Here is a 274372-nt window from a genome sequence, read left to right on the forward strand (position 1 = left end):
ACATTGATTGCCCGCGTAGTTTTATTTATGCTTTTTTCTGCTGCCTTTTTCTCTATGCTCGTGTATGGATATCCATGTATTTATATTTATTTGTAGACCACAAAGTGCATATTAAAACAGGCACAAAAACTGTAAAGGGTCAGCAATGGGTTAATCATTCGGGTGTGGGCTTGGGTTGGATGCGAGAATGTGAGTAAAACTCACTTAATATTACATTTTCATTGATTGGAAAATTGCGAAAAGTGGCGGATTACATAACCCACCGAAATATCCCAATGAAAGCTTGTATGGAAATTAATCCTTGCTTGAAGTTTGCAACTTCTCCCGGTTCTCGTCCCCTTCTAAGAAGCTCCAAGAAGATGTCCTGTGGCTGGGGATACTTCTTCAAACTACTCCTGTTGCTGCGCTTTACTGATAACCAGCACAAATTGTTAACAGCCCGAACCCGGACCAGCAGTACATGCCGCACTTATAAATAACAACTCGCTGAAGATAAGGGCCCGGAAAAAGAAAGTAAATGAATGAAGTCCAGCATCTTGGGTAGTACATAATTTATTTTGTTGTTGTCCACCCTCGCTGGCTGCGGTTACACTCAACTACATTCCGTTCCACTTGCCCTGCCACATCGTGGAAATGTAATTTTCCTTGACACTTTCCGGTTGGCAATCATATCGCGACAGTGCCAGAAAACTCAGCAGAACCAGCAGCAATCCCCACAGACTCTTGGGGACATTAAGATCGGTTCGGTTTGGTTCGGTTAAGTTCGGAGGAGGAATTGTTGTGGACCTCAGCCTCAGCCTCAAGTGTGAAATGTGAAGGCATGGTGTCGGCTCCGTTCGATTTAAAGCATTACGAAGACTATAACTTCGGACCTCCTCACTCTACTTGTCCAGGGTTGTGTACCCTGTCTGCCCTGTTATGAAATCAGCTTAACGAGATTGGAAATCAGAGCAGAAGCCACCACCAACCAGCCAGTGAAAGATTGAAGAAGGTGTACTCGAACTCGAACTCGTACTCGTACTCGTTGGGGTGAAATGGCTGCAGATGCCGGACAATGCTTATAAGATGGTCCAGTTCAGATAGCCAGTTCAGAGAGTACACTCCATTAGGGCTGTGCTGTTGCTGTTTTTGGGGGGCTCGGAGTTCGGGGGTTCGGGGGTTCGGTCGCCAAAGTTCAGAGTGTCCATCATCAAGCTAGTCAAACCAATTTGCGGGGATCAAATTAAAGCCACATCAAATGGGGCAGTCTAGATTACGGAAAGTGCAGAGGGTGCGGTGGGTAAGGGGGGGGTACGGAGGGTACGGAGGGTGGTTGCGGTGCTAGTATGAGGGGCGGCATGTGTTTAGGGAGGGTGTGTTCCGGCTTCCAAACTCCCAAACAAAACTTTATGCTATGTTGCATTTTTCAACATAAATCGAAAGCGTCAGCAGCAGAAGTAAAACTTTGCAATCAAAGTTCAGTTTTGAAAATATTATATGGGGAACACGAATCGTGTACACACGATGGAGAAGGGCAGAAGCCAAAGATTCCAAGTAATATATTAACCAATTGAGCGTAAAATTAAATCTGCTTAGCAATAAATACATAGGATCAATAAATCATTCATCATTCGGAATGCGGTAAGGCGAAAGTTGCCTTCTGATATTAAGATTGAAGCGCACTTACCAAACGAATACTGAATTCTGGTATACTTTTAATGAATACATACTTCTCTGCGTATACTTCCCAGATTTGTAAACACTTTTTCAATAACTTTCCAGAGATCAATCCGACATTTAAGCTGAGATATATGTAGGCGTGCAGAAAGAAGGGTACTAATTAGTTTTAAAACAGTTTTAAGAGCACTGGCTCTTAAGAAATTCTGAGAAATTATGTATAAGAGAATCTGATCTTTAACCATTTCTGAACTCCAAACAGGTGAGGCATTCAATCACTTTATTCGCTCATAGCCCCGTGGATCTGGGTATCTGTGAAGCTGTATATCGAAATATTTCGAATGCAATACATTATGTTTCCATTCCTTTCTTTCACTCAACGCTGCTGATGTGCTGCCGCTGCTTCCAGTTCTCCACCATGCCCATAATTGATGATGAACAAATAAGATGGCTTCTTTGGGTACGGAGTGCGGAAAATCATCTTTCCATGAAAATCACCTTTACACGGAGGAGACGGTGGAGCCAAACCCATGGGCTCGCCGTTCGATAATGCAATTTCATTCAGCCATGCGAGACAGCCAATCCTTCCAATTCAGAACACTCAGAACTCTCACATTCGCACGCACATTCATCAGTATGCAGGGGAGAAAGGCTTTCTCCAGCTATGTTCCTCCATCCCATCTCCTGGTCAAGCGATATCACACAAAAGTTATAACTTTTTGCCATTACGTTGCGCAGGCTTTGGATATTTTTGGCAGAAAATGCATTTTTGCTGGCTACTGGTTTTATGGCTTTTATTGGGCAGGGTTGCTCGATTTTCCGAACCAGCTCGGAACCAGCCTTTGCTTTAATTTGAGAGAAATTTAGTTACTCCTATCTGTGTACGATACAATTTTATATTTTTTTAGCATTGTAATATTTTGAGTAAAGCTATCGCTAAGTAGCCACCAGTCGAATTCTCAAAATGCCTACCTTTTCGACCAGTAATTGTTATTTATTACAAAGTGCAGGCCGTCGTTCCGTCTTTTTCGTTTATTGTCTGTCAGTTAACTGCCGTTTGCAGATTTTTTTGTAAAGTGCCAGGCCCCATCAGCATGTATGTCCATGTCCATCTCCATCGCCATCCTTTCTTCCCGTTCCGAACATCCTGCGGCATTCCTGCATCATCGCATCATTAGCGCCATCGTTTTAAAATATTATTAATACTTAATGGTCTGCCCATAAATGTGTGTGTGTGTGTGTGTGTGTGTGTGTGTGTGTGTGCATCATGCATTGAACAATTTATGGCGCGGGCCAAATGAATTTCCTGCTCAGACGCTTGCCCGGCAGGACGGGTTCCCCAAGAGCCCAACACGTAAAAGAAGAAAAGCAGCAGCGGAAAACGGAAAATTTGCCCCACACTGCAATGCACTGGGACGGGGACTGGGACGGGGAGTGGGGTGCAGCAACAGCAACTAACAATACAGAAAATAATGCAACAAAAAAGGGGAACTGGAAGTGGAAGTGGAAGTCGAGCCAAGAGCCATGAGCCAAGTGTAAAGAGTATTGCCAGACGACGTTCGTCAACGTCAAACGCCGATCGATAAAATATGCTTGCATGTGAATTATTTTAATGAGTTCCGTTTCGTTGGAAAAGAAAAATATGAACGATAAACTAAATACATCTGGATAGGGAAAACGAACGAAGGAAAACTCCGCTAACACAATGGCAAAATCCAGAAGAAAATAAAATAAAACAAAACAAAAGTCGGTGGAGCTTTCCAAGTCAGAGCAGACCAGACCAGACCGGACGCGGACGCGGACGCAGAGTCAGGACACTTAAACAGGAGTCGAAGTCGAAGTCGGAGGAGGTCTGGCAGCCAGTTGGCACATGAATTGGTAAAGTCAAGCAAAAATCGGAGGTGCTGGGGATATGAAGAGGACCTAGAATTCGTATTCCGAAATGAAATCAAATCAAAGGTTAAAACTTTCCTGTTCAGCGATTTCTTGGATAATTAAAGGACTTGCATGAATGCTGTTTGGGAAAATTAATCACTTACGGACGGATTACAATATAGAATGCCCATATCCCTGCTCGACAATCTCTCTCTTTGCCTTTCCTCCCAGTCCTTGGGCTACCCTCTAATAGATCGCCCAAGAGTACAACCCAAGTCGAGTGGACTTCCAGAGAGCAGTCTAACAGTTTAATCCGAGGGTATCGCTCAGCTCCACCTCAACTAATGTTATTCTTGCCACTCCCTCGAGTTCGGCTTGGGTTTTTTTTTCGATTTTTTCGACTTTTGTTGTCTCAATCAGATAGCAGAGGGATAGGTGGAGGGGAGGAGGGCTACGGAGGAGACGAGAAAAGTTGTCAATTGACGGAAAAAGTTGATGCCAAAAGAGTCGGCGACAAACTGTGTAATACCGAAACGGGAAGAGCAAAGGGGACAGGGGAGAATACCGGAAGCAAAGCATAGAAGGTGAAAAATGCAATAACTGTTAAGTCATTTCTCTGCCAGGACCAGCCAGCCACCCACAAAGGGAGACGGAGACGGAGAAGCAGCAGGAGCAGCAGGAGCAGAAGGAGCAGAGAAAAACACCAACAAAGAAGGGGCCAACTCCACTAGACCGTTATAAATAACGTTTAATTGCAGCAGAATGCCAATTTGGAAGCAGCTTTCAGTGGTGGCTCCTCCCGGCTCCTCCCAAGACAGCACCCTCCTTACAGCTCCTTACAGCTTCTTACAGCTCCTTTCTCCCTCCCTCCACCATTTTTCGGGCATTATGAGTAGTTAATTTACAACAAAGTTGTTAACTGCTACGACGGGATGTCGCTGGCCCCAGCTGGTGCTGCTCCTCATCCCTTCTGCTGCCACTTCACGATGCCTCTTGCCGCTCTCTAGTCATTTTCCATTTTCCAGTGCGCTTAGCCTGAATTGCCCAATTTTAAATTAACAAATTCCATTTCAACATTTTAATTAGGTTTAAAATTTTCATGTGCTGCCTTATTTTGGGCATTTGCGTTGCAGCAGCGGCCCCAGCAGCAGCAGCACCAGCAGCAGCGAAACGTAAGCGATTTCCTCTACCAGGCAGCTTGCGTATTAATATGCGCCATTTCCGTTTCCGATTAGCATAGCGCGGCGCAGCACCACTCCTAGCGGAAGAAGCAGCAACAGCAGCACCAGCAGCTGGTGTATTCTCCCCACAACAGCAGGAAATGGCGGAAAACTGTGTGCAAACTTGGGCTCCAACAACGGCAATGGCAACGGCAGCGGCAGCGGCAGTTCCCCTTGGCATGGCTTTTCTGTAGCAAAAGTGTATTTCATTTTATTTTAATTTTCATCATCATTGCCCCGAAACTAGCACAGAGGCTACAGCTACAGAAACAAGAAAAACGCCAATGACCAGCGAAAATGTCTCGCATTTAACATCTAAGACAATAAAAATAACAAGTAGAAAGTTTCGGATAAGCCCAACAAGCCGACTAGCCAATGCATTACCAGATATTCGATATTTGTTAAACAGATTGATCTGAACGCTAGGGAGAGGAGGCACGTCTATATGCCTTAGTGTTTGATTAAAAATTATTTAATTTATTTCAGTTTTAGACAAAAGGAATACGGATATTGGAATATGTTTCGTAGGAGAGTTGCATATTATATCCAAAATAAGGCAGAAGTATGTTACGTATTGACCTATAAAAATAAAAAAGAGGATTTTCAATACTAGTGTATTTAGACATTGCCTTTATTAAACAGATATCGTTCGCCACATAGCAGGGATACGCGAGGCACTTATGCCTCTGGCCTGTAGGGTATTTTAAGGTCTTCTCGCGCTTTCTGTTTGTTTCGAAAGCTACAGTTAATTTGGTGCTTCACATTTTAATGCCGGGCCGGGCTGGGGCTCGGGCTGGGGTTGGGGCTGGCCCAGTGCAAAGCAGGGCAATGGCAATGGGCAAACAACATTTACAAAAACAGTAGCGGCAGGCAGTACGAGAAGTACGAGAAGTAAGAGCAAAAACAAGGCAGTAACAGTTACAGTAACAGTAGCAGTAACAGTAAGAGGCAAACAAGGAGCATGTTTAAAAATGGTGGCCCCAGCAAGGACTTAGCGTGGGTCTGGGCGCCATTTTATAGTCGGAAAAAGGCACCCAGGCGTCGCCGTAGAGCTGCCCCTCAACTGTTCGCTAGCGTTCCTCCCTTCCTTCCCTTATTGGCCTTCCTCCGTTGCGCCTTAGCGTCTTAGCCCGAGCTCTTTTGCATAAAATTCTCAAAGTACGCATACGCAGCGTTGTATTTACAGTTATACTGAGCATTTTATTTCCGGCAGCGGGGCGGCCCATTTTTGCTTCGAATTTGCATTTGACGTGGCCGTTGCCGCTGCCGTTGCCTCTGGTGTGCTTGTTTTGCTTTTCGGTTTATGGTTATAGATTTTATGGCTCTTGAGCTGTTATTATTTAAGGCAACAAATATTTTCAGCTTAATTAAACTTAAGAATCGTCAAACACCCCGAGAGATTTTGAGGCCCACGCCATCCGGCATCACGAGGCATCTGCTTTGCGCCGCCTTAAACTGCATTCACATAAATTTGCCAGCATAAAATTCACGTTTAATGCCGCAAAGTATGTAACGCTTTTTGTGGGGTCGCATCTCCATCTCGTTCTCCCTCACTCTCTCTCTCTTTCTCTTTCTCTTCTGTGCCGCTGGCGTCTCTCACCATTTAATACGGGGAATACATCACACAAAAGGCCGTGGCCGTGGCCGTGCCTTCAATTTATGTGCCGTAGGCAACAAAAATTTATTGTCAACTGATAAGCAGGACGAAGCAAAGTTTTCCAAAGGCGAAAAACACTCGAAAAAAGTGGCCGGGTAAAAAGGTTCGGGACTCGATGGGGTCATGGCATGGAGGCCGCACACCCTTGGATAGATTATTGCCGCCAAATATACGCATATTGGTTACGGGGTAAGACCTTTGTGATCGGGAATTCTTTCATACAAAAGGTATCATATTACATATGTACATTGTAAATACCTGAAGGCACTGTGTCGAAATGAGTTTCCCTTCCATATTTCATTTCGATGAATAATTGTGTCTACAGATTCGAATTATATTTTTTATTTACCGGCATAGAGAGTGCAATTTAATGCGTTTTTCTACACCATTCCTGGTATACTACACCATAGTTCCCATTCTCTCCTCTACGTAACTCTGGTTCCCTCGCTCTAAAAACCGAAACCGGTTCATCAGTTTATTGATTTTGCGTTCGGCCCATAAACCCTATCGACGAGAAACGAGAAGTAAAAAAAACTTTCGGGACATGGGACATGGCTGCGGGGAGAAGGTTGGGGTTGGGGCCTGTGCGGGTTGCTTTTTTTAGTTGTGCACATTTTTGTATGCAAATACATAAAAAGTGTCATGATTGCGGTATTTGTTTGTCTGGGCCGGCCTCGGCCCTTAAGCAGACTCTCTCCAATGTGGCCCCAGGGGTCTGTGCGTTTCCCATTTCATTTATTTGGGTTCCGTCGAGAAAAGTACCCAGTGCTTTCCATATTTGAAGATATGGTCCGTATGTCTTTTGGACTGGTCCTTGTGGCCTGTGGAATGCAAATGGAACACAATATGAAAATGGAAAATTCACCTTTTATATGTATTTGCTAGAGGCCAAGCCGCCTGCTCGAGTTTTCTGTACAGATAGACGGCATGGCCGCCTTCCAGTACTATTCTCTCTATTCTTTTAAATTCTTGAAAGCTTTCAATATTTCCCGGGTATATTATTAATTTTGTCCCCGCATACGAGTACGTATCATTTTTCATCTTTTTCTTTTCATTTTCAATTTTGCCTGCCATAAAATATTCTCACACGCTTCCGAAACTACTCCCAAATGGGGAATGATGAGGGATCGCGAAGGGATGCCCGGCATGGGCATGGGCATGGGCATGGGCATGGGCATGGGCATGGGCATGGGCATGTGGTATGGGTATCTCCTTGCCTTGTCAACTGGCTTGAAAAATAGATTTTTACGGGCTTAGTTGCGCATCGTCAGCCACGTTGACTACAACGAGCCGAGCAGCATATTCTCCCTGGCATCGCATGGCATGGCCATGGGTATGGGTATGGATATGGGCATGGGCATGGGCATGGGTATGGGCATGGGCATGGGTATGGTATCCTCATCTCTCTCACGGCCTGGCAAATCCCGCGGGGCGTTCCCTTTGTGTCTCACTCGCGTCATTTAAAAGACATTTGCCTGTCATTTTATGCCGTGTTTGGCACAGTTTTCCCCCAGCCTCCACTCCTCGCTCCTCGCTCCTCTGGGCGCCTCATCTCGTCTCATCCATCGCAAAAGTTTTTCGCTTGCCAAACAGTTGGAAAAGCTGGCTGGTTCCCCCGTCGCCCCCTGGCTGTGGGGTAAACCATTAGTTTGACATTGGCAACACATTGCCAATACATTTGTAGCAGCTGCACCGGCAAGAACAGCAAAAACAGCACACAAAAAAACTATGCTAATGATCAATCTCTGCTGAAAGAACGAGGAGGACGAAACCCATCCCGCATGCATTTATGGCCTCGATGGGGTTTGGGTTTAATTGTAATTTCAATTGCAAAAATGGACAGGACAGAACAGGACAGGACAGCGAATATGTATGCATATTAGAAAAGCAGACCCTGATGCTGATGCCGATGCCCATTCTACGCTAATTTCCACAATCGAATTTCATAGAATTAAGGTTTAATTACACTCCAAACGGCCTCCCTGGAAAAATACAGAAGCCTCTTTGTTGTTATGCAAACGACAAGGCCGAAGAGAGTTAAATTTATTAAAACCCATCTGTGTAATGCCAGGCAAAACTTGGGCTTTGGGCCTGGCTGCCTCTAATAGAAGCGGATGCTGCGAGGAGGACGGGCTGGGGGTTGCGTTGCAGTTGCATGAGGCATGCATAAGAGGGAGCTGCATAAGCAGGGGGCTTTTTGAGCTTTGTTGGCTGCAATGAACGCGAAATGCACGCAGCTAAAACTTCAAAAAGCGCAGCTAGCTCCCTTGGGGGCTGTACAGGGAAGGGGGCTGTACCACGGGGCTTAAGGGATGTATGGGTTCTGTGGAATCCATAGCATAACAGTAAAACTTTCTGTGGAATTGGCATTAGCACGAGTGGCCGAGCATTCTGCTGCGTATACGCAATAATTTTTATTATAAAGCACTTATATATTCAAAAGAAAAACGTGGTAAGGTTGGATTTAAGCGTATATTCTCTGCCTTCAAGACTTCCTACTGGAATGCTTCCAGCCAGCTTAAAGCTAGCCATTTTAGAACCGACTCTGAAACTCGTTCGAAAGAGCTAATAGATATCTATCACTTTTCTCAAATTTAAGCCAGATTACACATTTTATCTGCTTTTTAATCACCTTTATCTTTAAAGGAAGGAAGCTCATCTTCTATTCTATTTCGTCAAGAAATTGTTATCATATAGGGACGACCGCAGCGAGGCGCGTGAGTCGGGGGTTGGCTCTATGGTACTGTATAATATTGCGTTTTGATTGGCATGCTTTCGCTGCTTACCCAGACAACTTTGACCATCTCTGAAGGGTTTTGGCGTACAACAGAACTTGTTTCAAGAAGCTCTGACAAGCGAAATCTAAGAAGGAATCTACTGGAGTATGTACACTGTGCATATATATATATATACTATGAATGTGTCCCGCTTTTCATGCGATCTGCGAATGTGTGGCAAGTTTTCACTTACGCAGCTCTGCTGCTGCTGCGTGCATTAAAATGCAGGGGGAGGGGGGAAGTACAATGCAGTTTTCATGCGGTGCTCCCTGGCCCTGGGGTGCTGCTGCTTATTTCTATTTTTTATGCATAAATATTTCTGAATTTTTCCCTTATTTTTTTAAGTGCATAATGGTTTTTTTTTACTGTTATGAGCGTTTAAGCAAAACGTCGCAGAAGCGCAAAAAAGTGCCGAACGAACGAAGGTTCCATGGGTAAGCACACAATTTTTATCAACCCGCGTCCGCGGGAGGGGAGCAAGGACCGTGAGTGTCCCAGGGACACAGAACTCGACCCTCGACAAACGCAAATTGGCACGAAAAAAAAAAAAAAAATCATAATTTATTTGGCCTTGTTGTTTTTGTGAGCTTGTTGTTGTAGCTGCTATTTGGCAGACATTTTTTATGAGGCACTGTTCGGACACAGTTTTGTCTGGCGACGGCGCTTGCTAAATGAATCGAAACGAGCAACAAAAAAGGAATGATCAAAAAACAAAGAAATAAAGCAAATTTGTAACAGAGAAAGCACAGGCCGATACGCCGACTCGGGGAATGCTTTTATGGATGTAATTCAATTATAAATAAATTTAAAAAAAAAACCGAAATATTCCCATTAAATGTAAAAGTGTACGGATAATATTAAATATATCAATCACGATTAAACAAATATTAAGTATTTAATATCAACGATTTAAATAATTGTGTGACTTGTGCCTTACATATAAATCTTAAAGCCCTAGGATAAAGACCAAATAAATAGCTAAACTTAGATTGTTCGTTATCTAAAACTAAAACTGAACTATAATCAAAAACGAACAAATAGACCGAATTTTAATAGCTAAAAACAACAAAAGTATGGATGGTATATACGCGATATCTTAATGCAGATGATTAATTCCGAAATGTTCCGAAATATTTCTTTCGTTCTGAGAAACGTCCAGCTGATTATCCAAGGAACGCCACTTCTTGATAGAGTATTTTTCATTTAAAAGCAAAGTTCTGCAAAAGTTTGTGCATTAAAAAATGTTTCAGCACTTGCCGCACATGGTGTCACAACATGAGGCAGCGGCAGCAGCAACTAGAAAAGCAGTGTCAACACATGACCAAACACTTCAGACCACGAAAATTACAGCCTTTTAGGCGCTTTCTTGTCACGAGTCGTGCCCGCGATTATCCATTCTTCTGGGGCACTACATTTCATACTTTGCTGCTATCTCGTGGCTGTCTTCCCGATACATTTCAATAATATGGTCGTAAAAATCATTAAACTCCAAATTGTGACCAACACCAAAGACCAGAGAACAGTGCGGCGACAGAGAGTGGTTTCAGCAGAATTATCTTATGGGGACACCGAAAAGTTATTCACCAGGAATTTATTTACCATGCAAAGCGGAGCGACGGGTGTCGGGTGACGGGTGTCGGGTGACGGTGACAGACCATCCGACAGTCAGTCTGTGATTGAAGTCGCGCGGTGATATCGTGGTATTGTCCTGGGTGGGATATGCGGAGACAATTTGGAAAAGGAGCAGTGGGAAGGGGGGCGGCGAGGGGAGCACTTTTCCCCAGGCCACCAAACCGACAATTGCTGAAATGTAGAGCATTTGGGCCCTCAAAACTCTACTCTCCCACCGAAAGTAAAAGCTGCATTGCATACATATTGCATTGCCCCCAACCAGAGGAGTGCTGGTGGTGGTGCTCTTCCTGTGGGGTTTGCTCTACGTACTCCCCGCCAGTAGAATTTTTACTACGAAATTGAAGTCGTTCCGGCAGATGCGGAGGCGGGGCTTGGCTGATGTTTAAATTGAAACCCAGAATGCTACACAGAGACAAAAACAACAAAAAGAGACAGAGAAAGAAAAAGAAAAAGAAAGAAAAAGAGAAGCAAAACAGGAATATTTAATGCGTTATGCAAAAACTGCGTTCCTTGTTTCGTTGCGGCAGGAAAGAGATGGCCAGCGAGGTTTAAGAGAAAGTGCGAAAGTGGGAAGAGAGAGGAAAATAGTAGATCCGCAACAGCGACAGCAATACATTTAAAATAACAGCAGTTCAGTGTAACATTGGAGAGCGGAAAAGAGCAGGCACTAACGTGCGAAGGGAACGAATGAAGCGAGTGACACGGAGATCGAGGGTGGTCGAAAGAGTGCCAGACACTAATGAACACGTATGTGGCCAGGACTTATGTCCAGCTGGCCAAGCTATGACCAAATTGGCCATTGGTCCGCATCTCCTCATTCCATTGGGGATAATCTCGGTATTGCGCGCTCAGGGCTATCGCCAGCCCCACAGGCTATGCTATGCTCTCGGTGGAAACGTTTTGAGCGGCCCTCGCATTTTTGTGGCATAAGCTGCCATGGTTTCAGCAGCGCTATCACTCACTCCCCGCCCCCCGGTGGCTTATCCTCCCCATCAGCGGCACTCTCTGAGGGGCTCTGCACCCACCCACCCATCCACCCATCACCTCTCGACCAGCACTCACCTTATCTCCGTCTCACTCTGTCTCTCTTCGCCGCGGCCCCTATGCCATTCAGCCATTCTGCTGCCAAAAGCTGCCTGGCTGGGGCGCAAAATGGGGGAAAACCAAAGATGTGCCGTTGGAGCTGAAGCTGAAGCTGGAGCTGGAGCTGGAGCTCCGTTGCATTTTTATCAGGAACTGCATTCAGCTCTCTTTGGCTGCTCTGGCTGCTGTCCCTTCCCTCTACACCGTCTCTCCTCTCTGAGGGATGCATAAATATTGCTCATGCAAAATTGGAAATAACTGATGGATGCCATCAAAAAATGGTGCTGCCATAGCGCTGACTTCCAACCACCACCCCCCCCCAACCATCTCTCAGCTGCGACATTTTCCGAAAAGGGACAGCAAACAAAAACAAAAACAGAAACAGCAGGCCGGGCAAGTGGCGTGTTTTTGCATTCCTAGGACATTTATAAACCGATCTATAAAACATACACCCCGCAATATCCCCAAAATACCGCCACTGCTGTCCCCAACACATGCACCCATGCTCAATCCAGAAGCTGCCATCCAGAAGCCATTTGCCTGTTGCAACAGCATGTGGGGCACTTTGACAAGACCAGGCCACACCGTACCTCCTACCCCCCACACACACACTCATACGCACGCGCATTTTTAATTAATTTCATGCAATTTGTAAAAGCAACAGCATGTGCAAGAGGAGGCGGCGGGGGGGGGGATCGCTTTTCCGCTGTGCAGTTGGCGAGGGTTAAGCCGATAAGTGCATTTTTCATACGAGCCGAATGAAATTCTATTACGTTTTAATTTTAAATAACAAAAGCAACACCCACCCACCCAGACAGCGGGAGCGGCAGCGGTATTGGGGTGGGGGTGGGGGTGGGGGTGCTATAGGGGTGGGTGTTGGCGTAGCTGGTGTCCATGTAATTCGATTAAACATTTAGATTAATTATATTTATCGATAGCCATTTTAATAGCAGGCTAAATCTCCGTCATTTGCGAATCAATCATGACTAGAAAATTATACTCGCTTTTTTGTCCTCTCTCTATCTCTCTCTCTCTCTCTCTCTCTCCGGCATCCACCAGAGAACTATCAATTAGGTTAATGGGGAGCTTATGTGGGGCAGAGGGACGCGACCGCTAATGAAAGGAGATTAAGGCAGGAATAAATTGCAATTTGATAATACATATGTACGATTATACATGTATGTACAAGGCAACGAAGGCTTATGGATTTATTCCGTGCTGGCGATAGAAAAGGAAAAGATTGGGAATAATAAAAGATTATTTTCCATTCAAATGTAATATTGATGGATTTTTGTTTACAGCTGAGACACGTAATTGGATATTAGAGCTAGACACGTTTTTCAATTTCCACAAAATCTATTGTAAAAAAATCAATAGTGGAAATCAGGGCAGAGGTGTTCTTTTCCGAGAACGAATTATTTATTTATAATTATCTCAAGAAGCAAGTTCGTTTCAGAACTTTGGTAAATAAATAAAGCAAGTTTCAATTGAATTATTTTGTTTCTTCTTGGGGGAAATATTTTCGTCACGAGTATATGTTAAAAATATTTCCATATTCCTGCAAAGCCCCAAACTTTTGATAAAGCATCACTGCCAGAAATGACATTGATGAATCTCCTTGTAAAAAAGGCTCTCAAAAACCCATAAATAACTTTTGGGCCGCTGCCGAGTTGAACTTTTCCCTTCGAGGCGACGCGTCGCTCAAAGATATAGCCGATCCATAAAAATCTCCCTCAGCTGCGAGACAAACAAATGCATCAAAATATATTCGAGACGTATACATTGGAATACTATGGATGCAAACTTCATTAACGGCTCGAAACCATTTTTACCAGTAATTTGTACGGGAGCGCAGGGCAAAGGAACCACAAATAAAAAAATGATGTACATTTTTGGAAGGCTCCAAACTTGTTTACGAGTAAATAGCGCCAATGCTGGCATTAGGGCCCGAAGGGGATGGCGGAGGGCGAGGGCGAGCGAAAACAAATTTTAATTCCAGCAAAACACTCGACTCTGCTATACACTCGCGCTTCCCTGCCCCTGCCCCTACCCCTGCCCCAACCCACTGCCTTACTCCACTCCACTCCATCCCACACAGATTTATCTCGCTTAATTTACCGTTATTTGGGCATCAGCTTTGCAACAATGCAAAAACGAGAGAGGTTCGAGAGAAGGGAAACACGAAAACGAAATAAAAATAAACCTTCGCATGGCCCATAAAATTTCATTAGCGTCATATTTTCAAATAATTTTCTTATTTTTTTTCCTTTTGCCTTATTTGTGGCCCCAACTAGAGGGGGAGAGACAGAGAGAGACACTAAGAAAGAAAACGACGGAGATAGGTATACGGATACGGTGTGTTCCTACAGGTCCGTGGTCCTCTCCCTATCCTGTCCTGCCGTTCGGCTGTTGCGGCTGACTGGTCTCTGGAGAAGTTTGCCACCTAACGAAGGTATAATCATAATTTGAAATTGCTCATTCGAATCTTAGATTGGATTAAGTGCGAATTAGGACATCAATAAGCAGTGTGGAAAGGAGGCGAGGGCGAGGCGAGGGCGTAAGATGTAACGCAACATTGACGACAACTCCACTTCCACTCCCACTCCCACTTCCAACCCTCTACTCTGAACAATAGGATCAAAGCGGGATTTTCTAGGATGGAGTCAGGGAAGAGCAGGGAAGAGCAGGGAAGAGCAGGGAAGAGCCTGGATAGGTAGGTGCAAATGTGCCAAAAGTGTTTGTCGGGGTGCTCAAGCAGACAACTTAATGTGCATTGACTGTCGCTGACAAAACTATGAAGGCATTAAATCGTTATGGACCCACAAAATCTTGGGGCCTAATGGGCTAATCTCGGTTCATGTAATACCGGCGAATACCACCAGAACATGTGTAAATTCCATTTTGATCTGGGTTTCCACGGTACGAGTATGGGAGATTATAGTAGTAAGTATGTATGTGTAGTACTTAATATATTATAGATCCTTATAGTGTGGGAAATTCTTCGATAACCCCTTCATATATTCGCAATGCAATAAAGAGCATTCGACCTTCGTTGATTCCCAAGATACCATATTCCAGATCCCATCTCATCCACTCATCTGAAAGCCCTTCCCAAGCACCAGAAACCGACAGCAGAAACAGCAACAACAGCGTTACCAGCTTAGTGACAACTCTCAGAGCTCGAGAGAAGAGCGAGTGTTGTGTAACTTTTTTAGCTCATCAAGCTGGAAACATTTGGACACAAGCCACTGGCTAGCTGACCATCCTGTTGCAGGAGGGAGCCTGCTCCAGCCATCAATGCAACGACAAAGGGAACCAACTGTGCGGCGGCAACACGCACTTCGGCAGGAGGCAAAGGACTGCACAGAAAGAAGCCTTTGGGGCAGACAATATGCACAGATGCTTTGCTGGAAACTAACAAATTATCCCCCAGCCGAGCAGGGCCGAGCCCAGCCGAGCCGAGTGTGAGAACTGTGCGTGTGCATCACTCAGAATATGTCGGAGCGGGCTGTCGAGGTACTGTGATGCCATCTCAAGCATGCGGTGAACACCAAACACACAGCCACAATAGGGACAGCCCTGCCTCTTGCTGTTCTTGTTGTTGGTGTTGCCGGGGAAATTAGGAACAATCCACAGCAATTTCCGGTACGAGAAACTCAAAATTATTAAAACTTTCAGCCCGTTTGGTTTCAATCTACCCCCACTCCTCCACTGCCCGTTCTATCGAATTGCTCGGGTGGACTGTTAAATAGAGGATAAAAGTGACTTATGTTCGAGTGTAGAATGGGGAGATAAAACTTTGGGCCCACTCCTTCGGGCCAATCCCCTGCAGGTATATGACATGAAACGGAAGTCGTGTCGTCTAAAAGAAAGTTGCAATATGTAAGAGGGCCAGAGATGAAGTGAGCGTTTGACAAGAGCTTTCCAAGTGCCGAGGCCGAGGTTAGAAGGAAGTCGAGCAGCCTTTGAGCCATTTCAGAATTGTTTGTTCCTGGCATACATAAAGTTCTTTAAGTTCCATATCTGGAGGATTGAGGCTCTTAAATGGAATAAATTTATCAAAAGTTTTGGTGTTTGAATACAAAGTATTTCTTCGTCATAAGCAGCTGGATTAAACATTTGTCCTAGCGATCTACCAATACGGTGTTTATTTGGATTAGGCTTGTTTATGAACTGTACTTTTCAAAGGTCTCAGGGTCTAAAATAAAAGATGCAGCACTTCCGATAGTAGTCCGTAACTATTCCCTACATCGCAATGTACCGATGCATCGGTATTATATCGCATCGATATATCGATAGATATAAATTTCGAAGCGTGATAAATGTCATGCGGCAGAACGTGCTCTTGCATTTCGTCAGCCATCTTGTTTTGCCGGTGCTGCACAGCAAAATCGACTGAAAGTCAGTCTCTGTTGCTTTCCGTTTAATTCATTTTCATTATCACAGAGGTCTTCGAATTCCCCATTATCCTCCGATCCACTCTCTTGATGTTACTTGTACGTACCCAAAGCTTAGTCCTGATTTATTCTTCATTCAAAAGTTAATTTAATAGAAAATGGCAGGACAACTTATTATCTAACCGAACTGAAGTACCGAAGTATGTGAAAAGCGGAGGCAGACGAGACCGTATCTGCATGCACATTTAAGGCTTTTATAAAGGACGAAAATCATTTTGTGTGTGTTTTCAACCTTAAATGAAGTAGAAATTTTCTCTATCCTTCCTGCCTCCTGCCTCCACCTCTGCCTCTGCCTCTGCTCTTCAACGACGTTCTGTATCTATGCCATAAAATTACGCGCATCGTTAGTTGACGATTTGCACCGGACAGCGGACAGCGGATAACGGACAGTGGACAAAGGACAAAGGAGACCTACGAGGCGTGAGGCCAATGCAAATGAATGGACTTTCCGAAAATGCTGATGGAAAATGGAAAATCCTCAAAATCCTGAGGAGCAAAATTACGTAAATTTCTCTTCTCTCAAGTCATTTAATTTATTAAGTTGAGAAGGCAATGCGGACAAACAATCTTGTCCTTCATGGGAACCGGTGTCAAGGGCGTGTCCACTCCCAGGGAAATAAAACTAGAGCACAGCCTTAAATTGGCAAACCGCACTCCCTTCCCAGCCCCGGCCGTGGCTCTTGTCTGGACGCTGTAATGAATTCAATGATTTTATTGACTTTTGTTTGTAATTTATTAGTGAGAAAGGCAGAAGGAAAAGAGCGAAAGACCGAAGGGAAGTGTGTGTGAGTATCCTCCTCTTCCTCTCGGAGGCGTTTCTTTCTTGTTGTTTGTTTTATTCCCCCATTTTTACCACATTATTTGAAGTCGTCGATTTTTCAAGCAAGGACCAAAACGAAATTAATTAACCCAAGAGACAGAGACATATCGAAAAGCAGATGGGCCACCCTAAATCTTCATTCGATGCCGCCGTTTGAATTTTCTCCCCGTGACCTTGATGCCCTTCCCACACCATGTTTTAATCAAAGGTTTCGCCAAGCCAATGATAACTTAATTAAAACAAATAATGCTGATAGAAGTACTGCGGTGCAAATGCACACATAGGCCCCCAAAAAAATACTTGACCACAGGGGCAAGGAATAATATTGTAAAGGGATCACCGTATTATTCAAGCACATAGATAGGGAGAAGGTGGAGGTGTTTCTTGTATTAATATCAAAAGGGTTCTGAGACTGTGAGACTGTAAGAATGGGAAAGGAGGCAAGGAGGCAAGGAGCTATTTCAATTAAAACAGTTCAAAGGAATCAGTTTTCTTTCGTTTTTAGTTAAGCTCAGCTGAAATGTATTTCGCTGCATCCTGTAAATGGATTTGAAGCCAAACAAATATTTGACTAAGAATGGTGTTCAGACAAGGTAGATCTCCCCGTTATCTCAGTCCCTTTCCAACTGTGTAATAATTTGAGAAATTCCACCCCCATAGAACCCCAATGAGGCTAAGCTTAACCAATTATTTCGCTCGCAGCCAGAACAGGAGAACCATCCATCACTCCTTCTTCGAGCTGTAAGTAAAGGGAACAGAGCACTGAGGGCTCTCCATCCCTGCGATTTATTGAGCTACTCGAAATGCACTCAGCTTAACCGCAAACCGCAAAAAGTCGTCTCGCGTTTATCCCAAACTGCATGCAAATGGATATTGATATGGGGCCGCGACTTGGCAAAAGAAATGGCTTTACCAACCGTACATTTGACGCTTTGGCACCTGGACAATTTGTACGGCAAGTCAGCAGCAACAGCATGAACAACCTAAGGTGCAAACAACGGGAAGGAACGGAAAGAAGAGCAGGGAGTCAGGGAATCAGGGAGTCAGGGAATGAGGGAGTCAGGGAATCAGGGAATCAGGGAGTCAGGGAGTGTTAAAGGTAAATCGGTGGCATTCATGCACATTTTTCAAACAGTCACAAGCTCCTGGCATCAATATTGGCGAATTGAGATACAGATACTCGCAATAAACTTGTAATTTGATAGAGACAGCAACTGCAGAGCAGACATCGAGCAGACGGAGACGGAGATGGAGATGGAGATGGAGACGGAGGACACAAATTGCCATTTGGCGTAAACTGAGAAATGCACTTTTAAGCCATCGTGCTGGTTGGTCTTGGTCCCTCTTCGTCTCTGGCTGGCAATCCCAGAATGGAATCTTTCTGGATATTTTTTGTGTGCTTGTAGCAGTTTGTCAAGTGCACGAGATTAAGTGTGAAGCTCCAAAAGAAATACACTTTGGAGGAAACAGAAGTCAACAAAATATGTAAAAATCAGGAAAACTACTTTTATACATACGTATAAATACCACATCATTGTTTATTTAACATTTAATTTCCCTTTTAAATGTAATAGTTATTTAAGAATAAACAAGAATATATTTATCTATGTATCTATGTTCTTAAACATTTTTTTCTGGTAGTATTTCGTTCATTCTTTCAAGCGCACAACATCTGAATCTTGGCCACTTTTGACTGAGCTGCACATAGAGGTGTACCTGTGCAAGAGCACGAGAAGGAGGAGTTCGTTACAAACCCTGTACTGGTTCTGTTGAAGGATATGTTGTATTCGTCCAGCTGTATGCAACAGAAAAGAGTGCTTAAGACTCTATACATCACATATGTTCGGAAATAATTTTCTTCTCGGAAACGCATATTGTTCTGTCCGTTTTTCAATGAAGGCCCGAGATCTCTGAGACTCCATGAGTCCAAATGGACACTTGAACTGTTTGAGAGCATTATTGGGTATCCGATTGTCGCCACAAAGACTAAGCGTACAGGGATTTTTTTGTTTTTGTCCGACAGTGTGCTTCTCTATAAACAACAGTTACTTAGCATTAGCTTGTAGCGCAACTAAAAGCAAACGCCAGGGCACGTAGTCAAGGTGGAAAATCCCAAAGCACCGGCAACAGAAAACCTAAAATGCCATGGCTCAGAGAGGTGGGGCGCAGTACTGGGAGATTCCAGCCTGAGCCTGTGATGTACGGTGTACGGTGTACGGGTATATGCGCCTTGCCTTGCCTCGTCGTCGTCGTCGCCGTCGTCGTCTCTGCATGTCTAAGTACTAAACCAATAGCAGGAGCAACAACTGGCTGGCACCGGCACCTCATAGCACCTCACCTCATCGCATCTCTCACCTGCTCACCTGCTCACCTCCATCGCCTGCAGGATTGAGTTGACCTCAGCATCGACAGCTGGAGCAACAAGCAGCACTTAACAAATGGTAAAAGCATCAACAAGCTTCCGCATCCGCAACGGAACGCGCCACGGCAAAGGCAGATAGAATGTCTTAGCTCTTGACGCTCTCGCTCGGTTCCTCGTCAAGCTCCTACATCTATCACACCCTCTCTTTCTCCCTCTCTCTCTCTCTCTCTCTCTCTCTCTCTCTCTCTCTCTCGCTCTCTCTCTCTCTCTCTCTCTCTCTCTCTCTCTCTCTACATATATATATATATATATATTTCTGTCTCTCTGTCTGTTGTTGTCGAGCGATTATGCCAAGGAGCCCGTTGTCGGTGGGTACAGTATGCGTACCCATACATACAGACATACACACACACACACATACATGCATACATACATACACATGTATGCCCGGTTACCTTTACCGGCACTTGAATCGCATGGAGCACGTGTAAAGGGTCGGAAGTGTGTCGGTATGGGATTGAATCAAGAAGAATGGGGATTATGGCCACTGATGTGTGTGCGGGAAGTACATAGTCAGGCGACACAGCTTCGTGAAAGGTGTAAAAAGTAAACATTTTTCAAAATTGCATAGAGCTAACAGCTGGAAAAAAAAAGAGAGAATATATGGAAGGTTTCTACAAAAAATTAGTGTTCCTGATATGCATATGTATACGATTCTCCAGCTAGTATGTTAATAAATTACAGAATGGAACTATTTACATATTCAAAGATACTCAGTTTCAGGTTATTCAAACCAATTTACTCCCAGGATTTTAATGTTCCCGAAAGTGATTTATACATACATATATATTTTTTAATTTAATGTTAATTACAAAACAACAATTTCCTCTGTTAATTGGGTATTTTTTAAGGAGATATTTTGTAAATGGATAATTGAATGTAAAAAAAGACTTTGTGGAAGATCCATTACCAAGAATCATCTTTCTTATAGGAAATACCTAGCTTATATGCCGTTGACGTCCAAATGTTGAGGAAATGCATTTTTGTGTCAGTACTAGTCGTAATTTAATGCCTCCATAATTAAGAAAGCTTTTCATCGATGATCTCCGTTTAGGGAACAATTTGAGCTGCGCTCAGCTTTATTTTATAATAAAATAAAAGATATTAATATTAATATTAATAAAAAAATATTAATGATTTTAATACAAATTCATATAGAAATAATAATATTATATAAATAGAAAAAAAAAATAAACAAATTAAAACAAAATATAGAAAATATGTATTTTTGTATGTATATATTTTTATATAACAATTATAATATCACTATAATGTGATATATAATTTTAATGTTTAGGTATGTGTTGCATTAAAGTAAATAAGATTCTAAACGAATTCTGAATTAAATGTGATTAGAGTAATAAAAATAGACTTAAACATGTAGCGCTAGGAAATAGTATAAAATAATTAAGATTAAAACAAAATAATATTAATAATAATAATTAATAGGTAATTAAATGAATTGTCTATTGGGTATATTATTACAATCGTTTATCATATTATAGTCGTCTGTCGATCATACACGGTCAAATTTCATAAAATTCCAAAAAAAAAAAACCTGCTACAAATTTTCTGCCCAAAATTCAAAACCTTTTCGAAACGTTTGTTGCCTGGATCAATTGTTCACTCTAGTAGTACAAATTTTACAAAATGCAGCTCTGCTCATTCTCCCTCTGCCGCGTCTCGCGGCTGCGACTCGCGACACTTGTTTCCCACTCAACCGCCACTGAACTTTTCATTTAGCATAACAAAAGGCGAAAGCTCCGCGGTTCCGCGACCACGCAACGGAACTCTTATCTAAGACTTGTGCCAATTCCGCCCTTTACGCCTTTGTTTTGATACGTAATGCATGTTATGGTTTTTCATCATTAATGCGTCGATGAAACTTATGGCAATATTCTCAGGCAATATTTGTACAGGCCTTACATTCAGAGAGGGTGGGCACTGGGTGGGCCTGTCGGGGCCTGGTGGGAGCTGTGTGAAAGTGCTGTGCTGTGTGGTGTTTGGTGGAATTTGATGATTTTCTAGGCTGCGTTTTGTGTTATTGTTTGCCAAGTTTTTGCATATTATCAACGGCAGCGACAGCCGAAATGCGTTCATAAAATAATGTAATCTGTTTAAAAACAAACATGTCTTGAGCAATTTCGCGCGACTAGGGACATATTAAAAACGGAAAGGAGGATAACACTGGGGGCCGACGCTTTTGATACCCTTTTAATACCATATGAGCATATATGTACATACAGATTCTGATCAGATTTCCTTGAGGTAAGCATGGATTCGATAGATTTAAAATAATATAAATATACTTGGGGGCAAGACGTTAAATATCGGGACGACCAAAAACTTTTCTATATAGTAGAGAGATATAATACATATGTATACATATATGTATGTATGTATATATTTATTTCGACAGATCGCGGCACAATTTGGGGTAGCGTGAAGCAAACAAATAAAATGTACATATATATGTATGGATGTATGTATGTATATGCCATGCTGTTTACGGTCAGCGATGGCTCCTTCAGTGAGTAGCAAACTTCTGGTCAAAATCAGTAAACCTTCTTCGAGGGTATGAGAAGAGTCCCGTCCCCACCGTGCCACCACATAAAACAACAAGACCAAAGCAGCAACGACAACAGGAGCAGCGGTAGCAACGAAAGTAGCGGTAGCATCAAAGAGCCGTTAACAAGAATAAGTGGGAAAGAAAACGGGGAATAGGAGCAGTGAAGGAAAAGAAACAGCAAACAAGGCACCGCACTACGCTCTCTCTCCTCCACTCCTTTGCGCCAGCATGCTTCTTCTTCCTCTTCTTTCCCCCTCTCCCACGCTGTGGAAACAAATTTTGTGCCAAGATAAGAAAGACGGCGACGGCGACGGCAACGGCAACGGAGACTGAACTGAGACTGCGACGGCGTCAGTCAGCGATAACAACTTCCACGTTGTCGTTGGCGTTGCCGTAGCTGCAATTTTAGCGAGTAAAGTTTTTTGGAATTCATGATGAAAACTAAAAGAAGACACGAGACGACGAACAGTGGTCATCTGCCCGAAAAAGTTGCAAGAAATAAAGGTAAGACTGTCCAAAGGGCCAATATCGAGTGTGCTTGATAGTTGCATTTTCACAGAAATACATACATACATATACTTAAAGCTTGTACAAATTATCCTTATAATTAATTAGGATACTTTCTTTCGGTGAGATAATCAATGTTGAGCAGGTACTGTAGCGGTCGTCTTTTTTAAATATTTTCAATTTTAGGAATAAGTATTGTAAATTTCATCATAAGTGTTTGCACACGAATAATTATAATGGATTATTATACATAGATCAAATAATATATTTAGATTAAACTAAAAATACTGATTGACACATAATGATAATACATATAATAAATAATAATAATGAAGAATATCCTTTAAACTGAAATTAAATTTGTATTGTGTGATTTTGCATATACAACTTTTAATATTTACGGTCTAACTTAGCTTAAAAGTTTACCAAAACACTATTTTAACTACTTTCTTTACCTTGAGCCTTAGGTCAATTCCAGCATGTTCCAGTTTTCCTGCAAAGCTACCATTGAGAATATTTATAATATGCAAACTTTTCCAAAATTAACCAATTCATTCTAAGAATCAATACATCTAGCAGCTTGAACAAAGGCTTTATCAATCTTTTGTCTATTACGATATCGGTAATATTATAAGTGGGGATTTTGAGCACAAAAAAGAGTTCAACGGCCCCCTGTGCGACGTTCAGACTTTGGTTTAAACAGATATGTACATCTTATGCTGCTCAAAGTTGTCAAAATTTCGAGAGCCCCAGCGACCAACATTTTATGTACATATGTATGTATTTACATTGCACACACACGTAGGTGTATTCAAAAATTATTAAAGAAATAAATGTGCTGCCTGTAGCGCCCAAGCCAGTAGAAAATATCAAAGAACACTCGACACAGTTATTGCAGCTGCGTAATTAGCACGGCATGCCAGAAACACCTGTCCACCTCCCACGATCTACATATTTCAGGCAGTGTTTCCAAGAAGTGGAGAGAACTACATATGTATGTACATAAGTATTGAACACGACGGACGCACACACGCAACAAAAATTTGTTTCAACATCGCTGGTAGCGTTCGCAGAATTTGTAGCTATCCAAAAAAGTGCGATACGCAGTCGAATAAAAGCTGTTAAAAAATAAATAAAATTGGTGTCATTTTGCCGGTACTTACATAACCGTATGGATGTTTCTGACGGTAACCTCACTTTTGAGGCAGTTTTATTGTCATCACCAATTGGGAAAAATTGTTCATTGCACGATCAGCTAAACAAACTCCGTTCGTCCGAATCAACTGAAAATCGATAATTACGCAGATCGATTACCTAAGAGAAAACAGGTTACAAAAGAATTGTATGGTCTGTATTGGCTTGATTGAATCAGCTGATTGAATGCAAATACAAGTTACCATACGAAACCGTGAATTCGAGTAAAACCAAATTGAAAATATGGAAAAATGCTCGCACCAGTATGCCAAATTAATGTACTGTGCTAGTATTTTCTGATTCAGTATGTTATTTTGTGTCTCTCCAATTATTTCAAGTGTGATTTCACATCTAAACTTAACATTTTGTGGATCCGCTTGGACTTCCAAATAAAACCGGTGTGTTATGGCTAAAAGTGTAAAGATTACCTTCACCTTAAACAAAAAACCCCATTATATTGACATGTAATCCTTAAATAAGCAGCTCGGATGCGACATCTATCCCATTACTCAGAAGTCACAGAATCATTGAAATGCACATCTAAAGAATCCTGCAAGATATCAAATTTAAATTAAAAATAACATTAAAAAAAAAACAGAAATATACTTGAATTTTAATAATATTCAATTTATTTAATAGTGCCTTGCCACAATTTCTCAAAATTAAATTAAATTTATGCTATTCTATAAAAAAAAATTTAATTGTTGGGTTAAATTGATATTCATATTGAACCAAGCCAAAAATTGTATATAATTTAAGTGTTGCAGCCTCTCTTCAAATGCAATTACACTTGAACTTTAGATTTGCAAGATTTGCTCGCTCTTACACACACACACACACACATGCACAGAAATCCCTTTGTTGAATTACATACACAAATGTGCATATTCGAGTGTCTGTGTCTGTCCCCTCCTAACGCTTTTAGCTCTTTTGCAAGAGCTGGATCTTTGTTGAAGCGTAAGAGTAAGCAAGTTTCTCCACTGCTGGTCACTACTTAAAATATGAGCACCCATTTCCCCTGGTCAAGCAATTGAGAATGATTTGAAACAGCAACAACAGCGACAGCGACAGCGACATCGGCAGAGTCAAAACAGACAAAATTTGTCGAAATCCTGTGAACAAGCAAAGGACAAAGTGCTAGGACATTGCCGGCCAGAAAGGATTACGTCAAGCATATGTATTCTATGGTTGGGTGAGCCCCCCTCCCACGCTATTTATCTCTGTTTTCCGGAAATCTTATACGTTTGACTCTTTTGCGCAGATTTCAATTTTCCGATACGATTCCGTCTCCTTTGGCAATTGTCCTTTGGTTAAAGGGATTGGCCCTAAAGCCTCAACTTAAGGCCCCTTCCTTCCACTCTCCGCCTTCCGCTTTCCGGTCTCCGCTCTTAATCCCATCTTCAGACTCTTCTAATATGACATTTGAAGTGATTTTTATATGAATTCCGGCATCGATATTTTTTACGACCAATGCCCGAATGTGCTGTGCCCGAATCCTGTTTGCAAAACTCATGCCATTTCATCCAGTGAGACAAAGGACACCCACACACGGACACACACACACACATACATACACCCACAGACAGACACATACACCAGAAAAACACCCTTGAAATTTCTAATCTCTTAATGGATGACAATCTGCGTTTTAAATGGTTTTGCACAAGCCCCTCCTGGCCCCCCACACTCTGGACACACACACACACACACAGACACACATACACGAAGTCCAATAAAAAAGGAAAATAAAACTAATTCCATCAAGCGTCGCGTCCTGCCATTGTTTGCCTAATGAAAGAACGCTGTTTGGGCAAGTTTTTAAAGGATTTTTTTTGCGAGCTTCCTTTTTGCTTTCCTCTCTGGCCGATTCTTTTGTTTGATTTCTGGCATTTCTGGGCTTGCGAGTGGGAGAAAATGATTTGGAAAATTGACATAACATGTCAGGGCTAATCACACGCCCGACTGATTGAATGGCTGGCTGGATGAGTTGGCTGCGCTGACTGAGCGACTGAGGCACTGAGGGACTGACTAACTGACAGACAAGTCGCTAACAAAGGCGGCAATCATAAATCATGTGTCTATAAACAGTTAATAAATCTTATTCGGCTGCCGCCTCAAATATTTATGATGATGCCTCAAAAATTTGGCTGCGACTAATCAAATTATATAACTAAAATCTTAGAAGCAGACACTAAATGTGGAGCAAGCCGAGGCAGGAAAGCTATTCGCGATTGGGAAACGGCCGGGGGCTGGCTGAAATGACTGGATTTGGGGATAAATATACTCGTAGAAGCATCGTGCCATTCATGTTACGTTTGATATTCGGTGTGGTAAGTGGTAAGCGCGGTGCGGGTAGTCTCAGACATGCTGGCGACGCAAACATGTCATCGATGTCGAGGATGGAGGATGACATGAGAGGGGGGATTCTTTGGCAGAGAGCAGGCTAGCAGGCGAGCAGCACAAAAAGCCCCCACGTAAGCACTCATCTCCACAGGCAAACGTGCAGTGGAGAGTCAGCCAGGCGGCAATCGAAAAGACGATAATTTTATCCTTTTATCCTGCAACGATATCCTCCATACTGAACTATTAAGCTGTAAACCATTCATATTAGTCGCTAGGCCCTGGTATCTATCGATATCAAGAGCAAATACGAGAATACCCGTATGAAGCAATGAGGATTTTTATTATTAACTTGGAATAGTGCAAGCTTCTCGATCTGTCCGTCTGCAGTCAGTTTTAATGTGGCTAATGTGACATCACATCACAAGAATTTGAGAGCTGCAAGCTCTAAAATGCACAGACACGGACAGAACAGACAGAAGAACAGATGCATGTGGCACATCCTCGCCCTCATACACCCAGAATCAATGAGCCGTGCCACTTTTACACGATTGTAATGCCATCCTGTGTGTTGAGCGATTGCGAGCGCCATTTGAATATTTTACAAAGCAAAGTCCCGGAACCTGAGACCGAGCACCGGCCCCCACCCGACCCACACCAGACCCACACCGGACCCACACCAGGCCAAAAGTAAATCAAATCTCCAGCTAGTCTGGCTTTATTTGCCATCGCTATCCGTCTCTGTTTTGGTCGCTTTTTAATTATAGCTTTTAAATACTGAATACCATCTAACGTGTATTTTATTTGTTTCACAGCTACGGGCTCTACCCTCATCAGACAATGTGCCGGATAAACGCGCCATGTTGTGGTGGAGGTTGAAGGTGCCGTCCCTCGCCCCAAACCCCTGCCAACTTCCGTTTCTTCCCTTTGTCTATCTTCCAGGCAGATCTCTCCCTCTTCCTTTTCCTCTTCCTCTGGTTATGTCTATGTGGAAAGCGATGAAATTACTCGGGCGCTTTTAATTTGATATGCAAATACAGCAAAAAACGAAAGCAAAGTCGGCGCAAAAGGTTCTGATGATGGAAATGTGAAAAGTGAAATGCAGATGCGACATCCCACAACCCACCATTACCCCCATAACCCCCATAACCCCCATAACCCCCATTACCCCATTTGGGGGGATATGCTGTGAAACACGTTTGTCTATTTGCAGTTCAAAGTCTCAAATGAAGTGCGGCGCGAGGATATCAAACGTGTACAGCGGCGGATGCGGAGTGAACAGGACTTACGGCTACCATCTATAGTTCCCCCCTGACGCTTTTGGGGGATTTGTGAAGGCAGCAGCAGCATAGTGGAACTGGCGACTACTGCGTCAAGGATTATGCAGTCGAGCACTTTGTTTTTATACCCGATACTCAAAATGAGTATAGGGGTATATTAGATTTGTGGTGAAAATAGATGTGTGTAACGTCCAGAGGGAAGCGTTTCCGACCCCATAAAGTATATATATTCTTGATCATCATTAGTAGCCGAGTCGATTGAGCCATGTCTGTCTGTCCGTCCCTATTAGCGCCTAGTGCTCAAAGACTATAACAGCTAGAGCAACGACATTTTATATCCGGACTTCTGTGATATGTCACTGTTAAAAGTAAATTTCATCCACAATCGTAATCTTCTAGAATCGTAAAAGATGACTTTGTCTTTTGGAGTTCAAAATCTGAATCAAGAAAACAATTTTATTCTCTCTCGCTCTGTCTCTCTCTAACACACAGGTTTCATGGTCAGCTTACCCTATTGAAAAATGTGAGTTCCTAGATCTCAGAGACTATAAAAGCTAGAGCAACCAAATTTGAATATTGAAGATACGAGAAAACTAATCATAGAGAATGACCATATCTATCCGGTTGCTGAATCTGGATCAGATCAGATCATTTTTATAGCCAAAAGAAATAAATCAATCTGCAGTGGCTACGCAGCACCCGAGGACACGCTGAGACTGATTTTCTGTCTCTCTCGCACGCACTCTTTGTCGTGTCGTGCAATGTTAGCGCCCTCTGGTGGAGGAGATCCATACTGACTAAGTATCGGGAATAAATGTAGAGTTGCGGTCGCTGCAGCAACTCACAACGTTCCCCCTCGTTTTTTTTAAGTTCGGCTAAGTTCTACGGATAGTTTCGGATAGAATGAATCAAAGGGTTGCCAAGGGGGAACAGAAGTGGGCAGACATGTGTTCAAGGGACAGGAGGATACCACTCTGTTGAGCGTCGTTTTCTTTCACTTATTTCCATTTACTGTAATCATTTGTCAGGTAAGAGCTTGTACATAAATATTTTATATTAAATATGCATTTTATTCCTCAAATCATCCCACGAATATATGAAATGAAAATCAACACATTTCTCCCCCAAGTGCATTCCATTCCAAACTGCGACTTTTTTTATGTGATTCCTTCGACCCATAGCAGCCAATCTATGGTGCCAAGTACCCCCCTAAAGTGACCATTCACCCCCAGAATCCACATAGAAAATCAAACAAGTATCAAATTTCCGTTTTTTTTGGGGTAATGTGGCAGTGAGTGCCTGGCACACAACTCGCTCATACATATCTGAAGCAGGCAGCCAATTAATCGGCACACGCTCTAGGACTAATCGCTTTATGAATAATGCTGCTCTTCCTCTAAACCTGTCACCATCCCCATACCCATCCCCCTCCCCCGCCGCGCCCCGCCCAATGCCTGCCCCAGCCAAGTGAACACGTTCCACGTCATTACTGCCCCGTCATTGCATCCATCGCTCTCCCTCAATCGCTGTGCACTCAATCACATGCCGGAAATCAAGCGAAGCGGATGTCCGCTGGTCTGCCGATTGCTACATGGACTTCAAAAGGCACTGATGGTGCGGTTGTGTTTCAGACTTGCTGCAGTTAGCCGCAATCTGAAATCGAAAGCCGGCTGCTAAAATTTCACTCCCAGAAATTGTTTAATGGCTGACAAGTATCAGGAAACTTATTCAAATCAATCAGTAAATTGAATCGCTAGCTTACATACCTACATAAAAATGTTACCTACATACTCGTATATGTATACAATGTGCCATTTTTGTGCGAGGATTTCCTGGCTTTGTCACAAATTCAGCCTAGCGTTGAGTTTTTGCTCTATCTTTTAATGACCCGACTTCCCAGACAGAACTGCTACTAAGCTCGGCGCCAGTCCCCTCATAAAACTCGAAGCCGTAACACAGAATGGAACTAAAAAAAAACAAAGTTCTTCTCATTATTTAACGATATATGTATATATATTTCCGTTTTTCCTGTAATCGATTTTTTCTTTCATTCTCTAACAGCCCTTGACAGATCCACATCACTATTACGACAACATCTATGTATCTATGAATATATGTATGAGAATTTTAGTTACCCTTGAACCTTGAAGAGGGTATTGGTCTTATAAACGTCAAATGTTGGTAGTGCACAGGAGCGGTGACAAGTACTTCTGATTACAGGCAAACTATCTCGCAATGGATCAGTATACCCGACACTCAAAGAGTATTGGTGTTTATTCGATTTGTAATGTAACAGCCAGCAGTTATATATATATATATATATATATATATATATATATTCTTCGTCAGCATCAATAGCCGGTTCGACAGACCTCAGTCTGCCCGTCTTTCAATCCGTCCGTCCCGTTTGACGCCTAGTTCACAGACACCTGTCATATCGCTATGAAACAACTGTATTTGAAATTTGACTGTGCGTCACTGTGTCATCCACAATTTTAATTATACAAAAAAAAAACAGAATCATAGAAAATCACCATATTTACCATATTACAGAATTTGGAATAGATCGGATCAGTATTATAGCCAGAATGAATAAGACCATTGAGGGCCAATGACTCCCTGCCACGTGCTCTCTCTTTCTCTCTCATTCTCACACTCTTCCTCGTGCAGTGTGCACTTTCAGAGGAGTGGGCGAGATATATCAACTAATGGCAGTTCGTTGGTGGAAAGAGAGAGAGAGAGGAAAGAGATAATCAACAGACAGTGCGGTATGGAAACTGCAAGAACAAGATATAACATTAAAACATATTTCCACTATTTCCGTTGTGTCTTATCTTTTGACAAGTGCAAGATAAATTGATAGAGATTCGCGGGCTACTTTACACATGTTCTACCCCTCTTCAGCCAATGTATCAGGGTCATAAATGTCTGGTATTCTTTGAAGATTTTATATGGACTGTCTAACATTGGTATTCAAAAGAAGTTGAACATAAACCATAAACAAAGTAAAAGCAAAAGCAAAAAGTTCATGAAACATTGAAAGCATGTTGTTTAGGATTTTTCAACGAAAATAAAAATAGTTACATTACATGTTTTTTTCTTTACTCTTTTTATACGATTATTACTTATTACTTGGTATTTCAGGATATTGAATATATTTACCTTTTCAATCATATAATAAAACTGTAATTGTTGACATATTTGAATGAAATATTTGATCTCCTAATTCCCGAGCATGAACTCGATATCTCATCTGCCCCGAATACAATTATACGATTTTTGGAACCACCTTAAGCTCTTCCCCGTCAGCACCCATAATTCTATCCAGTGCCCCTCCTCCAATCATCCGGCTCACAGCCATTTCTGACCCCTTTCTACAAGTTTGTACTTTAAGGCATTGGAAAAAACTAAAAGCAATAAAAAAGAATGGTCTTATGGGGTCTTACTTTGCGTGTGTGTGCGTGTGTGTGTCTTTTAGGACGGTACCTCTCGGTGGGCTAGGGTCATACTCGTATAAGGGTTGACACTTGGACGTGGTTGGAGTCTCTCTTCTTTCCTCCTTTTATTGTTTATACGTTTTCGATAGCCCAGACGGAAATTGCTAAGCCCCTCGATATCTCATCTGCCCCAATTGTATTCCTGTCCCTTCCGCTCCTGCTTACCACTGTCTGCTCATATTGTGTTTCCTGAAAAGACATACAGCAAAAAACGAATTAAACGAAGTAGAAGGTCTTGCTGCGGAGGGCAAGGAGCTTCTGGCATAAAACTATATCAGTATCAGTGAATATCGATCGTTTCATTGAAATATTTATCTCAAACTACATATTCTTGAGCATCATCAGCAGCCGAGGCAACTGTTCATCAAATATGTCGGACTTGTACGGACTTTGTCCGTTTTTGCAAGCTTTCGATTCTATTTGAAGTCCTTCCTCTTGCGATTATTCAACCGAATAACACCACAGTGCTCGCTCCTTTCCATTCCAACCCCAAACACGAAAATGTTTGCCATAACGCTAATTACGCATTTTTCAACCATTTCGAAACTCCACACACGGCCATAGAGGGAGAGTCCGGGGGACTGGTAGACACGGAGCGCAGACGTATGACTCACCGCAGTCGCCCGCCCCCACTCAGACCTCCACTAACTCGCATTTCGCTGCACCAAAATTTCCCAGTCTGAAAAAAAGCAGACCTAGAAGAGAAGTAGAAGCCAAACCGGAGGAAAACTCTTTACCGAAACCATGCGACACTCGACAGGGAACAGGGAACGATGATGACGACGACGACGACGACGACGATGGGGACGATGGGGACGAGGATGGAGATGGAGATAGCGATGGTGATGGCGACTTTGTAACATGAAAATCGCCACGGCAACGGCGACAAACGGCAACATCACGTGCCCTAGATGGGGCAGAGGGCCACCCAATACACCGTGCACCCGATTCACCCCTGCCCCTCGGCTTACCTGACTTTATAGCCTGCGCAACAAATTTCCAGGAAGCTGAGACGTTACAGCGCAGGGTTGGAGAAGCAGCAAAGGCCAAAAAGCAGCACAGAAGAACTAAAATTAATTAAAAAGTGTAACATTCCTTCTGGACGTGATTCACTTTTTTATATTTAATATAAATTAACCTTAGATTAAAATCTTTTAGGATTTGTATTCAAATATAAAAAAACGTAGAGACAGAATATATTTAATGGTACTAGTACTACCAAGTACTGCCCAACCATTAAATATTGTAACTACTTTATTTAATCTGTACGAGTACCAAAACGTATAAAAATCGAATTTAGTGGTAATAAATGTACATGCCCAAGGGAATTAAATTGAATATTGATGATCTTCCTTGGTCTCTGGGCAGAAAATTCAAATTCAAATAAGCCTTGTCATCCCTGGTTAGATGTTTTGTTGGATAGTGTGTCTAGCTCGTGGAGTTCAGGCTCCAGCTCCTGCTCCTCCTGCTCCTGCTCCAGCTGGAGCTGGAGCTCGAGCCATCGTTTGCCATTTCCAAACGAATGCGAAATCAAATTCCAGTCGAGGCGGCGTGGCACAAAAACACGCAACGCATCCCGACACGTTCCCCTGCCACTAGACTCATACAACCGCATTTTTCCTCCTCCTATCCGGTTTGAAGTATTTTAAAGATTTAAAAATGTCTTGCACACAGAAGCTGGGGCCAAAGATGGGTTGTGGAGACGGCAGGCCACTTTGTGGCACATTGGTGTTACTTTACCAGTTAGTTTTTTTGCTTAGACCCCTCCCCATTCCCCCCCAGACACGCTTCGTAGCGGCGTCTGCACAGCTGAATGTAGTGTAATTGAAAAATTCTACCAAAGTCAAGTCCAAAGTGAGAGTGACAGGCCGAACGAGAATCGAGAATCGGGAGGAGCAGCAGGAGCAGCAGCAGGAAGGGAAGTCGAAGTCTCCTCCAAAAGTTACGCTGCAGAAAATTCGCAAATAGGTACATATACTACACAAAAGAAAGTAAGGGGGCTACCAATGTAACCCGAGCTGCAGCGTTGGAAGCAAACAATTTCTATTTCATGGCACATTATTTTGTGGCTTTTGTTTCGACTTTGAGTTCGAGTGGAGGAAGTTGGCAAAAGCGGAAACGAATACGCATAAGAATGGGGCTCGCTCTAACTGACTGTCTGTCTGTGTGTGTGTGTGTGTCACTGTGTGTGTTTGTTAACTCAATACTTTATGAATATGTACCACCCATACCCATACCCATACCCATAGAATCGTACACATCCCACACAGAATCCTATGCAAGTCTCTTCACTGGAAAACCTTGAATGTCTTTGCTCAACTGTTTTATCATTGTCTCCATTGATTGATTGTAGGTCATGTGTACATTGTGTTGCAGGGTTCTATGAAACTTTCAGTAGCTTTAAATTTTCCAAAGCCCAATTCCCAACCAAAATCCAACTTGCCCCAGCCCCTTGAGCAATCATTTCATTAAAGCAACACAATGAACGCCTTTTGTAAAGCGTTGCCATTGCCGCAAACCAAAAACTGAAACTGCAAATGAAAGGGGGGTGCAAAGGAGCAAGTAGCAGAGCAGCAGAGCAGCAGAGTGGCAGAGGAGATACAGCAGAAGATAGAAGAGGCAACTCTCTCACCTGCCCAAAGGATCAGACCCCAGCTTGGCTGCTTTCAGCACACTGAAGCCTCAAGGCCTTGAAGTACGCCAATGCTGACGGCGTGATGTGCGTGCGCTTTCTTTATTATGTTTGAAGGGGCTTCGGCTTCGGCCTCAGCGTCGGCGTCGGCGTCGGCGTCGGCTTTCCCGTCAATGCACCCATCTCCGCCTCCGTCCAGCACCGCCTCCCCCTTTAACCACGCACCCATCATGTGCAGTTCTCCGTGTGGCACTCTTGCCAGGGCTAATATACCTAAGGACTGTGCGACAAGCCAGCGATGACTGCAATGCGGCCCAACTTTGTCTACGTAAATCCCTTTTGTCGCATTAACTGCTAACTTTTTCCTGCTTTTTTCTCCCAGTTCCCCAGCTCTGCCTCCCAGTTCGCGACCAACTTTGTTTGCAACTCAAAAAGGACAAGAGCTCTCAGGTAGGGTTTTCCAACTGTATTCCATCCATGAGAGATATCCCTAACACTCTGCTGCGATGAGATGAGTTAAGATTTCCGCGTGCTTTCAAACATGCATTTTGTCAAATCAAAAATTTTATGGTCTTATCACATTGTTGCCCAGACCCGGGACCCGGACCAAGCCGAACAGGAATATTACTGTCTCGAGTGAAGCTTTTATGCTATTAACGGGAGGAAGGACTGGAGGACAAGGGGGATGTACACGGCATGGAGTGGTTTTTGTTGGAGAACAAAGGAAAGCATGGAAGACCTTCTTAAGATATCACACAATTGGTGAGCCAATGAGGAACATGATAGAACGGATCTTTAAAGAGCCAAAAGTTCTATCCCATGGCTATGGTGTAGTCCATTGGATCTCAATCCGATCCTTTCTAGGTATAGTTCCACCATAAAAAAACAATCGATTATAGGGCCGTAGAACTCTTTGAAATTGAGGAATACCTTGTCCCTATAAGGAAACATAACGATTTCTTGGCGCTTTTGTCCTCCCCGAAGGAAACCAATTAGGAGAAAACTCCCTTCCCAGTTTATGGTCGCATCCATGACAACGTTGGCTCCCAAGACTCCCTTTCTCCCTTTAATGGCAACTAATTGCCAACGCAATTTGCTTTTTATAACTAAATTCGCAATTCGGCTTCATTTTCCTCTTAGCTCCCTTTTCCTCCTCTCCCCTCCATCTCCGACGGGTGGGTCGAAAATGGTAGAGCAATTGAGCGAGAAGCCGTAAAGCTACCAGAATCCTGCTACCAAAAGTTACGACAGAGCTCTGAAATGGCCTGGAGAACGCTCCTCTGTATTATTATCTGTGCTTATCTGTTAGCATTTATCAAAAATCGTCGCTGGCCGTTGTTGTTAATTGCATGCGACAATAGTGCGGAAAATGAATTTGTTTAAGAGATAATTGTGTTCTCGTAGTCGTAGTTGCTTGTTTTCAGTTTGAGAAGTGCTCGCCCTGCTCGCAAGGCGTTTAATTTTGTGCAAATAGACAGAAAAACATGCTTTCCCAGTCCCAGGCAGGATGGGGATGTATCCAGCTCCGGCCGTGCTCCGGCCCTGCTCTGGCCCTGCTCCGGCTCTGCTCCATGCTGTCTGTCTAAACAAATGTCGTGAACCCGTCGTGTAGCTCATATTGCAGAAAAAGGGGCGCATAAATTTGTGCGAAATCTATTAGCAAAGAGCAACCCTTCTCAGCGCTGTCCAGGACCCGGGCGGGTCTGGGATCTCAGACAGCGGATGATGTTTGTCGGCCTTTTTTGCAGTGAGGGGTAGATGGATTTCATTTCGTTTTGTTTCATTTCCATTTGTAAGTGAAACTTAAATTAACTTTTCATATTTGGCATTCTGTATGAATTTAAATGGGCTATAAGGAAACCCCGCCAAAGGAACTACAAGTATCCTCTGGAATCCATCTGGGGAGCATGGGGTGGGCGGATAGATGCAAGATTACGGAGCTCCTTCTTGTAAGCTTTTAAGTTGTTAATGAAGTTTGATAGAAGAGTGTTTGAAATTTTACGGACATTGCAGAGCAATTACTCTTGGCCAAAGGAAAAACAAAAGTAGACTTAAGCTCTAGAATATTCATACCAAGGAATTGGTAAATCCCTTTAAATGGATTACATTTTGCTGATTTCATAATAACTAATACAAATTTGTTAACGTTTTTATACGCAATGCATCTTCGTTTTGTAGTAATAAAAAAACAATAGGATTCTATATTCATCAATAATTTCAAATATGTTCATAACAAACCACAAACAAACCATGAAACTTCCTTAAATGCATTGTCCACATGTACATACATACATTTCTGATTATTAAGTACCAATTAAACAATAAATTTGAATTCCTCTTTATTTTACTTAATTTCATTCCCCTGAATAATTGGTTGTTTATGTCAGTCATGCCACATAAGCTGCCTAAATTCCTTCCAGTGTACACAAATAAAAACAAACTACAATTTCGTTGACCCCATTTGAGGGACTCTCAATTTATGATATGGCTTGGATAGCCACATAAATATCTGATATATATATGTATCACCTTTCGCTCGGTACTCCATCTTTCCCTAACCCAGTCGCCACACCCCCCGATCCACAGGCCATCTAGTTTCGTGCAAAAGGTCATGACAGCATATAGGAGCAATATATTTTGTCTGATAATTGAAAATAATCGGGCTGTGTATTTCATTTTGTTTTGGTGCCAAGGTTTGCCCCTTGAGTCTGTGAAATTGCGAAAAAGTTGGCAGTGATTTTCCAGCGCCTGATTGCCCCGGCCTATCTCGGAAGAGTCCAAGCCCGACTCCACCCCTCCCCTCCGACACACACAACACATCCAGAAAAAGTCTCCATCTCATTTCATCGTCACCGCCGACGCGACGCCAAACAACATTCCAATTGTTGGTATACACTCGTATCGTATAATGATGAACACAACACAGTGCCTCCCGCCAGCCAGTGTACGATAATAAAATTTTTTGTTGCTTTCAATGCTCCGGTCCTGGCCCCTGCTGTATATACCCGTGGAGGTGGAGGTGGAGGTGGAGGTGGAGGTGGAGGGGGATGTTGTGGTAGGTTGGGGGTCACACAATGGGACACTCGTAAATAAATCGTGTCAGTGGGCAACAAAAATTCATTCGTTTCATATTTGGCTTTATTTTACAAAGTACTAGAATTCCGGTCGAGTCCATTCTCTGGGCTGCCATAACACCTCCACCTCCCAGGGATCGTTTGCTTTTCCATTTCTTTCCAGCGAAAATGTTAGCAAACCACATTTGCTGTTAGGAGTTAGTGAACAATAGCGACAGGAAGAGAAACTAAGAAAGGACCTCACATCACACAAAAAAGAGTTCACTGGAAAGAAACAGCGATTGGGCAGTCGTTTGTATACCCTACGATTTGATTCTGCTCTACAATAACTCATTGTTCACAATATAACGGAGTACACAAATATGATAGATATTCACTTTAATGTTGATATATTATTTAATCGGATGTTTGGTACTTATTTCACAAGTATCAGCCGTCATCTATCATGTTTTAAACACCTATGATACATTCCTTACTATCGCGCCGTCTTAAACATAATCGGCGCTGAACCTATTGATAAAGGTTATCATAAACAGTTACGTCAAATTGGAATAATTCTTCGTAAAAATTCAAACAGTATTTTCATATATTTTTGGTTTTTTTTATTACTTTTTTCGCGATTAAGTGCGGGTACCAATCGATACTTCAGCTATCGATATAGATCAAGAGCAATGCATCATGCATAAAGAAAATCGATCGTACTATTTTTACGCAGAAAATCTGATGCTTCCGGCACTATGGTAAAAAAATCCATCACTGATCACCGATAAAATTCATGCGGGCTTAGCGCAGATGAAATGTTCGAGTATTTCAGTTTAGTACAATTATTTGGTTACATGATCCGAGTCTAGGCATCAGTACATTTCACACCATACAAACCAAATCAAGATACTGATATAAGCATCGCCTCAATCTACTCTTCCGATCATTTATTACCAAAATTCCGTGTTCCGAGAAAAAGAGTATTCCCAAAAGGGGGTTCCCCCATGTGTGTGCCTGAGTGGAAGTCCAAACAGAACGGCGGCGAGCGGCGAGCTCTTGTTCGGAGTTGCCACAGTGGTAGAGCAACAAAAAGTTGTCTAATTAGCGAGGCAGCTCTGGAAAAGGCCGAGCAGGCCCCAGCCCCAAGTAAACTGCAGATGAAGAAGGTACAGTCAACACTTGCTCAAATATGGTGGCAAAAGTCCTATTTGTTGTGATGCTTCTTTGATTCCCGGCTATGCCCACTGTGCGCCATATATTTCGGTTGTGTCGGACTCGGAACGGGCTTTAGCTATATGCACATACATATATATTTTTGTACTCACATACATACATACATACATATGTATATGTATGTGTCGGCTGGTGTGTGTTGCTTTTTTGATAAATGGTGTGCTCTTTTATCATGTTGCTCCTGAGCTTTGGTTCGCTTTTCGCGTTCGCCTCTTTTCATTGGAAAGATAAAATACGTTTTTCATTTCGCTACAGTTTCTCCACTCCACCCTGTTCTGTCTTGCCTGTTTTGTCCATTGCTAGCTGATTTTGGATTCCCTGGCCCAGGCAATGTTTCTCTGTCTCTCTCTCTCGATTTCCACTCATTTTCTGCAGCGAAGCGCAACTACTCGTAAAACAAAGAAGGAGAAAAAAGAAGAGAAAATACTATTTTCGGTATTTTGGTGTTCCTGTTGCTGCCGGTCCTGGTCCTGGTCCTGGTCCTGGTCCTGCACTTTCCCCATCCTAGCAGACAGACACAAATCCTACGTAGACATTGGACATGACAATCTTCTGCCTCAGTTCCGTCCGAGTCTGCTGCCTCTGCCTTTGCCTCCGCCTCTGCCTCCGCCTCTGCCTCTGCCTCTGGCTTATGGTTTTGTTTTACTACTTAGTTAATCAGCTAATTTAAAGTTGTACGAGTATCGTGTGCAAGAGCAACTGAACGCTTTGCCCATGTGTGTATGTTTTATTTGTTTCCTTGGCTTGTTACTTATTCCACCCCAAACCGCGACCGTCGAACTCCACCCACCACCCCCCACCGCCCACCGCCACTTCGTTTTGTGGCTTGTCAAGGCTCACGCGGAATAAAGTTACAAATTGAATAATTTTCTTTTCTTCTTTTTTTTGGTCTGTTGCATTTCCCGGAAAATGCTCTCCAAATGGAATAAACTTATTTTCCTTGTTTTTTCTTCATGTTAAATTTTGATTGGTATTTCATACGTGAGTTCATACACATGCTCATATGTATGTACATATATACTTATAATTATGTCTCCGATTTCTTAAGCAAATATTCTTTGAAGCCACTGGAAAATGGACAAAATGTTTATTGTTTTATGTACGTTGAGAGTTTCGTTTCGGAGAAATGTTTCCTTATTTTACGCTTTTCCTAACTTGAATTTTGAGAAGTTATAAATATTATATCTATCCATCAATACCTACATCTATAAAATTCAGTTCCAGGATGGGTCTAGGCTATACGGTGATGCGGTGAAACAGCCCAAGACCATGATCGAAGCGCCACAATGTTTAAGGGTCTTCTTTGTGTATTTTGGATTTAATTGTTTGTTGGGAGGACGTCGTGCATATAGCTTACCATCACTTCTAAAGACATTAAACTTGGATTTTTCCATCCAAAAAATCATTGTGAATATGCGCTGTGGCGAATTGAAGGCGCTTTTTAACATTCATGATGGACAGCAATGGGCTTAGGTCCCCTGGTGAAGAATCAAGGCACGCCGAAAACGCCGAAATGTAGAGAGACATTCTGTGTAACAATTTATCTGGAGAATATACCGATAATTTGACACTTGCCTGGATATTTCAACAGGACAACGAACCGATAACCAAGAGGGAATCAATGTTTTGCCATGGCCACCGCAGAGTCCCGACCTGAACCGTATAGAGAACTTGTTGAACTTGAATTCTAAACCAAGTCGTTGCCCAAAAAACAACAGAAATTAAAAGGATTTGTGCCGAATTTTACAGGAAGACTGGAAGAAAATAGCCCCTGAGCAGTCTTGTAGATTCAATACCAAAGCGTTGCTCCACTTTTCGTAAGCAGAAAAGTCATCCCACTCAATATTAAAGTAAATTTATTAAAAATAAAAACTTTAACTTTTTGAACCATTTTTTTCCAGGTGGCTTAAGTTTATGAGCACGACATTTTGGAGATGGTTATATTTCATATTGGTTATTGGTTATTTTTGTATTAGAACACTAATTTAGAACTAATTTGAGACCAAATATTGGAACTGTAAAATAAAAACTTTTCTTGGGAACGGGAACACATCGACCGCGGAGACTGCGCTCTTACCGAAAAGATCGAATCTTGCCCGACAAAGCCGTGATTCAGTTAGGCCTCGGAACATTGTAAATCAATCCACTGAAGAAGAACGACAAACCTAACGAGAATCCCGCCGCGTTCGTGTTTTTCGAACACAAGAGATCAAGAAATCTCCGGGCCCAAAGTACGTATAAAGTATTTGTTACGACTGATTTCTTTTGTAGTGTGAAAAGAAAAATCAGTGATGGATTATAGTCCTTGGACCTTATAATTAACTTACTCTCAAAGACATATTATTACCCCGTTCGTCCTATACAAGGACAGGTCTTGCTGTCAGACTTCCGGAAATCTCATCCATCTGAACATAATTATGAAAAATGTTTATTATTTTGTATTATTATTCACTGCCATTTGCCGTTTGAGGGAGGAAAGAAAGAAATAAAGGAAAAGGCCAAGAAAAAGAGGTGGCGAAAGAAAGAGCGAAAGAGCATTCCCACAGTCTAGAGTCTAGACAACTTGTTTATGGTTAAGTTGCGTGCAGATACCGGCTCAGAACGGCCCGGCCCCGTAGGACCAACTCTGCAGCTACCACGTCATTCAAGGACAATGCGCTTCGCCTGCCCTCCTGCACCCGTGCAACAAATTTATAACCACACCATTGGACTTTTTTGTATACACATTTTTATTAAAAACGGGAGAACTGCAGCGGGAGAACTATGTGGAAACAGTCAACCAAATGGCTAAAAGCTAAAAGGTAAAGTAAGCCACAAAGTAGAAAAGTAAAATTTCAACTTCTTCATCCCTTTCTAGGAAGTGGCACTGTGGAGTTAAGTGGCAAACTGAACCCGGCCAAGAGCGCGGAGAGCCAAGAACTTTTAGCTGGGCCGGGCCCGAAGACGCTATATTTTTTGCATACGTATTTGCGTTGCGAAATATTTTCATTTTATATCGCTGCTCCTCGACGGCTTGCCGGCTCGCCGGCTTTTGTTGTGCAATTTATTTAGCATGAATTGTTTTGTTTTCCCCACCACGCTCTGGCTTTGGCTTTGGCTTTGGCTCTGGCTCTGGCTCTCGCTCTGGCGTTGGCTTTGGCTTTGGCCAGAGGAGGGGCTTCTACGTTCTGTGACAAATTAAGTTGGCAGCAAATAAGATATTTTTATAGGTGCCCTGGGGATTTGTTTATGGCGAAGAGTTGGAAATGAGCTACGACAAAACTATTTCATTTGGAAGCTGGCGGACGTTGTTTTTGAAGCGGAATCTCCTGATGGCTGGCATCTTCACTTGATCACAATGTTTTCCAGTTATAATGGGATTATATTAACTTTACGGTTCTATACCTCTTCATTTTTTTCTAACCATGCAAGAAAAAAAAAATTCCCTAAATAGGAAGAAAAAACGCTGCAAACATTTTAATCAAATTTGGCAAAGTGTGTGTCTAAATTGGCAGACATACGAGTAGGTCTGCTCCCCCATGGAGCTACACCACCTCTGGGTCTCCACACATGTCGTAATTTGCACCAAGCCAATTTGCGTCTGCCTTTGAACTTGGCTCAACAAATTTTAACCCCTCGGTCGCAGAAGATTCTCCCTCCCTCGACGACAGGACTTCGCTCTGTGAGAAAAATGATAAGATGACAGCCCCATGAAAAAGGCAACTAAGTAACGGGCAAAAATATGGTAGCTCATTTTTTAATATTTTTTTTTTTCAGATTTTTGGTGGGGCAGACAGTTGGCAAACAGAAGCCAGCCAGGCAGCCAGCCAGCCAGCAGAGGAACGTATAGATAGAAATGGAGAGCAGCACCTGTAAAATTTTTGTTTGCTGCCCCAAAAAGACTCAATAAAAATGTAGACGTGGCAAGCAAAAGGTGCAGAAGGGAGGGGGACTGGTGGGCGCTCGTAGGAGCTTCTGGGAATGGGAATGCAGAGTAATGCCAGTGTGTCTGCCACACGTAGCCTTTGACATTGGCTTCGCTAATGAGCGAGCACTTTGACAAACTGCGACTCGGCACTCAACACTCGGCACTGAACTTGTGGCAATCTGGAGCGGAGCAGGGCTGAATGACTGTATAAGAATAATGCAATTACGAGAAGCATACCTACACACACTCATACTTGCTCGTTGCGTATAAAATAAAAAAATTAAAAAGTTTAAATTGAAACGGCCAAAGAAGTTATTAACAAAGGAGGAGTATCTTTTATGTGACTTCATAGCTAGGACTAGGCACAATCCAGGATTTGGATCAGGATCAGAATACATTGTACTCCTTTAACACATTTAACTTACATACTAATTTATCTAACTATAATATCTTTATTAGATTTTATCTACCGATCCCAGAAAAATAAACACTTTTTAAAGAAAAAGCTTATATTTTTTGATTATTTTCAAGTTGGAGTATCCGTAATTATGAACCAGAAAGAACCGTGCGCCGAAGCCCTCAATGCCTTTGAAGAACTGGTGTTCCTTTGTCAGCTATTTGATATAGTGGATCATTCTGATCAAGAAGGTGTGTTTGCAAGTATAAACATACGATTATGTAAATAAATAAACCCTTTTCATGGGTATAAAGACAATTACAGCTTATAGTAAGCCAGCTTACACTGCATAATTTATAAAAGACTAAATCAAAGGAAAGGTATGTATCATAGATCAAAAGTCAAACAAGGTATTTCAGAATGCTCATCCAATCCAAAATAATTGACCAAGTTTATTCGTTACACTATATGAGAGTGCGGCAAAAACTAGGCCTGGTTGAGTAGGCCCTATTTAGCAATGGTTTTTGGGGACTTTCGCTTTGGTAACTTTGCGGAGACATAATTAAAAAAAAAATTAAAAAAAGCAACCCAAGCTGTCACTGAAATGAAGGCGACCTCAATCCACTATCAATGGACAATCCATAAATAATTGGGAAATGAGACAGCTCGATCTGAAAAACAATTCAAAACCTCTTTGGGTTAGAGAAATGGAATGATTGAGGGTAGAGAAAACCAGGGTTAACCCATTAGTATGGTTTAGTGGGATTGGTTAACGGTTCTTGGAGTATTTCGAAGCATCAAAAATTAATGCAAAAATAAATATAAATAATAAAGTAATACACCGTTAAATAATCCGAAAACCAACACCATTAATAAACTGAATGAGCGAAGGACATCGAGGACAGCGGAGCACGAAGGACTCGCCAGCCAACACAAAATGAAATATTGGCAAATAAAAAGATTTTGACGCTGAATTTTAAAACAAGTGGCACGTACCATAGCGACAGAGAGAGAGAGAGAGAGAGAGAGGGGGAGTCCTGCTGCTGGTCGTGGTCCTCGTTCTCATCCAACCCCTGGACCAGGACCAGGACCAAGACCAGGACCAGGACTCAAATTCAAAATCGCATTTATTATACTTACATTCCAAGTTTTCCGCCCCGCACCGCCCCGCCCCGACTCAACCCAGCCCGCGTCGCCCCGCTCCGTACGTTTGTCAAATATTTATTCTTTGGATTGGATCGCAGGATTTACTTATTAGCATGCGCATGCCACAGCCCGAAAAAGGTCCTGGTCCCGTGTACCGGGTCCCGAGCTGCGAGTCCTTGGTTCTTGGACCGCCGCTAACGAATGACGACAACAACATGAACAGCGAAAAAGGGACTCGGGAAAGGAAAGGAAACGGAAATAGGCTAAAGAGCACGTGAAAAGTAGCTGGGCCATTGGATAGGGCATACCTGAAGTGTGAAGTGTCGGTATGGAGTGGTGCGGTGCGGTGCGGTGTGGCGTAGAGTGAAGTAGAGGTGGAGGTGGAGTGGAGATGGAGTGTCCTCTAGGCAACTTGTCAATCGTCCTGACGCACTAGCCAAAATCAATTGTGGACAGACTAGCAGACAGATTGAGAAGTGGAAGACATGAAACGGAGCTGGAGCTGGAGCAGGACTAGGAGCAGGAGCAGCTCCGGCAGAAGGAGGAGTACCAATTATCAATTAGCTAAAATGGCAAAATGAGTGAGTATCAGAGCGAAAGTTGAGAGGAGCAGAGGAGGAAATACCAGGGAGGGGAAGAAGCGAGACGAGGATAATATGCAAAAAGCAGAAGGGCCCCGAAGAAGAAGCAGCCCAGCACGAGACGGGCCCCAGCAAGCAGCAGCATCATCATCAACCAGCAGGACTAAGACCAGCACCAGGGCCAGAGCCCCAATCAGAATGACTTCCAAAATGGTGTCGCTATTGCTGCCATTTCCTCTATTCTTCTTGCTCTCGAGCTGCCATCTCCTTCAACAAATCTCGCAGCCGTGTCCTCGGCTCCTCAGTCGATGCTTATTTAATTATGGAACCATCTGTGCTCGCTTTGGATGGTGCTTTGATTTTACGCTTTTTGAACATTTTTCTCAGAGCTCCCCTCCCGTTTACCACAATGGCCTCCTTACCATCCTCAGACACACATCTCCTTGGTAGACATACATATATCTAAAAAGAGAGTTTTGCATCGCGACTTTCGTTTTAGTATTTGGTTCGTTAATTTCATTGTTTTTCGCATAATATTCGCTGGCGAATAAAACAAAATCCTCATCTGGGCAATAAAATCGGTATTTTGTGCATCAGAAACAAACCTTAATTTTGTTGATAGATCATACATAATGGATGGAATGGAAACTTATGACAAATACTTTTCCCTTTATTATATTTCCCAAAGCCTTTCTTTAGACTATTTTAAGCATTCAATCAGATGTCTTCCTTTTTTGCCCAGCCCACCAAACTGTGTCTCTTGAACCGACCTCAATTAAAGCCGTGAACCCGTGCTGGCCTCCCTTTCAGGGCTGTTAAATGTTTCTTTGGGAGCCCACGACAGACGCCATCTTCTCTTTTATTTATATGTTTTCGGGTGTACAAATAGAAAAAATGTTGACGCCAGTTTTCAATTTATTTTCCAATTTGACCCCGCTCCCCTTCCCACCTCTAACTGTTGCCCATGTCCCATTCATCAATGTCCTCTGAAGAAAAGGCAACAGCCAAAAAACTTCAACGATTAACGTGTTAAATTAAAAAAAAAAAAACCAAAATAAAAGTGAAAGACTGAAAGACTGAAATGAAAATTCACCAAACAAGGAGCGGCAGGCAAATTTAATTTAACAAGTGACACCTCAATTGATTTTGGGCTCGTTCTAGGCATATTTTGTGATATGTCCCAAGGCAAATTTGATTTTTTCTGCTTCCAAATACAGATACAGACGCACACACACCTTGATTGACACAATGGCTCAGGTAATTCTCAATCAAACGTCAATCAACGGCGGTTAAGTCGTTCGAGATTGTCAAAGAGAAAATTCTGACAGGGCTCTGGCTGTCTGTCTGTCTGTCTGCTGGTTCCCCACGAACAAAATTAAACTAACCAAATGCCTGCTGTGGCAATTTGTTAAAGCGGTTTTCCAGCGGATATCACGTGCGTTTTTTTTTTTTTTTGCCGGGTTTTCCCCACATCCAGCTAAGCGCATCCACATCGTTTCAAGACGATTTGACACGTTGATTGATCCGCTCATTGACTCAAAAAATGGAAAGCCATAGCAAAGTCCTTCCCATCTCCGCATCTCTCCATCTCCTGTCGTTTCCTCTTTGGTTTTTTGCATGTGAGCACCCAGTGCGAATACCCAGGAATTTCTTAGACATTAAACAAAGTAACAGCTTCATGGAGCGTCGCGACGCTGTCATTAGTGGCAAGGAAGCACCCCATCCCACCCCACCCCACGCCACTCCACTTCTTTCTGCTGTGCAACTTCGCGGCATTTGCAAAATTATGGGGCAATTAACGCGACATAGACGCCACACGAGATCCACATTATCTAGCTGCCATAGGAACAGTCGGTCGTATAATCCGCCGATATCCTGTAGACACGGTTTGATTACCGACTACAGAGGTCGACTGGTTTAAAAGCAACCGTATCAACCGATCCCGCTCAAAATAAAGCAATCTTTGATGGATTTGACTTTTTATTTTACCTCGCCTGATTGCCTGAGCAGTGTGCGGTTTTCAATTTACATACCAATTAAAGCTACAAAGGCCTAGGCTCGTGCTAAAGCAATCTCTATGACAGATTGAGGTACGCACTGGACTGCCGATGGAGCTGCGGATGGAGACTCGTTCTGCCGTTCGGCTCTGCCGTGATTTTGGCTTGGCGCAAAGTCAACCTCATGCATATTTCATCAATCGAATGTGTCGGGGCCTGGGTGAGAGGGTGTGTGTGTGTGTGTGTTATGCGTGACACGACGCACCTAGCATTCAGTGACACCCCTTGGTCCACCTCCAACCCCATTCCGACGCACTCTTTTCAATATTTCATGAGTATGGCGAGCGCCCAACATAATCAAGCACAACCAGCCTCATCTCACTCGCATTTAAGCTAAAAGAAAATTTAAATATATGTGAAAAGCAAGAAATTTATATTCCAACATTATTGTTATTTTTTCTACTTTATATTACTGTTTAGAATTATTTTTTATTGATGGAGAAACTTATTCTTCTCTAAAAAATCTTTGATAAATTTATGTGTGCCTCACTATTCATACACCTATCGTTTTAATCATAGTCGTTGCTCAGCCGAAATTTGTAGCTGAGTGTAAGTACGCCACGGACCCACACACATGCAAATACACAGCGACAGAGACGGCTGCTACATGCACACACATTGAGTTGGAGCTATTTTTGCATATATGCATACATACATACATATATGTACATGTATATGTATGCATGATTCGGTTTATTAGATTCGTACAAAGGCACACAATATGCCTGTCTGTCTGTCTGTGGGGTTGTGTCTGCGGGTGTGTGTGTGTGTGTGTGGGATACGGGTTGTGCCCTGCCCTTGGCCAACAGTCAGACAGAGTGCCCCATCCCTCTGTCTCTCTCTGTCTCACTCTGTCTACGGCTCTGTGTGTTTCTGTGGGTAAATTCAATTACAATATTTGCGCTGATATCGCCGTTTGTTTTTTTGCTCGCTGCTTTTGTTCGAGTATTCATATTTATTGTACAGAATTTTAAATTGCTATATTTACATTGCTAATTTCCACACACAGGCTCGTGAGCATGAGCAGACATTGCAATAGTATATGTGGGCCGCATTTGGTGGGGCAAAATTTTGCATTCGCCAGTCGAAAAATTGCAGACCAATTAATTGACAAAGTTCATTGTAGGCTCCCTTTTTTGTGGGTCACCTCGGTCCGCGAGAAGGCCGGAGAGGCAGAAGCCCGGAGAGGCAGAAGCCCGGAGAGGCAGAAGCCCGGAGAGGCAGAAGCCTGGAGAGGCAGAGAGGATAGATAAATCATTTCTGTCCGTTAAACGCGAACATTCAATATTTAAACATGGTTCCGTGGCTTTTCCGAGGGGGCTTTTGTTTGGGCTTTCCACTGTGGTCCGCTGGAGTTTGTCTCATTGAAATAGTTTGTCCAATGCATTAGTGTGTCTGCATGTGAGTGTATTGTTGACTGTGTGGGTGTGTTATGGCTTGTATGTGGCATGTGACTGTCAATTTTTATGGCTGCCTGCTGTGTTGCTGCTGCTGGACGCGCATTGTGGTGTGGCAAGGCCATCACAATTTAAATTATCCCTAAACCTTATTTGAAAACGTTTTGGAAATGGTTTTTGCTGCCCCGAAGTTTCGTTTTCTATGCCATTTTTCAATTTGTTGCGTTTTTCCCGCAGGCAGCAATTAAATTATTATCTAAAAATTAAAGAAAACATACGAAAATCGTAATGAATATGTTTCCCGAAAATTTCTTTATGGATTGTCAAAATAAAGGAAAAGATAATGTAATATTAATTACAGAAAAACCATAGACACGTAAATGGTTCAATCATTTCATCGATTACTGAAAATATAAAAATTAAAAAAATGGAAGAATGTATTTCTGGGAGAAAAATCTAGGGCTAGCCTATTGGGCTTGTATCTTTCCATATAAGATTACATTCCTTACTGCTTACTCGTTATTCGTTAATCGCTACTCGTTACTCGGTTGCTTATTATTATTAACGATTTAGAATCTAGGTACGAGTGTGTTTCAATTCGGTAAAATAAGCAAATATGTTGAAGAATCTATGTAAAAACGAATGTCAAGTAGGTATTCGGACTACAATTTACTATTCACTGAAGTCCACAGGCTCGTTACTTCCACTTAATGAAAAAGCTTGAGGTAATCGAGGATAATAAAGATTTTGGAGCTTTGGACTTTTGAATGCTTCGATGGTTTGAATGCTTGAGAACGTGTAGAATGTGGGATACTAGGAATTATTGGAAATAGACACGAGAATCCTAGGTTTGAGCTGACGACCAATAAATTACTATCCCAATAACCGGCGAATATATCGGTGCTCAGAGAGTATTGGGGTACCTCAGATACGTGTATATGTATGTAACAGCCAGAAGGAAGCGTTTCCTAGCCCAGTAGCATCTTGAAAATTACGCAAAAATGTTCGCCAAATGTTTGACTGCATTTGCTTGAATTTGTTCAACTTTATACAAATTTCCCATTGATATTTCATTAGCAAAAACCAACAGTTTGCGCCCAATTTTGCGCCCAAACATCTAGCAACAAAAAAGTTTAAACAAAAGCTCGTAAACATTGCATTTACTTTAACCCAAAAAAAAAAGAAACGAAACGGAACAGAACTTCCCGAAAAATAAATAAAAATGTGTTAAAAAAAAACGTTGCCTACATTTGAGGGCGGAAAACAAATTATATTTATTTAACAAAAAGCCATTCCGAAATTGGTGGAAAATAACAAACAATAACAATAACAAAACAAACCATTAGTAACTTTTCCAGTTAGGCAGATGGTAAGGAAACGCTCTCCACATAACGCATTCGCAACGTTGCCAGCCTGCGAATAGAACAATTTACATGAGGCCAAAGAGTGAAAAGTTTTCATGGACAATGAGATATTGGCCAGCGTTCATTGTTGGCTCTGTTGTTGCTCTTGTCGTCGCCGCTAGATAATAAATGACCGGCCATTAAATTGCAATTAAAAGCTCATATGTGCGCATAAACTTTACGTCAGCCAGCCAGCCAGCCAGTATGCTATCCGACCCCGACCCCGACCCCACCCCGGCACCGGCACCGCCTTCTCGATCTGCCAAAAAATTTGCCTATGGCCAAATGACCATTAATGGACCAGACCAGACCGGAGCAGAGGCCGAAGTGGTAGCAGCAGGAGTAAGTGCTGGGTCCATCCATGGCCAGGATAATAGCCCGTATAATAGTAAATTTAACAGTTGGTTGGACGTTTTGCGAAGCGTCGAGCTCGAATAGAGGTAGCCTGTTTCTGGTAAACAAATTACGCGACCCCACCGACTCTTCGCACAAAGAGAAACTCGACGAAAAATTGGCGCATGGTGCTGCTCAAAGCGATAACTTTTCTTACATAATTGACATAGTGTATACGCAACTGTGCATTATGCAACTGCCAAAGTAAGCAGCTTCCACAAGCACAAGCACACCCCCAACCCCACCGCCACCGCCACCCACTCAGTGTGCATCGCTAGCCGCCCCTCTGCTTCTACTCGTACGAGTATGTGTGGGGGGCAGTCAATTAGAAAATATGCATTGTACATAATTAAGATTTATATACACATACACACACACACACACAGACGGGCGCGCACACACACATAGAGAGAACAACAGTCAATACCGAATGGGTATGGCTTCCGCATAGAAGCTGCAATGTGAAGGACTCGAAGCGGGCACGGATCATCGCTTTAGGGCCGGCCCGTTTCATGAATACGCTACGGATACATTTCAATATAATATCCATGTTCATATATTGTACAATTATTTCAAATAATTAATCAATTAATTAATACTTTATTTTCGTCAGATATTTAAAACGCTACGATGTTGTGGTTTGCTCTACGGAAATAGGCTAAAGTATCAAGTATTTTATTGGGAAATAAAAAGAGCTGAAAGTGGCGCAATGTAAATATAATATCAGCTTTACAGCCTACATATTTCGGTGCGAATGCAACGTTCCACCAAGTTCGACGTAGGGTGGTGGGGAGAAGGGGGGTAGTTTGGGGAAAAAGGAACGCTTAGCCGCCAACTGTATGCAAATTTCCATTAGCCATGCAAACGCAAAACTAGCCGCCATTTATCTGTCTAACAGCGGGAACGGCCAAGAGAAGCGAGCAGGGGGGACTCAGTCGGCCTGGCAGTAGTTGAAATTTACTGCCCTGCCCCTTACCAAGCGCACCCGGAGTGGTGCAGTGGAAAGCCCAGCAACAAGAGGAGCGGCAGCAGAATGGAATGTTGCAAGTTGGCAATATGCATACGCATTTTATGCGATGCAGCAAATGATATAGATTGGGGCACAGGGGCCCAGCGACAGCGGGGGGAGCACGAGATACCGAGGCACAAGGAGATGTGGCAGATGTGGGGCTGCGGGTCATTTCAGTGGAAATTTTATTGAAAGCCAGCAAAGCGCTCAATGGACCAGCTAATGGCGTTAGTTGGCCCAAGTGGTCAAAAGGCAAGGGCAGACCGAGAGAACTCTGTGAAGTAGCTTAAAAAAGTTAAATGAAAAGCAGCTGCCATACAATCTATCTTGTTCTTCCTCCTTCTAATTCTATTTATAGTTCGGACTCTTCCAGCCTACCCAAAGTAAAGGACCAAAATGGTCTTGGTAAGTGCTTTAGTTTCCAACTTTCTTCTTCGTCTTTATGTATGTATGTACATATATCCGCTACCTAGTGAAACATTCGGTTAATGTAACAGTACCCTCTTCAAAGGTTCAAAAAAATTTACTAACGATTTCTTGCAATTATATAATTTCTTTAACTTTGATGTGAAAAACTATTACGATAAAGCAAAAATTCATTCAAAGAAATACATTCCTTTACTATTACCTCGTATAAGAAAACCTGATCTCGGCAAACGGTATAATTTATTACCCCTGAAATCGGGTGCGTACGTTAAGCACGTAAAATACCTCCGCGGATTTATAATAATGAAAAAAAATAAAATAAAAAACAGGACAGGCTTATATATATTTACAACAAATGCTTTACAGATAGACCTACCCAACTCCCACCTGAAAAACCACTGGTGATTTTGGTAACGTAACGTCAGGTCATAATCTGGCTTATATTTGTAAAACCGTACGCTCGATTGTTGTCATTTTTGTTTTGGTGAATATAGCGTTACGCAATTACCATTCAAACGTTATGATTTTTTTTCATTATGTTTTTTAACATTTTGTCTCACGAGCGAAGCGTAAGACCAGAATGGAAACGCCTCTAGGTCGTTGCAGTACTAGCTATGTATGTACTTCATATGTAACGTGGCGGTATTACCATTTTGGAACTAATAACGATGGCAAACAAGTAATTGGATTGAGAACGAAGAAAGCTCGTGAACATCCAACAACCTGCCAGCAGGCTCGTTACAAAGAGCATCAGAAGTCCTCTAAATATAGCACTAAAAACGATGCTGCGGCGATATAGACTTAGAGTATTACTGAGGAAAAGCAATAGGTTATATGAAATATCTTGAATACCTAGTGGAAGCTGCTGCGCCGAACAGTATGCTTTGTTTTCCTTCTTATATGTCAGCCATGGCCGGGTCAAATATGTCGCTTCCTAATATTGTTCTCAGTGTATTTTGATCTGTAAGCTGGCAAAGAATTCTCGACAAGATTTTTCTCAGTGCTTTTTTATGATTTACCGTTTGTTTTTGTCCACTACTCGTCTTTTTGCTGTGTAGGGGAGAGATGACTCGCTCAGAGGATCAACAGAGACAAGAAGAAGAGAGTGCGCGTTGAGCATGTTCCTCTGCGGCAATGTGTGTGGGTTAGAAAGAGAAAGATGATGGTAATTTCGTCGTAGACGTTGATTGTCTTTGAGGGATGGTTTGGCAATGCTCTGGGAGTCTGTCCAATGGACAATGGAAACAAACCGAATTCTAATTAGAACCCGACACACACATATGGATACTCGTAGTATGTATGCCCAGATCACCGAGATTGAATAACTACATATATTATCCGAGTGATGAGTAAGCTGTAAAAAATCCTTTATTGGCTGGGAAATAAAGATTTATTTTTCACAGATGTCTTAATCATATTGCTGGCTTAAGAACTATCCAGATGCCAGTTTTAATTTTATGTTTTCAGTAGAATTTTGTTTTGTTTTAAACTTCGTTTTAATTTCTCATTATTTTAATGCACATTCTTGGCGCTTTTGCTGCCATTATTTTGCCGGCACGGCGAATACTTAATCAGCTAGCCATCGCTTTCTGACCCTCTCCTCCTCCCACCCACTCCTCCCATCCTCCAGTCTCCATCCCGAATGCCGCTCATTGTTGCTGCCCCTGCCTCTGCCTCTGCCTCTGCCTCTACTGCTAGTGCAGTTTATTAAATATGCTTTTAGTTTTGCAACAGCTACGCCCACTTGGCCTGGATGCTGGGAGCCGACCAGGCGACCGTATGGCAATACATTCCGCCAAAGGCAGTTTAGTTATTAATATTTAATGCGTCTGCATTGCGCATAATTACGCTCCACAGAGGAAAGGAGAGCCAGAGAGCAGAATTATTTTTGGCAAGTTATTTATTTGGCCTTTGGCGGCAAAAATAGAGCTATTTCCTGCACTCCGCTGCCCCACAATCCGCCACATCATTTTTACATCGCCGGCGGCATGGCACGGATGGCTAAACGGGCAAAAATCATATTTCGTTGGTCCAAAGTCAAAGGTTTTTTATTAATAAAACCGGGGAAAATGAGCAGATAAAGGGAAGTGGGAGGGAGATCTTGGCTATACACAATTTGAAATATAAATATTTACAATATTGCCTTAAAGTTTGCGTTAAAGAAAAGAAAGTCCCATTAATATGATTTCTTTTAGTGGAAACTGACAACAGCTGGCTTTTAGTTGGATTCATTATATCATTAACGAATTATTCATTATGTTTTTACTTTTTTAGATCTAATTTTCCATAGGCTTCTCACAAAAATCCCAGGCGAGCGTAAGGCGATGGGTTTCTATATTTATCTTTAAATATTTATGTAGGCTTCCTTTTATACTCTTATGATATGATTAAAAATTATTTAATTGTATTTAAAAATATTATCCATGAACACAAACAACTTTCATCAGCCTTTTTCGCCTCCGAAATTCGATGACCACGCACCTTTTTTTATAGGTCGGAACAAAAGGAAGTCTTTAGGCCTAAGGTCAGGGCAGTCAGACGGATGACCCACTGATTCAGTGATTTGGATGCTGTACTGTCGAATGAGGCGATTTATGAGAGCTCGAATTATCGTTGTAAAGTGCAATCAGTATTTGGAACAAAAACTTGAGCCCCACAACATTTGTAAGTATGTGTGTGCCACTCAGACTGGGTCTACCCACTATTCTCAATCAAAAAAGATAAGATAAGGCAGTTATTGTTAGCCTGACTGGCTTTAAAACCCCCACACTATGAACCGTTGTTTTATTTGGGGTTCTTATGCATAGATCCATGATCCATAGCCGGCTTGAATAACCGCGACTGTATTCGACGAGATCCTGGCAACAGCCATTCACCGACAGAATCAACCTTCTTTGGCTGACTGTCAAAAGATCCGTCCTGACCCGGGTGCCACTATTGACCTCCTACACCCGTAAAAGAAATCGCTTTTAATTTGGATAATTTGGACATAATCATGCAAAAAATAGCCAAGAATAAGGACATAAACGGACAGCCCTTCTATAACTATCTACGCCTTATGTCTTGACACACAATCTTTTGAATACGTTTTGTTTTTGACTTTCCTAATAAATGAATATCCAAACATTCAATGCGTTCCGCACTTTAATGCTCAAAAATAAATTTAAAGCAAAAATATGTCTAAGCCTAAGACCTAAAATATCAACGACCCAAAAAATGGAAAGGCAAAACAAGAGCAAAATCCATTCAGCCAGGCTTTCTTTATTCCTTATAGGAAATGCAAAAAACAAAAAGTAAGAAAAAATCGTTGCCTCCCAACAAAATATTGCACAATTTCCATAAATCGAGCGGTCGTTTTTCCCCGCTCCCACACATGGCTGGGCAAAGGCGGAAAATGCAGCAACAGAAGTAGAAGAGCAGAAGAGCAGAAAAGCAGAGTGGCAGAGAGGCGGTGCGGCAGTGCGGCAAAGAGGCGAAAGCCTCACCAATAACAAAAGGCAGGCAAACTGTTGTTAAACTGTTGTTTAAACGCATTGGCAGTGGGGCAGGCCGAGTCGAGGGGTCGCGACGGGATGCGGGGGGTGCGGGGCAGCTCCATTCTCCATTGTGGCAGCCACAAGCTGAGCCACACACACGCAAGCGGGCAGGGCGGCGATCTACTGCCGCATGCATGTATTGGTATTGGCATTGGTGTTGGTATTGGCATTGGTATTGGTACTGGTATTGGAAAACCCTTTGATTTTTTGCCGCACCGCTGCAAACAGCAATTTGGCAAATCCTTTCACAATCAAAATCAACCGCAGATGAAATTTTGCCGAAAGTTCCACAGCAACGAGCTGCCGCCTGCCTGTACCAATGGTAAAAAAAAAACACACACACAAAAACGAAAAGTTTTTTAACTTTTACCAAAAATTTTGCCGAGTGTGCAAGTGTGTGCGTGGCTGTGTGTCTGTGTGTCTGTGTGTCTGTGTGTGTGTGAGTTGCGTGAGTTCAAAAATCATTCGACGGTAAAACGCCAAATTAGCGTTAAGTGTGGTCCTTGTAGATTTGCCTTCTGCTAAAGTCCTTGTGCTGTCCCCTTTCCGATGCCGTTGCTGTTGCCGTTGCTGCCGCTGTCGTTCTTGGTGTTGCTGTAATTGTTGAGGTGGCTGTTTCTGTGCGCAGGTGCTTAAGCATTTTACGAGCAACTGTATTCAATTTGGCTGTCAGCCTCTGCCTCTGCCTCTGCTTCTGCCTCTGCCTCCGCCTCTGCCTCTGCACATTACGTATACGCCGTGCCGTCTGTTAAATGCGCTTAAAAGTCAGGCCAATACTCGTAGGTTTTTGCTGTTGTTGCTGTCGTCTGCGTTGCCTGCCGGTAAATTGTAGTTGCTGCTGCTGCTGTTTGTGTAATGAAAACTTTTACAACGCCATATGCAGGCTATTAAAAAACAGCTCGCTCACACACACACACACACACACACATGCATACGAGCAGCAAACGAGCGAGCGCCTTGGAATATGCAATCAAGCTCATTTATCCTCATTAAGCGCTTATATGCAGTGACGAAGGGGGGGTACAGCGACTGACAGGGAGAGAGTGAGAGCTGCTGCGAGCTGACAAGGAGAGTTCAGGATTATAAGGGAGCCCGAGATGTGATGTTGGAGCTGTTTCAGTTGGGCCGCAGGTTTTGTGCCGATTCCAGTAAGATAGAAAAGACCTTCTTCAAAAGTAAGTAAAAACCAAGTAAATATTTCAAAAAATCAAAGATGTTTTAAAAAACAGGCTTTTATGACGAAACCGTTTCGCAGAGCTACGTCTCGTATCTACCACTAGAACCCCAAAACCGCTCCTGACTCTGAACAACTATGCGTGTGTTGTGTCTGCGCTTATTCCCGTTTTATCCCTGCCCTCGCTTGGCTCTTAACTTTAGTGCCTGCTAATATGTTTCTGATGTCTTCGCCCCGTCTCCGGCCACAGATCACCTACGGAATGGGATGGAGGTTGTGTCTGGATGGCAAGCCGCAAGCCAGTAGACAACGCTTCCCCTCTTTTTGCATAATGCATCCATATCGGAGTCGGAGTGAGGGTCAGAGGACACTAGACCTCCCCTCGCCATATGCTGATTACTTTGCCTTGGCTGCAGCCGTATTCCCTGTATGAATTGACTGCCTCGCCTCTCGCCCTCGCACCAGCAACCGACTTAAGTAATTAACAAATTAAAATATGTGTGTGGCAAAAAAACGAGTGCTGAAAAGTGCTGCAAGAGTTAAAGAACAAATTCTTTGATTGCTCAATGGAAAAGTTATACAGGTAAAAGAGTCACACAGGGCCAATCAATCAACGCGAAGATATCCTACTTATTTATTCAATGAAATGATTGCCGTTGTTAAATTGTAAAAGATTTGATGCCTGCACCCATATAATCGGCTGTATTAATTCTGCATTAAAGCCAAATATGAATTTCCACATCAATTTCTGACAAGTTTTAAGAGTCACTCAAACATTCCTTTCCTACTCCTACCGGCCCCCCGCCCCCTCCACACACCCACGCCAGAGTGTTGGCCAAAATCTGTCCCTTCAAATGAGCACCATAAATAATTTAATTTTCATGACGTTTCTAATCCAAGCGAAACCCCGTTCTACAAACAATTTTTGAACAGAAAACACACACGCCGCCAACCGACCACCGACCACCGCCCACCGCCAACCGCCCACTTCCTTTCCCAGTAATTTACGAGTAGCAACTGTTACATCCAATATACACCAACAAATACATACGTACTTGTAGGTATACAAAAGGAAATCGCACTGAGCAATAATCAAAATTGCTGCAAGGCCCGAGAGAATGCCATAAATCATACGCCCGTTGTACACGAAAGCATTTGATGGGGCGTTAATTGTATATAAATAACATATTAAAATTTCCAGTCAATAGGTTTAAGCTGTAATTAAAAGTAATAATCTGGAGGATGAGTGTCCTTTCCTTGCCTTTCCTTTCCTCACCATTCCTCTCCATTCACTACGCTACCAACTTCGCCTGCTGGCGAACGGCAGACGGTGAAAAACTTTTGGACGAAAAGGTCAATTAAACTGCATTAAGTTTAATAACTTTCTGTGCCCAAAACAGTTACGAAATGTCTGGCAGCAGCAGCAGCAGCCGGCCCCGCAAGGATGTTCGATTCGAGGGGTAGGGTTAGGTGGGTTCCAGGATCAGCCTTGGCGAGCGGATTTCCCACACACACACACACACACAAACACGAACACACAACATATTGTGCGGCAGACCACATGCAGCGTCAACAACAAACAACACCTGTTTATGGTTTTTCGTTAGCAAAAATTTTACAACTGCCAAGACGGGGCATGTGATAGAGCACACCCACACACCCTCACACCCTCACAATCACGTACGGGAACGTTCGTACATACAAGCCAGGCCAAAAGTTTTCGTTGCCAACTAATTTTTCCTGTCAAATGCACAGACGACAACAAGGAACCCCACGCCCAAAAAAAAACTCCAAGAAGGAGAGCTTTAGCAGATGGTCCGACTTTGGGACACCCTCTACTCACACTACGCTCTGTGCACTGCACTGAGGGAAAGTATTCCACAGGCCACGACGAATGACGATCGATTCTCCCAGATTTTGTCCAGTGCAGAGTCACATCTTTTCGAACACAATACACCCTTGAATTCCACTCTGCAGGGTATGGGGGAGAGGAACACCCAAAAGGAAGAGGACATTATGCTGCGGAAGAAGCAGAAAAATAAGCTGGCGGGAACTTCCTCGCGACTTGGCGTCTTGGGTGGCGGTGGCGGTGGCGGTGGCGTACATCTCTGGCTCTGGCTGAAGGTGAAATTAAATGTAAGCAGTAGAAAGGATACAGGTATACGTATGCGTATACGTATGCGTATGCGTATGCGCGCATGGACCGACATCTCCGGGCTGCCACTGTCTGTGTCTGCGCTTCGGCTTCACGCTTGATTATGCGTTTGCATGCACATAAAGGCAAAAGTCAAACACGGGACACACCTCGACCCTTCCTGCTGTAACACAACACGGAGACCCCTCTGATAACCTTTTTAGTATTACTTTTTATGCACGCATATTTACATGATTCCTTTCTGACAGCAGGTGTCGGCCTGGCAGTGGAAACATTTGATGGCATTTCCAGCTGCAGATCAGCGACGAGAAAGGACCACCTGCGCAGCGTGCGTGCCGTAAAGGCTGTGAGGGATGTGAGGGTGTGGTGGATGAGAGAGGGTGGCCCCCACTATAAACAATTCGATATGTGTGTCATTTTGCAGCATTTATGCGAAGCCCGTTTCCCTTTTCATTTTAATTGTTCAGTTGACCTAGTCTCTGCAGGGGGTTAATAAGTACGAAGTAAGAACTTTTAGGTATCGTGTATGCTATCGTTTTCAATTAATCGTGCTACTAACTGATGGACATAATGGCTAATTTCATTGAAACGGAAAGGTAACATATCAAGGAAAATATGTACATGCGAGTGATGGCTCTTGGTGATTGCAAAAACGCTCACACTTGAGCAGAATAAACTCACTTAGCATTGTTCGCTGTTGATTTTAAACCACTCAATCAGTGCCTTGCTGCTCGTTTTCGGATCGGAGGTTTCAGCTTACTTCGGCTTAACAATGATCGTATCGATTATGAGCCGAAGGCCACTCCGGCTCTGTTCGGGTCCAGTCAGCAGTCAGCAGCGCATTTAAGTGTGACCGTGGAAGCTTTTAGGGTGATTTGAGTAAGTGGTTGCATGGGAGTAAGTATTTTAGTGCATGAGTGAATTTTCCAGTTCTATGCATACCATGTAACATATGTATGAATAATCAAGTTTGTGGTTATTGATCATCTTTTGTTAAAGAGTTCCAATTGTAATAAGCAAGGACCATCTGGCAGAACCTGCATCTTGAGACTCCCTCTGAGATGTCCAAGCAGATAAATAAGGATCAAGTTTGACTCTATGTCGCTGACTGTACCAACAAAACACCTTTGGTATGTAAATAGTGCTTTTGTTTCACTATACAGCTCTTACCTGACTTTATCCTTGAAGAAGGTTCCTGATCAGAAATACGATCAAAGTCTGCTTATTTCCATAGCCCCTCCTATCTCGTTGAAACTTTGTACATCTCCCTTTTTTGCTGTACTCAGAACATAGGACTATAGGAAGAAAGTATAATAGTATTTCTGCGATAGGAACTGGAACGATCGATCAAATAAAATGTCACATAAGCTTGTCAAAAAAACTTGCTGTTGCTGTTTCTGATTTCACATTCTATATTTTAGAGGATTACCACAGTGAGTCTAACAACCAATTGACTGAAATTTCATTTTAGGTCTGAAATAACACACCCAATTCACACATTCCCAAGGTAGTTGAAGAGTCGATAAGAGCTACATATATGATTGTTCTTTAAATCTTTTATTTATTTACAGTCGATTAATCTAATGATTTCAAATGAACAAATCGGAATTTCAAAGTCCTCGATTCCAAGGAAAAATTGGCCCAACTATGAACTAGTCGATTGGCTATTTTACTTCCAGTTCATTCTCGGTTTGCGTTCGCGGAATTGACCCCCGAGGCACTTTAAGGAGAGCACGAGCACACCGACAAGTCCTCCTTGAGTGGACTCTCCTACCAACCGTTGTCAGGCTCTTATTTTGTTATTATTCCTTTGTTTTCGCCTCGTCTTTCTTTAATTATAAAGCTACACGAACCCAATTCAAACACACACATACATATCTATAGATATATGTATATATATATATACGAGAATACAGAGGTTTTTATAGCACCACAGCCAAAAAGAAAACCAAAACAGCAAAAAAAAAACTGGATAGCGTAGAGAAGGGAAGGTCAGAAAAAAACCCATATTCCCATTGGCATCAAATTGTCTGCACGACAAGGTAACAGAGTATTAAAAATTTCAGCACCAGCAGAAAAATGTTCTGACCAGAACTCGTCTGAGATCCTCCACAGTCCAGACCCTCTCTAGCCCTCAACGGCCATGGCAACCCAAGCCGCTTAACGCAGCCAACTGCCAAATGTAAATATACTCCAACCCCAGCTTGGCAGAAAACCGACAAAAAAAATATAAAACTTTCTTAATAATACAACGAGCACAAAAAAAGCCCCAGCTCGGTCCAAGGCGACGCAGACCCGCGAGGAAAATGCGCATTGTTTTCAGCTTTTCAGCGCCCAACCAACAACCGAAAGCGGAAAAGGACCCTGGCTGGGGGGCCCAACATTGGGAACTTCAAAACTTTGGCCATATCCCGCGGCTATGAACAACAGCAATCAATTTTCACATGCCGGCAAACAAATGTGCCGCACCAGGATGTCCCACAGCCCATCCTGAAGGCAGAGGGGGGATTTCTGGAGAGTGCCAGAGGTATCTGGGTAGCATGGCAACATCGCGCAGACCGCTACAGAGGGGTACAGATGGGGAAGTAGATGAAATTTATAATGCAGCATCGTGTGAAAGAGCCTAATGGAACTATCATCCAAAACATCGAATATCCCCAAAGCGGCGGCCAGAAAGGAAATCCCAACATAAGAATGGTAACAATGGAATCATAGAAAAGCGTTCAGCATCATACAATATTTAAACCAATTACAACTCTAAACCAATCAAATAAAACACTATTCATATCACATACTCGTCTAAATATAATTTGCAATTAATTCTAGACTTCCAATCGCCATCTATACGAATGACGATCCGTCTCCACTTCACAGAGCCAACGCTCAGCATTGTGTCAAATTTCCCTGTCCTATACTCCGACCATGTTCCATCATATTTGCCAAGCGCTTCACACCGAATCGAAAACAGGATTCTAGAGTGGACTGGGGGCCAAGGGAGATGGGGCGCGGGCGCGGGCGTCGGCGTGGCTCCTTACGTTGATTAATTTCTCGTTTTTACGCCATTTTCTATTTGTCTTGTGCGGTAATTACGACAAGTCCATGTCGAGGATGGATACCCAGGCAGTCGCCCGGAAGCCCCATGCCGCGTGTCCAAGATAAACACGAAAATTCCCGAAGAAAGAAGCGCGTCCGGATAGTCCGGTGTCCGGTCCGCTGCTCTACACTCTGCTGGACGGAATACATCCGGTAATTGAATCAAATGAAGCAGAATTAGTATTAGCTTCTTATGGTCGGTATCGCTCACGAGCTGCTTCCTCTGGCATAACTCTGTTTATTTTTGTAAATTAATTTTTAATTTAATGTACGTGTTGTGGGCGACGCGACGCGACGCGCTAGTTTCACGCCACGATGCCCAGAGCTGACGCTGGTGCTGGTGCTGGTGCTGGAGCTGGAGCTGCAGAGACCGGAAGTTGGCTGGAGTGGACGGCTTCCACTCCCACTCCCACCCGGCAAGCCAAACAGCGGCGAAGGACAAGCAAAATGGAACGAAACAAAACTGGAAAGCCAAACGGGGACCACGAAGTTGATGTTGAAGTTGGAATGCTCTACGAGGACATACAACTGATTCGGTGATTGCAAATTAAATATAAACAAAAAATAACGTAACATATACATGTGTACACATATGATAATGGAAGGGATTGCCAACTATTTATTTATTTATTGTATTTATTATGCAATATGAATGCGAGGACTGAACCGTTACGTGGCCCATGCAACACCAAGCCGAAGACTGTTGGGCGGGGGTCCCAGGCAGAAATGCAGCACCGTTTTATAATTCAGAATTAATATGAAATATTTAATGTGTGTGGAGATCCGATTCCCAGTAAGGTAATCTCCAATTCTATAAAATAATAATAAATAATTTAAAAGTCAGATCATTTAAAAACCTGCAATTTCATCAAATACTAAAAAAATATATTAAAAAAATTAAAAAAAAAAAAACAGAAGAGTACGAAAGCACCGAATTACATCGAGCCTGAACCAGAATACTTTTGAAGTAAATAGACTTCTTCCGCACCCTCTACCACCGGACTGTCTCTCCCCCGCCCTCACCAGAAAATATAAAGTAGGAAACGCAGTTTTCCGCTGGTCAGCAGGCTGTCGAAAAGTAAAGCCAAGTGGGACGGGAAGGTGGTCAACAGCATACTCGTAAAGCGAAAAGACGACGAAATACTTTTTCAAGATAAACGGAAACAAGCCAAGATGGAATTAATTTTCCGCTTTGAACAAACAAGCGGATGTAAATAAAAAAAAAAAACAACAGCAACAAAATATATACTCGTACCAGCAGGAGAGCAAAAAAAAAAAGAAAGGAAAAGCAGTGCCGGGAACCAGGAGCTAGAGACCAGCAGCAACCTAGAGAAACCAGCGAAGACATCGCCGCCAAAGTCAAAGTCAAGGGGAATGGTGCGGACAGGGGAGAAGTGTGGAAGTAGCTAAAGAGGAGGCGTCGCCACAGCTTAGACCGTGCTTCTTGTTGTTTTTTGTTTTTTTTGCTCTTCCAATGGACTGAAGGTGGTGCTGGAGACGAAGGTGGTGGAAGGTCGCCCAGAAGCTACGATGTCTGCCAAGTTTAGCAAGTTTCGTCTGGACAAGGGCTGGTCCTACGTTATGTGCTGTTAATGACTGTACAAGAAGTTTAATTGTGTGACTCTCTAGGCAGGGCCCGGAGTCTGTGCAGACGGAGGCAGTGGGAGGAGGAACACGCTGGGGATAGGGATGGGCGTGGGCATGTGGTAATGTGGTAATGCTACACACACGGATATTGACAAATTGCAATTTAAATAGACAGCAATAAGTTAAACACACACGCACACACACACACACACACACAGACACACGCGCATTAGGAAAGAGGGGTGATGGTAGGCTGGGGGCAGCCGAAAACACGCCATCTCTAATTAGTTTAGCACAGTGCGGAGAGACTAGAGATGAGCAATCATTAGGAAAAAGTTAATGTGTTAAGGGAGTAAACAAATACATACGCAGAAAGGGATGGCAATGACATGAAACATAATCAATGAGGGAATATGCGGATATAATGATGCATGGGGTAAATACATACACACACTCCCGGCTGCATAGAGAACTAATGGCGGAAGCACTCTGACGAATTCTTAGTTGCCATATATGCTATAGATCTAAATGTCTTAAATGTATCTTCGATGAGGTCTACAATTAAATGTATGCGACTATGATTGTATGACTACCTTCGCTCCTTTTTCTCAGCATTGAGGAACTAAAATATATTGTATTGTGGAGATCTCAGAAACCAGCTAGGAACACATTGTGTGTGTGTGTGTGTGAGACCTACCCATCATAATTTCAATATCGTACCATCTCCCATCTCTAGATTGAACTTATACTACTCCATGCCCATGCATTATAAGACACGCCTAAATACATTAAGGCATTTTACGGACAACTCGCCCCCAACGCCATTCCCATTTCCATTCATATAAAGCACAATAGTTGCTATCTACGCCACTAGTCTGAGGCGCTGGGTGTTTTTGTTTGTGTGCGGCAAATATTGATGGAAACATTTACGCACACACGCACACAATTAAACTCGGATGGGGCGAGGTAGATGTACAGATGTGTGGAGCATAAGTAGTAATTGATGGCTTTCCTTTATGGGAACATCAATCATACGCTCGATATGCCCAACAATTTGCAGTCAGGTAATACACATACATAGCTCTATATAACAACTACATATGTACTCTATGTAGAGCTGATGGCCGATTCCAATTCCAAGTACTTCCAGGTTTGTCTTTATTTGTCAATGCAGCTTCCAACTCTATCAAATAGTAGGACTACATACTACATCAGTATATCTTCTGTACAAATCTCACGTTTGGACCTTATTTGTGGTGTCTTCAGCTGGTGTTGCTTTTGTTGTGGTCGGCAAACTCTGTCGCTTGATCCAGCAGAGAATATTGACCCAAATCAAGCCACAAACGCCCATATAGATGACACGAAAGCGTGGCGCCACCAGGGAAAAATTCAGAACCTGAGCAGGCAGCCAGAAAATACAGGAACGTACAAAAGTTGGCAGAAACTTCTCCCGCAATTCCAGAAGGATATCGTCACAGCCCTCCATGATGGACATGCCTGAAAGAGCAAAGAGTTTTAGATTAATAACAGTAGTATCGAAAACTTGTATAATTGAAATGTGTTGGCTACCCTGGAAGTGAAGCTTACCCGCATAGAAAATTGTCAATAGATAAGGCGTTAGTATAAATTGATCCAGTACCAATTTCCTAACAATAATGGTCTTGGTAGTGCCAGGAAAAGTGCGATCTAACCATTTATACCTATAAAGGGGGTCACAATTAAAAATCAAATTACACTTAAAATTGTCGAGTGATTTGATATGTAATATTTGCATAAGAAGCATTGCCAAATGAGTTTTTGTGTGCGTGTGCGTGTGTGGGGTTTACAGAGTGTTAATAACCTTTTTATATGCATCTGTGTATGTTTATATAAATATATGTAGGTACCATACGCAATCTATTGTGTACTGTTTCAGTGTTCAGTGTTTGGTGTAGATTCACCTGAGTTTCCATCATTCTCCACTTACATTATATGCATGTTACAGGTCGTACTCATATGCCTCAATTTCTTAGTGCTTAGCGTGCTTTTGGTGGAAAGCTCTTTCGTCTCTTTTTATCATAGTCGAAGAAAAAGCTTTTGTGCTCTGGTGCTCTGATGGTGTGCTTCTAAAGAGAGACAGAGAGTACATATATGATGAAGAGACTGAAACACGTGCTGCAAAGCTTTCCAAAATAGTAAACAAATTGATAAAGTCCCGAACAACAGCAACAAATGGGGGAATATACATATAAAGAATGCACATGTAAATATGAGTCAATTAAATGATAATATGCGGTGGGGTAGTTATGTGACTATGTACACATATATTCAAGTTCAGATGCCGTTGGACACAAACCAAGCATATAACGTTGGGGCATAGACAGCGGTACCCATCACTGCGTATCTTCCTATCGTTGCATAATCGATGTCCTCACGCTCTGCCGCCGGCTACAAGACACATAAATCTCATTAGAAATCTCCAATACCGCCCCCCGCCCCCCACTCACTTACCGCCAGCCAACGCTTGGACAGCACCTGCTGCGAGTACTCGGCGCCCACATACAGGCTGCCGTAAATGGCACTGTTGGTCACAAATGGATAGCGACGGAAGATTCCACGAGCTCCAGCCACAAAACGAGCCATCTTACACGGGTCCCTGTTTTAATTTAAATCTCTTTTATTTGTAACAATTGAGCTGTGGCTGCAGAAATTTCCGCGACCAGCCGCGAGCGCAGTTGAAGCTTTAATGCGGAAAGTTCCCAAAACAACGGCTCAGCTGTCACAGAAGACAGTTGGCGTTGGCGTTGGCGTTGGCGAGCGGGAGAGCACAATAGCGTGCTGGAGAGCAAATAGTACATTTGAATGCAGGGAAATTAAATAAAAAAAGTTCTTTGAGGGTCAATATATATGGCGCTCGTTGCTTCGGAAAAGCTTGGCTATGCAGTTAATTATATTAGCTAACTGCGAGAGCGGTTTATCACCTAATATAGATAAGATTTGCTTTGATTGAATGGGGTGGACGGCGACGACTGTACATGGACTTTACAGTGCACCTTCGAGCGTGTGAACCTATGAGTAATAGGTTCCAAATCTAATATATTTATTTTCTATTGATAAAACATTGAGATCGTATTGTATGTCTTTAATGGATCGGTCTCGAGAGCTGGTTTTTCAATCTTGCTTACTTTGAAGCACTTTGGAATAATCAATCACTTCCAGTACGGGTCGTACATTCAATGCATCATCAGATGAGTTCTCAATGGCAGCGTCACTACCCCCGATGACCCACCATACGCTGAACTGATGACACTAACATGGAGAAGTCCTTGACATTTTCATCTGGCAGTAATAGATTTATAAGCGATTAATTTCACAAAAAAATCATTGATTTATAAGCAAAGTCATTAGCGAAAAAGTAATAGATTCATTTATTGTCTATTTATTTAGATTTACATTTAATTTTGTTCTGTGGTGTTCTGTATCAAAAAGTTATAAAGTTGTGTCACTGTAGATCAGCGGTGGGCTGTTCATTTGCTCCCAAAAAAAAAAACAAAATACGAGGCAAAATATGTTTTGGGGGTTTTTTTCTGTATTGGTTGTTGCCCACCGCAGATAAATACAATATAATTCGATTAGATGTATACTTCTATTTTACTTCTTTATTCTTTTCAAGTCCCTACTATGTTAGTCGGAGCATAAAGAAATATGAAAGCAAGCGCATAAAATAATGTATATGCAGTGAACTAGGTTATTCCTAACCACATTTATGTAACGATATTGAAAAAAAGGGCCCGTATGAGATCCACCTCTATCAAGGACATGCAACTTTAAGTCGCTCCCCTCCCTCTCTCGCTCGCTCAGTTGAACAGAGAACAGAGAAGAAAAAGTAAGAAACAACAAAACTTTTTCGCATAAAAATGCAGTAAGTATATCAAGTCTTGGAAAACCCTTTTTGCCTAATGGCAATTTACGCACGACTAACAAACGCACCGCACACTGGATATAGTGAAGAGAGGAGAGAGAGAAAGGGAGCAGGGGTAGGGGTAGGGGTAGGGTCAGGGGTGGGGGTTCCCAAACATACGTATGCGAGGCGTACAGGAAGGAGCCTTTCGAAACGACAACTTTGATTGAGTGTCCGGGAAACTGGAGGCAGAGGTGTTAAAACTGAAACCAATTTAAAAGTTGTGCCGAACCATATGGAAAGTGAGCTGAAGGGGAAACAACTTCACTGTGTGTGTTGCTGTGCTGGGCTGGGCTGGCACAAGTAGGCACTGGCACAATTCCTTGCTGACAAACCAGATACAGTCAACACACACGCACGGACATATACTAAAGTCACCCAAAGTCAGGTGACAAAACGAAGGACCCAGGATGAACCTGTCTGCCATAGTCAGGAGTCTGCGTAAAAGTTTAGGGCTGGAGGCGAGTGCCTCGAAGCAGTACCCAGGCAAGGATGAGCAGAGTTCGACCTATTCAAGTGGAACCTCTACTTCCACGCCCAGTTCCATTGCCAGCTCGCCATTCGCCAGCGACGACGAATACGAAAACACTTTGGAGGAGGATAGCGATCGTCTGCCCATTTCAGTGCCCCAGCTGAATCAGAGCCGTCATCCATACAAAGAGATGATCCAGCAGATCCTCTATCAGGTCAGTGAGCTGGAGCACACGTTCTACGAGGATCAGCAGCAGGAGTTTAAGCTGCGCATGGCCCTGGAACGACAATCGGATAGAATACAGGAGCTGCACTTCTCCCTGGACACGGAAAAGCAGCGCAATAGCCGATTGGTGCAGCTGCTCCGCGGCATAGACTCCTCGGGCGAGAGTGAGCCCGATGAGAGGATGCCAGGTGGATCCCATGTACAGTCCATTGGAGGAATTTTCGAGTCCATTAGTCCATTGCTCATGCAACAGCGGTACGTACGGCCTGAATGTATCCCAAATGCCAAGTGATCGTTGTCTCCCACAGCTACGATGAGCTTTCTGTCTCGCATCGTCAGAGTCGCCGGCAGCTGGCCAAAAAGGAAAAGGCCCATAGGCTCCTCAAGTGCGAGACGGAGGAACTCCAGGCCAAATACGACCATCTTTTCGATGAGTACCGCAACGAGCAGCGCCGCGTCGAGACGCTCTGTTCCCGGTTCCTGCAAATACACTCAATGAAAAAGAAGCAGATCGACAATCTGAAGCAATCTTTGGGCTATGCCAGTGACTGCATCTACCATGCCCAGGTGGTTATCGAGGCCTGCTCCCATCGGATATGTTCGGGTACCGCTAAAGAACCCCTTCATAACTTTGAAAGGACTCTGGGGATCTTTATGGATTCGTTGCCTAACTGTGACTTGCACAAACTTAACGAACTCCAAGAACAACAAAAAAAAAAAGAACAAGAGTTGACCTCTCGGACCTTAGCTCTGGCATTGGCCGGTAATACTCGTAAGAGTGAGGCACTATCATCCTCAAAACGACAATATCGCAGGTCTTACGAACATTGAACTTTTGTTAGGTTAATTGGTGTTAGGTTAATTTTGATCGTAAAAAAAAAAATTGTTTCATTATACTTACTAATGAAAAGTAAAAACCAAAAAAAAAATGTTTACGTAAAAATAAAAATCAATTGAATGTAAATTATTATTTTGATATTCATTTTGACATTATTTTATATTATTTTGTTTTCAATTCATAAATTTCAGTCACCTCAACGACGTTTTGGAGGTAGGACCGTATTCATTTACGGCCATCCGTATATTCCAGATTCTAAAGATGGTCATGAGATCTACTCAAGCAGTTCTCAAACCTAATTTTTGTCTCGAGTTATATATTTAGTACATATGTATGTATGTAAGGGAGTATTCAGAGAGAGAGACCGATGGCCAGCAGCAGCGACAGAGTGAGATCGCAGCCCCCTCCGCATATGAAAAAGAGCGAGAGGGCGAGATCGAGAATCGATCGCCCGTACATAAAACCCAAGACCCCTGGAAGAGGTACTTCGCGCTGACAATCGACTACTATCGTCGTACAGAAACTTTTTGTTTAAAAATTCTCAACACCGATGTTATTCGAAGCGAAAGCATCACAAAGGAAATTGTACAACAAAAAACAAAAATGTCACAGAGTAAGCACAAAAACGACAGTGCTCTGGAAAACTAGCGGCAGATACAGACACAGGAGACACACTGTGGCAAGTGAGCATATTTTGGAAGAGGCCAAATCCGATGCGACCCCAAAGGAGCTACCACACGATGAGACAATACCAGTCAACGGATGTTACTATTTACCATGCCTACAATATGGGAGCAGCTTTTGGCAACAAGTTCCCTTGTCCATACATTCGCTATATAATGCAACGTGTGCTCACGGAGAGACTGACTAGCGAGAGTTACGTTACGACGAAATCAATCTGGAGATGAAGGGACAGGGCTGTTTCTCTGGGGCTCGGGCTATATGGGATCAACTCTCAGATGATTATGTTTCCTATATCTTCGACGGTGATAGTTTTTTTTTTTTGTATTGCCAGTGTGTTTGGTTGTTATACGTATTAATTTAACAGACGATATAAACTTTCAACGTTATATTTATAACTTTAAAAATACAGTTTTATTCTTTCTAAACATATTCGTCTGGACGATGAATATCAATTTTTTTGAAGTTTTAACCTACTTTCGCACCCCTTCTGGCTCTCAAAATGTCAGAATGATCTCCCTACTTTTCTTTACCCAAAAAGTTGGGGCATGACCAGTTTTTAACATTTGGTTTAGAATTTGCACCGTTTTAAAACACCCATAGCATCAATTGTTGTGTGTTCGGGCTCATATTCTTTTATCCATGATTAGTGACCACGACTGCATTTGGATATCACATCTTAGCATCAATTGATGAGATTTTTTTTGGGGCATTTGTCAATTATGAAGTATCCTACAAGAACAATTATTTTTGATGGCCGAATGTTCATGCAGTATTGAATGTATCCTGGTTCCTTTATTGATTATGGTTCCTCCATTATTGAATTCGTTGTGCTAGTTTTTCGCAGGTGCTTTGTCACGAAAAGCTGAACTCAGAAAAGTAAATCTAAGCACAGACAGAACCGTAGAGAAATTGCTATAAGCAGTATTTGGCCACTAAGTCAGTACATACAATGGGAGAGCCTTATGATTTATACAACTTACAAAATATAAATATTTCATACCTAATTATACGTAAGCCACAGAGTTGGTATCGGAGCTGATGACTGCAGTATTCTCTATCTCTCTAGAGAGACAAATAGAGAGGAACCACGACCACTAGTTATGATTTCATGTTAATTGTTGCTCTCCGTTTATCCTCTATTCACCTATTAAGCATTTTATTAGTTTTAGAATATTTCATTTGCTTGTATTTTTCCTCAACAGTTTTTTATTCTCTCTCTCCCTCTTCTCATACCAACACCAGCAGTGTTTCTGTCTCGCTTCTTTCCGCCGGTAACGCGCACAGCACGAGGAAGAGTGTGTGTGTGAGAGAGAGAGAATGATTAGGCGCATGGAAAGGTTTGCGTAGCGTTGCTCTTGCTATTATAGTCTCCGAGATCTAAGCGCTCATCTGACGGACAGACAGACATGGCTATATCGGCTAGGTTATTGATGCTGATCCAGAATAAACATACTTTATGGGGTAAGAAGCCGCTTCCTTCTGGTGTTGCACACATCCACCACATAACACATCCTTAAATACGTGTTTCTTTTTTCATTTTATCCGGTCCCGCAAGATCTGGGCCACTCGCACCTCGTTCTTGCTGAAAGCGTTGGCCAGCTCAACCTTTAACTCAGCTCCTTAGTTTCCTCGCGGCTGGGTATGCAAGTAGGCGAGCTGGCTCTCGATGCCTCTCGAGCTCGTGGAATGTTGGACCGGACTATACTCCGCGAAAACTTGACTGCTGTTTATACCACCTTAAACTGGTATCGCCTTTGGACCTGGGGTCCTTGTAGAAGGCATTGTGGTAGTGGTAACCTGGCACACTCGTCCAGTCTTTTCGCTCCATCTTCATCCGCAGCTTGGTCGCGTTGCACCTCAAATGAAATATCCTGCAGATTCTCTATTGTGTTTTTAAAGTCTTTAAAAGGGAGTGCTTGACGGCGTGCTTCCCTGCGAGGAGAATACATTTCAGTATGCAGTGATTTCCAATTATTTTTGGCTATGCTTACTGCTTACTGTTTTATTTATTATCTTCGATGGAGCCATTAGAAGTCGATTCTTTAGCTCGGGCAGAGTTCCCAGCCATCGCAGAGCAGGGCGGCCGATATGCAAAGCTGTGGGAAGGTGGAATTAGGATATTGTTAGTGTAAGAATTGGGCAGATATCGTGTCTTTCCAATCACCTTGTTGAAAATCTCACTGAAAATCTCCTGGCCGCTTGCAGCAGTCGGCCTCGTCGTGGACATTTTCACAGTTGTCACAGGTGGTACGATTGCAGATCAGAGCCTTGTCGTTGCCCTCGGCTGACTATCAGCTGAATCTGCCGGGCAGTCTTTTCGTCTCAGCGCTAGAAGGCGGATATACAGTCGTTGTTCATGTCACTACTCCCCGCCACTTAAAATTATCTGTCCGGATGGCCTGATGACTGCCGACATCTGAGCAGAAGAGCAGCCGCCTCACCTTCATGGCATGCACGGCAATGTTGCGAGGCTTCTGCAAGTTCGCCCAAGAAGCTAAAAGAGGAAACGTTTTAGAACACAGCTCAATAGGGTGAGAGAGCTTCACCTGGGCACGGATATTCTTGCCGGACACCGACATTTGGGCAGTTTGGCGTAGCTGGCGGGGATGCAGGGCACGTCCTTGGCGAGGCTGTGGCTCTGGCCAGTCTTGATCAATGTCCCCGCTGCTCCAGTCGCTCCAGTACACGTAGTCCTAGCTGCCAACCAGTACCGACACTTGTTGCCATCCAGCGTCTCGTCTCCAATCAAATCTGATGGCCATGATTATAGCTCGAATCCGGCGTATGGTGTCCGTGGGGAGGGGGCGACCTCATACCGATATACCGTCGGTTCAATTTTTACCTCAAAAATACCGAAAAGTATTAAAAATAACGTAACCGGTCGCCCAGATTGCAGGTGAACCATTAAATTCATGGTATATTTTTTTTTAGGTATATTTCAACTCAAATCTTATCGATAGTTCCGCGGTCTGCGCGGTCACACTGTTCACTTGCGCACATGTTTGTTTTCCTTTGCATTATTTTTCTTTTACGCCGTAATTAACGTAAATAAATGCTATCATGAAGGTTAAAATGATAAGTCGCAACCCGGACAACTATGTCCGGGAAACCAAGCTGCAGCAACACAAAAGTGAGTCCACAGTAATGCCCTAGCCAGCATCATTTATATGTTGCTCTAAAAATTGTAGTGCCCCGCAACTATGATCCATCGCTGCATCCACTGGAGGGCCCCAGGGAATATGTGCGTGCGCTGAATGCCACCAAACTGGATCGCGTATTTGCCAAACCTTTTGTCTGCAATTTGAGTGGACATCGCGACGGCGTTTCCTGCTTTGGCAAGCATCCCAAGCTGCTCTCCACGCTAGCCACCGGAGCCTACGACGGCGAGGTGCGTATCTGGGACCTGGCGAATCGCGTGAGTGCCCGGAGCTTTGTGGCCCACAATGGATTTGTGCGGGGAATCGCGTATGCGAAGGATGGAGAACGTATCTTCACCGTCGGCGATGACAAAACCATTAAGGTTTGGAACTCACAGGCACCGGAGGTGGGCGAGGAGGAGGAGCCGGTCAACACAATACTGAGTCGATATGGCATGCATGGCATTTCGCACAACCGCAAAGACAACAGCTTTGCCACGTGTGGCGAGGTGTGCGCCATTTGGGATGAGCAGCACAATGATCCTCTGAAGACGCTTAAATGGGGAGTGGACACCCTGCACACGATTTCGTACAATCCGGTGGAGACCAATGTGCTGGCCTGCTGTGCCAGCGATCGTAGCATCATACTATACGATCAACGTGAGGCTCAACCGCTGCGCAAGGTGGTGTTAACCATGAAGAGCAACAAGCTGGCCTGGAATCCCATGGAGGCGTTCAACTTTACAGTGGCCAACGAAGACTGCAAGTAGGTGAAGGGAGGGACATTTGGGAGTCGTATAGGACGTTAATAACTATTTTCCTTTGCAGTCTCTATACCTTTGACACACGTAAACTTCAAACTCCTCTAAAGGTGCACTTCGATCACGTTTCCGCCGTAACCGATGTGGACTATGCACCCACAGGGAAGGAATTCGTCTCTGCTAGCTATGACAAGACTATACGCATCTATCATGCCCATCAGAGTCATTCCCGAGACATTTACCATACCAAGCGAATGCAACATGTGGTCTGTTGTGCCTGGTCTTTGGATAATCGATATATTTTCTCTGGCTCCGACGAAATGAACGTGCGCATGTGGAAATCGAACGCGTCGGAGAAGCTGGGAATCATTCGCCCAAGAGAACGTACTAATTTCAACTATCAGGAGGCCCTCAAGGAAAAGTACGCTGCACATCCGCAAATCAAACGCATCGCACGTCATCGTCAAGTGCCGCGCCATGTTCTCAATGCCCAGAGAAAGATGCGTGCGGGCAAAGAGAAGGACCAAGTAAAGGAGGCCAATGTGCGAAAGCACTCCAAGCCCGGCAAAGTACCCTACGTCAGCGAGAAGAAAAAGCATGTACTGAAGGAAGAAGTCTAAATACGTTTACAAACCAAGTAGTCGAATAAGTAAAACAGAAACACACGTAGGACCATACCATACCATACCATTGATAATGAAAAGAAAGTAACGAAGAACGAAATGTGTTTTGGAAACGATAAGCCCGAGCGGGCGATAACGATAACAGCTGGGGAAACGTGGCGAAATCTGGAACATTTTTGTTTATAAAAGGTGGACAGCCCCGCCAGTTGGAGCTCATTGTTACGGTGCCAGTCGGTCGTTAGGTTTTTGTTTTCGTTGTTGATTTGTTTATACTCGAAGAGAAGAGACTCTCCCCTTTCGGCTCGCACGCAAAACTCGTTTACGTTTGACACATAAAATCCAATTAAACATGGAGGCACTGGGCGATCTTTTGGCACCCCACAGCGAGCTCATTGCCAAGGTGGCCGGCACAATTACTACCCTGCAATTTCTGTCCGGTATAGCGCTGCTCAACGACATTCGTAAGAAGGGCAGCAGCGATGTTTATCCAGTCGGACCGTTTCTAGGCGGCGTGGTCCTGTAAGTACGTGCCCCTGCACTACACACACTGTCATCGAAGAGTGCATCTGTGTGGGCATTGATTAAATTTTTGAATTGTCGCCATGACACCGCAGAATCGGTTAGCTCAAGGACGCACCTAAAATCGTTTTACGTTCTATTCAATGATACAGAAATTGGCGATTACATCACGCCCAAATGAAAGCAGAAAGCTGCTCCGATCATCTCAGTCAGTCAACCATTACAATTTCAAATAATTTCTTTTGACCTTGTCATACAAGAATCTGTCGTTTCTTATCGATGGCAAGCCCCAGCCAACACGTAGCTCTTATCTAAATGTTTATTTGTAAAGTTCTAACTTAGTATTCCGATCTGCCAGTCTGCTCAATGAAGGATAGTCGGACGTCGCTAATCGCTCATAAGACAAGCCCCGATAAGCGGCTCGCCCACTCCACGTGCTCGGAATGAGAAATCAGAGTTGGTCTCTCTCTCTCTCTCTCTCTCTGTGCTCAGTGGGGGTGGCACCGTATACTGTGTCCAGTGTAAAGACGCCCGAACATGCAACAGTTGGGTGCCCTGCTGCAAGGTGTAGGTGTGTAGCAAGGTCAATGTTACCTTGTGGACCTGTGTCGTTATATATCACCATAATCGAAATTATTTCACCACCATGGAGGTTTTTACTGATAAAATGGTAGCTGACACATTTTTGTAGTCTACTTTTAATGTTATCAACAGAGCCCGATAAATTAGCATGATTTGTAATTAAACAAAATTCCACAGCTGGTCTACTGCAAAACCCGTTTGACCAGAATATTTACCACAGTAGAATCTCTTAGAATGCATAAGAGATGGAAATCTCCGGCTAGTTGTACGTATACATATACGGACCAAAATCGCATAATTTAGCAACACACAAAACAGGTTTTTTTTTGCACTATGAGCATAAATAGGAAAATCTTCAGCAGAGGACTGAAGCCAATTATATTTCTCAGAAGCTCGCATACTGCTATTCATTCATTAAACTTTCTGAAACAATCGACAGAAGATATGCCTGAATATAAACTAAACAACAATAAGGCGATCGTCTCTAAACCTTTTTGGGATCTGTTCCCCGTTCTGTCGAATGCAACTAACGTTAAATTTTATGATTCTGGATATGTGTACATATATGTATGTATGTATGTTTGTATGTACATATGTAGTAGGTGTACTCGAATTTTTGTTAATTAATTAATCGAGTATACAATTTAAATTGGCTTCAGGGGAAGATCGAAACTTGGCTACACTTCTATTCATAAAAACCATTTTTCCCATTCCAGAACGGTTCTCAGCTTGAAGCTGGCCAATATTATGAATGATGCTGCCATGATAAACACTAATTTAATTGGATTGGTGATAAACTTTGTGTTTCTTGGCGGCTTCTACTACTATGCCTCCAGTGGTAGCAGGGGAAACATCTGGAAGCAGATTGGTTACGCATCCATATTCCTGTTGGCGTGCACTGCATATGCAAACTTTGAGGATCCCAAGAAGATTGAGTTCCGTCTGGGAATGCTCATCACGGGAATCCTTGTGTGGCTGGTGGGCTCACCCCTCCTGCACCTTCCTAAAATCATTGCGAAGAAGAGCACCGAGGGCATGCCCTTTCCAATTATATTGTCTGGTAACCTGGTAGCCACTTCCTGGATGCTGTACGCCATCTCCATAAAGAATACTGTGATGGTGGTAAGTTGAGAGGGCAGCAGCTTTTATAAGAATCATCCACTTGATGTACGATTTTTACATTTAGCTCCAAAACTTGTTGCTTCTGATCTTGGGTGGAATTCAGCTGTCGATGTTTGCCATTTACCCGAATAAGCCAGCTGCCAAGAAGCCGGCGGCCAAGAAGGACAGCAAGAAGGAGAAATAATTTTGTGAGCGGACTATTAATGGATTAATTAACCAATTAATATGTAGCTAGAATTGCGAAGTAATCAAATTGCATATTGCTTGAATTTACACTAAATCGCCAAAACAAAATCAAAACCAATTGAAATTTGTCCTATACAAATTATTTTTCTACATACATACATATATGCGATATTTTCCTAAAATAAATCATTCTAAGAGCGAAAGTTGAGGGGAGACAAATAAAAATCCTCAGCTATCTAATGAACAATTGTTACTATTATTGTACATAGCTACTAAGTACTTGCAAATTTTTGACAATAATTCAAATCTTCCAATGCGTATTTATAAATAAAAATAGTTAAACTGTTACAAATTCAATAGATTTCTGACTCCTTTATGGCTCGGCTTCCACTGGCACTGTGGAGTTATAATGGGCACCCAACTGGTAGATATGACGATGGTAGCACAGTACCAGGGGAGCACCGCCAAATTCCTCCTGCCCTAGCAGTGTAGGAGCTCCCTCGGCTTGGATGACTTCAATGGGAACTTTCAGCAGCGAGGAGATTGCCTTCAGTTCGATGTGACCACCCCATGCGTGGTTGTCCTCTATGTCTTTGCAGTATTGCTCGAACTGCTCGTCATTTAACAGATCTCCAGTCTCCGGATGGGTCATATAGCATATGAAAGCGTCCTTTTGGGCACGCACATAATTGGCTGTCTCCTTGCGCAGCTCTTGCACGCTGTGGCCGGGCAGAGCATTGGCAATTAACTGATGGCGCACAGCATGGTACAAGCAGTCTCCATCGGAGGCTATGGAGTGCAGGGCCAGCTGCCGACTGGCCAACTTGTCTGTGATCTGCTGGAGTTCGATCCATTTGAGCGATGGGCCATCGTTGGCTGCATTCTGGAGTTCCTCGCGGATTTCCGCCTCGCGTTCGCGGGCCTCCCGTGACTTCTTGTCGCGCCGCTTTTGGGCTTTAGACACACGCTGCTGCGTTCCAGGTTCCTGCGACTGTTTCTTTCCGTCGTCCTCGCTTTTGGCTGGTTCGCTTCCAGCAGGCGGCGCCTCTGCAACGGGTTGATTCTTGGGCAGCTCAGACACATCTTTGCTTTCGTCTGCCTGAAGTTCGATCTTTTGACGCTGCTCCAGCTCACTCTCCAGGCGTGACATCTCCTCTAGGAACTCCTTGCGCTTGGATTTATTGTTCTTGGGCGCATTCTTCTTCATGGCCTGCAACTTGGCCTGAAGTTCTTTGCGCTCGCGGCGATGGCGAGAGGCAACATCCTCCAGATTGACCTCTTTCACCTTTGATTCCAGCTCAAATATAACCCCGCCATCACTTGCCATCTTCAATTTAATTTAATTTTAATAAAAATAACTATGCTGTCGGTATTAATGTGACCGCGGTATTATCGTTAAAATATACCGTCCGTCCCTCAGAAATATACCAAAATATACCGTCTCATTTTAAAAATATACCGTAAATATACTGACGAATTCAAGTTCTATATTCCTCGATTTTTATATTGCGTGGAATATTACAAGTACGATATCTTTTACCTGAACTGCTCTGACATTATTAAATTTTCATTATTTTCGGTGGAAAATTGAAATACCCCCTTGGTTTATAATAATCGTTCTCCGTCAAAGATTGGAAACCATATTGATCAATTTTGATGTCGAAAATTATTAGCTAGATATTACCTCGTTACCGATATCTAGCATTTTTCTAAAATATTGCCACAAATATCGGTAATTGAAATATAAACAATAAAACCGCAATAAATGTGGTTTTCACTGTTTTAAGAAGTGCCTAATTTGTATCTTATATGTTTTTGGTCATAGCTCTTTTCGGCATGGCATAGCTCTGGCAGCACTGGTAACAGTGCTCATCAAAGCTCGGGCTGGTGTAACTGTTTTGTAAGTGTGCCAAAATACTAGAACATTATTTTCAAATTTCAATATTATCTCTTATAATTCAAACTAGAACATTTTGGTCCAATATTACTACGCTATTCCATTTAAAACAAGTTATACATATGTAGTTTTTAGCATTCTTTTATTTTGTTTGTGCTAAAAAAATGTAGGGTAGGGGACTGTATGCTCTTGGTTAGTGTTTCTAGTGAACTGGAATTGGATCAACCAATTCTAGATCAACAAATGGCTTAATCTAAACTAGAGTCGAAAAAAAAATATCCAAATTCATTCATATATACAGACTAATCTATAGGGAGGAAGTGACATATGTGAAATAATTCGAAATAACTTTAAAAATTTGAAAACTTGTCTATCTGTCAGTTGTAATAATTTTCATAAATGATGCCTAAAACTGTAAAGCGTTAACTACACATCTTAAAAGTCTATTGCACAAAAAGATGTGCAAAATGTATATGTACATTGGCCAACAGCGACAACTAGTTATTTACTTAACATGCTAAGAAAGGAGAGCACTAAAACTTAGACGACATATTACCTAATAGTTATGAACCGAAACTATTTTACTTAAACACTAATCGCACAACTCGCTCGCTTATATCTAATGTGATTTTCCTAGTAGAAAGTATAAAAGGAAGCACTGGCGAACTATGAATTAGTATCTCAGCAAGCGCTACATAATCTGCTCGGCGCTGCTAATTAGAGGCTCTTGGTAATGTTTTGGAACAAGCGACGACCCCACCATGATTCCAGATCGAAGGGCTTGAAGTCTTGCAACGCTGGGCTAGGAGGCTCCACCCAAACAGCCGCCGATGCGGAGGTGGGAAATGGTTTATTGGCGATGATGCATTCCACAGGATTAGTGGCATTGTTATTGTTAGCATCTGCCACTGGTTTCTCGCAGGGCTTCGCCGATGTACTCGAATCATAGGGATTTGGTGCCACTAACATGTTCCATGCTATAACGAAAAAAATTGCATTAAAATATAGCTTAGTTTCGGGATGTGCTTATACATATATGTATAAATGTGTATTGTGTGTTCGACTTACAGTCATTTATATAGCGTATGATTTCCTCATGCTGCGGTGTTATCACCTCATCCTCGATCAGCTTGGTGGGTGTTATCCGTTTTGAGGCACTCTGTTGAAAAAATGGGCGCGGGATGCTGTTTTCCCAAAGTCATTACATTTCAATTACAATTTTACGAAATATTTAATATTAATGACGCCGCACTTATGCAAACCGTACTGCGCCCCGTGAACATGTGGACTACAAAAATAAATCACTCGAGGAAAGTGGGGGAAAACGACAGCGTGGTACTCTGCTCTAGGCACCTTGACGTACGAATATTTTTTTATACATTAAAGCAATAAATCAAATTGTACAAAATAAATTGGTACAAATTAAGATGCTAACATAGGCAGATGTGACTGGCATTTTATGCTGATAACGAATAGTGATATGAAGCGATATCTCAATCGATTTTCCTCTACTCAGCACATTCCATTCGATTGGCAAGGATGCGTATTGTACAATAAGAAATCATGATTTTCGCACAGCCGGCTTGCGCCCTACTAATGTCTGTTGCTGTGGCTCCCATTCATCTCGCTTAGAAACATGTGACGTAACGGGCGGAAAAGTCATTGCCTTTGGGGCCAGCCGATAACCGATGCTTGACCCACGTGTTGCCTCCTACTGTGAGCGCTCTGCTCCGTTTCTCAATTAGCATAGGAGTGCTAGCTAGGTCGCTCAGTCTCTTGTCTCTTGCGATAAAATGTCAAGATAAGACGAGGGTCCCTCGCTCCCTTTCCGACACATTTCCAACATGTGCAGGCACACGCATTGTTTGCATAAGCGTTTCGGCATTTCAGCTGTGTTCTGTTCTCTTACTTGTTGTGCTCCTCCGGGGGACTGTTCAGATCGAAGCTGCCGTTCTTCTTGCTGCTCTCCTTGATGCTCTCGAACTTTTCAAAGTTTTGGGCCAGACCTGACAAGTAACGGAGAGAATGATGCAAATGTCAGTTTGCAGTTGAAATGCCGGCAAAACAATTTTCAAAAAAGAGCGACAGAGAGAGAGAGATGAGTGCGAGTGTGCGCTGCCGCTCAACGCATTGTTGTGACATAACAGTTCGGCAACAATTCCATTCCGTGCCCGGTCTTTGGGTTTATTGTACTTTTTCACATTTATATACATTTAAATGCACTGTACTTACCACGTCGCGTTTTAGCAACAATTTTGCTGGGTCCCTTGTTGATTGTGTACATGGTTGTGTTTGGTATTTAAATGTTTAATTTAAACCTCGCTGATTTTGTTGTTGTCCGCCTGGTGACTGCCTGCCTGCTGCCTGAGAGGTGTTTTTCTGGCAACGAGTTCTCCTTTGCTATTTTCGTTACTGCGGTGTTTTCTCTGTTCCGTTTTGTGCCTTTCGACGTAGATTAGTATTTAAGAAATTATATGATCAGAATTTTCCCGCAGTCGCTTGGTTGCCTCATCTTTTAAGCAGTTACACAATACACATATGACTTTAGGGCACTTTATTAGGTTCTCGCGACGTTGGACCAAATCAATTGCTTTCATTTAATGGTTATTGACTATTATTGTTCTGGATTCGTCTGTGGAAGGTATTTAAAAGCACCATTGGCGATTAATTGAAACCAGAATTGGAAACGGCTAACATATGCCATAACAGTGTGAAACATATGTTTGTTTCCATCGACATGTTCTGTTGTTAGCATGTTAAATATGTATCGATATATATTTTTTGCTGATAATATATTTCAAGTTGAAAATAGTATGGATATTTTCACTTTGGCGCGCAGCTCTAGTTCTACATGCACATGCGCCATCTGTCGGTAGTTACACGAATGATTTATTTTTGGAAACATTTTTTTTTCGTTTCGAAAAAAGGCCGCTCAGTTTCAGCTTCGTTGCTTTGATTTTAATGAAAACGATATATAAATTGAGACCCATAATACATTTGTATGATAAAAGGATCGAACAACAAAATGAAATTTTATTTAAAAATACTTATTTAGAGTCCAAAGACATTTTGGACTTTTCCTGGGCTTTTATTGTCGAAATGGTCGAAAATTTAGCATTTTAAAGTTTAATATTTCCTAAGCATAAATCTTAAGAGCTGCAAAACTTTAAGAAACTTTACAGCTGCCTGTAATGTTCTTAAAAACAAGGTTCAAAATGTCAAATAAATTACCGACAAGTACCAAAAAAAAAGGGTACTCTTCGAGTAGAGGGTCTAAAAATACACAAAAAATATCATCCATTAGCCTTCAGAAATGTTAAGTTTACAAGATATTTGTTGCAATGCGAATGATTATTTTACCAATAAAAATATTTGGACCAAGTTCTACGATACAAATTATTTATATTTTTAATTTTGTAAAACAAATTTTTAGATGTTAAATGAAAAATTTTAATATTTTTGTGTAGCAAAATTGGCAATAAAACGTTCTTTAGCAGTACAAAAAAATTAAAATGTTTAATTTCAAAAATATGCACAGGAATCAAAGTTAAACTTTTAAATCATTGCATCAATATTGACCTAAGCAGACTACATTTTAAAAAGCATTTTAGTTCATGAAGACACATATGTACTTATATTTGTTTGTTCAGCAGTTTTCAATTTAGCAAGCTGAAATGGTCGATGTCCTACTGTGCGTTGACGCAAAAATATCATCGTTAAAATTATTCGAATTTTAACAGCCTGGCTTTTTCCCCTCGACGTAAAATGTTAAATAAAAACTAATTATTACAGGTTGCTTATTTGAGCGTTCTTAGAGATTTATTTTAATGTGACTTGGAAACACTATATATGTAAAACCAATCGACTAGCTTTTACACTGGAGCTGTGTCCATCCGTCTCTACGTCTTGCCGGAGACCCACAAAAAACAGCTCATCCAAATATACAAATTTGACGGGTAATATATGTCTGAGGAAGAAAAATCAATAGTATCATTAGATAAGAAGCTTTTGTGGACACCTCCGACTATACTGGAGAAGAGAGCGAACATTGACGGTTTTCGAGTTAGAAAAAAGTCGCGTATCCACAAGAATATTTCTGAAAGTGCTCTTGAAAACATATCGTTTGTAGATTACTAGACGGCTCATAAAGTGCTTAGCTGACTACCTGGGCGCACAATTTCGAAGGCATTAAAATGGGATTAGCGGCAATTTTCGGCGAAAATTGTACAATTGGGCAGGTAAGGTCATAAAACGACAGATGGAGGAATAAAGGAAGGTTTTACCGCATGGATATTTATGACTGTCTAGAAATTGCATACCAATCAATTGCATATAAACAGTGGCCGGAGGCTAATGGAAATCAGTAGCAAGCCGACAACTTCAAGCAACACAATATATCCACAATAATAAGCCTGAAATCATGTCGAGCTCCGAGACCGAAACCAGCCAAATTTTGCAGCGCCTGAACAGCCTAAGAATTGTAGAAGCTCCGAGAGACGACAGCAAAAGGGAATGCTTCTCATCATTGGTACCAGCTACCCCCAGCTGCGGGGGACAAGGAAAATTTCAAACGGAGCCCAAGAAACGACGCAAGATAAAACTCAATCGAGTCTACACCTATGAGGCGGATGCACACTTTATCAAGGCGCGCAAGTCTTTGAACTTTTAATCAACAAACAACAACACTACAACATAACACAACCTGATGTAATCATTATAATTATAAGCAGCACTGATTTCAAATCGGAAATACGTTCCCAGCACAAATACAATAAAGTATATTTTATTTCATCAATCTATTAAATTAGCATTCATATCCTTGTCCCTCATTCACTTTCAAACAATTACTCTTTGGCGCGCACCACTCGCATCCAGTCGATAGTATCGATTCGGCCATCGATGATGATGCTTTCTTCAAATCGGTTATGACTCTCTTTTTCGCTATCGTTCTTCGTTAAGGCTCTCTTTTATTTACTGGTAATAACCGGTTGACGATAATGGGCCACATTCCATGTTGCTAATGTTTCTGCAAAGCATTTATAGAATTATAGAATAGTTATAGAATTGAGAAAATGTTTTTCATCCCGAGTCTCCAAAGAAGGCAATAACAACTTAGTCTCTGTTTTAAATATCACAGCGATATTTTGCAGTTTATTGTATTCTTTCAGAGACCAAGAATAAGTATCAGGATAGAGATATATGTACATATATCTGAAAGACCAATCATATTCATGAATATGTCTAAGACATACCAATTTGAGAAAAGGTCTATAATAATTACGTTTTATCTTCTTACCTTAATACAATTGATTGTTGATACAATTTGATTTTGATTGAATAATGATTATTTCTGATTTTTATTGTATAATTATTATTATTGTTCTTGATTTTTATTGAATAATTTTTATTTTTTATTTTTATTGTATAATTCGTATAATAATTATTATTCTTGATTTTTATTGAATAGTTATTATTTTTGGATCACAACATTTATTATATAATTATTATTTTTGGCTTTTATTGTAGAATTCTTATTCTTGAATTTTATTGTACAAGATTAAAATCATATGCGTGAATATGTCTAAAACATATAAATTTAAGAAAATCTCTTTATTAATTACGGTTACGGTACAGTTCGGAAAACAGGATCTTCGTATTAAATATAAGTTAAGTAGAAAATTGATTCATTAATCGTATAAAATTATGTGAGCATGGCTAAATGTTCTATGTAGCTTATTATATTTGACGGAACATCAAAATTAAGCAATATGGTTTCAATGCTTGCCGGAGAACTATTAACCTATTATAAGCCAAGGGGGTAATCATTTTAGCGCAGTTCAGATGAAAGATTCGTGGGGTTTGGCAACTTAAAGGGAAGGATAGGATGGATCTATAAGAATTTACAATCGTTAATATATTCCGCCATTTACCTCGTGTAGTTGAACTATTTAAATATAGGGGGCTTAAGTGGGCTAAGCTCGGTTTTCCATCATACGAGTCGCTATATTGTTGTTGAGAAACCAAAATTGAGGCAAAAACAAGCAAAGCCAAGTATTTAATGTGCCGGTCAAGTAGAAAATTGATTAATTAATCGGATAAAATTATGTGGGCATGGCTAAATGTTCTATATAGCTGAGAATATTCCACGGAAGATCAAAAACGAGGAATATGTAAAAAAGAACTTGAATTCGTCAGTATATTTACGGTATATTTTTTAAATGAGATGGTATATTTCGGTATATTTCTGAGAGTGAGACGGTATAAATAAACAACAATAAACAAAGTTTCGATTTGGATATTCAAAGGGTCCACTAACCCATAAAACTATTAAAAACAAAACGAAAGCACAGAATGACTGACATTACAGTATCCAATGAGGGTCCTGCAAATGGAAGTGAGCCAGTGGCGGTCGCAGAAGACTCATATCAGCAACCATCTCCAGAGTTCCTGCAGCGCAAGATCTATTTTCTCGTGGATCAGCTTAGAACAATGCACGCCGAGCTGCCTGAGTGAGTTGAAGCAGCCTTAAATAAGGGCAAAAACACGTTAGTAATGGTTGCTTTTGTTTACAGAAACCTGCAAACCCGAATTTCCTACGATCTACTAACAGAACTGGCCAATTGTGTGCTCAATGATAGCATTTTCGTCATTGTCAAGGCTCTAATGGAGCTCCAGCATGAGACTGAGAGGCATTTGATCAAAATGCGTATGCAGGTGGAAAACGAATACGAAATTGAGGTGTCCGACTGGCGTGCCAAAATTAAGGATCCCGAGGAACTTCTGCACATTCTGGGCCTAATGAAACTCAAGCATTCCAAAAAGCTAGTGGAGTCCGACAAGAAGATTATTGAAATTCTAGATCAAAAGGCAGGTTTGCGCAATAAACCAGCCGAAATTCCCTATTTGTATTAACTATTTTGACTGCTTTGGCCAACAGGTTAATGACCAGCAATCCACTCTGCAGAAGGCTGGTGTGCCTGGCTTCTATGTCACCGAGAATCCCAAGGAGATCAAAATACAAATGTTCTTGCTCGATTTCATTTTGCGTCTGAGTCGGCTCAAGTACGAGCCCAACAAATAGCAGCTGGAGCAAAATCCGGAGCCCCCAAAAAACAGCGCTTGACTTTAAAATTCGTTCCATACGTTCCTGTCTTAATTAGAATATATAGACCCATTAAATTATTAACCGTGATCAAATGTCCAGCTCATCGTACTAAAAACCTGTCGTGCTGCGCAGTTAATCAGTAAGAAATGGAATTGTGAGAGTCCCAAACAAAGATAGAGAGAGAGAGAGTGGGAGAATTGACCAAAACAAAGATAGAGATAGCGCGCCTCTTTTACTCCCGCCGAGCGTAGTAAGCTGAGAGCCGGCGCTATAAATTGTGGCGACCAGTACACAGATGCATCAGTTCTGTTTGAAATTTCCAAAGAACACATTAAAAACTCTTGTGTGTAAAATGTCTCTGACTATCACGACAACTGTTTCACATCCTGAGCTTAAGGATCTGGTGAGTAAATGTGACACCCCATTTTCCTTAATTTAATTTAAGTTTCTCAGACCCTGGCAAGGTCAGCCGGCCGGTTAGGTCATAAATGGCAGTTGACAAAAGTTGAAAGCATTTACTCTTTGCTGCCAAGCAATTCGTTTTAATTGGTTTTGGCCAACCGAGCTTAGTTGCTTCCCAACAGCCAACCTGCTCGCCACGAAATGTTTGCGCGTTTGTTTCGTAATTTCAAGGCAAGAAAAGTCAAATATAAACCTATTTTATTATATCAGTGCACCATAATTTAGTAATATAATTATAATTTTATTTTGTTTAATCGAAACCGACTAACGTATGCGAATAATTGTGAAAAACTTGAATTTTCTAGAAAAGTAGTTTCAGCCAACGGCCTTGATTTTGATTTTGTAATGTCTGTGGGGCCAATCAGCTGTTTTGTCGAAAGCACATATGGATGCACACAAAGAAAAAGAAAACGAAATCGAAAAAGCGAAAGAGTGAATTGCTAATGAGAGAGACACACGAGATATTGTAAAAATTGCCAAGTGTGGATTTTTTATGTTTTTGTTGCAAAATGCGCTGCTTGCCGGGATTCGGTTACGGTCTCACATTTCTGTTCTTGGTGTGACCTACAAAGCAATGAAATTTAATTTGATTTAAATGATTACTCACTCTTCTCTTCTTTTTCATCGACAACCTGCAGAGCACTGTTCGCAATGAACAAAAGGAGCTGAGCATATCGCCCGTACATCATGTTAACATTCCCAAGGCAACAGCCACCTTCGGGATGGGCTGCTTCTGGGGGGCCGAATCCCTGTATGGAGCCACCCGGGGCGTGCTGAGGACCACTGTGGGCTATGCCGGCGGCAAATCCGAATTACCAACGTACCGTAAAATGTAAGCTTAGAGAAACTGAACATTAATCATTCTAACCCGAGCATTTCTTTTCTTCGCACACACCCATCCCGTCTTCTATATCTATCTACCACTTTCCGACGCCTTACTAACCCACGAATTTCAACAGGGGCGATCACACGGAGGTTCTGGAAATTGACTACGATCCCACAGTGATCAGCTTCAAGGAGCTGTTGGACTTGTTCTGGAACAACCATGAGTATGGCCTGACTACACCCATCAAGCGTCAGTACGCCTCCTTGATTCTCTACCACGATGATGAGCAGAAGCAAATCGCCGAGACCTCCAAGCTGGAGGAGCAGGAGCGTCGGGCTCCCGAGGTCATTACCACTGAGGTGGCACCCAAGGCGAACTTTTATGCGGCCGAAGCGTAAGTTTATTCAATCGGAAACCATCTCCGTCAATACTAATCCTCATTCTGATTTCCAATAGCTATCACCAAAAGTACAGATTGCAGGGCCACAAGGATCTGGCCACCTCTCTCAATCTCAGCCCCACGCTGTTGCAGAGCAGCTATGTGGCCACCAAACTGAATGGCTATCTGGCTGGTGTCGGGGGCATGGAGCAGTTCAAAACGGAGGTGGATACATTCGGACTTACGCCCACTCAGCGTCAATACTGCAACTATCACGTAGAGCAGAACGAGGGCCAGGGTCTCTACTGCTGACATGGACGTCTCTGCATAGATGTTAAGCTAAAATCGTACACATAAGGGGGGTATACTTTAAAATCAGCTTTTTTTCATTTTTTGCTCGTTCAAAACAAAATGCGTATTATGTAGATCTAGGAGTATTGAAACAAATATTAAATATACAAATATTTTATAATAAAAAAATTATCTCAAATGGAATTTATTTATTTTTGGCTCTTGCTTCTCATTTATTGCTTGCATTCGACCGATAAAGCAACCTTTTTTTGGCCTACGTGATAATATTATTCAGCTTGATCCTAGGTAAATTGAGAAAAACAACAGCTTACATATGTATGTAGCTTGCTGCCTAATCTGGGATGATAAACATTTGGTAGTCATATAATGATTTCGAAACAGGATGATAACGTTTTTGCTGGGTCATATGGCTAATGTTCCCTCATTGAGTCTATGATCCGATCGAGCAAGAAGTGAATTTCTTGTTAACTCAAGCTATAGAATCTGTAGATTTTAATCATGTAAGGATGCTTAATCATGTAAAAGATTGGCAGGGTATCACGTCCGTAAGTCCTGTCTTTAGGATTGACTTAACTTTTATAATCTACAAACAAAACCTTCAGCTTAGATTCAGAGTTTAACAGTCTTGAACATTTAGAGAAATCGTATGGGGAAAGTTGAAGGACCCTTAACTTTAGGCAGTAATGACTAGCAATATATGGCATTGAAAGTAGAACGAAATTCTCCTAGTCATAGTCTAACTATATCTGGGGTCTGATTAGAAAAATATAGTGCTTCAAGTTCTTCATAAAATATAATTAGACGGCTGATGGGAAGTGCAAACCAAACAGAATTTATTATATCCGGGGCCTTCAACCCAAACTCTATAGCTTTGACCGCTCTTTTATTAATTTCTATTACGCTCTGAGAGCAGAGCACATGTTGTCACTCCCAGCCAGTCATCCTCTCCCCACATTGAATGAATGGCAAACCAGAAAGCGCCGACAACTATCAGACAACGCTCTCTCCTTCTCCGTCTACGTATGCGTCTGCTCTCCTCTATCATTCGTTCCTAGCGGCAAGGCGGCAAAGCGCCCGCGTGCGATAAAGCCAAAGCGAAAAGAGCATAGTATTTTGTTTACAGCAAATGCAAGATTTAAATTGTATTTCGTTAAATGATTTCTATATAAAAGAATTTTCCGAATCGCATGAGATTCGGTCTAGCCATAGCCCATAAGCTAAAGTATCTGATTCTTCAAAAATCATTAAAATCGAAGCACCCAAGGGGTGCTGGCAAACTTTTGCGGTTTATGGGGTTCGCAATGAAGCAATCGGTACACTTTTCGGATATAACATAGCTGGGTCCAGGAGCCACCTACTGCCAAAATTTGGATCAAAAATCTATAACCGTTTATCCTCAGCGATTTTTACAAGATTTTCCGTTATACGTTTCAGCCTAGAAGAGGAAGAGCAGCATTCCCCGAAGCACACGAGATTGTCAGACGCGCGACGATAGACATAACAACAAAAGCTATTAATGACGGGGCGCTTTGTTTGTATTAGTCGCACGGGTTGAGTTGATAATAATTTCACTGGTTTCGCTTTACAGCCAAGAAGGGTCAATGAGTCTAGGGAAAATGGCACAAGTCAGTCCGTAAGGGGCTGTCACTGAAAGGTCGGCATTGAGCACTGAGGCTCTTTCTACATATACATATGTACATACATATGTACATACGTAATCAATATGATTTGCATTAAATAATTATACTCTGGCATGGGGCAGGGCATTATAGTATTGCCCAGATTTTTGTAATGCAGAGATTAATCTCTTAATGATTTCACTACGATTTATCATCAAATTAAATGTAAATTGTTAGTTTAAGGATCTTATCGAGACAAAATTTTATGGAGATGTATTTTTATTAACTTTTAGGTTGAAATTAATCATTATGGAATTATTATTCAGCAAGTTGATATACATACATTGTCATGGCATTTATATATCAACCAAATATAAATATCATATATTGTATTTAACAGATGCAGAGTATCAAAAGCTTCGACCACGAATACAACCGCCTGCCCTTCTTGTTTCAAATTTATATTGAGAAAGTCGATAGCGCACACAGAAGCTGAACATACACAGTTATTTGCAAATCATCCTATTTGCAATTTGATTTTGATTTTTTAAATCAACTAGATTTTGTACATGCACAAATCCAGCCAGTCATGCATGGGCTTTGATAAGGTTTATTGGTAATAAATATTGTTTTTAAGTACTTGATTCTGTTAGAGTTATTCGCAAATTCTTTGACTCAGTCTTCAGGTTTTAACCAAGTTTTTGGGCAACGGGAACCCCCTTTAAATTTACATTATCATTCGCAAACATAGAACATTTCAAATGTAGATCAGTAAGTTTGGGAGGGGAAGCATTGAAAGCCGATAAGTGTGGGACTACTGAAAGCCGTCATTGTCCCCTATCTAGGTTTTGAATTTCGATTGCGCTGTCTTTCAACGCGACGCAAGGATTGGATGTTTTACGAGCTTTTAGGAAATCCATTAAGTCATTTACTATAAACAGCCTACCAGTACCTAGTACCTAGCTTAGCTCTTCCCGATCCCGATTTGGGATAGCCAAAAAAGTACATGTCATGTGTACAAACACCCGTTTCCTGTCAAGAGTTGTGTGAGATACAACCCAGCTTCCAACCCGAAGGCAAAACTTGCCGAGCACGACTTGCAAGTCCGCTTCATAGCAGAGGTCCTTCCAGCAGCTCGACTGACGAATTCAAGTTCTATTATACATATTCCTCGTTTTTGATATTCCGTCGAATATAACTAGATAGACTTGACTGGTTTATTTTAAATACTTGCTTTTATCGTATTTTGCCTAAAAAAGGTTTTAGCGAAAGAGGTCAAACACATAAAACGTAAGAGATATTGCTCAATTTTGATATTCCGTTGAATTATGCTGACTAACTAAATCCCTTAGCTCTTCCCACATAATTTTAGGCCATTCATGAATAAATTTTCTACAATATTAACTACTTTTAAGAACTTCATATTTTGTATTTTATTGTGTCTAAAACAAGGTCTGAACAAAAAAGGTCAACAAAAAAGTGGCAGCGTAAGTGAGTATGGAATGTAATTTCTTGCTTGTAGCTTGTCAACCGGAGTAAGGGCATTTGTATACCCTATTTTGTTAGTTTAATATGTATGTAGATACTGTTTTCCAAGCTGCTTTTAAACGTAGTTAGTAAAGACCTTTTCGCATATTGATATGTTTTAGACGTATTCATGAATTTTATTAGTATCTTGTATATATGTATATCCTGATCCCGATACCTATTCTTGGTCTCTGTAAGAAGACAATAAGCTTGTAAATATCGTTGAACCAGCTTTAAAACAGAGGCTGACTAATTTCTGCATATGTATATTGGAGTCTGAAATGACAAACATTCTCTCAATTCCATTTATCTCCCAAGAGGCAATACAATTTTGCTACGAGCTAGTGTAGCAGCGCAGCGCAGAGTATCTACATGATTTCTACACTTTACATCTTCTTTACATCGACATGGCGCCACCTGTCGACGCAGATGTGAATGTGGTCAATTTCATAGATCGACAGTGGTATACTATACCCGTCTCTTTCTAGCGCACTGATGCCACAGCTGGTCCAAAAAATAAATTTCCATGCTTGCTGCATACGGAATATAATAAACAAACAAAAGATTATTAGAAACAAACAAATTTGTTTTGGACTTAAACTATTTTAGTGGCTCATTGTTCCCTAAATATTTACCTCTTTTAAATACATAGACTAAATCAATGCGAAACATTTTGTGTGTTCAAAACAGGCTCATACATACATATGTATCCACAGCCTGCAAGAATAGCTAGATGTGAGGCATTGGCATAACTATACTCGCAATTGCTCATCTAAATGTTATTTAATTTTAAAGAATCCTGTAACTGAAGCATATATTTATCTGCACGACCTCTTCAAACTCTACACAATTATGCAAATACAATAGTTGGAAAACCTTATGAGTAATATTTAAACTAACACGGAAGCACTGCGATCAGATGAGAAGATCGTTGGACGACACTTAAATCCGTATGGATAGCCGTCGCTGTGGTTTCAGCTCCTTTTCGGTTCTCTCAATGCGCAAACGAAGGACTTGGTTGGCTTGGAGTTCGCGACGTCTGCTAGACGACAGCTCCGACCCCGTCCCCAGCTCAAAGCATGATTCGATCTTTGGTGAGCGGCGACAAATCACAAAACTTGTCGAGTCCTTGGCAAACAGATTATGCTGACGTCTTGGAACACAACGCCTCGGTGTGTTGACCAACGGCTCATAGTCGGACTCTTCCACATTCTTGGTATCCAACTGTTCCACCTCTATTGTTAGCAGTTCCTTGAACATATCTTCCACGGCTGAGTAGTAAAGCGTAGTGTTTGAGGACATTGCAAACCTGATGTTGACGACCAACTGAAAAATGATTCAAGTCGAAGTGCATGCATCCCACATGCACAGGCCACTAGACTCATTTTTCAACCCTCGCCGAGGACCGACTACCTGACCAAACAAAGGGATCGACTATCGTAAGAGCAAATGGTACTAGCAAGCAATACAGTCTCCATATTGAATTTGTCACAGCGGAAAAATAAACCAAAAACCGAAAAACCCATCATTTCTATGAATCACATTTCCCCTCTTTCATTATCAACCAGGCCAATAGATAAAGAATCCGCTAAAAAAAATTACAACAAATTCTAAATTGCCATACCTACGGCCATAGAACTCAGTCAGAACAATCGTAGATAAGGAAAAATCCCACTATGAGCATTAGGTTCGATTAGATTAAGTAACACACTTCGCGGATTCTGTTAATTTCGTTCGTTTTCTGGGAATTATTATTAATTTTGTTATCCACGATCAAGCTTAGGAGTCACCCAAAGTCCTGGCAAGGAGACTGTCTAGGAACAGGATCCGGAGCAAACTAACCAGAATACACCTCTGACCTTGCCAACTTGAGATGCAGCTCTAGATGTCCTTCCAGAGCCGTGCCTGATGTAGTCCAGATTATGTCGAGTAATAACCGTAAATTGTACAAATCAATGTAACAGTGTACAATACTATAGTGTTTGTTATTTGTGATAATTGTTATTTAATAAAATGTGAAAAAAATGTTGTCTATGGTATAAATTCATCGCTCTAGATCAATATTCCTTATTAAAATAGTCGCGTATGCTGCGCTTTACAATGGGCGTCAGTTGGGAGACCTGCTTCTGAACGTCATCGGTGCCCTTATCCTTGTGATAGTAGACCGTGAAGTAAACAATTAATCCAACTACGACGACCAGGACAATGATTGAGCAGAGAATGCTCATCAGCAATTTGCAGGCACAGTTACAGCAGCTAAAATGGATAACACAGATGGATTAGAGAGAGTAAGATATATTTGAATATGAACTACGAGTACACAGGAAAATATCAGAGGTGACATGGAAATGCTGTTCCTGTTCGATCAAACCGCAACAAAAATTAACCACCATGAACTGTCCCGTACTATTCCTTGATATTTTTTAGGAAGTCAAGCAGTCGTGATGCAATGAATGAGTCAGAAATCAGTCACTGTCCGTACTTACCAGCAAACCACTTTGCCGGGGCATTTGAGACATTCGCAGAGAGCGTTGCACATGTTGAATGCAGTCGACGGGTACTATGTGTTAATTATAAGGAAGGTGTCGTAAATAAGGCGAATCTTAACCGCAGCTCTCCCGGTGTTCGATGTGTCGTTGGCCAAAACAAATTAACAACTGAAATGTTTGCTACTCGTATTGCCCACATATCAGGCCGACAGGTATTGGGAAACGCAGCGAAAGCTTTAATCATATCGGTTCAAAGAGGACGGAAAAAACAATATATTGTACTGATAACGAGTCGGTTATTATTAACTCCAACGCAGAGGTGCGAGGTAGATAGGGAAAAGAGCTTACGAACTTAAGCACAGAATATGCTTTCATTAGTTATTTTTGTGGTTGTGTGTTCCAATTGACTCCGACTGGCATCGAATAGCCTTCCATCTGAATGTGGGTACTGTCGTCCTGGTAGACAACATAATATACAATGCCACCAGTTAGAGAGAGAAAACCAAAGTAAAATTTTACTCCTTATCACCTCCACAGACTTCAATCATAAACTTAGGCGCAAACTGAAAAAAACCAAAATCATTACTTAAATCAAACCATAGGGCAGACATCTTGAGTATTTTAAGAAGCAAATACATCTATATTTATGATCTATAAAACTTTAGCGTATTTGATTGGGCTGGCACAGATATTTCCAGGTGATTCAGAAAACAGACAAGGGAACAGTCAAACCATGCAGTGGCAGTGACAAATCGGTCAGAGTCAGAGATAACAGTATACAGTTGAAGATTGATTATAGACAGGAAATAGACCACACTTTCGGCTAGAAGAGGTTGGGACGAGCAGTTTTCTATTCTTAAATTACTAATCAACAGGGAAAATTTCGTATCAAGTTCGTTAGGAGCCCTCTTGAAAGGATTATTATTCGTGATGAACATTTTTCGGGGATTTACCTTAGCCAAGTTAATTGTTTAATAGCACTGGAAATCTACAAGTAAATTATAACATAGATTGTAGCGCAATAATCAATAAACCTGCGAATCTCTGATAAGGTTTTGGTACGAATCTGAAAATCATATGTATCTACTAAATAATTTCTCTTCAACACACATAATGTTGACCAAACGTCGATAGCCAACATAAAAACCCATTTCAGTCTGTTAGTCCCCATTAATGCAGGTCGCTGAAATCAATTTTTTTATGGCGACACATGAAACCAATTGCTGATCTAAGCGATTTGAACGAGTTCTTTGAAAACCTATGTATATCAGCAAACCACACGCTCCAAGCTCAGTTTTATTCAGTTTGTATCCAAAGATGGTCACACAGAAGGTTCCCTTCGTTTTGCTGGTTCTTGCTCAGGCGACTGCGAATGCAGCGTGGCTGTTGCCCAAGGCTGGCGTCAACGAATCCAGCTACAGTGTCCGTCATTTGTCGATGCATTACTCGAGAGTATTTCTCAGTGTGACAGTAAAAGGGAACGATTCACCCACACTCATCGAGGCCCAGTGGCCGGTATCGCGCTTTCCAATGCCAACTCTGATATTTCCCCACCGCGACGTACACGCGAATGGGGCTCATTCCGATTGTACGCTGCTGCAGCAAGCGCATTGGTCGCAGGTGGACAGCCTCAGTCGCTTGTGGGTTATGGATATCGGCTGGCCGGGCAGCAGGTGTTCCCCCAGGCTGTTCGTCTTTGATTTGATACGCAACAATGCGGAGCTCCTAAGAATTGACTGCGGTCAGCACATTGACTCCAACAACACCCAAAGCTTGGTTGTAAAACTGGGACCCAGGATAGAGAGCTGCAAACTTGAACGACACATATATTTCATCCAGGGCCAAAGCCCGCATATTCTGGCCTACGATATACTGGAGCAGACCTGGCGAAGTCGTTCCCTGAAGAGCCACAAGTACGAGAGCATGCAGCAATCATTTCCCATCAAGCCAATCGACTTCACTTTTGGTCTTCAGGGCGAGTTAATTGTTGCCGATCAAGATGGCGGGCTCTATAGCTCCGTAGACGTTCTGCAATGGGAAGAGAATGCTGCATTTTCCTCCAATTCTCTAGCAAAAAAACACATACAACTCACCCGTCTGGGCACCCTTTTGGGCAAGGCTCGCAGCATGGTCATGGACAGCTTGGGAACCTTGTACTATGCCATATCCAAGTTTGGAGCGGTAGTGCGGTGTGTCCAGCTGGCTAACATCACGGCCGAGGGCAACGAAATCATCTATCTGACATCGAAAAACATACAACAAATCTTTTTTGGCACCAATGGCGCCGTGTGGGTACTAAGTGATCGTGTCTTGAAGACACAAGATATGTGTTTTCCTGGAATGTTGTAAAACGATATGCACATTTAAACTGTTACTTAAAATGACTAAATATATAAACCAAAAGCAAACAAATTGTAAGACCTTTCCGCCGCTTAATCAATACTATTTGGCCAAAACTGATTCGAACGTTCCCAAAAGACTCAGAATTGTTTATATTCCGTGCATTTCGTTTACTTGTTTTTATTTGGTGACGTGATTCGTTTTGGTTCGATAATAATGCTATGTACTTTAAATGGGTCAAAAACAATCAAATTAATGGCTAACAGTTTGCTTGTTTAAGTAACCCATTAGGGCCTGCAATCGCTTCTTGATGTTCTTCTGGTCGTCCAAAGTACAACCAAGTAGAGCGCTCTCAAATTTCTTGTCGATCGGTCCGACATCGGCCTCGGACAGAGTGTCCAGATGTCCAGACGGATCCATGGCACTACTGCAGCACGCGTTCAAGTACAGCTGGCAACGTTGGCGGCCGATCACTGGATCTCCCATTTTTATCATAGTGTCGATCAAAGAATTTATTTGACTAAGAGAATCCTCCTGAGAGTTGTCACGCACTGTGCGCACATTTAGCTCAACAGTTCCCAGGCGTGAGCTGACGCGCTGTATGTACAACATGATCTCCTCGCGCTCGGCTACAGGGGAAGAGAGGGATTACATTGTTATCCGTTTCCCCTTTCCGTGAGGTATTATGTGAACAATCTACTTACACTCTCTCATCTTCTGAAGCTTATCATTGCTCTTGATCAGATCCATAGACATTAAAAGGTAGTCTTTCATCTCTTGTAAATTGAGAGCATCCTTGCGAAGCTTCTCTACACGTGCATCAATCTGATCCAATATGTTAACAAATCTGTAAGTTGTTCAGAGTTTAGTAATAGTTTGCAAATATTTAATTCGTATTTACCTCTCGTTAGCATTTATTGATCTGTTGAATGTTTTCATCGGGTTCATTGGTTTTCATATGAAAAGAAACAAGCAAATTAAGACTGTTAGACCGCTCTGCTATGGCTCAGCTCTCCACTTATAGAAATACATAAGGTCTACAAATAATGACCTGAGAGCCGCTTACACACAGGTTTCGAAGCTGTGTGGGCGTCTTTCGGAGGTACTTTAGCTATCACCATTATGTTATACAAAAATAAACGAATGAAGCTGGTAGCAGTGTGAGGTGGGGAAATAACAAAAGAAATGAAACGTTTGTGCCTGTCGTTTTGTGTTGTGGTCTCTACAAGTTTTGATTGATTTTATGTAGGATGGAATAACAACCTGTCCAGTGCTCTACTGTCGTCGACTAGTCCATATGAGCTGTTGCTGCCATTGTCACTGGCGCTGGAGACTGCTGTGGATGTGGAAGGCACCGCGCCTGAACGAAGGCTGTGCAAATAGTCGAAATTCATTGGTGACTCCGAGTGGTGGACGCTGGATGAGTTTTGTTGTTGATGAAGATGATTCTCGCTGGGACGCTGCGCTGATTGCGCATCAATTTCCATCTCCTGCGGCTGATCCAGAGTGAAATCAAACTGCCTGCGTTTGCGTTTTCCAAACAAGTGTTAATCGCTGTGGGTCTCCGTGCTGCTTGCTGCCTACTGTGGCTTCGATTTTGGCCGTTTGGTGGCTACTTTTGGAATGTCTTAAGCTTTTTGAGTAGGTGTCGGAGAAGTGTTTGATGCTTTTGCTTATTTTTTATATTTTGTTTATACACACACACACACGCAAGCTGTAAGAAGAGAGAGAGAGACGGAGTGCTCATTTAGTATTTAATTACCTATCGGCTGGTGTGCTGTTAAAATATGCGTCCGGCCAGGCGACACTATAGTCATCATTGGACCCCGGCCCCGGCCCCGACCCCTCGTCATCACCGCAAGGAAATCGAGGATGGAGCTCAGGGCCCTCAGAAGGCGGCGGCGTTTCTTCACTGCAGTGACGTCGTTTGCGAAAAATACTTCGCAAATTTTGCAGCATATTTTCCATTAAGTTTTCGTATGTTTTCTTTTGTTTCTTACGTGTGCACAAATGAACGACAATTTTTGGGCAATAATCACCTAGTTGCCTTGTTCGCTCCAGGGACTCGATTTCGCTGTTCGTATATTTAAATAAATTGATTACCTGCGGCTTGGTAACAATTTGAAGCAAGCGGTGTTTTAATTTCACGTTTTACAAAAATTATTTTTTCGTTTTAACTCTGAAGTGATTTTCTTACATGTTTGAGCAGGTTTGTTTACTTGTTTTATTTTTTTATTTACCTTAAATTTATTTTCCTAGAGATGAAACATTTGTCTTTGTACAACACTAGAGATGGAGAAGCATTGATCATTAATTCTATCGATGTTTATAGACCACTATCGATAATCTGAATTACTTTTTAGAGCTTATGGTGCTATAACATTAGACTTTGCTAACTTTGCTGCGAAGACAGAGATATCGTGAGTGACAACACGCAAAATTGGTGTTCGTTGCCGTCTTTGGACACGTCTCCCGGCTATCAGTCGAAGAACTGCAACACATTTTGGGACAAAAAGATGTTTTCCATCACGCACACTCAGTCAGACAGAAAAATTGGATGTAAAACGTATAACAATCGATAATTGCTGCTCCCTGCTCAGCTGTAAAGCCAAACTGACGCATTCATATAAGCATATCTCTCGCTCTCACTGCTTGCTTTTCGCAATGGCCATCTCTGTTTTTGCATTTAGTCGGTTAGCAAAGTCTAGTGTCATATGGCCATTAGAATCCTCGTTAATTTTGTGTTTTAATAAAGCGTATATGACTTGAAATTACTCAGCTTGGCATGTTTCTTAGCTTTTATTTAGCCCTAAACTCTTTGGGACGGATTTCGTACGGCACTAGGCGAATATTAGTTATTTTTATGCATAAATTCACCCATCATATCGAAATAAGCCGAAACCAAATATCCGCCATGTTTTAAGACAATGGAGCGTACTATTTGCTACGCTACATCGTCTCCAACGATTTAAAGTTATGTTTTTTGCATATTAGTTGACGATAATAAATAGTCCCAGCTCCCATGGGCACAATCTTCCCCAAAATGAACCTCTGAATCGTGGATATCATAGCTGATCCGTCCTGTACGACGGATCGAAACAGTGGTCTATGTAGATCCCACGAGTAATAGGCATAATAGGTCCGCCAGGCTAGATGCCAGTACCTGGATTGCTTGACTCCAAAATTCATATTAAAGAATATACATATAAAATACTTATTTTATGGTGCTTGAATTCCACCAGACTTCAAATCCAATCTAGACTGCAAGACAGAAATAGCAATAGACAAAACGATACACTAGTGTTGGAACGTGGGGGAAATCGATAAGAAAATCAGTAAACACACAAGTGGTAGAGTCAGGTTTGTCGTTTTATTTGGGGCGGCAAATTTAAATCACGTACACACAAAGCCGTACGCGACCACTGACAACTTTTTGAGGCAATATCAAAGAAATAATAAAACGGACATTGCTGCAGAGTGGGATGTCCTTTCACACAGTAAATGAAAAACTCGCATCGCTGCATATGGGGATACAGATGTTGTCCGTAGGTGGGGCAGTGGATGAACTCATTCCACACAGCTACACCCGAGTTTATGTTCCCATTGGGAGCAGTTGGATTCGTAGAAGGATCCTCTTCAGGAGCACCCAACGTGCATTGGGCCCTCTCCGGTACATCGCACTTTCCAGTCATCGCATTCCAATGCAGTTCCGAGCTGCACTCCTGCAGTATAGCCTGTCCATAATAGCAGATGTAGTAATTGCTACAGCTGCTGGAGCTGCCTATATAAACGATCCGATCGTTGGACTGCTGTTGCGTTAACGTGGCACAGTAGGTAGCCGCATCCGTAATCATGTTGTTGAAATCGTTGTCACCGGCGTTCGGCGGAATTGCGTTTTCCATGCCGCTCTTTGTGTCGTTTCTGCATCTCACATTCCCCGCTGTATCGCAGAGCTTGGTATCAGAATTGAAGAGCATTGTGGGCGGACAGGAGGCCAAGACAGCATCACCGTTCTCCACGCAAAGATAAAACATTTGGCAGTCTTCAGCATGCGGCACAAATTCACCAACCAAATGATTGGCACACAGGCTTCCGCCATTCTGTCGTATGGTCACCGAATTAGTGGGCTTCCAGAGCTTCCAGTTTTTCTGGGCCGCGGCCATACAGCTTAGCACCAAAAAACCAATTACTGCTAGAAGTGGAGAGACAGTGGCTATTTTATTTAACTTTTAAATTACATGATTGTATCTACTTGTATTGAATTTCATCGTATTCATCCTGATTCGTGTGTCAAGCTCCAGTAAAGCGCAGTTTTATTCTAATAACGTATTACACGAAGAACTTGGCATATATGCCATACAGGCGACGTCTAGATACCTCGCCCTCAATATCAGAAAATTAACATTTTCAACTGCGTGTAGAAGAAGTCGATAACGGGGCCAAAACAACAAACTATTTCAGATACAATTTTTTTTTGCAAAAAACTTCCGTTTCTTTCCCCTTCAACCAATCGATTGATGGCATTGAGACACATCCCGCACTATTGATTTCAGAAACCTCAAAAAAAAAGGAATACCGAGATTACCTCGGAGAGATGAGTGGCGTAGCCACCTGCAATTATGTTCGATGACCTTGTCGAGTAAATGGTTGATATCGGTCAATGGTTCCTTTTCGCCTCCAGTTCGATTCGTCTGATTTTAGCACTTGTTTTGGTCCAGGGTTCATTCTTAGCAAAGATATGATATCAGATCAGATATGAGTTAGCATGATTCACAACGCAGCTCCAGCGAAAGTTATTTTCAAGGCTGAGCGCCCTTAGTGATGCTACGAAATGTGCTTCCCAGCTAAAAATTGACACATGTACTAGAGTCCTGCATGAACCGGCAACCGAATCGATTCGTTTGGATTCGGGACTCGAAGAAGGTCTTGTCATGTGTAGGTCATGGGTGCCGAGCAATTCTCTGAAAGTCAGAGGATATACGAACTAAACTTGCTGATGTAATCCACAGTGCTCGGATTCGGTTTTCAGTGAGGTGATTCGGGGTGATTCGAATCTGACTGAATGCAGGATTCGTAATGATCGAACGCATTAAAGGCTCATTAGTATAGCTGTGATTTAATGAATACTGAATATCATTAATATCTTCAAATAAGTTTACTATTATCTAAAACTAATTTGTTTAGAGTACACAAGAGTGACCTACAATCAAAGAATGTCCCCAAAGCTGAGAGTACATACTAAAGTTTTATTATCATTTCATTGAAATTTGCTTTGGTTATAGCACTTGGCCTGGCTGAGAACCACACAGGATCGTTTCTCGTGGTCCCAGCCATAAAAGAAAGGACACTGCTGTACAATTAAGTATCCCAGGCGACATTGGTAGAAATAATTGCAATTATCTGGGTGCGGGTAAATATCCATTGTATGTCGTTTGCACTGCTCCCGGGGATTGTTTGTGGTTGCCTAAAAGAATATAACAATTTTGAAGGTATTGCTTATAAGAATCTTCTATCTGTTAAACCCACCAGGCATCGCACATTCTCGGGATGATCGCATTTGCCAGTGCCGGGATTGAAGTGCAAGGTGGCCGCACAGTTCATGGGATACGGTTCACCCTGATAGCAAACATAGTAGTCCGTGCAGGAATTTTGATTTGCCATTAATATGATGCGGCTCTTGTTATCCTCTCGTGGGCAAATACTGGTCACAATTATCTCCACACTCGGGGCAAATACTGTCGTGTTGCTCCCTGGGCCATCGATGGACGTTGGAGTTGATGTGGCGTTCAGTGATTCGGCTGCTAGAGTACTATTAGGAGGCGATTCAGTATGGACAACTGTTGAGCTATCTGTACTAGAATCTAATTCTGGTGTATTATCCGTCTCCATAGCCTGTCCTGAGCGACAATCAATATCGCCCATTGGCTCGCACATTTCCGTATCGGAGCTGAAGTATTCGCCGTCAGGGCATTCACCGTCATATGAATCATTTCCGTTACAGAAAATGTAGTGTGCGCAGCTCTTTTGAGAGGAAACAAAGCCCCCATCATTGCCAATGCACTCGGCAAATTCGTCCGCCTGGCATCTGCCAAGAAGGAAGCCCATTAGAAACAAGAAAACACAAAGCTTCGACATCTTCTCTGTATCGTTCCAAAAAGTCAACTACTCATGTGACTGTGTAGTCAGCGGGGTTTTCTTGCCGTCATTTGGGAGTATACGAGTATAGGAATTTAATTTGCTTAGGAACACGGTTGGTATCTTCTTTATTAACGACTCTCTGGGGAATCTTACATGAATAGCCGTATCATGCGATAAGGTTTTGTCGCAATACATTGTTCTTGCGCGGCATCGAAATGAAAATTCTGCGGGCACTGCTGGATAAGGAGAAAATCTCCCATACATTGATAGTAGTAGTTAATATTGGCCGGGTAGGGATAGACCTTGTTTCGGCCGCTCGTCTTGCAGATTACATGGACATCGGTGCTCGAAATGGTTGTTGCTGCTACTGCTGGTGCGGCTGTTGAGGCTGCTGAGGCTGTTGAGGCTGCTGAAGTAGGGCTAATCGTATATGATGGGCGAGGACTCGATGTCGTTGGGGCAGATGTGCTATCTGGCTTGGGGTTTTCCGGTACGGCGGGTTCTGGTGCAGGGGAAACGATTTGTTCTTCATTTGCACCATAGCAATCAACAGGCTCCAGGCAATCCCCATTACAGTAGTAGGAATCGTCTCCGTTACAGTGAACGAACTCGCTGCACGACTGGTCGGGATTTGTCACCTTATTAATGATCACTCCCTGACATTCTTGTAGGAATGCCGCCCCCACCTGATGGCCAGGCAGCAGGCAGCCAAAGAGTAACAACAACTTCCACATATAGGCTTTCAACTGTTCCCATCTTCCAGGTCAGGGCCTCCTTTATAGGTGGGAGTTCGCTTCGGTTCGCTCGTCAATGAGATAAGGCTCTGGCTATAAGCTCAATTTATTTGCTAGCTAAATTGATTTTATTTGACAAGACACGGGGCTAATTAAAAATGTTTTCTCTACTTTAGCTCTCACTACTTCAGCGTACAGTACAGTCCATGGAGCTCCGTGTACGTCCGCCGCAAGCTCCAGTCGTAGCATTGAATGCATATCCAATGGGACACTGCTCCACCAGCAGAAAGCCGTCCACGCAGTAGTAAAAGTAGTTACAATTCTGGGGATAGCTGAACCTTTTGGTTACCCCCTGATGACACTGCTCTCGCACATCCAGCGGCGAGGCTGTGGAGAGGGTCGGCGATCGTGACGTTGAAGTTGACGTTGACGTCGACGTCGACGTTGAATTAAGCGGCGCAACAGTGGAATTGCCCGAAATGATTGGCTCGTTGCAATAGAAGGCGACATTGCAAGTGATGTTGTCCACACAGAACGTCGAGTCCTGGCCAGAGCAGTTGATGTAGGCATAGGTGCAGTTGGGCCGCGTGTTGTTTATGAATCCGAATTGATTATTGCATTCTGTAATGTTGAGGCCATGGATGCCACAGGCCACGATAATAGCGCCACAAACGATCAGGCCAAAGTCAAAGCGCAAGGAGGGCCCCATTGTCGATCAGTATGGATGTGGAGCTGTGTGCTAAGCTTTTTATAGTCGACACTGTTCAGCAGGTGGCAATCAAGATATTTGAAATAAGTTATATTTAATTAAACGCTGTAACTTATCAATAAATATCCCCTCTTATCTCCTACGTGTACACAACTCTATGGAACTGAAATTAGTTTTTCTGGCTGCTTTGGGCTTTCCGAGACCGGAAGCACAGACGTGCTTATGTTCGCCGGGAGTTTCCATAGCATTTCGCCACATTTATCTGCACACAACTCCTTCGCTCGATGTCCCAGCCATAGTAAAAGGGGCACTGCTGTATTGTCAGGAAGCCCTTGATGCAGTAATAGAAGTAATTGCATTTGTCCGGGTGCGGAAAGAACTCTGTCATATGGGGCAGGCATTTGTGGGCGCGCGGATCTTCCAGCTGGAAAAGTATTCAATGTAAATCGATCGATATCTTTCAATCTTCTCAGACCTACCGCACACTGAACGTTCTCCGCGTGGTCGCATTGCCCGGTGAGGGCATTGAAGTACAGCTGGTTGGTGCAGTGCATTTCCATGGCATGTCCGTGATAGCACAGATAATAATTTGTGCATGATTCGTTACTGGCCATGAGTATGACCTGGCTGGGGTCGTCGCTGATCGGACAATTGGGCTTCACCACCGGCGCAATGTTGAGGATATCCACTTCGGTGGACTGGTCCACCGGTGGTGCTGGATCCGTTGGAGGTGCCGTGGCTGGTGTGAGCTCCTCCTCTTCTGCCTCTTCCGGCTCCGGCTCCGGCTCCGGCTCCAGCTCCGGCTCGTCGACCTCGTCCAGAAAGCACTGCACATTGGCAGCATCATCACAGCCCCCCGACTCGGCATCGAAGTATTCACCATCATCGCAATCGCCCTTCAGCGAGTCCTCGCCCATGCAGTACACATAGGACTGACAGCTGTCTAAGCTTTGGACAAACGACTCGTCGGCCATTCCGTCACACTCATCAAAGTGATCTCCATGTGACATGCCGCTCCACAGCAGAACCAGCCAGAGGTACGATAGATATTTGGACATTTTTTGGTAAGTTCTTCGGGTAAGTTCTTCAGGTAACTGAGGGAACCCAGCAGCCTCTCCATTATATTTATGCGGATATTTTCGACACAGTTGCCGAAAATAGGAGTATCGCTGCAGACATGCATTTCATTTTAGTCTAATTGAATAGCGTTTATCAGAAGACCTTCAAGATGTGTATCTTTAGACGCCTGCCACTGAGGTTCATTGTATTACAAAATATTCTACGATGAATTCTCCATGAATCACCTTACAGCTTCTTCGTATTGATTCGCAACTGTTTTCCATTATGTCATCACTGGCGTGCAGACCAGACCAGGCCAGGCCACACTCTCTTGCCCATTACATATTTCGATGGTGGCACTTCCACTCATTTTGCTGAATGGTTTACATAAGCCGCAAAACTTATAAATTCATATTCACGCACACACTCTTAGACCAAGTCACAAAAAAAGCGTCAAAAGCGTGAAAGACAACGTAACAGAAATCGTTGACCTCAGCAAACGCCGCATTGTCCGTATTTTGCTTATGGATAGCCACAATCGAAGGCACCAAGCCCAAGCAGGCAGCCCATTCGAGTATTTAATGACGTGGCTCGACTGGGAGATACCCTGCTGTATGGACATAATTCATCTAGATTCTACACCCCAAAAAGGGGCGTCTCCATGGTGATCCCACTAGTTGATTCCTCAAAAAGGACATACGGGTAGAGTACCCAGAGTTCGACTCTGTGGTTATTGTTTGATTTTTTTTAGGTTTTATTTTGTTATGGTATAAATCACAGAGATCTGCGATTTGCCTGAGGGCTTTTGCTTCTTCAGTTTTGACTCTATTATTTGCACGATCATGGCGGGACCATCGAGTGGAGTGGAGTGGAGTGGAGTGGATCGGCTGGGCTGGGACAATTTGCACAAATTCTAATTTATTGTCAAGCATTTCCACCGACGATAAGACATAAATAGGTGCTGCTGGTCGCTGCTGGTCGCCGCTGGTCTATGATGGTCAGCTTTATCGTGCACCTGTAAGAGCAAGAAGGAAAGAAATTATAAAAAAAGTTTAAAGTAAAAATAAACAAAAACCAACACGAGCACAGGTACAGCAGCAGATACACAGACACAAACACAGATACAGATGCAGGTAAGAAGTGGAAGTTCTTTATCAAAGTATTTAAACAAGTGCGAACGTAACCAATCTTCTGTTGTTGTACTGTCTTTTGTGCTATAGACATTTCTTATAAGGGATATTTGCCTTAAATGCAATCGACAGATGAACGGAACGGAAAGATCGATCGAGCCAGAACAAAAGACAGCTCAATGCACATGACGGGACGAGACGGCATGGCATGGTATGGCATGGAACGGCACGGCACGGCACGGCACGCTACGATGTGTGGATTCAGTTGTAAAGACAAGACAACGGACGCGACGTCGAAATGTCTGCTACGATGCCTCATATTTGCCCCCACCCCACACACAGATACTCGTGTACAATGAATGTTTCGATCTACGAATTGTATACTTAATTTACAATCCACATGTGCATTTATTTACAGCCGTGTGTTAATATCATTGGCCACCGTGCCGTTTAAAGATATGTACGATACCTTTTCGTGGAGCCAAAACAAGTGGAATGAAATATAACGATGACACGATCGACTGAGGGAGAGGAGCAGCAGTGGGATGAGATCATTTTTCATCATTTTCGGGGAAAAGTAATTGCGTAGGGTGTCTGCAAACGGCAGGTACGGTACGAAGGGGGCCAGGTGGGGGGGTTGTCAAAGTGATAATGATAAACTGGGTCAGAATGAAGTATATCGCACCTTTTGTCTTGCCAGCAAATTCGGCGAGAGGAATTAACTGAATACTCGTAGATAGCCGTATATGGTAGATGGTAGATCGTAATATGGTTTGGGCTAATTGAACATACATATTCAGACACACACATGTATTTTGTACATATTTTTAGATGGCTTGGCATATGTTTTTTGCATATTACTGTTTTTTACCGAGCAAAAAGGCAAAGGCACAGCTGCGTTTTCCTATATGTACTATGTATTTAGCTAATTATAGTACATACAAATATCATTCAAGAAGAGAGTTCGAATGGTATTGGTACACAGTACCGAAATTTGGTCAAGATAAGGGAACTCTCCGGGGGCGCTGGGAAAGTGAACGTCAACACAACTGATCCCCAGGAATTGCTAGGGAGTGACTCATGCCAGCACCCTGATAAGCCGTCCCTTGTGTCCTGCCACTCGCATACTTATCGGGAAAGATTCCCCAGAAACATCATGAGTAGCACATGTACATATGTACATTAAATACAGTTCTAGCCTGGAAAAGCATTTGCGAGTAATGCTCTCGAAAGAGAGCGTTCAACTTTCTCGAGCAGCAATTGCTTTTTATACGGGGTTTACAATTCCATTCCATCCCATTCCATTCCGAAAGAACGGCAGCAAATATTTGCAGGGATTTTTGTACTTCTGATAAGAGGAATCACCCGCAATAACAAAAATTCATTCATAGGGGAAGTAAGTTGTTAAATTATCAAGCCAAAAGCCGTCACAGCACAGGAATCTAATCAAAAGTTGATGGCATAATGCTAAATTATATTTTAAAGAAAATCTCAAGTGCAGATTAAAATACTGCCACAGATAAACAAGAAACGAGCCACTAACGAGAGTGTCCCAACGAAGAGACACACCTTCGTCGCCGCATCCGCCGCCCCATCTTCTACTTTTCTCTCAACAGCAGCCCAACTGTTGTGTCTTTACATTTCCAGGGAACACTCTGCAGCACACACACACACCCCCATCCACGGACAGACACTATAACTTTTCGATGTGATTCACAAATCAAATAATAAATAAATACATACACCTAATATATTAAAAAAAAGAGAAGCAAAATGAAGAAAAGTATATGTACATACATACGAGTCAGTGGCGAAAAATGTTTGTACCAGAGCCATGCGATACAAATGTACATTTCTCTCTCTGTCTCTCTCTCCCTCTCTATAGATATGTGTATGTGTATAAGTATCTACATACATATACTCGCAGCTATATAACTGTAAAAGCCACTTGAAGCGAGAAGCTCACGATCGCCGCTGGCTGTCAAGAGAACAAAAGAGAAGCGTAGAACCGAGCTAAGAGAATCGCTATCGGTATTTCTGCCTTGCAAATTAGGGGCGGATGGGGTTTGGTTTGGTTTCGATTCCCCCCACTGCCAGCGTCTGCTTGCCTCTCCTAAACAGAAGTCCGGCTCGAGCCCGAGAGTCAAGCAACCCAACACAAAGTGTCCCTCCATTAAAGAGAAAAATGTGAGATACGAATACGAATACGAATATACGGGTTCAAATGCGGCCAGCATGACGAATTATTACATGCATTTAATGTACAATACAAGCGCTCACTCACACATCCATTGCCAGCGGTATACGCGCATACCCGCTCGCACACAATGCACATTAATGATGTTGATGGGATCGCGATTCAAATATGTATGTATGTACATATGACATACATAAGCAAACAAAATATAGGTGGTGCTCCTGCGAATGTTTTGGGTGGAGTAATTTGACGAATTATGGCTCGGTACGCGCGACAGCTAGGGTCAATCGCTTGCAATTAAAATCTGACTACATAAAATAGACATACATACATATATGTATGTATATTCATCTTCTAATTAATCTTTCCAAAATAAAATAAACGGTACCTCGCAAATTGATCAAGAGCTGGTATTGGCCCCACAGCAAAGTGAAGAAGAGTGTCCGAAAAGTGGCAAGATCATCTTCGGGGTTTCCCCACCTAGAAAGTGTGTCTGATTGATATAATAGATACGTTAAGTCTGGACAAAATAAATTTACTCTGCCTTCATGAGGGCGTTCATATGTATGTACATATGTATGTAAGTACATACTCTTAGGTATGTACATATGTATGTAGATATACTAATCTCTCTCACTGTGCCGTCTTGCTTGTCCGTTCAGCTATCAGAGCTCATTGATCTGAGCGTATGCTTTTGCGGAATTTCGATTCGATTTACTATTTAAGCCATTTACTATATTTGGAAATTATGGGTATTAAAATAAATAATAACTACATATTTGTGGATAGAGTTCTTCTCAACACAAATCATTGTCCATTTCCATGTTTAATGTTGGGTCATGTTGGGTGCACATGACATGCATGGGGCTATGGCTACTCCTATCCATATGTATTACACAAGCATTTTGTCGTCGCCGCTTTATTAGTGTAGTTGTCATCGTCTGACGATGTATCTCTTGCCCAGGCAAAGGCAAAGGCAGCTTTAAACCGGATCTTTGCTTCGAAAGTACATTCACTTTATGCCGTCTCTGACGTCGCTGCTGCAGTCCGGCCTGGTCGGTTCCGACCGAGCCCGGCCCCAAACCCGGCAACGGCAACGACAACGACAACGGCAACGACTCCGGCAACAGCCTGCCTGCCTTCAAATGACAAAGCAAAAGGCTTAGCTATAAGTATGGACTGCACATGTGCATAGTTCAAATAACTTGGTCAAGTTGACAAGATCAACCGATCGCAAGACTAGAGCCGGCCCTGGGGTTGCCAAGCGGCAACCAAAGTCAGGTCTGGTCTGGTCTGGCGGTAGAGGGGAACGGAACCCTCGCAGGCCAAATCAAATACCAACAAAAAATCTATAATAAAAAACAGGTTAACAAATGTTGCCGCAACGCAGCGCAGCGCGTCGGAAGAAACTTGTTTTCCTTTCCTATGCAGAGAGTCTCGGCTCTACGTCAAAGCCGGCTTACATTCACTTTAGACCAGCTCCAAAGAGCGTGAAAGTTATCCGAAGAGATCGTTTTCTCTTTGGCTCTGAATGAAATGTATGTACATAAAATCCACTTTGAAACATACTTGAATGTAAAAGTAAGCGTAAAACAATCTGTGTGAAGCAAAAGGGTAAAAAGTAAAAAAAGTGGGACTGCGGATTTCAAGAATTCTTTCATTCTTGTACCCATTTTGTAATGCTGCGAGAAAATTCGTACATATGATGCATTGGAATCTGCCACTTTCTTTAAGCTTTTTTTCACCTAATATACCGCAAAATGGATTTTATATATCGTTTATCATATACAGTAAGCCGGGTGGTAAACTACTTAGGCCATCGCAGGGGCCGTACCTACCGTGAGTTTTACCATGTCTCTCATATTTGAGACGCAAAATTGAGTAAAAACGCTCTCTTTGGTTTGTTCGAACCGGCTTTTTAGACTTGCGGCAACATGTTCTCTAGCAACATGAGCAGTAAAGATGTGCATATTGAAGCCAGAAAGTGGAAAATGGTCTCACAAAAATTTTAGCCGCGAACAATGAAACAACATAGTGTCGAATTTTGCTACGAAATCTAGTTCCGTTATATACCACAAGAATATCAATTTTTTTGACAAAAAACATCATCTAAAGTATAAAATTATCAAACAATCGTTTCGTTTTTGGCTGCGGTCGCACTACCGGTATTCATATTGTTAATAATATTAACCACACATATTAAATGCCATTATTATTCATGGGCCCGGCAAAGCCACTGTACCATAAACAGAGAGCAATCGAAAAAATTAAATTAAATCAATTTAAATCGCAATCCGACACAAAACACGGAAAATAAAAGAAATCAAATACATAAACTAAATTGCCAGGTACTCAAGCCGAAAGCAAAAAATATAAATACTTTTTTTTTATGAAAAACGAGTGTTTCCGAAACGGAAAAAAGTAAATAATTCAATTAATGTTTAAGAGAAATATACTAAGAGGAGAATAAAGCATGCAACAAGTTGAATCCGGCCGCAAGTTGTAAACCAAGTTAGATCCGCACACAGATACACACAAATACACACGCGAACGGCCCGGCCCGACAGAATCATACACACACAAACACAAACGAGCACACACACAAACACACAGACCATAACAATGTCAAGTGAAAACATTCTCTGGAAGCAACAGGTTTCCCCTTAATAAGTCATCGCCCAGAACTGTTCGCTCGAAAAGAGAAAAGGAGAAGAGAAAAGAAAATAAAAGAGAGCGCGAAGAGAAAATATAAGAAAAAAGAAATATAAAAGAATTCAGGCAGAGAAATTTATAAAATTCTATGAGAATAATATAATAATAAGCACTAAGCAGACAGTCCTAAGTGGGTTAACACAGAAACAACAGAAGTGGACCCAAATCATCCCGAAAACCCAACCGGCAGATCAACAGAGACAGACTTCTTAGATCGCATCGCATCCAAAAAGAATCAACCTTAAAGAACCATGGAATTCTACGATGGCGACCTCAAAGATATATGGGATTCCGATTTAGATCCGGTGAGTGTTTAATTTATTAGCAGGGCATGAGTCTCTGTCTCTTTATCGATTGATACTCCTACTTGAGAACTTTTGTTACAGAAAATAGTATGCTTGATATGAGCCAGGCCAAGTAGTATATGGTGTATAAGGTATATATGGTATATGGTATACGGGGAAAGCTAAAACCGAACACTTGAGCAAGCGAAACGATAAGGCAATGTTCGTCAACATTCTACGAGACACGAGACAGTATACTGGTATAATCGTAGACTCGTATTGGGCTTGCTCACACTCACCGCAACAGATGTGGAAATATTTCTCTTTTAGCATTTGACTATTGGCCCGAACTGGATGAACCGACCCTTTGAACTGTAATCCCTGACCGGAGACAAGTTTAGTACAAGATTATTAAGTCATTTCTGTTCACATTTTAAGGTTTCAGGTTTCGTGTCGTGTTTCTACGAAAACGAAATTGCATTTAAAAATCCAAAGAAAAACATTTTAATGACCCACATTAAGCTTATCAGTTAGGGGGGAAAACGTGAACTTATTCATGAGTTGAATGCTAAGTTGATGATCGATTTGAAAAGGCAGAAAGAAAAACCAAATTAAGTAAAGGCTCCCTCGTCCCTACTGATGGTTTTCCTTCTTTCTCTGCATATTAAATAGTTCGAATTTGTATTGGTATGAGTATGTGTATGTGCATGTGTTTGTATGCATGTGCTCGCTTACCTAAGAGCGCTCCAATCTCAAAGCTGTCCCACGAACAAACCTGTCTCTGTCCCAAAGTAGACCCATAAAAATGTCCACTCACCAACAGACCCCGAATTCAACAAATTGACTGTGAAAAGAGACCAAAATCTAATCGAATCTAGCCGGGCAGGCTACCAAACATCAGACACCAAAATATACAACACACCCTGAATCAGAATCTTAGTTGGGTTTTCTTGTTTAAGAATGGGTCGTTCCGGGAGGAGCACGCACATTGGCGTTACTCAAGAAAACTTTCGCAAAATAGCTAGATATGATAGAACAGAACAGAATAGAACAGAACAACAGAGAAGAAAAAAACTGATGGGTGGAACGGTGGAACGGAGGATCGGAGGGGAAAGGTAGCGACGCTCAAGGCCTTTATCTGAACAGCTACGTTCCCTCCATAGTTTTAGGAAGAAAAGGCAATTTTTAGTGACTTTCTGTGTTCAAATATATCAATTTACATGGTTTTGATAACAGTCGGGTCGAGCATACGAGCAGACGAGTATGCGAGTAGTGCTGTTCGTAACTTAGAAGTTTCGCTGTCCTACAAAGTTGTTTTGTGTTGAGCGATAATGATAATTGGAGTTTTCCAAGAAATTAAAAGAAATTTATCATTATCGAGCGATTCCACCCATTTCTGTTTTGTATTTCTCTATCGCCCCCACACAACAATCTAGCAGTACTCGCAGAAGTAGAAATGTTTCCATATAATGAAATGTACTCGTATGCGTGCTGGGGCTGGGTCTGCGGCTGCGTCTGCGTTGAGCTTCGTTTACGGAGTAGAATAGATGTCGACAGCGTCGTCGTCTATTGCTTATCGCTGCGGAAACAGTAATGAGTACATGTCGTCCGTCCGGCCATCCAGCCATCCAGCCAGCCAGCCAGCCAGCCTGCCAGCCTGCCAGTCATCGGCATCCAGCCCCTGCCTTTCACTGGTATTGCCTGTCCGTCTTGTGGAGGAAGCATGCCGAGGCACAAAAGAAGAATCTATTACGGCATGCGCGGAGGACACATGGAGCGGTGATAAGCGGTCGTGCTAGTCGTCGGCGGCGCCGCTATCAGCTGTTCTAAATGCAAAGTAATGACTTTTTTCGCCTGCTGCTGCTGCTGCTGCACTTTGCGGCGTGTCAACACGGTACACGACTCGGTACACGGTACGGTCCGTCAGTGTCATTACTATTCGGGAGATAATGTGCCCCGGCGACTACTCTACACGACAATGTAGACGGAACGACAGAAATAGGCCCGCTACCCGGGAAAATACGCGCGTAGTTTTTTTCTTTTTCTTTCTCTTTCTGTTTTTGTTTTTGTGTGTTTTCCGCAGTAAGCTCTACAATATACCAGTACAGTACCCGGGGCGTGCGCTCAATTACATCATAAGTATCTCGAATGCAATTTTCTCCGAGTATTTGTGAGCGCCTACCAGAATGGATTGATCCGTGTGGAAAGTCTGCGTTTAAATACTCTTTCTCGATGTGGTTCGGGGATCACTCCTCTGCAATCCAGTGCATGGCCATGGATCTATCACCATAAGGGTGCGAGTGCGAGTGCGACCCCGTCTCATTCCTATCGTTTTCTCATTTTAGCGTATTTTAATAATATATATTATCACTTGAAAGTCTCTTGAGGCATATCAAGAATCTTATCACAAAGTATTTTGTAACCAAAAAGCAAAAGCGAAAAAAACAGATAAGGCCTGAAATGCTTCGTCTTGATTAGGTTAGCGCACCACTTTCCACTTAAAGAAGGGGGGGGGGACATAAAAACAAAAAAACAAAAAAAAATATATAAATGAATAATAATAATAATTATGATTCCCTGAGGTTTTTCCCCCGATGAACCATAATAAACAAACTATAAATAATTCGACGTGCAGATAATCAGTTTTAATAAAAGGGAAGCCAAAAAAAAAATCTTTCAATAAGGGTTTCAAAACTGGCCACAACGGGACCTGGTCGCCCGCCCCTCCCCGATAATGTCACGTGTATTGTCCAGCCGAGATTCCGATCACTGTTATCACCCCCTTCCCTTTCATTAGGAGATCTTCGAGTGCTTCCCCTATCAGTTGAATGCCTGGAAGAGTTCCCAGAGCAAAATCATCATTAATGTGTCTCGCAATCGCAAAAAAAAAACCTATACACACAGACATACATATGCACATATGTATGAATTTATATATGTACATAAGATCAGGGGGAATTTCGTGGAAATCGATTCATAGGGGAAAATCCAGCAACTGCTTTGATCACTCGGTCATTCCAATCAAGCTGTGGGATTTTACATGGAAAGACGACGCGATTCTAACGAGTTCCCGAAACTAAAAGCCACCTCCAGTTCAAACAATGTACGTTTTCTATCGAAAGACTTGTGTGTATTTGTGGTCCATTTGGGTGATAAGAAATAGAAATTTTTGCTACCGAAAGCTAAAATTATTATTTAAACTTTACACATCCCGATGATAAGGGGCCTCCAGAGCACATGGAAACAGGAAAACAAAAATGATGGAGGCATCATTAGGCGGATTTAGAACCAAGCTAATCTTCTCTATGACTGCATGTACTTCTATTTGGAGAAGCGGAAAGAGAAAAGGGTTGCGCCTTGGGAAGAACTGAAATTTGAAATTTGAATTCTTAAATCTGATATCTGATATCTGAAATGAAGCCGAAAGAAGGTTAGCTTCAAAACGGAACTCCGAAGGCAATCGCCTCGAAAATAACAGTGTCCAGACAGACTGTTGGACGGTTAATGCTTAACCGTCGAAAATGATTACCTTGGGTCTGCGGCGAAGAAAACTGCAAAAAAGAAAAACTGCAGTCCCCTTCACAAAAGAATGCTGACCAACGTCAAAGCATTTCGACTTTCCTAAACGTTATTATGGCCCAAACGGAGAGGGATAGAGGGATAGGGGGGTACAGCGGTAGAGCGGTAGAGCTGGTTGGTGGGTCTGCATGCTAGTCAAAAGTCAGCAACTTTTTCGTCTTCCATTTAGATGGAGACAAAGCCGTAAAGAAAACGTATTCATAATGACAAAATTTAACATTTCTAGAGCTTTTGTTTTTGTGGGCTAACTTTCGCTTATATAAGCAGAAAATGGCAACAATGGTCGTCGCCGAGAAGAGAACGTGCATACATACACACGTACGTACATACGTACAGGTATAGTTGTCCGTCCGTGCATAATGTTATTAACAATTTCTTGGAGCCAATTTGACACCCTTTATGGTCGAGCGTGCACCACTGTGCATGCAAATGCATGCAACACGTTGAGGTTAGGTTTAAATTTCTAACGGCTTAATGCACAAGCCCCGCTATTTAAAATGCACACGAGAACAACAACCAATGGAAAACAAAAACAGCAACAAATTAGAAAGAAGAAAAAAAACGTGCTTGGCAACAGTCGACAGTCTTGAGAGTGCGACGACGGTGGGGCCCAGCCAGCATATTTGAATAACTAGTTCGGGCCATGCACGATACTTTCAATATGGTCTATAAGACGACGGCGATATTCATGGCTCTCTGTCTCTGTCCCACACTGTCTGTGTGTGTGTGTGTGTGTGTGTATTGCTTAACTTTGACATTTCCAATAAACCGATGCGAGCGTTGCAATCTGCAAAACAGGTTAACACACACCGATATCCGAGCGAATGCAGAGAAACAGGGAAGTGGGGGGGTAAGCGCGACGGAACGGGACGGGACTATTGCAAATTTAGCGCGCTCCAGCGTCACAATTTCTATGCCAAAAGTCGTAACATATGGCGGGCCCACAAAAAAGCGCGCATAATTAAATTTGTGCAAGCACGACACCCTCTCCCATCGCCCACATACACCAGTAGTGTCGGTTTACGTAGAGCGCTTCGCCCGTCGCTCTCCCGTCTCCGCTCTCCGCTCTCCTCTCTCCGTTGACGTCCACGGCCATTCAGCTCCGTTCGCGTCCATTCATGCGAATTTTGCCACGCGCTGCGTCAAACAGGATGCGCAGTGTCCACGCGAGTTCTCTTTGCAAGGCCCGGCTCTCTTGCAAGGTTCTCTTACCACTGGCCGAGAGTGGGCGGTGGGCGGTCGGCGGTCGGACAGCTGTTCGGGCTGTGCTTTTCTGACGTCAATGTCAGGATGGCGCGAAGTGGCTGTGGCAAGCCAATATGTGAATTATTCATAGACTTGCAACGAGAGTACAATATGTTCCAGCCCCAGGATGGAAGAGAGTTTTCTTCGGGGGCAGGCTGGGTGCTTGGCTCGGCTTGGGTTGGGTTGGGTTGATTGGATGCGTACTAGGCGTGGGCGTAGGAACATATTGCGAGTGTTAATGAAGTGTTATACGATAAGTGTAACAGCAGGCATCTGGTAGCAACAGTTGGAAGCCTGTTACAGGAAGGCAAACAAAGAGATTGAAGCTTTCCCAAGGAAAACTTAAAGCGAGAAAATTCGCAAGTGTCGTCGAAACTAATCTGCCTATCCTAATGCATAATACATACATACATATATCAAAGACCATTAGAGGGTCATGCTCGTGTTCGCGTTGAGGCCTAGAATATCGTAATTACCCAGTGACAGCACATTTGTCAGTTTTATCTTTCCAAGAAACCTTGGAAGAGAATTCATTCTGTTCTGTCGAATAAGGTCGCCCGGCTCTGACTCATATCCATGGGCATTGCTAAATTGGTTATGGCTGTTTTGCATACTCGTACAAATGCAGATTTGGCTTCAGCTGAAGATTCCGCACGTCAAAGATTTTGTGAAAGGCAGTGGCAACGGCAGCGGCAACGGCACCGTTTGCACCTTGGAACCGAAGACTATAATGATCTTTTCAAGCCCCCACAATCGGAGGGGTTTCACTCAACGCAACACCCAAGCTACGAAATGCGAATTGCTGGGGGACTAGAGGACACCGACGGAAGGCAGGAGTTGTGTGTATGTGTGTGTGTGTGTGTGTGGGTGCTCGAGCTCTTTGGAGGAGTCTTTGGCAGAATTTGATCTGTATTGGTCTCCCCCTTTTACAGTCTTTCATTTTTAATTTTTTTTGTTTTTTTTTTGTTACTTTCACATTGGTTTCCGTTTGGCGAATAGTTGCTGGGGCCGTCAGACGTGCCGCAACCATGCGACTGCTTACGTACTTTCTTCATTCCTCTCACACGGGCACAGACATATGTACATATGTACGTACGTACTACTCGTAGGTTTGTGATAAGCCAAGTCCGCATTGGACACACGCCCCCACCCTGTCTCTGCCCCTCATTTGTTTGGCTATTTTTAAACACATTATGGTGTATTTTTAACATGCGAAAATATACAGCTACGACATGGAAAAAACACTGTGATTGATGTGATTTTCCCGAAAACCTTCCTGCTAGCCCCGTAATAACAATCGATGCTGATTCGGATGCCTTTTAATTAATAGAATTTTGGTTTTTGGTTTGGTCTAATTAAACCTTTTGTGCTGGCCAATTCCCACTTTCTTTTCAAGGCAATCGAAATTGACATTTTACATTTACATTTACATTTACATTTACATTTATTCGTACACACACATACACATGTAAAAGCCTTAAAGCCGCCCCATTACCATTTAACACGCTCAAGAAAAACAAAACCAAAGCAAGCCAAATCATACAAAAAAAAACCAAAAACCAAAAACAAAAACCATAGCAATTTTTCAAGTTAAAGGCATTTTTTTCTCAGTTCAGTTCAGTTCAGTTCACTTCGGTTTGGTTTTTTCAGCTTTTTCGAATTGTGGGAGCGAGCACCTTTCACTTTACCAACGGCGAATGATGCAGCATGGGCATAAAAATTGAAAAGAAATAAAGACTCGAGACTAAAAATGCTGTGCACAACACAAGGAAAGCGATATACATACATATGTATGTACATACACACGAGTGGATTTCTGTGTGTGGTACCATACATAATGATCGTCTCACACTCCAGCAGTCCGCCACTCCGCCACTCTGCCACTCTGCCACTCCGCCACTCCAGTACTCCGACACACATACAGTTGCATTTTTGTAAATGTGAAAGGTTTTCGCTTGCTGCAACATTATTTAATCAATCCAATTTGTGGAGCAGGCAAAAAAAAAAAGAAGCAAAATCGAAAAAAGGTATGGGCAAAACCATCAAAGAAACGAAAGAAAAAATCAGAGCCAAAAGGAGATAGGGAGAGATATGCCAAGAGAAAGACTGGAGAAGAAACGAAAAGAGAAAAAACGAACAACAACAACAACAACAAAAAACTATAACCAGTTTAATTATTTTATGAAATTGTATGTTTGTTGTTGCTCTTTTTCACCCTTTTTCACCTGACGGAGAAAGAGAGAGAGAGAGACGAGCACGAGGATGGGGATGGGGGATAAGGATGATGGGAAGGGGGAGCGGGAGCTGAAGATTGTAAATTTAAATACCGGGAACCGGCAACACACACACACACACACACATACACACAAACATGTCTATGTTAATTTAATGCCGTAAGATAAAGAAAACCCCTCGGGCGGCTATTTTGATTTTGATTTTTGTTTTTGTTATTTTGATTGTTTTTGTTTTCAAAGTGGTTGGTTGGTTTGCTTGATTGGGTTACAAAATACATACGTAAATACGTAAATGAAAAGTTCTCAGAGAACCTTTTTGGTGGCTCGCACTCCCCAGGCCAAGTCAAGACAAGTCAAGGGAATGCAACAGGTTTGCTCTTCACGAGTATCGACTTTGAAATGGGGTCAATCGATTGCATTTCCAAGCCAGACTCCGACTCCGACTCGGACTCGGACACGGCTCCAACTCCAGCTCCGACAGCCTGGTTAAGCAATCGATTGCCCCCAAGTCAGGCTTAGGTGCTTAAGCGGTTTTTGTGGTTTAAGAGGCAGCACTTGAAGCATCAAGCACCAGGAACACACCAAGCGGCTTTCCACTTGAGAAGGCGCCCTTAGCCATTTCACCGTGCCACGGCGCTTTCGTTGCACAAAGCACAAATCAGAGAAGCAGAGAAGCAGAGAGGCAGAGAGGCAGAGAGGCAGAGGAGGCAGAGAGGCAGCGCGGCAGCGAGGGAGAGAATGAGAAACCCCACCTGAAACGTGCAACAAATGATGCTCTCTCTCCCCGCAGCTCGGATCCTACAGCAACACACAAAAGAAGTAGCAAATGCCTGCGAGCACTTTTGCCTTGGCGTCTTTTTCTCTTGGCTTTCTTTCTTTCATCATCATCATCATCACCATCATCGCCATCGCCATCATCTACAGCCACAACCAAAGCCAAGACAACAGCTACATGGTTCGGACACAAATACATGCTGATATGTTATACGCGCACACCTGTGGTGTGTGTGTGTGTGTGTGTTGCCCGTTTTGGTAGCATTTTTCAAGAATTGCTAATTCTCAACAATTCCCGAGGTTCGTTGAACTCATCATAAAGTCACACACACACACACAAGGCACAGCACAACACAACAGGCACGCACAGACACACACACACACACACACTCGCTTAGCTTACGCCGCCTATGTGTGTATGTATGTATGTATGCCAGTATGTATGTGCCGTGCCCGGTGCTGCTTGCTGATTCTTGGCCTGATGTGCGGAGACGGAGACGGCTAAAATGCGGTGAAAGCACTTGTGTATTTGTGTTTAAATGCACTGTCCAACGGAATTAGCCGAAAAATGCGAGGGCATTTTTTAAACTTTTCGCTTGATGAATCGCTAAATCGCATATGTATGTACATACATACATACATGTATACACAAGCTCGATCTATGGATCGCATCAATTTGGTGACCCAATGGGGCTATCAGCTAGAGAGTCTTCATACCACCCTCGCCCACACACACATACATATGTACATACGTACATAAATACATACAGAAGTGTGCATGTGCGGACATGCCAATGCTTGCTTAAAAATGCACGCGTGCAAGCGGTAATCAATGTTTTAGTACATACATACATATGTACATATGTACATACACTCATACATATGCACAGAGTAAGTGGTAAGGTAAGCCTGAAATGAAGACCCACAGGGGGAGAGAGACAGACCTGAGAAATGGTAAAGAATCTCATACCTTTTGACAGAAAGACAGACAGACACACACGCCGTAGCCGTAGCCGTAGCCGTAGCCGTAGACATTCCCTTTTTTATGGCCAAAACTGGATTCGATTCCATTTGAGCATGAGCTGGTGGCTTAGAACATGAGCGTGAACGAGGGGCAACGCAACGCAACGCAACGCAACGCAACGCAACGCTTGGTGGCACGCCAAGCGAGGCAGCCAATTTTTACATACAAATGTGCTTTTAAAGTGTAATTACATGCACTTCTTTATCACACACATAGGACACATACAGCATGTACATACATACATACATACATACATACACATGCCACAAAATGCCGATTTTAAATGGGTCAACAATTTATGGCATGGCCGTAGATTGGATTGGTTGGGTTGGCGACAATTAAGTAAATTCAGTCCAAAACAAAATCTGGCACATTGGGGAGGGATTACATCATCTGGCTTTAAATAAATTTAAGCCAAATTTATTCTGGATGTGTTTGTTTTTTTACTTTTTCGTTCCCCCCGTTTTTTCTTGCGGGCAAATAGAAAAAGGCCGAGCGGAGAACTCGTTCCCAACATCAACAGCAGAGTTATTTGTTGCACTTTGAGTGATTTTCAAGGTTGATTCTGTGCTCATCACGGCCGCAAACACTTAACTTTGAATCCGTTTGCTATAATTTACACACCTCTTACGATTCACACAATTTTTAATTGCAAAAAAGAGGAACAAGAGAATTGCAAGCTGCGCGAACTCCATTAAGGTTTTAAAAATGAAGCCAGCAACCAGCAACCAGCAGCCAGCAGCCAGCCTTGCCGTAGAACACTATTGGTATGGTAATGGGTCCGATTCCGATAGACACACCACTCACAGGGCTGTGTGCTATCGATATGTCTGTCCTTTGGGAAGGCGCTGCTTTTCAAAGGTGATGTGATTGAAATGGAAACCAATCCAAACCATTTGCAAGTCCCATAGAATATTGACCCAACACCATTGATAACTTGAATACCATTTTCTTTCTAAATTGATTACGGAGTACAGCAACAAGCATTTCAAGGGTACGCTGGAATCGCTGCGCGTTGTCGACGGTAAAATGTCTTCTGATAAGATTGACAACAAAAATATATACTGCATAGCCTCATGCCATAAAAAGGCCACATTCAAGTCAGATCTGCCGAGAATGTATTTTTCAAATAAATAGTAGATGTATGTATGTATATGTATTGGTATATGTATATTTTGTGAGCTATCTGCATCGCTCGTGTACTGTTGCGTTTTGGGGGGTTTCGTGTGATTTTGCTATAGGTCGTCTATATGTATGTATGCACTATGTATGAAGTTGAGTTGTACTTTTGCTTTTTTTTTTTTTTATTATTCGGAAATTATATAACCGTGCTATCGCCGTGCAACACGACTATGAATGACTTTTGCACATTTACTAATTGCCAACCACCCAACCATTTGTTTGCTTGTGCCTTTACAGGAATCCTTGAAAATTAGCAGCGATCACGATATGCACGACTGGCTGTTCGATCGCGATGTCAAAGATCCCACCGTTATACTCAATGACAAGCTCATCTCGGATGCGCTGCTCAATGGTACGCTGCCAATCAAAACCGAGCATTCCTATAGCCTTAGTAGCGATGTTGATTCCCTGCCAGACTCACCAAAGAGTCTGCACCCCAAAATCGAGGGTAAGTAATCGTGATCGTGATCGTAATCGTAATCGTAATCGTAATCGTAATCGTAATCGCCTGTAACTGAAATGCTATCGATCGCTAGTGACTCTTATGGTGAATTTGCATAGCATATTGCATAGAGAAGAGTGCGTTTTATTCTGCCAGAAAGGTCCAAAAACCAATCCAAACACAGCTTTCAGTTGGTCTATTTAGGCCATCTCCATTCATACATATGTACATACAAACATACGGACTATAATGAAAACAACAACCATTAGAACTGCGTTGACAAGAATAACAGTTGAAAAACAGTTTGTGTCTGTGTTCTGGTCGGTGTTGCTTTTTTTATTTAGTGTCGCGGTAGCATTTAGCAATTTAACGCAGTACTCGGGCATGAAGTTCTGTACTTTGACGCGATACGAATATCAGTGGTACGAAGAGCACAGCAAATGTTCGGTTCGGTTCCGTTCCGTTCCGTTCCTTTCCTGTGTGTGTGTTGCCGCCTCATACGAGCAACGTAACGAGTACGAGAGCAAACTGTGTATAATTGCTGTTGACTGGGGTCTGGTCTGGCCTGGCCCGGCCCGGCCCGGCACGGCCTGGTCTGGGCTTCTTTTTTCGTGCTATTATCTGTAATTTTATAGAAACTGAACTGTACAACAACTGTACAAATAAAATTAAAACGAACCAAATTCGTGTGTGGAGCTGGAAAGAAAGTTTTTGCCAGAAAACAGACAACAGAAAACAGAAAAAACTGAAACAAAACTGAAATAACAATATTTCAAATGCAAACACATGTGTGCATTGTGGGTCGTGGAACGAACCGACGCGTGCCCGGCCTGGCTTCTTTTACAGAATATTATTCAAATTGTTGCACAATATTTGTGAAATCGTAGAGTACAGAACAAACAGTGCTCTAGAGACGTACATACCTACCTACAATGTCTGTACAATATGTAGGTTAGACTAGACTCAACAATATTTACCCAACATATTTGCGCACATACTCGTACTCGTAGGTCTGTTTCAATTGAGCCAAATCAACCAAAAGCCAAAAGGAGCAAACAGCTATGCTATGGACCAACAACGACATACATACATATGTATGTAGTTAAGGCCTAAAGCTATTTTGGGAAAAGAACAGAAAAAATTAAGCCGATTAAAACCGATTGAAACCGGGATAGTCGATAAGCCCCGGCAGGAACTGGATTTAACTCGAACGTTTCTCTTTCCCTGCCCCACAGACATGGATGACGAATGCTTCCCCGCCATTTCACTGAAGTCGGCCACCAGTGTGCGGGCCACCATCGATCCCAAATGCCTGACCCTCCACCCGCAATCGCACACACCCGCCACACACAGCAGCCGCGTGAGCTGCAGTCCCGCCCTGAGCTCAGAGCTGACCACAGCCACAGCGACTTTGACACGGGCCGGGCTCCAGACGCACGCGCACCACCTGCAGAGCGGGAGCAACAGCAACAGCAACAGCAACAGCTCCAGCCACAGCCACAGCCACGTGATCGCCGCTATGGATCACTATCAACTACCTCACTTGTACGACAATGACTGCAGCTCGTCGTTGTCGTCGATTCGGGATGGCAGCATATCACCGGACATCTGCTCGGACATTGAGATCGACGAGTCGGCAATCAAGGATGAGCCCATGTCGCCCGACTCCAGCTGCCCCGCCAGTCCCAACTCACAGGCGAGCAGCTCCCAGCAGCACCAGCTGAGCCTTAATCTGGCCCATCTACAGACGGAAATGCTCTTTGAGCAGAAGGTGGGCTATTCCTATAAAAACGAGAATGCGGTTCGGCTGTACTCACTGTGTGTTTTTTACCCCTGATTAGCACGGCGGCCTCTTGCTGACCAGCAGCAGCAGCAGCAGCAGCAACAATCACCTCATTAAGTCCCAGCAGAGACAGCACCAGCACCCGCTCCTTGGACAGGGCGATCTTATAATGGCCAAAATGGAGATCAAGAGCGAGAAACAAAACACCAGCAACAGCAGCACCACGAGCAGCAGCAGCTCGGGCAAGTCACATGCCTACGGCATTCCCCTGACGCCGCCATCATCTCTGCCCAGCGACGATTCCGAAGGTAACTTGACACCGGAACATTTGTTTTCGCCACTGTCGCCCAACGCTTCCGTTTCTATATCCGTGGCCAATGCAGCCAATGGCGAGTCATCGACCATGGTGCGGCGAAACGTTACCGGCATCACGCGCTCTGCCAGCTGCGGCGGTTCCGGCACCGGCACCGGCACCGGCACCGGCTCCGGCTCCAACACCAGCACGACCACAACAAGGCAGCCCATACACACGCCGTTGATAAGCTCCCAGCCGGTACGTTCGCCAAGCTCCTGCTACCCAGTAGCATTACTAATCAAATTCTTTGACTTGCAGAAGGGCTCTACAGGCACACTGCTGCTGACAGAGGAGGAGAAACGCACATTGCTGGCCGAGGGTTATCCGATACCGCAGAAGCTCCCGTTAACAAAAGCCGAAGAGAAATCGCTCAAGAAGATCAGACGTAAAATTAAAAATAAAGTAAGTCGAGCTGGAAACAAGCTCCTGTGAGGCAGGACCAGAGCTCTAATGTTAATTCTGTTTTGTTTCCCTTTCATAGATCTCTGCTCAGGAAAGTCGTCGCAAGAAGAAGGAGTATATGGACCAGCTGGAGAGGCGCGTGGAAATTCTTGTCACTGAGAATCACGACTACAAGAAGCGCCTCGAGTCGCTGGAGGAGACCAATGCCAATCTACTTAGTCAGCTGCACAAATTGCAGGCCCTAGTTAGCAAGCACAATGTGAAAAAGTCCTAAGCCAGGGACCCAGGACGTGTGCCGGTTCCGTTTCTTGTTTGCCCGCCTTCCCGAAATACCTATATATCTATACCTATTTACCTATACCTATACCTATACCTACACCTACACCTATACCTATAACTCTATATATAAATGTATATGTATATAGATATCTATACATTTTTTTTTGTATTTTTTGTTCCGCCTATTACTTCTGAAGTTTTCTGTGAGAGTTTTGAAGAATTTATAAGACTTGCGCTGTTAGCAAGGAAATGTAAGAATTTTTGTCCGGCTTTTTGTTAGCACAAATCGGAAGAAATGTCCTCCCTCCCTCCTACTCCGCGACTGTTCATCCTGCTTTCCCACTCCCCTTCCCTCCACTCCATACATATTCAAAAAAGATTTAGCACCCAGATGCCTATAACTAATACCATATAATTTGTGTGTATGGATGTATGTCCTAGCTACTTGTAGAACGTTTCTTATATATAGATATGTATATTAGTCATGCATTCCTGTTATATAAACTTTACCTAGAGTAACTCCAACTCCAACTACAACCACAACAGAAACGATCGACGAGCTCAAACAGCAGAAGCCAATTCAGAAAAGCGTCATAAGAGAAGCTAACTAACAATATTGTACTCGTAATAGAACGAAATCAACAGACCAAAAAAACAAACAACAAAAAAGAAAAACAAAAAACAAAAACGAAAAAAAGAAAAATTCAAAGAAGAAAAGCTTAAAAAATGGGATATGGCATGCTTTGATGTGGGTTCTGTTCGATCTGATCTGATATAATTTAACTTTATCTACATAAGCGAGCAGCGATATACATGTGCATACATTATGTTTTAGTAATGATTGAATGAATGAACGAAAGACCTCGGAGCCGCATCTCTGCACTATCTTTGGCATGACTCTTGTTCCTTTAAACGTCATTTCTCAAGCAAACGAATGATACGAAAGTATATACCTAAACAATTCCATAATGGAGCTAGATAGAATGATTTCACAACGAACTACATATGTTTACATATATGCTGAATTTTAGTTTCTTTTCATAAGTTTACCACCAGCAACCGCAAAGAAACGCACCAATGTAGAATGTAGAAAGAATCTTGAATTGGTTCTCTGGTTCTCTGTCGCGTTGCCTGGCCAAGTTAAACAATTTCCGAGCCAATTATGAAAATGAATTATTGTTTGTTAAGTTTAATATTATAAGACGCCGCTGCACTGACCTCAAAGTCCGAGGGCAAACCCCAATTTAATCAAATTTTGCAGCAATTATTTTTTTTTTTTTTTACATCTTAGTGCAATTTTTTGGCATAACTAGAAATGCAGATGTTTCGCGCTTTTTCCGCGGCGTTAAAAAATGAGTCATTCTAGTTTAAATTAGTTGAATTTATCTAAAAAAAAGAAAAATACTTAAGCGAAGTTTTAAGCGTAAACCGATGATTTCTTATTAAATCGATAATACGAGTACTATCTATACAAAATATTTTAGGTATTTTAATGTATTTTTGTTTATGTGTGTGTAAACCAAGCGGAGTTGTGCAATTGTTAGTAAAATTAAACAACAAAGAAAAACCTTATAGAAAAATATGGAAACACACTGAAAGAAAAAGCTTGTGCAATGACAAAAACTTGACTATAAAATTCGTTAAAAAATAAACAAATAAGATACGATAATAGCAATCCATTTGGAAGAGTAAAAGCGTTTTGAGATGTTTATACACAAAAGTACAGCAGTTTTAATGCATATTGTAAACTAAAATTGAAAACGATTCGAACGAAAACCAGAAAATATACACAAAAAAATTGTAAAACTTTTATGAGTGGTTGCTGTAGTTTGGAATAAGCAAGTGCAATTCAAAATAAAACGCAAACAACCATTAGAACAGCACCGATATGCGATATTCATCTTGCCTATTGAAAATGTTACTTGCTTATCCCCTGGAACACCGGAAACGGGCTCTGCCATCGAAGTCTCCTACATAACTAAATGGCCGGACTAGGTGGTTGTATCCACCAGATATGTCTTGGCAAGCAGGGGGTACTACAGCTCTGTGGAGTTCCCAGCCATCGAGGGGTCGGGGGAAATGTGGGGGCGCAGGTCCATACAACTGTCGGTCACTCTCACTGTCGGACTGGGCATCACCAACAACACACATGTGCCGCAGAAAACCCTGCAGCATTTAATTTACAACAGTTTGGACCGCCTCTTTCACACTGTCATACGATAGTGTTGATTACACTATGCAACTTCAATTGGTTAATAATTAATTGTTAGCGTAAATCCGTAGCGTAGTATCCATTGCTTTTTGCTTATATCGATATGATGGATGAATTTATGTATGAAAATCATCTAATCATCAGCTTAGCAAGTTGTGCTGGTGAATGCGCCCTATATCTTCGACCAGACGCAAAGACGCATGACGCAGCCCTAGTGTAAACAGCCTATTAGTGTAGAATTTATTTTTATAACTGCTGCTTGTTTTAGAGTTCATGTAAATATACTACAGCCTTTTGTGATCTTATCGCTGCATAAAAACGTAATGTGTGCAAAAATAATATGATAAGTGTTAACAAGGGGTTCTCGAAATATATATTCCGAATGTATGTACATATGTGTGTAAGCCGATACTCCGTATGCATCCTAAAACTATTCGCTTATTGATCAGAATCAAGCTAATAATATACATATGCACATAACGATGTACTGCCTTCGAGCTTCGAGCCCCTGCACTTTTTGAGTACCTGGTATGAAAAGAGACTGCTAAATTTGTTCGCAATCCAATACCGTATATCTTAAATCTATAAACGAGTAATTACCCAAACATTTTTGGAGTTTCTTATCTTTGGAGATCCTTTATAGCCTTCTGAGTCTATACGCTACTCATTCCTGACCGTTCAATTTACTTTTTTCGTTGATCATTTGTGTATGCATCCAATATTAAACTTTTTATAACTTGTTTGAACAGTTGTTCCAGTGTCTCGTAGTTTACACGAAAAAGAGCAGTCTAGAATGATTTCATACAGTCACCACAAAATGATTACAATTAATACCTACACATACTTGTGCAATTCAAATTGATTGTAATCATATATTACACAACAATATATACATATGTATGTATGTACATTTATGTATATATGTTCAACCTTAACAGGCATGCAATTCATTCCTTCTTAGTCCAAAATGTGTATAAAACGCACATGGAGCTTGCCACCTACTATGGAATATAATTCCAACAATGTCTGAGAATAGGGTACGACAATCTGGATACAAATTTTTGTACATATTGAGTGCTAAATTTCTAAGCTAATGGTCCTGATATTTTAGCGTGTGCGCAGGGGGCTTGCTCCCTAGCATATTATAAAAATCTCGTGTCCCGATGTTTGTGGTTCTGTTCCTCAAATTCATGCTTCAAAATTATATATTATTACTCCCAGAAGAAAGCGTTTCCGACCCCATAAGATATACACATATGTATGTATATTCTTGATCAGCCAATAGACGAGTCGATTGAATCATATTTGTCTGTCCGTCCCGATGAGCGCCTAGATCTCAGAGACTACGAGAGAGGGGAACCACACTGACTAAGTGTCGGGTATATATGTAAAGCCCCGGCCCTAGCCACGGCTCACAACGTTTCCCCTCGTTTATTAATACAAAAATTGTATTATTGGTATATTTTTACGGTATATTTTAAATTTCGGTATATTTCTGAGGTCAGACGCTCATAATCGAACGAAAACATGAGTCGTAATGGGCTATAGAAAGAGGTATGGACAACAGGAAAATAAACTGCCAAGCAAATTGCAAGATTTGTATGAACTCACCTCGCGTGTGAGGACAACATACTATGAAGACAAAATCGGCAAGGTACATTGGGCAAATTGGGTGAAATTCACTTGCATGCGTTGCATTTTCTGGACCGTGTTGCCTGTTGTCCACTTCCTCTTTTTCCTTCCGTTATGTAGCAAATGTGTAGCCAATGTGTAGAATACAGGCAGCACAAATTTTTTATTTCATTATGAACATGGATATTACTATTTCAAATCTAAAAACAAACGAGGGGGAACGTTGTGAGTTGCTGCGGACACCGCAACTCTACGGTTATACCCGATACTAAGTCAGTATGGCTCTCCTCCGGCAGACGCCGCTAATATTAAACGACACGACAAAGAGTGCGTGCGAGAGAGACAGAAAATCAGTCTGAGCGTGACGTCGGGCGCTGCGTAGCCACTGCAAATTGATTTGTTCCTTTTGGCTATAAAAATGATCTGATCTGATCCAGATTCAGCAATCTAATAGATATGGTCATTATCTATGATTCTGCGTTTTTAGTTTTCTCAAATCTGCAATATTGTGGATGCAACAGATTTTCGGCCTTTGTGGGGGCGGATGGGGGTGGGGCGAAATTCTGAGATATACGTTTTATAGTGACATCTTAAAGGAGTGTGTGTACCAAATTTGGTTACTCTAGCCTTAATAGTCTCTGAGATTTGTGGTTGCCTCAGATTTTCGTCCTTTGCGGGGGCGGAAGGGGGTGTGGCGAAATTTGGACAGGAAACGGTCAAGGTCCGATATCACAGGAGTGTGGATACCAAATTTGGTTGCTCTGGCTTTTATAGGTTCTGAGATCCTTGAACTCATATTTTGCAATTGGCAAAACCGACCATGAAACCTGTGTGTTAGAGTGAGACAGAGCGAGAAAGAGTGAAATTGTTTTCGTGATTCTGGCTGTAATAATTATACGATCTGGTTCAAATTTTGCACTCTAGAAGATATAGTCATCTTCTACGATTCTGCGTTTTTAGTTTTCTCGTATCGTCGAAATTGTGGATGCCACAGATTTTCGCCCTTTGTGGGGGCGGAAGTGGGCGGGGCAAAGTTTTGAAATATTTTTGGAGCAGTGACATATTACAGAAGTCTGGATCCAAAACATCGTTGCTCTAGCTCTTATAGTCTTTAAGCATTAGGCGCTGAAGGGGACGGACAGACGGACAGACGGACAGACGGACAGACAGACAGGGCTCAATCGACTCGGCTATTGATGCTGATCAAGAATATATATACTTTATAGGGTCGGAAACGATTCCTTCTGGACGTTACACACATCCACTTTTACCAAAAATCTAATATACCCCAATACTCATTTTGAGTATCAGGTATAAAAAAACCTTCTTTGGCATATCAAAAAAAAATTAAAAGTATCAAAAAGGCCACTTTTTTACGCACAAAAATTATTCAGACACTTTTTATTTTGTACGAAAAAAACGTATTGTCCCAAATTTTTTCTGATTTCAATATTTGGTGGGGCCGCACTTAGCTTCAATAACAGCTTTTAGACGTCGGGGCATACTTTTTACCAAATGATTGGTTTCATTTGGATTAATTGTATATACATATGTATTAGAATGTAAAATCTGTTGTATCGATAAATCCATCACTGCGTACATTGTTTAATATTGTTTATAATTTATGATAAATTCGTTATAAAAATTTGTTTTTTGGTAGCACTGCACGAATAATTAATTGGGATTAATTTAATTGATTTTCGGTGTGACTTGAAACCGGAACGAACAGAACCTGTTTAACTGCATTATAGTGCAGCAATACGCAATCAGTTGCAATCAGTTAGTTGCTTTTTCACGCATCAGAAAGTCTCAGACATGGGAAAGAAAAATAGTAAGAATACTAAAAAATTGTATTATTTAGGTAATGTTACTTACTCCATCGTATTTCATTAAAATCTTAGAATATAAGGAGGCTGAGAAGCCTGTGCCCCCTGCAGCACAGCCACAACAACAACAAGGTAAGTGAAATGCACTACAAATGTACTACAAAAAATCTAGCATCTTCTATATGCATATGTTGTGTGTACATACATATGTATATATAATATGTAACTTCCATTCCTCCGATAAGCATTGTAAATACATATGTACATACATACGTATGTATGTATGTGTGTTTTCAATATCGGGGGAATCACGAAATTCGCCGAGCCTCTGATGAAATCAATTTGGTGTGGGCTGACATGTGCACGAAAGATTTCACTCCTTTGTTTAGTGGAAAACACTAGATTTTAATATTTTTCTTGTTTTCCACTAAAATTATGAGCAGCTGCTGGTGCACCGGGTGCTCAGAACAGACCCACTCAACCCGCTAGACCCCCAGCCACTCCCACTCCATCCACAAGCTCCGCCGCTTCTGGGTCCCAACTACAGCAGGGAGGATGGCGAACACAGGACAGTCACCAGCAGCGCTCTCAGGCCGGGCAAGGCTGGGACGGACAACTAAAAGGACCGCGGCAGCCAGGAGGCAGTCAACAGAGAGGACCGCAGAAGCAAGGAAGCGGACAAGAGAGAAGACCGCAGCAGCAAGGAGGCGGACAACAGAGAGGTCCGCAGCAGCAAGGAGGTGGACAACAAAGAGGACCACCCCAAAAGCAGGGTGGCGCGGCTCTGCCGCCTCTCCCAGCAGGCACCATGAAGCGTGGAACTTTGGGAAAACCAGGTCAAGTATCTGTCAATTACCTCGACGTTAACTTGGACAAAATGCCAGCTGTGGCCTACCACTACGATGTGAAGATCACGCCAGAGCGTCCTAAGAAGTTCTATCGTCAGGCATTTGATCAGTACAGAGTTGAACACTTGGGCGGTGCGATTGCCGCATTTGATGGACGTGCATCGGCCTACTCAGCTGTGAAGCTAAAATGCAGCTCCCAGGGCCAAGAAGTGAAAGTAAGTGCTGTTGTGTATTTCGCCGAGCTTGAGGAACCTTTGAAGTGAATATTGCTTTCTTGCCGTCCAGATATTAGATCGCCACGGCCGTACCCTGACTTACACTCTGGAAATCAAGGAGACAGAGGACTCGGAAGTCGATCTGAACTCGCTGAGAAAGTGAGTGAACCGTTATATTGAACCAAATGTGTCGGCAGAGAATCGGCATAATGCAATTTCCCATTTTTCCATTTTTTCAGCTATATGAAGGATAGGATATATGACAAGCCCATGAGAGTTTTACAGTGTCTGGAGGTTGTGTTGGCGGCCCCCTGTCATAACACCGCCATACGCGCCGGTCGCTCGTTCTTCAAAAGGTCAGAGCCCGGTAAAGCCTTTGATCTGAACGACGGCTACGAAGCTCTAGTTGGACTCTATCAAGCATTCGTGCTTGGCGATCGCCCGTTTGTTAATGTGGACATATCGCACAAGTCCTTTCCGAAGGCCATGACGATCATTGAATATTTAGAGCAGTATCAGCGCAAGAGAATTGACAAAAGCACAAATCTTGACGACAGGCGTTACAAAATCGAATCATTCCTAAAGGGCATGAATATAGTATACGATCCGCCTGCCTGTTTTGCCAGTGCCCCTCGCGTCTTCAGAGTCAACGGGCTTTCCAAGTTTCCCGCTAGCAGTCAGAAATTTGAGCTGGATGGGAAGCAAACGACGGTTGCAGAGTACTTCCGGTCTCGGAAATATAATTTAAAGTATCCGAACCTGCTTTGCTTGCATGTTGGGCCGCCGTTGAAAAACATTTATTTGCCTATCGAACTATGTCGCATTGAGGATGGGCAGGCCCTGAATGTGAGTTCAACAAGTTCCTTTCACTGAAAATAATTTCGTGATTTGATTTCTTTACATCGCATTGCAGCGCAAGGATGGAGCTAATCAGGTGGCGGCCATGATTAAGTATGCTGCCACTTCCACCAACGAGAGGAAGGCCAAGATCATCCGCTTGATGGAATATTTCAGGCACAATTTAGACCCGACCATCAGCCACTTTGGCATACGTCTGGGCAGTGACTTCATCGTCGTGAATACACGCACGCTCAATGCGCCTCAGATTGAGTACAAAAACAATTTGGCCTCGGTAAGGAACGGTTCGTGGCGCATGGATCGCATGCAATTCTATGACCCCAAGCCAAAGCCACATAAATGGGCTATACTCTACGGTAAGATTGACTACATGAGTGTGGTCGATTTTCAGGGCATGGTAAGTTGTGCACGGCTGGAAGCAGAATTTCACTCAGATCCTGACTAATTTTCTTTGCAGATAATTCAGCTGAGTCGCACCGTCAATATGTGCCTGAATGACAACGCCGAGATACGGAATTACAGTGATGAGTGTGAACTGGATTCTCATTTCCTTGATTTAAAAAACAATCAATTTGATTTGGTGTACGTTATTATACCAAATTCCGGGTCCGTTTATGATGTCGTGAAGCAAAAGGCTGAGCTGGAGCATGGAATTCTCACACAATGCATCAAGGAGAACACAGTCCTGCGTAAATGTAACCTGCAGTGTATTGGAAACGTTCTGCTTAAGGTCAATTCCAAGCTAAACGGCATCAATCATAAGCTAAAGGATGACCCCCTCTGTCTGCTAAAGAATGCGATGTTCTTGGGTGCTGATGTAACTCATCCATCGCCAGATCAGCGTGAGATCCCCAGTGTGGTGGGTGTTGCCGCCTCCCATGATCCATTCGGGGCTTCATATAACATGCAATATCGCTTGCAACGCTCTGACTTGGAGGAGATACAGGACATGGAGTCGATAACTCTTGAGCACTTGCGTGTCTATCATCAGTTCCGGAAATCCTATCCCGAGCACATTGTCTATTATCGTGATGGCGTGAGCGATGGTCAGTTTCCCAAGATCAAGAAGGAAGAGTTGAGTGGAATTTGTGCGGCCTGCACCAAGGTAAGTTGAAGTCTTGCCTCCCGAAGCCTCATCATTTTCGATCGCTAATCTCCCTTCGTCTCCTATCAGATGCTCATTAATCCCAAGATTTGCTGCGTCATCGTGGTTAAGCGGCATCATACACGCTTCTTTCCGAACGGAACTCCATCGCTATACAACAAGTTTAACAATGTTGATCCGGGAACGGTCGTCGATCGCACCATTGTCCATCCCAATGAGATGCAGTTCTTCATGGTCAGCCATCAGTCGATTCAGGGGACGGCCAAGCCGACGCGTTACAATGTGATTGAGAATACGGGCAACTTGGATATAGACTTACTGCAGCAATTAACATACAATCTTTGTCACATGTTTCCCCGTTGCAACCGCGCAGTGTCTTATCCGGCTCCGGCATATTTGGCACATTTGGCTGCGGCACGTGGACGTGTCTATCTCACTGGGTGCGATATTAATGTTATTATTGTTACGTATATTCGTTTTGACGGTACATATCTTGACTGCTTCTCTTACAGCTGCACCAAGTTCCTCACTCCAAAGGAGGAATACGAAAAGCGGTTGATTGTTCCACAGTTCCTGAAAACGAACCCCATGTATTTCGTGTAGGCAGAACAGTAAATACGGTTACATTTACCCTTTTGCCAATAAGAATTTAATTCAAACATCATTATTCTTTATTAATTTTTTATTTTATCACATTTCTTGAACCATAATCGTATATATCATATGTAAAGGGCACACTCTACTCCTTTCATTAGGAGCTTCGATGTGAATGACGTCTTTAGTGGCTCCAACAGAATATTGTTATTTTTTTTTCAACTACTAAAGACAATTAATGACTTATTTATGTAGCTTCCAATGCAAAAATGTATAGAAGTCCTTATATTGGGCATATTACACAATTTAAATAATAATAATAAAATTAATCAACTGTCTAGGCTGACACGTAAAGATTTCTTAGTTTAAAGTTATTTTATCGCGTTACATGGCGTCGAAATGGAATCTGTGGGACTCTTGCAAGCGCTCTTGTTTATCCTCTCGCTTCTCTTTGATGTACAGCACCAATATGATAAGTATAATGACCAGGCAAGTGCCCCCCAGGGCCACAACACTCATCAAGATCAATTTACTGGGGGTCACAAACAGCTGAGCCTTCCAGTGCGATGGCTCATCCAGCGGCTTGGGCACCACAATGATCTGCGAGTTCGGAATCAACTGTGTCCAATTGCGCCACTTGCTCCCCAGGCCTACGGCCAGCTGATCTACAAAGTTGGGTGTTCGTCCAAGGCCAAAGCAGGTGTAAGGTAGTTGGAGGGCAAAATAGGATGCCTGAGGCAATTGCACACTGCTACCACACTGCTGGTCGCCATCTTGAGTGGTTGTGCTGTAGGTGATGCGCGGTCCAGGGAGATTCGTTCCATATGTACGCTTCTTCCTGCCCAGAGGGGTGCGACGCTCTGAATTCTGTTTGTTATCCAGTCCCGTCAGAACAATAACCTTGACAAAGTTGGCATCGTAGTCAAGGGTATTGCGGAATGCAAGCGGACGGTAGCTGCCGTTCCGATTCTTCTGGATGAGAATCACATCGAGCACTCCGTCCTGATAGAAATCATAGAAGGCTCCAGCCACTGTGTTGTTTCCCATGGGTGACAGGGCGTTCCAGCGCACCTCAAATGTCCGCTTCGACGACTTCTCGCATGTGGTGCAGGGAACATTCTCCAGCAGGAACGTTTGCATCACCGGCTTAGCTACGTTTAACGGCTGCAAGGTGAGGAGGAGATCGGGATAGCCATCCAAATTAAAGTCCCCGCTTCTGGCCGTAATGGTCCTCAAGTAAACATCACCCGGAACGGGCGGCACCAACGCCCACGTGATGCCCTGGGGATCCCTAAAGTTTACATGGAGATTTCGAAAGTCATTGCCATCGTGGACCATAATTGAGGATTTGAGGCAGTTCGCAAGAATACAAAATGGAATCACAATATTTTGCACTCCTTTCAGCTCAAAGTCCATGAAGACGGCCTGGCCAATATGGTAGTCACTATCGCCAATAGGTTGGAACTTTATGGAGTATTGGTAGCTAAAGTTCTCCTTCATATCTCGTTCATTGATGCCGTACCAGATCTCATAGGAGTCCTGTGTCTGCAGAAATAGATCGGCCAGGAAGTCTTCATTCAAATCTAAATAGGCATTAGCATTTGGAATGGCCAGACTATTTCCGGCACTTCCAGTTGGCACGGCCTGATGGATCACCTCGGGATGCGTTCGGCTGCTGTTAAATATCCAGAATGTGCGCTCCCCAACACTATCGAGACCATATAAGTCGAGGATCATGTCCCGATTAAAGTCAAGAGCCATCACTTCGCCAATGCTTTTGAAGAGAGGCTGCTTGGAGCAGATTATCTCTGTCGTGTTGCCCCAATTGATGTACACGTCATAGCTTTCCTTCTCGTCGCTCTTGAGATTCACCAACACATCCATCAGAGCATCACCATCGAAGTCACCCGGAACAGCACTGACAATCGTCTTGCCAGGGTAGGTGCAATACGGTCCAGGGATGAGTAAGGGCTCCGTGTCGTGACCTACGCCAGGGGAGAGTTAAAAGAATATGGGAGGGCTTTTCCAAATGTATGTAAATACCATAGAGTATCTGCAGCGTTTTCATGTTATCACTAATGACAAATATGTCCGTCAGCTCGTCCGAGTTGAAGTCTCCAAAGGCTGCGACAATGCCCTCTTTGATATTCCCGAACACCTTGTCCGTGATATCGCTGCCATGAGCAATGCAGTCTAGGCTGAGCAGGAGCCCAAGCAGGAGCACTCCAAAATCGAACATTTTAAGGACCTTATATCTCTGTAGCATTCTTTTGTTATTGTAAAATCAATATTGAGTCAGATGTGTTAATCTACACAACACTATTTTCACTATCGATATACTATCGATGGTGTCTAATTTGCAGATAGCTATAACTGGAGTTCTGGCTATTTCAAATATATATATATTCAGCTAGGTTTTTCTATTTTTTCTTTGTAAAACTTATAACCAAAAAATTACCACTCTATGCTTTTGATGTATATCGATACGATACGAAGTTTTGGGCTGGAGGTCCGTCATTTAAGGACTCGGGTGGCAGGTAGAATTAGACAAAATAATGGAAAAGTGTATATATGTTGTGTTTTTAAAGCTGTTTTTTTCTTCTACAGAGTTGGCAGCACTGCTCATTTTCCAAACATCGATAAAACCGATAGCGCTATCGATTTTTCGACAACACTACTCTAGGCCACTAACAACGCAAACGCAGAAAAAACTTAGTTGAATAAACAGATAATAATTATTCAAACAGAAATGGTGAGTAGCAATGAATTTATTTTAAAAGTGCAATGAAATTGCCTTGGCGATGCATAGGCCCGTGTGGGAAATTGGTGGCCTTGTAAGTGCGACGCTGAAGCATCTTCTTACCATTAGTAAGCAGCGCCAGCTTACGCACTTTTGTTGTTGTATTTATGCAATTCGCCTGGGCATCATCATTGTCCGTCTATCTATTATAACAAATATTTATTTATAACTATTCGATTGATTCGTTTATCCGCAGAACAAACTGAAGTCGAGCCAGCATCGCGACAAGGTGAAGAAGTTTATTTCGCTGACACAGACGGGGGAACAGACTGCAATTTTTTGTCTGCAACAGAATGACTGGAAAATGGATCTGGCCAGTGACAACTACTTTCAGAATCCCGAGTATTATTACCGCGAGCTGGATCGGAAACGCATCGAGCAGTTATTTATGCGATACCGCGATCCGAGTGATCCGCTAAAGATTAGTTCTCAGGGCGTGATACGATTCCTAGAAGACCTAGACCTGAAACCCGACTCAAAGCTGGTCCTGATCATTGCGTGGAAATTTCACGCCGAGGTACAGTGCGAATTCTCACGGGATGAATTTACAAATGGCATGTGCGACCTGGGCATCGATAGCATTGAGAAACTCAAGTCAAAGTTGCCATTGCTGGAGCTGGAACTGAATGATGCTGGCAAATTCAAGGATTTTTATCACTTCACCTTTAACTATGCCAAGGATCCGGGACAGAAGAGCATCGATCTGGATATGGCAATTGCATACTGGTGCATAGTTCTGAGCGGACGCTTCAAGTTCTTGGACATTTGGTGCAAGTTCCTCGAGGAGAAACACAAGCGAGCCATATCGCGAGACACCTGGAATTTGCTCCTCGATTTTGCCACCAACATCGATGATCGGATGAGTAATTACGACTCGGAAGGTGCCTGGCCTGTACTTATCGACGACTTCGTTGAATGGTGCCAGGAAAACAATCATCTGAAGGAAGAGCCATCGTCAGGGTGCCAGCAGCAGTCAACGTCCCAAAGGAACATATCTAGCGCTTACCCGACCTCGCATAGTACAAACATGAATTATGGCTAACGAATTGTTAGAGCTGCTATATTCTCATTAATAATAGATTTGCTTTTCCTCTGATTATTCTAAATAATGAAGATATGAAGCAAGGCGGGTACATTTACATTTTCTCTAAAAAAACGTAAAAATAAACAAAACTTAGCAAATGCATTCGATTAGTTTCATTTCTCACGGTTCAAATGATACATCATTCAATGTATCGATTACAGCCCTATCGATGGCGCTGCTGCCTTGTCCGACTCTGCTATCATCACCATGAGTGTGACCGTTTTGCTGATTATTGTTACAACGATTTTTCGCTGTTAAAATTATTAATATTCATTGTAGGGCCTGCTTGGCCCACGAAAGTGGTTTGTTCAACAGCAACAATAGTGTGTACAACATGTAAGGTCATAAGCTAAGTCTCCCAAATGTTCAAGTGTTCGAATGCCGAAGAGACATTGATTTGATTCTCGGCCTCCCCTGCCCTGCTCCTAACCACCGTAATCGCTGTGACTGTGTGTGGGCGGCCATAAAGGGAAGGAGTGGTTTTTGCCTTCAAAAACTTTTGATCTAGAAATCCCTTGCCCTTGGATAGTGGCGACTGGGCTCTGTATAATCAAATTTAAGCAAATAGTCAGCGCGATTGCGAACCCAATTATCATGTGAATAACTCGCTCGTCTCGCCTCAAGTGGGCGAAATTTAAACAAATATAGACACACGAACACACGCAAGAGCACGACCAGACATGTGTGTATGTGTGAATTTATGGTGTGTAAATAAATGCTACTAAACATACCAAAATTAAACAAAAACAAACTTGGGCGCTGATAACCGCAGAAATCGGACTACGACAACGCATCGACGTCGCCGTCCGTGCAGAACATCACAAGATACGTTCCTTTAGCCTAATCCCCGCCCTGTATCCGTAAATGAGCCCAACAGGACGGACAGGTGCTTGACATCCACAATATTTAGTGTATGGATCCGCAATTTGTCATAGGATAACCGAAGAAGAGCGGCACATGCTTTCTTTATTTACATAAGCGTACACACATATGTATGTATTCGTTTGTTCATAATTTTACCCAATTTCCCTTGTTATTTTTCTTTGTGTAATGTGGAAATTCAACCAGACGAGATATGGTGGTTCCTATATGTTCCCGGAAGGATTGGCGGGGAAATAAAACTTGGAAACCTTTGCCAGCCGTGTGCTAATTAATTTATTTACATTACAGCCGCCGACGACATGCCAGCCAACAGCAACAGCAACAGCAACTACACCACCAAAAAGGAGAACAAAAGGCAAGACCGCTAACATCAAAAGGTATAAATCAAGACCATGAGTCGCCAGGACACGTCTTCGTCGTTGTCGGGAGTGGGACCCCGTTCAGCGGAAGGTGCGGCAGCCACAACAACATTGTCCCCAGCAACCGCAACAGAAGCCGCAGCCACCGGCAGTAAAATATCCACCTCAACGCCGCAGAAGGGCGACGATCAAGAGAAGGAGTTCATCAATCGGAGTATGGCCAGCGAAATAGATGCCAGCGACGCCCTGGCCATATCCCTGTCCGTTGATAGCAGCGGCTCAACGGCCTCCACCATGAGCGGTAGTCCTGTGGCCAAGCGTCAACTGAGCACAGCCAATCTTTCACGAATACGTCCCCAGTCGAGTTACTCGGCCCGGGTTCTCATCTTTGACGATTCAGATCAGGAGGCAGCTGCCGCAGCAGCTGCTTTAGCAGCCGCCCCTTCCTGCAATAGCAGCGTAAAGTCGTGCAGCGGCCTGGAGATGCTTCCCACATCGCCAGCCAAGCTGTCGATTGGAAACGATAGCACGAATAGCTCCTCGATATTGAGAAACCTGAACCTAACCAAGAGCTCGTCCGGCGGACTATCGGGCAGTTCCAGCTCATTGCACTCGCGTGGCTATACGGCTCTGCTCCGCAAGATATCCTATCAGCAACACACCAACTCCTTGCGCGCCGTCAGCAGCGGTAAGAGCGGCAATGCTTACGCCCACTGCCCACCCACTCCTACGAGAAATTTTGTTTGTTTCACTTTGCAGAAGCATCCAACTTGCTACGCATGCGGCACTCATCGCTGGGAAAATCGGCTCCCTGTCTCACTGGCAACTATTTCCGTCTTGAGCTGGCTGGTGCTGGTCCGTCTATGGCTCAGGCCAAAAGCCATTCGGCGGTTCCCTCGCCCTCGCCTGGCCACAACATCTCGCGGTCGGGCAGCTGTGCGGGCATTGGTCTGGCCAAGCATCATCACCATCATCTCCATGGTGTGGTGATGCGTGGGTCGGCGGGTGGCGGGGCGGGGTCGGGCTCCACTGGCACTGGCGGCTCCTCCTCCAGTGGTGTCGCCCATCACCGTCTCAGCCTGGTTACGAATGCCTCTGCTGTGGCCTCGGCCGGCGGGTCGCGTGCGCACTCTCCGTACTCGGCCAGTCCCGTGGACAGTCCGCGCCTCAATTCGCCCATGCCATTTGCATTTGCTCCGATCAAGCGGATCGCCTCGTGCCGCGGAGTGGTGGACGGACGTCGCTGGTCTGTGGCATCGCTGCCCTCCTCCGGCTATGGCACCACACCAGGCAGCTCTAATTTATCGGTAAAGTTGATGAGAAAAGAACGAATGAATTTGAATGAATTTGTATCTGATCATACGCTCTGTTGCAGTCCCAGTGCTCGAGTCAGGAGGCACTCAACCAATTGCCGCACAACATTCCGCCGTGCGTCCACGATGCTGATGCTGCCGCTGTTGCCGCCGGCGCCTGCTGTGCCGAGCATCTAAAGCAGCACTGTCCCAGGCATTGTGTTTTGTTGCAAGCCGCTGCCCAGAAGCAGCCACAGCAGCCGCAGCTGCACAAACAGCCCAAGACATCTCAGTTGCAGCCCCAGAAGCTTACGGTTGCAGGTTGCATCAATTGCTGTGCTGATTTGAGCCTCGCTTGTAGCGGAAAGGGTCAGGATAAGGATAATAGCACTTGCTCTGCCTCGAATTCCACGCCAGGCCAAGGCGGCGTCGCCCCTGGACGGTTGTCGCCCCATTTTCGTCCACGCTCCCGATCGTTATCCAGTCCCTCGCGCTCGCCAATTGTGGACAGTGAGATTGCGGTGATGAATACTCTGTACAAGGAGCGCTTTCCCAAGGCCACCCAGCAGATGGAGGAGCGTCTGAAGCACTTTATACATGAGAACAAAAGTGCTGCTTGCAGCAGCTTTCGGGACTCCCAGCCCATAGTGCGGTTTGTGCACCACCAGGTGCTGGAAATGGCCCGCGATTGCCTGCACAAATCGGAGGCGAAGCTGATTACCTCGCAATATTTCTACGAGCTGAGTGAAAATCTGGAGCGATTGCTGGTTGAGACCAAGGAGAAGTCTCCGGAAGCAGCCGCCGAGCTGAGTGGCGTGATCAAAAAACTATTACTAATCATCTCGCGCCCGGCCCGCCTGCTCGAGTGCCTGGAGTTCGATCCCCAAGAGTTCTACGAACTGCTGGAGGCGGCCGAGGGTCATGCCAAGGCCATGCCTGTTATTAAGGCGGATATACCGCAGTATATCATACACAAACTGGGCCTGAATCGGGATCCCATTGCCGAGCTGCAGCAGGAATTGCGGGAAACACAGCAGATGTGCTCGGAGCAGGTCACAGTGGATGCGGACCCACTGCAGCAGGGCGGATCTCTGCTACTCAACTCGCCTCTCACCAGTGCCGCCAAGCAGTTGAGCAGCCTGGCCCTCGATGCCGTCGCTCTGGACTATCCCGTCCACCCCAGTGGAACTAGTACGCCACAGCAGCCGCCACAAACGCCAGTGGCTGCGTGCGACGCACAGCCTGCTCCCAGCTTCGCCTTGGCGGTTAGTCAGCTGAACGAGGCGGGAGAAGGTGCGGGATCGGGATCTGGCACTGGCACTGGCACTGGCGCAGGCACACAGCTATTGCCACACGAAAATGACTTTGACATTGCCAAGCTGATCTCAAATGGTGCCTACGGAGCCGTCTACTTGGTGAAGCACAAGACGACCCGTCAACGCTTCGCCATGAAGAAAATCAACAAAAATAATCTCATTTTGCGCAACCAGGTGGAGCAGGTGTTCGCCGAGCGGGACATACTGTCGTTTGCCGACAACCCCTTTGTGGTCAGCATGTATTGTTCGTTCGAAACGAAGAAACACCTGTGCCTGGTCATGGAGTACGTGGAGGGCGGCGACTGCGGCACCCTTCTGAAGAACATTGGACCGCTGCCGGCGGACATGGCTCGGTTCTACTTTGCCGAAACAGTATTAGCCGTGGAGTATCTGCACAGCTATGGCATTGTCCATCGCGACCTGAAGCCGGACAACTTGCTGATCACAGCCCTGGGCCACATCAAGCTGACCGATTTCGGCCTCTCCAAGATGGGCCTCATGTCGCTGGCAACCAACTTGTACGAGGGCTATATTGACTCGGAGACGCGACAGTTTTCCGATAAGCAGGTGAGCAGGGTAGCCCCCAAAAAGAGAGCTTCAAAATACAACCCCAACCGATCCATCCGCTCTTTGTTTCAGGTGTACGGCACACCCGAGTACATTGCCCCGGAGGTTATATTGAGACAGGGCTATGGCAAGCCCGTCGACTGGTGGTCCATGGGAATCATCCTCTACGAGTTTCTCATCGGCTGTGTGCCCTTCTTTGGCGAAACGGCCGAGGAACTGTTTGCCCATACTGTCAACGACGACATAGAGTGGCCGGACAGCGAGGACTGGCCGGTGCAGTCGGAGGCGAAGGACATCATAACGCAATTGCTGCAGCAGAACCCGCGCGACCGTTTGGGCACCCAAACGGGCGCCATGGAGATGAAGGAGCATGTGTATTTCCTGGGCATGGACTGGAATTCGTTGCTGCGCCAAAAAGCCGAGTTTGTTCCTCAGCTCTCGCATGAGGATGATACCAGCTATTTTGATAGTATATTTCGCTGATAATTTAGGGCTCAACTAATCTGATCGCTAAAGGATCGCTAATGATATTCTTTCTCTTCAAACAGCTCGCATGGATCGCTATAACCATGATCTGGCTGGGGAGGACACAGATGACACGGACGACACTCCCGTCTTCGGCAGCTTCAACTCGTATACGCCGCAATACAGAAAACAGCATTACAGCTGGTCCCGCCACGCGACATCCACGTCAACAACTGCAGCTGATGAGGCGAAGGCCACACCACCACCACCACCCACCCTGACTTGCCTGCCGTCCCGTGCCCAGGCAATGCCAATGCCAATGCCAGCGGCAGCGGCCAGCACCTCGACAGGTGCCTTGCCAAAACTCAGAACGGGAACGGGGGCAGGAGCAGCATCAAACGAGGGAGCTGTCAACAAGTTCTTGAATACACCACAACTGCGTAAACTGGATGTGAGCTTTTTACGAAGAAATATCCAAGGCGTTCCGAATTGCAGCAATCGCATTTCTTTCGCTTCGTTTCAGCTCTCCTCCAGCTGCCTGAAGGTGCCGTCTACCCCAGATGCGGACTATTTGCCCGAACTGTTGCACAACGTCACCATTGGCAACGATGCTGAGCTGCGGATGCTCAAGCACTATCTGCAGCAGCCGACACCGGCTGTCACGCAGCGGCTGCACCAACGGCACAGCATGCCACCAAACACCAACACAACCATCATTAGTACCCCGGCCACTCCTCCGCCAGCTACTCAGACCCAAAGCCAGGCGGCAGCAGGAGCGACAGTCACAGCCGTCGCCGCCGCCGCAACCGCAGCGACAACGGTGGGCAGCTTCTCCCGCAGCACCCCGGAGAGCTCGCAGACGGACAGCGACGACTTCTCGCCGCAGATCAATCGCAAGCGGAAAGGAGTTTGCGCTCGGGATATACTGCCGCGCTTCTCCATTTCCATTGAGGATGAGACAATCTCAGCGGGCAGCTCGTCGACTGAGAACATGATTTTGCCAAGAGAGCAATCGCCGCTGGCCTTGCAGCACCAGCCCAAGTCCATGGACGGCACCAGCAGTGGCAGCATGAAGCACCATCGCTCGAGATCGATTGTCAAGTCCGCCTCGGCCTTGGGTCTGTCTCTGATGACGTCCCTGGACAATAGTCAATTGGCCGCACAGCTGTGTGGAATTCAGTCACCAGGTGGAGGAGGCAATGGCTCCAGCACGGCCAGCTCCAGGGATACGTCCCCGTGTCGAGAGCTGTCGCCGCTGGTGACCAACCTGAAGCCTCCGATCATTATTCGACGCGGCCCTCGAGGTTTTGGCTTCACTGTCCACACAATACGCGTCTATTATGGCGACACGGACTTCTATACGATGCATCATCTCGTCATGGCCGTGGACGAGGGCAGTCCGGCCTTTGAGGCTGGCCTACGGCCGGCAGATCTCATCACCCATGTAAATGGCGAGGCCGTGCAGGGCCTGTTTCACACGCAGGTGCTGCAGCTGCTCCTCAGCGGAGGCGAGCACGTCACCTTGAGGGCCACACCGCTGGAGCACACCAGCATACAGAGCGGCGGCCGCAAGCGTGATCTAATGCAGAGCAAGCTGGCCAAGAAGGGCTTGAATCGTCAGAAGAAGCAAACCAAACGGGAGCACGATAAGAAGCGAAAAACCTCGCTGTTCCGCCGGATAAGCAGCAAACGTGCGAACGCGGAGATGCAGCAGGTGAGTCATGTGAGTCATCATCAAGAGAACCATCAAGTATCCGCTAATCCAACCTATGTTTCTCCCTTCCCTTCTACCTTCTCCCGACAGTTTTCCGCTGGCACCAGCTCACCCACCACTCCATCGGCCAGGAACCTGTCGCCACTAGACTCTTCGTATCACAGCAGCAGCTGCTGCCAGTCGGCAGCAAACTCCTCGTCACAGTCCACTTCACCCTCATCCTCGTCGCCCAACACGCCCACAGCCACCAGTGGCAATGGGGGCTCGAACAGTGCTAGTGGTGGATCTGCATCTGTCGCTGCCGCTGCCCCGGCTATACCATCAGCTCACTGCGTGCAATTGCCCTTGGCCCAGCCCCCTGCGCAGGTGGTGCTGCTCCCACATGTGGGTGCTGCTGTCGGCAGTAGCCCCACCTCTGTGGGAAATGTCCCTGGTGAGTGCGATTTTCCCAAGGAAAATTATAAACAATTAGACACAAACATGCTCCAGAAGAAATATACTCCAATTTGTTTGTGTGTTTCTAGTTTCTCCCACCGGCGTCGTTCCGCAGCTGTATCAACGTCCATCTACTCTACATGGTCTTAAGCACAAGCTTCATGCCGCCACCGCCGTGATTGCAGGTGGAAACAGCACCAGCAATCCCTCCGGCGGACTGAAGACCTTGCACACCTCGAGCAACAATTCGCTGCCAAATCGTAGGAAATCTGTTGGTCACATTCCGCTTTCCCCACTGGCACGCACACCATCACCCTCGCCTTTGCCGTCGTCGCCTACGCGGTCCCCGTCTCCGCTGGCCTTTCCGTTGGTCGGTCATCAGCCGGGGGCCTCCAATACCACGCAATCGTACAGTCCGGGGAGCACGCTGCCCACCTTGCAGACGGCGGTGAATGCCAACACCAAGAAGGGTGGCTTTGCTAGGACCAAGTCGGCCGAACCGAGTTCTCCTCTGCTGCGTCGCGCCTTGTCGCCGGACCGACTGCACCCCCGCAGTGCCGAAACAAAGATTTCGCCTCTCTGCTGCTCGCCGCCCATCAAACAACCAAGTCATCAGCGGGTGGTGACCACCACTTGGAGATCAACATCAGCACCCACTGGGGGCAATGGTGCAGCACCTGGCGGAGGAGTAGTCGGAACAGGAGGCAACGGAACAGCGCCACAACAGCTGGTTCCCTCAACTGAGGAATCACAAAGACAGTCCGTGGCAGGGACTGGTGCTGGTGCCCCAGCAGTGGCTGGCGCTGATCCAAGCTCGTCCGCCGTCGTTACGTTGGCCAGCTGCGAGCTGCTGCCCCGAATTGCCGAGGAGAAGGATTCACCCACCAGCACCCAGGACAGCAGTAGTGTGTCCGAGGGATTTATGCCCGCCATAGAGGAGTACACTGAGGGGGAGTCATCGTCACCCACACAGACCCTGGAGAAGCCGGAGAAGATGAAGGGCAACAAGCAGGAGCGGGAGACTGTAGGAAAGCCCAAGAAGGTTGAGTTGGGTAAGAGCTTTTTCCACTATCAATGATGCGGACCTGTTGGCATCAAAGCTGCTTTTGTTTCAGTTAAATCTGTACTAGATTCTGCCAAAACCAAGCCCATGAGCAGTGGCTGTAAAACTTCGATGACAACGACAAAGCCGGCCAGCCCCAGTCTGACCATATCAACAGCACCACGCAAGGAGCCAACGGCTGAGACAGCAACCGAAGCTCCCACAACTGCAGCCACTTCCACCGCCAAGCAAAGGAAGTAGCGCCAGAGAAACGGTGGATGTGGGTGCGGATGCTTATGTTTTAAATTTAGTGTTTAAATGTTTGTCTTAATTGTCGGCCCAACTAGTGAGTGGAACGCAGCATTGGCAGTGGCAGTGGCAGTGGCAGGGAAGGAGCAGCCGCAGGAATTCAACATACAGTTAGGAGCAAAAGTGAGTACATACTCATAATCACTGACTTTTGCCGCCCATAGCAGCCAAACGAATAAAGCCAAGCAAACACAATTTTTTCCCCATATAAATACTTGTACTCTAAACAAATAAACAATAATTACAAGAACGAATAAGAATTTTCCTAAGAATGAAAAATAAAAAACCAAAACAACTCGCACCTACTCACTTTTGCACTTTTTATAAAATCGAAGGAAAATCATAATATTTACATTTTGTGCATAGACCCATATTAGATATTACTTTTTTAATATGGTTTGGAAAGCTCTCTATCAAATTCCCAAAAATATCTTTTGGAATACGATTGCATTCCGCATCTGCACGTCCCCAGAGATCGCCTAGGTTAGATGGCGCTGATTCGGACCGCCCAAGCCGTCGTTTCACGATTGACCATAGATTTTCAATCGGATTAAGTTCGGCTCTTTGAGAGGTTCTATGCACAAAATGTTGATATTATGATTTTCTTTAATTTTTATAAAAAATGCAAAAGTAATACATGCGAGCTTTTTTGATTTTTTATTTTTCATTATTTAGAAGTTTGTATTCGTTCTTGTATTGCTTGTTTGTTAAGAATTCAAGTATTTGGATAGGGAAAAAAGTTTGTTTGCGTGGCTTTATTTGTTGGGCTGCTATGGGCGTCGAAAGTCTGTGATTATGAGCTTGTACTCAGCTTTGCTCCCCACTGTATGCATAACGAGGATTGCGTTTTAACATTTTTTCGAAGTAAGCCTGTTTTTGTTCGCAAAACAATTTTAGCAATGAAATTAATTAGAAAATTTGGAAAACTAGTAGAGTGTAGTCGTATGTCGTACGTAACCGAAGGAAGGAGTCGAAATAAGGAAAGCAAAACTGCTTTAAAACTCTGAATATTGTAAACGAAAATGAAACGAGAGAACCACAATAGGATGTTGCGATTAACGCAAACAAAGAGTCACCACGCAATTATGTATTGTAAATAGATGTGTAACATTGATAGACCTAACCATATTTGGATGATAATGAACAAACAAAAACGAAAACAACAGTCAGTTCGAGCGAAGGGCATGGAAAGAGGATGAGGTCTGCTTACGCAGGTAATATTTATAAAAACTTTTGCGAATCTATACACTATGCCTAATTCAATATAAATAAATGTTATGTGTGTGTGTAATATAAAGAAAGATTCGTTTTTCCTTAATAGTTGGTTTTCCTTCCGATTTAGGTCATTAAAATTCTTAAAACAAACAAATAGCTTTTTTGTTTTTGTTTTCGTTGTATTTGTTAGTTACTTTAGCTTCATCGATAGTTATCGGTGGCTGTTATCGATTCCCAAGTTGCCAGCTGTACAACTGCAACATTTTCATTTTAAGTCTTCAATTGTCAAAAAATAAATATAGTATGCTGCCCAAACTAAAAATTTCTGCCTTCCTACTCAAGGTAAGAGGTTCGAAAACTTTAGAGATGCCTGATTGTTAAACTTGTGCGTGTGTTGCAGCGGCTGGAACGCGTCAAGCAACAGAGCAGTGGTTGTTTATACGGAGTATTCTATGGTGACGGCACACTACTTCTGCTTAGCTTCAACCTGTCAAATGTTGGGCAGCTAAACTATGAGCAAATCCAGCACAGATTCCCTGCCGAACTGGATCTCTGCGGCCTGGTGAAGTTCGGTGACTGCACGGATGCCGAAGCGCATCTGAATGAGGTCATCAAATCGGTGGACATAACAGACAATCCCATATTGCTAAAATGCGAGCTGGGCACCTTGGTGGGCATGCGTGCCTCCTTCTTTGTGCACGGCAAGTTGGAGGAGGTCCCCTACGATGTCATGGACAGTGAACAGCTCTACAATGACTTTTGCTTTACGCGTTTGCAATGTGGGTTTTACTTGCAAACAGCTGCCACGCCTGAGTGTGTGGCAAAGGAGATGCATGTATTGCGAAAGCGTGTAGCTGACGGCAACCTGGTGTTCAAGGTGCCACACACAAACATTTACATCCACAGCTGCGGACCCATGGACAATAAACTTAGAGGTGAATCCCGAATAAACGATCTCGTTCAAGCCATTCCCATCCCCAGTGGCAAGGAGAATGTGGTCGCCGATAAAAAAAAGTCCAAGACAGCGGCTCAGACCCAGCTGGCCAAACACTTTGGGGCCACTGGATGTGAATACGACCTAATCAACATTGACGTGATGCGTATTCGAACTCGTGACCTCCAAGCTCGAGACTCTCCGCCACATCCTGCTCTTAGTATTGCGGTTACCACAGAAGAGCAGACCAGAGCTCAGGTCCCACTGGAGATAGAGGCCATGGCTATGCTCTGCAAGAACACCAAGCTGCAACGACTGTACGATGTGCTCATCGAGAGCATTTGCCGCGCTCTCAGACTGTTCGAGCAAAGCCTGAACGAGCATTTGGCAGAGTCGGAGGGTGGAAGTCTTGCGGTTCCTCGGAGCCATCACTTCTATCCGCAGGGTTTTGGACACTTTTTGAGCTGCGCCTATCTGGAGGGGCTGGGCGACGACGAGCCGATCATGCAGGAGAGACGCAAGCGACTCCATCGTCAGTTTTCTTTGCCTGTTACACGTCCGTACTTCAGAAGAGCAAACCAGTGCCACTTTCAGGGTGAGGTCGATGATGCTCCATGGACTCCACTCCTAAACACCCATGTGGGTGTCAGGCCCAGTGCTGTCACCGATGGAAAGGAGTACCTAGTCAACGGCAACTATCATTACTATCACTATCTGCAACAGCAGGTGCAGGATAAGGGCTGGGGCTGTGCCTATCGATCTCTGCAGACCATCTGCTCGTGGTTCGTGCTACAGGGCTATACGAATGCACCCATTCCAACACATTTGGAGGTACAGAAGTACCTGCACAAAATAAACGACAAGCCGTCTTCCTTCGTGGGTTCCTCCCAGTGGATTGGCTCAACAGAGATCAGCATGTGCCTGCAGGGATTTCTTAAAGTGGACTCCAAAATTCTGCATGTATCCTCTGGAGCGGAGCTCCCCACAATCGCATCCGAACTGGCCATGCACTTCCAGACCCAAGGCACACCGGTAATGATTGGCGGCGGTGTCCTTGCCCACACCATCATTGGAGTCGATTATTGCGTACAATCAGGCGAAGTGAAGTTCCTAATTCTCGATCCCCACTACACGGGAGCCGATGAACTGGCAACTATCCAAATCAAGGGCTGGTGTGGCTGGAAGAGCATGGACTTTTGGAGTAAAGGCAGCTACTACAACCTCTGCATGCCCCAGAGACCGATTTTGTACTGAGCTCCAGGGATCGAAGCTTTTATATTTGCATTTAAGGATGATTTTGCGTCAAAATTTTATGTGGTTTCATGTGTTGTTTTAATTTTAATATGAGTTTGTGTACAACAGCCGCCGCTGCGTTCTTCTCTTATACATGTAAACCTTTATACGTACATATATCGTATCTTAGATCGGTATCGCTTTTATCTCTCCCTCTTATTGAATTATATTAAACCCCGTACCCTAGAAATTATGTTACTGAAAACTGGTACTGCGAGCGGCTAACCGCCACCCTTCGAATACTTCTTCCAATAGCGCTTGACATCGTCGTGACCATGCTTCTGCACCACCATGGTGCGAGTGCGCTCATTCTGCCAAACCAAGACATGGATCGACTGCGCATAGTCGCGCAGAGTGACGAAATCGTTCTGGGAGAGAAACTGATTGTAGACCACTCCCTCCGTGTATGTAAACCGGTTGCGCTCCATCTCCCAGAGCTTGATTTGATCCACAACGGTGGGCGGCAGGCAGGACTTTGATTGGATGGCCGACTCCACTAGTTTCATGTTGGGGTGGGCGTACTGCTGCAGATAGGAGACAATCTGTTCTGCGGTGATGCCGCCGCGTAATGCCTGACGCACAGAGTCGCGGGTGAGCACGCCCACGACCAAGTTGGGAAAGCGATAGAGCAACTCGGTAAACAGGCCCAGGACCGCCACTTGAAGAGGAGAATCCGTGTAGGCATAGACGCGATAGTTTGTCTCTACCACAATGTAGCCACTGTCCTGCATGGCCTCCTCGTCTGACACTGTCATTGTGGTAGCCGCTTCCTTGCTGGTCACGTTTAGGGCAAGACGAGTGGGATAAAACCGGCCCTCCTTGCGTTTCCGCTGGAAAACCAAACCAAACTCGCGCAAATGCTGCAGGAAGGACAACATCTGGCTGTTCATGCCCTCTGAGCTGTAGTCTCGACCGAGGGTGGAGAAACTGAGCTGGAACAGCATGGAAAGACACTCCGGAAGAGATACTCCCCGCTCTTCGCATGTATCCAAATACTGGAGCATGAAATGCCAGACCTGTGCACGTGTGTCCAGCAGCAGGAACTGAAACCCTTGGCGGGTGATTGTAATTCCGTCTCGCTCGTCGCGCTTCATGAGATTTGCATGGAGTAGAATCCTCACAGCATCCGGACTGATCGCTTCTGCATCGGTGCCATTACGGTTTCCCGTTCCCACCATGTAATGAAGCACACAGCGCCAGCGCGACATGGCATAGGAGTCCAGGAAGGCTATGTCACGTGGCTTCGAGTCTTTCTCCAGTGTATTGGTCATCGGCCACGGCTTGCCGCCGCCCAAAAGAACCTGGCGAACGCTTTTCTTGAATGTGGGTGACAGCTCCCATGCAGACAGGCCGCCTGGTATGGCCGTCACACGCCAAACATTTAGATCCGAGAGGCAGCTGGTGGCCTCGGTTTGCTCCCTGCAAAAGAATTGAATTACTAAAGCGTCGATTGGCAGGCTTATCGCCGCGGTTTCTCCAACTCACTTGGCAAATCGCTGGGCCCCCCAGGAGGTGACCACAGCCTGTGGCACCGGCTGATCCACGAATAAAATTCGTATAATGAACTGTCTGGCTAGTTCGGGCAGCTCCCGGAACACGGCTAGGCAAATCGGCGGATAATTGTATAGTTTCTCCAGCGTCTCGGCAGTCTGGCGAGTGCGAAGATACTCCTGGAAGTCCTTGCACTCCAGATTCGCCGGCCCCTGCACAAGGGGCACAACACTATTGCTGCTGCCGGCACTGGCATATCTCCCAGATTTTGTGTCGGCCATGGCCATACAAATTAATTCATAATCGCATCGATAGCCCGGTTTCTCCGAAACGATAATTTCTCCGAAACGATAGTGTTTCCGAAGCGATAGTTTGGTTGTGCGACATTCATCGATAGTAAGTCAGCTGTTGATTTGAATACCTCGTGGTACTATAATTTTTTTGTGCGTTAATTTAGTTTGGCTAAAAATATGAGTGACGATGAGGAGCACTACAATCCAAAGGCTCACAAGAAGCTTCTTACGGCCATTGGCAGCTTGGGAAGTGTCCAGCACATACAGAAATCCACACGAGACGAGCGCCAGACGCGTCAGGATGAGTTTCAGCTGGTGAAAAGCGTGAGAGCAGCGGCGTCGGAGCACAAACCCAGGGCCGTTGGGCTGAATGATCTGGTGCAGATACTGCGTACCTCCTCCAAGCACGCTCAAACGGGCAAGAAGCTCAAGAATATCCAGAGCACCAAGAAAGTGTTGGAGAAGCCGCTGGAAAAGCCAGCAGCGGATCGCATTAGGCGCACCATTGGCTATGAGGGAGTCACTAAGAAGCTCGGTCGATGGGATGCTGTGGTGGCCCAACAGCGCTCGGCAGAGACCCAGGTAACATGCGATCTATGATGAAATGGCCAAGACATAAAACGAAATATTTCAGATCTTTCCGATACCCTCGGAAACAATTTATGTCAACACAGCGGCCCATGCCAAGCCACTGAAGACGAGCATTCAGTCTGATTTGGCTAAGGAGCTGGAAGCCAGCAAGCAGAAACTCCACGAGCTTCGCAAAGCACAAATTGGGGACACTTCGGATGAGAAGGTCTTGGCGCAACAGGAGCGAGATCTGCTACAGAAGAAGCTCACTCGCGACGAGCTTTTTGCCCGTCGCAAGGAATTGGCCTATCTGAAGATGCGCGAGTCCCAGAAGTCAGCGAAGGCGCGCATGCAGAACAAAATCAAGTCGAAGAAATTTCACAAACTGCAAAAGCGTCAAAAGATGCTCGAGCAGATGAAGGAGTTCGAGCTCCTGCAAAAGACCAATCCGGAAGCGGCGCTGGAAAAGCTGAATGCCATGGAAAAGATTCGCGTCCAGGAGCGTGCCAGCTTGAGGCACAAGAACACCGGCACATGGGCCAAGAACTTGCAAGTGCGAGCTAAATACGACAAGGATGTGCGTAAGGACCTCGCCGAGCAGCTGGCCGTCAGTCGACAGCTGACGCAGAAACAAAAAGAATCGGATAGCGAAACCGAACTGAATATTAAGCCAGCTGCTCACGAAGAGGAGGAAAAAGATTATGATCCTTTTAACCCGTGGACAAAGCAAAAAGTGGCCGGAAAAGCTCCTACACAAAAGGCAGCTAGTGAGGATCCCAATTGGCGCAAATATTGGACAGAGCGCAATCAGAATACGAAGTTGTTGGAGGAACATCGTAATGATTTAGAAGATGTGAAGCCTGCGGAGGACTCTGACGTAGAAGAGGAATTAAAATCGGAACCCAAACAGAAACCATCGAAGAAAAAGGTCAAAAAGCCAAAAGTTTCTTTTCAGAACGGCTGGGAAGTAGAGGAAGTCGATCCTGAGACCAATGTAAGAGGCGAGAGCAAAATTGACGATATATTTGAAGCACACGAAGAGAAAATGAGGGCAAAGCTGACCAAAAGACTAGCGAGTCTGCAGCAGCGAACTGATCGACTTAAAGCAGCTCCTGCCAAAAGCAAGAAGGTGAAAAAGAAGAAGGATAGCTTGAAAAACCTCAAGGATTTGGCCATTAAAAAGACAAAACAACGTGTTGAAATTGATGAGCCTTTAAACCACGATGATGAGCCTCAGCAACAAGTAGACGCCGCCATTCTGGAGAGTGCTCCGGAAGCTAAAGTGGATTCAGCTGTGGACACCATTGACCTCGCTAATGTAGCAACTTTAGTGTGGACGCAGAAGAAGCGTAGTTCAGGTGCACTCAATGATGCATTAGTGAACGACGATGAGGCTGAATACGATGAGGAAGATGCTGCGGCGGAGCATCAGTTGACCATTAGTCAGGCCTTCGAAGACGATGACATTATAGCCGACTTCAATAGGGACAAGACCAAGGACTCTGAACTAAAAAACACCGAGCTCCAGCTGGCTATGCCAGGATGGGGCTCCTGGGCTGGTGCTGGGATATCTCACGAGGTCATGGAAAGACGCAATAAGCGACTCTTGCTCAAACTGGCTGCTCCCGAAAAGCGGCGCGATGACAACAAGGACAATCTCTTCATTAACGAGACAAGTACCAAGCAGGCACGGCAGCACATGGTGTCCAGCGTACCATTCCCCTTCAGATCTCTGGCCGACTACGAGGCCAGCATTCGGGCGCCCATTGGCAGGAACTTTGTTCCAGAGACGGCCTTCCGAATGCTGACACGTCCTGCAGTCATCACACGTAAGGGCCAGGTGATTGAGCCAATGGATGAGAGTGAACTGGTGAAGCCTGATAGGCGTCTTAGGCATATTGTTGATAAGAGAATAAAGCGGCTCCCGAAGGTGCCACCCAAGGCCCAGAAAGCTTAGAATTCAATTTAAAATAAATAGAAGCCGTAATAATAAATATTATGCTATCGACTGTAGCAATAAAGATATCGCATGCGAAGCGAACTATCGATGTTTTGAATTGCGGACTGTGTTTTTTCCCATCTCTGGAAGCAAGCACATTTCACAAATTTTTTAGTGTTCTGTTTATTCGATTTTGATAGTGAAATGTACGAATTGAAAACATTATTGCCGCAATTCGACATTAAGCTGCCCACCTGCATGTACGAACTCAAGAACGTTAGCCTGTCGGCTGACCCTGCCACTTCCATATCATCAGGCGGCTGCGTAAGTCAATTGCCAATCAAAATTTGGCAAGAACACTTTCAAAGATTTATATTCAAATGGTTTACGAAAGAAAGTCAACAACGCCATCCCTTCCATTTCCCAATGTGTTTATCAGAAGGGTCAACTCAGGCTTTTCCAGAGCGCATCGGAGTTCAGCAGCAGCATCAATTCAAGAAATTCAGTCACATGTGCTCTTGATTTGGACATTTTAGGCCGACAAATACAACATCTGCTAAAGGTTAAAACAACAACTACAACTAATAAATCCGATATTCTATTTATAATGATTACCAACTAACCGAAACCAAAAAAATCCAATGAATATGGTGCCACTGCGTTTTGTGTTGCTTGCTGTTTTCTTGTGGTCCACATGCTGTCATTATCTTGACAAAGTGTCTGGTCTCAACGTCGACCTCGACTCCCAAATAATGATGTTATCTATCTTCTGTGTCTCCGTTGCAGCAGGACGATACGGCATCGATAGCAATGCGCCAAGAGAAAGTTCTCCAGCAACTCGAAGCGCTCAAGGCGCAGTTGGGAAAAATTCGAGCTGATCTAGGCGTTTGCGGCAAGACGGTGCAGCACACAACCGCCTACCAGAACGGTGGACTAAAAGAGGTTGGTGGCAGCTTAAGATTGGCCAGAATAAAACCGAATACACCTAACATAAATACCCCACGCAGGTGCCACTCCAAGACATTGTAATCAATGGTCATCCCAACTTCATTCCCTACGCACTGTTGGCATTGAAGAATGCTTGGAGGGATCTGTACACGGTGAATGTGAAGACCTTCACACATTCGACCATGGCGGACATTGGACCGGCAGCTCGTGAATTTGAGGCAAAGCTGGCCAAGATTCCAGTGAACAATGCTCTGCCCAATATCAATGTAACTCTCATTTGGAAAAACTGTAAGCGAATTGATCATGGACACGCACTGACTATACTTATCTTGGGGGTGTCTTTCGACAGGCGAGCACACGGAGATGATCAGCTCACCCACCATGTATGTGCCCATTTATGGCGAAGTGAATGTAATTCGGTATTTGGGCCGTGTGGGACCCGTCGAATATCGCTACGAGGGCTCTCCGCTCTGCAATGAGATCGATCTCGTCCTCGACATTTGCTATCAGCTCTTGCGCTGCAGCACCCACAAAGCTCAAGTAGCCATGGTGAGGCTACTGGACAAGCGTCTGCAGCAGCAGCAATATTTCGGTGGCTCCCAGATGTCTGTAGCTGATATCGGTGTCTATAGCTCGCTGATACGTATTCCAGCCATTACCGACAAGGATCTGACGCCGGCGCTTCTGGCATGGCGGAAACGGGCTAAGCTGGTCACACAAATATAAATTATCAAATCGACAAAGCGAATAAACAACCATTCTCGGGGCTCTCAAACACGATCTAATTTTCTTTTTAGATATTTTATTTGGCTTATTTATCTTTGTTGCAATTCGGTTTTTGTTTACACAATGTGGTTTTCGTTTATATTTTGCTCTTGTTGCCGCTCTTGTCAAATATGTAATTTACTCTTTGCTAATTTTCCACTTACAAATGGCTTAACTTCTACATTGCATTTTTGCTTGCTTTTATGAAATCCTTTGATTGTTCAATATATGTTGCCTTCTATGTGTACATGTATGTATATTTGTGATTTAGCTTGGCGCTCTCTGTATTGAATGTAGGATGTTCGCCTCCACGACCACGACAGTTGTTGCAGTTTGCTCATGAAAATGAAGGTAGTATTTCACAATATACGTACATACTTGTATGTGCATCAAATCGCATAAATGTTAATTTATACCAGGCGCACGTATGCATATCTGTATATGCAGTACACAGTATAGTTTCTTGTTTAATCATAATCAGTTTTTGTCTGAGTTATGTAAATGTTCTGTTTGCTGTGGTTTTGTTAACACATTAATAGAAAAAAAAAAATGGAAAGGCCTCTGGACTCTATTAATGGCGGGAAATTGAGTTGGCCCGTTAGACTAATAGCTTATACAAATCTTAGGTTTAGTATGTCATTGATCAGACCGATATCCTTCCGAATTGAGTAGCTAAAATTATTGTGGGGCCAGGCCATTGTTCTTGTCTGCCGAACCCTCCAAAAAATATAAAATCAAGGCGAATCCAAGTTATTCCGTTTAAACTATGTAATGTAAATCATTTTTTTCATTTTCTGTTTGATTTCTACGTTTTTTTTGTTAGTTTTTAAACTTCTATAATTAGCGTTAATCATAGTAATAATGTTGGAGAAATGAAGAGGCGGTGGCTCGTCGCCTAGGGCAGGAGTGGGAGGAAGAAGAAATGATGCGATCTATCGGTGCATGGCTGCATTATGTGGTCTCGCCCTTGCCGCTGTCATCGGCAGACTCTGCATCATCTGCGACTGCCAGTCCATTGTTCTTGCTCTTAGCGTTCCCATTATTTTTGCTAATCGATGCCGATGCACTGTCATCATCCTCGCCCTCGCCCTCACCCTCATCTTCGTCCTCGTCCTCATCGAAATCGTCATCATCTGTGGGTAAATCATCCTCGGTCTCTAAATCAAAGTCATCATCATAGAAGTTGGCATCCAAGGCAGAATCTGCTGTGGGCTTCCGTGCTGGCTTGAGGCAATAGTCCTCAAGGGTCATCGGCACAACAATGCCCTCTCGCTTGGCCTCAGCATTGGCGGCCAAGGCCTGTTTGCGTATGATGTTTGGATAATCATGGTCCTTGCCCTGTAAATAATTGAATATTATCGATTCAGTGTGGGAATCGTGCTTTACTAACCTGCGAATCCCGCCATCGGCGGTACATAACCGATGCATCCACATTGGCCGGTGAGAATGTGTTGGGCTCGTTGAGAAGTGATATTACCGACAGGAGAATGGTCCTTACATTCTGTGTGGGATTCCAGCGCTCGCATGGCAGCTCACCGCTCTGCGGATCATCAACCGGCGGATGCAGTATAGATATGCATAGATCGCCATTCTCGTAGACATTTGGATGCCACACTTTGGTGAGAAAGCGTATTGTTGGTGGCGAGTATGGATAGTCGTGTGGAAACTTCATGTGGGCCTTAAAATAGCCGCCCTGGTAGAGTGTATCCGGTGGCCCGAATATGGCGACCTCCCATTCAAATAGATTATCGTCGTTGATTAGCTTTACGCGAAATCCTTCGACCGGCTCCTCCTGCAATGACTTGTACTCCATGGCCAAAGCGCGCACCGCCGAGCTGCTGGGCGTCGTTGTGTTGGAGGAGGAGGACCCAGAGCCGGCCATCATCGTCGACGAGGCATGTTGCGATGTGGAGGCAGCGGTGGTCATTTGTTCGCCTAGCAATTATCGCCGCGCTCTATTGAGAAAAAACGTTATTATTAACGCGTATGCATACAGTGGTCAGTAGTACATTAAAGTTTCCAAAATATATGTAGATCAACGCTTGTACATTTGTACATATATATATTTTAGTGAGCAGGGTCAATATCTGCTGTTCTCTGGGACGATGACAACGAATTCAAGGTGAGCACGTCACAAATGTTTAAACATAAGAGATGAGTGTTTCACTAATACCGTTGTTGTTGCTTTATAGATAAAACTTCCAAATTATGCTATAACTCGGTTCGAAATCAATTAGGGCGACGACAGCTTATCCAGAACACAAATTTAGCTGAAAATGGTACCTTTCGCCTTAGACAACAAAACAATGAAAGCAACAAATTGGGGGAAAAACTACTTGCAAATATTAAAAGTGGCTATCTTTATGTACTTACTTATATACACAAAGTCGTTTGTATATGCGTGTTAAATTGTTATTGTTATTTGACTTGCAACAATTCCACTTTGCAAAACAAAACCCAGGGTGGCATTATCTGGCCAGGGCTGCATTTACACAAAATTGGACCAGGCGTAAAAGGCGAGAGTTTGCTTATTTCCTATCGCCCTGCAATCTGATAAACAAATGTGCTACTGCCCCAAAATTAATTCACCAACGAATTATGGATAACGACATGAAAATCTACGAATACTTGATATATTTTTATTTCAACCGTATCTTTCCATATGTGGAATAGGGTTGGTTGAGAAAAAAATCGATAGCGTTATCGAAATTATCGATGGTTGAAAACTCAGCTACTAATCATACAGAATATAAATGTATCAGTTTATACACCGAATATATTTCAAACGAATTTGCTAGATTGGGTTCCAGGTCTTCGGCTCTAGGTCCAGCTCATCATGAGCTGGCCAGCCCATCATGAGCTGGCCAGCCCATCAGAGCATTTCCATGTGTTAGTGTAAAACACACAATATGAGATATATTGCATGGATTGTTTTCATAACATTACGGACCTTCCCAGAAATGGATAGCGGGAAGGTGACCAGTGTGAATAGGCTATCAGTGTTTCCGCCCACCATCGATAGTATCGCGCGGGAAAATTGAACATTCATATTGTAAACATATTTTATATAATGCATTGATGCATTTCGTATTTCTAGATAGGAGATCAGAAGTAGAAATAGATAAGTTTTTGACGCACAAAAATTGTTCAATTAATCAAAAAATTTTGGCTCTAGTGGAACCAATGAAAATATGTCTTATATTTTTTACATTCTAGTAAGGTTTATAATATAAGCCCATAATGAATGAAATATTTCACTTGCTATTCATTAAATTGTTTATTTCTTCGCAGTTTAAAATTGTTCGATAGTATTCATACTACCGATGGGCTCAAACATCGATAGCCAAAACCTTCCATTGAGTCGATAGTAGGTATCTATTATCGATTTCTCTGGGATTTCAATGCAATCGACCGAGTGATAGTGACCCACCTTGAACGCACCGTCGCACAGTGGACCTTTTGGAAGGATAGTTTACTTCCTATTCCTACTTATATATGTGTTTGAATATGGAGTATATTAATAGTCACTGAAAAATAGACAACTTTGAAGGCTCGTACACTCAAAACTTCCGACATTCTTGAAGTTTCCAAAAATTCTCTATTCGATGCGTATATTCAAAAATACAGTCAAAAATGACTTTTGCCACGTCTATTCGGCTATGGCCCACTGTGCGTCGAACATCTGTCGATATATATCGTTTTTATATCGAACGCAAAAATGAGCTCTCTCGCAAAATCCCGAACGTCACGCGTTTGACGTTTTTTTGTACATTCGTTGACGACGCACACAAAAACGTCGCAAGGGGCAAGGTGTAAATGGGTGCGAGAAAGTCGTGTGAGGAATAAATGCTATAAATTTAATTTAAAACTAACAACAATTGTTAATAATGAGCTCAGTGATATAATAGAAAATGTAAGTGTTTTTTTTTTTACCACTTATCCAAGTTCTGAGGCGTTGGCCTACGCAAAAAACCGAAACGCAGTCTAAAGAGAAGCAGCAAAAAAAAATGCATAAAGGAGTGGCAAGCGTGAAAAAAAGGGATCAAGTCTCTAATCAAAGCAACCCAAATTCATTTGTGTTTGTTTGTGTGCTGCACACCTCTTAAGATATCGTACCATACATTTTCATAAAACAAAATAAATCTCAAACAACGCCCAAGGAGCAGCAATACCTGCAACAACAATAATAAAAGCAGCAGAGGCAAACGAAGCTGCGTTTTGTTGATTAATTCCTGTATAAGCATTTTTGCGAGAGCCGCTGCCAGAGTGAGCCAGCGAGAGTGCGGGAGAGACCGAGAGTCAAAATTAAAAAGCAACAACAACTATCATTCCAGCTAAGTGAACATGTTTTTGGCTAGCATAAAACCATAAAATCTCAACAAAGCTGTGTGGAAAGAAAACCACATTTTTCTTGTGAAAAACTCGCACGCATACACGCACACACACACACACACGCATACAGGGAAAACCGCACAGTCGTACCTAAACACGACGAACAATGTCCAGCTGGGCTGAACGCGTTCACCGACGCGCCGCCGATCTTGGCAACGTGGTCACCTCCTGCGGCCACCCGGCGACTGCGCCCGCTTATCCCTATCGCCTGGAGAAGGTGAAATTCGGAGTATCCCTGGAGGAGGTTTGTAAACACAACAACAACATTCCAGCCCCGCTTCTCGTGCTCATATTGAAGCTCAACAAAGAGTCGCCCAACCGTCGCGACGTATTCCGGGCTCCCGGCCACCAGGGGGCCATGAAGAAGCTCATCCACTTCCTCCAGGCGGGTCGGCTGGTCAATGTCGACAACTATTCGGTGTTCACCATTGCCAGTGTTTTAAAGAAATTTCTGCGCAAGATACCAAATGGTATCTTTGGCCGCAACGGAGAGATGGAGCTCTTTGCCATCAACGAGTTGCAGAACGAAGCCGAGCAGACGGAGCGTTTACACAGGTGAGTGATGCACAGACACATGCATAAACGTGATTGTATTGGTAGTGTAACTAGCTTGCGATAAACTTGCTGAACCGGATCTAGATTTGGCTGCAGCTCTGAGAATCTCCAGGGGGAGTTAATTCACTGGAAAGCTTGCCTCCATTAGCTTCTGTTGTTGTTGTTGTCGTTGTTTTTGTTTTTGTTGTTTGGCACTTGCTGAGACATTTGTGTGTATTTTCACCAATTTTCACTTGAATGTTAACAGTTAACAGTTGGCACGGCACCAAATGATTGCTTAACTCTTGTACATACTCGTATGTACATATGTATGTAAATACATATCTATGTACATACATATGTGCTTCAAGGGGTTTGGTTTCCATTTCTTATGGCAGCATGTTTGATGGATTTAGTACATATGCATGTGCGCAAATAGTAATTGTACTCCCGAAAGTGGTTTATTTCGTGGAACAACTGTTCACAGTTTCTCAGCTTTAATATTTGTATTTTGTTTCGAATACAATTAATGATAGGAAGTCTTGTATTACCTTATAATATTGTAGGGGTTAAGCTTTCATCTTCACTTGAGAGGCTTTGTTGGCTTTTGTTTGTTTTTGTTGTTGCTGCAATCGATTTCTAACCAACTGAATTGGAGCATAAAGCGTGGGCAAACACCGCACGCACGCTCAATTAATGCCATACGAAAATTGTTGCTCTGGCTGTTGGTGTGGCTGTGGCTGTTGCAATCTGCCATTGTTTCTGTTTTCTGGCTGCAAGTAAGAGGCAGAGTTACGGGTGCTAAGTGAATGGCAGCTGTTTGAGCTGCCGGGAAGATTGTCTCAAGAAATAGCAATAAAAGGTAAGGCACTCCGAGCTCCTAGCTCTGTTTGCTGGCCCATAAGATGCTCGAGTGTCGAAAGAGATTAGGTACGGAAAGAGAGGAAGAGATCGATCGCTGAGTTTCCCATCAACTCTTTAATTACACGCGAAAAGGGACTCTTGGACTGCCCTACCCTTTAGTAGTAGGACTTGATTTGTTTTAGTCTGTGTTTGGCTTCATCTGGCATGTGTGTATCTGGGCAATTTGTTAAACATTGGGCGGGACGAAGATAGATGCTACTGCGTCAGCAGAGTCCATCGGTTACATTAAATGCTAGATGTGCGTGTAAACAAATAACGTCAGCAATAAAACATAAATTTTAAAACTTCTACATGCGTGGATATCGACCGCCAAATTATTTTCACATCACCGTGGCCCCAGCAGAGGGAGCGGAGCGGAGCTGGCGTGAAGTGTACGTTTTGCAACCTATTTACCTGTGTGCGTGTTTGTGTGCGTGTGCGTGTGCATGTGCGTTTGCGTCTAAACTTTTCAACTTTGTAATTGTTGCTGCCCGCTCGCCAGCTATTGCTGTTCTTCTGTTTATTTGCTTTTTGGGGCAGGCGCAAGCCGCGGCGACCAGCAACAGCAACAACACTAAAACGAGCACCAACACCAACAAAGCATTGAGCAACCGCAATCGAATTAACCAAAATGCGCGAAAATAGCGCCCATCTGAAAGTTAAAAAAGCATCAAATACACTGTTATAAATAGACACGCGTTTGAAACTTTATCAATTGAACGCAAAAGTAGAGACAGAGAGAGGGATAGAGAGAGAGGGAGATAGCTGGACTACAACCAACAACAGGTCTCGGTCTCTCGGGTGCCTGCCTAACCGCCCGCACGCCCACCCGCCCGCCTCTTACACACAACCGACAACCCCCTGGTGCACCCACAGAGCAGACGCTCAATTCAATCAGTTGGCACATCGTTGGATTTGTTGTTGTTACGATTATTGCAGCGCGTCGACGTCATTGTTGCACGTTTTTGCAATTGACCAAAATTATAAATGAATTGTGTATTATTTTAGTCTTGTGTAAATTACACTCACACCCTCAAGCACACAAAGCCAAGGGAACGGAACGCTGCAGCACCGTTAATTTGTGAGAGCAAGTTCACAGCAGAGCACAGTGGTCTCCACTCTCTCTCTCTCTCTCTCTCTCTCTCTCTCGCTCTCTTCAAATGTTTAGTCCTGGTGTTCGCAACTTGTTGACTAACTGGAAAAAGCTTTTTTCAAGCTTTTTAAGGAGTCTCTTTGATTGTTGTTGGTTCCACTTACACCCTGGAATCTGGAATGAGAAGAGCGGGTTGCATGTTTGTAACCGCAATCAATGAAATAACGGTTGTCAGCTGTTTATGGCATTGCCATATGCTATTTGCCAGATGCCATCTGCCAGCTCACTCTCTTTCTCTCTTCTTAACAATTACGCACTTTCTCCTGCTTCGTCTCTGGCCATAGCATAGCTAATGCTTAATATTCGTATGCTTTATACACAATTGTCTGCTTGAGAGACACTGCTGCGAATACTGATAAGTGCAAAATACGCGTACGTCAGAGTAAGAGAGAGAGAGAGACACACACACACACACACACACACACAGAGGGAAGAGAATTTGCCCGCTTTTGTTGGTCTAGACTCCAGGGTCTAGACAAACAAATGGAAAAACTGCAGCGGCCCCGTCCGCATCCAGAAAAGACAACGACGCATTGTCCCACATGGAATTAACAACAGGCAGACAATGTTCTTGCCTATAAGTCATCATCCGAAGTCTGAAAGGGCCTCACGCCGCCCTCCTCCTTCTCCCGCCGACTGATTTTTGCTTCCTGATTATTATTATTATTATTATTCACATTTCTGTTACGACTATTGCTCTTTTTTTACGTCTGTGATAATCTTCTTTCCATTCTTTTTTCCCTGGAAATAGACTGAAAATTCCAAGAAATAACAAATGCCACCCACCACTTTAACAGGCCCGCCCATGCCCTGAACTTTCAACCGAATTTTATACGCGGTTCCCGTGGCAGTTACTTATTTGTAGATTCAGAAGTCAATATGGTCAAAGTTAATACGCCCATCTCTATGTTCTTGATCATCATCAAAAGCCCACTAAATAAATATAAGCTTGTCCTGTCCGTATGGGAGTGGCTGTACACAATATCGGTCCATCGGTTTCTACATAATCCCAAAGAATTGACCAAAATCAGAAGCTGCACGTCGCAATGCCCCACCTAAAACATCATTCCTTGCATAGTTATTATTATTATTAATTGTTAAGGCGCGACAAATATGTACATACATACATATGTGTTTGTCGAGTGTAATCAGGGCATTGGCGTTGGCGTTTGTGTTTGCGTTTGCGTTGGTTTCGTATAGTTGGGTCAAAGTCGTCATCGCATATGGTGATATCTACACTTAGAACACATACGCACATGTACTTATGTGCATACAGCTGGAATATTGGTCAATAGGTTAGAATGGACGGAGTGCAGAATACATATGTACATATGTTGTACATACAAATATCGTTCAAACAATACCGAGTTTAAAAGCGTCGCGGCAACGTCAGGCTTTTGGACTGGACTATCTGAAGATACTCAGCAAGCGCCTCCATGGAAGTGATCGATTTGCAAGGGCATCAAATACTGCGGCCAGACCAGAAGCTGCTTTTGTAGCTCCTCCCGATATTGGACTTTTGATGATGCTTCTGGTTTTGTCGCTGGGTTCATCATTATATGACGTATTGTCTTTTCTTTTATTTTGCGCCGACAACATCAGCACTCAGCACCATAAAAAAACTTGCTTCTGCTGCGGTTATGTTTTCGCACAAAGGCAGCTCCACTTCGGATACGATTCCGATTCCGATTCCGACTTGGGCGTGGAACCGAACAGAAGATGCAGATTGGATTTGCCGCACTGAATATTGATGCTGGTCTTGCAGCAAGAGACACAGTGCGCGCGCGAGAGAGAGAGAGAGAGAGAGAGAGAGAGAGAGAGAGAGAAAGGGTGAATCAGGCAGAGGAACATAAGGAGGAGATGTACATGCATACATATGTACATAAGTATGTAAATGTGTACACATGTATGAGCTTAATTGTGAGACTGACCACCGACACCGGACAGGGCCCGCTTAGTAGGCCAAAGCTGTTCTGTTCTATTATTTCCCTTCCATTGACGCACATTTTTGTTAAAATCTGTTAGCTAAAAAGTGCAATTGAACTTTGTTCCTTGCAAAACATTCCTCTCTTATTTATTTATGTGCAAACACACACACACATATGTATGTATGTGATATCTGATGACGGAAGCAAGCATGAATCCATTTATCCATTTAGTAGCCATTGAATGCATTTACTTCATTGGTACATACATACATGTATGTATGTACATAGTTCTTAAACAGTTAAAGTATTACTTGGTCTCCCCGCCTTGCGAACAATTTATATAATATGCATTTTATTTATAAACTTATCGTTCGCTTGAATTCCATGTAAAATACAATGCACAGCTTTTCTGTAAAATTTCAATTTCTGTATGCTTTGAGCGCGGGGAAACTCAATTATCTTTTGTATGACATTTCCACTTATCACTTACGCGGTCCGCCAGACCCAACCCAAGCCCAAACCCAACTCCACTTGGAGTTCTCCTCTCGAAAGTGTCACAAGAGTAGAGTGCGGCTTGCTGTTTGGTGGGAATATCGAGGAACTGGTTTCTCTGTAGGGCAGAGCAGGGCAGAGCAGCAGCAGCAGCATCATCATCGAAATCCGTATCTCCGTATCCGAGACTTCTCTCATACGTAACAAACTGAGACAAAAACTTACCCATACACATGCATTTCTACGATGATATGTGCATGTGTGTGCGTGTATGTATGGCTCATATGAAATTGTGATAAAATACAGTTACAGAGGCAAATCAAATGCGGCAAAAAACAAACAAAAAATCTGTATAAGAAATGCTCGGACATACTCGTCTACATACATACATATTTATTTTTTATGAATGAAAAAAAAAACGACCAAGACCAAGACCAAGGCAAATAAACAACGTGAATAATACAAAAAAAAAATGATTCATCTAAAAAATGACGATTTTGTCGGTCAGTGAACGATAGATAACCAGAAGCTAGGCAAGGAAAATATATTAACAAAAGAGACTACAGATGGCAAACCATGTATTTAGCATCAATTCGTGGAAATATACATACATATGCCTGGACATATGCCGGCCCGGCTGGTGTGTTATTCCTATTTGCTTGCGTATATTTTCATTTGGTTTATTGATTATGTTAATTAGTCGACCAAAAGCTAAAGGCTAAAGTCGATTCGGCGCATGCGTAACACGATTTTGTAAGATAGTCCAGAGACCGCTACGGCGCCGCCATTCAATCTAAAGCGTGTCCATCAGTCCATCGAAATCAGAAAGCAAACAGTCAAACGATAAAGTAAACATTAAACTACAATTACTCATTATTTTCCAGCAAAAAAGATTCATTCTGTAAGGCTCGGAAACCACCCGGCTCTCTACGGTACGGTTCGGTTCGGTTCCGTTCGGTTTGGCTTAGAGATAATAATTCTTATCTCTCCCTTAATTAAGTATCAACAGACGAAAACACATGTTTCGCTTTCGGTAGTTGACTTTTTACCATTTGGGGGTGGGGGGTAAAAAGATACCTATTTACACAACTACAAAAATCTATATAGACGGTTGTTTTTGTTGCGGAGGAGCTGCCGCAACATTGAATAGTCAAGATAAAATCGATAAGATATGAATTCCCCATTTTTGGGATAACTTTCTTGTTTGCTTTCAAGGGTTCAACGGTTTAAAGACGGCATTGATAGGGTTGTTCACATCTTCTTAAACACTACAGTCGATAAGGCGATAACTTTGGCGCTCCCTAGACCTTCAGCGACCAATAAATCTAGAATACTAAATAGTTCCCCACAGAACAGACTTACCACGCCCGATATCCGAAACGATCTGCCGATAAATTTGATAACAAATTGTGTCTAAAATGAAATATTTGCTATATCTGCTATATATCTATCTATATCAAAGCATTAAATATTATTAAATAATTTGTTCTTGGTCCATGGCTTTACTAGACATTTCCTCGTAATCGAATATCAGAATCACTCCGTTCCCCGAAGGCCTCCGAAGCGAGGTAATGTAATGATACACATTCTTGAAGAGTGTCCAACTATCATCCGTTTCCCCAATAACCGTATTAATGTGTCGTCTCTCAGAGGACCTTCTCTCTCATTAGTCTTAATCGAAAATCTGTAAATAGGGCCAGACAATAGCCAAAGCTCGGTATAGCATAAGTACAGACAATGGTATAAAGCCCATTGTCAAACGGCTCAACACCCCTTTCCATCTCCACCTCCATCACCATCACCATTTCCATTTGTCTCTCTCTCGCAGTTCTCCATTTGCTGCTGGATCTCCCATACGAGTAGTTTTCACTTTTTAAGAGCCAGCTCTCGTTGGAGAGTGGGGAGAGAGGGGGGTGTGCACAGTTGCTTTTAAAGCATTAATTGATTGGGGATGCTTTTTTATTTTCAATTTTTTTTCTATCCTTTTCGTTGGATGGTTCGTTTTGCTTGGCTTGGCGCTGGCTGGAGCTGGCTGGGGCTCTGATTCGGTGTGGCTACATCCACGAGGTTGTGTAATGTGGACGGACGCTTAGGAGGTGGCCAGTCGCAACCAGTTTTACTTCGGGTCCGGAGCTTGAGATATTGCCACAGCTGAATAGCCAAACATTTGTTTCGAAAAATCAAAAGGCACGTCGAAATGAAAGTGTGAACAATGTGCGACCAGACATCGGCTCTGAGGGGCAGCACAGACTAGACTTTCTTCGGCTACGACGATTATAATCGTGGCGATGAGGATGATGATTATGATAGGTAGTTGGATAGTACTCACTGTAACCAAAAGGAATCAGTCCGACCCCTTTTGTAATGAAAATAAAATAATAAAAAAAAAAACATGACTAACAACAACGGCCGACGACAGCTCAGCCTATGATAGCCGCTATCTAGTAAATATTTAAAATATATGTATGCACATTTAAACATTCTTGCACTCTTTCGTTCCTCCAGACTCTTCAGTTCCCTGCCGAAATACACACAGCATCTCTTGGTATTACTGTTCGGCACATTCCGAGTGATAGCAAGCAATGCGGCCCATGCATCCACCGGGATGACCAGCGAGGCCCTGGGCGTCTCGGTCGCCCCCAGCTTCTTTCAGTCCTGCGTCAGCGACGGCAAGACCGCCCGCATGGAGGATGTCCTCAAGTTCAAGGTGAGAGGAACCGCTCTAAGATTAACCAAATTCTATATACATTTAACTGTCTCCTTCTCGTGTTACGCTTCAGGTTGCCACTAAGATCATGCAGAATATAATAGATAAGTTTGCCACACACGATATATTTGGCCGAGAGAACTATGAATATTATGCCCGCGTCACGGGTCGCATTCTGAAGGTGCAGGACGAGTGGATATGCAGCTTTCAGTACCCCCCACCGCCCCGTGGCAAGCTGGCCCAACAGAAATACGCACGTGAGTGTTGCCACAAGAGCAGAGACTTGAAAACCGCTCGGCCCCAATCAGTTTAGTCACATTGAACCCTTGTTATTATGTTCTTGTCTTGTCGCATTCCCCAACAGTACAACACTCTCTGGAGGCCGAGAAGACCTGGCTGCAGTGCCAGTGCGAGCGTTGGGGCTTACGTGAGTACCACCTGATTGATACACGCACACACACAAATATATTTATATATACGTATATGCATAGATATAGATAGATAATAGATAGATTTTACCTTTGCTTTGCTTCTGGAATACTACTCTTCTTTCCCCGTTTCCCCCGAATGTCTACAAACACACACACACACTACATACATACCCACACACTACATACATATACACACTGTCCGCTTTAACTCCACTCCACTCCACCCACTCCTCCCGTTCCTCTGTATTGGTGGATAAGCTCAACGTAGAGGTGTACCGAGAGCCTTTGGGTTTAATCACATCCCACATCCCGCACCCCCATCTGTTACGCTTACTGCATGCATATATATACGTATACGTATACGTATACGTATATTAGTTAGTTCCTCATTCCAAAACGAAGATAAAAACAAGAAAAAGATCAATCATCAATCCATTTGCTAACAACTTGAAATGCTGACCATTTAGTGGCCCAGGAGGAATCCCGCTCGACACCCGCTCTGCTGACCAGCTCCAGTTCGGCTTTGGAGAACAGCGTCCTCTCGCTGGGCGTCTCGCCAGAGCACTCGTTCATCGAGAGCTGCGCCCGTCTCTCCGTCTCGTTGGAGGGACCCGGAATCTTTGCCATGACCTCGTCCCCACTGCCAGCCAAGCGCCAGGGCAACGGCAACGGCAACGGAAACGGCAATGGGAATGGGAATGCCAACGGAAATGCCACAGACTACGACTACGATGACTATGCCGACGATGATGAGGACAACGATGAATTGGACGGGGCTCATCCGGACTTTCCCGCCGAACTGGAACTGAGCTGCATCGAAAGTGCTCCTCCAATGAAAGAGCAGGCGCCGCCCCAGCTGCGGGCCATCTATCGCCAGAAGCATCGTCAGGCCACAAAAAACTACCATCATCAGCTGCAGGACGATGAGGACGACGATGACGAGGATGAGGACGAGATGACCGTTGTGAAACGTCGCTATCGCCAGAACAAGAAGAAGCCGGTGCCCAGTAGCAGCAGCAGCAGCCACCACCAAAGACGCCTCCGCACTGGAACCAAGAGCCTCGACGGCAGCGGCGAGCGACGCACTGTGCCCGAAGCCCCTGCCATTGCCGGGGGCAATCCAACGCCGCCCAAGCCAAAGCAGCGCACCTGCAGCCGCTGCAATCGCGGCATACGCCACAGCAGCTCCTGTAGCTCGAACTCAGCCGGGCCAGTCGGCTCCAATGCAGGAGCGACCTCGGGCACCGCAGGCGACGGGGGAAACAACGGCATGACCATGGAGGAGCTGAGGGCCGTCAACCGCTATGCGGAGAGCACCAAGAGCCTCTCGTATCTGCCACAGGTGAGGGACGAGTTCTTGCTGGGATCAAGGATTTCCGTTTAAGATCCCCCGTCGATCCGATATGACCGTAATATTAAACAAAACAAAAACCTTCCTAGATCATAGACCCCTAACGTTACGAAATTTCTGCTCGAATATCAAGTTTTGTTTTCCTTTTGCAGGAAGAACATTAATCAAGAATACTATAATCGAGAATAATCAATAGTTTAGTTGAAAGGCTTTGATTTTGATTTTTAGTTTTTACTTTTTTCATTTTTCCTTTAGTTTTTCTTCTTTTGTTTCTGTTTTTTCTTTTGCCACCCTTGTGTTTCTTTACTACTTGATTTTGTTGCAAACACTTTTATACCTTTTTTATATGTATGTATACATCTTTCCTTACTACATCAAACTCTTGTATGTTCATTATTTTGTTTAAGTTTATTTTTTTTTCTATTTCTATTTCGTTTGCATTTTGCGAATGGGAAATACACCGAAAGGCATTTCCTAATACTATATAAACACTTTTTTGACTAAGTATTTCGCTCTTCTAACTCAATCACTTTGCAAATTGGTCACAAATGTTGAATATTTTCCATGTCTCTAGTTCTGGTATTGTTATTATCATAACCTAGATCACACGTTTTCCGCCTGCCAAAGCAACAACAATAACTACAATACTCACACAACAACAAGAACAAGCAAACAAACAAACAAACAAACAAATAAAACCACACCACAAAACCTAACTTACATATTCATTATTGTAAGCCATATGAAACGCACTTAAAGCTTCTGAGAACGGTACAACAAAAATACCATGCAACAAGCAACGCAACATTAATTTTCCACAAACAAAAAAAAAACAAAAAAACCGAAACTCTGTAAACACAATTAATTAATTATAAACGTATCTGAAGTTTCCGACTACCCGATTACCCGATTATCAGTTTTTCCGTTTTCTCATTTATAATATTTGATTTTTCAATTCAGTTTTTCTTAGACGAAACGAGAATTACTTACAAAACTAAACAAAAATGTGTAACTATCTCAACCGAAACATGAAATACAATACCATTTTATAAACCCACTTTACCTATGCCCAAAGACATATTTTCACTAAATAAAAAACGAGTGCTAAAACCTAAAACCTGCAAGATACAAAAATGAGTTTGTTCAAGGCGACCATTGGGCTAAGACAATTATTGGCTGTAAGTTTGCTCTCAAGTGATTTACCGATTACTGTACAGAACTGTTCTGTTGTATATACATATAATGTTTGAAGGGTTCGAGGGATATAGGGAATGCATACACGAACATACATTGGCGGGACTCTGCTATCTAGGGAACATTTGAATGTCTTTCCGACGGCGAGCGATCTATGTTAGAGTCTGTTACATATTACATTTCCATCCCTAACATGAGCACTCCAAAAGTATCAGTTGGGATCTACTTTAATCGTACTAAACTTTAAAGGACCAAGTAAAAGCCTCCTGTCTGGGTCAAATATAATCAGATATAATTAATACACCTTACACAAATATGTATCCACAGCAGTAGCTCATAAATTATACATTAGACGTCTTAGATATTGATTTTCTAGTGTTAAACAAGAAGTTTGTTCGTATCACAAGCAACCACTTAACCACCTAATTAGTTTGTAAATGTTTTGTTCCTACCTTAAACCTTAAGTTGACTCCAAATGTTTTTGTTACCTTAACTACCTATTATTATTTTTGTATTTGTATTATTATTACGTTACGCTGCACGTATGTAGTTTTGGATTTTGTTTTCCTGCCTATGTAGATCTAGTTGACTGCTATTTGTGGCGTCTCTAACATGGTTTTGATCTGTTTGAGGCACCCCGCGACACCCATATACATAAATGGTTTAATATTTAACCAAATTAATTTAAGTTTTCGAATAACCAATGTCATGCAGCATCTACAAAACACGATCCAACTTGTAATTATCCTACTTTTCCCCCGAATCTATTTACTAAGTGTTGCTTGCGCTTAAACAATATCATTTTTTCACCCTGAGATCCAATGCAATCCAAGCGCTTTTCTTCTTAAAAATGTGCCTGTGCCTGGTTAAATCATTAGCACGTTAGGGGTATTCACTGTGAATGTGTGCAGCTTTTCTATGATTGCAAAAATACCCCTAGTGCTTCTATATGTATGGTTTTTTTCCCTTCCCTGTTTTACAAAAATACGTATGTATGTACGTACATATATTGACAATCCTGCACTTTTTTCCACTGCGCTGATTCTGCTATATTTTATTTACATAAAAACATACATTGCATAATTTAAATTTAAAATATTGTTAAAGTCTTTTCGTTTCTTAATACATTTTTGGTTTTTTCTTAAACTTTTTGGTTCTTTTTGTTTTTTTTTGTATTTAAAGTAATTTATAGTTAAGTGAAAAAATGAATTCCGATAGTTAGAAAAGAACATTCTTAATTGCCAATAACTCTAATGTGATCATTTTGAATCCCCCCCCACGTCTTCCCCCACAACTATAACAACAACTGTACAACAACACAACAACAACAACAACAACCACAAATGAAAACCGAATCGAAAAAATGTGTGCAAAACCGAACCGAAAAACTGAAATGTTAGGTCCATGAACGCCAAACCGCCCGAATGCGCACCCGTTCCGAGTGGTTCCTGGGGCCTCGGGATGCGGTCGTCTCACTGCAGATGCCGGCGGACACGTGCAGCGACTGCTGCCTTGCCGCCGCCGCTGGTTACTTGGGTGGCGGCAGCACCCGGGACATGCGCCAGGCCCATGCGGACGGGGACCGGAACCAGGCGGCGCTGCTCTATCACTTCTATCGCAGGCAGCAGCAGGAGCATGAATCCCCACAGGAGCAGCTCTGGGGCGACATGATGGACACCGAAGATAGCTACGGCCATCAGAGGGAGCAGCAGCAGCAGCAGCAACATATACATTCCAAAGGCCTTCTAAGGCCCCCTCAGCAGCATCCGCACTCGCATCTGCATCTGCATCCACAACAGCAGCAGCCCCGTCGCCTGCTGCTTGATGTCAATTCGGGTAGTTATAACGCTGGACTCACCAACACTAACAGCAGCGACCACCTGGCGGTGCCCAGACACGCCTTCTCTCTACACGAACCGCTCAACCATTCATGCTACTACTCGACACAATGCTTGACCAGCAGCACCACCAACCGACCTGCCACCGCTGCTGCGGTTGTTGTTCTGGCTGAGGAGGACAGCGACTGCGATTCGTTGGATGGGGGCCGGCTCCACACACTGCAGGCCCATGAGCTGCAGCAGCACAAGGAGCCGCGCCAGTCGCTGCTGCTGTTGCGCCACTCCACGCCCATGTCTATGCCACGACAGCTTCATCGTCAGCGACAGCGACAGCGGCAGCAGCAGCGGCAGCGGCAGCGACTGGTCAGCAACAGCTCCTCACTGTATCAATCCTTTGAGGAGCAGTCCTCCTCCACAATGCCCCTTTCCCGGCGTAGTGTCAGTCGGCTCAGCAACAACAACAACAGCAGCAGCAACGGCAACCACACGAGCAGTAACAACAACAACTTTGCCACTGTCATTTTCAATGTTTTAGATTTTTTGTTTTAAAAAAGAAGAGGATAAGGAGAGAAACAAAAATGGAATGTCTTGTGTTTTGTGGCTACCAATTGCATCCATTTGAATCCATTTGAAGATAATGACTTTTGCTTATGACCATACTAATGCTATATGTACATTCATATATACATACATTCATACATACATACATACATACATTTAAACGATCCAGAAATCGAAAACTAATTTATTTATATTTGTTGTGTGTTACTTCGGAGGAATTAAAAAAATGCCACGGACATGCAATCCATGTGGAGTTGAACGTTTATTCGAATGGAAGCCAACAAGTCGGAGAAAATAAATCATATCCTGGGCTTCTCTTTACATAAACCGATTTCCCGTACATGTTAACCGATTTCCCCGTTGCAAGCAATTTTCGAGTATTGAATAACACTTACTTGCAACCGTATTACTTAATTTTGTAATTTACTATTTAAATATTGGTTTTAATTTAGTTGTTTAATTTATTATTCTGTTTAAACATTGTGTAATGTTTTAAGGAGTTTCCTTGTCTGTGTATGTAGCGATCACTTCCATTATTTTTTGCTTTTTGTGTGTTTGCTTTTTTTATTAATAAATTAATGTATTTATTTATACTGTGTATACCAAAGGAGAAACTTTGAAAGCTTTTTGTGTTGTTTTATATGTGGCACACTTTATAAACACACACATACATACATATGTACACCAATATATTGTAATTATTGTGGTTTTTAAAAATTTGTTTTGTGTACTAACCAAGTTTTGTGTCTCTTCGCTTGTTCTCGGATTTTTGTTCATATGAGTCTTCGTTTCTGTGTTGTTTTCGGATCGCCCCAAACATAACCAACCAGCAATCACGGCAGCAACAATCAAATCAATCATTACGACGGCAACTTGCATTGCAACCGCCACAAGAACAAGCAACAATCTTTTATTTCCTGTCGCTGAATCAAACGATACTGATCAATAAATATTATTTTCCTCTCTTCTCTGTCCCTGCTCTAACTCGATCAGTTGGCAACATCCGTTTGAGTAACAGCGCCGAGTCCATACAGTATGCCTCCCGTCGTCCCCATGCCAGCAACGTCAACTCCAGTCTCGGCGGCCAGCACAATCCCACACGGCGCCTGCTCATTAATGTGCCACGCCAGTACCGATCCTCGCTGCGACGGAACAAGGAGAAGCAGATCGGCGGCAATAGTCAGAGCAACAGTAGCAATAGCCTGGGCAGTGATCAGTTGACCGCCGGATCTGGACCGGGAATGGGGACATCAGCCAGCGTCAATCAGGCACTGAACAGGCCGCTTCTGATGGTGGGCCTTTTGCCGGCCGCCGAGCAGCCGTCGTCGGTGCGGAATTCCATAGCAGAGTGTGGCGGCAGTGATGGAAACGGCGTGAGGATGGACACACTGGAGCACCAGCTGGGGGTCGAGTGCAGCACTACACTGAGCTTCAAACCGCCCCGGCTGTAACAGGAACAGGAATAGGAACAGGACTAGCAACAAGATAAGAATCAGGGGGAGGATTAGGACAACGACACCGACACCGATACCGATACCGATACCGATACCGACACCTCATCCCCTCAACAGCTACAACTAGGTTTAGGTCTAACGATTTTAAATTGAAACTTTACATTAGAAAATACAAATTTTTTTTATATATGTATGTATGTATGCATCTGTGCGTATGTATACTTCCAACTTAAGCACATACATGCATACATCTCATATATTAGATAATGATAATTATATATATTTATTGTGTATGCAAGAAAAGGCTGATTTTCTTTAGTTAAACAAACCAACAAAACTGGAAGCAAAACCAATATCTACTATAACTGAAACTAACAATACATTGCAAAAAATTGCCAAATTTTAGTGAACGTTCATTTTGTTTGTAAATTGATTGATTCGATTCTGATATTCTGTTGTTACCAAAAGGAAACTCACTGAAACTTAATCATTGTCAAACGAAAACTTTACACCTGATCGCAAACCGAAACAACGACGCAAGAAGCATGTCTAAACTACTCGTATAGATACATACATATATCATCTGAACAATCGAGCCAGTCGATTTCGTGACTGGCTCTCCTAACTGAATATAATTCCAATATTATAATGTCTAAGCTCTTCAAATCGAATTAAATCAATTGAATGAAGCTCCTCAAAACTCAATCAAAAGCCACATAACAGATTTACATACATTTTTGATACGAATAAGTGAGAAAAGCAGAGCAAACCAATCGAATATATATTTTACCTCTACAATAATTCTTGAAAGGATTATAACAACATATGTTAGCATTTAAATCTGAATAAGCGTTTTCAAATTATACTTGTAACTGCTTAACGAGAACAATGTGTAATGCCAATATTTGAATTTTGTCATCGTTTATATATTGCTATGTGTACAAACATACATATATACACAATATACATATGTAGGTGTCTGTGTGTCCAAGAGGCATGCAATACATTTATTTATGTACATAAGTATTATACGATTTGATGGCACTGCTCCACCGCGGAACAATCAAATAGATACAACAACCACAACCACAAGAACAACAACAACAACCAAGATAATTCCATGCTGTATAGAACTCAGCGAATCCTCTACGACTAGTAGTAGTTTTAGATCAAAACCAAGTATGCGGTTCATGGCAAGTCACCCTGGACTGCTCACATCAAAATTCCACTTGCCCTCTCTCTAGCTTGAAGAACTTTTCAAACACAATGAAAAATTCTTTATAATGTTAAAAAGAGAGATGAGATGTAACATTTTCCTCGCTGTGTTTGGCCACTATGTGTGTGTTGATTTGAATTTACGTAGACTTATTGTTGGTTAAAGAAGCTGAAAATTAAAAAATAATTTCTTTGGCCTCTTCATACATAGTATGAAACGTTCCATTATATTTATATGTACAATATAAACTTAGAGCGCTAAACATTGCCGAAAACAAAGGAATGAGAAATCCAAAAAACACCAATTTGTTGACTAGGCTAAAAAAAAAACAACCTATGATATCCACATCATTTTATTGCTGTGTATGGTAGGCTATAAGCTATAAAATATACAATCTATGTGTATATGGATGTATAAATCTTACAGAGTACGAATCGGAGTGAAGTACATTCATTAGCCACTAAATATAATTAAACATGTATTATATAAATTGTATTGTTAATAATAGGAGGGATACAGATATACATATATGCTACGTAAGTGTACAGGATCTGCTCCATAAAATTTCAATCTGAAAAGATTCGAATAGATTTCTCAAATATTTTTTATATATATTTTTTTCTTCTTTCTATTTTGATTTCGTGAAAGTTGCACCTAATATCCCGTACACAAAAAAGAAAGAGAAAAGAATCATACATATAATGTAACTAATTATTGAATGGGAAAAATAAACATTTAAATTGCATACAACTTGCGGGCGCGTCTTGCTTAAGTTCTCTCCTAAATGCTATCCTTAAGAACACATATTTGGTTATTTTGATTTGGTTAGATCTCTTAGCTGTATAGAGCCCTATCCACTATGATTCCGTGTTCGATGAGAAAACTTTCGACGTCGGAGGCAAAAAAGTCGTCGCTCAGATCGTCGGTTAAGCGCACAAAGTTTCCAACTACCGCCTGGGCTTTGTACACCAGCAGGGCCGGAAGTCCTTTTGTACGGAAGTCCCTGCTCATTCCGGCCACAGAGCTACATATTTTGGCAAACTTAATGGACGGATAATCGCTGGCCAAGCTCTCAAGGCACTTGTTAAGCGTACTGCAGGCCGCCAGGCTTTTCTCATAGATGTGTATGATGATTGTCGTATGCTTGTTCTCCTGCTCCACGCAGGCCAGAAACTCCCCGTGGGTGCTCAGTTGCTGCACCTTTCCGAACTGTTGATTGTGTCCCGTTTGACGGAGCATTTCGGCCATGCGTTGCTTCTGGTACTGTTGCAAGAAGTCTTCGCTCATCAGCTCCGACAGTTCGTCGTCCAATTCCTCCTGACGCTTGCGCTCCTCATCTTCAGCGGTTGTGGCCGTAGTCATGCTCAGTTTTTTGGCCAGGGCCAGACGTTGACGCTCCGTTTCATCGCGACGCTCGGCTTCCAGTTGCTTGAAACGCTGCCAATCCTTGACAACACCCTTGGGTCCGGTATTGGTGGACCCTTGTTGACGAAAGCCCCCCGCAGGTGCTGCATCCGGATCCGTGTTAATAGTCAGGCCTCCTGCGGCTCCTTTCCTGCCTGCATCTTTCTCATCATCACCATCGTGGTCATTGTCTTCGCCCTCGCTGCTGCTGCAATAGTACTCCAGCTTCTCTCCTAATAATTTATCCTCCAAAGTGGCCATGGCGTAATGTTTGTGATTTTAATTGAATTAGAGAATTTATAGGGATGATAAAACATATATTTTGTTATATTTCCTGAACCAGATGGTGCAAATGAACCGATATCGATTTATGTTTAGAACGCTTTAAGGTGCACTAACCATACAGTATATGGATGTATCAGTTCATACAGGGAAAACGTACCCACAGAATTTTCTGCGGCAACTCCCAGAGGGCCTAGGCGTTCGGCTCTAACCGGCTTACACGAACACATTAAAATGCGCTTCTGGGCTGACTTTAGACGTGTCGCGACCAAAAGAGAGTCGAACGCTACATCTCCCATCAAAACTAATTTAATTTTAATTCAATTTATTTTGATATTTAACAACATTGCATGTATCGATTAACAAAACTCGTTCCATGAACCAGTTCACCCCCATTAACGCACGATATTATTAGTTCATTCATCGATACACTAATCGATACTGTGGTACATCGATACCAAGCGAATTGCAATTTCCGACCGTTAAATTTAATATTTTATTTTATGCGTTTTGCGAATTACACTAAAGATTTTAGCCAATTTGTCTGGCACATTGAATTGGTGCATTATCTGCTCCATACTGTTGAAATCCGCTTTTTCCAATTCGTCGCATGAATCATCCGATCCTGAATCATCGGCCAGCGCCAATCGTTCAGCAAACGACACAATGCCGCACCAGGCACGAAAGTCCAACTCAACGGTTCCTTTCTGGTCATGCTCATACCCCAGCATATTGAGTGTATTACGAACATTTTTCTCGGTGCCGTGAAACTCTAGAACATCCTCGAGAGCTTGAGGCAAGCTCTGCCAGAGCAGTGTGCGCTCCTTGTACCTATATTCCGTCAGAGCCATGTCATCAATGCCCATGGCGGGCAGGTCGCTCTCCGGCTCTTCGCAACGGCTCAAATATTTAAGAAAGACGCGCTTGTAGAGCTGCTTACGCTGCTGGGAGACCCACACGTATTTGCTCAAGTAATCCCATGGGGTCATGGCTGGGGAGGACTCAAGTTAGATGGAGTTGGGTTCAAAGGGCTTATCTCTAACCGACCGTTTATCACGGAGAGATCCATGGGCACATCGAACCTTGTGGCCGATTTGGAGAACTTGCGTGGCATCTTAGACGTACTTTCGGCGGAGTGATTATCCTCAGGGGCCTTTTGAACAATCTTGTGCTTGGGGGGCATATACTTGATGGCTTCTCTTAGAGCACGATTGAGCTATAGACAAAATAAACGTGTATATATGGACCTACATAGGTAGCACAACCAGTATTGTATGTACATACATATCGGCCAAAAGTATTCTCTATCAAATCGACATCCAAATCGGTTTTCAGGGCCTGAAAGGCCTCGTCTGTGAGGAAACTTCCCTTCAGGAGGATCGGCTCCCGTTCACTCTCTCGCTTATCCTTTGGCAGCAGACTCACCGAATTGGGAATCAGACTGGGTCTAGTGCTGGGATTGAGTGAGTCTGGTCCCAGGGCGGCTACTTGTGTCTCCGGATCCTCGCTCAAGTGAAAGGTGGTGGTGGCTAAAGGGAAGTACGCTCTGAAAATAACACACACTATGGATTCCCCGACTGGATACACATACCCTGAGTTGGCTTTAACTTTTTGCGCTTTTTGCCCCTGCGCACATCCTCGTCGCTCAATTCGTGCTCATTGATGCAGGTCTTGGGCTCGCCCTCCAGCCCACCGATGGGATCCACTCCTGGTGCTAGGTTGGCGGTGGCCAGAGATGACTTGGGTCGCTGCTCGTTGGACTGCTGTCGCCTGGGCCTCTTGTCCTCATGGACATTGGCCCCGGCGCTTCTGGGCTTTTTATCCTCCTCCAAGCCGCTCTGGGTGAGCTCCGAGCTGGGCTTCCAGTACAGCGTCTCCTGGGAGTGCGATCGCCTGAGATCCAATATGATTTTCTTTCTCTTGATGTTCTCGTGCTTGCCCCATTCGGGGGTGATGCAACGACGGTAAAAGGAGCCAGCACTGGTCCTTGTGTGGATACTGGTCACCGTTGGAGTTGGCGTCATTGGACGGGAATCCGTCTCAGCATAGCGCCGGAATAGATCTTCGGGGATGTTGTCCGTTTCGTGCGGCTCTAGCTGGTCTTCATCAGCCACTTTCCCTGGCTTTTCCTTGCCACACTGGGGATTTTTTCCTTCGATGGCCAGAGATGTTTTCAATTGATTTATGACATCCTTCACACCGGATGGCGCTGGATGGTTGCACAGCACGGAGCAGCCCTTGGCAAAGGGATTGAACAGTCCGCCGAAGGGTCGCAGCGAAAGTGGCATCGGAATGGCCTCAAATCTGAGCATCCGCGAATCATCAGCATGATAATTCTTACGCTGTTAACAATAGCTGCTGCAGAACTACTGGTATTATCTCTGAATTTTCTGAGTCCCCTTACCCTTTTGAAGAATTTCACATGTCTCTTGGGCGTCGGAACGAGACCCGTGCGTGTTGTACCGCTCATATTTGCCAATAAACAAACTTTGAAACGGTGGCAAAAAAGGAAAAGCTGGCTTCCATAAATAAAGTGTATTGTTGCCAAGACAACTCGGTCTGGTCCGTTATTGATTGGCTTACAATTACACTTCCAATAAATTAGCTTGCAAATGAACAAGTATATCATGTCCTATCCATCAATGGTGGACAACAACAGCGATCGTTTTTCAAATACCTTCATAAAAAAAGGGCATTTCTTTTATTGTCTCTATGGCTTAGGTCTAAGAACAGTGGATACGTGCAACGAGTACATTTGAGTAGGGAATAAGAAAAAAAAACAAAAAAAATAATTGAGAAATGTTCAGACGCCACACTCAGTACAACGAGCCGCGATGATGCAAATGCCGCAAGCGATGATCCAGCAGCTGGCGCTCATTCGAGAGCGACAGAGTGGAGGAGGAGCGATGCAGAGCGGGCAATATTTGGGGCCCGGCCTCACGCCCTTGTCCAGATGCCACGGTAACAGTGGTTTCGATGGGACCCATTCCGGCCGTGTTGCCCACGGCCCGGGAACGCAGCAAATTGTTCCGCAAGGCGGCACCTGAGCGCGTCGATTGCCGTCTAACCGAATTATTGAATGAGATCTGCAGCGAGAGGCGCTTCTGGGAGAGCGAGGCCAGGTGGTCTGGTGACAGTTCGATGACCTGAGGAACAGCAGCTGCCGCCAAGGCCATGGCGGCCGCTGTGGCAGCACTGTAGCTGGGCAGCGTGGAGGTGGGCGAGGCATTGCCGCAGTTGCAGGTGGCCGAGTTGAGCGAAATGTTGTCGACACTGCCATCGCCGTTGGCGTTCGTCTCCACCAGGCTGTATCCCACGGCCTGCTCCTTGCCGCCGCCATTGTCGTTGCACTCGAATATCTTGATGATGGGCACTACAGACGGAGTCAGTAGGATGCCTGCCTTCCGGAACTCCTCCAAAGCATCATCGTAGGTGGGAAGGCCGGAGACTATGGTGTAGGAAGGTAACGATTCTGCCTCGTAGTCCGGCGGACAGCGGCGGCAGATTTCGATTGTGGGGTCGCTGTGATTGGCACGGTCTGAAATGTACAAAGCGAAAAATAAAATAAACATAAACACACACTCGTATACTTTTTACATCTCCCCCATTCTTCGGATTGTCTCTCTTTAATGAAAAAGTGAACAATCATACGTATCAAATCAATTTTCCAAAAAACTCCCAAGCTTATGGTCAGTCATCCCTCAGATAGATACATAGTTAGATAACCAATACTATTTGGGGATTGCTGGGGGTTGCTGATCTATAGGAAATGTACATACGAAGTGCTTGTTTCTTTAAAAGCTTCACCTCGACCATGTGACGACTGCAACCCAACCCTTAAAGGTGGAGTGTACTCTTTGCCGGATGGGAGTTAAAGAAAGTGAGTCAGCACCGAGCAATCCCAGTCGGGTCGGCTGCAGTGATGGAGTGGAGGCAACTGTTGATGCGGCAATCCTTTCCGGTGGCATAGTACAAGATTTTGAAGATAAGCCGCATGCTGGATGGCTTGAACAAACGGTGAAAATGGCACACGTTTCGTTTCACACCCTTTTTCTGTGAGGTGGGTGGCGGGAGGGCTTAAAGCCTGCCTGCGGGTCCCTTGAAGTCCTCAAGGAGTGGGCAGGCATTTTCACACCCACATGAACGAACCCACGGACGTTCACTTTTTGAGCAACGCTCTGCCAGCTAACGAAATTAAATTGATGATGCACAAGGAGGCGGACGGAACGAAAATGAAATCACATTTGATGTCAGGTCGGGGTTGGGGTTGGGGTTGGGCTGGGACATCGTTCGCCATATGGCGGGCCGAGTAGTTCGGAAGCTTCTCCCCTGCGACAGCAGCTCAACATTTAAGCTTTTTTGTAATTTTCAATTGACTTGAGATAATTATGGGCCAGCTTACATCGAGCTTAAGCCGAGTGCAGGGAGTCGATTTAAATCTGATGCACAACGACCAGAATCTCTGGGGCTGTTTCAGGATTGTGGGAGAGTACTGAATACTGATTACCATCTCCTCCATTGACATGATAAGCATTGGTGTGTTTCCAGAGCCGAATTAAGTAAAAACTTTTCGGGAAAAATGTAAGTTCTTTAAGTTGACGCAAACGGAAAACTCGTTGGACAGGCCCTGCGGCTGCTGGGCCGCTAACTACTTGACTTGATGAACTGCCAGCTCATATTCGTGAGCCCAGGGACATGGACACACTTCGCATTCGATTCCCCAAGCGGAGCTTGGCACAACAATAAAATGAAGTGCATCGTATAAGAGGGGAAAGCGGGGGAAGCGGGGGAAGCGGGGGAAGCGCTAAAGAAAATAAACAAGGCGCAAAGTGGAAGTGTAAGTGCGTCGTGCATAAAACATTCGCCGCAAGCCATAAGCCAAAAACAAAATGGACACCAAATTTTCCACTAGTCAATATACTAAAGGTCGTGAGGACGCCACGCCACACCACACGGCCACAACATGAGGAGCATAAGCCAAGACGGGCCAGAGATATTTGGGCGTTCGCCATAACAACAAAACAGCAAAACAACAAAAAGTTAAACACACTTTATGTTGGGGCTACCGTCTTAGTGTGCTGGTGGGGCATGTGGAGAGGGAGACAGAGCGATGCGATGCGACGGGAGCACGTTGTGCGTTTTGTGGATTTGTGCTCCCCCCGCCGCCACCGCCGCCACCACCAACCAAAAGAGGGAAGAGCTCAGGCAACGAAAAGTGACGTGCCTAGGCCAGGCCGATGGTAATGGTGACAAGCCTGCCAGCAGACAAAAAAAAACAACAACAAAAACAACAAAAAAACAGGAGCAACCAAACGCTCTTTTTTTGGCTGGATGGATGCGAGGCGGGAGCCTGGTTCTATGGCTTTCGAGGCACGTAAGCAGTTTATCCCCGCACCAAACAAAAAAAGAGAGGAGAAAGGGGGGAAGAAAAACTTCAGCCCACATTTTTGGATGCTGGGAGCTATCGTCGTTCGTTGTCCTTGGGGTTGGTAAACACGGCACCAAATTGCCGTTTAAATTTCTCCTCAATGTCTACGCTGGGGGCAAAGCGGCCTTGAAACATTATTGTGACTGGTACGTACATACATTTGCCTGGCCTGGGCTGCTGGGCTGAAGGCGGCTGGGCGGCTGGGCGAGAAGGGTGCTTCTCCCAGGCCCAGCAACTTTATATTTGAAGTTGTGGCTGGAAGACATTGCCAGGGGAATCGTCAAGACAGGCGTTAAATGCTACCTATGCCTCCCATTGGACTCGGGTCCGGTCCATGTCAAGGGGTTTGGGGTTACTTTGGTAACTTATGGGTCTGTCTGGCACTTTTTCCTGTGCTGTGGCTGTGCATACTCCACCTGCTCTCCCGCTCACCTGCTCACCTGATCCCCTGCTCGCCTGCTTGCCTGCTCTTTGTTTAACTGATTAAACTCTTGCTCGAGCGAACATGCAAGTACATTTTCTGTTTTTAGGTTTTTGCGAAATCCCCGTATCCGTACCCGTAACCGTACCCGTGTGTAGCAAAAGGGACGGAAAAACATTTGTTGTTAGCCTCTTTCCGACCTAAACGCATGTCAAAATTGTAATGTTTTTTGTTTTAGCTGTAGGCAAGAAAAATGATGTTGGCCAGGATATGCCTAAGATCATGCCCCACCGTTAACACAGTAACAATGCGAAGGAGCCGTCAGACTTCAACGAATCTGCCATCATCTACAACTGCAGCGTATTAAAACTACGAGTAACTGTTAAATTATTAGCAAGACAACCCATCCATCTCACCAGGACTGGGGGCTCTATCTTCGTCTGTGCCTTGGCCTTCCTGCGCAGACGAAAACCGAAATGAAGAAAAATTGGGGCATGTCAGTTAAAGGCAAAACAACAATAAAAAGGAAAAACCCCGACATGAAGACATCTTCCGCACAAGTAAACGAAACACGCGCCAGAAGCATCCAACATCCAACATCCCACATCCAACAACCAACCCAACAACAAAACCAGACCAGACCAGACCAGCCCGGACCTAAGAAGTAATAAGTGTGTCTATTTGTTTGCAAATATTTCATTTCCTTTCCCGTGCCACCCTCACAAAAAGCGTATCTGGTGACAATGGCAGAGCTGGACAACGATGGAATCTCACGAATATCACATTTCCTTTGAAATTAAATTATATGCATAGTAGTATAGTAAAATGCAGTAAATTTAATCGCAGCTGAGAACTCTTTTTCGTGATCTATTTACAGTCCCTTCCGTTGAACGTTGAACTTGCTCAAAGTTCAACTAATACATTAAATGCAAACAGCGTGCGTTAACAAATCAAAAAAAAACAAAGAAGTCATTTATAAAATGCATAGCACACATGGTGCCTTGCCACCAAAGTGTTGAATGTTATTAAAAACAGTATAAACAACTTCCCTTCCTAGTGGGATCTGTTGTTGGTCGCGGCCGGATCCCCATCCGCGTCCGCGTCGCCGCTGGCTGTTCATAGGTACTAGGCGTTCCAACAAAAAGCAACGTATAACCACAAAGTACCACTTTGCCCTGCCTATGGGCGGTGTGGAGCAGATGCCATGCCGCAATTTTCAAATTGACTTTTGCACATGTTGCCGCCGTAACGAAAATGTGCGCCAACAATAGCATAGCATACATAAGTACATATGTACATGTACATACATTTGTATACTCGTACATAGCCACGAAAGTAGTGCCAAAAGAGGGCGAAATAATAAGAAAATGCATTGGCAGCAAAAGGCAGCTAAAAAACGTGCCAATTGAGCGCGTGAGAAGCATGAACAAATAGTTGTTTTTGTCAGAAAACAAAAAAAAAACGTGGGTCAAAATCGAAGTATCCATCAAAACGGCATTAGTGGGCGCCAGCTGCGCTTTATATTGACTTTGAATTTGGTTTTTAAATTTCAACCGTCTTTGCACCAATATTCAAGTAAAGTAAAGTAGAGGTGGAGAAACATCGATGTTTAAAGACATCGCTTTTAGATTACTATCGATGATTTGCTCTATGTTTTTCCACCTCAAAGTGAACAGGGTTGCAAACAGAACAGCGATCAAGCGGACGCACACCAACACACACACACACAGCCATACTTTTCTGCACACAACGCCAAGGGTAGGTATGTATTAATACAAAGCGCGCTCAAAGAACAAAAGAGAACGAATACAGAGAGACAGTGAGAGAGAGCGCAAGAGCAACATTGAAAAAAATCTGCTGCCAGCGGCGTCGGTGGATTTATTTGGCTCGCAATGCTGCGCCGCAGTTTTTGTTGTTAATTTGTACTCTACACTCCACTTAATTTTTAAAAGAAAAGCAAGCTGAAACAAATACAAACTGGGTAGTGAGTGTTTAAGTTGCTAAAAATGGCCAATGTTCCGGTGCCGATGCCGTCAGTGCTGAAAACAGCAAAAAAAACAAATGGAGACTCCGTCGCGGTGGCTGCGTCGTCGACTGCGGCGGCAGCGTTGGGTGACAACGAAGACTCGGAAGAGTCCGAGTTGGAGGAAGATGACGATTTGCTTGATGATCCCGACGATGTCGTTCTGCAAATTGACAGCGAAGACGAGGCCGAATTGGAGGCCCAGCGCATACGCTTGGATGATATGAAAGCAGCGGCTGCCGCAGCGGCAGCAGAGACAGCAGCAACAACAACAAAGTCGCAGGTCAGTAACGGTAATCAGCAGAAGCAGCAGCATCAGCAGCAGAATCAAACGAATGACAAAGCAGCGTCCCGAAAACCTCGTGGACGTCCTCCTGGAACTGGCAACAAAAAAAAACAGAAAACATCGAGCAGCCCCCAGGCCTCCACAGCATCATCTCTGGTCGCCGCTCAGGTTTTGGCAGATGAGAAGTCGTATCGCTTCTTCTACAAATGTACGCGCTGCTGCAACCACTACGGCGACGGACTGTCTCTCTCCCGGCACTTCCAGAAGGAGCACTCTGAGCAGGACTGCCATCAGGTCAAGCGCAAGCGTGGCAGAAGCAAAGTTTCCCCTAGTGGAATAGAGTCAACGCCTCCTCTCATTCTGTCCACCTTGAATGTAGGCTGTTTGAAGCCTTGTGCCCAGCTGCTCATACAAGGGGAATCCCTGTTGCAGCTTTGCCTGGCCTGCAACTCCCAGTTTGTGGATGTGAAACACTTTCAGCATCATCTGAGCGAGCAGCATGGCTTCTTCAAGTTGCTCGTGCCTAAGGAGGAGCCCACTGAGGTGCCACCCACAGCTATGGTGACCATACCTGCTGCTATAGCCATGAGCAAGTCCAGTCAGCAGCTTCAGTTGCCCATCCCAGCACCGGACACCCCACCGCCCGAACAAGATGGCAAGGAACCGTCGGGGACTGGCTCGTGCACCGATAAAGATGATCTCGATATAATAAACGCCATGGTAGCCAAAATGGCAGCCGAGAGGGGCAAGCCGAACTGCGCTCCCAAGGTCAACAAGATGATTATTAAGCTGCCAGGTGTGGCCAAGCGGGGCAAAAAATGTAAGGATCAGGAGGTAAAGACTCAACGAAAGGAAAGAGAGCAGGAATCTCCAGAAAGCGTGGAGAAACCAGAAAAAAAGAATCAGGAGAAGCCAGACCAAGCAGTGCCAGATCCGCTGCAGCGTCCAGAGGTGAGTTTGAATCTAGGTATAAAGGCAATTAGAATTCTTATTCTTCTTGTTTCTCGTTTTTCACCCAGGAGCCCACTAACCCACCCAAGCGGAAGCGTGCTTGCAAACAATTATCACCGTCGCCCTCGGAGACAGAGAAAGAGATCAAAAAAGAGACGGAGCCAAGCGAGCGACGCATGCGCAAGACTCGAAACTTTGTCGACTATGTGATGGATGTGAAGGATGAGGAAGACGAAGACGAAAACGAAGAGGAGTCTGAGGGATCCTCTGCCACAGTTTCGCCGCATAACAGCTCGAGCGACGAGAGCCTGGCGTCGATTAAACGGGAGTCAATAGAGGAGTCTCAGAGCACTGGTAGACCCATACACACTTGTAACTTTTGCGGCAAGACCTTTCAGCGCTTCTCACGCATGCAAGATCATCTGCGAATCCACACGGGCGAGAAACCCTTCATTTGCAATCATTGCGGAAGAGCTTTTCGGTTGAAGATGCGTCTCGCAGAGCATAAGCTGCGTCATCGTACTGAGAAGGCCTACCAATGCGAGATCTGTTCCATGCCCTTGGCCACCAAACAAGATCTATCACTGCATATGCGTCATCATAAGAACGACAGGCGTTACAAGTGCGACAAATGTGACAAAGGCTTTGTGCGAAGCTCCGACTTGGCCATCCATGTGAGAATTCACACCGGAGAAAAGCCCTATGCTTGTGATCTGTGCGGCAAGGCCTTCCGAGCTCGTCAGAATCTTGTGGTTCACCGACGTACTCATTTAGGCGACAAGCCGGTACAGTGTGAGCTCTGCGACAAACGGTTCGCAAGGAAGATTGACATGCGAGTGCACATGCGCAAGCATACAGGTGAGTAGACTATAATATTAGACATTCACTCGGAACTGAATATGGTTTTATAGGCGAGAAACCCTTTAACTGCGAGTCTTGTCAGCGTGGCTACTCCTCCCGTGTGAATCTTCAGCGTCATCAAGAGCGCGAGCATGGCAAAGGCTCGCAGAAGCCACAACGGACAAAGACGGGACAAGGAAAAGAGGCCAAGCCGGAGGAGGGAAACGAATCCATCCCTGAGAAAGAAGCAGAATCGAAGACAGAGAAAGGAACAGAACCCAAAGACAAAGCTAATCTGCGCCGTCCGCGGCGTGAGAAGTTGCAGCAAAAGATCGCTGCCCAGGAAAAGCTACTGAATGATCTGAAGCGCAGCCTACGGTCCTTGCCGGACATACCCGAAGAGTCTTCCACAGGGAAGAACGAATTGGACATGTCTAAATTTCCAGCCGATGCCGGGGCTGGCTGTGTCCCTCCCGCTCAGGTGTCAGTCACAGTCTCCATGCAAGTGGAGGCCGCAGCTAATGTGGAAGACGATGAGATCACGCCGGAGAAAGAGAATGCTTTGTCCAGCGGCTCTCCGGTCGATGGCAAGTCCAAGACTAATCGAAAGATTACGAGTTACTTTACCGTCGTTGGCCAGCAGGCGGAGATGAATAACCTAAAGACTTAAGATCAGGATCAGCTACTCTTACTCATTAGTTTTATATGCCACTGTACTTGGAAATTGCGGAAAAGTTTCCCTAGCGTAGCGTACACCTCGCAATGTGTATTTTTTTGATTTGCAATGCAATTTGCAGCAGGGATTAAGTATTCTTTTTATACCATTTATTCATAACTATTAACGTGAAGTGAAAACTGAATTATTATAATTTTGTGGTTTGAAGGAAGAGAAGCCACGCACAAGCACATATTCGACGTTGTGAAGTAACATATAATCCTCGAGAACAAGAAAAGACTACTTTTAAAAAGAATAATGATATTTGATATGAAAAACAAGCAAGAGACTGCAGAGTATATTTTTTATACATAAATACAACTATATTTACATAGACGGAGCAACTTTTGTGAACAAACGTAAAATTTAAAATATCAATAGATTATCTTATAAGCAAACAAATCATGAAAAATGTTCGCAAACTCTCAAGGAAATTAGAGTAGCTTTGACGAACTTTGACTGTAAATAACTGAAATATCACGAAAATCCTTCGCAGGCACTACTGTCTCAACGAAGAGTCTATACTGAAGAAGTTACCATTTCGTTCAATCTTATCGTGTTACTCTATTCACTGAATACTAGATGTGTAAGCAAATGCGAGCAGTACCCCATAGCTATCACTCGATTTGTCAATCGAACAAACAGAATAGAATTTTATGAATTTCATACTAAAATTCGCTACACAAGTCATTGAACATTCAATTGCAATATGCGCACTTTACAACTATATATACTCATATTCCAAAACAAATACAATTTAAATGTAATCATATTATTCGTAAATTTAAGCCACCAAAATCCATTCGGGAGAACGTTCGTTTCCCCGAACAACCCTCAGATCTATCTCAGAAGAATATTTACTGTATTTATTTGACATGCATTTATCTCACGATATTTACTTAATTTCTCGAATTATAAGTTAAGTGAAAACGACGATGAACAAAGAGTCGAAAAGGTTTTGCTTGAACAGTTTTTTTTTTTATTTAATTTGAAGACATTTCATTTGTCCACTTACTTTATAGAATCTACTTTAGAACTTCTCATTCTTTAGTAACTAAGAGAGTTCCCTGAATATACGATATTTTTATAATTTACTTTATCGACCTGAATTATATGTCATTTGCAAATTGTTGCGCTTTTTTACTTCAACCCCCAAATTCGCAATTACCTGAATGGGGTGTGTGTGTGTGTGTGTGTGTCTGTATGTGTCTGTATGTGGCTGCCTCGACGGCCTTTAGTTTTGGGGGAAAACGAGAGGACGCTGCCACAGCAGCTGCTGTTTGAGGCTACAGGGCGGCAGTACCAGCCCTTTGTCAATTTTACAGCACTTTCAGATATTGTTCGAGAGGACTGGGGTGGACTGATAGCATCTAGAGAGTAAATTCAGGACGACAGTTTGTCATTTGTAATGGGGTTCTATGCGGTCCATTTCATAGTGCCAACGGGGTTGGATTCATGAGAGAGAGAGACAATAAACAAGAAGGGGTGATAAAGAGAGATAGAGGGATAGAGACTGAGAGAGCGATTTGGAAGAACTGTTGATCGAAATATCGACTTATAGCAAGGAGTATTTACTGCTGTATCGATATTTAGCGATTTAAATTGTCTATTAAAAGCAGAGCAGAAATTGAGAAACACTTCACCTTCTGACAAAAACGGCACGGATTTCGTGCCAAGCCAATATTTGTTTCTATATATTTACAGCTATATCTATTCCATTTCGTATCCTTCATTTGCATATTTTTGTATCGTTGACATTTTCATTCTACTTGGAATTTGAAGCTGAAAAAACCAATTTCCTTGCTTACATTGCCTTTTTCTATTTTGGCCGTGGGACTTGCTTATCATCTAAGCGCTGCAATGACAATTTATTCTGTTTTGTTATCTTTAAACAAGCGAATAACAGAGAGAATGGAGGGAACAAAAATGCAAACGGAAGCCCAAGCAGAACAAAAACCATCAGACTTTTCCATGCAGCATGCGCTTTCAATACAATAGTACTCATACGAAGAGTGGTACCGTCTGCTTTAGACGGTTCTGTTGGCTGGTTGGTTGGTTGGTTGGTTGGTTGCACATACATATTTCCAAAAATCAACGTGACACCTCACACACACACACGCACGAGCGCGGAGTTGTGGCTGTGTAAAAATATGCAAATTAAGTGTGTGGCGACTTTTGTTGCAGCCGTTCTTGTGTAGAAAGAATAAAAAGTGGGCGATAGCAAGCGAAAGAAAGAAAACCATGGTAAAACGATAGTTTAGTCTCGGACAACAAGATACCCGTGATAATGTCACAGATATTGACAAATGTTATAAATCAAAGCGAATATCATCATTATGCGATTGTATATAGTATATGTATAATGCTCATACATATATGTGTATCTGATCAGAGATCTGAGCAGAGAGTCAAGATCAAGAACAAGTGCACCTAAAGAATGCTGAAGCTTCTCCGCCTTTCTGCTTCTCTGTTGCGTACATTTGAGCGAAGAGAGTATACCTTTGCGTCGGCTGTAAGCTCCATCACGCATACACATTATTCGGGCTGGCGGCTCTAGATAGCTCAGCATGGAAAAAAATGAGTATACGCCCCGCTGTACACTCAGCCAGCGACGGGGACGCATGTGTTTGTGCGATGATCGCACAAGTCTGCGTCGCCTGTGTTTTTGAGGCTGGCTCGTCAGCGTTTTTACACTTTTATGTTGTTGGCTTTTAATTGAATTTCGTTTTAGTTTCAGTCTCAGTCTCCGAGTCAGACATTGACTTCTTTTTCTCTTTCTTTTGCTTGCTCGGCTGTGGTCTCGTTAACATGCAACTGAGCGGCGGCGGCGTCAGTGGAACGTGTTTTCGCCTTCTTTCTCTCCCGTTCTAAATTCTAGTCTCTGTTAGTGCTGTTAGTTCTGCTGCTGTGGCGTCTCTCTTGATTCTGGTTGCTTTGTTTGTGCTGGTCTCAGCTCTTTGTTTGAGCCGGTTTGCCGTCTCCTATCTGCCTGCGATTGTGTTTGTACAGCGGGAGAGCCGCAATGTCACGTTGTACAACCCGAAAGCGCGCGCGTCTTTTGACATTTGAAATTTTTGAATTGCCAACGTTCGTTTCGTCCGTTTCGTTGTATTAAAGATTTATGACGATTTTTTACGATTAAGTTTAGGTTTATTATATTCGAAATGTGTAAATCGTCAGTGAGCAGTATTTTTTGATTTTTAAAAATAAAAAACAGCTAGGATTCTCGCGCTCTTCCACAATTTATATCTATTGAACATTATTTGTAAGTCCTGTTGACAGCTCACATTCAAATTATTTATCCATTAATCATGCAATCGTTCGTGTCACAAAAACCAAAAATAAAGCTTAAAATACATTTGAGTTCATTTCCAGTCGACTCCGAAGAGTAGAAAATACAAAAAAATTGAAATGAAAGCTAAAAAACCAACCAAACAAACATAAATGAATCAGAGCATCGTAAACACGACTCTTTCGAAAAAAATGCAAAATGGTAGAAATGTTTAATGTCCGGATACTGCGGGACTGAGCAGAAGAGAAAGAGCGACATGAAGAGTGACAGATATAGAGTGAGGATAGAGATACAGATGCAAAGAGAGGAAGAGAGAGAGCGAGAGAGAGAGAGGGATAGAGTGAGTGCAACTAACCGCTGAGTGTGCATAATTTATAAAGCTAATTAAACGCGCATTTAACTAATTAAAAATATAGCGCGCTTCAATTATTGAAATATGCTGCAAAATTATGATAAAGTCCAAAAGAGCCAAAGATAAATATTTGCCATTAAAGTGCGAATGTATGTGTGTGCACTGTGTGCTCTCGCAGTGCCGTAGCGTGTCGTAGTGTGTGTGAGGCTGAAAAATCTGATTACCTGGCCGAATATTGAAGTCCCGAATGCATGAATGTATGTAATATGTACAATGTATGTGCACAATGTACATACATACATACATACATATATCAAAATGAACATCACGTATCCGACACGTATGACGCGAAAGCGGTGAGGGTTCAAGCTAATTTTTGTGCTGGCTTTTTGGCTTTTAGCAAACAAACACTAATTAACATTTCGATATGCCGCCGCACCGAGAGAAGGAGAGAGGGGGAGAGAAAATAGCGAGCGATGGGGCGTGTGGGATAGGAGAGATCTGCTGCTTTACAATCACAGCCACTGCTGCTTGCCGATGCAAAAACAGTTTCAATTAAGCAATTAGCGCCATTGAAATGAACCAAAATCGTTTCGTTTCGTTTCGTTTTGTGCCTTATAAACCGAGCAATCAAGTCGATTTGTAGGGCTAACGAAGATGTGATGTTTTGCAAGGCTGTCCTTTCACCATCATCTTTCTGCAATCTATGTACAGTGGTGCAATTTCCGATTCAGTTTTATGGCGCATAGAGTAGAGTATAGGCAGAGTATCTGGAGGTCTACTCGAACACATTTGCAAGTTATTTGCGCTAAGCTTATTAGGTGCATTACTAATACAAATGTTGACTGCCATTTTAGTGGCTGATGCTAATTTGCGCAACATTTTTGGGCACATTTCAGTTAGCATATTTATGCGAATTTCGCGCTTCGATTCAATTCAAGACACAAATTGAAAACAACAAATAGCATTTGCATACATAGAAACAGCAGTACATCCCCTCCGTATAAGCCTTGATCCTATACATCCAAAAATAAGCAGCTTACGGCTTTGTTGTCTGCTGTGCAAACCGTTCTCCGTTGACGTCACTCCCTCCCATGCATTATATAAAGCAGCTTAATGCGACTCCATCACGGTGTAGGGGAGGCTGAAGTGAAAGTCTGAATCCAGTTCAAGACGAACTAAAGTGGGCATTGGCCCTGTGCCTGTGCCAGTGCCTGGGCCTGGGCCTGTGCCTGAATATGCATCATCGCCATCGCCATTGCCATTGCCAATGCAATTTGCACTTTAATAAACTCGATGAATCGTTAATTACTTTTACAAATTTAATTAATTTTGCACGGATATATTTAATTAACGGTTTGCAAAGAGTAATTCCCGGTATACCCAACTTGATTAGAATGGTAACAAAAAGTTTTCATTGAATCAAACAGACATTGCTCAGGTGTCGGGAAGGTGTCGATGAGAAAGTGATTCTCCTGAGATTCTCCATTTCAACCCGTGAGGCTGAATCACGTTCCAGAATTGGATCCCTTCGAGCAAAATAGACCCCAAACTCAAATCTGAAACGATTTTGAGGTAGGTAGGGTAAAGTAAAGTAGGATTTCCATTGGGTCTAGCCGACCAGAAAAAGGCGTAGGCTGGAAACAATAAGTGGTGATGCTGCACACAAAGATCTGGGATGAAAAAGCATCAAAAATAACAACAGGCCGAGTGGCGGTGGACAACAATAACGATGGGAAGATAAGCAAATCATTAAACGGAAATTAAACAGCCGTGAACCAAAATGAACGGCTGACATGTCGCGACCCGTCGCTCATACGCACTGTTGTCTGGCCGTACATGAGTGACGTCTGACTGGATAAGGATTTCCCATTGTCTTTTCTGGCAACCACTCACCCCGAAAACTCCACGTTGAAAATTTTAATAAGCGTAATTTACGACATAATATATTGTTATTTGTTCGAGCTGAAGGAGAGACAGAGCCACGAATCAACGGCAACATCACTTGTTTTGTGTATTGTATAATTAAATATAGATTGTTTGAACAACTCGGCAAGAAACGTGTTTCGGCACTGGGTAAATACAACAAAAAAAAGGTGGAAAAAGTATTAAAAAAAACCATATTGTGAATGGGCCAAAGCTCAAAATTGAACTTTGATATGGAAACTAGTTGCTAGTGCAAAAAACTATCAAGAGGGATAATAAAATGCACTAGACGAACAAAGACGAAAAGACAAACTATTAAACTACTCCGTGGCAACATTTTCTAAATAGTTGCATACTCGTATCTGCAAGGATGGCAAGGTAATAAGGATTGTGTCTGAATCTGAAGGGAAATAAAATAGAGGAGTCAACCTCGAGCAGCAGCACTTTGGGATGTTCATATAAGTACGTACGCACACAATTGACAGCTTGTCAGTCGGGCAGTGCAAGACAAGAAAATTTTAATTAATTAACACACATTTGCCTTGTAATTGAGAGGCGAGCCAGCCAGTGGAGTGGAGTGGAGTGCAGAGGAGAGGAGCTCGAGATGTTGGCAAACGTAAGCAACAGCAACAGCAAAAGCAAAAGCAAAAGCAATGCTCGATTCCCCCTCGAAATGGACCACTTGACTGCAACTTTAATTAACTGAAAGCGTTATGTTTGTTTTTGAAAGTGGCCAAAGGCAAACACAATGACAGTGGGCGAAGGGGTTCTTCCCGGTCCAAATGGCAGTGTCTTGACTTAGTTCCTCTCTCCATCTCCCTCTCTCTCTCTCTATCTCTATCTATGATTTTATCGTTGTGTCGGTCCTAGTCTGAATGTTTAATCATTGTAGTTGGAAATTTATTGGACTAATTGCCTTATAATTTATATTAAATTGAAGGCTGGACAGAATATGATAAATCTTTAGTTGTCTGGCATTCCGTAGCAGCTTCTGCTTTGTGGCTTCTAATTATTATTATTTTGCGAATTGTTTAGCCAAACAAATAGCCGACTAGAGATATACATGTGCTGGCCGACCCCTGAATATTCTTGGCCATTTAATACTCGAGCGTGTGCCTTTGTTTCCAAGTCACAAGACATGATTCTGGATTGTGCTAAATAAATACAAGCTGCAAGTTTCAATTTCCCCTATGTGAGTCATTCCCCCTTCTCCGCTACCCCCACCGACACCGCTCCGTCACCGTTTCCGTCTCCATCTCCGTCTCCGTCTCCGTTCTATTCTATTTTTATATTTATTTTCTATTTTTATTTGTTTTTGAAACCTTCTTTTCTGGCAGACTTTGCTTTGCTTCTGGTACTTTGGCACTTTTGTTTATTTGATTTTATCGCTTGCTATTATTGTGTTTTTGTTCTCTGCTCCTCCCCCTCTCACGGAGCACCAAGTCTAGCCTTTAGTCACCCATCTGAATGGGTTTCCACTTGTAGCCCACGTCTGATTCAGACTCCAGACTCGTCTTGCAACTCGCAGGAAACGCTAATGTACATATGTATGTAGATTATTTAATGAATTTGTTCATCTCTTTGTGAGAGGAACCACGTGTGATTGATTGAGGATGGGCCTCCTGTACGCCGACTTACATGAATTCTTCCACTGCTGGAACTTGTGGTAGACAAAGCACGCACAGATGAAGAAGATCACGAATACGATGAGAAGAGTCAGAATAACACCAATCCAGATATCGCTGACGACGTGGGCAAAGTCCTGGCCATCGTCACCAGTATATATCCTCGATCCGTGGGCAATATGCGGCGGCGGGGCCCGCGCAGCGGGCAGCACATCGCTGAAAAGCAGATCGTCGGTCACATCGGTGGCGCCGCCACTCAGATTGATCTCGACCTCCTGGCGGTCGATGGTGAAGTTGCCCAAAGCCGAGTCCAGGCCCAGAGCCAGCTGTTCGAGCTTGTTGATGAGAATTGAGTAGTTGCCGGGCAGATCAAAGCCGCCCAGATCCAGCTTCTCCCCGCTGCTGGTCGTTGTCACATTCAAGGCACTTGTGCCATTGGTACCCTCAGGCAGTGTGGTGGTGGTGGTGGCGGCTCCAATCGATGCAGACTCATGACTGCTGTCCTCGAGGCCCGCCAGCAGCGTGCCCGTGAAGTTGAGAGCTTTCAGTAGATCAGCCATGTCGGAGAGCCTTCGGATTGGGTCTGAATTAGATAACTTGCGTTCCGCGTTTCTTTCGTTTCTCAGCCGCGATCTTGGAGCTTCATTTCATGACTGAAAACGCTCCACGAGTGTAGTGTTGCAAATTTTCTGGGCCGATCTTTTGGTGGCTACTCCCGGTTGGCATATGGATTTTGCTTTATTTGATCTGCTTCCACTAGCTTTATGTCATTTTTCACTCTGCCACTAATTGTGTTAACGCGCCGGTGTTAATTCGTCTTACGCATCCCCTACCAACGCGCACGGATTCTGTATTAAAAGTTGGCTCCCAGATATCGCTGCTGTTGCTCGCAGCCCCACTCCGCGGCTGTTATTGCCGCTGATTTGTTGTTCAAATATTGATCGCTGGCTTTAAATCTGGGCAAAAAGCGTATGCATCTCCTTCGTATATTTATATCATCTACCTACAAGTACACATGCACCTGTGTGCATGTATGTGGATTCGTTTTATTGATTTGCCAAGTGGAAATGAGGGAAAACATTTGTCATGCCTCTGCGCTTTGCTCTGTTTCACTTAATCTCTGCCACTCTGGGCAGCAATATCGTCGTGTATTTGCCTCGCTAATTCGCGATGGCACCTAAGGTTCACAAAAGCCAGGGGAGCGCACGTGCGATCTGTCTTGTCTGGGCTTCGAGTGCAGCTCTTTATGAATGAGAGATGAGACGAGATGAGCTGAGCTGAGACTGGGGCTCGAAGGTGAATTTGGCCAAATTATTGATTCAAAAAGGGATCCCGAAGTGTCCTGTAGTGGTGGCCCCCTGACACATTCCAATTCCATTCACAATCGCTTGTGTTATATTTAAACAGCAGTCAATTAGGCCAATTGTTTACGCAATTCATAAAACATTCATTGCCACAATGGGAAGGGCCATTGTTATTCAGCCCAGACTAGATATCAGGGCACTTATGTATTTATAATTATATGTATATGTATGGGTATAGAAAGCGAACCAGGCGGAGAAGGGTGTGCAATTATTGAATAAATCAAGTGGAAAATATCAAGTTTTCAATGCACACAAAACAAGTGGATGCTGACTCAGAAAACTGGAGGCTTAGGCTAGAAAACCAGGCCGGACTCAGATGATACTGTTGCCAATGGGCAAGTGAATTTAAATACATACTCGTATGTGTATGTACTTGTAAGAAGACACCCTTTCACTCACAACCAGAACATTATGAGTCTTTGAACTATTTTATCCGCTGATCAGTGATTAACCAGATCTTTATCCTAAAACAGAGCTAAAGACAAAGCAAGAACAATGAGTATTACATTTCCAGTGAGCTTACTATACCTAAATATTTTGTTAATATTTGTTGCCGTATATTTGCACAGTTTTTTCACACTTTTCAGTATTCCGTATTTAATCAATTGAACTTTATATGGGAATGTCTTTTGGTCTGGTTTTTCTGATAAATTTTGTTTGATTTTCAGCTCCCACGATTTTGTTTTCGTTGACAGACACGGCCGATCGAACAACTTGCAGAGAATTTAGAATCGCTTTTCCCTCAATCAGTCGCTCAATCAAGTGAACTCGCGCGCTTTTTTACAGCAATTAAAACGCTCTTCTTGGGATTCTCAGTTATAGCCAAGTTAAAACCAACCAGTTCATCAAGCCAACCGACGTCAGCCGACTGCGACTGCGACTGCCACTGCGTCGACGTATGCAACAACTGCGACTGTGGCGGCGTGTTCCGTGCCTATCTAGAAGCAGCGCAAAAATCCGAATGCCGAATGAATGACTGCGCCAGTAACTAACGGATTGCCGCTAGCAGGGTCTGAAAAGAAGTCTCCAAGAAACCAAAACGGCTGAAACAGCGTAATGTTTGGGGACCACCATAATCATTTTCCCTTCTTCTACACATTTCAGATATTGGTTTAGTACGATCTAGATTCATTTCATATAAAAATGTATTGCCTTGATTTATACATATATTGCATCGTACAGCTTCCTGTAGTTAATTCTAATAATTGATATTCTAATTACGTACATACATATATAAATGTAATCTTTTGATATATTTTGTGGGCAGACCAACCGGCTTTTATATACTAAATGTGTATGTATGTATGTACATTTGCCTCTTTATATTAAGCCATAATTTCTCACAATTCTAATACATTAATAAAACATAAAACTGGCAGTAGCAAACGAGTATTTGCATTTGATGTACTTATTCTGCTTTCCCCGCCAGCTTTTCTAATCCTCATGTATATTCCACTTCTATTGAATATAATTTGTATATAATTTTATGCATTGAAACTATTTTGCCGAGCTGTAAGTATTCTTTGTCCGATTTTGATTGTAACAAATTTAGACACCATTGCAGGGCTTTTTGTGGCAGCCAATTTTAAAATGTTTTAAACTAATTCCAATTGATTTGTTTCAATGCAAGTTCCTGTACCGCCCAACTGAATTTCGCATTTACTAAAATAGATTCGTGCGTGATATAAGCACCAATTACAATTAGCATTCCGAGCGGACTGAGTACCGATGTGATTGAGATAATTGAAAAAATCATTTAATTATTTCGCGCATCACTTTTCTTTTGGTATAAATATGCATGTACAATACCAAATAGTAATCAAAATTAATAATTGATTAAATTAGCGTGCAAGAGAATATTTATGTTTGTTTTAATGCCTAACTAACTAAATTATACATTAGCACACCCCAGAAAGCCATTTCCATAGCCTAGAATTCCTAATGTATTTATTTAGATTTCCAGGTCAGTTCCGTGTACATTCCAGCATTCCAGCACTCTAGCACTCCACCGCTTGATGATTTATCTCATGTTTTCTTTTACGTCTCCGATTACCGTGTTTATCGGGCTGTTTTCTTATCTCAAACGTCTCTCTAATCATCTTGGCAGCTGATAGACAGTCAGATTATTATTTACGTTCTACATGAATCAGTCCTTTACTCTCGGTATTCAAATAGTAAATACTCGCAGTATGTAACAGCCAGAAGGAAGCGTTTCCTGATCAGCATCAATAGCCGATTCGATAGAGCCATGTCCTTCTGGCCGTTCGATTTTGGGCGAGGAGACTCCTGTCCTTCGATTCCTACTCGTTAAATTCTGTTTTGTCTATTTCATAGATACGTATATAGAAACTACGTAATGGGTATCTGAGTGTTTAGGGTCGTGTGGCTTGACTGGTTTTTGCTGAAATTGTTTACCAAAAAATAGACTAACTTATCATATATGTACAGGAAAAAACGAGTGGGAACGTTGTAAGTGGCGACTTTTATACCCTGCACTTAGTCAGTTTATATGTTACTTTTATGATTTATGTAACTTGTACAATATATTTTATACGTAATTATACGTCAACGCCAGAATTGGTATCCAAGCCGATGCATCGCGATGACTTCCGCATGCTGTCTCTCTCTGTCTCTTATTATCGCTAGGGGGAATCTCTCAATTTTGCTCTCACCTGTCATAAGAGATGGAAAAAGCTAAGAGATAAGGAGAGCAACCACGACCGCAAAGTAGTTTTGTTCTAACGTTAATTCTTTCACTCCGTTTACCATATTTTCCCCTAATGACCTATTTGATCAGAATTATATTTCTTTATATTTTGTTTACATCTGTCTCACTCTCCTTCTCCCTCTCACTTTTTAAACCAGCAACAGCCGCTCTTCTGCGCCAGAGGGCGTACATTGCACTAGGAAGAGTGGAAGAGAGAAAGAGTCAGAGCTTGAATAGCGTAGTAGTAGCGTAGCCCCTGAAATTTAATATGTTTCTTCTGGCTTTAACGCTGATCAAATATGAATCAGATTCGGCAATCTGGTAGATATGGTAATTTTTCATGATTGTGCGTTTTTGTAGGAAAACATCCTATCTGAAATAAACTTGCATATATTGAATTTCATTTCTTCTGGCTATAATAGTGATCCGCTTTTATACAGATGCAGCATTCTAGATGTTCCCCCATGATTCTGCGTTTTCGGTTTTCTCGTTTCTTCAAAATTGTGGATGCCACAGATTTTCGCAGGGCAGACGGACGTAGGGACAGACGGATAGACATGGCTATATCGACTAGGATTTTGAGGCTGTTTATGGGGTCTGAAACGCTTCCTTCTGGGTTCACCACAAAACTAATATTTAGCCCTAAACTCTACGAGCGCTGGGTATACAACAATTATATGAAAATGTGACGAATATTATTGTGAATATCGGTTAGTTTTGATTTTAGCTGTAATCACGGTACGGCCCTTGTTTCAGCTTGATCGTTTAAGATTTAATGGTAAGTATGTGAACGCCAGACTGTCTGTCGGTGAAAAACAGAACGATATAAGGCGTATAAATCTATCTGCTCCGGAATCTCGTATGATCTCATGCGGATGGATTGCCGATTAAAATATCATAGTCATGCTGATTAAAATCAGCAGCCATCAGTTATCTCTGGCTGGTTCAATGTGCCTGCTGCAACCTCAGGGGCATTTCCTATGCCAGCACTGAGGCGAGCATTCCCAGCCGGTTGAATATACTTTGTAGATAGTCGCCGCGGCGTGGCTCAGACAGGTAAGCAAACAAAGGAAGTGCGAACGGTGTGGTGGCATATCCGGAGCCTGTAGTGCGTTTAATTATAGAATTTTGACCAAGCCTGCGCTTGCGACGTGAGGTCTTTGCACGTTGCACCTTCTGCTGTGGTGCTGCTGAAATGTGGGCTGTCTATGAAATATTAAAGATAATTATAGTCATTGGCAAAATGCCCTTATAGACACATTATTGAAACTTCTTAGCTAAAGTATGGAGTATAGCTGGTTATAACATATACATAACTTTAATCTTTGAAAATGCCTTCTACCGGAAACCGTTTTGATCCGCGTAATGTTCAATAATGTTGGATACAATTTGATTGAATTCACCTCCGAGCCCTTCGCAGCAATCTTTTATCCAAACACAATGAGTTGCAGCCTGAGCCTCATCCCCTTAACAAGGAAATGCCGTCAGTTGTTCGATACTCCCTTGACAAAGATTCTATCTCGTTTCCCCGGTTCCTTCCAAGCAATTTGTAAACCATCAAATCGCGTTAAATGCTCTTTTCCGGCCGCGGCATCTTTCCCTTTTATCTACCCATTCATCTGGCTGCGAAAGAGGAGAAACATGTCATTGTTTTTTGTTGTTTTTGTTTTGTCTTGGTAAGCGGATTCGCTTAGGCTGACGGAGATTCCCGAGTCTTTTTCCTCTTTCCCTTGTGGCTTGCACCTCGGACAGGTACAAGGACGACACATGGCTCGATAAGGATCCAATCGTTTGCGCTTCTTCCTTCCTATTGATTCGTTTTCCTCTGGGCTGTTCCTTTGTACGGCCCTGAGAACGAAAACGGTAAAGAAGGCTGTCATCCGTCCATAAGAGCAACTTCAGTTCCTCATGGAGTTATGCAAACGGTTTTCCCCTAATTTTCCTTAATTTGTCACCAACAAAACACACTTCATGCTTCATGCTGCGCCTCGCCGACAACTTCCGTCGCAGCCATTCAGCCAATAAGTACAAATGACAAGACCCCGTGTCTAATGAGCTCGGCCATTTCACAGTAGCCAGGTTAGGTCAGATCTGACCCATTCGTGGTCTGCTCATAAAATGTCTGAAAAATGAGCATGTAATTTACGAGTTGTTGTTGAGCCCACACTCCCGGAAAATCTATTTCGATTTTTATTAGTTGAAGAAACTGGGAACTGGGAACTGGAACTGCAACTGCAACTGGCTGAGAGCGTAATGAGGCATTTAAAATCGTTTCCGTTCGGAATTGAATACATTAAAATATTTATTTGTCATTGTTACCAACAAAACCGTCTTAGCGGTAATGATAGACATTGTAGTGGGTCCCATATTATCCTATATAGTAATTTTCACTAGATTGAGGCCTAGTTCATATAGGGATTGAACCGAGATGTCAATGAAAGTAGGAAACAAGGCAGTTTTGGGACTAGGGTGAAAGAGTAATAGTATATATATATGTATATAAAGTATATATTTAATTGTCTTTTGAGCATGTAAACTTTTCTGGAATTTTTTCTGACCACTTCGAAACCTTCAGTAGTTGGAGACATGGAGCAGAGCATTGTCCTGTTGAAATGTCCACGAATCGCCATAATATTTTCCTCTAAAATCAATAAGAACTTCGTCCAATGGTTGAAAATATTTTCTGACGCCTATTTTGGGGCCTTAATATCCCTATTTTTCACTCATCAGTGAAGATGATATTTTTTCCACTCAGGACTCAGGTCCCAAAACGGATGAGTTTCAGTAAAGGTAAAGTGACATTCGCCCCACTTTATGTCGGGGAAGTAGCTGACATTTTACTAGCCTTTTTCGTGGGAAACGTTCTGATCAGCCCTCAAAATTGCTTGCACTCGACGCTTTGGTACAGGGAGGAGCCAGTTCGTGACAAATTTTTCTTTAACGGCCAAGCTTTTATACGCCGCTTATCGTGTTCTCGCAGTAATGGGGTGTGCCCCGGGCGAGGTGTTTTCCCGTTACTTTTTGGATCTTTTAAAAAAGTTTGGATTGTAAAACATCTTCTGCTCATTTTGGTAACGATTTCCTGTAGTGGCATTTTGCGATAAGTTAAATTTTGTGCACCTGATTATCACAATAAGCCAAAACGCAAGCAAAACCAATCAATTTGATGCGACCACTAATTGAAGCTCAATGATTTCGTTCAGCATTACGAGGCGCGAGAGCTTTTATGAAATAATAACGGAACCTAATTCGTTTTTGTACTGCACTTTGTTATTGCAAGCAAGATGAGCTTTTTGCAAGATCAGACCCAACGACGAAGTTCTGGCAGCAGATCGTAAACATTGTAGGCATTAAGCTTTCCGTCTCGAAAGCTTAGAGCTATTCCAATGAGGTTTTTTTCTTTCAGAAAAGCACAGTGTAGTCGGCGGATCGGCTCCACAGGCCCACATCAACAAAGAGAGTGCAACTTTGGTAACCTTTCCCTTTTGTTTTTCTGTATAGTTTTAGGTTTTCTTGTGAAAAATTAAAGCTCATTTTCGTTCGTGCCATTCATCTAATTTCAAGCGTAAAGCTTGCCATAACTTCTTTGATATCAATTCTTCTACTCAAAGCGAGGAATATAGGAATAAAATTCGTTTCCTTCTGTCTGTTAAGGTACTTTGGCTCAACCCCTGCCAATAGCCAAATTTTCTGAAGTTTCGTCCGTTGTGAGTCCTCTGGAGCAACAATCAATCATAATTCTTTCCTAGTTTGTCAAGAAACTTCGCTTCACCTGGAGTTCGAAGGGAAGTTGGCGTTGTCTGTTATCGCAATGCAGTCAGGCAGTGCCAGTGCCTTGCCAGTGTCAGTGCCTTGCCAGTGTCAGTGCCTTGGCAGTGCTAGTGCCATGCCAGTGCCAGTGTCACAAAGAGAAGCAGAAGCATCAGCTAAGTTCCAACAAAAGCTATTGACTTTCAGGTGGAGGTGTGGCGCATTGGTCTTGGTTTCGGTCGCACTGCACATAAAGTTGAGGGAAAAAGAGCGCCAGGGGAATAGCAACAATAACGGAGGACGAAAGCTGATAAGCATGAAAACGGAAACTCGCACACCGACAGGACACAGCACAGCCATGAAAGAAGAAGGCCGGGAGCCTGAGCAGGGCAGAAATGCAACAGTTTGCCAAGGGATATTGACGGACCGAAGCTGGGTTGAGTTGCTGTCAATGCCATTGAAGGAATTCCCCGGCGTGTCCTGGCCTCTGTTTGTGTGTGGCCGCATGAAAACCCGATAACGCTGTGTATGCAGGAACTCTTGCTGTTTATACCAGCCTCATGTGCACACATACACGAGCAAAATCGTTTGCAGTGGTATCTGTGCACGGCGTGAAGATGGAGGAGCCGCGCTGAACGCGCTAACATATGATTGTCGTCTGCCTCCACCGAACATAAAACGGGATAAAGGATAACGAAGCGCAAATTTCAAATAATCATGAATATTACATGAGCTGCAGAAGTAGACAAACGTTCCGCAGACAACGCACACACACACATACACACACGCAGATACATGCACACTGGGGCAAGGAAAGGATACGCCACGGAATCCGGTTAGTCCGATCCTGCTACTGTTTCTCGCCAGGCTTCTCTTTTCTTTTTTTTTAGCGGCGATTTAAATAAAAATCATTCACACGTCCCAAATTATTTATTAATGGACATACATACATACATACTCGTGGTATGTATGCAAAAATCGGTAAAGGCGTTTGGAGTATGGGGCAGGAGAGAAGGGTAGAGAGACCTACATATGGTGAAAGAGGGTACCGAACTGTTTAAAATCTCAAGATTTGATATTTTTCGTGTTGTATCCGGGGGTTTCCTGTCGAGGATGGGGAATAAGACATTGACAAGGGGTTGCTACCCCTGGATCCTGTCTGCAAATCGATTGAACGTTTTGCTTTGTTTGGTTTTCCCTCATCCAATGCGATTATTCAAATGTGATTCCTTCAGTTATCCCTCTGAGGAATTTAAAAAATTTGAACTTTTTCCATATTGGGCAGAATTTCGAATGATCATTATTTTACCGATATCTTAAGGGACGACATTAATCCTTGATTCTTTATTTTGCAGCCTGTGAATAATATATTCGCTGTCTGGCATCAGGGTCCTTAAAGCACGCACCTCCGCAAAGGAGCAACCCACTCGAGTTGACTGATAGCACCCTCCGACTACACCCCCCCCCGACTGCACCCTCCGACAACACCCTCCTTCGTGTGTGAATGTGCGTTAAATGAGAAGCCGGCAATGAGCTTGCAATAATGTGATAAGCGCAACGGAAATGAAAATAAGTATAAATGTAAGTGCAAAGGAAGCGGTGACACAGGCACACAAAGGGAAAAATATAAACAGAGCGGGAGCGGAAGTTGCAACAACAACCAGAACAGCAAAAAGCCCGAGGAGCACTTAAAGGCGAGAGGAGGTGCCACCGTGAACTTCAATAACAGTACGCAGAGCGGCAGAGAGGCAGAGAGGCAGAGAGGCAGAGAGGCAGAGCTGCAGACTGCAGACAGTGACGGAGCCAAAGAGATGGGGACAGCAGGGGAGCTCGTGTGCGGATCATCAGGCAATAAAAGCAGAATTGCCGGTGGAGTCAGGACCTCTGCACTCACCCTCTTGCCTGCCCGCCTGCTCACATGTGGTGCTTTTTGCCGCAATTATTTTTATTGGTTCGGGGCAAAAATTTACGTTTCATATTTCCCGGCTGCACCGAACCGACTTACGGGAATGGCGTTAATTTCGTTACGGAAAATTTCAACGACTTTACACGAGAGCATGTGCGGCAACCAGACCAGCTTGATGGGAAACCGATTGATGAAAGGGGAAAGGGTAGTTGGCACTGCGGCGCCACTGCACACAATAGAGCTTAATATTGAAAAGTTTCGAGAATCTTAATTAAAGGTTATACCCGTAAAGACCTTCTTTAATTATGGGTATTTGTGCGGCAGTGGTGCTAAGTGGATGAGCCAAGGATACACGGCTACGGCGGGGCCATGTAAATTTGATCTCATCGCTTGAATGTTCTAATGCGCCACAAATGAGTACGTTGACTTATTTGTTTTTGTTGAATTCCCCGGAAAATATACATACATTTATGTAATTAATTAATCCATTAACCTATCCTATGAAATTTCAATATGCACTCAATATTTATTTATTGACCACTTTATATGACATATTTCGTTTATTCGATATGCACTACATGCAGACATACAAACATCATTAATCAATGTACATTCAACAGACCAGCGCAAAAACCGAAGGAATTCGCACTTATTTCATAATTAAACAACAAAAACCAATTAAATTTAACTTAATCAAATTACAAATTGACAATTTGAAATGCAGAATCATCTACTTTACGTTCAAGCCCCTACCATTGAACGAATACATTTCAACTGAAACTCAATCGAGCTCATCGAGTATCGACATCTTTTAATGCCTCGGACGCAATCAATAAAAATACGTGTGAAAGAGGGCGGAGGGGGCCGTGGGAATGGGCAGTCTTAATAAAAAATGTAAATTTGTGTAGAAAAATTCTACACAATAAATACAAATTGGATGAAATGTCAAGGCATTAGACAAGAGAGTAGACTACTGAAAGATGAAAGACCATAGGGAGATAGGGAGCATGGAGGTTAGAGTGAACCCAAGCGCGTGAAATGTGAATCGAAAATTGCCTATGGACATGGAAATCTTCCATGAGCTACTATGTACACAAAGGAATACGTACTCATTAAATATTCAGTTATATAATTCTTGTAGCTTTATTTACATCTTGCTGTCTCTCAGAACTTGTGAAAGGGAAAATCGAGTTGGGTCCATCCCAAAAGCCTTCCCACGCCTCATCGGTGGCTAAAACATGGCACAAATTCAATGGCATGCCAGCGTCCCTGACCATGTTTAAGTTGGGAGCTCACGTAGGCCCTGTGACCCCCGGCTATCTGTCACCCCGTAGATGCCTGCTGTTTCGGTGGAGCGACATTATCCATTCTCTATTCGCTGTCGGTAAAAATTACGCACATTTAGCTGGTCGCCGTCGGCCAATGATGTTTTCAGCGCGTTGTCCTTTGCTTCCTCTTTTTTGTTCGTCTCGCTGGCCAGAGGAGGGACATGAATGTTTAAAGAACTCGCAGAGCTCATCGCTGAGATGCTGGGAGAGTAGGGGACTGGAGGTAGCAAGCACACGCACAATGAATAATTTAAAGACCCGAGAGTTCTGGCATCATCAAATAAATGCCAAATGAGCAATCAAAGTGCCATGAAAGTCTACATAAGCAGAGCCTTCAACTGATGAGAAGCCGTAAAAAATTATATGCAAGAAGTAGCAAAGATGAGAAGAGGAGTGGAGGAGTGCAGGAGTAGAGGAGCAGAAGAGCAGAGGAAGCAATGGAGCGCGTAAACAGCAAACAAAACCGAAGAAAATCATTACGGGTTTTAAAACGAATAAATAATATAAAACAAGCAGAAAGACTATCTTTGGGGAACACGCTTTCAATAGACCTGCACATGTCCTTATGACAGCTTTATGATCCGATTTTGATCTCCTTCAGCTGAGCAATTCTATTGTGATTTTTGACTTTGAGTAGAGCAAATATAATTTATTACAGAGTAGTGCCTGCTTATCTGCATATCAGCAGATACCACTAGGTTTTTTTAGAGGTAAGAACAATGGGTGTTTAATGGGTGGTATTTGTTTTCTGTTCTCTTAACTTGCATGAATATTTGTGGATGAACTAGGAGACATTTATCAAACAGTTTTCACAATAGGGGATAGCGGTAACGCTATATTGCTATAACTAACGCTATATTAACGGTATATTTGTAAACTTTTATTTCCTCAAAATTCGGTAACGTACGTTAGATGGCTCCGCGGACTATAGCAAAAAAAAAAAAAAAAACCAGACAGGATTTTATATTTAACAGCTCTGAAACTTAACACTGAATATTTCTTATATTTGTAATAAATATCTTTTACGGATAGCCCTACCCTATTCGCATAGTTTTGCCATTTTATACACCAGCCTCAAAAACCAATTCTGTTTTTGGTAACGTAACAATGGGTCCCATTTTGGCTCATATCTTCAAAATCGTAGGCTAGATTATTGTCAGTGAACTATTGTGAATATAGAGCTACCAATTACTATATAAATAGAACAAGTTATGTTTAAAAATTTGACTTTTTCATAACTTTTTGAAACATTCTTTCGTACGAATGAAGCTCAACGTCAGAATGCAGATGCCTATTTGTCAATATTTTAAGAACATGTTGGTATCACATTTAATATTCCACGCTTCTGTTTCGAACTCGTTCCCTGGTGTTCTTTCAATACCGCTTATAGTGGGGGCCCAATAAATTCGTTAGTAGCATTAACCCCTTTCCCACTATCCTGCAGCAACGAATAACTTAAAGTTGAGGGTCATAAAACTTGCGTAGAGGCAGAATTTTCTTATTAAACTTATTGTTTTATTCCTTTTTTGTGTCTTTTCACTCAAACATACTTCTGAGCAAGTTATATACAAAAATGCTGCAGTTTTCCTCAGTTTCTAGAGCCAACTTCAGCTGCACGAGGAGTTCAGAAATACATAGGAGCATTTTTCTTTCTCAACTCTCGGTTTGAGCAGACAAGCGCCAGAGCAGGCACAGTTGTACATACCAATTGCTTATATTTCGACCATATGGTGCTTTGTGTATGGTACCCGGTCCTCAGACCCGACTCCTGCCCCCTTTGTCTTTTTCTGGATGTACATTTGGTGGCATTTATGGAACATTTGGTGCCCTGTTTTGTTTAAATAATATTTACCCATTGAAAAGATGTCAATAATGGTATTATATCTAAAATTAATTATGCTTGTTATTATGTCATTTGCCTAAACATAATAAGCTACCTAATTATAGCCCAAATAAAGTTGAAAGCATCATTCCAGTGGCTCTGAGAATAAAACCCGGAGCCCTGAGACCAATCCCAGGAAAACTTTAATCCCAAACAAATTTGCAAAATATTTGACCTCGAATCGAAATGACCTATTGCCAGTTGTGTATGTGTGTTGGGGCTCTGGCCTGGTGCTCGGCGCACAACAATATCTGTTTAATGAAAGGCAATATTCCTATCTTTGAGACTATGCTTATTGTCTATGATGCAAATAGGAGCAGCATTGTGCGCGGCATATGAACCGATACTGAAGTAAAAATATGTGGTCTTTCAGGGACGTGATGCAGTGAATACGCACCATATGTACATATGTACATCCACACATATGTACGTATGTATGTACATATATGAAACGTGAACTGCACTTTTAGCTTACTTGGCCAAAAGCCAATTTTCAGACAAAACGCATGCCAAATTTGCCGAAACGAAACGAAACGAAACACGAGAAATAGCTAAATATTTTATGATATCGATGAGGGAGGCTGTCGCTGTCTGGTCCACAGAGAAATCCCACAAACAGGCAAATATGAGTACAAACAGAGTTTGTGGCTCCTTCGTGCCGCTCGAAAAGCAGTTCAGCAATTTCAGTGCCAGTTAGCGTTAACTGTATTCAAATGTGCTTTTTATACACATTTTGGGCTAAGAATTCCTTCTGAATTGCATGCCAGTTAAGGTTTTATTTATATGTGTATGTACATATATTGTTGCATGACATACATACAGACATATAGTGGATGCAAATAGCTAGTTTGAGAAATCAATATTTGTAGTTTTATAGAAATAAATACTATATATAAACAGCTACATGGAATTTTGTAACTTTCTACAAGAAAGCGTATTTCGTATTCCGTATACCACTGATCCTCGTTTATTGTTGCGATTTTTTGATATTTTGTGAAATATGACTCCAGTTGCGTGAGGTCCACGGTAGGGTAGGGTAGGCTACTGTTTTCCCCCTCCACAGTTTATATTGTACATATTTCCCCATGGAAGCCTAAAAGTATTCTTTATTCCCCACTACAAAAGCTTTAAACTCACCTGCGCTCAGCTGATGGTGGCCACTCCCACTACCACTACCACCAGTGCTGGCTGCAGCTCCACCTCCACCTCCACCAGAAGCAGGTCTAGAACCAGGACCAGGACCAGCACCAGAACCACCTCCACCGTCTCCTCCGCGCTCTGCGCCATTGAGTGCCTCAATGGTAGAACGCTTCTTGCCCCTCCAGACGCTGACGCCACAGCACTCGGCACAGCAGCAGAAGACAAAGCCCAAAATCAGTAGTGTCCAGGCGGAAACCATTAGCACAATGGTCGAGGTGGATCGATAGCTGGAGTTCTCTTCCTCAAACAGCGCCAGCCTGCTGTCTGCCGTGCGATTGTCATAGCTCCCGCTGGGGTCCAGGGCCTTGGCATAGAAACCGTCCACATTGGCCAGGGCCGCATAACTGCTGCCCACCGTGAGCAGATAGGGCTGAACTTTGGTCAGACGAACTACTGTGAAGTTCGACATGATTGCAGCTTAGTAACTCAATCAGTCAGTCAGTCAGTCAATCACTCACTCACATAGGCAGCCAGCGAATCAATATGCCAATTTATTATAATAAAAACGTAGTTTGCTACACGAAATATAGCGAAACGAGCAACTGCCTCGCGAAACGTGACTGTTTCTTAGGTTACCCGCCAGCAACTGGGGCAACTGGGCAACTGGGCAACTCGGCAAATGGGCAACAGAGAAAAACGACATCCTCTACATTTTCATATATTTATATACGTGTTTTGTTCTTCCTTCTCGATGTGGATTGGCTTATTTGTCGGTGTGTGAAAATGCCCTGGGAACACCACAACAGCACCAACAACAGACGGCAGTGGTCTCCAAATTTTGCCTCTGCCGGCTTTATGCCTGCAATCTTCGTTATCACGTTGTGTATTTAAGCAGATAGATGGAGAGACAAACAGACGGATATACGGATAGACGGATAGACAGGCGGCAGCGCCAGCGTCAGCGACAGAGACAGAGCCAGAGACAGAATCTCATCTCTTGTTTAAACAATATGGTATATGTGTTAACGCCTGCGTGCGAGTCTATCCAGCTGGGCCTGTTTTCAGGTTTTCTTTTTATTAATTTTTGACTGACTTTTGTTTAATTGCGAGAGTTGCCACGACTCTGGGGGGGAACCAAAACGGCTTTGGCGAGAGCGGTTCGCGGTGATCGTCAGAGCTGCAGCTTTTAGGGCCAGCTATCCGTACAGTTATGAGGGACCTGTATAATTATCACATTTATGACTAAATTCTGCTAAATTTGTATTATATTTACAGTACAACGTCATCTGAAAGGTTTATTTTTATCACCCGTTCTAGGTACTATTATTAGTATTATGGCCAGTGTCTGTTCACTGCGTTTGCTGTTGTCCGGGGCTTTTCGAAAAATTTTCGGTACCGCTCTGGGCTGTGGTATGCGCTAGACCTTGGTGTAAAATCCCGTACATGAACCTCTTTTCTATGTTAATATATAGATCATCAACCTTCAATGATTTGGTAAACATACAACTAATATTTGATGTACATATGCATTTTCTGAAGGAATGGGCAATTAAAGAATGGTTTGAAGCGGTATTACAAGTCCTCTTTGCTTTATTGTAAATTTGTTGCCATTTACCGAAAATTTAATATTGAAAAACTTATTTAGCACAAAAAAATCCATATATATAATTAACAGGCTTAAGCCACCCATGTGACAGTAAAATTCTCTTTTAAATGGCTTTATGTTATACCAATAGATATTAATGGGACTCGAATCAGGGATTCAGAAAACCAAATAAAATACAATTAGTAGGTGATGGAAATCTTCAAGAGCATCCTCGATATTCCTAAAATAGCTAAAGGATTACTAACCAAACAACTACTTCCATATCACGATGGAAATATTATCAAAAACATTGTTACTATTTGGATGCAAAAGAAGACTTGACCTGTGCCTTGTGCAAAGGAAAAATTTCGAGAGAAAATTGAATAATATTAAACATAAATTTGAGTTCTACAAGTATGTGTTAATAGTAATTGCAATCAATTTGTGGTGACTTCTAGACTGCTCTTTTTCGTGTAAACTACGTGACACTCGAATTGTTCAGACCCGCTAAACAAAGATTCGTATTGGATGCATACACAAATGATCAACGAGAAAGGTAAATTTAATGATCAGGAATGAGTAGCGTATAGACTCAGATGGCTTTAAAGGATTCACAAAGACAGAAAACTCTAGAAATGTTTGGATAAATACTTGTTTTGTAGATTTAAGATATACGATACCGGATTGCGAACACTCTTACTATTCTCATAGAGTACATAGGTTTACTGGTGGATCTGCACGAAATGTATTTAGCCAGAGGGAAGCACATACATACATATGTACTTATATGTAGTACATGATCAGAATCTATAGCCGAGTCATACGAACGCTCTTTTGAGTGCATACTTTTAGGATGAATTCGCAGATGAAGTTTGTTTTCACTTTTTGCCATTGTCCTACCGCCAGACACGTGTGTCTCGGCTCAAACGTTTCCCATCCCCTGGCATAAGTGGCACTTTTAATAAATAGCGAAGTTATACGCTGCACGCCCACTAAAACAATTTTTGGCACGTTTCCTAAGAACACACGAATACCCCTTCAAGAACGCCTTGTTAACCCTTAACTGGGGATATGTGGGGGTCCTGGAAGAACTCAAATTAAAGTAGTAGTGGTAGTAGTAGTAGTAGTAGTTGTAGAGAGCATTGAAGTGTTTATTGTTTTTCATTGAAAGGATTTAAAAATGGGTTAGTCTTCAGAGGTATCCGTGTCCGTGATTGTCCGTGATTATTTTATTCAGATGCCACTGTGGAAGTGGGTCGCCGAGTGGTCCGTGGGCGTGGCGTGCGGGGTGTAGGCGTTGGGCGAGGGGTTCGCGTAGGGCGGGGAGTACGTGTGGGGCGAGGAGTGCGGGGAGTTGGGGTTCGCGGTGTGGGCGGAGTTCGCGTAGGGCGGGGAGTACGCGTGGGGCGAGGAGTGCGGGGAGTTGGGGTTCGCGGTGTGGGCGGAGTTCGTGTAGGGCGGGGAGTACGTGTGGGGCGAGGAGTTCGTGTGGGGCGTGGGGTCCGTGGAGTTGGGGTACGTGGGGTACGTGGAGTGGGTGGAGTGCGCCGAGTTGGACGTCGGGTTGGGCCGGACTGAAGGGCTCTTCTCACATTGTCACAGGAAAGTGTCCCGCATCGCACTATAGTCACTGCAAACATAATAAATCGATTGATGAATTAACAATTGGTTACACCATTTTTGCTGTACGCCGGACTATCCTTCGCGGGCTTACATTGACAGGTGGCTCTAGCCAAATCGCATCGGGAGATATCGCGCCAGTTGGCCTGACTCCTGCGACAATTGCTATTATAGATCTGCGTAACATCGTTGGTAGTTCCCAGGCGGTCCTGATTGCGCAGACACCTATCGTTCAGGCGCCGGCAAACGTCTGAGCCCCTCGGGGCCCTCGTCGTGGCCTGGCTAGCCACACATATGCAACCGATAGCTGGAACTTAATAATGTCAGAATTTTATGTTGCAACTGCGAGGTCCTATGCTCTCACCCAATAGCAAAGCGATTTTCCACATTTTGGTGTTGTCACTGAAAACTTACTGAAGTTCTGTGATGGAACAGTGCGGGTGCTTGGGCTTTTATAAGGAGCGGTACATATATTTTGGGAAACAACTGTTTTCTGTGTATGGGGAAGATTCCATTATTGCGAGTATCGGGAAATACGGAACATCAGTGCATTCAAATGGCTAAAAGACAATCAACTCTTATTGTCAAATATTTCCTTTGAGGGTTTTCGCCTTTTTTCTCTTTGTACTCGCATTGAATCAGTTTTATTCATTGTTTTGGAGAGATATATTGTTTCTGGTCGGTAGGTGCATATGTATATAAAAAGCCCGGACATGACTGGGTCTTCAGTAGTTATCAGAACTACATAGCAATTTCCATCGGCGAAAAATAGACGGAGAGAATGAATATCCCCATAGTTTTGGCTGTATTTGTTGGTGAGTCCGTACAACTATTCTGCCATTTGTTGGGACTACCCCTAGCTATTCCTGTCGTTTACAGTCGTCTGCGTAACTCTGATAGCTGGTCAGAGGGATGACTGCGAGCAACTGAAACGGGCGTGCGATAGCTGCGTGAATCGCCCGGAAAATGCGGGTGATCGGAACCGTAATCTCCCCACGTTGAACAGGGAGTGCAGGAGGAGGACTCGCAATACCTGGGTTTGGCGCGATATTAACCGATGCGAGCTTACCAGATTGAATTGCCTGGGTAAGTCGACTTAATATGTTGTACATTAAGGGCTATCCTAAGCGGTATTACCATTGTCTATAGGATCCGATCGCCGGATGAACTGCGGCGATATAGCTGAACTTGCCAGAATGAGACGTGTCAGGAACTGAGGCAGCATTGCCAATGGATAATGATGATAATTGAAAATAAAATCTACAAGAGATCATTGAAAAAATGCGGATTTTACACGTTTCATAGAGGGTATACTGGTTTTTACTAGATTTTTGCAGCTCAAAGAAGTAAGCACCACTGGAATTATTCCTCGGTGGCTAGACACAAAAGCGGAAAGGGGGAACATGGTTAAAATCAGAGTTGTTCTTATCCCCAGTACTCTTCGAGTTTTGGGATTTATCAGATGTGGATGTGTGTAATACCCAGAAGGATTATGAGTTGTGTCGGTTTTGATGCTTTCGGAGCTACATATTTGGATACACCTTACGTTAGGTTAGGTTATGGCAGTAGCGGGGTAGAGGGCCCGAACCTCCCCCCAGATCACTTGGACCTGTTAAAGGTCCGTTGTTCTTCCGCATGGCCCCTTCTCACTCACTTAACCGTGGTGGGCAAACTATTACATCTTACGGTCAGTCCCATCCGGAGGCTTGGTTGAATTTGGACAAGAGCCATGGTTCGATTTCGGACCTTTCCGACCTTTCCGCACGGACATCTTTTTCTTACCCAGAAAATAACCCTCTATACCATATATCTTTGTTCAAAATGCTTTATTGCTTCTGAAAATAGTTGAACAAAATTTTGAAAAATGCAGTAAGTAATATTTACAATATTTTTTATATATCAGCAAAAAGTAAACAAAATAGGACGATTATATCTGGTTTAAAATATATAAGAACGGGACGTATTTCAATATAAAAACCTAAGCTTTGGGGTTGAAATCGGAAGGCACAGGAAGCAGTAAAATATACAGTGGTGGCAGGAGGGAGCATAACGTCGCAAAAAATATAGTAAAAAGCAAAGCCGGAGACAATGGAAGCCATGAAAACGCCCTTTCTCTGATGGCCAGGGTCCAAGTTCTTGAAGCTCCACTCCTTTCCATTTTTTGTATTTTTGGATCTGCGTGGAAGTCTTACGTGCTCAAATTCAATTCAAAAGCGAAAAGCGATTATCACCGCTTAGCTGTCGGCGACACGAGTAAAAGTCAGCCGGAGTAAAAGTCCAAGTGTGAACGCCAAAATCCGAGCGCTTGAAGCACTTGACAAAGGGCATGGTTATATCTGTACATCTGTATATATGTATATTCATACATGTGTATGTATGTGTGAACATACTTTGTTGGCTCAAATAAAAAGTACACTTACAAGTGGCGCTAAAGCCAAGTGCAATGCATTCCCTGGCCCCTCTGTCTACAGCTCCAATTTCAAACCCATTCCAAGCTTCTTCCACGTTCCCATTTCCCTCTGTTCGCCATGGTCTGTGGAATCTTTGGGACGTCAGCTGGCCGGACATTTCCAAAGTGGAAAGCAGTTGAAAGGAAGGACTGGGGTCTACAGCAGTGGTGTGAGGTTGCTGGAACGGGTGCGGCAAATGTGGTCAAGAGTTTTACAAAGTTCATCATCATGGTCAGCATGGTCCAAGCATTTTTCAAGTGCAACTCAAAGAGATTTTCAATTTTCATATATTATGTAAGCAGTTAACACCAGCTGGCCGTAAATAGTATGACAACTTTTCTCCAAGACCGATGGATGTACACACTACACTTACATCGTTACAACGTTGCATATCATTTTCCCTTTGTACCTTATGCGAAATTCAAATTATTTGAATTCATTCCTTCTTAGAGTACATTCTCTAAAAGCGTATCTACACTTCGTAGAGTTTGGGCAAACACTTTCCAATCCCATTCGCTTTGCTACACATTCATAAAGTCCATAATCATGTTCATGACGTGAACTGAAGTGGGTCTCGGGTTTGGGTCGGGGTTGGGGCTTGGGCTGGGGTTGGGGTTGGGGGCAGCCCAGTAGAGTGGCTGGTAAGGATAAAAGCTTAAACCGCTACAAGTATTTAAAAATCACTTCACTCGAACACATTCGTTCACACAGCTTATGCCCGTATTGAAAGCAAATTGAAATGCAATGCTTTGTATTATTTATTCAACATGTTTCGCACAAGTTCCTTTTAACCAGCTAATTCGGTATGAATAAGAGTATGAATACATGTACATACATATGTAGCTGTTTAATCCGAATTTTGTACAGATTACTTACTGGAACCCAGCACACTCCTGGTTGTTAGTAAGTATATCTGAATAAGAGTGTTGTAGCAGTAGTTATAGCACTTATCTGGCCGAGCCAAGAGCTGTAGAGCGGGTCGCCATAAGCCCGAATAGTGGGCATTAGTTGCAATGAATACTTTTATTCTTTGACCCAGTCTAACATACACTGTCTTAGGGAAGTCTCTGGTTGTAATAATTTCCTTTGAAAAGTGATCCTTGATTATTATTATTATGATAGAAATGACAGGCCTGTAGAAAGGATGTGCATGACTGACTTATTGTTTTGCTGGGTTTGTGTCCACCTGTATCGTTTTCCTGAAAATGTCTAGTAGATTGATCATTGATTCCTGGAAAAGCCCTTGAACTGCTCTGGCTAAAGGGCTAAGAAAATTACAAACCCAACTCGTACTCGTGCAAAAATATATTTCTGTTTTGGCAAGTAAGATTAGCTCTACGCAAGTCGAAAATATTTGTAATAATATGCATGTTTTATTCACTCTAATATCTCTGCATGGTTTGTGGGGTATCATCCGGCCGGAGGGTAGGTACTTCTAGGTACGCCTGCGCATGCCAGCGAGTTCAGCAATGACCGCACAATCCAGCTTTCTTCTATGAGCTGGGGTATCAAGTGATATAATTAAATATGTATAGGCACATATATCTGTATTTTACTCACCCGAACAAGCAATCACCTGGAGATCGCAACGGGTCTGATTCCTCCAGTGGTAGGTGCGACGTAGCCTCTCACGGCACCCGTTGTTCATGAACTCCACATTATTGGAGGGATTGTTCAGTCGCCTCACACAGGACTCGCAGCTCTCCCTTAGGACCCGGCAGTCAGGCTGCTGAGCGTGAATGGCCACACACCAGAGGATCGTGAGAACGGAGAGAACGCTAAGGAGCTGCATCTTTCGATAGATCGGATCGGGATTGCTACTGATAGAACGGAAAGCTGTGGCGAGCCTTTTATAAGGCGCTGCTAATCTGGAAGCGATCGGTGGGGTCTCACACCAAGGCGTGGGGCATCAGTGTGTTTGGGCTTATAGAAACTTTTATCAAGTCGGATAAAGAAACAGATATATTTGCAATGCCACGACGAACCTCACATGCTTCCTTAATTGAAGCTATTGTACCAGAATGACATAATTCTCGACAAAAAGCAAACAAAAAAGGTGCCATAACTGCCCCAGCTGTAGCAGTAGCTAGACCATTTCAGCTGTTTCCTTACTGTTTCCATTACGTATTTCTAGGGTATAAATACCCAGGATGCATTGAAATGCCATCAGTGTAGTTTCAAGTGCCTTCTCAAAGCAAATCCAATGTCGAAACTTATTCTGTTGCTGGGTAAGCCGATCCTACTGCATGTGAATTAAGGAATATTACTAAGAAAGTGTGCATATTCCTTCAGCTGTCTGCTGCCTGTGCCTGTGCCTGACTCAGGTCCAGGCCCAAGCCCGCGCATTCTGCGATGGTCTAGTGGCCGAGTGCAGGCGCCATGAACGTGAGGTGGGCCCCAGGGACGATACCGTGGACATCTACAACCAACATTGTGCTCGCATCGATCGCACCTGGAGACGTATAACACGCTGTCAGCTAGTTTATGCCTCCTGCCTTCGTAAGTACCAAATTGTGTTTATATGTATCAATATTCTAGAGATTGTATCCTATTTCAGTGACTATTTTACGTTGCGACAATCTTACCTGCAAAAATGTGGCTGGAGTCCTCTAGGGTGCGCTAGGGTAATGAAAGTATGTAAAAACGGAATAAATATTTCCTAAAATATATCCATCATCGTCGAACTCAAATAAATGCAAGTAATAAGCACTATATACACCCATTGTACATGCTTTAATTATTTCTGTAAGCGTGCTATATGCATGTCAGGGGAATATTCAGTCTTAAATTCCTTTCTTAATACAACTAAGAAATCATACTCCATGGTGAATACACTTGTAATAGCATCACACAGGATGCTGAATACAAAATTGTGTGGCTCTATCTTTTACAGTCTCTGATAGACTGAACTCCATACATACATACATATTGTATATCGAATCGGCTATTGATGCTGATCAAATATATATTCAGTGCCGCTCAAGTGAATAGTTTAAGCAATTTTCAAAAGTAAATTGCTATATCCTTTCAACCAACTTACCGATTTTTATGAAATAGTTTGTATTTGATAGATTGCTTAATTGTTTATGAAACAAGAAAGTTTGCGTTCTCTAGGACTCATATTAATGAGAAATTGTTCCTCTTCTTCGCTCCTATTTTAGCTCAACTGAATAGGTTAAACGGCAATGATTTAATTTGTGGAGCAACGAATTATCGACAAACAGTAGGGTCTTCGGCCTTTTCAGTTTTCTAAATTAATAACTTCATGAAAAAAACTGCATTTGAAATTAGCATTGTCCATATTGCATTTTTCATACAAGAAAACGAAAACGAAAATTTGTTTTTTTTTTCAAAATGTTGGTCCATCATTTTTGTTCTATATTTTTCTTATACCTGAGGCAGCGCTATTTTGTTTGTTTTTTGTGCGAGATTGCAACACATCGCTCTAGAGTCTAGACGGCCTTGTTGCGTAAAGCTGTGCAGAGAGGGGGGAGGGGCCTGTTGCTTTTGGAATATTTTTGTAAGTCAAATTAAAGTTGAAAACCACCCAAAAAAGTTTGATAGTTTGAAAAATCAAATTTCATTTTGTAGTTTTTCCAACAAGCCAATTTTTTCCGCAATGAAAAAGGGTTTAAAAAAATAAACCAAAAAATAGAGACTAAAACAAGAACCATACCTGACTTTTTATTCGATCTTTAAGATGAATGAAAATTGAGTAAATTTCTGTTGACAGGAAAAATTAAATCTCGGAAAATTGTCTAACAGATGCGTAAATATATAGTATTCAAATTATCCAAAGCGCACTAAAGCGAATATGACTTTTGACACCTCCTTTCGGCTGAGACCCCACTTTGCCAACGCCTATATTTTCATATTTGAATTGAAATGGGTCGAAATGGGTAGCGAGATTATATGAGCTCTATTCTAAATCGGCGAAAAAATGGAGTAACATCAGACGATTCTAAAAGGAAAGTACAAAGATGATTTTGTTTGAAATGATGGAAAATATGGTACAAATATTGATGGACAACACCAGTGGTCAGGCGACTCATCCGTATAATTCATAACGTTTTGAAGGTGAGAATGTGGTGTTACTGTCGAACGCCTTATTCGCCTTATTATTTGAAGTGATTGAAATGGAAAAAAAAACACCTCTCAGTAATGCTCCCCACACAATTATGCCACTCGTGTAGCTGTGGTTTCTTGCTTTCGTGGGCCATGATAGTATTTCTTATAGCCGTCTAGTCCCTCCAGGTTGAACTTTTTGTAACGATAGTGTGCCACTCCTTGTTGCATGTCATGTGTGCTTTTCTAAATTGAAGGCTACACGCCTTAAATTTTTGCACTTATTCAGCGGCACTGTACTTTATGAAAACAGAGCTCATTAAAATTAAGTGTGTCAACACCTTTATTGTGCTTATATTATACCTTTTTTCTTTTAAAAAATTGTACAAAATAATCCAATAAAATGACGCCGGTAAAAATGAAAAAATTCCATAGAAAATTATCGGATGAAACTATTTGTCGTTTAAGAGTCATAATGGAACAGCTCTTAAGACTGTAGTCACCTAAAATTTTACTGCTGTGGTAATACATATGTACCAACAGGGTTCCTCTTCCATGCTTGATTGTTTCCTTAATCGAATGCTTTTCATTTGGTGGTGCCAAATCACCTTCTTCCAATCTTCCATGGTCTTCTAATTCTTGTGCTCCTTGTTAAATTTAAGCCGTATAAAACGTTGGTTCATTAGTTAAAATCGATGGGATAATGAAGAAAGAATATTATCTTTATATTTCGGAGATCGCTTTCCAGCAAAACGATAACCCGAAGCACACGGCCAAAATCGTAAGAAATCGTCCCAATAATCAGAGTTTTCACTTGATGCAGTGCCTTACTTAAAGCCTAGATTTTAATCCCATTGAAAATCGATGAGCTCTGCTAAAAGAAGATTGACAAAGACGAGTCTGCACAAAATGGATTAGCTGGAGAAGGAGCGCCGCGTGATACCTCGCGAGAACATACTAAATTAAGTCGAGTTTATGCCCAAACAAAAAAGTTCTTAAAGAAGCCGATCTTTTTTAATTGTAAGCATTGTTTTGGGTCAATTGAATAATATGTGTTATTAATAAAATGGCCGAACTTTCTTAGGAACGATGGAGTTAAAAATAAGTTAGTGTAAAAAAAATCTCTACGTTTCTAAAGAGAATGACCCCAATCAACCTTTGTGTAATTATATGCTTGTAACTTACTTAGTAACTTAATAAGTTACTTAGTATACTCAGACGAATAGATGATGTCATGGACTACCAGCTTGTTGGTTTCTAGCTTAAAGGGTATATAAACTTCGTCACGCCGATGGCAGCTTCCTTCCTGGATAATTATTGATTGAACATAAAATGATATGATAAAACAAGCCACCAGGACAGAAGGGAACCAAACTCTCAACTAAACTAAAGTAAAAATCTATTTCAATCATTTCCTGGCCACGATGCCAGTGACACGTGCCAAAACAGCAACAACAATACAAAGTTGAGTGGAGTTGGAGCAGAAGTTTTACTGGGTTTGTGGTTCCCCTGTTGAAACACCCAAACATACATGCATGTGCATAGATGTATGTATATATGTGGCACTCGAAGTCAAAATTTCATTACCAGTTTGATGTTGTAGTGGGGAACAGTTGTGCCCTTTGGCAGGGATTCAATTACTAAGAGGAAGCTGTTATGGAGCAAACGAGGATGGGATGTCGTCGAGGGGAAACCCCTTAATATTTATCTATCGCCAGTTATCAGCTAGTTGTTTTCCCATTTTAAATTTTGAGTTAATACAATTTTGATTGTTAGCCCGATTGAGGGTTTGTCTCCCAGTTTTCTGTAATGTGTTCTAAGCTAAGTTCAAGCCACTCGATGTGGCAATTGACTAGTAAAGATGCTAAGTTTTTATTTAGAAAGGGGCTTGACACATAGTTGAAAAAACTCCCGAAATTGTAGAAAAATAGATAAGCTGGTAATACGACGGGCTACGCAATTTGTCAGCTTTCTACTTTTGTCAGAGAGTGGTTTGGGGAGGCGGAGGCTTGTTTACACAGACCTTAGTCATGGAGCAGCTCGTAAAATATGAAAAAACACAACTGGATAGATCGTCGATGAAAGGATGGCTAAAGTTCAAAATATAACAATAATTATAATATTAAATCCAAAAACGGATCTTAACAAAAAGTTATTGCATTCGATACAGAATTTTGACTAGAAAAATCTAAACAAGAAAAAAAGTATTACAATTTCAAATTGCATTCCATAAAATAGTTGAGGAACTCATTTCTGGGGCAGTTTTGTTCTTCCCTCTATTCCGAATGTGCAAAATTTTTGAAAACTACTCATCTTTAATATAATTTTTGATTAAGTTAAATTCTTGAACAAAACCCCGTCGAAGGCAGTGCTCGTAAAATTCCGTCTGAGGGTAATCGAAAGCCCGCGCCCCACGACCAAAACCACCCCACCGCGCAGTGCATCAAGCCACCCCATTTGGCAGCTTCTCCTGCGACAGAAAAGGGCCCAGCCAAGCCATCCAAGCAGGCCCAATGATGGGCGCACGTTTTGTTGCAATCCCAATGAGGAAATGCTAATCCGCATGTAATATTCGAAAATGATATGAAAATGCCGGCCCAAACAACCACCCACTAAAGGAAGCTCGCCGAGAACCCCTGCTAGAGGCGGACTTTGTCTCGAATCCGAATCCGAAACCGAATCCGAGGCAAACGCTTCGTTGAACGGAACCAACATTACTCAATGTCAACATCAAAATTGCTTTGGAATTCATGCACTAATTTATTTTTGGTCCAACAAAAAAGAAACTTACGCAGTATAGAAATTTTCATTTTGGATGAATTTTAATTTCGGGATTTCTCCTGGGTACCCCTTAAATAGCTGAACACCCGGTCTCTGGGACGAGGGGGGTCTTTTCATGCTGATTAAAAGTGGCAACTCTGCCTGCGGGGTGGGAATGTTTCTTTTTTTTTTGGGTTTCGTATTGCAACCTTTTCCACCTTGCCATTGCCCTTGCCCTTGCCATCGAAAGGGGGCTGAAGCGAGGCTGAGGCTGACTCATCTGAATGCTGCACTTGTCGGCGGCTCCCCGTCTATAGAAAATTTCGTCACAGACAGACGGTGGCGTGAAATTTCGTAACGAATTCTGTAAATCTTTCATTGTTATTTCTGTAAAGGAACATTATAGATGCCATCCTATACATGGGTATGAGGAATGTGGCAGGGAAGTTTGTTTTTTCTCAAAAATGATTAGAGTTCAGTTGGTTGTTTCGCGGGTGGAATTTGTGGTGGCTTATTGGGGGGGTGGGCGGTGTGTACCCTGCCTGAATGTCTGCAACAGCTGCTGCACATGGCCCGGAATGTGACCACAACACGGCCGCATAGAAGTCACGGTGGAGAAGGACGACCAGGCATTGGTTTGGCTTACTACAGTAGCAATATGTACATATTTACAGAGAGTGTTTTCTCTTTACTTAGTAAATGGGGATATTGAGACTTGAATGGCTAAAGATTTTACAATCCAATTAATACGTTAATCCCATAATCCTATCAAAACTCGCTTCAAACTCGATTTCCCACCAGACCATTTTTAAATGATTCATAAGTTGTTTCTGAACTCTCTGTGCTAGCAGTAAAACAACAAAATCCATAAACTGTTGCTGGCTAGACAGATAAATCGAGCGAAAATCGACCTCAGTGAACCGTGCGACGTGCGTTGTTGACATGCCACGAACTTGAAAACAATTAATATACGATTTTGATAAGATGAGAGCCAATCGAGCACCGCCATCGCCCAGACAACAGGCAGAAGACAATGCAGGTAACTCCGTAAACTGGCACTCGGTCTGGGACTGGGTCTGGGTCTGGATACGGACAAGTGTTTTCCGTGATAGCAAAAGGTGTTGCACAGGCCAGGTCCTGGCCACTGGGATTTATGTGATTACATAGAAGTACATATCCCTTCGAGACTGTGGGAGCGGGCATTGGAGAGTCCTCACCAAATGTCGATTTCTCGCCGCACCCCACACGAAACGCCGGCCAAAGGACATCTCCAGCTGTGCGCGTGTCCTTAGAACTATTGTATGTTCCATCGATCCGACGCGGACCCGCTTCGGTCAGGTCCGCTCTCATGTATCTCATTCTATCTTGTAGTTCATCCCGAATAATGTGTCCATTGTTCCCATTGCCTTTGGTCGGCCGGTGAATTATTATCCCTTTCGCATGTGTTGCTGTGCTGCATTGTCCTTTGTTACTTTCGCCTCACTTTGTATTCTTCAAAGGTCTGGTTGCCCGGCCACGCCCTCCACTGGCTGATGGCTGGGCGTTTGGCAGTTAAGCGGCGTCCCTCCAAAGTTTTCGGGGCGTGTTCTCCTAAACATTTCTTCTATGATTTCAATGGAATTTATGGTTTCTATGTTTGTGTATTTATAGGATTTTGGTTTTCTTTTGCTTAAAAATCATCTACATACGTACATATGTATTTTGGAGCGTGCGTTCATGCGAACGCTGTAAATATTGTATAATTTAAGTGCCTGCGTTTTTCCCCGCAAGATATTTGAAATACAATTCTGTTTTTTCTTCTTTGGGATTTTCCGGGCTGCACGCCAATTTCTTGGTCAGTCTAGGTGTGGCTTCTTCTGTCAGTTGTGGTCATTGGACAGCATTGAAATGATTTGAGCTTGCCTTTCAGCTTATTTTGAGCAAATTTCTGAGCCAGGCCCAGAGCAAGCCCGCATTACCGCGCAGAGCATTGTCAAGGACTCGGAATCTGAATACGGGATCTGTTGTTCTCTGCCGATATGTTCAATTTTGTGTAATTAATGGATTACGAAACTGTATTTTAGCTTTAGACAAGACTTCATTTTTGTGAGTTGAGCTTCAAGCTGATTTTTCTCTCTTGGACCTCCCTTCGGAAATAGTCGGCTTAAAAGTTGAAAGAGAACTCCATGAAGCCTGTTTAAACTTGAAAGTGCTCGCCACTTGGTAGGCACTTGGTCGGATCGCGATTAGCCCGAGTATCCTGTGGAAGCATGACCTATTATTATATATCAACACTGGAGAGCCTTTGGATCCATGAAAATTACACATTTGCCAACTGCTAATTGCAAGCCATAAATTAAACCCTCACACATGCCGGGCACAGGACCTGGTCGCACTACTACTGGTCGCAGTAGTCTGTGGACAGGACACGGAGCTCTGGAGCCGTGTCTCTAATCCTTTTGGCCCGGCTTACAGATAAGTTAAGTGCGGGACTGTCAAAAACTTTAGATTGCATTAAAACGTCTGGGAGGCAGTCGGCATAGTTGTGTGTGCCCCATGTCCTGTTTAATATGCGACCTGCAACTGGGCAGGACGAGACAGACAGAGCACGCATTGCCATAGTCAAAGCTTCAAATTATTAATTATGACAGATCTCTGGAACAGTCTCTCCCATGCACGCATGGAGAATGTCGTTGGTGAAATTTGCATTTATATTAAAAACAAACAACAGGCCAGAACAAGGACCACGACAATCCCGTCCTAGCCCAGGGATACGATGGCAACGCCAGCGTCAGCGCCAGCGCCAGCGCCAGCGCCAACGCCAACGCCAACGAAGCCGGCGACTTGCGGCATAATCAAAGACACGTCACCAACAGCCCATGGAAGGACCAATTTGCAATCAAGCGATACGCCCCACAAACCACCTCTTTCTCCATCTCCATCTCAAACAGAGCACACTCCACCCCACTCCACTCCACCACAAAACTATTGCACTAAGCCAAAACTGATTTCGTGGTCTGGACTTTAATTACATCTCATATATCAGAGCTGAGGATGGCTTGAAGGGTCGCAGCAGTCGGAAGGCGGTTGGATATCGCACAAAAATGATTTCATTTTGATTGCAATGGCTCCCCCAATCACCAGGCCGGCACAGGCCGACGACAGTGGCAAGTGCACTGCTTGGGGGTTGTTTGCCCCTCTGAGTCACACACGAGTGTTGCAAATTGTTTGTAACTGTTTTGTCAGAGACAGCCTCTCAACATTTGGCTCAGATCTAACCATAGCAACCCCCATAAACCGAAATTATTCGGCTTTACAACATGAATCTTTCCGAAATGAAAATTTTTTGCCTCGCTCTATGTAATGGGAAAATGTTTTGCTTCCGATTTATTGAAGAGCATGACTGTCCTGTCAGTCCTGTGGTTGTTTTTAATATTTACAAGTGGCTTTTGGGCAAATTTTCATTATTGAATTATTCTGAACGATAGCAGGTGACACCATGGAAAGGATTTGCGCTTCCTATACTGGGGTTTCTGGATGGTGTGTGCCCAAAAAACTTTAGCGAGGCGTGAATATTTTGTCCAAACAGAATTAGATTGGGGATTTGCATTTGAATGGTTCGGTGCAGAGCTCAAAGTTGTCAATTAAAAGTTGATATATCTACGATGTTTAATCTCATATTTATTGAGTGAATGGATTCCACATTTCTCTACAGATATTTTTAAATATCAGGAATTTCTTTGAATTCCTGTCAACTACATAAAAGACCTTTCAAGGCACGCCCTCGTTAGCATACAACTGCGAGCCTCCCATCATCTCAGCAAGCCCATTAGGGCTAAGGATCAGGGTCCTTTTGTCTATCGGCTGGAGCATTGTGTTACGCACTTCCAACAGATGCCAGGCTCTGACCTGGACTCCGGACTCTTGCTGAGAAGAAGGGGGCATTTAGCGCATCCTAACCACTGCTACAAGACATCATATTATTAAATTAAATGCAGACACGCGTTCCGCCGTGGTCAGAAAAATCGTATGGAGAGCTGTTTGAGAACAGATGGAACCATGATACTGACCATTAATTCCAGCATATTAAATGATCATCCGCAGTCCACAGTCCACAGTCCACAGTCGAAGGACCAGGTACGCTTCTTCCCCAACTTGTTCGGCTAACAAGCCTGAAATTCCATTCCAGGAAAGGCAATCGATTCTAAAAGAATGATACCAGACATATGAACGATTTTTAATTATACCTTTTGATTGTTCGTCTGGTGTTGGGGGGTGTAGGGATCTGATTACATATACATATAGGGTACATACCCATACACGTACATACACGTAATGTAACATAAGGGTAATCTCTGAAATGGATTGAATAAAAGAATCAACATCTTGCGGGTATTAACTTTCTGATTGATGCGTAATTTCATAATTCAAACTGATGGCGGAGCCGCAGATAAGAAGTCACCTGCTCGATCTCAGCTTACCTTTGTCCTGGCGATCATCGTGCCTCCTGCTGCCGTCTGCCGCCGTCTGCCGCCGTCTGCCGGCTACCTGAGCCAGCCAGGGGCACTTAGTGATTTTTTCCCCATTTCTTTTGGCCGTTCTGCCGTTGCTGCTGACCAGACAAGCAGCTGCCACTTTTTCGGGCCTGGCCTTCCGAAAAAACCAAAAAAACAGAAAATTGATGACGACAGGTTGGCGGGCCAAGAACGATCGCAACATGCTGATCCGACGGGACCGGGATGCCAAAAGTCTGGACTGGATCTGGATCGTCTGCTGCTGATCTGACGTTAATCGACTAAATTGTAGCAGCTGAACTGCCAGTTTAGTTAAGTGGGCTGTGCCTCAACTCTCTGGGATACTTTGGGTTTGATGTATTGCTGGCCCAATGATTGATGCTCGGCTGGCGATAAAGTCCGTCTGTTCCCCTGTTTAACAGCCAGATAGCTTCTTTCCGACTAAAAACTGGTACTTTGCCGTGCCGTGCCGTGCCACTAGTAAGTCCCCGCTCGTTAAACCCTTGATTAATGTAAGTTTTGCTCTATTTTAGGGTTTTATTGTCGCCCCCATGGCATAAAGCATTTTATTGCCTTCAATTTGTAGTACGAGGACGAGGACGAGTACGAGTACGAGTCTCTTCCAATTTTGTCGCCTTTGTCATCGCTTTCGTGGCCTGGGCTTCATCATCATCATCAGCCTTCCGTTTGTTTCAATTTTAGTTTGTGCTCTGCGGTCTCGGTCTCCTCTCGTAATTAGTCTCGTTTGTTGTCATAAATTTTCGGTAAATGTTGTTGAAAACTCGCATTTAATTGCACTGATTTACAGTTTTGTGTTTTTGCAGCTTGGTTGTTTCGGTTTCGGCTTGGGCTGGGCTGGGCTGGGTTGGGTTGGGTTGGGTCTCCTCCGTCCTCTTTTCCCAGCGGGTTCTGGTTAGGTATTTTAGCACTTGGCTCCCATAATTACGTGTAAAATTAATGATGTCTTTGCTGCAGAAAGCCCTTTAAAAATTTCGGCTTTAGTTTCGATGTGTATTTGTTTTGTGTACTTCCAGCCATTCGGCCAGATCGTTAGCAAATTCTTGCCCTGTCTGGAATACAGCAGGTGCCATTTGATATGTCTGTGGTCCCAAAGTTAGAGCTGGCCACGTGCAGGATGCTGAGGGTTCACCGCATCGTGTTTGGAAAATGTCCATCTTCAAGAGCAGTACCATGGCACACACTTTAATTCTAACAAATTAACGGAAGAACTACTTAAATATTGAATGAACTTTGCTTAGATAATATAATAAACTATTTATATAATTTTTTGCAGCCAATTTGGCTTTTTGTTCCTATTGTTGGCTGTCAGATGAACGGTGAAAACTAACAAATCAGGTCAACATTTCAGGGCTATAATGTTGTAGGATCGTCTGTGCACATTGGGTATGCTATGCTCCAGGGTTAAGATATTTACAATACTTCTGTAGATCTGTGCATTGGATTGGATATACTTCCTTGAGCAATGACCATTTGATGGAGAATCGTTGCCTCTTGTAGGTTTTATTATGCCTCTCTAGAGGAGGAGAACGTACATACATATCTCTATATTGGTTTCATTGTGGATTTGTATTTTCTTTGTACCTTCTTGTATGTGGCCAGGAACATTTATATAGATGACTGGAGAAGTAAAGCTTTTACTTTTACAATGTAAAATTTTGCCATTTTTGAACAGTTGGGAGTTTCTTAGTACACTTTTTTCACTGTATCCTAATGAACTTTTCTCATTATTACTACAGCCTTAGATTATTTTCAATTGGTTTCTTTAAATTCGAATTGCATTCATTTTCTCATTTATTCGGCTCACAAATACTATTTAATCAGATGATGACTTTATCAAAGATCTCCAAAGGAGAGAAGACCAAAGTAAATTTCGACTTCTCACCCGCCTGGATTCATTGGGCCAATTCGGCTTCTCATCAGCCCCCCACCGGGGCCTGGAGAATAATTGAAACTCATCAAGTTTTATTTGGTTGTACGAAGGTGGCGGCTTAGCCATCATTAATGCCCTTATCACGTACTTCACTGCGACAGAAGCATCCGCATACACCCCCTCAAAAATCCCCCAATTACACTTCCAATCCATACGAATCCATCGAACAGTTCCCGGCAACACCTTACCCCAAGGATTTGTCTTAAAACTGCCACCCTTAATTACTTGTAAGCGTCTCGAACCACCCCAAGACTCCATCCCCTCCCCCCACCCGATCACCAGAGAAAGTTCATTCTGTTTGACTTCGCAATTTGGGAGGCCAGGACAGCGACTCGCCTCGACTGGCCCTCATGCGGGACGCCCCAGTGAGCTGACCATTGATTAAATTGATGATGTTTGATGACTTCGGAAGCCGATTTCATAGTAGATTTCTTTCGGGGAACGGGAACGGGAACGAGAACGAGAACGGGAATGGGCACGGGAGACCACATATGTTGGGCCACCCCCCGCTCATTACACTGCATTGGACATGCATCAAGATGCCTTGAAGTCAGAGCGGATCTTTGGCAGAGACGTGTGTGTGTGCCTGACCGGGTCACTTCGGCCGTCTTAGGCGGAATTCTTTTGAGCCTGAACTGCCTGCTGACCTTAATTAATCTTCTGAGCCACATTCCTCAGAGTGCAAGTTGCAAGTTGAAGTTGCAAGCTGGGACTGCGGCCAATGTTGATTTATGTGAGGCGGAGCAGGAGAAGCGTGATTGGGCGTTTTTTGTGGCCGTCCAGGAAATGAGTTGCATCAAGTAAGTGGGCCGCTTCTGAGATGTGAAGATAGCCAAAGGTACGAGCAGTACTCGTACCAAAATAGAAAATCCAATCCAATCGCCAAGTGAACTTCCGCCTGTCAGAGCGGGCGATGTATCGAAAATGGTAATGCAAAAAATCACTCCCCACCATGGGAAGTCCATCGCCGACTTTGACTTCGACTCGAGCTCCTCCACTCCAGCTGCAGATTGTGACAAATGCCTCTGGGGTGCAATATATTTTCCAGACCATGTGTGTAATGAAAGTGTGTCTGAAATGTGTTCTATTGCTTTTACTCTCTGCCACGTTTTCCCCTTTGGCCAGCACAGAAAAAGGCTGTAGAAAGTTCAAATAGAATTTAATCCCAAGCGAATGTTTGAATCATGTTCCCCTTATGCTTGTCACCATCACCATCACCTACCACCTACCACCTACCAATTCCATTGCACAAAAACGTAAACCTCACGCAAAAAGCAAACAGGACAGGACCACATCGCACCCTTTTTGGGGCCAAGGCAAGAGGAGCTTTTATTGAAAGTTAATTTGTATTTTTTGTACGTCTGCTGAGGGCTGTTAGCCCTCGTCCAAGTGCGACAGTTCAGGGCTATGATATTCGCTGAAACTCTTCTGGAAAGTAGTGGTGCATAAAATTGGTTGGACAAAAATACATTTTGAGGATTTCATAACTTCCCCATACTCTTCTACGTCTACGAATTCCATTCTATATTCCATATAGAAGGAGAGATCACAGAGGCCAGCCACTTCCACCTTCTTGGCCTTTAGTTGAGCTCAACTCAATCCGAACGAAGCTGAAATACAAACGAAGAGAAACTATCACAAAAAGGGCCGGAAATCAAAGTGTGAAAGCGTCAGGCAGGAAGTTGCTTTGATTATAAGTTTATAAGAGATGGGGATGGAGGGACCTAAAAGGTTCAACGAGTATCTCACAACTGACAAATATAAAAGTTTACCAGTGCATTTCAGCTGCAGACACAGACACAGATACAGACACAGCCACAGACTGGCGCAGGGCCACCGCCCGTGATTGAATGTTAAACATTTAATTTAAACTTGCCCGCAGGCCCCACAGCTCCCCAGACCATGCCCAAGCCGACCCAAACCAGAGACGGCTGGAGTACGGATTTGAGATGTAATTTATGCACGCACATCAATTCGAATGCATCTAATTTGGTAAACGGAGCCAGGAAGAGGACGGGAGGCATGCACCACGAAGGAGGCAAAGGAGACGCCGTCTCAGTCTCAGTCTCAGTCACAGTCACACCTGCCTGGTCCTCGGCAGACAATCGGCTTAAAATAGTTTTCATTTGTTTTCAGCGACGAGTGGAACATGTGACATTGGCACCGCCACCGCCATCGCCACCGCCACTAAGTAGCGTCGAGTCTGCATCGAGTCTGCGTCGTCAGCATCTGTTTTGGGGAGATGTCCGTCTCGCATGGCCTGTCATACATGCTCGTACATGCAGCTCATTTAGTTGACATTTATTAAGGTCATCTATCGCGCAATGTTTGGAGTTAATTAGATTCATGCTGACAGATAAAAATGTACATATGTATATACGGAAGCATTTCTTTGTCCTTTCTTCACAATACTAGAAGTACGAGTATACGACCCCACAAATAAATCATATAAGTATGTATATTCTCATAGCAATCCTTATAGTTGGCACACGTTCAACATCCGTTCAAAAGCTTGCCTTCCGTTAATGTTTTCTCAAATACTTCTGATATTTTTCGATTATTTTTGGAGAGCCCAACGATAATATTTTAATCACTTAAGCTATTGTTCGGGCGAAGCCCGAGTGTAAATTTTATACCATTGTTTTATTGCCTATCAATTCACTTTCTTTTCTATTTTGGTCATTATACTAAACTAACGTAACGTAAGCGTAGCTTTATCTATGCTCGCTCAGCAACATGCTCTCATTTAATCATCTATTCTTATCTATGCTCGCTCTTGTTATCTTTTCTTTCCTATGCCGTCGCTAAGCCGTCAGCAGCTGCGCCTGCTCTAGCAGTTACCGCTTGATATAGTTGGAGAACAGACCCTTTTGTCCCCAATCTATTACTTTGGCTCGAGATCGGCTCGCTTGCCTCATCCAAGTGTGTCACTCTAATACTATTGTAAAAGGCTCTGGCATCTTCGGCCACCCTCAACACACAAAATACCTATAATAAAATTTATAACGTTTTCGGAAATTAATAATTTGTGAAATTATTGAACAATCATAGTCAGCGAAAAAGCTCGTTGTCTCAACATTTGGTGACCCCGACGTGATCGTCAGTAACAATTTGGAAATAAACAATTATAAACAGTGAAAATTATCCGCTAAACATAACTGTTCGAACGCGAAGCGGTTAGTTCCCATTTCGTCGCGCGCTTGCTTACAAGCACTAATACAGCTACGTGCATTAGCGGCTTCGGGTTCGCTGCACTTGCGCTTGCATACCAAAAAAAATCAAACGGTTGGTTCTTCTATTCTTCTTTGTGCTTTGCTCGCTGCTGCCTGTCGAAAATGGATGAGTCTAATGACGTGCCGGAAAACAGGGTGTCTTTTTACAAACTAAAGGCACTCTCAATATACAACAAAGCTGTTTCACTTCGAGAGACGATATTGAATGATGAAAACAACCCAATCAGTGAAGATGCGCTAAGTGTTCATTTAAAATTCTTGGAAAAAATATCCGACTCATTTAATGTTACTCATTCTAATTTAGAAGAGCTTGATGTAAGCGAAATTGGCAGCGACTTAAGCAACAATTTTGAGGATTTGGCGATGGAAATCGAAGTTCGTATTCGCTCAGCACTCCGCAGGACTACCCAGAACATGCCGCATCACTCAACGATACGACCCGAGCTCAACGTTACTGCCTCCGGAAATGTACGGTCACGATATCATATTCCTGACATTAAACTTCCCACTTTCCGTGGAGGTTATACTGAGTGGGCAGACTTTTACTCGATGTTTAGCACAGTAATAGATCAGGAGCCCTTTCTATCAAAGATTGAGAAGTTCCAGCACCTGCGCTCATGTTTGGATGGACCTGCCCTGGAGGCTGTTCGCTCTTTGGAAGTATCGGAGAGCAATTATGATATTGCATTGGACATTTTAAACAATCGTTTCAATAATAAACGTTTAATCTTTCAGGCACACGTCGCTGAGATTCTGAGGCATGAGAAGGTTGAAGATGGGTCAACTACAAAGCTACGTACTTTATCGGACAAGCTTCATTCTCACATGAGAGCGCTTAGATCGATGGGTACCATGGAGGAAATAGCTGGATGCATCATCGTTCACTCCACATACAAGTATCTCGACTCTGATACCAGGACCAAATGGGAGGAGCTGTCGCCCCCTAACGTCATACCAACATGGGACCATTTTTCGGCTTTTTTGGAGAGGAGATGTCAAGCCATGGAGACCATGGATCAAGCTATGTTGATTCAAATCCATAGCAGTCAGGTTGGAAAACATAAACGAATCACTCATTCAAAACACAGTCTTGTTGCTACAAATACAATCGTATTGGAATGCGTGTTCTGTGATAATAAAGGGCATAACATTTACAGCTGCACTCGCTTTGGAAACCTTTCGCCATCTTTGCGTCTTAGAGAGGCAAGGAAGCTTAGAGTTTGCTTCAACTGTTTGAAGAAGGGACATCGGAATACCTCCTGCAGTTCAGGCTCTTGTCGCACATGCGGTGAAAAGCATCATACCCTTTTACATATCAACAATCCGCTGCCTACGTCAGTTAACACGGAACCTGCAAACGCTACTACGTCTCCTATTCAGACAGACTTATGCCCAGGCCCCAATCTTTCAAGTTCTCTTGTTGCCGCTTCATCACCATGCTCGCCTCCTGCTCAGAATCTTAGCTCAGACGTAGTGCTTCTAGCCACGACAGTCATTATGATAAAGAGTCGAGTTGGTGATCTTCTTCCTTGCCGGGCTCTTCTGGATTCAGGCTCTCAGATTAATTTAATAACCTCTCGCTTTGCTCAGAGGCTTCAGCTGAAACGAGCCAAAGGGTCGGTATCAGTATCGGGTATCGGCGCTGATTCTGCATTTCACACGGAAGGTTCAGTTAATTTGGTCATTCAATCCAGGACTTCCGATTACTTCACGAGTCTCACAGCTCTCGTTGCTCCACGTATTACAGGAAACCAGCCTGCTTCTTCATTTGATGTATCCAAATGGGAAATGCCATCCAATATCAGCCTTGCTGACCCACACTTTAACAAATCTCAGCGCATCGATGTACTTATTGGAGCCAGCTTATTTTACGACATTTTATGCGTTGGACAGATCAAATTGGAGAGGGGACTTCCTATAATACAAAAAACCCGTCTCGGCTGGGTTGTCACAGGTGGAGGTCAGTACTCCCGCAGCTCAGTGCTCCTAGCTGCCTCTAGTTCGACGGAATTGAGTCAAACGCCTACCGTTGGTTTGGATGAGCTAGTGCGAAGGTTCTGGGAAGTGGAAAACTGCCACGGTCCCGCTACAGAAGCAACAAAGGAGGAAATTGCTTGCGAGGAACATTTCAAAAAACATTGCGGTCGGCTTCCAAGTGGCGAATATTGCGTTCAATTGCCTTTAAAGCTGAGTGACAGTCTTCTTGGAGATTCTTATCAACAAGCCTATCGCAGATTTCTCAATCTAGAGCGCAAGTTGGTTCGCAAACCGCTTCTCAAGGCCCAATACGCCGCATTTATAAAGGAATACGTCGATTTGAATCACATGTCCCCTGTCAAAAGTGACGCACTTAAACAATGCAAATTTTTTCTTCCTCATCACTGCGTCTTAAGAGAAGACAAAACCACCACAAAACTCCGAGTAGTTTTCGACGGATCCGCTTGTACATCTACAGGATATTCCCTCAACGATATATTGATGTCAGGCCCAACAATTCAGCCAAAGTTAGTTACGACTCTTCTTCGATTTCGTACCTTTCGTATAGCATTGACTGGTGACATTTGTAAAATGTATAGATGCGTCCGTGTCTCGCCCCAAGATAGTTTTCTGCAGTGCATACTGTGGCGTGACTCACCCCTCGAGGAGCTAAGGACATTCAAGCTGGATACCGTGACCTATGGAACGAAACCAGCAGCATTTCTGGCCGTCCGTTCTATGCACCAACTAGCGGCAGACGAGAGTTCGTCATATCCAATTGGCTCTGAAGTTGTGCTGCGGGACTTTTACGTGGATGATTTGCTAACGGGGGGAGATACTACAAATGAGGTGCTGGAAATAATTCGCCAGGTGTCAGGACTATTAGCCAAAGGAAATTTCAAGATCAGAAAATGGTGTTCCAACGATACATATGTACTCGATCAAACACCCCATGAAGATAGGGAAACATTTGTTAAATTTACTGATGGCAGCGATGTAACCAAGACGCTAGGTTTAGCATGGAATCCCACTTCGGATGAGCTATTATTTTCATTCTGTCCCAATCAAGTCCCTTCGAAACCAACTAAGCGAGTTGTATTGTCAACTATTGCACGATTTTATGATCCACTCGGACTTATAGGGCCAGTTATTACTAAAGCAAAAATATTTCTACAGCAGCTGTGGAAAGAAAAGCTTCATTGGGATGAAAGTCTGCCAGTCTCCTTACGCACAACTTGGATCAACTTTATTCAGCAGTTTGACTCTATGCAACAAATTTCTTTCCCGCGCCTATCTTTCCTTCGAAGCAGCAACCTTGAAATGCATGGATTTTGTGATGCCAGCATGAGTGCTTATGGAGCTTGCATCTACGCTGTTTCGCAAGGCGACAATGGAGTCAAGGCAAATCTTCTATCTTCCAGATCTCGTGTAGCGCCACTGAAGACTATCACAATACCCAAGTTGGAATTATGTGGTGCAGCGCTACTCGCTCAGCTTATGCATGAAGTGTCTTTGATGAACTTCAAGTGCTCTTATTATTGCTGGTGTGACTCCACAGTCGTTTTGGCTTGGATCAAGAATCAACCATCCAACTTCAATGTATTTGTCGCTAATAGACTTTCTGTTATTCAGGAACTCACATCTGGAATGTCTTGGCTGCACGTGCCAACTGATCTAAACCCTGCCGATATGCTTTCTCGAGGATCATTACCAGCTGAGCTCATCAATTCTCATCTTTGGAAGTATGGACCTACATACTTGACAGCCAGTAAGGATCAATGGCCAAGTACACCTGCTCTTCCAGAGCCGGTTTTGGAGGCACGAAAAACCATACTAATTACAAACTGCGCGTCAAGATATTTGGTGGAAGAATCAAAGTTTGTAAATTCCTTCCCCAAAATGCAACGAATTTTTGCGTATGTATGCAAATTCATTCATCGACGAAAGTCTGGAATAACTGTGGAGGACTTGCGTTTGGGAACCGAACTGCTTATTCGTCTTACTCAACAATCTCGTCTATCCACTGAAATAAGAGCCCTGGAAACGCGAAAGGACATCAAGGCTTCAAGCTCGATCGCCTCTCTTTCGCCATTTTTAGATGATTGCGGTTTGCTTCGAGTTGGAGGGCGTCTTAAAAACTCTACCTTGGACTTTGAAGCACGGCATCCCATAATATTGCCCAAGAATCATTCCATCACTTCTGCTCTGATACGGCACTTACACGAAAAGCACCTTCACGCTGGACCCCAGTCGCTATTAGCCATCATTCGTCAAACGTACTGGCCAATCGGTGGCCGAAAGACCGTAGCACACGTAATCCAAAAGTGTGTCAGATGCTTTAGAGTGAAGCCTCGAACTCTCGAGCAAATAATGGCAGATCTTCCGGTGGACAGAGTCAGCGAATCTCGTGCATTTTTAGTTACCGGCGTGGACTATTGCGGTCCGTTCCTGTATAAATCAGAAGTTCGAAACCGGCCCCCACTAAAGTGCTACATGAGCATTTTTATATGCTTCTCCACCAAGGCGGTTCACATCGAGCTTGTGAAGGATCTTACAACATCTGCGTTCCTCTCTGCTCTTCGCCGTTTCATTTGCACCCGTGGAAGACCGATTCGTATTTGGTCAGATAATGCCACAAATTTTGTTGGAGCGCGGAACGAACTGGCGGAACTTAAGTCGCTATTCCTAAGCGACAGTCATCAAGAAGCCGTGCATCAAGCTTTTCTCAACGATTGCATCGATTGGCGTTTCATTCCTCCTAGATCGCCACATTTTGGAGGATTGTGGGAGGCGTCAGTCAAGCTTGCTAAGCATCATCTTCGACGTGCCCTCGGATCCTCGCTTCTTGGATTTGATGAGCTGCGCACTCTCGCGTGCAATATCTGTGCAATCATTAATTCAAGGCCATTGTTTCCTCTTTCAGAGAACCCTGCAGATCTCGATGTACTCACGCCCAGCCATTTTCTAGTTGGCGCCCCTATCACAACCTTCTTGGAGCCTGACTTGGTTCATTTAAACGTCGATCGCTTGGACCGTTGGCAGAAGGTCACACAGCTTCAGCAAATCTTTTGGTCTCGCTGGCGCCAATCGTATTTAACCAGTCTTCAAGAAAGAACGAAGTGGCGCACCCGGAATCCTGAGCTTCACGTCAATGATGTCGTTCTTGTTAAGGACGAGAACTTCCCTCCTCTGAAGTGGCCTCTAGCGAGAATCCTCGAGCTCATCCCAGGAGCTGATGGCGTATCTCGAGTCGCCTTGATCAGGATGGCTACAGGTGTTAGCCGAAGAGCACTTGCAAAACTATGTCTATTGCCTCTACGAGATGAGGTGAAAGGCATGGATCCTTCCACGGGGGGAGTATGTTCGGGCGAAGCCCGAGTGTAAATTTTATACCATTGTTTTATTGCCTATCAATTCACTTTCTTTTCTATTTTGGTCATTATACTAAACTAACGTAACGTAAGCGTAGCTTTATCTATGCTCGCTCAGCAACATGCTCTCATTTAATCATCTATTCTTATCTATGCTCGCTCTTGTTATCTTTTCTTTCCTATGCCGTCGCTAAGCCGTCAGCAGCTGCGCCTGCTCTAGCAGTTACCGCTTGATATAGTTGGAGAACAGACCCTTTTGTCCCCAATCTATTACTTTGGCTCGAGATCGGCTCGCTTGCCTCATCCAAGTGTGTCACTCTAATACTATTGTAAAAGGCTCTGGCATCTTCGGCCACCCTCAACACACAAAATACCTATAATAAAATTTATAACGTTTTCGGAAATTAATAATTTGTGAAATTATTGAACAATCATAGTCAGCGAAAAAGCTCGTTGTCTCAACAGCTATGATTCAATCGATTCAATCGATTCTCTGGGCAAGTAACTTTAATCTGTTAATTCAACAATCGTTTAACTTCCAACGTGCTTAAGAGATGACACTCCGGCTCCATTCTGCCTCTGTCCTTTGGCATTCTTCTCTTTTATGCTGTGAAAGAATGCAAACGAACTATCCAGAATCACAGCTATTTCCAAAGTAAATACACAAACCTTTCGTTCGAGCTGCAGAGAAGGGAGGGCGAGAAGTAGAAGTTTTGTTTATAAAACACTCGAAACGAGAAAAAAATGTCTTTAACTTTAACTTTTTTTGGGGCATATTGACGCAAGGATTTTCCTTTTCAAAAAATGGGTAGAATAGATGGGGAACCAAAATATGGTCAAGTGAAGAGGTCAAGCGAGCGGCCGAGTGAATGTCTGTTTCCCCTTTTTTCAAATGTCATATAAAGTGCGTTTGCGTCTTGCGAAAAAATGTCGGCACTTTGAATGGCATGGCCTCCTCCCAACCCGAATTCACTCCTTTCAGGCTCTCCTGCGGGCAGCTAGGGGGGTAGCATCCATTTCTTCCATCCAGCTCTGGCATGGATAGTGGTCGATGGTCGATGGTCGGTCGTTCCACTGGGGTCTTCACCACTGCCGTCTTTTACGAAATTTCCATTTAATATGTTTGCGCAAAGTATTAAAAGGCAAACGACGATTGAGTATCGAAAAGTAGTAAAGCAAAGCGAGTAGCGAGGAACGGGGAACGGGAAACGGGGAACCAGAATGGGCCACGAGATGGGGTGGGAGTGGCCACTCCCAGTGAGAGACCCATAAGGATGCAGATGCAGTGCATGAGTATGCCGAACCCCCAGTGGCATACTCCGAGCCCGCCGGGTCCGCCAAGACCGCCAAGTCCGCCCTGGGCCCACTGCTGACTGCTGAGTGATTGCCATGATAAGTGGCCCATTATGATGCCAGTTTGCACAGTGAGATTGCTCTGCGCTCCATTGGAGTTCGCCCTCGCCATCGCCATCGCCATCGCCGTCGCCGTCGCCCTCCAATTCGCTTTTAATGCATATCAGAGTGGGCAAACTTCTGGCCGAAAAGTGCGTCATTGTCCGTTGTCTACAAATCCCTGCTTCCCAATTCTGCTCTGTTCCTTCCTTTCCGCAACGTCTGTTGACAAAAGACATTTAATTTTCCCTTAGTGTGTTTTTGCCTCGCACGTCTCTGCTCGAAGTAAAGTATCTGTGCAATAAAGTTAGTCGTTGCCGTGGATTCTTTTCTGAGCGATGTTTCTATGCTCGATTTTTTGTTCGTCCAGCGTCGGGCGAAAACTTTGATAAGTGAAATTTATTGTGGCCGGTTGGCTGTGTCGTCTTTTACGGCACCAGAATCACAGACAGAGGAACGTCCAACTGATGGCTGCTCTGCTCTGCTCTAAATTTTGTATGCAATTCGCATAGCGACAAGAAACTGCTGTTTTATTCTTTATTATTATTTAAGCAAATTAATAAGGCTTTACTCCTTTTTTTTTATGATCCCCACATGATCCTAATCGAGACTTGAAATCTCAAAAGCCGAAGCAAGTCGAACTTTTTTTATAGGCTTACGCTGGAGTCAAATCCCCGGGAGGACCGCCCCAAACTCCAAGCCAAACTCAAACTCATTAATTTACGTAAAATCCACTTAAACTGTATGCCGTACGCAATAAATTCCACTACTTTGCGCCTCATCAAATAAAATGAATGTAGAAATTTACCACGCAGCAAAGTCAGACAATAGAATAGATAGAAATCTACATGAAGTAGACGGCGCGACGAGTCGACACTGAATTTCAGAACATGTGGTGTTATGATGAGGTTGGAGACCACCGAAGGCAAACCAAACCAACCACCACCCAGTAGCCACCCACCACCCACCACCGCCACCCACCGGGACGAAGATGAAGCCACCCCAAATCCTGGGACTTGGCCAGACAAAAGGGTGGGCCGCTCGTAACAGTGCATTGATATGCCCCGTACGGCGTAAGCAAAGCGATTTTTTCAGCCTGATTTTGTGGGGGAATTCCCTTAAAGCCCGATGCTGGCGTACTGCCGTACTGCCATACTGGAGTACGTGCCGTCAGATCCCCCTCATGCCAATGCATTGGCATAATTTCAGGCAATTGTCAAACAAAACGAGGGGTGGCAGGCGGATAAATTAGATTTTTTTTCTTGCGCAATTGCATAAAGCCCGACAAGCGGATGGCCCCAGCTCCATGCCCATCCGGACCATTGTAATCCTCAAAGGACCCACTCGTAAATATTCATTGCATACGGCCGGGCGTTTGAGCTTAAAGTTCTATCACTCACCTCGATTCTTATTCCAGCTCCCCCACCGTACGCTATGCTTTTTTCAAGGTCTTTGCCAAATTTTGGGGCGGCAGGAATTACATTTTCGCCACCCACCCAATGTCCTTGCCGTGCGTCCCCCAACGAATTGGGGGTTGGCCTTATCCTCCAAGGGTGTTGAACTATAAATTGAACCTTTTGTTGCAGTTTGCGCCTGCTCTCCCAGAGTCAGAAGGGGTCCGACAACCCTCGCTTTGAGCTGTCTTTAATAAATGTTTGGATGTTTCGTTGGGAGATTAAGTGGATTCTGTTTATGGCATGAGTAATGATGGATGCATAATGCCCACGTATGTGGCAGGTGTGGGATGAGATCAGGTGGAATGGGCTGTGGTTGAAGTCCCCAAATGAAATTACAGGGTGAACGACACCAAAAATCTGCAATTTAATTCTACTAGTATCTTGGCCAAAGTATAAGAATCTATCAAAACGATCCATTTAGCTAGTTTTAACATTGCTAATAAACTGGAGAGTTGTGTATCCAGTCCAGCATAAGTTTCTATCTGAATAAAAAGTGAAGGGCATGCGGGCCGGCGATAATTAAAGAAAAACTTATATGAATGCTAAACATGATGACTGATGCATTCAATATAATTATCGATTCTAGTGTGTGAACTTAGGAATCCGTAATAATACCTACGTAAAATCCGCATTTGATACTGGAGCAGACCGCGCATCTACCTATCTCAATATTGTTTGGACTTGTCATAAGTGATAGGGAAACATAGAGAAAAAGGGAGGGAGCGCAACCGCTAGTTGCATCTCGTATATCCTATATTCAGTAATGACCTAGTTGATTCGATTTTCCTTTTTTAATATGTACTTTTGTATGAGTAAAATCTATTTCTAAACTCCTTGAGTATCGGGTATATAGATCATTTTACCTATGAACATATGACGAACGTTTATCATACGTGCTGTGATCTCGAAATTTGGCTTATCACGGAACTATAAACAAGTGAAATTTGTGCATACATATGTATGCGTCGTGTTTCGATAAAGACAGTTTTGGCGTAAAGCTTAATAAATAGCTTCGATATTTCACATTTCACTTTAGGATTACTTTTATGTAACATTAATGAAAATAAATTCTTATTTTTAGAGTTTTACATTCTTTAATTCAATTATTTTTACAAATTCTGATTCTCGAGCCCCCAATTTTCCGAGTCCCATTCCTGTGGCGCTCCGAAGATCTGAACATTTTGAGTGAAATAGTACAAATTATATGCTAGGGGCATGGACATTAAATGAAAGCATATCGACCTCAATGAGACAGGTAGGTTCATCTGTTAATTTGAAAATGTTATTCACTAAATAAATAAAGAACCAATTTTTGCAACTTGCATCAGTAACCGGGTAGTAGGAACGCTCCAGAAAGTATCTGTGGAGCTCAATGGAGCTGTTCATCTGGCCACCCAAGTGTATGTTCGTCTCGAAGGGCAGGAATCGATGTCGATGCCACTCGTCTCGGCTGTCGCCGGCTACGACATTGACATTGCTCAGGCAACGACCCAGTTCTTGGGCTGCCTCGCCGCCTCTATTCTGGGAGCTGCACAGGTTTTCATCGGTTAATGCCTCGAGCACGAATCGCTTAAGACTGGCAGCACTTAGCACAATTCCAGAGCCATCGAACATGTATACCTAAACAGATAGAGGCTAAGAGTGGATGATCATGGGCTAGTACTCACTCACCAGACCCTCTCGACTGCTTCTCAACTTGCAGCCAAAGTAGATGAGCTCCTCGGGACTGTAGGACTGCAGCATATGACGAAGGTTCTCCACGAACACAAAACTTGAAGAATAAACTTAGGTGATTATGTTTCCGAAGCTGGCTCCCACTCCCACTCCCACTGGTTCCTACTTATCATCGTTGGCATAGAGGAACCAGTCTCCTTGATGGAAATGCTTCATGTAGGTGTACTTCAGATGCGCCCGTATCCGCTGCCATTTATCCCAAATATTCTGAAACACGGCGGGCTCCAGAACCACATGCACATTGTCACTGACGAACAGATAGTGATCGCAGTGCCTGGCCCAGGTCTTTTGGATGTGGATGGCGTCATGCTCGTGGCGGTACGCGAAAGTGACAATTACACAGACGATACGCGGACGGGGTGGCGGTGTCGCCAAAATATCCGAGGTGGAGGTGGTTGCATCCCTCTGATACAGCAAAAAGAGCAGAAAAAATATGACTCCAAGAAGCAGCGAGCTATTAAAAACGGCACACTTGTTCTTGCCCCCAAGGAACAGCCGCCGTGTACTGAAATGTCGCACCATTTTCAACTGAATGTGGGTCCGATGGCTCGGCTGTGGTCCGGGTGTTCCATTTGCAATTTAATTATATTAAGTGGTGTCTTCGGTACGAGATATTGCCGAGAAATTGCCGTTTTCAATTAGAATTATTAACTCATCAGAAACGGAAGTCACCTGAAGACATCGTTGTCTGGCAAAACAGTGTCTATTTACGTTTTCTTTGAAAGTTCAAATTGAGGATGGGTAAGTGCAGCAAATAAAGCAAAAAGCAATTGCCATTCAACGGCATTCCAGGCTTCATAGATAAGGGTAAATTCAAAGGTCTTGGTCATCTAATACAAATGCTGCTGAGAAATTTGAGTTTTAAATTGTGCTATCCACATACTCGTACATATGTAGGTCCACAGGTAATCTTTCCCCTCAGCATATACTCGTACATATGTATTTATGTATCGCAAAAATCGTATAAATATGTGTGAAAACGCTTTGAATCCATTTAAACACGTTATCAGATTTGCATAACATCTACACATATCGCATCTATTTTTGTCTTACCCAACCAAATTATCACAAATAACTGTCACATAAATACACATGTATGTGTATATACCGGCAGGGAAAGAATTCATGGCTCCATCGATTGTTGTCAAAACAAAAGACTCGAATATATGTAGGTATAGTCGTGTTATGAGAACTAGGGAAACAACAACTTATGGAAAAACTATGTACGGGCATTATTTTGGGTATCAGTGTCTCACTTTACGTGCTCAAGTTACCGGATTATGGAGTTGTCTCGTCTCCACCCGTCTCACAGGTGACGGTGAAGGCGATGCAACAAAAGATGCCTACACTTGGGTAAGGTTGACCGAGTCCTAATGGGACAGGAAACTGGAAAATGTGCAAAATTACATTTTTTCCTTTCTTTGGATACTCTGTTATATCAAACGTGATGCAACAATGAAGCTAAGCCGAGAAAAAAAAAATAAAAACGGAAGTCCTTTTCAAAGCAAAACAGGCCAGCGGCAGGCAAAACGGCAATTTGAGAGTTCGAACTCCAGGCCCAAGCGACAGATTCATTGATAAACACGTCTGTCCCTGTCCCCGTCCCTGTCCCTGTCCCTGTCCCTCCACGTATGTGTATGAAGCCATAATGTGAGAAATGTGAAAACTTACATGCCATACTCTCTGTGTCTGTGGCTGGATTTGTATCTGTATCTGTGTAATTGAAGCATTAGACCTCAGGAGTCCAGCTGCCAAAGACGCGTTTTTATTGATTAGAGGAGTCAGGGGAGCTTTGCATAGGAAGACCGAACAATTGCAATCGATAAACAAAGTAATAATAATCGTACATTTCAGGTGGATATCCAACACGAAAAGTTATGGCGCGCTTCGACAAGGGGACTGTTGCCTGAGGAGAGGATAAGTATTAATCGCACAGATCCTTCAAATATGAGGGTGTATGCACTCACCTTGTCCACCTTATGGTATGTCAAGTTCTTGAGCCAGCTTATGTTATCGTAGCCCTCCAAGAAATGGTGACTCATTGGAACGGGCATGAAGGTCTCGTTTCCGTCCTCATCACGGCTGTCGACAACGGTCACACCCACATGACTTAGACACCGACTCAGCTCCAGCTCCTCCGTAAAGCCCTCCAAGTGCTGGCAGTGGTCGTCCTTTGGATCTCTGCCCAGGTCCACATACCGTCTTAGGGCCTCATGGCTAATCACATAACCACTTCGGGTAAAGACAAAGGGCTTTAAAGCCGCAAGACACGACTAGAGTAAATTCAAAATTTTAGAGGCATTTCAATCACCTTATGTGCGTACACATTTTCCAGTTCATGGCCAAAGTAGATCGGCGTAGTTGGTACGAATTTCTTGCTGTGTATCATATAGCGCAGGTTCTCCAGAACCACAAAGCTATGGGTAGAAAATATTTTATTCGCCATGCGAACATTTCTTTTGTGCTGATCTAAAAATGTTCATTCCCCATTCACCTTGCGAAATTGTGCATATCAATAAAACCAATCTCTTCTCTGTTGTGCATACAAAATCAAGTAAAGTTACATATATACAAGTAAATATATTTGTATGTTCGTATAGATTTGAATAAGCGTGGAGTGAACAGCAACAAATTTACATTTAAAGAAAACGTGTCCCAAACGTGCGACGTACCCAAGGCTGGTTTGAAACAAGAAGCTAATTATAAGATATGAAAGATCAACCAATCAAAATCGATTCAAAGCAACTGCCTAAGATACCAGAAATAACGCCGATGAGCTAAGATTCGCATAGAACAGCCTCAAAATTGGACTGTGAATGTTGTAGGTGGTCCACTGTGGGTGACGTTCGACTTTAAAGTATAGTTAGAGAAGTTAATAAGTATAACTTTGCGCCGTCGTCAGACAATAAGCAAATTCCTCATAATTAATTCCTCAGATTTGAGGGTCAGTCAGCAGAACATTTAACTTTGAGATGACTGGTCCTATAAAATTAAGTCTTAGTTGCGGGTCAATGACCAGTGCGAGTATCCGCAAAGGCTATTATTAAGAAAATGAAAACACATCGAAGATTAAAAAAAGCCACTCAATTCGAATTTAATTGACGTTGTAATATTATATGGCTGATGCTGACATCACAGCTAATAAATTCTCAATTATATATGACGGCATAAATAAAAAAGAAATTCTCATTTCATTGATAGCCCTTCAACACACATATTTGACCTCCCACACATTGTTCCTCGGCTCCCCAAAGCACTTTCGATAAGGTCTGTGAACGTGGGTCTTAAATTGGAACATTTAAGTGTGCATTTGATTTGAAAATGATACAGCCATTCGTAAACAAAGGAAAATATATTGTAAATACATATATAAATAATCATATCTTTGGGAATCATTTTTATCTTAATTTATATTACTGCAACTTTACATACAATTTAATAGACTAGTTTAATTTGTCAAGTAATTAGTTATTACAATCTAATCGAAGCCAATAGGCAGCCTCATTCGTGCACATGGCCATGGAGATTGCTTGAAGAAAATTAGAACCACAAAAAACAAACACAAAGTAGGAGCTTGAAGGGGATGTAGGGGGAAGTAAGCGTTGGTGAAGGCTGATAACTTTATCAACAAATAAGTCAAAGTATAATAGCTCATTGCACGAAAATACGTATTTAAATTAGTATATAAACAGCTTTAATTCCGGAGAGGAAGAAGGAGAATTATAATGGATCGGGTGCGTTGGCACTCAATCAAATTGAGGTATGATCAAGCGAAAGATTGGAAGATCCTTACCTAGAGTCTTCCACTTTAAGGAACCAGTCGGCCTCGTCTTTGTAAGCCTCAAAGGCGTGCAGCAAGCCCCGATGCACCAAAGTCCAATTGTCTGTCTCATTGATTCCTGGCACATAGGGCTCCAGTTCATCGTCGATGTCGCCACTGACGAAGAGCAGGACATTGCAGTGTCTGCCCCACGTTCGCTTCGCATATTTTGCTGTGCTGGGATGGTTGTAGTTGTAGGGTATCATGCAGAGTATTCTGATGTCATCGTACAGTGAATCTACAACACCTTTGGAAATCCTCATAGGGGCGAGTTTCCCTTTGGAACCCCAGAGATTCCCAGTGATATTGAAGGAAAGCACGGTCAGGAGCAGCAGAATCAATGCCGAGTAGGCTGCATAGTAGACACGTCTTTGCGCACCCATTGTGAGTAACTTAACTGAAATGGTTCTGAAAATGCGAGCATGGAGCAATCCGTTCTTAAAAGTAGATAAAAAACGAATCAAACTTTCATGTACATTCAAAGACAATGTCAAACCATGTAGGAGGCGAACTTCAGGGCCCCGAAGTTTTTATACTCTTGAAGTCCAATAAACCTATATATGTATTTAGATGCTACCTAGTACTTGGTAGTTTTCCGATCTGTATACGCTGCAGAAATCGCCTTAGGCGATATTATTCTTCCATTAGTGACAGAAAAGATGCTGCTGGGATGGGAATATTTTAGGATTCAAATCCCTCTCACCGCGTCATCTTAGGATTTTAGTGGATTTCTGTGAAATCATGAAGAGTCTCGAAAAAGTCAAACAAACATTATATTACAAGAGAAATTGTTGGCCCATTAAATAATAAAACCGCAGCCAAATACGCAGAAGAGACAATCATGGTAAAAAGAAAACGAAACAGATTGTTAAGAGGCTAAGGGATTTGGGGATTCCTAGGAGAATCTCATGCCACGAGTTTATCAGGAAAACAAACCTGCATCAACCAACTTTAAATGTGTGTGTCTGTATCTGTCTGCATATCCAACTGGATCTGTAGTCGCTACAAAATACCCACTCCCGTTCCCACTCCCGTTCCAAGTTCCAATTTCAAATTCAACCTCCCCGCCCTCGCTGATGAACTGATGAACTTTGATATTCATATGATGCCAGCGCCCAAGATAGGAGCAGTTAACTCGTTTGCTGCTCCGTGGTGTTCCCACCTTGCAGCATGGCCATACTTTTCAGTCCTCCAACTCTTGGTTTCACTTTTATTTGTGTGCCAAGTGAAGCATTAACGAAAATACCCACAAAATAGCTTGTATTCCTGGGAGTAGAATTAAATGTTGTTTTAAAATAGGGACAACTTCATTGGATTTTGTTGCAATTATTCAGATTGACAAATATGTATGTCCACTCTGCATACCAAACATACATACATATGAATGTGTGTGTGTGTATGAGGCAAGGCAGGTTCGCAGAACTTTGGTAGAGATAATATTCGTAAAAAAGCTTTTGGGGGAACGTTATCTAAGATTCATTGAGAGCTGGAAAAGCTTGTTCTACAATTCACCATGTGCCTACACACATGCATACGAGTGAGAGTACATCTGTATGTATGTATGTAAAATATTTTGAGCAAATATTTGCGAAAGCGCCGCATTCTCGCTTGCTGTGTTACAAAGGCAAACACATCAGATTGCGAAATCTTTGGTCGGCGGCAGCGGCGGCTGCTGATATTTCTTCATTTAATGCTTTCCTTTATCTGGGTGTTTAATATTTTTATTTTTGATTTTTAACCTTTAATTCATTTTGAAGTGGGAATAAAAGAAAAGCAAACGCCGCACTGTCAGTTGAAAGTGTTTGCGCAATTCTAAAGCATAAACATATTTATCTTTAGTCTTTAGAATTGCGCAAACACTTTCAATCTATTTGGATTCCTGGAGAATCTTGGGCTTGACATTTAAAAATACCTCCAAAATGACGTGGAGAGGGGCGATCGGCAAGTTGGAGCTGTTCCATCCCATCCAATCCACAAAATAGTTGGAGTTCAATGTGCAGTGTAGTTAGTATTCAAAAATATCTATCTATCTATCGTTCGGATATTTGTTTTTACGAGTATACTGAAGAGAGGCTACCAGGGTTTAAATAAATACCATATTTATTAGTTTATTAGTATTGCGATTCATCTAGTCTCGTAGGCCCTATCAATATAGTTATAGATATGATGGCCGCTTTTGCATCGTTCGGAAAGACCGGCTTGCCAATTTTCAGTTTAAGCGGTTATTTTTGTTGTGCCTTTTTATATCGAAAAGTAGGTCAAAAGTTGCGTATGACGTTGTCGCTGTCGCTGTCGTTGTCGTTGCCGTGTCTGTGCCTCTTTCTGTGGCTGTTGACCAACCGGTTTCACTTTCAAGCATCGGCGGCGCGTCGTCTGAACTCGCTTTTTGAGCCGTACGTAGTCAAGTCGTAGTCTCTTCCAGCCCCAGCATCAGCCCCAGCATCAGCTCCATCCGCAGCATGAATTTGGCGCTTAATTGAAAATTCATTCCACCAAGTAAGCTTTCCGCTTTGTAAGGGGTAAGCTCAGCCGTAAACGTGGGCTAATGTGCATTTTATTCATAGATTGTTAGTTTCATTAGTCTCAGATGGCGTCGGGGTGAGGTTTCGGTGCCCTGTGGCACCATCAAACTTTCACCCGACGGATGCATCTTCTATTAATGAATGGGTTTTTAATAAATTGTCTCTCGGCAATGCGCTTTCTCGGATGGGCTCCGATTTGCATTAATAGCAAATTATGTTGCTGAAGTTGCACAATATTGTGATGTGCTGTCCGATCTACACGTGTTAAGGGCCATAGAATAGGCCACATCAAACTTGAAAACGATATTGAAGCTCAGTGGCACAAGGCAGTTTCAGCCCGTTCAGCCCAGGTGCGCTGAGTAATCCAAAACAGAGCCCTGTTAGCTGACAGAGCCAGTACAGTCACGGCTGACTTCGGTCTGAGGAAGCTTTCGATTAGGTTCAGAACGTGAGTGGATTACCCAGACAGTCGGCTGGCCAGTGGCCGGCCACGCGCTGTCGGACATTTTTGGCATGTTTTCATGGATCGGAGTCGCTTAATGAAACAATTTGCACACATTGTTGTGCCCGCTCAAATCGGTAGGTGTATTGGTTGGCATTTAAATAGTGGGGGAGAGCCCGCTTCCTCCATAAAATCTTGCTATAGGTTGGTAAGTATGGTGCCAAATGTAGTAATAATGGAATATTTATGGATAATGGAGGTGAGTGTAAGTTAGATGAGCGGCTCAAGGGGTTAGTATATGTCATAAACTGTCCAATAAACTTTAAACCATCATAAATTGCAATTGAGTTTGTAATTAATAATATTTGTTTTGCATAAGCGCCGTATACGGCGACTGTTCCCACCGATATGCAAATGCGGCCTGCGGCTTGCGGCCTGCGGCTAGACACGGCAAGAGGTTCTTCCCAGAACGGAGCCAGAACCCCGGCTCCGTCTGCACCCATTTCACACCCCTGATCGGCGACCTGCGATCAGTCGATGGCATGAGATAAATAATTTTTATTGCTCTCGCATAATAAACTGTATTCGTGCTCGCACCTACTGACATTTCATGTGGTTTTCTAGTTGGTTGCCGGGCATTTGTTGACCCATTCAGCAGATAATAGCAGTAAAGAAACGGACTGACTCGCTGAGCACGGAAGCTGAAACTGCAAGTGCAAGTGCAAGTGCAAGTGCTAGTGCCAGCAGCAATCTAAAAATACAATAATAATAATAATAGTAATGATAGTGACGAAGGAAAAATTACACATCACGAAAGAGAGACAAATCCAATACAATGGAAACCACATTTCCATTTCCATTTCCATAGAATTCCTTTCATTTATTATTGTCAATTGCAGTGCGCCAAGATAACTGAATTGAAGGAATAACTTAGGTGAAGCGTTTAGATAAGCACTGCATACATACAAATGCAGGCTGGCAGAATGGCTGTGGAGAAAGAATATTTGACATGTTCGGGAAATCTGTGCTCGGTTTTAGAGAGATTCATTGATTTCTTAAAACAAGACCTACCACAATCCATATTGCCTTCAGACATGGCCACGTTTTCCTGCTGGGGACTGCTGACTGCCTGACTGACTGACTCTCGCTGCTGGCTGGCTGAACCGAGAGTCACGTAGAGTCTGGCGAAACAACGACAACATCCATGCTAGAAAATCAGTGTTTGAGATCATTTATTATGTCCATTGTCTGTGCAGGGGGAAATCAAAAGCGATTTGCATACCTATAGTTGGATTTACTAGCTTATCAATACGAAATTACAATTGCACAAATGCATTGTGCACAACAATTGCAGTCGCAGTTGCCATTGTACGAGTAGATGCCGTACAGGGACAGACAGAGCAGAAATCAACACGGTCGCAGTCAGAGCCAGCTATCGCGTCCTTAGCTCAATGTCAAACCCGAGCTGTCTCTATCTGTCTATCCATCTATCTATCTATAGCAACTATCTCAATCTATTTTGTTTGGTTCTGCTTCTGCTGCTGCTGCTGCCTCTGCCTCTGCTCTGGCGTTTGTTTTGAGTCTACGAGCTGAATCTGGAAGCTATTTATAAAGCTCCGAAACGATGGGAAAACAAGGAAACCCCTTTCTGTCGATTAGGGGAAGGATTTGCGTGCCATCTGCTTCTGGCGACAATCAAATCAGTTCTGAAGCACCAATGAATCAATTTGAACGTCTACTGATTGATGGAAAAATAATAATATCTTACTGGCTGTTCAAGTGGTTTGGTCCATTGAGATATGAAGATGCAAACAAACGTTCAGATTCTTCCCACTAATTTCAGTTTAAAAAAATGTACAATTCATAGTTATATGTATATAATTTGTGTATTTTTTAATAATAATAATAAAAAAAAATATTAATTTGTGGCCTACCTAAGTCTAATAACAATATATATAGTATATATACATATATATGTATGTATGTGTGTATACGGATTTTAAGTACGAAAAAAAAACTCATTAAGCACAATTTTCACTAAATTATCTGACTGGCTAATATTTGTAGCAAGTAGATTTTGTAGTAACGTCTTTTTATAATCACAGCGCTTAGTTAAAACTTATGTACCGACATAGGTGGTTGGTGAGGCCCATCGATATCAATAGAATGAATGAAAATATCACAGAGCTCAGTTAATTTGATATCCATAAGAACGATTTCGTATCAATCCGTCCGCTTTCATCGCTTCAAGTCGTCTTTACACTGGCTGTCTTTTGTCTTAGATTTCTTCTTTTCATCGATGGTGTGACAGGAGCTGCCAAATACCTCCGCATAGCTGGGCACAACGGGCATCATCACAAAGTTCGGCTTAATCGCTTCATACGTAGGCGTGGGCGTGCCTATTGCCGGTGCTATTGTTGATGCTTCCATCGGTGCTGCTGCTGGAGTGTTGCTGGGTGGAAGCAGGGGCATTGTTACCTCACATAACGGAGGTGTCTGTGGCGCTGCCACACTTCCAGCTGGTCCGCTTTCAGTTCTTGCTGTTTGTTGGGCTGTTACTGCTGCGGATGTTACTGTTGAGTCGGAGCTATCTCGTTCGTGCTTATTGAATACGTTAAACACGCTCGGATAGACAATCAGGCACGATGTTTTGGGTGCTTTGTGCAACAGCTCCAGAGCCGCTTCGTAGCTGGGCAAGCCCGATACCAAGGTATATTCCGGCACAGGATCGTCTGAATCCGGATGCAGCTTCAATGCCTCAATATCAACAATTGTGCACTGTGTGGAATTATTCGCATTGTTGCGATCTAGAAATGAAAGAAACAAAGGGTTATTAGTGTTGCATGGAAATGGTAGGGGAAAGTGTGTACTTTTATACACCTCGACCTAGTTTCCTAAATAATTTGATTGCTCTGCTGAATTCTGTCTGGAACTAAGAACATTGACACAAAATTCAAATTGAGTTCGTGGTTGAATTTTTTTTAGCAAACTGAAGCACTTTATTGTTGGCTATTTTCTGGGCTTTACATCTCTCAAGGTTTGGCCAAACGGATGGCAGAGAAAAACAAACCTATTATGGAAACGTTGAAGAGGAAGTCTGTAGAGTGTTCGAAATTCCGTAAGTTGACAAAATCGTCATGCTTTGCAATGAGAAACATGTTATAAATAGATACGTACGTACGTAGTGTACACGAAACCTTTGACTTGACCTATAAAGTGCGCAGGCTTAGAAGCACTTAAAAAACAATCAAAACAAAACCGTCTGCCCTATCGGGATGGATTCTAATGGAATATTTCTTTTATGAGCGTTGAGGTCAGGTTCCATTTTGGGTAATACGGTCTCGTCCATTAAATATTTTATAGGTACCAGCACTAGAAACATTTTTTGCTGCCTTTCATTTAGCACATTTGGCTCTAAATACGATTATAAATGTTTACTAATTTTGTTTACTTTGTCCGGCCATGGCTAATCAGAGATCACACAATTCGGGTCGATAAGATTCGATTGAATCGGTATCAGCACTGCAGAACGGAGCAATGATCTCCTTGAGGAATACTTACAGTTGCGTTTCCAGGTCCGAAACTGGTGGTAAAGGAAGCACGAGCAGATGCAGAAGACCAACGAGATGAGGATCAGTGTGAACACGATACCGATCCACACCTCGTTCATGAACTTGTCGTACTCCAGCTGCTGCTGCAGCTGATCCACACTGCTTCCGTCCAGGATCACATGGTTGGCCAAGTCAAAGTCCATGATCGCCTCAGTGGCGTTTCGCGGAGAGGCAGCAGCTTCGCTGAACTGGTGATGGTGCTTCAGCTGGATGGAGTTAAGAATCGTAGCACCAATCTGCTTCAGGAAGTCACTATTGGCCAGCGCGTCCAGAGTGGTGATCGTGGGTGTTGAGGCCTCGGCCGCGGACGAGTGTTTGCCGCTGTTCAGAATCTGCTGAGCTGCCTCACCAGCGTAGTGATCGAAATGTAAGTCATGCGACAGTTCGTAGTTTAATGCGCGTGGCAGGCCCTCCATGTTCTACTTTTATACTACAGGAATTATTCAAGAAGGCGCTAGGGTAGAGTGTTTTGTGTCTCCGGCGGCTCGGCACACTTTCACTGTATCAGTATCTTCTTGTTGGTACGAGAATAATCGTTCTGAATCTTGCTCAACCGCACGCTCACGTCCGGCAGGCGCTGCGTCGAAAAAAAAACTGATTCGTGCGCCGTTCAAACAGAGCAGCAGTGCCGGCCAAGCTAGCGCTCGCTGGAATTCCAGTCAAGAGAGAAGTTGAGAGCGGTTGGCTTCCAATTTCCATTCCGCTCTCTCGCTCTCTGCCTCTCTCTCTCTCTGGCTTTACGCACCACTGGGAAAGAGGCACTCTGAGCTGGCGGAGAACGATCTTCGCATTTCTCTCCGAGAGAGAAATCGGCCTGCGTTAGTCTTTTGTGCACACAGACAATGGCTTCGAATTATGGTCCCATAATTGGCGTTACAAAGCGGCGGCGCACATGTTGCCCGAGAGAGAGAGTGGAGAGGGCAGGGATCGGGTAGTGGCCCGAGCAGAACTGTGGAACTGTGCCTGCTGAAGCATCGCATCGATCTTTATTTCTCTTTGGGCTTCGTTTCGTTCCGTCTTGCAGCCCGGCAAATGACATATCTCCCTTTACAGTTCTTCTTGTATTGTTCGTCGGGGGCCGGGGGAAGAAAAATTAGTGTTGGAGGATAATGTAGGTTTTGTGGCTCTGTTTTTGTTGGTTGTACCCCGCCCGAGGGGCCCATGGGCCGGACCCAGCCATGCCAAACCGATTCTCTTGTTCTTCTTTGCCCTTTTATTCCTTTCTTTCGTCGTGGCATGGTTTTAAATTACAGTTACGTGCAGATATCTTATTTCTGGCAGCATATTTGTGGGCGACACGATGATCAGCTCACCTGTTTGTTTGGTAGATCACTTTCTTGCAATCATATGTACATATGAATGTACGTATCAGAATTTAAGTTGGGACTAACGGATGTGGCTGGCATGGGGATTGCTTAGATCCAAGATCGCACCACCTATGTATGGGTCTCTGGGTATCTGCGATTAGCCCACATTAGAACAGGCAGAAGATATATTTAAGATAAGATCATAGGGGAATACGTAGTTTGGAAAATAAATCATCTTAATTTCAATTTATGGAGGGTTGTCTTTTCGCTGCATCAGAGTTTGAGTCTTTCATGAGCTCACAGAAGATCCTAAAAAAGAACATTCCTTATCATGATCAGCTAATCTGCCCGAGGAAATGAATCGGCAAAAACCGCAGTGGAATCTTCGCTCTAGGCTTGTCGGAGACAAAAGACAAAGGGAGGGACTCAAAAGAGATTAGAAAATGCCTGGCGGTGCTCTCGTCTCGCTCCATTTTGAGACTGTTCGCTGATGATGACGTACTCGCCGTTTATTTATTGGAAATTGAACTATTTGCAGTCTTCTTCGGCCACTGCGGCTAACCCCTATGGGTGAAGTATTCCATTCCATCCCAATACTGGCAATTGCGATGCTATTTTACTCCAGGTATGCAGCTCACGGCCCGTGAGAAACAGCTACAATTTAATTAACGATTGTACCCTGGGACCCGGGTAATGGGTATCTTCTAGTACCGGGTCAATCTGGGCAGGGCACTTCCGAGGCATTCGTAAACACATCTTCCTGTTCATTATTGTATGTTTGTCTTTGTGTCGCCTTCTTTACGGATTGTCTTGGATTGGCCGACTGTCTTTAATATAAACCCCTAATGATGCATTTGGCCACAATGCGGCTTGTTCCTTCAATGCCGACTACTGCCGCCCGCTCGCTCCTTCTATTTTTCTTGTTCTGCGCCCCGCGGACTCCCGTACAGCAGCAGCATCAGCATCAGCATCAACAACATCATCAAAAGTTAAATTAATGAGTCCACGGTCAGATGGGATATTTTAATCTTTGATTTGTTGTAACCTCCCTTTGAATATGGATATTCCTCTGATGCCGATAAAGCTTTTTTTATAGTTTACCGACCTCTGACTCGGATTCCTTTGCATAATGCCACCGCACCAGTCACCAGTCACCAGTCGGGCATTCGTTTCGCTCGCCGATGTCAACCTTCTGACCGTAATTAATCGGATTTTATTTAATCTTGAGCATAGTATTTTAATTCCCATCCCCAGTAGGCTTTAGCGTTTCGTAAGTGCATTATTGATTGTAGGGACTGACATTTGCTAGAAGCTGTTCGAAATTAGCTTTGTCTTTGATATATTGGTGATATATTCACATACATCCATAAATATGTAGGTACTTTAAGCGGCTGATGGGAGTTGTAATTATAGAGGATATACCTCAAGGAGAAACCCCAACACCAATACCATCTCAGATGTAGGTTTTCTTACTTAACATAGCTATAAAACGTCCACTGCCAGCTCTAAATTCAGCCCCTAATTGTGCTGGAAGCCTTTTGAACTACGTTTTTTCACACTGTCAACCAATTTCCATGTAATTACAACAGATAATGGCTTTCTCACATTGCTCTAATTGAGTAATCAGCAGCAGAATCTTGGGTATCGGAATCATCAGTCTCGCTATCCGATTCCTCGAATCCATATGGAATCGCATGCCAGAGCCACCCGTGGGCCTTAACTTCATGACATCCTGCCAGGCAACAGAAACGGCAACGGCAACGGCAACAAGAAGCACTTGTTCTGCTCTCACACAGCCGGGGCCCGGCTCGGCTCCTTTTCCCTTCTTCTCTCTCAGTTTTGAAGCTCAGCAAGGCGCACTGACAACCAACTGCGAGGCAGCCAAGGGCTGAGGGGCGAATCGTCAAAAGCAACAGGGGAAGAACGACTGCAGGGCCAGGTAATTGCTGCAGTTGTCGGGGGGTAGTGGTAGTGATGTGAAACATTTGTCAAATGGACCGAGACTGAGACCAGCAGCGAAACAGCGCAGGAGTCGGAGACGTGCCGATGCCATGGGAAAGTAAGAGGTTCTTCATGCTGGAGTCGTGCTGCCTTCGCAGTCCTCTAATCTGTGATATAGGTCATGCAACCCTCAAGGTTCCGGGTAGGCCTACACAACTTTGCCAGCGACTTCGTCTCTGACTTCGCCTCTGACTTCTCCGCTGACTTCCACTCTGACTTCTACTCTGACTTCGCCTCTGACTCCGCTGCAGAGCAAGAGCATTGTCTTTGGTCCTATTGTTTTTTGTGAATTCGTAGAAATTACGCGTGATGCCAGTATGCAAGCTATCCCTTTCATATTCTTATGTTAAGGAAAGTAGCTCTGTCTGTCCCGTCTCTGTCTGTCTGCCCCATGATGTCTCTGGCTGTCCTCGTCGCTCTACCCGGCATTAAGTGCATCGTTGAGTGCGCCTTTTATTCCATGCACAATTAAAAACGCAGTTGTGCATAGAGCTAGACAAAACCGAGACTTAAGCGGGCCCAGAACTTTGGCTCTCAAGTTAAGCCAAGCTAAACCTTCCTCCAGTTATCCTACGGCTCCCAACTGCACTCCACTGTCAGACCCACCAATTCAATGTCAATGAACCGCAGCTGTAATGTTTATATGCCCATCACTCCATACACAGATACACACAGTCGCACAATCCCACAATCACACGAAGAGCTCGGTTCTCGGAGCGCACTCCAAAGTTGTCCACCTTCCGATGTTGTCGTTACTTGGATTTTACTTTATTTGTTTATGGTTTTTCTGTCTGATTATCTTGGGCGCGTTTTAGCGTCAAGTTCGTTGCGCTTGGCCGGGCGGCTTCCTGGTAGACTGCCTCTGGCTCTGCCTCTGCCTCTGGCTCTGCCGCTGCCTCTGGCTCCCCTACCAATATCTATATGGTACTTATGATGTTATTTTTTATTTTATTGTCGTCTACGTTGTCGTCTTCGTACCCTTTTCTCATCCGCGGCTGTCAAAGTTTGGTTTTTTTTGTTGGTTTATCGCTCCAAAGGTTTTCAATGCAACAATTGATTAAACATTATTAGCACTCAAGCATAAATTTGTTCGACATTCACAACATAGTTAACCTGCTTTGTGGGGCTTCAAAGTTGGTACCATGCCCCTTGCAATGGGAAACCTCGAGGTAACCCGATACGTGGGCATGGATTTGTGAAATACAATTGTTGACCCATTTTTAGTTCGTGATCGCATGCCCTGGATTAAGACATTTAATTAGTCTAGTGGAATACTCGCATCTAGAATGCGGAATCCGATAATTTGCATTTAATATACCCAGATCGCCTGATCGATATTAATTAGCTGGTACGATTTATTGATAGCTTATGCTGACAGCAACAAGTTGTTCCCCCTCGAGATCTGATATTAATTATAGAGCTGGCCCCTTGATTTGGCATTGAAACTAAAGAAATGGTCGAGCAACAATAATAGCATTCGCTAGATACATTCTAAATGCCAGATACGTATCTAGGTACATATGTACATGCACTCATCAAGCGCAGGTGGGATTTCTATATACATTCAAAAGACGGAGAGTTAAATGAAGCAATAAACTAAATGGGATAAAGCGACATACTCGTATGTCGTATGTAGATCTGAATCTGAAAAAACAAGACTAGTCGTATGTATCTGCTAGGCACAGTTCTATTAATTTTGAAATTAAACGAATTCTGATTGATCATGATCATTGATCAAGCAATGCCGCTAATTTACTGCCAGTCGTTGAACCTAAGTGAGCAAAACAAGTTTCGCTTCAAGATTCCCACGTGTTAAAATTAGTTATTTAAATTAGCATACAAACTGTTGAAAAAATCGGAAAGAAATATTCTTTGAGAGTGCCTACGGCTGGGGCAGACACTCCACGCGATATTAACCGCGATATTAACTCAATTTTCTTAATCGTGCACTCGGCTATCAGACGAAATTTCCTCCGGTTTTTATTCTGGCCAAAATCCAGTGACCCCAATTGGTTTTTTGAGCTTTCAAGTCAATCATCGGTAAATAAACAAATTAGTCACGATACCCCCCTAAAGGGTTGGGAAACTTCGATTTCTCCGTATCGGAGTACTCTTATCAGGCACGTTGTGTTATATGTATGTAGGTATATGATGTGCAGGGTATTTAGGGAATTGATCTGGTTGTGGCAATTCATCAATGCACTATCTCTGTCTCGAGCTCCGTCCACGTCTGGGACGTGTAGCCCTTCTCATTATTGGCATTACACATGTTTTGGATTGTAATGTAACCTTATTTCTTCGTTTATATTATTTCCCTTTCTCGTAGATTTCGATTTGGTTATCATTGTGCGGCTCCCAAAATCGAAAGTCTACGTACACGTTAATTATTTCCACACAAGCAACCAACAATCACCTGCATTCATTGGGGCCTCCTTCCACCTCTGATCGATTTCCACTGATAAGAGCATTAATTTTCGAGTGCTACAAAGAAGAAAAAAGTCCTATTACCGCTGTGCTTTGTGTCAATCAGAGCTCAAACTGGTTGGTGCCATGGGTTGGTTTTTCGTGTTGACATTTCTTTTCCTCTTTGCCTCTTTGCCTCGTCAACGTTGCAAACAAAAGTCTGACAAGAGAGGAGGTGGGCCCGTGGGACATGTATTTGGGGTTGGGCCTAGGGCCCCGACCAGCGAAAGTGGCATTACAAGGCATTTGGTTTAAGACTCGTTGGGATTAGCGATTTAAAATCTTGTATGTCACTCTCTCCACCCTCTCTCGATCGATCTTTCTCTACGGATAGGGATAGATCAGTCACTGGCTCATCGGAAGGGCATTGAATTAGCTGGAACTAAGTTAGGCACTCGATTGGATAGCGAGAAAATAATGCACAGGTGTGATTGTAATAAGTTTTCCCGCGATAAAATCATCTATTTTTAGATAGATAGATATTTCTATCGTCCCTCATAGAAATGTATGCATGGATTTGCGCGAACGTATTGCACTTCTGCAGCAATTCAATTAGGCCACTAACAGAACCAATTTGTAATGCGCTTTAGCTTTTTAGCTACAGCGAATCGCGAATCGCGACAAAAGTGCCTGAAGCAAGGCCACGGCTCGAAGCGGGCGGGGGGACGGTGACACTGTAGCAAGAGACAAAGCCATACCAAAGGCAGTGGGTCCAAATCCAATTAAACGAGTGACAACGACACTGCATCTACTACTAAAAGAGCTAGTGTAGGAGAGCCCGGGGTCAGGAGTGGGAGGGGCACTGCGAGCTGCGAGCTGCGAGTTGGCATAAAAATTGAATTAAGCGCAATTTCAAATGGACAAAGGCACAGCAATGTGGCCTGGCCATGTCTCTGCCACCTGCTGTCTACTTTGCATTTTCGAAAACGGCAAAAAAGAACTTCAAAGAAATTGCGACATAATTAAGTTGACAATTACAGAACACTACCACAGCAGCGAAATGAGCAACAGTTGTAGAGGCGACACTTGCGACCGATTGACACCAGTAACCCAGTTACGTGGCATGAAAAAAAAACATAAAACAAATTAACTGGGACTCCGAAATGTCTCTGTTTCTGAGTCGGGTTAAGAGCAATCCGCGTACGCCACCGTAATTTCAAAATATCCAGAAAGCAAGACCGGCTTTGGGAGTCTCGACTCTTGCAATACCCTTGAAGATCGAGCGTTGCTATCCTACGATTTTCATGTAATGTATATGTACTTGCAAACTTCTGATCGAAATATATGTACATAAATACATATGAATAAATTATTAGACATCGTATCGCGTCTCTGATTAAAATGGAATATCATAAAGGTCAGGATTAATCGAGACACCAGCTTTGGACAGGAGGTTTTTATTTTTTAAATAGTTTACTTTAGGATGGGGATTCTAAGTAAAAACACTTAAGCCGATTTGATAATAGTCCATGTTACATATATGTTTTTCTTTGGAATTCAGCCCTTAACTAATCCCATGCACACTTTTACTTGGTCTACCGCTCAGACTGTCGCTCTGACGACACCACCATTGGCCCAATCCTGCCGCTTTATGGTAAGGTTTGACGATGACCAAAAAAAAGGCAGATAGAAAACCTGGCCCGACTTTATTGGTAAATTCGTATTAAAAAGCGTTGAAAAACGATTCGAGAATCGCTCTCTCGTCAGACACTTGAGATACTTCACGCCTCCACCACAGTCTGAGGGACTTAGTTTTTTCAGTTCATTTAATTCTTATTTTCTCAGCAAATTGGTTTGAGAAGGAAAGGATCTTGCTGTTGTTTGACTAGAGGAAACGTCTGCTGAAGTGGGAAAACATGCGAGTTATTCCACAATCCACAATCCACACATGCTTTGGCTAAGAGATTTTCAACAAATTCCTCGAAAATAAGCAAAAACCGCAAATGTACAACAACAAAGGCAGAAAAGATGTACTTATATGTGAGATACCAGATACCTTTTAGTCGTCGTTGGCATCATGTTGTATAAGAAAGAAAAGGAAGAGGGATATAGTTGCCCGGGATCTTTTATGTAAACAGATTGCTCAAATTTCCATCTTGCATTCCTCTTATCTTAAGGATACAAGTGAGAGTGTAGTCTTAAGTACATTTTGGTGTGGATTACACGAGAGAGAGAGAGAGCCCTAAGGATACATAAAATAGGTGTATAACACACAAATTGTTTGGTTACTCAGGAAGTAGCGCTCAACCATTTAGAGTATAAGCGAGGTGGCCTCTTAGAAATAGATACTTCTACAAATTAGATCTCTAGTATGATTCAGAAAATTCCGTCAGCATTGGGCTTATCGTTTGGTGACGAAATCTGCTCTGGACTTCAGTTAAATGATAGTCTTATTTGTGGAGAGTCATTGTTCTAGATAAAGATGATGGAAATGCGATTTCATAATTATGATGAATCACATTTTGGGTGATGCTATGTGATGGCCTAATTGACGTCTTTCTCTTGACGCATTCGTTTCCGCTTTAAATCTCAGTAAAAAGTTGATGTGTAATTACAATTTATCCAGCTCCCCAAAATGGTACCTTCAATATTTCCCCCGACCCAAAAATTTCTCTGAAAATACGAAGACAAATCTAATTTGGTTTTTTTTTGTCGCTGACCCAGTGAGAGCGAGAGAACAAAAAAAATGCCAAATGTTGATGCTGGGGATGTGATGATGATGGGCTATCTAAGAGCTCCAAGTCCATTAGCACCGGCCCCAGCATCATGGGAGAAGCAACGAGTCCGAAATGGGCACAGTTTAAAGGGAGTAAACGACGCCAATAAAACGCGGGACGCGAAAATATCCAAGTGCTGCGTTGCACGAAAATCATTTTATGACGCTTTAAAGGTAATTTTCTGAAAGGAAAAACAGAGTCAAAGCGAATTTTTCTTTTTATTTTGGGATTGCCTTTTCTTTTGTTTTGTTGTAAAATTGTTGACTGGGACGCGTGGGCACGTAAAAATTGTATTTGGCCTCGCTGCACAAAATTTTCAAGAGCAACACGTGGGAGGTCGCGAGTTGTGAATTGTGAATTCAGGAAACAGGTTGGTCCTGGGAGAGGGGACGGGCCTGGGAACCCTCTATAGGGACTCTCTATAGTTTCCAGTCACGAACTTGTCATAAAATTAGCCTAAAGGCTTTAAATGGCCAGGCATCTTGAGAGTCTAAGGCGAATGATTGCGAAAATATAAAATTCCACCTTTTCTCTTTTTGAGTTACGTTGAAGCCATTTTCAATTTGTCGTTCTCGGTGTGCGACCATATCTTTGGGTCATCAATCTAAATTACGCCATAACATTTTCAGCCTAAGCCGGACTTTTGTATAATAATAAAAATATTTATTTGCCTGGCGACAAATTGATTTATCTGACAGCATAATCAACCTTGCGGATTTTGTTGGACTTGTGCGGAAATTTATGAATATATGAATCGACTGGAAGGCTGAGGAACGACTGAGACCGAGACCCGAGGCCCGAGACCTGAGACAAAGTCACAGCTGGAATTTAGAAGTTTTTGTTCAACTTTGTCGAGAAGGAAAAGGAAGTGTCTAGCAGCATCTATGGCCGCAAATTGACATGTTCTGCTCAATAATCAAGCGATCAGGGGCAAGGACCGAAACCTCATCCTGCTTCTTAGGTTCTTGGCCTATTGATAAATCCTATGGTCGTGGTGATTTGTCAGCACCAGACAAGCGACATTGACAACGTGCGAGTATCTCTCTGCCAAGGACAAAGCACTTCTGCTTCTCTCTAGGTACTCTTATGCTGCTGCGTACCTCGTTATTGTTAATCTATTGCACACTCCCACCCCTCTGTATCCATCCACATCCTTGGCCTTTTGCCTGGGCATAACCTTTTTTCCATCCATTGTTTGTTTTTGCAATGCACAGAGTCGAAACAAGAGTAAGCGTGAGCATAATTATGGTTCTCAATTATTCCAAGAACTGAGCAGTCGCACACTGAGCCCGTCTTGTTAGAGTCGTCTTGGAGATTACCCAGAATCCTGCCTGCTGCTGGCCTTTTGGAGCTGGATTTGGGAAGTGGATGTGGCTGCTGTTCCTGTGGCTCTGCTGGGTATCTGAGTATGTAATGTTCTAGTGAATCAACAAAAATGGTAGCCTTTTTTAATTTCTCACCTCTGGATACCTAATCCTCTAACTCACGGCCCATTCAAGGCCAACACTGAAGCAGAACTTATTTACATTTAAGAACAAACTCCAAATTCATTTATTATCTTCCTGCCCCCGAAACAAACATTTGAGATGTCATGCTATAACAAAAATGTCCTGCCATTAAAAGGCTCATTCATAAATCAACGGCCAAGTATTGATGATTCTCGATACGTTTCTTGAGTGTTTTTTGAACAAATCTGCTTCCTCATGGTTGTTTTAAGCATGCTTGTATTTTACATATGAGGGGAATATGATAGCCCATAACTTCGTTAAGCAGACAGCTGGCTGGGGAAGCCGATGGTAAAGGTCCTTTGGGCTTCCTGTAGCTGCGTTTTGTATTGAAACTGATGGCTGATTGATGACTCACCGTGCGGTTCTTTTAGAATTCACCTTTCCAGAGAGTTCTCAGTCTCAGCTATTTTAAAAGTCTTATCTTGTTTCTGTATAAACCCAAAACGTGACTCTATCGTTGACCTCACACATCTTCAGTTATTGTGTGGCATCCTCCCCAATCGAGTCACCTTTCCCAAGAAATCTCTCCAGCATGCTCTAATAAAGTATATACATATAAGCCATACCTAATGGCCATGATTTCCAGTTGCCAATAAACTGAAGATGAAACCAAGGGCCCCGAGTATTTTCACATTTTCACTTGAGAGCCAAGAAGGCAACGTACACCGAAGTGGAAGAACGTGTTTCAGCTATAAATATCAATTAACTCAGATAAAGATACTTATGCGAGCCACAAATCTACGAATTGGAAAATAAAACTAATTGCAGCTAGCCGGTGGTCCACAGATACCCATACCCATGCCCATACCCATTCCCATATCCCTCCAAGAAGGCACCGACTGAAGCCAAGAGGAAGTCGTAAAATTGATAGAGGCGCTGGACTCAGAAGGAGCCAGTCTCTTGTCCGATTGCGGGACTGTCACTAGAGTGCCAGGTCACGTTCGAAGCTGCGGCAGCAGAGATGACTCACAGTCACCGACCAGCTCATCTATTTGGCTCGAAGGCAGCTTATCAGCCAGCGCACTGGCCACGAATTCGATGACGCAAGCAGCAAATGAAAAGTGGAAGTAGAAGTAGAAGTAGAAATGAAAGCATTTCCATTACCTACTCCGACATCAGGTTCCTGGTAGTCGGTCCTCCTAATTTTCTGCTCATTTTGTTTGATGATGCGACGACATATGATTTGTCCGCTCTTTGAACTCTGCCCCGGGCGTTTTATCTGCGCCCTTCGTTCCATTGGCCACTTATCAGCAGTCTTTTCACAGCCCGACTCGGTGTGGTCCTTATCTCTAGCGTGTGCTTCTGCTAATGAGTCGGCGTTAGCCTAAGAGTCTGCGGGATATTTGCATTTATCTTACTCAAACAAGTGCTCTGTAAGATTCGTTGTTTGCTTTCTTGGTTTAAATAAAATCAAGGAGGGGGTCGGATTTGTTTGTCTTTGATAAAAGTAAACCCTGACTTAGGGTATTAAGGGCTGCAGCCCACGGCCCTATCTTTCCATTCCGCTTTCGATTGAATTTTACTACGGGATTAATCGGACAACGACCTAGTTTGATAGGGGCTTTTTTGTCGCTAATCTAGAAAATCAACAGGTAAGTTGGCTTGGTTATTTTTCGCTTAACTTATCTGGAATACAATACAATCAAATAAAATCTTAATACAATAATTAAATGGGTCAGAAATAGCTATGACAAATATTGTGGTTTTGTCCTTTGCCAGCAAGATATTCGCGGATATCGGTAGTTATACATATGACTTTATCTATATCCATGCGTGATTATATTAAATATAGAACATTTCGCTATTTCATGGCACAAATGGTTCCTCTAATCGGATCTCACTTCTTTTTTCATGTTACGGAAGGGAGTAGTGACAGAAAACAAGAAACTCAAAGCCTTATTTAGGATCAGTTTAGTGGCGATGATTTAAATATGACTCTAACGACCCTACCATTGAATTTTCGGTCACAAACGATCATGTCATAAGAAGCCTTGGTCAGACTTGGTCGAAAGGAGACGGGTAACTGGGATAAAACTGTGTTAAAAAACAAAAATTGTTGTACGCCTACTTTGATAATTTTTCCACGCCTTAAATTATTTTTGGTTTTATCATTTATTTTTGGCAAGCGCAAATTATAAACAATTTAGGTGAAGATGCAGCTATTCCGTAAGTAGTCCTGAACATTTTTTAATCCAATTTTATATGCTTTTTTTTAATTTGAGTCTAAGAATACGACTTAGTTGACTTGAACAAAAACTTATGTCAGCATTTGATATGCTATCATTTAATACAAAGAAGAGAATGTGAATGTGGAAATATTTCTCGCATTGGGTAACCTCTGCTCGAGATTTGGGAAAAGCATCCTTTAAACAGTTGAAAACATAAACAGGGCGAATGCTGCTTAGAATTTCATTACGCGTACTTAAGTGGTGTGATTTTCAGCACACCCTCCCTGCAGTCACCAACCTCTCCTGTGGGCAGAGTTAGTGTTGCAAAAGCTCGTAAAATCTACTGCACCAGCAACCAGCAACCAGCGACCGCAGTAGCGAGCGACACATCCACTGCAGTGCGGCTGCAAAACGTCATCACCGCGTTTTCCTTCGCCTTGATTTTATGGGCAATGGGCGATGCGCAAGCAGGGGAGAATGTACATGTACAGGGCACATGGACACACACACACTCGTACATATCTCAGCTGCAGTCTGGTTTCTGGCTCCTCCTGGGCTGCCGCTAAATTCGGCTAAAGCGTAAAATTTTTATGGCTGCCGCAGAGCAGAGTCGACACGTGGAAGGAAGACCATGCGAAGTCAGCGTCGTAAATAAATTTTTGCCCGTAATTAATTTTGCATGCTAGTCAGATAGGAGTGGAGTGACACAGAGTTCTCGGCGACAGTTAGTTGATTCTTGACTCTCAAGTCGGGTTTCGCTTTTCGGGAGTTCATAAATGACGATAATGTGAATGGCGCATGCTTCTAAACTGTTGGCCTATACAATTTTGATATGCCGATGGTGTCGCTAAATGATTTTTTCCTTTTTGCTCATACGCACCAAGTGCGCACGACGACGTCGACGACGACGACGCCGTACGTATGTTACTGTACTTTGGTATTCAAATTGTGTGCTCTTTTTATATTTTCGTGTTTCAGCAATTTGCGAATCAGTATTTTCCCTATCCGTCTGTCATTCTGCCTCGAAGCCCAAACTATCAAAGTTGGCTGTGCACTGCAGTCGGCCTTATTAGTGAGCCTGTTTAGCTGGCTGTTTAGGAGTTGCAGCTGCTTCTCTTATACATATATTATTGATTGCATAAATAGAAATATGTGCAAGCCGATTCGATACAGCGATTGGTTCGTTCATCCCCAGAATGAGGCCAAGATCTTGAGGTGGTTTTTTGTGTACATTCTCTGATCACACTCTGATCAGGGCAAGCCTAGGTCAGAAATTCTGAATATACAAATTTTCATAAAATTGCTGTTTTCTTCGTAAGCTGATGGTTTCTACATGATCACATGCCTTAAATTCGCTTTCAGTTAGGGCTCGCCACTGTGACGGAAGACTCCCAGTGGCCAGCAATGGACGTAGGCCAACGTCAGCGCATCAAGTTTGCCCGCCGAACATATCTATTTTTGTTGATATTTCTGCTACTAGCCTTGGTGCAGTGGGCCCTGGTTGGTTTGGTGTTAGTTTTTCTAGTTTGTCTAATTCTGTCTAGTGCTTTAGTGATTGACCACATTTTGCTTTCAGAGAAAGTGCTCGTGAGACACTCCGTAACAGTAAAATATTTTGCTTTGTTGCCTTCGTCCTGGGCATTTTACTGTTTCTCGTGTTCTTGCTGGTCGGACAAGTGCGGTACTTCAAAATTGTCAACTATATTGTGGCCTTTGTCATCGTGAGTTATCGAACAGGGCTCTCCACTGGCTTACTGTCACACTGTAACACTGTAACACTGTCATACGATTAACTGTACTCTAACTATACCTAGGTGGAGCTGCAAACTGTTGCGATGTTCGTGCTGGTAGCCTACACCTGGCTGCCAGAAATAATTGTGTACTTCTTGATCTGCTTGGGCTGCTTCGCGTTGTTCCTGGTCGTTGGATGCAACCTGCCATTCTCTGTGAGCAGGTATCGAGAACCTTAGACACTCTAATTGATCGACTTTCCGTCACAGATGGATCTGACCGAGCGCGTGTCCCACCTTTTCATAGTGACCTTCATTTTACTGCTCGTCTCTGTGTATTTCCTAATAGTGCATGTCCATGTAACGAAGTTGCTGCCGTACGCATTTCTAATCTTCGAACTGAGCCTCTCGGTGGTTGTGTTCTTGGTGAGTTGTCGCACCAATCCAGACGATCGCCTTGTTCTGACCAAATCAAACCAAATCAAATGAAATCAAATTTTTAGTTTGTTATGCTCCAGGCCCAGACCATCAAGGGCGATCGCTTTGCCCAGATGAGTGACCGCGACGCTCTCCTGGCCTCATTGATATTGTTTCACGAGTTCCTGACAGTTTACACCTTGACTTTTTTTTGGCAAATCACCTATGCCTACTTCACGCCCGAAGACTACTCCCGGGTCACGGAGAGTGCCAAGCAATACGCTGCTCATCACTACGGAGACGGAAGTAATACAGAGGTTAAACATTTATTATCTTATCAATAACGGAACTCATTGTAGTAGCTGAAAGCGGCGATGCCAGTGGCTTATCTGTGAGTAGCAAAGCCTTTGCACACGTTAATGAAGCTGACGTGGGCGATGCTAAGCCCTGGAATGGTACTGGCACTCCCCGATAGAACGGCCATGCGATCACAGATACTCGTGGTGGCGAAAAATCTCCCAAGAGTACCGAAGTCTACGAAGAGGATGGCGACTTGTACGGATGTGTACACACAAGTAAATGTTTATCTACAATGTTTTCAATGAAGCTTTACAGTTGTTTGTCGAATGACCGTTTCCTTATCTGAATGGAATGGTAATAAACAAAAATGTCCATTCATTTTGAAGGTTTTTTTTTGGTCTTCGTTCCTCGTTCCTCGTCAGTATCAGGTTGGCTTTGATTATGTACTTATATTGAATAGTTATCAGTATACCCATTTAGTTGACATTTGATATGTTTGCCTAGCACCCATTGATGGTTTTGGACAAATTTGCAGTCGTTGTTAGACACACGGACGCCGGAACAGACTGAACACACTCCTGCCCTATAGCCTGCCCCATATATAGCTATGCATGCCTCAAACGATCTACGCAGATATCGGAAGTCTCGACGAAAGTTTGCTCTAAAAACGTATCTCCTGCTGGGCGTCTGGCTTTTATTGGCCCTTATCCAGTGGATTGTTTTTTGCATTTTGTAAGTGCAAGTCATCAGGGTTTGATTGATTGATCGCTCTCATACAATTTTCCCCAGAACTGACTTGCGCTCGAAACTCCAGGATCTTTATTACGTCGGTTACGTGACATTGGTCCTGTCCGTTTTCATTTTTCTGATTTTCATATTCTTTGAGAAACTTCGCTTTGTTCGATGCCTGAACATTTTTCTAGGATTTATAATCGTAAGTGGTTGTGGTATTTAGTTAAATTTTTGGGGCTCCCCCTTCCTTCCTTCGCAGGTGGAGCTGCAGATCATCGCCACGTTTACTCTGATCACTCACTCCTGGTGGGCGGATGTGCTGACCTTCTTCTTTGTGTGCGTTCTTCTGATTGTGCTATTTCTGTTAATAGGAGCATTTCTTCCAAAGAAAGTAAGAGTTCTCCATAGCTACTGACTATTCTATTCTCAACTGCTGCCGATCCCAATAGATGGACCTCACTCTGGACATAGCCGTCCTATTTATATTGGCATTCATCTTTATTATTGTCGCCGTCTTTTTCCTTATGTACCAGCTAATAATATCGAAAACACTCCCGTATAGCTTCCTGGTTGTGGAGCTGGCCATCACCATCACAATCCTATTGGTAAGTTGGTCTGTTGGTCCGTTGGCCTGTTGGCCTGTTGGCCTGTTGGCCTGTTGCTCCTGTGCCCCACTAATTAAGAGTCTGCTAGTTTGTTATGTACCATGCCCAGACCATCCATGGAAGCCGCTTTGCCGAAATGCGTTTGAAAGATTTTATTCTGGGATCTTTGATACTATTCCATCACTTTCTCATCATTTTCTGGCTGACGTTCTATTATCAAGTCAACTATAGGCCTATCACCTCAGATGATTACATAGCCACTAGTTCGACTAAGCAAGCTACAGCAACAGAAAAAGCCGGGGACTTAAGTGATCTTTTTGAAAACGACAATTATGATAATGGTAAGCTTTGATATGTCTCTTGAGCGAAGCTCCAACTGCACAATATTTCGCTGTTCCCAACCAATCAGGAGACGGCAATAAAGAGGATTCGCCTGACGTCTGGACAAATGCTCAAAACTGGACAGATCCAGATAGAGACAGAGACAGAGAAAGGTCTCGGCCCAAAGGATCAGGCGGTTCCAGAGATAAGAGTGACGGCACGGCTGGGCATCGAGATAGAGATAGAGGAAATAGGTGGAAGCCGTCACACGATGCAGACAGAGTCACTGTGCAATTAAGACATAGAGGAAGAGTCAAGAATCTGTCTAAAGATGAAAATAGAGATAGAGATGCCGACAGAAGTCGGGAAAGTCATGCAGATGGAGACAAAAGCTCGAATGAAGGTGGAGTTGGAGATGCTGACAGAAGCAGAGATAAGGCCGAAAGACCCGCACCTAATTGGGATAGGAGACTCTACCCCAAGAACATGCGGCATCTAAATATTAGAGGCTATACCCAACAGGATAGGTCCTTTGAGAGGACAGACCTGGACAGACAAAGTTATGGACGGGGAGCTTATCGAAATCTACCAAATGGTGATGGTTTCGATCATGATAGAGACGAGTGGAATTCTCACAAAAAAGCTATAGGAAGTAGTAACGTGGAAGATGCACTTGAAGATTCTGATTCTGGTCTTCCCACGTTGTAGTGCATCCCTACATTGGAATTCTTCCAGCCCTAAAAAATATCTGAAAATACCAAAAAAATGTTAATAAATTTAACAATGCCGAAGGAACATCAAGAAATCGCACATCTGGATTCAATAAGGAGCGACTTGTAAGTGACCGTATATTTGGAAATTACTAGGAATCAGGAAGAGGACACGGCCCTCAACTCTTCTTAGTTGTGTGAAAAGAGACGAGGTAATTCTTACATCGCGTAAAGAAGACTCTGGTACACATTTAAATGTCGAAATGGAAGAAGTGAAAGAGCTTCCTGTTGGAACTATTAGCACGAAAAAACCTACAGATGACAAAAGTTTACTGAACGCTGTTTCGAATGGAATGAATTATGATTTTTAAGATGTCTACCTCCTCTCTATACATACATTGTACTCATGGTCGTATGAATGCCCTCAAGATGTATGGCCCTCAGCCAAAGCAAGTCAAGATAGTCTTATATATAAAAAGAAACGTTTGTCAAATTACACCTAATACACGTGAATTCACAATAAAAGCGAAGCAACTACGGTGCTCCTTTGGCTAAAACATTGGAAGATTTACGATATATATATAACATATATGGGAATGGGTATCTGTAGTGTTGGTGTTTTAATAATTATTTAGCTCCTGCCGCTGGGATTATCTTTAAAATCTGAGTTATTAATCGGGACACACGGACACTCAAAAAGTCTTGCCAACTTTCACCTTTGGTCCAGGATGTGTAGCAATTGGTCCCATATCATTGCATTAAATAGAATATACAAACTTCGTTGTTATTGAGCTCAGCTTTCTTCGTTTTACACTGGCTTTTTTCAGCATTTTGGCAAAAGAGCAAAGCACGACCACGACTGCCTGAGCCATGCAACTTCTGCTGCTGGTGTTGATGTCAATGCCAGTGCCACTCTTCAGTCTTCAGTCCTCGGTCCCCAGTCCCGTTTACATCGCCCCTCCGTGTCCACTTTTGAGCTGCAGTCACTCATGGCTGCGACCTGAACTGAACCAGATACACGATGCACGATAATATTATTTATGGCCCTGTTTGGTGTTTGTTCCACCCACACCCGCGGCCTCTGTGTTACCTTCTATCTGAATATGCATCTGTCGCTTCTGAGAAGGGTTATGGAATGCTTAATGCCATCCACGGATTCTCGGTCCGTTAGTCCAGCTGTCTGATTTCTGGCACTCAGGCCCATCGCACTCATCAACCAATTCGTACACTCGCATACAAATTGCAGCATTAGAGACGCAAAAGCTTGGAAAAAGTGTTACAATTGTATATAGTATTGTCATGGGGTGTAGGGGGTGCTCCCAAAATTCTCACCTTCCCAGGAATTGTAAATAAATCGATTTTTTTTGTGAATATTTCTTGTTATATTTGCATACATATGTAATTTTCTGGCAAAAAAAAAACAAAAAAACATTGTTTCTTTTGTTCTCATAGAAGACAATATTTATATTAGTTTTCAGATAGCATTGGATTTACTCTATGTATTGGATCTATATCTTTTTCTGTTTTCTGTTATCTGTTATCGTTTCTGTTTTGGTTCCTCAGTGCTTGATTAAAAGGTGTCATTTCGTTGAACGATTTGAAAATGTTGTGACTAAAATATGGAATATGGAATATAGCTGTAGGTTGCACTGAAACCTTATAAGTGGAAATTTTGCTAGGATAAAAGCAGTTCAAATATGTGAAAAATGTTATGAAATTCCAAGATTGAAAGCAACAACATGCGAGTAGGTATGATTCCCTTATTAAATTAAGCTCTTCTGATTCGATTCCGTTTCGACGATTTCCATTGAGTGGGAAATCCTTTCAGCATTGCACGTTCCTCCTCCAGCACTCCACCCAGCTGCACTTCATGCCTGCTGACCTAATCCCGACGAGCCACGTTCAGGTCACGTACATAATATGAAAACAAAGCAAAAAATATTCGGCTCGTACCCGAATGTCATCGGATAGTTGCTCAGGCCACGTATCCCATGGATTAAAAAAGATGATGGAGGCAGGCCAGATGCCCAATGCTTGTGTCGGATCAACGAATGTTTAAGGAACTTTCAGAGCTGACAATTCCAGAGCTGAATACTCGAATACTCGAATCTCATAAGGAAATTAAAAGAAGATAATTGCAATTTAGTTAGCACGGAGTGTTTTCATTTGAGTGTTGTATTTTTTCGCTCTTAACAGTCAGGCTTAATGGATAGACAACTAGTTTAAATACATAATACATTAATATACTTATATTAAAAAAAAAAGAAAAAAATACTCAGTCTTGCATAATACAATAATATAAATATAAGTATAAATATAACAAATCAGTTTGAGGGGCAACTGGGGCAACTGGGGCTGTTGCTGTTGGGAGAGTGTGTCTATACGAGTACGAGTATAGGTAGCAAACATTGCATTTTGGTTAAGAATTATGTTATTAGGCTATAAGTCTCTACATTGGAAACAACATTAGCAGCAGACGACGCGACTATTTACAAGTGACTAAGCAATTGGGCTGCTTTCCCTGATCTCTCCACGGTCCCAGTTGACGCCCCTCTCCGCCCCTCTCACTTCCATTCCCACTCCCACTTCCACTTCCTCTGCCTCTGCCTCTGCCTACTGTCTGGGCAATCACGCGGCAACAACAACAACCAATGTGGCGCAATCATCGTCAGCAGCAGCCGCCGGCAGTAAACTTTGTGCCGGCACCACAGCCAGATCCCTCTGCTCCGGCTCGGCATGCTCCTGCTCCTGCTCCTGCTCCTGCTGCTGCTCCTCCCGGACCTGCTCATCCGGCATGTTAATGCAAATGGCAGGCATGGCTGTGGCCGATTCGGAGCCAGAGACGGAGATGGAGATGCAGGCTTTGTCCTCCTCCGCGGCTGCTGCTGCTGCTGCTGACAGTTTGCACTTTTGCAGCTTATTCAGTTGGTGATGCTGCTGCTGCTGCAGCTCGTCCTTCTCCCAAATGGGTGTGCGGGCGGTGCGTGGATGATGGTGATGATGATGCACAGCTGCCAGACTGGGGTACACAAACTTCATGCCGTAGGCAAAGTGACGAGGCTGGTGATGCAGGGCCTCGTCGTAGCTGGGCAACCCGGTGGCAATTGTATAGCAGGGTGGGGATTCGATTTGGTAGAACGCCGCCTCATTGTTGTTCCCAGCTGATGGCTGCTGCGGCTGCTGGAGGAGCAGGCGGCTGGCATCGCAGCTGACCAGGTGACCAGGAGAGCCTGCTCCGTGCGAGGAATAGGAATCGTTGGCGGCATGGATCTGTGCACGCATATCCTTATCTGCAATGGACAGAACAGAGCACAAGAAGAGGCGTTCGTTAGTTGAATTTGTCGAAAGAAAGTTTCTTTTGCAGGGGTTGGGGTTGGGGTTGGGGTTGGGGTTGGGGTTACGGTTGGGGGCTTCCACTCTCATTACACTGCTTGTTCATGTCAAAGGACACTTTTCATAGAAAGACTGACATTAAATTCAATTTAGCGTAAAGGCGCAAGCGCTTGATCATCAACTCCACTTTGAAAGGACACCCAGTGAGAAAAAAACACGGACGAAAAAAAAAAGAAAGGAGGCAATGGAAACAAAAAAGTTTGTGCTGACCGGAAATGCCTGCGAGGATGCCAGGACAGCCAAAGTTCCTTCGGAACAGACTGACAGCCACAGAAACAACAACAACATCAGCGGCAACGGCAACGGCAACAGAAACTGCGCAATAATATGCCGGAAGTGCGCGCGTGGCACAATGGAATGAAATAAAATACACACACACACCCACACCCACCCACACCCACACAGAGAGCGACTGACTGCAATGAAATAAAAGCTCGGCGCTCGCCCCGGAAAGCATGCAGCAGAAAGCATTTAATTTTTATAATCCCGAACGGCTGCTGCACATGAGTGCGTGTGCGTTGAAATATTGCATTTCAAAATTAAGCAAAATTAAATTAAGTTTGGGAAATTCCCCATTTGCAGCCACAACAACACGAGCCAAAAAACCAAAAAAAAAAAACCAAAAAAAAAGAAAACCAAACGGCGAGCAGAAACATTCCAAAAATGTTGTTTGAAATTAAAATTAAAACACACACGAATATGAACGTGTCGTAATCGCGAGTGCTCGATTCCATTTGAAGCTACGCTTTTGATTAAACATTTATGAAACAATTATACGAGCAGGTTTGCCTGCATTTCACGTGTAACTCTTCGCCGAGGGCAAACGCTTCTCACTATTATTAAATGCAATTTAAGCTGCATTCAATAAATAAATGGACGGATCCCCCAGTCGGGGTCCAGTCGCATTTTTTCTGATTTCGTTTCAGCACGGGCCTGTTAAAACTCGACCATTTTTTAGTTACTGCCTCTCCAAACCGTCTTTATGTTTTATAATTCCCTTTTTGTTTTTGGCCCGTCCCCAATATGTTTTTCAATTAAAGCGCATCGCGGCTGCTCCACTCAAAAGGTGGGCACGGTCTGTGGCATGGTGCGGCATGGGCATGGGGCTTAAGCCTGTTGAAAAATTTGCGCATTACAATATTAAAAGGCAGCAGTACTGGAGAAGTACCAGTCAGCAGTTACAGTAGCAACAGTAGCAACAGTAGCAGTGGCAGCAGTTGTTGATTTATTGTTCAAACTGTGTACGAGTGTGTGTGCTTTTTTGTCCAGGACCGGGACCCATGGACCAGCCGTATGGGGACTCTCTCCTTTTTTTGACGTTTGCTGCTACTTCTTTTTGCTCCTTTTCGCTTGATAGACAGACAGGGCAGGGCTGGACGAGAGGCGTGGCACACACATCCACATCCACATGCTGCAGGCTTCATATTTTATGCAAGTGTTTAACCCCCCTCGCCCCAACCAGCGCCTTTCGTGCCTTTTTAAGCATTGCAGATGGCCAGCAAAGAAGCCCAGAGAAACCCAGAGAAATGAAGTGAAATACTAGTGAAAGGTGAGAGAAGAGGCCGAACCGAACCGAACAGAACCACAGCGAGCCGAGGCGAAGCGCTGCAGTGTTTGGCGTGGAATGAAAAAATTAGCACGTCATTTGTTGTTGTGCTGTGTTGTTGTTGCCTTTTGTTTCTCGGCTGTGTTGGTAGTTTTCAGTTCTCTCTTTGCACTTGCACCTCATCCTTATCCAGGTCCTGGTCCTGGTCCTGCTCCTGTTTCTGTTGTCATTTTTGATGGCCCAAAATGTATGCAACAATTTAAATCCATCACAATAAGCCGCAGCTGATGAAAGGATATGACGGCGCACCGCGGCGTGGCTGGAGAGCGGTAAATGGAAACACTGATCTGTTTTATTTATACATTTTCTTCTGGTGTGTGTGTGAGTGAGTGGAGGTGGAGTTTAGCATTTTAATGTTTTTCCACACTAAGGATTTGCTCAATCAGCGAATCGCTGCCACCTAGCGCTGTCCGGCCTCAAAAATATTTAGTTAATTATGAAACCCAATTAGATTTCGGCCAGAAGCAAAAACAAACTGGGAAACTATTTAAAATGTAGGAAAGTTCTGGACAAGAGAACATTTTGTGGATGCTTCCCTCTCGTAGGCTTGAGGTAAAAACATATCCTTGTGTACTCGCAATTTATAAAATTCTTGTTCTGGTCCTCCAGCTGGAGCTGGTGCTGGTGCTGGTGCTCGTGCTGGTTCTGTTAATAAATTCAGGCGAGCCCTGCACTAATTGATAACAAGCAAAGCCAAGCTTGCCAATGCCTGGGACTGCGTCCGTGTGTGACAGTTTAATAAATAAAGTGTAAGCCAGGCCGACTGCCATCTCGTAACTGGGCCAGACACTCTTGTGCTCAGGCCTCGTTAACTATTTATAAGGTAAACACTGTGAGACGAAACATAGTGCGCATTAAGCGCACACAAGTTGGACAGGAAAGGAAGCGAAAGGAAGCGAGGGGAAAGGAGGCGCAAACTTAGGCGCAGTCGCTTAATTATAAATGACACGTACTCCCTGAATCTACTTTGGCTGTTCTAAGTACCGGAATCCTCGTACGAGTAAGTATATGGTGGTATATGGTATATGTATATGTGGTATCTAGGACAGTGGCCCACGGAAAGGGAAAAAGCACCATGACACTAACGAAACTAATTAGCCGGATTGGGATTGGTATTGGGCGCCCAAAAGCAGCCAACACATATCGCTCAAATTGATATTTTACGTATCCCCACCCCATCCATGGCACCTCTGGCTCTGGCTCTGGCTCTGCCCCTGGCCCCTGCTTAGTCGCGTGTCGTAATCGCAAGGAAAAGTTTTTAAGGCTCGTTAGCACAAAATTGACAGTTTGACAGTGAGTTGGCCATGCTTTAGTGCCACGGCCTTTTAGCCCAAGAGTCATGACCAGGTCCAGGACCAACAGGACCAGCAACACAAGGAGGACCAGGAGGACCAGGAGGCGGAACCGGGCCACATCTAGAATTAGGAATGAAGACAGTCAAAGTTACCCTAGCTATTCACTTTTTCCCTGGCCTAAATAAATCATTTGGCTAAATTGGTCTGCAAAAAGTTTGACACTTCAGTTGGGAACTTGTTTAGGTTGTTCTTTCGCCCCCTTTCGTCCCCTTTCCCTTGCAGCTCGGTCCGGTTCGGTTCGGTTAGGTTAGGTTTGGTTATGTTGCTGTTTATTTGTACGTATATTAGTAGGTATGTACATATGTACGTGTGTGTCTAAGTAATGATGTGTAAAGTGCCTAAACAGATGATTTATTTTTGGGATTTTGAGCGGGTAACCGTAACCGTAACCCTGTTTGTGTGTAACGAAAAGGGGCTGGTGGCTGGTGGCTGGTGGCTGGCGGTTGGTACAACAGGTTTTGCGAGCAGATAAGATATGTACGTATTCATTTGTACCTATATTAACCTATGTATAGTATGCTATATTTATACAGAAATGGGTTAAGTTGCGGTAATCTACGAGTAGCTTTAGTGGCTTTAGTTGCACACCGATAAGAGTTTGTGATTGATTTCGGTATTTGTATGGGAAAAGTGACACATTCTCGTTATTCCATTTCTTGATTTGGTTTGCTTGACTTCCAATTTCCAGCCCCTCCTTTAACCATACAGACATCATCACTCCGATATCTCTGTGTGTGTATGATGTATGAGTATTCCTCTTTATCACTTGCCTCTTCCTTCCAATAAAATATTGCTTATGCATATGTCAACGCTCAATTTTCCGCTTTTATATGCATACGACAAGAAAGCAACACATTTTGGGCATCAACTTTTAGGGGTCGCTGTGGCTGTGGCTGGGTCTGTGCCCCCCTTCCCATACATTATCGCACTCATAAAGAGGCCAAAGCCTTTGGCAGAAGCGAGTCAATTTAATAATATAAATATGCGCCACATATATTTTGTGGCATAATAAACTTGTGTATCTAAAATTACAACAGAAACGACGATGCAAGCGGCTGACAATTTCGAAGGCTTCCAAACAAATTTATGAGGTTTTCGGCCATAACAGTCGGCCCTGGCTGAAAGAACCTGAACGAAGGGATCGGCCAGCAGAGGAGGCTATCTGGTTGGACCTGTGACTGGGACCATTTTCTGCGTTTTATATTGTTTAGCGAGCTGAATAAATGGCTGAAGATAACGCTTTGCGAAACATTTTGATTAAAGTCTGGACATAAAGGCCAAATGTATGGGGTACGGCCCTGG

At 43.3% G+C, this 274372-nt stretch overlaps 43 protein-coding genes and 1 long non-coding RNA gene across 55 annotated transcripts in view; 20 read left to right on the forward strand and 24 right to left on the reverse strand.

The window, feature by feature from the left end:
* Positions 1–63296: 63296 nt before the first annotated feature.
* On the reverse strand, positions 63297–64877 carry LOC6597046 (mpv17-like protein). Of its 2 annotated transcripts, none has more exons than XM_002022170.2 (4): positions 64659–64877; positions 64504–64595; positions 63756–63868; positions 63297–63665 (listed from the first exon to the last, which is right to left on the reverse strand). In XM_002022170.2, the coding sequence occupies exons 1-4, from the start codon at positions 64788–64790 to the stop codon at positions 63403–63405; spliced, it is 600 nt and encodes a 199-aa protein (XP_002022206.1). In that variant the 5' UTR covers positions 64791–64877; the 3' UTR covers positions 63297–63402. The 2 variants fall into 2 exon arrangements, with proteins under 2 accessions (XP_002022206.1, XP_026845499.1); XM_026989698.1 differs by lacking the exon at positions 64659–64877 and adding an exon at positions 64135–64273 and having other exon boundaries at positions 64504–64571.
* A 1566-nt stretch (positions 64878–66443) lies between these two features.
* LOC6597045 lies at positions 66444–67676 on the forward strand. The gene is made up of 2 exons (XM_002022169.2): positions 66444–67060; positions 67114–67676. Exons 1-2 carry the CDS (start codon positions 66519–66521, stop codon positions 67634–67636), a joined length of 1065 nt encoding a protein of 354 aa, XP_002022205.1. The 5' UTR covers positions 66444–66518; the 3' UTR covers positions 67637–67676.
* A 1089-nt stretch (positions 67677–68765) lies between these two features.
* LOC6597044 lies at positions 68766–71124 on the reverse strand. 2 transcript variants are annotated; one of them, XR_003408885.1, is made up of 5 exons: positions 70874–71124; positions 70492–70821; positions 70319–70423; positions 69781–70259; positions 68766–69716 (listed from the first exon to the last, which is right to left on the reverse strand). It is a non-coding gene; the product is annotated as an uncharacterized LOC6597044 (long non-coding RNA). The 2 variants fall into 2 exon arrangements; XR_003408884.1 differs by having other exon boundaries at positions 68766–70259.
* Positions 71125–71368: 244 nt separating this feature from the next.
* On the forward strand, positions 71369–72940 carry LOC6597043 (DDB1- and CUL4-associated factor 13). The gene is made up of 3 exons (XM_002022167.2): positions 71369–71457; positions 71516–72230; positions 72293–72940. The coding sequence occupies exons 1-3, from the start codon at positions 71388–71390 to the stop codon at positions 72843–72845; spliced, it is 1338 nt and encodes a 445-aa protein (XP_002022203.1). The 5' UTR covers positions 71369–71387; the 3' UTR covers positions 72846–72940.
* Positions 72941–73082: 142 nt separating this feature from the next.
* Positions 73083–75614, forward strand: LOC6597042 (sugar transporter SWEET1). Its single transcript, XM_002022166.2, has 3 exons — positions 73083–73367; positions 74666–75071; positions 75136–75614. The coding sequence occupies exons 1-3, from the start codon at positions 73198–73200 to the stop codon at positions 75253–75255; spliced, it is 696 nt and encodes a 231-aa protein (XP_002022202.1). The 5' UTR covers positions 73083–73197; the 3' UTR covers positions 75256–75614.
* Positions 75495–76603, reverse strand: LOC6597041 (deubiquitinase OTUD6B). The gene has a single exon (XM_002022165.2). It carries the CDS (start codon positions 76582–76584, stop codon positions 75631–75633), a length of 954 nt encoding a protein of 317 aa, XP_002022201.1. The 5' UTR covers positions 76585–76603; the 3' UTR covers positions 75495–75630.
* A 672-nt stretch (positions 76604–77275) lies between these two features.
* Positions 77276–79763, reverse strand: LOC6597040. Its single transcript, XM_002022164.2, has 4 exons — positions 79387–79763; positions 79064–79160; positions 78223–78338; positions 77276–78131 (listed from the first exon to the last, which is right to left on the reverse strand). Exons 1-4 carry the CDS (start codon positions 79436–79438, stop codon positions 77872–77874), a joined length of 525 nt encoding a protein of 174 aa, XP_002022200.1. The 5' UTR covers positions 79439–79763; the 3' UTR covers positions 77276–77871.
* A 1707-nt stretch (positions 79764–81470) lies between these two features.
* On the forward strand, positions 81471–81876 carry LOC6597074 (protein Z600). Its single transcript, XM_002022163.2, has one exon. The coding sequence runs from the start codon at positions 81575–81577 to the stop codon at positions 81821–81823; it is 249 nt and encodes an 82-aa protein (XP_002022199.1). The 5' UTR covers positions 81471–81574; the 3' UTR covers positions 81824–81876.
* A 1590-nt stretch (positions 81877–83466) lies between these two features.
* On the forward strand, positions 83467–84346 carry LOC6597073 (gonadal protein gdl). 2 transcript variants are annotated; one of them, XM_026989441.1, is made up of 3 exons: positions 83467–83663; positions 83727–84025; positions 84092–84158. In XM_026989441.1, exons 1-3 carry the CDS (start codon positions 83506–83508, stop codon positions 84094–84096), a joined length of 462 nt encoding a protein of 153 aa, XP_026845242.1. In that variant the 5' UTR covers positions 83467–83505; the 3' UTR covers positions 84097–84158. The 2 variants fall into 2 exon arrangements, with proteins under 2 accessions (XP_026845242.1, XP_002022198.1); XM_002022162.2 differs by having other exon boundaries at positions 83468–83663; positions 83727–84021; positions 84092–84346.
* A 233-nt stretch (positions 84347–84579) lies between these two features.
* On the forward strand, positions 84580–86409 carry LOC6597072 (peptide methionine sulfoxide reductase). Of its 2 annotated transcripts, none has more exons than XM_002022161.2 (4): positions 84580–84662; positions 85360–85553; positions 85681–85941; positions 86004–86409. In XM_002022161.2, the coding sequence occupies exons 1-4, from the start codon at positions 84612–84614 to the stop codon at positions 86236–86238; spliced, it is 741 nt and encodes a 246-aa protein (XP_002022197.1). In that variant the 5' UTR covers positions 84580–84611; the 3' UTR covers positions 86239–86409. The 2 variants fall into 2 exon arrangements, with proteins under 2 accessions (XP_002022197.1, XP_026845241.1); XM_026989440.1 differs by lacking the exon at positions 84580–84662 and adding an exon at positions 85216–85278.
* Positions 86410–90158: 3749 nt separating this feature from the next.
* On the reverse strand, positions 90159–91052 carry LOC6597071. The gene has a single exon (XM_002022160.2). It carries the CDS (start codon positions 90684–90686, stop codon positions 90327–90329), a length of 360 nt encoding a protein of 119 aa, XP_002022196.1. The 5' UTR covers positions 90687–91052; the 3' UTR covers positions 90159–90326.
* A 313-nt stretch (positions 91053–91365) lies between these two features.
* On the reverse strand, positions 91366–92038 carry LOC6597070 (protein midgut expression 1). Its single transcript, XM_026989713.1, has 2 exons — positions 91871–92038; positions 91366–91640 (listed from the first exon to the last, which is right to left on the reverse strand). The coding sequence occupies exons 1-2, from the start codon at positions 91921–91923 to the stop codon at positions 91442–91444; spliced, it is 252 nt and encodes an 83-aa protein (XP_026845514.1). The 5' UTR covers positions 91924–92038; the 3' UTR covers positions 91366–91441.
* A 1004-nt stretch (positions 92039–93042) lies between these two features.
* LOC6597069 lies at positions 93043–94264 on the forward strand. The gene has a single exon (XM_002022158.2). It carries the CDS (start codon positions 93134–93136, stop codon positions 94220–94222), a length of 1089 nt encoding a protein of 362 aa, XP_002022194.2. The 5' UTR covers positions 93043–93133; the 3' UTR covers positions 94223–94264.
* A 113-nt stretch (positions 94265–94377) lies between these two features.
* Positions 94378–96327, reverse strand: LOC6597068 (BAG family molecular chaperone regulator 2). Its single transcript, XM_026989550.1, has 5 exons — positions 96253–96327; positions 95477–95927; positions 95115–95135; positions 94918–95060; positions 94378–94842 (listed from the first exon to the last, which is right to left on the reverse strand). Exons 2-5 carry the CDS (start codon positions 95698–95700, stop codon positions 94466–94468), a joined length of 765 nt encoding a protein of 254 aa, XP_026845351.1. The 5' UTR covers positions 95701–95927; positions 96253–96327; the 3' UTR covers positions 94378–94465.
* A 1242-nt stretch (positions 96328–97569) lies between these two features.
* On the reverse strand, positions 97570–98490 carry LOC6597067 (probable chitinase 10). Its single transcript, XM_026989629.1, has 2 exons — positions 98466–98490; positions 97570–98426 (listed from the first exon to the last, which is right to left on the reverse strand). Exons 1-2 carry the CDS (start codon positions 98488–98490, stop codon positions 97570–97572), a joined length of 882 nt encoding a protein of 293 aa, XP_026845430.1.
* Positions 98491–99438: 948 nt separating this feature from the next.
* On the reverse strand, positions 99439–110365 carry LOC6597066 (chitin-binding domain protein cbd-1). Its single transcript, XM_002022155.2, has 6 exons — positions 109912–110365; positions 102274–103868; positions 102018–102218; positions 101282–101629; positions 99740–100375; positions 99439–99677 (listed from the first exon to the last, which is right to left on the reverse strand). Exons 2-6 carry the CDS (start codon positions 102850–102852, stop codon positions 99471–99473), a joined length of 1971 nt encoding a protein of 656 aa, XP_002022191.2. The 5' UTR covers positions 102853–103868; positions 109912–110365; the 3' UTR covers positions 99439–99470.
* LOC6597065 lies at positions 100370–101085 on the reverse strand. The gene has a single exon (XM_002022154.2). It carries the CDS (start codon positions 101083–101085, stop codon positions 100501–100503), a length of 585 nt encoding a protein of 194 aa, XP_002022190.2. The 3' UTR covers positions 100370–100500.
* LOC6597064 lies at positions 101110–102007 on the reverse strand. Its single transcript, XM_002022153.2, has one exon. It carries the CDS (start codon positions 101792–101794, stop codon positions 101273–101275), a length of 522 nt encoding a protein of 173 aa, XP_002022189.1. The 5' UTR covers positions 101795–102007; the 3' UTR covers positions 101110–101272.
* On the forward strand, positions 108933–122580 carry LOC6597062 (cyclic AMP response element-binding protein A). 2 transcript variants are annotated; one of them, XM_026989688.1, is made up of 7 exons: positions 108933–109197; positions 119452–119662; positions 120892–121427; positions 121498–121747; positions 121823–121992; positions 122053–122196; positions 122276–122580. In XM_026989688.1, exons 1-7 carry the CDS (start codon positions 109144–109146, stop codon positions 122468–122470), a joined length of 1560 nt encoding a protein of 519 aa, XP_026845489.1. In that variant the 5' UTR covers positions 108933–109143; the 3' UTR covers positions 122471–122580. The 2 variants fall into 2 exon arrangements, with proteins under 2 accessions (XP_026845489.1, XP_002022187.1); XM_002022151.2 differs by having other exon boundaries at positions 121498–121992.
* Positions 122581–128063: 5483 nt separating this feature from the next.
* On the forward strand, positions 128064–131787 carry LOC6597061 (protein argonaute-2). Its single transcript, XM_002022150.2, has 9 exons — positions 128064–128150; positions 128221–128277; positions 128589–129208; positions 129279–129367; positions 129448–130054; positions 130122–130463; positions 130524–131171; positions 131241–131611; positions 131684–131787. The coding sequence occupies exons 1-9, from the start codon at positions 128135–128137 to the stop codon at positions 131772–131774; spliced, it is 2841 nt and encodes a 946-aa protein (XP_002022186.2). The 5' UTR covers positions 128064–128134; the 3' UTR covers positions 131775–131787.
* A 48-nt stretch (positions 131788–131835) lies between these two features.
* Positions 131836–134022, reverse strand: LOC6597060 (T-cell immunomodulatory protein). The gene is made up of 2 exons (XM_002022149.2): positions 133809–134022; positions 131836–133750 (listed from the first exon to the last, which is right to left on the reverse strand). Exons 1-2 carry the CDS (start codon positions 134002–134004, stop codon positions 132150–132152), a joined length of 1797 nt encoding a protein of 598 aa, XP_002022185.1. The 5' UTR covers positions 134005–134022; the 3' UTR covers positions 131836–132149.
* Positions 134023–134453: 431 nt separating this feature from the next.
* Positions 134454–135691, forward strand: LOC6597059 (DCN1-like protein). Its single transcript, XM_002022148.2, has 2 exons — positions 134454–134517; positions 134762–135691. Exons 1-2 carry the CDS (start codon positions 134515–134517, stop codon positions 135605–135607), a joined length of 849 nt encoding a protein of 282 aa, XP_002022184.1. The 5' UTR covers positions 134454–134514; the 3' UTR covers positions 135608–135691.
* Positions 135692–135920: 229 nt separating this feature from the next.
* On the forward strand, positions 135921–145331 carry LOC6597019 (microtubule-associated serine/threonine-protein kinase 3). The gene is given in 9 exon segments (XM_026989962.1): positions 135921–135985; positions 136820–137578; positions 137650–138197; positions 138266–140065; positions 140138–140534; positions 140614–140981; positions 141054–142244; positions 142335–142677; positions 142769–145331. Coding segments are annotated over 8 exon segments (6516 nt in total). The 5' UTR covers positions 135921–135985; positions 136820–136923; the 3' UTR covers positions 143983–145331.
* A 180-nt stretch (positions 145332–145511) lies between these two features.
* On the forward strand, positions 145512–147540 carry LOC6604634 (probable Ufm1-specific protease 2). Its single transcript, XM_026989421.1, has 2 exons — positions 145512–145587; positions 145646–147540. Exons 1-2 carry the CDS (start codon positions 145549–145551, stop codon positions 147431–147433), a joined length of 1827 nt encoding a protein of 608 aa, XP_026845222.1. The 5' UTR covers positions 145512–145548; the 3' UTR covers positions 147434–147540.
* Positions 147541–147682: 142 nt separating this feature from the next.
* On the reverse strand, positions 147683–149250 carry LOC6597018 (general transcription factor IIH subunit 4). The gene is made up of 2 exons (XM_002022145.2): positions 148958–149250; positions 147683–148891 (listed from the first exon to the last, which is right to left on the reverse strand). Exons 1-2 carry the CDS (start codon positions 149248–149250, stop codon positions 147694–147696), a joined length of 1491 nt encoding a protein of 496 aa, XP_002022181.2. The 3' UTR covers positions 147683–147693.
* Positions 149251–149419: 169 nt separating this feature from the next.
* LOC6597017 (U3 small nucleolar RNA-associated protein 14 homolog A) lies at positions 149420–151867 on the forward strand. Its single transcript, XM_026989570.1, has 2 exons — positions 149420–149838; positions 149891–151867. Exons 1-2 carry the CDS (start codon positions 149434–149436, stop codon positions 151781–151783), a joined length of 2298 nt encoding a protein of 765 aa, XP_026845371.1. The 5' UTR covers positions 149420–149433; the 3' UTR covers positions 151784–151867.
* Positions 151868–151969: 102 nt separating this feature from the next.
* On the forward strand, positions 151970–153493 carry LOC6597016 (probable aminoacyl tRNA synthase complex-interacting multifunctional protein 2). 4 transcript variants are annotated; one of them, XM_026989660.1, is made up of 5 exons: positions 151970–152089; positions 152205–152327; positions 152552–152707; positions 152773–153001; positions 153063–153493. In XM_026989660.1, the coding sequence occupies exons 1-5, from the start codon at positions 151970–151972 to the stop codon at positions 153437–153439; spliced, it is 1005 nt and encodes a 334-aa protein (XP_026845461.1). In that variant the 3' UTR covers positions 153440–153493. The 4 variants fall into 4 exon arrangements, with proteins under 4 accessions (XP_026845461.1, XP_026845462.1, XP_026845463.1 ...); XM_026989661.1 differs by having other exon boundaries at positions 152555–152707; XM_026989662.1 differs by lacking the exon at positions 152205–152327.
* A 735-nt stretch (positions 153494–154228) lies between these two features.
* Positions 154229–156024, reverse strand: LOC6597015 (ubiquitin-conjugating enzyme E2 R2). Its single transcript, XM_026989664.1, has 3 exons — positions 155852–156024; positions 154869–155433; positions 154229–154816 (listed from the first exon to the last, which is right to left on the reverse strand). The coding sequence occupies exons 2-3, from the start codon at positions 155403–155405 to the stop codon at positions 154430–154432; spliced, it is 924 nt and encodes a 307-aa protein (XP_026845465.1). The 5' UTR covers positions 155406–155433; positions 155852–156024; the 3' UTR covers positions 154229–154429.
* A 1257-nt stretch (positions 156025–157281) lies between these two features.
* Positions 157282–172798, forward strand: LOC6597013. Of its 4 annotated transcripts, XM_026989737.1 has the most exons (8): positions 157283–157391; positions 157813–158425; positions 165386–165587; positions 165661–165844; positions 165952–166014; positions 166486–167360; positions 169964–170399; positions 171956–172798. In XM_026989737.1, exons 2-8 carry the CDS (start codon positions 157977–157979, stop codon positions 172411–172413), a joined length of 2667 nt encoding a protein of 888 aa, XP_026845538.1. In that variant the 5' UTR covers positions 157283–157391; positions 157813–157976; the 3' UTR covers positions 172414–172798. The 4 variants fall into 4 exon arrangements, with proteins under 4 accessions (XP_026845539.1, XP_026845538.1, XP_026845537.1 ...); XM_026989736.1 differs by having other exon boundaries at positions 157283–158425; XM_026989738.1 differs by lacking the exon at positions 169964–170399 and having other exon boundaries at positions 157282–158425; positions 171956–172037.
* Positions 172799–174466: 1668 nt separating this feature from the next.
* On the reverse strand, positions 174467–175312 carry LOC6597012 (phosducin-like protein). Its single transcript, XM_002022139.2, has one exon. It carries the CDS (start codon positions 175295–175297, stop codon positions 174467–174469), a length of 831 nt encoding a protein of 276 aa, XP_002022175.2. The 5' UTR covers positions 175298–175312.
* Positions 175313–175806: 494 nt separating this feature from the next.
* Positions 175807–177788, reverse strand: LOC6597011. The gene is made up of 5 exons (XM_002022138.1): positions 177723–177788; positions 176910–177660; positions 176603–176847; positions 176366–176534; positions 175807–176309 (listed from the first exon to the last, which is right to left on the reverse strand). Exons 1-5 carry the CDS (start codon positions 177786–177788, stop codon positions 175807–175809), a joined length of 1734 nt encoding a protein of 577 aa, XP_002022174.1.
* Positions 177789–177983: 195 nt separating this feature from the next.
* On the reverse strand, positions 177984–194643 carry LOC6597008. The gene is made up of 2 exons (XM_026989719.1): positions 193191–194643; positions 177984–178856 (listed from the first exon to the last, which is right to left on the reverse strand). The coding sequence occupies exons 1-2, from the start codon at positions 193735–193737 to the stop codon at positions 178135–178137; spliced, it is 1269 nt and encodes a 422-aa protein (XP_026845520.1). The 5' UTR covers positions 193738–194643; the 3' UTR covers positions 177984–178134.
* Positions 182890–186060, forward strand: LOC6597009 (zinc finger and BTB domain-containing protein 49). The gene is made up of 3 exons (XM_002022136.2): positions 182890–184427; positions 184496–185285; positions 185339–186060. The coding sequence occupies exons 1-3, from the start codon at positions 183174–183176 to the stop codon at positions 185935–185937; spliced, it is 2643 nt and encodes an 880-aa protein (XP_002022172.1). The 5' UTR covers positions 182890–183173; the 3' UTR covers positions 185938–186060.
* Positions 194644–197106: 2463 nt separating the features above from the next.
* On the reverse strand, positions 197107–207872 carry LOC6597007. The gene is made up of 2 exons (XM_026989630.1): positions 207252–207872; positions 197107–197213 (listed from the first exon to the last, which is right to left on the reverse strand). The coding sequence occupies exons 1-2, from the start codon at positions 207721–207723 to the stop codon at positions 197107–197109; spliced, it is 579 nt and encodes a 192-aa protein (XP_026845431.1). The 5' UTR covers positions 207724–207872.
* A 2196-nt stretch (positions 207873–210068) lies between these two features.
* Positions 210069–210848, reverse strand: LOC6597006 (platelet glycoprotein Ib alpha chain). The gene is made up of 3 exons (XM_026989631.1): positions 210824–210848; positions 210554–210766; positions 210069–210469 (listed from the first exon to the last, which is right to left on the reverse strand). Exons 1-3 carry the CDS (start codon positions 210846–210848, stop codon positions 210069–210071), a joined length of 639 nt encoding a protein of 212 aa, XP_026845432.1.
* A 392-nt stretch (positions 210849–211240) lies between these two features.
* LOC6597005 lies at positions 211241–211676 on the forward strand. Its single transcript, XM_002022132.2, has 3 exons — positions 211241–211274; positions 211339–211545; positions 211609–211676. Exons 1-3 carry the CDS (start codon positions 211241–211243, stop codon positions 211674–211676), a joined length of 309 nt encoding a protein of 102 aa, XP_002022168.2.
* Positions 211677–214344: 2668 nt separating this feature from the next.
* LOC6597004 lies at positions 214345–214707 on the reverse strand. Its single transcript, XM_002022131.2, has 2 exons — positions 214470–214707; positions 214345–214409 (listed from the first exon to the last, which is right to left on the reverse strand). Exons 1-2 carry the CDS (start codon positions 214699–214701, stop codon positions 214345–214347), a joined length of 297 nt encoding a protein of 98 aa, XP_002022167.1. The 5' UTR covers positions 214702–214707.
* A 405-nt stretch (positions 214708–215112) lies between these two features.
* Positions 215113–215522, forward strand: LOC6597003. The gene is made up of 3 exons (XM_002022130.2): positions 215113–215137; positions 215202–215408; positions 215467–215522. The coding sequence occupies exons 1-3, from the start codon at positions 215113–215115 to the stop codon at positions 215520–215522; spliced, it is 288 nt and encodes a 95-aa protein (XP_002022166.2).
* A 23151-nt stretch (positions 215523–238673) lies between these two features.
* LOC6596965 (glycoprotein-N-acetylgalactosamine 3-beta-galactosyltransferase 1) lies at positions 238674–239864 on the reverse strand. Its single transcript, XM_026989766.1, has 4 exons — positions 239449–239864; positions 239280–239379; positions 238932–239228; positions 238674–238873 (listed from the first exon to the last, which is right to left on the reverse strand). Exons 1-4 carry the CDS (start codon positions 239862–239864, stop codon positions 238718–238720), a joined length of 969 nt encoding a protein of 322 aa, XP_026845567.1. The 3' UTR covers positions 238674–238717.
* Positions 239865–241107: 1243 nt separating this feature from the next.
* LOC113566006 (glycoprotein-N-acetylgalactosamine 3-beta-galactosyltransferase 1) lies at positions 241108–243398 on the reverse strand. The gene is made up of 4 exons (XM_026989632.1): positions 243136–243398; positions 241654–241759; positions 241310–241594; positions 241108–241248 (listed from the first exon to the last, which is right to left on the reverse strand). Exons 1-4 carry the CDS (start codon positions 243366–243368, stop codon positions 241108–241110), a joined length of 765 nt encoding a protein of 254 aa, XP_026845433.1. The 5' UTR covers positions 243369–243398.
* A 4666-nt stretch (positions 243399–248064) lies between these two features.
* On the reverse strand, positions 248065–250289 carry LOC6596964 (protein commissureless 2). The gene is made up of 2 exons (XM_002022126.2): positions 249688–250289; positions 248065–248933 (listed from the first exon to the last, which is right to left on the reverse strand). Exons 1-2 carry the CDS (start codon positions 250151–250153, stop codon positions 248365–248367), a joined length of 1035 nt encoding a protein of 344 aa, XP_002022162.1. The 5' UTR covers positions 250154–250289; the 3' UTR covers positions 248065–248364.
* A 13016-nt stretch (positions 250290–263305) lies between these two features.
* Positions 263306–264523, forward strand: LOC6596963. Its single transcript, XM_026989634.1, has 6 exons — positions 263306–263412; positions 263478–263622; positions 263716–263847; positions 263902–264057; positions 264135–264354; positions 264408–264523. The coding sequence occupies exons 1-6, from the start codon at positions 263306–263308 to the stop codon at positions 264521–264523; spliced, it is 876 nt and encodes a 291-aa protein (XP_026845435.1).
* Positions 264524–264873: 350 nt separating this feature from the next.
* On the forward strand, positions 264874–267237 carry LOC6596962. The gene is made up of 6 exons (XM_002022124.2): positions 264874–265080; positions 265138–265282; positions 265340–265471; positions 265530–265685; positions 265774–266026; positions 266095–267237. Exons 1-6 carry the CDS (start codon positions 264956–264958, stop codon positions 266712–266714), a joined length of 1431 nt encoding a protein of 476 aa, XP_002022160.2. The 5' UTR covers positions 264874–264955; the 3' UTR covers positions 266715–267237.
* Positions 267238–269344: 2107 nt separating this feature from the next.
* LOC6596961 (protein commissureless 1) overlaps positions 269345–274372 on the reverse strand; it is a 6008-nt gene continuing 980 nt past the window's right edge. Inside the window, exon 2 of the mRNA XM_002022123.2 lies at positions 269345–270006. Coding sequence (XP_002022159.1) covers positions 269345–270006 — 662 coding nt within the window. The remainder of the gene's footprint in view (positions 270007–274372) is intronic.

Source organism: Drosophila persimilis, unplaced genomic scaffold (assembly GCF_003286085.1).
Source record: "Drosophila persimilis strain 14011-0111.01,24,50 unplaced genomic scaffold, DperRS2 tig00000431-arrow-pilon, whole genome shotgun sequence".
In the NCBI taxonomy this organism is placed as follows: domain Eukaryota; kingdom Metazoa; phylum Arthropoda; class Insecta; order Diptera; family Drosophilidae; genus Drosophila; species Drosophila persimilis.

What these genes read in the sequence shown, in the direction of transcription:
- LOC6597046 (XM_002022170.2), bottom strand. Translation starts at nt 64,790, where the DNA reads ATGGCTCGTTTTGTGGCTGGAGCTCGTGGAATCTTCCGTCGCTATCCA. An exon ending in TGTCCAAGCGTTGGCTGGCG is followed by an intron (nt 64,596 to 64,658) that starts GTAAGTGAGTGG and finishes TGTGTCTTGTAG; the next exon opens with CCGGCGGCAGAGCGTGAGGA. An exon ending in ATTGACAATTTTCTATGCGG is followed by an intron (nt 63,666 to 63,755) that starts GTAAGCTTCACT and finishes TTGCTCTTTCAG; the next exon opens with GCATGTCCATCATGGAGGGC.
- LOC6597045 (XM_002022169.2), top strand. Translation starts at nt 66,519, where the DNA reads ATGAACCTGTCTGCCATAGTCAGGAGTCTGCGTAAAAGTTTAGGGCTG. An exon ending in CCATTGCTCATGCAACAGCG is followed by an intron (nt 67,061 to 67,113) that starts GTACGTACGGCC and finishes TGTCTCCCACAG; the next exon opens with CTACGATGAGCTTTCTGTCT.
- LOC6597043 (XM_002022167.2), top strand. Translation starts at nt 71,388, where the DNA reads ATGAAGGTTAAAATGATAAGTCGCAACCCGGACAACTATGTCCGGGAA. An exon ending in CAAGCTGCAGCAACACAAAA is followed by an intron (nt 71,458 to 71,515) that starts GTGAGTCCACAG and finishes TAAAAATTGTAG; the next exon opens with TGCCCCGCAACTATGATCCA. An exon ending in GTGGCCAACGAAGACTGCAA is followed by an intron (nt 72,231 to 72,292) that starts GTAGGTGAAGGG and finishes TTTCCTTTGCAG; the next exon opens with TCTCTATACCTTTGACACAC.
- LOC6597042 (XM_002022166.2), top strand. Translation starts at nt 73,198, where the DNA reads ATGGAGGCACTGGGCGATCTTTTGGCACCCCACAGCGAGCTCATTGCC. An exon ending in TTTCTAGGCGGCGTGGTCCT is followed by an intron (nt 73,368 to 74,665) that starts GTAAGTACGTGC and finishes TTCCCATTCCAG; the next exon opens with AACGGTTCTCAGCTTGAAGC. An exon ending in TAAAGAATACTGTGATGGTG is followed by an intron (nt 75,072 to 75,135) that starts GTAAGTTGAGAG and finishes TTTTACATTTAG; the next exon opens with CTCCAAAACTTGTTGCTTCT.
- LOC6597041 (XM_002022165.2), bottom strand. Translation starts at nt 76,584, where the DNA reads ATGGCAAGTGATGGCGGGGTTATATTTGAGCTGGAATCAAAGGTGAAA.
- LOC6597040 (XM_002022164.2), bottom strand. Translation starts at nt 79,438, where the DNA reads ATGTACACAATCAACAAGGGACCCAGCAAAATTGTTGCTAAAACGCGA. An exon ending in CCCCCGGAGGAGCACAACAA is followed by an intron (nt 78,339 to 79,063) that starts GTAAGAGAACAG and finishes TTGGGAAAACAG; the next exon opens with CATCCCGCGCCCATTTTTTC. An exon ending in CATACGCTATATAAATGACT is followed by an intron (nt 78,132 to 78,222) that starts GTAAGTCGAACA and finishes TTTTCGTTATAG; the next exon opens with CATGGAACATGTTAGTGGCA.
- LOC6597074 (XM_002022163.2), top strand. Translation starts at nt 81,575, where the DNA reads ATGTCGAGCTCCGAGACCGAAACCAGCCAAATTTTGCAGCGCCTGAAC.
- LOC6597073 (XM_002022162.2), top strand. Translation starts at nt 83,506, where the DNA reads ATGACTGACATTACAGTATCCAATGAGGGTCCTGCAAATGGAAGTGAG. An exon ending in ATGCACGCCGAGCTGCCTGA is followed by an intron (nt 83,664 to 83,726) that starts GTGAGTTGAAGC and finishes TTTTGTTTACAG; the next exon opens with AAACCTGCAAACCCGAATTT. An exon ending in TTGAAATTCTAGATCAAAAG is followed by an intron (nt 84,022 to 84,091) that starts GCAGGTTTGCGC and finishes TTTGGCCAACAG; the next exon opens with GTTAATGACCAGCAATCCAC.
- LOC6597072 (XM_002022161.2), top strand. Translation starts at nt 84,612, where the DNA reads ATGTCTCTGACTATCACGACAACTGTTTCACATCCTGAGCTTAAGGAT. An exon ending in ATCCTGAGCTTAAGGATCTG is followed by an intron (nt 84,663 to 85,359) that starts GTGAGTAAATGT and finishes GACAACCTGCAG; the next exon opens with AGCACTGTTCGCAATGAACA. An exon ending in AACTTTTATGCGGCCGAAGC is followed by an intron (nt 85,942 to 86,003) that starts GTAAGTTTATTC and finishes GATTTCCAATAG; the next exon opens with CTATCACCAAAAGTACAGAT.
- LOC6597071 (XM_002022160.2), bottom strand. Translation starts at nt 90,686, where the DNA reads ATGTCCTCAAACACTACGCTTTACTACTCAGCCGTGGAAGATATGTTC.
- LOC6597070 (XM_026989713.1), bottom strand. Translation starts at nt 91,923, where the DNA reads ATGTGCAACGCTCTCTGCGAATGTCTCAAATGCCCCGGCAAAGTGGTT. An exon ending in CCCGGCAAAGTGGTTTGCTG is followed by an intron (nt 91,641 to 91,870) that starts GTAAGTACGGAC and finishes TATCCATTTTAG; the next exon opens with CTGCTGTAACTGTGCCTGCA.
- LOC6597069 (XM_002022158.2), top strand. Translation starts at nt 93,134, where the DNA reads ATGTATATCAGCAAACCACACGCTCCAAGCTCAGTTTTATTCAGTTTG.
- LOC6597068 (XM_026989550.1), bottom strand. Translation starts at nt 95,700, where the DNA reads ATGGAAATTGATGCGCAATCAGCGCAGCGTCCCAGCGAGAATCATCTT. An exon ending in GACAGTAGAGCACTGGACAG is followed by an intron (nt 95,136 to 95,476) that starts GTTGTTATTCCA and finishes AACATTCAACAG; the next exon opens with ATCAATAAATGCTAACGAGA. An exon ending in GCTTCAGAAGATGAGAGAGT is followed by an intron (nt 94,843 to 94,917) that starts GTAAGTAGATTG and finishes CTTCCCCTGTAG; the next exon opens with CCGAGCGCGAGGAGATCATG.
- LOC6597067 (XM_026989629.1), bottom strand. Translation starts at nt 98,490, where the DNA reads ATGAATACGATGAAATTCAATACAA. An exon ending in TACGATGAAATTCAATACAA is followed by an intron (nt 98,427 to 98,465) that starts GTAGATACAATC and finishes TAAATAAAATAG; the next exon opens with CCACTGTCTCTCCACTTCTA.
- LOC6597065 (XM_002022154.2), bottom strand. Translation starts at nt 101,085, where the DNA reads ATGTGGAAGTTGTTGTTACTCTTTGGCTGCCTGCTGCCTGGCCATCAG.
- LOC6597064 (XM_002022153.2), bottom strand. Translation starts at nt 101,794, where the DNA reads ATGGGGCCCTCCTTGCGCTTTGACTTTGGCCTGATCGTTTGTGGCGCT.
- LOC6597066 (XM_002022155.2), bottom strand. Translation starts at nt 102,852, where the DNA reads ATGTCCAAATATCTATCGTACCTCTGGCTGGTTCTGCTGTGGAGCGGC. An exon ending in CGGAGAACGTTCAGTGTGCG is followed by an intron (nt 102,219 to 102,273) that starts GTAGGTCTGAGA and finishes ATACTTTTCCAG; the next exon opens with CTGGAAGATCCGCGCGCCCA. An exon ending in CCGAGAATGTGCGATGCCTG is followed by an intron (nt 99,678 to 99,739) that starts GTGGGTTTAACA and finishes ATATTCTTTTAG; the next exon opens with GCAACCACAAACAATCCCCG.
- LOC6597062 (XM_002022151.2), top strand. Translation starts at nt 109,144, where the DNA reads ATGGAATTCTACGATGGCGACCTCAAAGATATATGGGATTCCGATTTA. An exon ending in TCTGCACCCCAAAATCGAGG is followed by an intron (nt 119,663 to 120,891) that starts GTAAGTAATCGT and finishes CCTGCCCCACAG; the next exon opens with ACATGGATGACGAATGCTTC. An exon ending in GACGTAAAATTAAAAATAAA is followed by an intron (nt 122,197 to 122,275) that starts GTAAGTCGAGCT and finishes TCCCTTTCATAG; the next exon opens with ATCTCTGCTCAGGAAAGTCG.
- LOC6597061 (XM_002022150.2), top strand. An exon ending in CCCAGGGCCAAGAAGTGAAA is followed by an intron (nt 129,209 to 129,278) that starts GTAAGTGCTGTT and finishes CTTGCCGTCCAG; the next exon opens with ATATTAGATCGCCACGGCCG. An exon ending in TGGTCGATTTTCAGGGCATG is followed by an intron (nt 130,464 to 130,523) that starts GTAAGTTGTGCA and finishes TTTTCTTTGCAG; the next exon opens with ATAATTCAGCTGAGTCGCAC.
- LOC6597060 (XM_002022149.2), bottom strand. Translation starts at nt 134,004, where the DNA reads ATGTTCGATTTTGGAGTGCTCCTGCTTGGGCTCCTGCTCAGCCTAGAC. An exon ending in AACGCTGCAGATACTCTATG is followed by an intron (nt 133,751 to 133,808) that starts GTATTTACATAC and finishes CCCCTGGCGTAG; the next exon opens with GTCACGACACGGAGCCCTTA.
- LOC6604634 (XM_026989421.1), top strand. Translation starts at nt 145,549, where the DNA reads ATGCTGCCCAAACTAAAAATTTCTGCCTTCCTACTCAAG. An exon ending in TTTCTGCCTTCCTACTCAAG is followed by an intron (nt 145,588 to 145,645) that starts GTAAGAGGTTCG and finishes CGTGTGTTGCAG; the next exon opens with CGGCTGGAACGCGTCAAGCA.
- LOC6597018 (XM_002022145.2), bottom strand. Translation starts at nt 149,250, where the DNA reads ATGGCCATGGCCGACACAAAATCTGGGAGATATGCCAGTGCCGGCAGC. An exon ending in GGGGCCCAGCGATTTGCCAA is followed by an intron (nt 148,892 to 148,957) that starts GTGAGTTGGAGA and finishes ATTCTTTTGCAG; the next exon opens with GGAGCAAACCGAGGCCACCA.
- LOC6597017 (XM_026989570.1), top strand. Translation starts at nt 149,434, where the DNA reads ATGAGTGACGATGAGGAGCACTACAATCCAAAGGCTCACAAGAAGCTT. An exon ending in AGCGCTCGGCAGAGACCCAG is followed by an intron (nt 149,839 to 149,890) that starts GTAACATGCGAT and finishes GAAATATTTCAG; the next exon opens with ATCTTTCCGATACCCTCGGA.
- LOC6597016 (XM_026989660.1), top strand. Translation starts at nt 151,970, where the DNA reads ATGTACGAATTGAAAACATTATTGCCGCAATTCGACATTAAGCTGCCC. An exon ending in AAATACAACATCTGCTAAAG is followed by an intron (nt 152,328 to 152,551) that starts GTTAAAACAACA and finishes TCTCCGTTGCAG; the next exon opens with CAGGACGATACGGCATCGAT. An exon ending in AGAACGGTGGACTAAAAGAG is followed by an intron (nt 152,708 to 152,772) that starts GTTGGTGGCAGC and finishes TACCCCACGCAG; the next exon opens with GTGCCACTCCAAGACATTGT.
- LOC6597015 (XM_026989664.1), bottom strand. Translation starts at nt 155,405, where the DNA reads ATGACCACCGCTGCCTCCACATCGCAACATGCCTCGTCGACGATGATG. An exon ending in GCCGATGGCGGGATTCGCAG is followed by an intron (nt 154,817 to 154,868) that starts GTTAGTAAAGCA and finishes AATTATTTACAG; the next exon opens with GGCAAGGACCATGATTATCC.
- LOC6597013 (XM_026989736.1), top strand. Translation starts at nt 157,977, where the DNA reads ATGTCCAGCTGGGCTGAACGCGTTCACCGACGCGCCGCCGATCTTGGC. An exon ending in CAGACGGAGCGTTTACACAG is followed by an intron (nt 158,426 to 165,385) that starts GTGAGTGATGCA and finishes TCGTTCCTCCAG; the next exon opens with ACTCTTCAGTTCCCTGCCGA. An exon ending in GCCTCTCGTATCTGCCACAG is followed by an intron (nt 167,361 to 169,963) that starts GTGAGGGACGAG and finishes CTGAAATGTTAG; the next exon opens with GTCCATGAACGCCAAACCGC.
- LOC6597012 (XM_002022139.2), bottom strand. Translation starts at nt 175,297, where the DNA reads ATGGCCACTTTGGAGGATAAATTATTAGGAGAGAAGCTGGAGTACTAT.
- LOC6597011 (XM_002022138.1), bottom strand. Translation starts at nt 177,788, where the DNA reads ATGAGCGGTACAACACGCACGGGTCTCGTTCCGACGCCCAAGAGACAT. An exon ending in ATGTGAAATTCTTCAAAAGG is followed by an intron (nt 177,661 to 177,722) that starts GTAAGGGGACTC and finishes TATTGTTAACAG; the next exon opens with CGTAAGAATTATCATGCTGA. An exon ending in AAAGTTAAAGCCAACTCAGG is followed by an intron (nt 176,848 to 176,909) that starts GTATGTGTATCC and finishes ACTTCCCTTTAG; the next exon opens with CCACCACCACCTTTCACTTG.
- LOC6597009 (XM_002022136.2), top strand. Translation starts at nt 183,174, where the DNA reads ATGGCCAATGTTCCGGTGCCGATGCCGTCAGTGCTGAAAACAGCAAAA. An exon ending in ATCCGCTGCAGCGTCCAGAG is followed by an intron (nt 184,428 to 184,495) that starts GTGAGTTTGAAT and finishes TTTTTCACCCAG; the next exon opens with GAGCCCACTAACCCACCCAA. An exon ending in GCACATGCGCAAGCATACAG is followed by an intron (nt 185,286 to 185,338) that starts GTGAGTAGACTA and finishes ATGGTTTTATAG; the next exon opens with GCGAGAAACCCTTTAACTGC.
- LOC6597008 (XM_026989719.1), bottom strand. Translation starts at nt 193,737, where the DNA reads ATGGCTGATCTACTGAAAGCTCTCAACTTCACGGGCACGCTGCTGGCG. An exon ending in CCAGCAGTGGAAGAATTCAT is followed by an intron (nt 178,857 to 193,190) that starts GTAAGTCGGCGT and finishes TGTACATTTCAG; the next exon opens with ACCGTGCCAATCACAGCGAC.
- LOC6597007 (XM_026989630.1), bottom strand. Translation starts at nt 207,723, where the DNA reads ATGTCGAACTTCACAGTAGTTCGTCTGACCAAAGTTCAGCCCTATCTG. An exon ending in CCACCATCAGCTGAGCGCAG is followed by an intron (nt 197,214 to 207,251) that starts GTGAGTTTAAAG and finishes CTCTTATGACAG; the next exon opens with GTGAGAGCAAAATTGAGAGA.
- LOC6597006 (XM_026989631.1), bottom strand. Translation starts at nt 210,848, where the DNA reads ATGTGGAAAATCGCTTTGCTATTGG. An exon ending in GAAAATCGCTTTGCTATTGG is followed by an intron (nt 210,767 to 210,823) that starts GTGAGAGCATAG and finishes ATTAAGTTCCAG; the next exon opens with CTATCGGTTGCATATGTGTG. An exon ending in GGCTAGAGCCACCTGTCAAT is followed by an intron (nt 210,470 to 210,553) that starts GTAAGCCCGCGA and finishes TTATGTTTGCAG; the next exon opens with TGACTATAGTGCGATGCGGG.
- LOC6597005 (XM_002022132.2), top strand. Translation starts at nt 211,241, where the DNA reads ATGAATATCCCCATAGTTTTGGCTGTATTTGTTG. An exon ending in AGTTTTGGCTGTATTTGTTG is followed by an intron (nt 211,275 to 211,338) that starts GTGAGTCCGTAC and finishes TGTCGTTTACAG; the next exon opens with TCGTCTGCGTAACTCTGATA. An exon ending in TACCAGATTGAATTGCCTGG is followed by an intron (nt 211,546 to 211,608) that starts GTAAGTCGACTT and finishes CATTGTCTATAG; the next exon opens with GATCCGATCGCCGGATGAAC.
- LOC6597004 (XM_002022131.2), bottom strand. Translation starts at nt 214,701, where the DNA reads ATGCAGCTCCTTAGCGTTCTCTCCGTTCTCACGATCCTCTGGTGTGTG. An exon ending in CCAGGTGATTGCTTGTTCGG is followed by an intron (nt 214,410 to 214,469) that starts GTGAGTAAAATA and finishes TTGATACCCCAG; the next exon opens with CTCATAGAAGAAAGCTGGAT.
- LOC6597003 (XM_002022130.2), top strand. Translation starts at nt 215,113, where the DNA reads ATGTCGAAACTTATTCTGTTGCTGG. An exon ending in GAAACTTATTCTGTTGCTGG is followed by an intron (nt 215,138 to 215,201) that starts GTAAGCCGATCC and finishes ATATTCCTTCAG; the next exon opens with CTGTCTGCTGCCTGTGCCTG. An exon ending in AGTTTATGCCTCCTGCCTTC is followed by an intron (nt 215,409 to 215,466) that starts GTAAGTACCAAA and finishes ATCCTATTTCAG; the next exon opens with TGACTATTTTACGTTGCGAC.
- LOC6596965 (XM_026989766.1), bottom strand. Translation starts at nt 239,864, where the DNA reads ATGGTGCGACATTTCAGTACACGGCGGCTGTTCCTTGGGGGCAAGAAC. An exon ending in GAAGCAGTCGAGAGGGTCTG is followed by an intron (nt 239,229 to 239,279) that starts GTGAGTGAGTAC and finishes CTATCTGTTTAG; the next exon opens with GTATACATGTTCGATGGCTC. An exon ending in CCTACTACCCGGTTACTGAT is followed by an intron (nt 238,874 to 238,931) that starts GCAAGTTGCAAA and finishes TCAAATTAACAG; the next exon opens with ATGAACCTACCTGTCTCATT.
- LOC113566006 (XM_026989632.1), bottom strand. Translation starts at nt 243,368, where the DNA reads ATGATACCCTACAACTACAACCATCCCAGCACAGCAAAATATGCGAAG. An exon ending in CTTAAAGTGGAAGACTCTAG is followed by an intron (nt 241,760 to 243,135) that starts GTAAGGATCTTC and finishes TTCTACCCATAG; the next exon opens with CTTTGTGGTTCTGGAGAACC. An exon ending in CATACCATAAGGTGGACAAG is followed by an intron (nt 241,249 to 241,309) that starts GTGAGTGCATAC and finishes TCCTCTCCTCAG; the next exon opens with GCAACAGTCCCCTTGTCGAA.
- LOC6596964 (XM_002022126.2), bottom strand. Translation starts at nt 250,153, where the DNA reads ATGGAGGGCCTGCCACGCGCATTAAACTACGAACTGTCGCATGACTTA. An exon ending in TCGGACCTGGAAACGCAACT is followed by an intron (nt 248,934 to 249,687) that starts GTAAGTATTCCT and finishes TTTCATTTCTAG; the next exon opens with ATCGCAACAATGCGAATAAT.
- LOC6596963 (XM_026989634.1), top strand. Translation starts at nt 263,306, where the DNA reads ATGGACGTAGGCCAACGTCAGCGCATCAAGTTTGCCCGCCGAACATAT. An exon ending in TGGGCCCTGGTTGGTTTGGT is followed by an intron (nt 263,413 to 263,477) that starts GTTAGTTTTTCT and finishes TTTTGCTTTCAG; the next exon opens with AGAAAGTGCTCGTGAGACAC. An exon ending in ATATTGTGGCCTTTGTCATC is followed by an intron (nt 263,623 to 263,715) that starts GTGAGTTATCGA and finishes AACTATACCTAG; the next exon opens with GTGGAGCTGCAAACTGTTGC.
- LOC6596962 (XM_002022124.2), top strand. Translation starts at nt 264,956, where the DNA reads ATGCATGCCTCAAACGATCTACGCAGATATCGGAAGTCTCGACGAAAG. An exon ending in GAGCATTTCTTCCAAAGAAA is followed by an intron (nt 265,472 to 265,529) that starts GTAAGAGTTCTC and finishes CGATCCCAATAG; the next exon opens with ATGGACCTCACTCTGGACAT. An exon ending in TCACCATCACAATCCTATTG is followed by an intron (nt 265,686 to 265,773) that starts GTAAGTTGGTCT and finishes AGAGTCTGCTAG; the next exon opens with TTTGTTATGTACCATGCCCA.